Source organism: Onthophagus taurus, chromosome 5 (genome assembly GCF_036711975.1).
Source record: "Onthophagus taurus isolate NC chromosome 5, IU_Otau_3.0, whole genome shotgun sequence".
Lineage (NCBI taxonomy): Eukaryota > Metazoa > Arthropoda > Insecta > Coleoptera > Scarabaeidae > Onthophagus > Onthophagus taurus.
Window position 1 is genome coordinate 10,840,191 of NC_091970.1, and position 261,179 is coordinate 11,101,369.

The following is a 261,179-nucleotide window of genomic DNA, read 5'->3' on the forward strand; positions in this document are numbered from 1 at the left end:
CAATGCTAGAGAGGGCGTGGAGGGGGGAAGGGTGGAGATATGGGGAGAGGAGCGACGACGGCGCTCGAAGGATACTGTGTGGAATGGAGAAGGAACAGAAATGTTGAGATGGGTGGAGGAAAACGGATGGGAGATACTGAATGGGAATAAAGAGGAACATCTGTGATTGATCATGTACTGGTGGATCAGGAAATGTGGGAGAGGGTGGAAAGGTTTAAAGTGGGAAAAGCGGTAGAGTCGGATCACCAACCGTTGGAGGTGGTGGTAAAGGGGGTGGGCGGCAGAAGGCGATCGGAACTGGGGAGCAAGTTCATCACGACAGACTGATCGAAAGAAGGGGTAGCATTCTACAGGGGAAACCTCGACACTTGGCAACAGAGGATACAAGAGATCAACGGTTTGGAAGAGCTTATCCAGGTAGTACGGGAGGCAACACGGAAAAGGCTGGAGACTCGCAATCATCGAAATGAACAAAAAAGGTGATGTATACAAGGTAGGTGACCTTAGATCTACTTTGCTGAGGCATAAAACCTTTTTGACTGTCTGTGAAAATGTTTATGGATACACCTTTCTGTCCCTTTTGTATGTTCAAAGCGGCGCAGAAGTTTATAGCAAGAACTTCTGCTAGGAAAATTGTTATGTCCGAGCTGAGGGGCAATTTGATGTGGTTATTTGGTTCACTGATGCCCATGCCTACTCCGGATGTAACTGTCTTTGAAGCATCGGTGTACCAGATTAGGGCTCCTCTCTTTAGTTGAGGCTCACATAGAGACATAGGCGACCATGGGTCTGATTATTGCTACTTAGGCCCAATGAGCCATTCGTGGTTTGAGACCCCAGTTTCTTCCGAGGAGCCTGCGGCAGATCTGGTTAGCCGTAATGGCCTTTTTCTTGTCTATGTGATGTGACATAAGTAAAGAATAATTAGTTGGACAACAGTTTTAATGGAAATTATTAACTGAGCAATCTCCTTTTCTGATGGCAAGGCAAAATTAAGAGGTGTAGTGACAAATAACATTTGATGATTGTTATAGAAATCTTGCAAATCACGATTACCCGAGGAATTAACCTGTCTCGATTAAAAATAACAATTCATTTGATACATCTGATAGGAGTAACACCCAAATTCAATAGAACTCATAATTTACGAGAATCATTTCCAGCAAATAGGTGTGTATTGGTAAAATGTCTCAGAGATTTATAATAATCGAAATTATGTGTATTTTTAATTTTTTTTAAATTTTAAGTAGGATTTATCTCGACGTCTCATTAACATTCTGACATTATCAGTAATGTTTACAGATAGTAACAGTACGAAAGGGGACATATTCAATTCAACATTCGCATTGATATTTTCAAGGTAAACAAGTTCCAACCATGGTATTGCATTCAAATCAGCAGTGAATTTGTTCAGATCAAAGTTCTTGTGATCCCAATATGTAATCACTCTAGATGGTGTAGTTTGAACAGTAAAATCAAGAATAAGGTAATTTTAGACAGTGATCAGAAATATCATGTATGGTAACCAAAGTTGTTATAACTTGTTGCAAGTCAAACTGCTCTAAAATACGATCCCGTTTAATGACAATTGGACGTCCTTTATTTAAGAGGGCGACTATTCATGTGTTTGAAATCGCTTTAAAATTTCCAACCCCAGTGTTCGCTCTTTCAGTTCTTTCAGTTCACTGTAAAAAGTCTCAGATTGATATAATGTTAATCACTGAGATCAAAATATCAACAACCTCAGTTAATAAAGCCAAAGTCGCTTGTGGTAAAATATGATGACTACTCTTCAGTTATATTATTTCACATTCTGAAATTGATCTGTGTGATCAAAATCGCATTGCAAGTGTTTTTGATGTGCTCACCTTAAGTCTTACACTTTCTAAAGTACTGATCCATCCGCAGAGTGTGTTCTAGAACTCTTTTCAGATCTCAATTCTTGTCTTCCCAGTCTCATGTCAGTCTTTTTCTTAGTCTTTCCATTCCTCTTTTTGTATGACCATCTTTTTCTTGCCTTTATAGTCTTTTTGTAATCTTCCACCTTGCTGCCCAGTTACTTTTTCCTCTTTTCAGGTTTTGTTTAATGTTTTTCTTCTATTACCTTTTCGTTTTTACACCTTTATGCCCAACGTCTTTTTTCCTTTTCCAGACTCTTTTCACTATTATTTTAGCATTAGCGTTACATCTTTCTGCCCATTCTCCATCCAACGTTTGGAATCTCTGAAATCGTGATGTTCGGAAATGTTTGATTTGGACTCTGGAATCACCGAATGTGTTTTTAGTGGATTTCCTATCCACATCTATCTCATACTGCAGTTGACCCTCTCCATTTTCTAGTGCCTCTTCTTCTTTACCTCGTATCCAAGTTCCTCCACTAGAAATGTGGCCTTAAAGTTCAAATCCTTAGCTTTACATTCTTTTGCAGTGTACTTTTGTTTTCCACACCTAGAGTACTTCTAGATATGAGTGTAGATGTCTAGAACATTTGAGTGTGTCGTTTGCTCACGTCATTCTTATTGCAAGAGTTGCCTACACAAATGATGTATGGCGCAATTTGGTTTAGCCCTGTTGTGTATAGAAAATATTGAAAACAACTCGAAACACTTGCTTTGATGTCATTTTAAAAGCTTATATGTATTCTTGATTTGAAAATAAATTTCATGTATATTTAGGAAACTAAAAAACCTTTGCTACAATTGTTTTTACCAAATAATGGAATAAATCTCTCTTTATGCGTATAGGTTGAGAATCACCCTGTATAATTCACTTTCACAGCAGGATTTTGAATTTCTTTACTATCCTGTTTTGCCGTACTTTGCTAAAATAGCCCGTACAAATGACGAATGTAAATGTGAGTTAACCCAAGGATGTTTGCATTTTTCGCAGATGAAATTGCAGTTTGTGTCAGTTTTTTTTTTAATTTAGCATGGTAAATATGTGTTGTGTTCAGCTATTTCTATGAGACTTATTCTAAATTAAAGCTCAAAGCTTTCTCTTTAAAATGACGTATAATAATTCTTGGGTTGGATTGGAAAAATATTGAGAAAAAAAATGTTGAAACAAAACTTACATTTTTGTATAACCTAAAAGTGTCAAAAAAAAAGCTAATTTAAAAATTCCTGGAAGCCGTATTTATTGAAATTAAGGAATAAGACTTGTTCTAAATTAAAGCTCAAAGCTTTCTCTTTAAAATAGTGTATAATAATTGTTGGGTTGGATTGGAAAAATATTGAGAAAAAAAATGTTGAAACAAAACTTACATTTTCGTATATCCTAAAAGTGTCAAAAAAGATGCTAATTTAAAAATTCCTGGAAGCTGTATTTATTGAAATTAAAGAATAAGACTTATTCTAAATTAAAGCTCAAAGCTTTGTCTTTAAAATGATGTATAAAAATTGTTGGGTTAAATTGGAAAAATATTGAGAAAAAAAATGTTGAAATAAACTTACATTTTCGTATAACCTAAAAGTGTTAAAAAAGAAGATAAATTAAAAATTCCTGGAAGCCGTGTTTATTAAAATTAAGGAATAAGACTTATTCTAAATTAAAGCTCAAAGTTTTCTCTTTAAAATGATGTATAAAAATTGTTGGGTTGGATTGGAAAAATATTGAGAAAAAAAACGTTGAAATAAAACTTACATTTTCGTATAACCTAAAAGTGTTAAAAAAGATACTAATTTAAAAATTCCTGGAAGCCGTATTTATTGAAATTAAAGAATGAGACTTGTTCTAAATTAAAGCTCAAAGCTTTCTCTTTAAAATGATTTATAATAAATGTTGGGTTGGATTGGAAAAATATTGGAAAAAAAAATGTTGAAATAAAACTTACATTTTCGTATAACCTAAAAGTGTCAAAAAAGTTGCTAATTTAAAAATTCCTGGAAGCCGTATTTATTGAAATTAAAGAATGAGACTTGTTCTAAATTAAAGCTCAAAGCTTTCTCTTTAAAATGATGTATAATAATTGTTGGGTTGATTTGGAAAAATATTGAGAAAAAAATGTTGAAATAAAACTTACATTCTCGTATAACCTAAAAGTGTTAAAAAAGATGCTAATTTAAAAATTCCTGGAAGCCGTATTTATTGAAATTAAAGAATAAGACTTATTCTAAATTAAAGCTCAAAGCTTTCTCTTTAAAATGATGTATAAAAATTGTTGGGTTGGATTGGAAAAATATTGAGAAAAAAAATGTTGAAATAAAACTTACATTTTCGTATAACCTAAAAGTGTTAAAAAAGATGCTAATTTAAAAATTCGTGAAAGCCGTGTTTATTGAAATTGAGGAATGAGACTTGTTCTAAATTAAAGCTCAAAGCTTTCTCTTTAAAATGGTGTATAATAATTGTTTGGTTGAATTGGAAAAATATTGAAAAAAAAAATGTTGAAATAAAACTTACATTTTCGTATAACCTAAAAGTGTTAAAAAAGATGCTAATTTAAAAATTCCTGGAAGCTGTGTTTATTGAAATTAAGGAATGAGACTTGTTCTAAATTAAAGCTCAAAGCTTTCTCTTTAAAATGATGTATAATAATTGTTGGGTTGGATTGGAAAAATATTGAGAAAAAAAATGTTGAAACAAAACTTACATTTTCGTATAACCAAAAAGTGTTAAAAAAGATGCTAATTTAAAAATTCCTGGAAGCCGTATTTATTGAAATTAAAGAATGAGACTTATTCTAAATTAAAGCTCAAAGCTTTCTCTTTAAAATGATGTATAATAATTGTTGGGTTGGATTGGAAAAATATTGAAAAAAGAAATGTTGAAATAAAACTTACATTTTCGTATAACCTAAAAGTGTTAAAAAAGATGCTAATTTAAAAATTCCTGGAAGCCGTGTTTATTGAAATTAGGGAATAAGACTTGTTCTAAATTAAAGCTCAAAGCTTTCTCTTTAAAATGATGTATAAAAATTGTTGGGTTGGATTGGAAAAATATTGAGAAAAAAAATGTTGAAACAAAACTTACATTTTCGTATAACCTAAAAGTGTTAAAAAAGATGCTAATTTAAAAATTCCTGAAAGCCGTGTTTATTGAAATTGAGGAATGAGACTTGTTCTAAATTAAAGCTCAAAGCTTTCTCTTTAAAATGGTATATAATAATTGTTGGGTTGGATTGGAAAAATATTGAGAAAAAAAATTTTGAAATAAAACTTACATTTTCTTATAACCTAAAAGTGTTAAAAAAGATGCTAATTTAAAAATTCCTGGAAGCCGTATTTATTGAAATTAAGGAATGAGACTTATTCTAAGTTAAAGCTCAAAGCTTTCTCTTTAAAATGATGTATAATAATTGTTGGGTTGAATTGGAAAAATATTGAGAAAAAAAATGTTGAAACAAAACTTACATTTTCGCACAACCTAAAAGTGTCAAAAAAGATGCTAATTTAAAAATTCCTGGAAGCCGTATTTATTGAAATTAAGGAATGAGACTTATTTTAAATTAAAGCTCAAAGCTTTCTCTTTAAAATGATGTATAATAATTGTTGGGTTGGATTGGAAAAATATTGAGAAAAAAAATGTTGAAATAAAGTTTACATTCTTGTATAACCTAAAAGTGTCAAAAAAGATGCTAATTTAAAAATCTCTGGAAACCGTATTTATTGAAATTAAGGAATAGGACTTGTTCCAAATTAAAGCTCAAAGCTTTCTCTTTAAAATGATTTATAATAATTGTTGGGTTGGATTGGAAAAATATTGAGAAAAAAAATGTTGAAATAAAATTTACATTCTTGTATAACCTAAAAGTGTCAAAAAAGATGCTAATTTAAAAATTCCTGGAAGCCGTATTTATTGAAATTAAGGAATGAGACTTGTTCTAAATTAAAGCTCAAAGCTTTCTCTTTAAAATGATTTATAATAATTGTTGGGTTGGATTGGAAAAATATTGAAAAAAAAAATGTTGAAATAAAACTTACATTTTCGTATAACCTAAAAGTGTTAAAAAAGAAGATAAATTAAAAATTCCTGGAAGCCGTATTTATTGAAATTAAGGAATGAGACTTATTCTAAGTTAAAGCTCAAAGCTTTCTCTTTAAAATGATGTATATAAATTTTTGGGTTGGATTGGAAAAATATTGAGAAAAAAAATGTTGAAACAAAACTTACATATTCGCACAACCTAAAAGTGTCAAAAAAGATGCTAATTTAAAAATTCCTGGAAGCCGTATTTATTGAAATTAAGGAATAAGACTTGTTCTAAATTAAAGCTTTCTCTTTAAAATGATGTATAATAATTGTTGGTTTGGATTAGAAAAATATTGAGAAAAAAATTTTTAAAATAAAACTTACCCTGTATAATTTACTTTCACAGCAGGATTTTGAATTTCTTTTCTATCCTGTTTTGCCGTACTTTGCTAAAATAGCCCGTGTAAATTACGAATGTAAATGTGAGTTAACCCAAGGATGTTTGCATTTTTCGCAAATGAAATTGCAGTTTGTGTCAGTTTTTTTTTTAATTTAGCATGGTAATGAGTAATTGACTCACCTTCATGTTGAACGCACATTGTAAATATGTGTTGTGCTGGATTTTAGTGAAAACTGATCTTCTAAAAGTTTGATGAGCTCTTTGTACTATTTTGATTTAGGTAAGTCGGGTGTTGTAAGATTGGTTAAAGTTTGAAAATGTTTTGGACCCAAACAGCTGATTAATATTTGAACACATTTCTTATTTGATCACATTTTCTAACCTTTGTAAGTAAGTTGCACCTATTCTTATCTTTCCAGTCTCTTCCAGTTCTCAATCTTTGCAATCTTGTTTTTGTATGGCCATCCTATTCTTGCATTTATGTAGTCTCCCACCTTTCTGTCCAGTTTCTTTCATCTTTTCAGGTTTTGTTCAATGTCTTTCTTCTATTACCAATCTCTTTTCGTTATTACACCTTTATGCCCAACGTCTTTTTTCCTTTTCCAGTCTCTTTTCATTATTATTTTTTGCATTAGTGTTACATCTTTCTGCCCATTCTCATTTTTATCTCTCCAACCTCAATTCTGTCTTTTTCTCAACCTCTCCACTCTCCCTTTTGTACAGCCATCTATTTTAATTGATTAAAAATAAAAAAACGGCTGTTATATTTTCAAATTATATTTATTATTTACATAAAAATCAATAATTTTATTAGTAAATTTAAAATTTTTAAACAACATTAGTAATCTACTCAACAATTACATAAAAGTCTTTATATTTTTATTATTTATTTTTTTTTTTAATTAAACAAGAGATATAAATCACTCTAAAATGTCTTTCATTTTTATTTAAATACCATTTTATTTGTAAGAAAAAAAAACACGAGCCTTCAATATCTAAAAAAAATCCTTCCACAAAAAAATAAATCTTACAAATTTACACTAACAACTATTAGATTATCCCACTTCTTTCTTCGATCCTTCAATTATTAAAATACTCTTTAGATTTTTTCTTAAACCAATTCGGAACGTATTTCTCGGTATCTCGACTTCTTGGACTCCTCGCCGTCACTCTACCCTCGTTGAAAAAATAACACTTGCAAATACAACACGATGGGAATTTAAACCAATCGGCGAAAACCCCGCGACATTCATTATTGGGGTCATAGGCTAATAATCGGTGGATCCTATATTGTTGTTCGCACCGACAGCCTTCCCGACAATACATTTGTTTATGTTGAAATGTACACATCTCGCAATGAATGTATTGTTCAAACGGATAAATATTGATTAACGCCAAAACTTCACCCCGAGTGTTATTCGCCCAATACGGAGCCACAACTTCTTGTTTAACCGGACAAGCATTTCTAAAAAAAACAAAATTAATAATTAGTTATTAATCGTTTTTGTCACTAGTAGTATAGAATTGCCGATTCTAGACAGGAAGTTGCAAATCCGCACCTCCATGACGTCATTCGCTCAATGTAAAAGTATAGGGAGGGGTGCCAACTAAAGGCTTAGGGGAAAAAAATAGGTTGGTGTTGGAAAAGTAACTAGATCTGGTGACGTTTTATCCCTTTGTGTCCCAAGAAGTCAAAAATTTTGAAACTTTGTAACGCCTTTGGAATCAATTTTAGCAAAATATGCAATATAAGAGTACCGTCAAGCATTAAAATATATTTTAGTGATATTGCAATATACAAGAACTTTTATTGCTAATATAAAAATAATACATTTTTTATTAGGTTAGAAAATAAGTAACACAAGTGTCAAAAAAGATGTTAATTTAAAAATTCCTGGAAGCCGTGTTTATTGAAATTAAGGAATGAGACTTATTCTAAATTAAAGCTCAAAGCTTTCTCTTTAAAATGATGTATCATAATTGTTGGGTTGGATTGGAAAAATATTGAGAAAAAAAATGTTGAAACAAAACTTACATTTTCGTATAACCTAAAAGTGTTAAAAAAGATGCTAATTTAAAAATTCCTGAAAGCCGTATTTATTGAAATTAAGGAATGAGACTTATTTTAAATTAAAGCTTTCTCTTTAAAATGATGTATAATAATTGTTGGGTTGGATTGGAAAAATATTGAGAAAAAAAAATATTGAAATAAAACTTGCATTCTCGTATAACCTAAAAGTGTTAAAAAAGATGCTAATTTAAAAATTCCTGGAAGCCGTATTTATTGAAATTAAGGAATGAGACTTATTCTAAATTAAAGCTCAAAGCTTTCTCTTTAAAATGATGTATAATAATTATTGGGTTGGATTGGAAAAATATTGAGAAAAAAAATGTTGAAATAAAACTTACATTTTCGTATAACCTAAAAGTGTCAAAAAAGATGTTAATTAAAAAATTCCTGGATGCCGTATTTATTGAAATTAAGGAATGAGACTTATTCTAAATTAAAGCTCAAAGCTTTCTCTTTAAAACGATGTATAATAATTGTTGGGTTGGATTGGAAAAATATTGAGAAAAAAAATGTTGAAATAAAACTTACATTTGCGTATAACCTAAAAGTGTCAAAAAAGATGCTAATTTAAAAATTCCTGGAAGCCGCATTTATTGAAATTAAGGAATGAGACTTATTCTAAATTAAAGCTCAAAACTTTCTCTTTAAAATGATGTATAATAATTGTTGGGTTGGATTGGAAAAATATTGAGAAAAAAAATGTTGAAACAAAACTTACATTTTCATATAACCTAAAAGTGTTAAAAATGATGCTAATTTAAAAATTCCTGGAAGCCGTATTTATTGAAATTAAGGAATGAGACTTATTCTAAATTAAAGCTCAAAGCTTTCTCTTTAAGATGATGTATAATAATTGTTGGGTTGGATTGGAAAAATATTAAGAAAAAAAATGTTGAAATAAAACTTACATTTTCGTATAAACTAAAAGTGTCAAAAAAGATGCTAATTTAAAAATTCCTGGAAGCCGTATTTATTGAAATTAAAGAATGAGACTTATTCTAAATTAAAGCTCAAAGCTTTCTCTTTAAAATGATATATAATAATTGTTGCGTTGGACTGGAAAAATATTGAAAAAAAAAATGTTGAAACAAAACTTACATTTTCATATAACCTAAAAGTGTTAAAAATGATGCTAATTTAAAAATCCCTGGAAGCCGTATCTATTGAAATTAAGGAATGAGACTTATTCTAAATTAAAGCTCAAAGCTTTCTCTTTAAAATGATGTATAATAATTATTGGGTTGGATTGGAAAAATATTGAGAAAAGAAATGTTGAAATAAAACTTACATTCTCGTATAACCTAAAAGTGTCAAAAAAGATGCTAATTTAAAAATTCCTGGAGGCCGTGTTTATTGAAATTAAGGAATGAGACTTATTCTAAATTAAAGCTCAAAGCTTTCTCTTTAAAATGGTGTATAATAATTGTTGGGTTAGATTGGAAAAATATTGAGAAAAAAAATGTTGAAATAAAACTTACATTTTCGTATAACCTAAAACTGTCAAAAAAGATGCTAATTTAAAAATTCCTGGAAGCCGTATTTATTGAAATTAAGGAAAGAGACTTATAAATTAAAGCTCAAAGCTTTCTTTTCAAAATGATGTATAATAATTGTTGGGTTGGATTGGAAAAATATTGAGAAAAAAAATGTTGAAATAAAACTTATATTTTCGTATAACCTAAAAGTGTCAAAAAAGATGCTAATTTAAAAATTCCTAGAAGCCGTATTTACTGAAACTAAGGAATGAGACTTATTCTAAATTAAAGCTCAAAGCTTTCTCTTTAAAATGGTGTATAATAATTGTTGGGTTAGATTGGAAAAATATTGAGAAAAAAAATGTTGAAACAACACTTACATTTTCGTATAACATAAAAGTGTCAAAAAAGATGCTAATTTAAAAATTCCTGGAAGCCGTATTTATTGAAATTAAGGAATGAGACTTATTTTAAATTAAAGCTCAGAGCTCTCTCTTCAAAATGATGTATAATAATTGTTGGGTTGGATTGGAAAAATATTGAGAAAAAAAATGTTGAAACAAAACTTACATTTTCGTATAACCTAAAGTGTCAAAAAAGATGCTAATTTAAAAATTCCTGGAAGCTGTGTTTATTGAAATTAAGGAATGAGACTTATTCTAAATTAAAGCTCAAAGCTTTCTCTTTAAAATGATGTATAATAACTGTTGGATTGGATTGGAAAAATATTGAGAAAAAAAATATTGAAATAAAACTTACATTTTCGTATAACCTAAAAGTGTCAAACAAAATGCTAATTTAAAAATTCCTGGAAGCCGTATTTATTGAAATTAAGGAATGAGACTTATTCTAAATTAAAGCTCAAAGCTTTCTTTTCAAGATGATGTATAATAATTGTTGGGTTGGATTGGAAAAATATTGAGAAAAAAAATGTTGAAATAAAACTTACATTTTCGTATATCCTAAAAGTGTCAAAAGAGATGCTAATTTAAAAATTCCTGGAGGCCGTATTTATTGCAATTAAGAAATAAGACTTATTTTAAATTAAAGCTCAAAGCTTTCTCTTTAAAATGATGTATAATAATTGTTGGGTTGGATTGGAAAAATATTGAGAAAAAAAATGTTGAAATAAAACTTACATTTTCGTATAACCTAAAAGTGTCAAAAGAAATGATAATTTAAAAATTCCTGGAGGCCGTGTTTATTGAAACTAAGGAATGAGACTTATTCTAAATTAAAGCTCAAAGCTTTCTCTTTAAGATAATGTATAATAATTGTTGGGTTGGATTGGAAAAATATTAAGAAAAAAAATGTTGAAACAAAACTTACATTCTCGTATAAACTAAAAGTGTCAAAAAAGATGCTAATTTAAAAATTCCTGGAAGCCGTATTTATTGAAATTAAGAAATGAGACTTATTCTAAATTAAAGCTCAAAGCTTTCTCTTTAAAATGATGTATAATAATTGTTGGGTTGTATTGGAAAAATATTGAGAAAAAAAATGTTGAAATAAAACTTACATTTTCGTATAACCTAAAAGTGTCAAAAAAGATGTTAATTAAAAAATTCCTGGATGCCGTATTTATTGAAATTAAGGAATGAGACTTATTCTAAATTAAAGCTCAAAGCTTTCTCTTTGAAATGGTGTATAATAATTGTTGGGTTGGATTGGAAAAATGTTGAAAAAAAAAATGTTGAAATAAAACTTACATTTTCGTATAACCTAAAAGTGTCAAAAATGATGCTAATTTAAAAATTCCTGGAAGACGTGTTTATTGAAATTAAGGAATGAGACTTATTCTAAATTAAAGCTCAAAGCTTTCTCTTTAAAATGGTGTATAATAATTGTTGGGTTAGATTGGAAAAATATTGAGAAAAAAAATGTTGAAATAAAACTTACATTTTCGTATAACCTAAAAGTGTCAAAAAAGATGCTAATTTAAAAATTCCTGGAAGCTGTATTTATTGAAATTAAGGAATAAGACTTATTCTAAATTAAAGCTCAAAGCTTTCTCTTTAAAATGATGTGTAATAATTGTTGGGTTGGATTGGAAAAATATTGAGAAAAAAAATGTTGAAATAAAACTTACATTTTCGTATAACCTAAAAGTGTCAAAAAAGATACTAATTTAAAAATTCCTGGAGGCCGTGTTTATTGAAATTAAGGAATGAGATTTATTCTAAATTAAAGCTCAAAGCTTTCTCTTTAAAATGATGTATAATAATTGTTGGGTTGGATTGGAAAAATATTGAGAAAAAAAATGTTGAAATAAAACTTACATTCTCGTATAACGTAAAAGTGTTAAAAAAGATGCTAATTCAAAAATTCCTGGAAGCCGTGTTTATTGAAATTAAGGAATGAGACTTATTCTAAATTAAAGCTCAAAGCTTTCTCTTTAAAATGATGTATAATAATTGTTGGGTTAGATTGGAAAAATATTGAGAAAAAAAATGTTGAAACAAAACTTACATTTTCGTATAACCTAAAAGTGTTAAAAAAGATGCTAATTTAAAAATTCCTGGAAGCCGTATTTATTGAAATTAAGGAATGAGACTTGTTCGAAATTAAAGCTCAAAGCTTTCTCTTTAAAATGATGTATAATAATTGTTGGGATCGATTGGAAAAATATTAAGAAAAAAAATGTTGAAACAATACTTACATTTTCGTATTAATTAAAAGTGTCAAAAAAGATGCTAATTTAAAAATTCCTGGAAGCTGTATTTATTGAAATTAAGGAATGAGACTTATTCTAAATTAAAGCTCAAAGCTTTCTCTTTAAAATGATGTATAATAATTGTTGGGTTGGATTGGAAAAATATTGAGAAAAAAAATGTTGAAATAAAACTTACATTTTCGAATAACCTAAAAGTGTTAAAAAAGATGCTAATTTAAAAATTCCTGGAAGCCGTATTTATTGAAATTAAGGAATGAGACTTATTCTAAATTAAAGCTCAAAGCTTTCTCTTTAAAATGATGTGTAATAATTGTTGGGTTGGATTGGAAAGATATTGAGAAAAAAAAATGTTGAAATAAAACTTACATTTTCGTATAACCTAAAAGTGTCAAAAAAGATGCTAATTTAAAAATTTCTGGAAACTGTGTTTATTGAAATTAAGGAATAAGACTTATTCTAAATTAAAGCTCAAAGCTTTCTCTTTAAAATGATGTATAATAATTGTTGGGTTGGATTGGAAAAATGTTGAGAAAAAAAATGTTGAAATAAAACTTACATTTTCGTATAACCTAAAAGTGTCAAACAAAATGCTAATTTAAAAATTCGTGGAAGCCGTATTTATTGAAATTAAGGAATGAGACTTATTCTAAATTAAAGCTCAAAGCATTCTCTTTAAAATGATGTATAATAATTGTTGGGTTGGATTGGAAAAATGTTGAGAAAAAAAATGTTGAAACAACACTTACATTTTCGTATAACCTAAAAGTGTCAAAAAAGATGCTAATTTAAAAATTCTTGGAAGCCGGATTTATTGAAATTAAGGAATGAGACTTATTTTAAATTAAAGCTCAAAGCTTTCTCTTTAAAATGATATATAATAATTGTTGGGATGGATTGGAAAAATATTGAGAAAAAAAATGTTGAAATAAAACTTACATTTTCGTATATCCTAAAAGTGTCAAAAAAGATGCTAATTTAAAAATTCCTGGAAGCCGTATTTATTGAAATTAAGAAATTAGACTTATTTTAAATTAAAGCTCAAAGCTTTCTCTTTAAAATGATGTATAATAATTGTTGGGTTGGATTGGAAAAAAATTGAGAAAAAAAATGTTGAAATAAAACTTACATTTTCGTACAACCTAAAAGAATCAAAAAAGATGCTAATTTAAAAATTCCTGGAAGACGTATTTATTGAAATTAAGGAATGAGACTTATTCTAAATTAAAGCTCAAAGCTTTCTCTTTAAAATGATATATAATAATTGTTGGGTTGGATTGGAAAAATATTGAGAAAAAAAATGTTGAAATAAAACTTACATTCTCGTATAACCTAAAAGTGTCAAAAAAGATGCTAATTTAAAAATTCCTGGAAGCTGTATTTATTGAAATTAAGGAATAAGACTTATTCTAAATTAAAGCTCAAAGCTTTCTCTTTAAAATGATGTATAATAATTGTTGGGTTGGATTGGAAAAATATTGAGAAAAAAAATGTTGAAACAAAACTTACTTAACTAGATTAAACGAATTTTTCTAAAAAGTCGCCAGATCTAGTTACTTTTCCAATACCAACCTATTTTTTCCCCCCAAGCCTTTAGTTGGCACCCTCTTGAGGTGCAACTTCCTGTCTAGAATCGACGTTTCTATACTACTGTCACTTACATTCCTTGTCCTTTAAACGAGTTAATTTTCTTTTGATTTGTGTCTTGAAACAACATGGTACTAGTGCTGGCTTTTCGCTTTTCGGGTTGTTCCGTTGTTGTTTCTTCAAACGTTATCGTGCTTTCAGTTTCGGTCGTTATGGTACTCGTGGTTCTTTCCGTACTGTTTTCGGTGTTATTTTGAACATCTTCGACTTCATAAAAATAATAAGTGGCGTTGTAGCTATCGGTTATTGAAATTTTTGTGGTTTCTTCATCGGTCGTTCGTTTTAAATTAAGATTTTCCGTTGTTGACATGGTTGTAGTCGCCGTTTTGTTATTATTATTATTATTAGTTTTATTCATTAAATCGCCATATTTAACACTCATCTCGGGAAAAACAAATTTAGTATTCATAACATCATCGTTCTTCTTTGCCTCTTCACCATGCATCATCGATTTTAACGAATCTTGAAGTAACTCATTATCTAAATCTAAGCTTTTTGAGTATCGGCTTTTAAAATCTCTGTTGAAATATAAATCTTCGTTGTTGTTGTTGTTGTCATCTTGATAACTTTCTAGGATATCATTCGAAAGTAATTCAGCCTCAATTACTGATCTTTGCAATTGATCGCCGTACATTCGTTTCATTAAACCTTGATTTTCACGCACGAAATGTCTAACGGCGTTCCAAGGATATGTTGTGCCTGCTTTCGTGCAAAATGATTCTACCGATAAATCACAAGGGGGTTTTAACATTCTTGATGATTTATATCTTCTCCCACATGCTTCTTGTGACGAGGGAATCGATGAATCATAACCACCATAACATAACACGTTCGTTGTTGAGATCTAAAAAGTAAAAAATAATTAAAATAACAAATTAATTTCGAGAAATTCTTTTTTGAAGTTATAAAGGAATGTTTGAGGTTGTATTATACCAAATTTTAAAGTTCCAAAATCAATAATTCGCTTAACATTCACTTTTGAAAATCGCAAATTTAAATTGACATTTATTAAAAGTGAGGGTAAAAAAAAATTCGTCTCTTCAAAACGACTGAGAATTAAGAAACGAAACTTTTTGAGGTTATAAATTAACGTTTGAAGTTATGTTATACCAAATTTGAACTTTCCAGGATGAACCATTCATTTGATATACACGTTTAAAAATCGCTTATAAATTTGACATTTGTTAGAAGTGAGGTTAAAAAAATTTTTTTCTCTCCAAATCGGTTAGGATTTACGAAATGACACTTTTTGAACTTATAAAGGGATGTTTGAGGTTGTATTATACCAAATTTTAAAGTTCCAAAATCAATAATTCGCTTCAAATTCATTTTTGAAAATCGCAAATTTAAATTGACGTTTATTAAAAGTGAGGTTAAACAAAAAATTGGTTCTCTCCAAAACCACCAGGAATTAAGAAACGAAACTTTTTGAGGTTATAAATTAACGTTTGAAGTTATGTTATACCAAATTTGAACTTTCCAGGATGAACCATTCATTTGATATACACGTTTAAAAATCGCTGATAAATTTGACATTTGTTAGAAGTGAGGTTAAAAAAATTTTTTTCTCTCCAAAACGGTTAGGATTTAAGAAATGAAACTTTTTGAACTTATAAAGGGATGTTTGAGGTTGTATTATACCAAATTTTAAAGTTCCAAAATCAATAATTCACTTTAAATTCATTTTTGAAAATCGCAAATTTAAATTGACGTTTATTAAAAGTGAGGTTAAAGAAAAAATTGTTCTCTCAAAACGACTAGGAATTAAGAAACGAAACTTTTTGAGGTTATAAATTAACGTTTGAAGTTATGTTACACCAAATTTGAACTTTCCAGAATGAACCATTCATTTGATATACACGTTTAAAAATCGCTGATAAATTTGACATTTGTTAGAAGTGAGGTTAAAAAAATTTTTTTCTCCCCAAAACGGTTAGGATTTAAGAAATGAAACTTTTTGAACTTATAACGGGATGTTTGAGGTTGTATTATACCAAATTTTAAAGTTCCAAAATCAATAATTCGCTTCAAATTCATTTTTGAAAATCGCAAATTTAAATTGACGTTTATTAAAAGTGAGGTTAAAGAAAAAATTGTTCTCTCAAAACGACTAGGAATTAAGAAACGAAACTTTTTGAGGTTATAAATTAACGTTTGAAGTTATGTTATACCAAATTTGAACTTTTCAGAATGAACCATTCATTTGATATACACGTTTAAAAATCGCTGATAAATTTGACATTTGTTAGAAGTGAGGTTAAAAAAATTTTTTTCTCCCCAAAACGGTTAGGATTTAAGAAATGAAACTTTTTGAACTTATAAAGGGATGTTTGAGGTTGTATTATACCAAATTTTAAAGTTCCAAAATCAATAATTCGCTTCAAATTCATTTTTGAAAATCGCAAATTTAAATTGACGTTTATTAAAAGTGAGGGTAAAAAAAAATTCGTCTCTCCAAAACGACTAGGAATTAAGGAACGAAACTTTTTGAGGTTATAAATTAACGTTTGAAGTTATGTTATACCAAATTTGAACTTTCCAGAATGAACCATTCATTTGATATACACGTTTAAAAATCGCTGATAAATTTGACATTTGTTAGAAGTGAGGTTAAAAAAAATTTTTTCTCTCCAAATCGGTTAGGATTTGAGAAATAAAACTTTTTGAAGTTATAAAGGGATGTTTGAGGTTGTAATATACCAAATTTTAAAGTTCCAAAATCAATAATTCACTTTAAATTCATTTTTGAAAATCGCAAATTTAAATTGACGTTTATTTAAAGGGAGGTTAATGAAAAAATTGTTCTCTCAAAACGACTAGGAATTAAGAAACGAAACTTTTTGAGGTTATAAATTAACGTTTGAAGTTATGTTATACCAAATTTGAACTTTCCAGAATGAACCATTCATTTGATATACACGTTTAAAAATCGCTGATAAATTTGACATTTGTTAGAAGTGAGGTTAAAAAAATTTTTTTCTCTCCAAAACGGTTAGGATTTAAGAAATGAAACTTTTAGAACTTATAAAGGGATGTTTGAGGTTGTATTATACCAAATTTTAAAGTTCCAAAATCAATAATTCACTTTACATTCATTTTTGAAAATCGCAAATTTAAATTGACGTTTATTAAAAGTGAGGTTAAAGAAAAAATTTGTTCTCTCCAAAACGACTAGGAATTAAGAAACGAAACTTTTTGAGGTTATAAATTGACGTTTGAAGTTATGTTATACCAAATTTGAACTTTCCAGAATGAACCATTCATTTGATATACACGTTTAAAAATCGCTGATAAATTTGACATTTGTTAGAAGTGAGGTTAAAAGAATTTTTTTCTCTCCAAAACGGTTAGGATTTAAGAAATGAAACTTTTTGAACTTATAAAGGGATGTTTGAGGTTGTATTATACCAAATTTTAAAGTTCCAAAATCAATAATTCGCTTTAAATTCATTTTTCAAAATCGCAAATTTAAATTGACATTTATTAAAAGTGAGGTTAAAGAAAAAATTTTTCTCTCCAAAACGACTAGGAATTAAGAAACGAAACTTTTTGAGGTTATAAATTAACGTTTGAAGTTATTTTATACCAAATTTGAACTTTCCAGAATGAACCATTCATTTGATATACACGTTTAAAAATCGCTGATAAATTTGACATTTGTTAGAAGTGAGGTTAAAAAAATTTTTTTCTCTCCAAATCGGTTAGGATTTAAGAAATGACACTTTTTGAACTTATAAAGGGATGTTTGAGGTTGTATTATACCAAATTTTAAAGTTCCAAAATCAATAATTCGCTTTAAATTCATTTTTCAAAATCGCAAATTTAAATTGACATTTATTAAAAGTGAGGTTAAAGAAAAAATTTTTCTCTCCAAAACGACTAGGAATTAAGAAACGAAACTTTTTGAGGTTATAAATTAACGTTTGAAGTTATGTTATACCAAATTTGATCTTTCCAGAATGAACCATTCATTTGATATACACGTTTAAAAATCGCTGATAAATTTGACATTTGTTAGAGGTGAGGTTAAAAAAATTTTTTTCTCTCCAAAACGGTTAGGATTTAAGAAATGAAACTTTTTGAACTTATAAAGGGATGTTTGAGGTTGTATTATACCAAATTTTAAAGTTCCAAAATCAATAATTCACTTTACATTCATTTTTGAAAATCGCACATTTAAATTGACGTTTATTAAAAGTGAGGTTAAAGAAAAAATTTGTTCTCTCCAAAACCACCAGGAATTAAGAAACGAAACTTTTTGAGGTTATAAATTAACGTTTGAAGTTGTGTTACACCAAATTTGAACTTTCCAGAATGAACCATTCGTTTGATATACACGTTTAAAAATCGCTGATAAATTTGACATTTGTTAGAAGTGAGGTTAAAAAAATTTTTTTTTTTCCAAATCGGTTAGGATTTAAGAAATGAAACTTTTTGAACTTATAAAGGGATATTTGAGGTTGTATTATACCAAATTTTAAAGTTCCAAAATCAATAATTCACTTTATATCCATTTTTGAAAATCGCAAATTTAAATTGACGTTTATTAAAAGTGAGGTTAAAGAAAAAATTTGTTCTCTCCAAAACGACTAGGAATTAAGAAACGAAACTTTTTGAGGTTATAAATTAACGTTTGAAGTTATGTTATACCAAATTTGAACTTTCCAGAATGAACCATTCATTTGATATACACGTTTAAAAATCGCTGATAAATTTGACATTTGTTAGAAGTGAGGTTAAAAAAATTTTATTTTCTCCAAATCGGTTAGGATTTAAGAAATGAAACTTTTTGAACTTATAAAGGGATGTTTGGGGTTGTATTATACCAAATTTTAAAGTTCCAAAATCAATAATTCACTTTACATTCATTTTTGAAAATCGCAAATTTAAATTGACGTTTATTAAAAGTGAGGTTAAAGAAAAAATTTGTTCTCTCCAAAACGACTAGGAATTAAGAAACGAAACTTTTTGAGGTTATAAATTAACGTTTGAAGTTATTTTATACCAAATTTGAACTTTCCAGAATGAACCATTCATTTGATATACACGTTTAAAAATCGCTGATAAATTTGACATTTGTTAGAAGTGAGGTTAAAAAAATTTTTTTCTCTCCAAAACGGTTAGGATTTAAGAAATGAAACTTTTTGAACTTATAAAGGGATGTTTGAGGTTGTATTATACCAAATTTTAAAGTTCCAAAATCAATAATTCGCTTCAAATTCATTTTTGAAAATCGCAAATTTAAATTGACGTTTATTAAAAGTGAGGTTAAAGAAAAAATTTGTTCTCTCCAAAACCACCAGGAATTAAGAAACGAAACTTTTTGAGGTTATAAATTAACGTTTGAAGTTATGTTACACCAAATTTGAACTTTCCAGAATGAACCATTCATTTGATATACACGTTTAAAAATCGCTGATAAATTTGACATTTGTTAGAAGTGAGGTTAAAAAAATTTTTTTCCCTCCAAAACGGTTAGGACTTAAGAAATGAAACTTTTTGAGGTTATAAAGGAATGTTTGAGGTTCTATTATACCAAATTTTAAAGTTCCAAAATCAATAATTCACTTTAAATTCATTTTTGAAAATAGCAAATTTAAATTGAAGGTTATTAAAAGTGAGGTTAATGAAAAAATTTGTTCTCTCCACAACCACCAGGAATTAAGAAACAAAACTTTTTGAGGTTATAAATTAACGTTTGAAGTTATGTTATACCAAATTTGAACTTTCCAGAATGAACCATTCATTTGATATACACGTTTAAAAATCGCTGATAAATTTGACATTTGTTAGAAGTGAGGTTAAAAAAATTTTTTTCCCTCCAAAACGGTTAGGACTTAAGAAATGAAACTTTTTGAGGTTATAAAGGAATGTTTGAGGTTGTATTATATCAAATTTTAAAGTTCCAAAATCAATAATTCGCTTTATATACATTTTTGAAAATCGCAAATTTAAATTGACGTTTATTAAAAGTGAGGTTAAAGAAAAAATTTGTTCTCTCCAAAACCACCAGGAATTAAGAAACGAAACTTTTTGAGGTTATAAATTAACGTTTGAAGTTGTGTTACACCAAATTTGAACTTTCCAGAATGAACCATTCGTTTGATATACACGTTTAAAAGTCGCTGATAAATTTGACATTTGTTAGAAGTGAGGTTAAAAAAAATTTTTTCTCCCCAAAACGGTTAGGATTTAAGAAATGAAACTTTTTAAACTTATAAAGGGATGTTTGAGGTTGTATTATACCAAATTTTAAAGTTCCAAAATCTATAAATCACTTTAAATTCATTTTTGAAAATCGCACATTTGAACTTTCCAGAATGAACCATTCATTTGATATACACGTTTAAAAATCGCTGATAAATTTGACATTTGTTAGAAGTGAGGTTAAAAAAATTTTATTTTCTCCAAATCGGTTAGGATTTAAGAAATCAAACTTTTTGAACTTATAAAGGGATGTTTGAGGTTGTATTATACCAAATTTTAAAGTTCCAAAATCAATAATTCACTTTACATTCATTTTTGAAAATCGCAAATTTAAATTGACGTTTATTAAAAGTGAGGTTAAAGAAAAAATTTGTTCTCTCCAAAACGACTAGGAATTAAGAAACGAAACTTTTTGAGGTTATAAATTAACGTTTGAAGTTATGTTATACCAAATTTGAACTTTGCAGAATGAACCATTCATTTGATATACACGTTTAAAAATCGCTGATAAATTTGACATTTGTTAGAAGTGAGGTTAAAAAAATTTTTTTCTCCCTAAAACGGTTAGGATTTAAGAAATGAAACTTTTTGAACTTATAAAGGGATGTTTGAGGTTGTATTATACCAAATTTTAAAGTTCCAAAATCAATAATTCGCTTCAAATTCATTTTTGAAAATCGCAAATTTAAATTGACGTTTATTAAAAGTGAGGTTAAAGAAAGAATTTGTTCTTTCCAAAACGACCAGGAATTAAGAAACGAAACTTTTTGAGGTTATAAATTAACGTTTGAAGTTATGTTATACCAAATTTGAACTTTACAGAATGAAGCATTCATTTGATATACACGTTTAAAAATCGCTGATAAATTTGACATTTGTTAGAAGTGAGGTTAAAAAAATGTTGTTCTCTCCAAAACGGTTAGGATTTAAGAAATGAAACTTTTTGAACTTATAAAGGGATGTTTGAGGTTGTATTATACCAAATTTTAAAGTTCCAAAATCAATAATTCACTTTAAATTCATTTTTGAATATCGCAAATTTAAATTGACGTTTATTAAAAGTGAGGTTAAAGAAAAAATTTGTTCTCTCCAAAACGACTAGGAATTAAGAAACGAAACTTTTTGAGGTTATAAATTAACGTTTGAAGTTATTTTATACCAAATTTGAACTTTCCAGAATGAACCATTCATTTGATATACACGTTTAAAAATCGCTGATAAATTTGACATTTGTTAGAAGTGAGGTTAAAAAAATTTTTTTCTCTCCAAAACGGTTAGGATTTAAGAAATGAAACTTTTTGAACTTATAAAGGGATGTTTGAGGTTGTATTATACCAAATTTTAAAGTTCCAAAATCAATAATTCGCTTCAAATTCATTTTTGAAAATCGCAAATTTAAATTGACGTTTATTAAAAGTGAGGTTAAAGAAAAAATTTGTTCTCTCCAAAACCACCAGGAATTAAGAAACGAAACTTTTTGAGGTTATAAATTAACGTTTGAAGTTATGTTACACCAAATTTGAACTTTCCAGAATGAACCATTCATTTGATATACACGTTTAAAAATCGCTGATAAATTTGACATTTGTTAGAAGTGAGGTTAAAAAAATTTTTTTCCCTCCAAAACGGTTAGGACTTAAGAAATGAAACTTTTTGAGGTTATAAAGGAATGTTTGAGGTTGTATTATATCAAATTTTAAAGTTCCAAAATCAATAATTCGCTTTATATACATTTTTGCAAATCGCAAATTTAAATTGACGTTTATTAAAAGTGAGGTTAAAGAAAAAATTTGTTCTCTCCAAAACCACCAGGAATTAAGAAACGAAACTTTTTGAGGTTATAAATTAACGTTTGAAGTTGTGTTACACCAAATTTGAACTTTCCAGAATGAACCATTCGTTTGATATACACGTTTAAAAGTCGCTGATAAATTTGACATTTGTTAGAAGTGAGGTTAAAAAAAATTTTTTCTCCCCAAAACGGTTAGGATTTAAGAAATGAAACTTTTTAAACTTATAAAGGGATGTTTGAGGTTGTATTATACCAAATTTTAAAGTTCCAAAATCTATAAATCACTTTAAATTCATTTTTGAAAATCGCACATTTAAATTGACGTTTATTAAAAGTGAGGTTAAAGAAAAAATTTGTTCTCTCCAAAACGACTAGGAATTAAGAAACGAAACTTTTTGAGGTTATAAATTAACGTTTGAAGTTATGTTATACCAAATTTGAACTTTCCAGAATGAACCATTCATTTGATATACACGTTTAAAAATCGCTGATAAATTTGACATTTGTTAGAAGTGAGGTTAAAAAAATTTTATTTTCTCCAAATCGGTTAGGATTTAAGAAATGAAACTTTTTGAACTTATAAAGGGATGTTTGAGGTTGTATTATACCAAATTTTAAAGTTCCAAAATCAATAATTCACTTTACATTCATTTTTGAAAATCGCAAATTTAAATTGACGTTTATTAAAAGTGAGGTTAAAGAAAAAATTTGTTCTCTCCAAAACGACTAGGAATTAAGAAACGAAACTTTTTGAGGTTATAAATTAACGTTTGAAGTTATGTTATACCAAATTTAAACTTTCCAGAATGAACCATTCATTTGATATACACGTTTAAAAATCGCTGATAAATTTGACATTTGTTAGAAGTGAGGTTAAAAAAATTTTTTTCTCTCCAAAACGGTTAGGATTTAAGAAATGAAACTTTTTGAACTTATAAAGGGATGTTTGAGGTTGTATTATACCAAATTTTAAAGTTCCAAAATCAATAATTCACTTTAAATTCATTTTTGAAAATCGCAAATTTAAATTGACGTTTATTAAAAGTGAGGTTAAAGAAAAAATTTGTTCTCTCCAAAACGACTAGGAATTAAGAAACGAAACTTTTTGAGGTTATAAATTAACGTTTGAAGTTATGTTATACCAAATTTGAACTTTCCAGAATGAACCATTCATTTGATATACACGTTTAAAAATCGCTGATAAATTTGACATTTGTTAGAAGTGAGGTTAAAAAAATTTTATTTTCTCCAAATCGGTTAGGATTTAAGAAATGAAACTTTTTGAACTTATAAAGGGATGTTTGAGGTTGTATTATACCAAATTTTAAAGTTCCAAAATCAATAATTCACTTTACATTCATTTTTGAAAATCGCAAATTTAAATTGACGTTTATTAAAAGTGAGGTTAAAGAAAAAATTTGTTCTCTCCAAAACGACTAGGAATTAAGAAACGAAACTTTTTGAGGTTATAAATTAACATTTGAAGTTATTTTATACCAAATTTGAACTTTCCAGAATGAACCATTCATTTGATATACACGTTTAAAAATCGCTGATAAATTTGACATTTGTTAGAAGTGAGGTTAAAAAAATTTTTTTCCCTCCAAAACGGTTAGGACTTAAGAAATGAAACTTTTTGAGGTTATAAAGGAATGTTTGAGGTTCTATTATACCAAATTTTAAAGTTCCAAAATCAATAATTCACTTTAAATTCATTTTTGAAAATAGCAAATTTAAATTGAAGGTTATTAAAAGTGAGGTTAATGAAAAAATTTGTTCTCTCCACAACCACCAGGAATTAAGAAACAAAACTTTTTGAGGTTATAAATTAACGTTTGAAGTTATGTTATACCAAATTTGAACTTTCCAGAATGAACCATTCATTTGATATACACGTTTAAAAATCGCTGATAAATTTGACATTTGTTAGAAGTGAGGTTAAAAAAATTTTTTTCCCTCCAAAACGGTTAGGACTTAAGAAATGAAACTTTTTGAGGTTATAAAGGAATGTTTGAGGTTGTATTATATCAAATTTTAAAGTTCCAAAATCAATAATTCGCTTTATATACATTTTTGAAAATCGCAAATTTAAATTGACGTTTATTAAAAGTGAGGTTAAAGAAAAAATTTGTTCTCTCCAAAACCACCAGGAATTAAGAAACGAAACTTTTTGAGGTTATAAATTAACGTTTGAAGTTGTGTTACACCAAATTTGAACTTTCCAGAATGAACCATTCGTTTGATATACACGTTTAAAAGTCGCTGATAAATTTGACATTTGTTAGAAGTGAGGTTAAAAAAAATTTTTTCTCCCCAAAACGGTTAGGATTTAAGAAATGAAACTTTTTAAACTTATAAAGGGATGTTTGAGGTTGTATTATACCAAATTTTAAAGTTCCAAAATCAATAATTCACTTTATATCCATTTTTGAAAATCGCAATTTAAATTGACGTTTATTAAAAGTGAGGTTAAAGAAAAAATTTGTTCTCTCCAAAACGACTAGGAATTAAGAAACGAAACTTTTTGAGGTTATAAATTAACGTTTGAAGTTATGTTATACCAAATTTGAACTTTGCAGAATGAACCATTCATTTGATATACACGTTTAAAAATCGCTGATAAATTTGACATTTGTTAGAAGTGAGGTTAAAAAAATTTTTTTTTTTCCAAATCGGTTAGGATTTAAGAAATGAAACTTTTTGAACTTATAAAGAGATATTTGAGGTTGTATTATACCAAATTTTAAAGTTCCAAAATCAATAATTCACTTTATATCCATTTTTGAAAATCGCAAATTTAAATTGACGTTTATTAAAAGTGAGGTTAAAGAAAAAATTTGTTCTCTCCAAAACGACTAGGAATTAAGAAACGAAACTTTTTGAGGTTATAAATTAACGTTTGAAGTTATGTTATACCAAATTTGAACTTTCCAGAATGAACCATTCATTTGATATACACGTTTAAAAATCGCTGATAAATTTGACATTTTTTAGAAGTGAGGTTAAAAAATTTTTTTCTCCCCAAAACGGTTAGGATTTAAGAAATGAAACTTTTTGAGGTTATGAAGGAATGTTTGAGGTTATATTGTACCAAATTTGAAAGTTCCAAGGTTAATAATTCATTTTATTAACATATTTGAAAATCGCACATTTAAATTGACGTTTATTAAAAGTGAGATTAAAAAAAAAATGTTTTTCTCCAAAACGGTTAGGACTTAAGAAATGAAACTTTTTGAGGTTATAAAGAAATGTTTGAGGTTGTATTATACCAAATTTAAAGTTTTCAGGATGAGCCATTAATTTTATATAACATTTTTAAAAATCGCAGATTTAAATTGACATTTGTGGAAAGTGAGGTTAAAAAAAAGTATTTTTCTCCAAAACGGTTAGGACTTAAGAAATGAAACTTTTTGAGGTTATAAAGAAATGTTTGAGGTTATATTACACCAAATTTAAAGTTTCCAGGATGAGTCATTCATTTTATATAACATTTTTGAAAATCGCAGATTTAAATTGACATTTGTGGAAAGTGAGGTTAAAAAAAAGTGGTTTTCTCCAAAACGGTTAGGACTTAAGAAATGAAACTTTTTGAGGTTATAAAGGAATATTTAAGGTTGTATCATACCAAATTTAAAGTTTCCAGGATGAGCCATTCATTTTATATAACATTTTTGAAAATCGCAGATTTAAATTGACGTTTATTGAAAGTGGGGTTAAAAAGAAGTGTTTTTCTCCAAAACGGTTAGAACTTAAGAAGTGAAACTTTTTTAGGTTATAAAGGAATGTTTGAGGTTGTATTATACCAAATTTAAAGTTTCCAGGATAAGTCATTAATTTTATATAACATTTTTGAAAATCGTTGATTCAAATTGACTGAACAGAAAGACAATTAGAACATAATGGGAAGCACATTAGGGCAGATTGATCGAGAGAGGGGATAGAACATTATAGGGGAATGTTGACAAGCTGGGGCCATGGTGCAGGGTTGAATGAATTGATTAAGGTGGTTAGGAAGGTGCAAGAAAGAGAGTGGGCGACGGGGGGTTAGACTGAGAAGGAACGAATGGTGGGATAGGGAATGCAGAGAGGTGAAGAGAGAAGCTAGAAGCAGATTGAAACAGTGGCAGAAAAGGGAAGTAGGGATAGATAGATATATAGAGGCCAGGAGAAAATACAAAGAAGAATGCAAGAAAAAGAAGAAGGAGGCTGAGAACATTAGGGAGTTGAAAGAGGAAAATGAGGTATGGAGATACTTAGGAGGATTAGGAAGGGAAGAGAGGAAGTCGGCAGAGATGTACTTAGTACTTCATTTAATTGTTGGGAGGGGTGGATGAGAGAAGAATGGGAGAGTGTGAGCGAGGGGTGCAAGGGGGAGTGGAGATAACACGGGAAGAAATGAAAGCAGTGTTGAGGGGACACAATGATATACGGCGTAGAACTATGGGGATGGAGAGAACAAGGATTGCTGGAGAGTGTACAAACAAGGTATTATATAGGATCATTTCGACAGAAGTGCTACAGATTCTGGGCGACTCCATACCCATGGACCTCATAATCCGTAACAGAGCGATAACTGACGCGAAACATGCCATCTTCCAATGCCAGAGATGGGAAAGGGAGAGACAGAAACCAACACCCAAATGGGACTAAACATAACACCAACAAATTGCATGAGGGTCATGCTCGAAAGCGAAGAGAAGTGGAAAATAATGGAGAGTTTCTTTAGAGATGTAATAGGGAGTAAAGAGTGGGAGCAGAGAGAAGGAATTCCATAGGCGAAGATAGGGAGATGAAAAAGCGTAGGGGGGGCTTTTCCAATAAAGATGGGGAATCCGAAGCTACGTCTACAAAGCGGATTCCGGAGAAGATGAGCAAAAAAGTTTTTAGTACATCCATACTATCTGACCGCCTAGCAGCCCAGATCAGATGTCTGCTAGCAGATTTTCCCCGACCTCGTAAAAAAAGGGTATGTAGTGAGAGAGGAGGTTAAGGTGGAAGTAGGAAATGATAGAAGAAAGACCGCATTGCAGGATCCTGAGAGAGTGCTAGAAGGAAATTAAGGAGAGAAGGCTAATATATGGGTAGGGAGATAAGGAAGGATATTATAGGAGAAGAGTGGGGAAAGGTGAATTATAGAGAGAACTAAGGGTTAGGCACAGGGTCATACAGAGGCAGGAAAGAAGGTCACAGATACGGGAAGGAGATACACTCAGCAGCAGAAGTCTGCGTACAACGAACTTAGAACACTTTAATCGGGAAAAAATAACCCTTGACTTCCCTTAAATGTTTCGGCATGAATTGTACTAATTTCTTTGTGTCCTCCGTAGTGATTTTAACCAATTCATCAATCATAACATTTCTAGCACTTCCTTTGATGTTATGTTATATTGACGAATCCTACGCTCCAATAAATCCTACAAGTATTAAATGAGATTTAAGTCAGATGATTGTGATCCTTTAAAATGTCTATAGTCTATGTGTTCTGGCTACAGTTGCTCCTATTTTTCAAAGAGTTTTTCCCTCTTTCCATAGCTTTACAATAACCTTTCTTTCTCCTACTTCAATTTCTTTTCCTTTCGTCCCCATTCTAACTTTTAGCTTCCAATTCTGTACTAATGCAATTAAAATCAACCTATAAACTATGTCTTGTTTACACTTTGCTCTGTACGCAGAGTTTTGCTGCTGAATGTATTTAACTGCTTTTTAATACATTTTTTCCTTACTTAAAGAGCCACACAGAGAACCCAACCCAATCTAATCAAACGCATCCCAACCCAACTTAATCTAAAGCAACGTAACCTAACCCAACGCTTAGAAAAGATCATTTAGACTCCCTCATAGACTACCACATATATCATAACAGTAGTCACTTTGCTCTATACGCAAACTTCTGCTGCTGAGTTTATTATTAACTTCATAAAGAACAATTTGGTAATTTTTAGTGGTGAAACCTGCCGGCTTTGTACTCCACCATTCACAGGCATTAGTATCTCTTTTAGAACACTGCAGATAATAACCAAGTTAATAACCCCAATAGGACTTTTTTCATTAAATACAACTTTATCATTAGCAACCTCATTGTAACAAGCCCAATACGATATATAAAATCTCTTGTTGCAGTTACATCATTCATTACTAACAAAACTGTCGCTGTTATCACTTTCGATTATACATTAAAGTATCCGCTTTTTAATGCAAAAAGCCGTTTTGAAAAATCACTTTTAGTTCTTGAGAAATAAATTTTTGATTTTCGAATTTTGCAATTTTCGCCAATTAAGTTTAAAAAATTCGTATAAAATCGATTTCTTGGAATATGAGTATGAAAATTTCCGAAAGTGTTAATAAAAGTGTCCTCTTTCCAATGGACTAACCCGTTTTGAAAAATAACTTTTAGTTTTTGAGAAAACAATATTTGAAGTTTTGATAAAATTTTTGATGTTGCAATTTTCATCGATAACTTGCAAAATTCGCTATAAAATTAATTTCTTGAAGGATCCTTGTGGAAATATCACCAATTATTAATTAACGTATCCTCATTTTAATGCAAAAAGCCGTTTTGAAAAATCACTTTTAGTTCTGGAGAAATAAATTTTTGAAATAATCGAAAATTTTTTCGAATTTTCCAGTTTTCGCCGATTAAGTTTTAAAAAGTCGTATAAAATCGATTGCTTGGAATATGAGTATGAAAATTTTCCAAAATATTAATAAAGATGTGCTCTTTCCAATGAAGCAACCTATTTTGCAAAATAACTTTTAGTTTTTGAGAAAACGATATTTGAAGGTTTGATAAAATTTTCGATGTTGCAATTTTCATCGATAATTTTCAAAATTCGCTATAAAATTAATTTCTTGAAGGATCTTTGTGGAAATATCGCCAATTATTAATTAAAGTATCCTTTTTTTAATGCAAAAAGCCGTTTTGAAAAATCACTTTTAGTTCTTGAGAAATAAATTTTTGATTTTCGAATTTTGCAATTTTCGCCAATTAAGTTTAAAAAATTCGTATAAAATCGATTTCTTGGAATATGAGTATGAAAATTTCCGAAAGTGTTAATAAAAGTGTCCTCTTTCCAATGGACTAACCCGTTTTGAAAAATAACTTTTAGTTTTTGAGAAAACAATATTTGAAGTTTTGATAAAATTTTTGATGTTGCAATTTTCATCGATAACTTGCAAAATTCGCTATAAAATTAATTTGAAGGATCCTTGTGGAAATATCACCAATTATTAATTAAAGTATCCTCATTTTAATGCAAAAAGCCGTTTTGAAAAATCACTTTTAGTTCTGGAGAAATAAATTTTTGAAATAATCGAAAATTTGTTCGAATTTTCCAGTTTTCGCCGATTAAGTTTTAAAAAGTCGTATAAAATCGATTGCTTGGAATATGAGTATGAAAATTTTCCAAAATATTAATAAAGATGTGCTCTTTCCAATGAAGCAACCCATTTTGCAAAATAACTTTTAGTTTTTGAGAAAACGATATTTGAAGTTTTGATAAAATTTTCGATGTTGCAATTTTCATCGATAATTTTCAAAATTCGCTATAAAATTAATTTCTTGAAGGATCCTTGTGGAAATATTACCAATTATTAATTAAAGTATCCTCTTTTTAATGCAAAAAGCCGTTTTGAAAAATCACTTTTAGTTCTTGAGAAATAAATTTTTGATTTTCGAATTTTGCAATTTTCGCCAATTAAGTTTTAAAAGTTCGTATAAAATCGATTTCTTGGAATATGAGTATGAAAATTTCCGAAAGTGTTAATAAAAGTGTCCTCTTTCCAATGAACCAACCCGTTTTGCAATATAACTTTTAGTTTTTGAGAAAGCAATGTTTAAAATTTTCGATGTTGCAATTTTTATCGATAATTTTCAAAATTCGCTATAAAATTAATTTTTTGAAGGTTCCTTGTGGAAATATCACCAATTATTAATTAAAGTATTCTCTTTTTAATGCAAAAAGCCATTTTGAAATATCACTTTTAGTTCTTGAGAAATAAATTTTTGAAATGACCGACAATTTTTTTGAATTTTGCAATTTTCGCCGATTAACTTTAAAAAATTCGTATAAAATCGATTTCTTGGAATGTGAGTTTGAAAATTTTCCAAAGTGTAAATAAAAGTGTCCTCTTTCCAATGAACCAATCCATTTTGGAAAATAACTTTTAGTTTTTGAGAAAACGATATTTGAAGTTTTGATAAAATTTTTGATGTTGCAACTTTCTTCGATAATTTTCAAAATTCGCTATAAAATTAATTTCTTGAAGGATCCTTGTGGAAATATCATCAATTATTAATTAAAGTATCCTCTTTTTAATGCAACAAGCCGTTTTGAAAAATCGCTTTTAGTTTTTTAGAAAAAAATTTTTGAAATTATTAACAAGAAAAAGAAGAAAACAAATTTTATTCAGTACCCACTACATAAAAAAAAAAATAAGAATAACAATATAAATATCTATATGTGTATATAACAAAAATAAAAAAGTGAAGGGGTAAGAATAGGGCTACCGACCAGGGTCTTTCTGCCCGTGATTTTTGTAGTCGGCGGCTTGTTTCAGTCTTCTCTGACGGCCAGGAGTTTTTGGAAGAGAAGAGGTGGATTGTTGCGAGGGTGGACTAATCGAGGCGATATAAGCGTGTGTTGCAAGGCGTTGGTAGGAAAATTTAGGATGGATTTATCGGACAAAGATTGAAGGCGGGTATGGATAGGGGGGATATCGGTAAGTTGGTATAGCAGATCATTGCTAGGGTTAAAGAGGGGATTACGGGGGTTCCTAATTCGGGTGATGGATCTCAGTGCAGATCTTTCCGCTACTTCCAGGTGGTACTTCGTTTTTCTTGGTGCGTCGCTTAACAGTATTGATCCATATTCTATGATGGGCCTGCATATGGTCTTGTAGATGTGCGAGGCACATGAGGTAGAGATTCCACGACCTCTAAACGAGAGCGATTTAAAGTGTTTGGCGCGTGTCTTTACTTTCATCTTCACCTTGGTTGCATGAGTGGAAAACTTAAGCGTTCTGTCAAGTGTTATGCCAAGATACTTGCAGGTTGGTGAGACAGAGATTGCCGTTGATTGTATTGTAATTGTGGGGGAGGGAGCGCGGGGTGAAAGGAATGGGACAAAAAATTGTGTTTTTGTGGGATTGAGTAGGATGCGCCATTTCCGGTACCAATTTTCCGTTTCGTTTATGAGCGTCTGCAGCTTACGGACGGAGGAAGTGATATCCTTACTGTGCGAGACCAATGCTGTGTCATCGGCATAAAGTAGTGCGTATGCAGTGAGGTTAAAGGCGTCTGGGTTGTCGTTGTAAAGATCGTGGCAGAATAGATTGTATAGAGAGGGAGAGATAGGCGAACCCTGAGGAAGGCCTTGCTGAGCGGAGAAGCTGTGGGAGGAGTGATTTTTCAACTTCACGATGGAGGAGCGATTCGACAGGAATTGGTTTATCAGGGTTAGAAGGTAGTATGGCGTTTTTAGCTTATCCAGTTTAAATAGCAATCCTTTGTGCCACACGGAGTCAAAGGCCTTTCGGACGTCCAGAAACACTGCTGCAGATTTCAGTTTTACAAAACGTGCCGCCTGGAAGTTGGAAACCAGAATAGTTAGTGGCTGGGACGTTGATTTGCCGGATTGGAAGCCAAATTGGTAAGGCGGAATTTTCTTTGATACCGCAACCAGGAGCTTGTTCTTCAAGTGCGTCTCGAAGAGTTTTCCAATTACGGGGAGCAGTGAGATGGGGCGATAGTTGGCTGGATCAGATAGAGAAGAATCCTTCTTGGGAATACACGTAATAATCGACGTCTTCCAGTCGCGCGGGAAATGCTGAGTCGTAAGGCAAAAGTTAATTATTTTTCTGATAAAGCCATGGATGTTAAGATCTAGACTTCTAAGCAGTTTCCTTGTGATGTTATCATAGCCGGGAGCGGTATCTTTTCCCTGTCCAAGAAGAGTAAAATATTCGTCTTCCAACATGAGAGCATCTTCGGGTGTCTCGAACGGTGTCAAAAATGCGGATTCGTACCAATTATCTATAATGCTTTTGTTGTGGGAACAAAACGAAACATCCTCGGTAAAGGTGAATACACCTTCTAGGTAGTCAGCGTGTATGTTGACAATCTCTTCAGGGTTGGAGTGCACACCGCCATCGGTAGGATCAATGAGCTCCTCCGTTCCAGGTGTCTTTTGGTATCTTGATAGTTTTCGAATTTCGTGCCAATAGTTTCTTCCTTTACACATTTTTATTTTGTCACAGGCTTCCATGTACTTTTCCGTTCTGTATTGTTGAATTAGTTTCTGTATCTTTTTGTTGAACTCATTAAACTTCTTTTTCAACTCAGGCACTTCATATACCCTGAAGTCTCGATATAGGCGTCTTTTCTCTTTGATGAGTCTGATAATAAATGGAGGTACCGGAAAACTATAGTGTTTGGTGGTTCTGGATGGGCTCGCTTTGTCTATCGACTCCTTAAGACATTTGTTAAACCTTGAAATCGTGTCAACTGTGATTGTCTGATGTGCTTCTATGAAGTCTTTCATTATTGAGTTAACTGTCTCCATGTCGCAAAGCTTGTAGTTTTTAATTAAAGTCGGAACAGGTTTAGGTACGTTGGTTGTGACGTTGACATAAACTAAAATGCCCAAGTGATCGGAGCATAAATCCGGAACAACTTCTACCTGTGTAATTAGACCGCGGATGTTTCTTGTACAGAACAGTAGATCAGGAGTAGAGTTCGGATTGTTTTCCATAACGTACGTGGGAGGAGTCGTGATTTGTACGAAATTGGACATATTCAGGAAATGTCTTATGTGTTTCCTTTTGGTTGGATTCGGATTGAAGTCACCAATTATGAGACATTTGTCGTGCAGTGAGGCCATGTTAAATATGGATTCTTCAATTTTACTAAACGGGTGGATATAAATTAAGAAAACATGTATTAAGTCTGTCCCGATAGTGATACAAAAATGAAGTGTATTATTTAATGGAGAGTTGATTGCGGGGGGGTTGGATTTTCTCAATTGTATCGTGGGGTGGCCCATAGCCACCGCTCCTCCTCTGACTCCTCTATTTATAATATTGCCGTGGTTTTGGATTGACGTCCAGTTTCTAAATGTGATGGAAGACTTCGATTTTGTTTCCACAAACATTGCGCAACGGATGTGATTCTCAATGATGTAGTTTCCGATCAGGTGTGATTTCGGGTGGTAGCTGTTGATGTTTGCGTACAATAATTTTATGCTGGTCATTGTTGATCTTGCGGAATCGAGGATTGGTAGCCGTGGATAGGTTCTGTAGGAGATGGCTTAGAGGTGTCCTGGAGATCAATCATGATAACGTACATGTAACTTCCAGAGAATGCGACAATCGTATCGATTTGGTAGTTTTCTACAAATTTCCGTTTGAGGGAATTGATAAGCTCTTGACGATCGCGTGGTCAATTAAACATCAATTTTTTCGAATTTTGCAATTTTTGCCGATTAAGTTTTAAAAATTCGTATAAAATCGATTGCTTAGAATATGAGTATGAAAATTTCTCAAAATGTTAATAAAAGTGTGCTCTTTCCAATGAACCAACCCGTTTTGAAAAATAACTTTTAGTTTTTGAGAAAACAATATTTGAAGTTTTGATAAAATTTTCGATGTTGCAATTTTCATCGATAATGTTCAAAATTCGCTATAAAATTAATTTCTTGAAGGATCCTTGTGGAAATATCGCCAATTATTAATTAAAGTATCCTCATTTTAATGCAAAAAGCCGTTTTGGAAAATCACTTTTAGTTTTGGAGAAATAAATTTTTGAAATAATCGACAATTTTTTCGAATTTTCCAGTTTTCGCCGATTAAGTTTTAAAAAGTCGTATAAAATCGATTGCTTGGAATATTAGTATGAAAATTTCCTAAAATGTTAATAAAAGTCCTCTTTCCAATGAACCAATCCGTTTTGAAAAATAACTTTTAGTTTTCAAGAAAACAATATTTAAAATTTTCGATGTTGCAATTTTCATCGATAATTTTCAAAATTCGCTATAAAATTAATTTCTTGAAGGATCCTTGTGGAAATATCACCAGTTATTAATTAAAGTATCCTTTTTTTAATGCAACAAGCTGTTTTGAAAAATCACTTTTAGTTCTTGAGAAATAAATTTTTGATTTTCGAATTTTGCAATTTTCGCCAATTAAGTTTTAAAAATTCGTATAAAATCGATTTCTTGGAATATGAATATGAAAATTTCCCAAAATGTTAATAAAGATGTGCTCTTTCCAATAAACCAACCTGTTTTCAAAAATCACTTTCAGTTCTTGAGAAAAAAAATTTTGAAATGATCGACAATTTTTTCGAATTTTGCAATTATCGCCAATTAAGTTTTAAAAATTCGTATAAAATCGATTACTTGGAATATGAGTATGAAAATTTCACAAAATGTTAATAGAAGTGTCCTCTTTCCAATGAACCAACCCGTTTTGAAAAATAACTTTTAGTTTTTGAGAAAACAATGTTTAAAATTTTCGATGTTGCAATTCTTATCGATAATTTTCAAAATTCGCTATAAAATTAATTTCTTGAAGGGTCCTTGTGGAAATATCACCAATTATTAATTAAAGTATCCTCTTTGTAATGCAAACAGCCATTTTGAAATATCACTTTTAGTTCTTGAGAAATACATTTTTGAAATGACCGACAATCTTTTCGAATTTTACAATTTTCGGCGATTAAGTTTTTAAAATTCGTATAAAATCGATTACTTGAAATATTAGTATGAAAATTTCCTAAAATGTTAATAAAAGTGTCCTCTTTCCAATGAACCAATCCGTTTTGAAAAATAACTTTTAGTTTTTAAGAAAACAATATTTAAAATTTTCGATGTTGCAATTTTCATCGATAATTTTCAAAATTCGCTATAAAATTAATTTCTTGAAGGATCCTTGTAGAAATATCACCAGTTATTAATTAAACTATCCTTTTTTTAATGCAACAAGCTGTTTTGAAAAATCACTTTTAGTTCTTGAGAAATAAATTTTTGATTTTCGAATTTTGCAATTTTCGCCAATTAAGTTTTAAAAATTCGTATAAAATCGATTTCTTGGAATATGAATATGAAAATTTCCCAAAATGTTAATAAAATTGTCCTCTTTCCAATGAACCAACCCGTTTTGAAAAATAACTTTTTGTTTTTGAGAAAACAATGTTTAAAATTTTCGATGTTGCAATTCTTATCGATAATTTTCAAAATTCGCTATAAAATTAATTTCTTGAACGTTCCTTGTGGAAATATCACCAATTATTAATTAAAGTATTCACTTTTTAATGCAAAAAGCCATTTTGAAATATCACTTTTAGTTCTTGAGAAATAAATTTTTGAAATGACCGACAATTTTTTTGAATTTTGCAATTTTCGCCGATTAACTTTAAAAAATTCGTATAAAATCGATTTCTTGGAGTATGAGTATGAAAATTTCCCAAAGTGTTAATAAAAGTGTCCTCTTTCCAATGAACCAACACGTTTTGAAAAATAGCTTTTAGTTTTTGAGAAAACAATATTTAAAGTTTTGATAAAATTTTCGCTATAAAATTAATTTCTTGAAGGATCCTTCTGGAAATATCGCCAATTATTAATTAAGGTATCCTCTTTTTAGAGTAGCTTCGTTAGTTAAATCAGCATCAAAAAAGTTCATTTTGTATCTTGGATCCAAATAAGTCGACATATCTTCTCAGCTTTCTTATTAATTTCATTTTTATTCAAATATCGCAATAATGTAACAATTTTTTAACCATAATGGCCGGATAGATACAGTAACTCACATAAATGATCGGACACTAAGCTAATTGTAAGATGTTTATTATAGAGAATATGTAAAAAATACTCTTATTAATTAGAAAACAGCGAATTTTAATATTTTGTGGGATTTCCCTTGGCCGATAAAACAGCTGTCAACCTTTTTGGAATCGAGTTGACCAAATTTTGGGTAATTGTAGAGGATACATTCTGGTTTGAAGGATATGGTTCGACGATTTAATTCTTCCCAAAGATGTTCGATTGGGTTTCAAGAAGATCAGGTCATTGTGGAGGTGTTTTAATAGACTTCTCAATCACGTTTTTTGCAAACTTCAAGTGAAGTTTACGATTTCTGTCGTAAATTTCTCGAAATTTCTTGAAATCAATCAAAATCTTCAAGCGCTTTATAATGTCATGTACTTTTGATCGACTAATCTTCACAAATTTAGAAACTTCCCGAACCGATTAATAAATCAATCAAGTTCTTTTCGGTGCCATTGTTCCAAAGATACAAATAATATTGTTGTCTTCACACAAACTTTGTATTTGACATGTATTGTAACTTTACAAAAAATTTTACTAAATTATTCAAGGAAATGTCTCTAACAATAAGAATATACTAAATACACTAGTAATTTTAAACTTCTTTTTATATCTTGTATTCAATTAAAACCGTACAATCTTATTAATCATTCCAAATTAATACGTCAAAAAATTTTAGGTTAAGTTTTGACAGATAAACGTCAAAACATTTATGTTAGGTTATGAATTATTTAATTTCTTAATAACAATCGTAGGGATTAATGAGTGTTGTTTAAACATTAACGAAAAAAAGAATAAAACGAGGAAGAAAAAAATTATTCCGTAGACGGTTTCTTTTTAACTGTCTGCTGTCGTCTGTGTGTTAAAGTTGTTCTTGTGTGCGTGCGGCTGGTTCTAATGTGGGTCAGTGGAGTAACGTCGTTCTGTTATAACTATTGCTTTCACGATCGCGCCTCAGCTGCCCGTCTTTCCGTTCTTTCTTCGTTCCGTTCATTCGCGTGTCTTCTACATTAACAACTTTACTATTTAGGTATTTTATCCTCCTTTTATTTCTTAATTCCTTCCAATTATTCCTATTTAATTATTTATCCATCAATTTCTTAATTATTTATTCCATTTCTCATTAAAAATCGTTTTAAAACACGTTATTATTATTAATAATTACGAAACGTCAAAAGTGACATTTTTTTAGGTTAAGTTGACATAACCTAAAATTACAAATTTGACGTTTAAATCTGTCAATCTTTTTATTCGATTTTAAGTAACGATTTTTTTGTTAAAGAAAGTTGTTAGAGACGACAGGTGGTGTTAAATTTCTCTTTTGAACATTAAAACGTTTTAAATCGACCGCATTACGTTGGGCGAGGACGTTATGATTATCTTGTTGAAGAAGAAGTAACCTTCACCACTTTCCTTTCACTTCTTATCGACTTTCTAGAAAGAAGATTTTCCAAGACTTTCACGAGAAATTTCTTAAAATTAACGATTCTCACGCATTTATCGAATATCTTCTTTTATAATTTTAATAAATTTCATTTTAAGGAGGAACGAGAATTATCATCCGACGCATCTTCTTTTTCACGGACAAAGAGGACGAAGAGAGGAGTGAGAAATAACGAAGAAGAAGGAGATTAACACAGTCTCGCATAACGGACCACCCTTTATATAGTAAATACTCTGTTAAATGCGGCGAAATTGCGATGAGACCGTGTGAAATCCTCATCCTCAACCTCTGGGGGCCACTGGGACGCTAAACTTCACCTTACAGCCTCTTCACAATGAACACGATGAGAACCGAATCGTTCAAAAAGATTCAAATCACGAATTTTAAATGTCAAATTTATAAATGACGTTTTAAACGTCAAATTTTTTTTTGATGAAGAGATTTAATAAGGAATGCATAGAAAGTATCTTAAGAATATAAATAAGCTCATTTGCATGTGGATAATCTCTCTAATAATTTAAGGTGAGTAACCAAAAAGAAAAATTAATTTTTGGATTAGAAAGTTTTATCATCACGATTTCACTTTTTTTATTACCAATATAAAAGAATAAAATAAAACTAAATAATTACTTACAACGATTAGAAATAAAATAACCATCCCCATGGTTTTTCTTTTCACTTTACAACAACCGTTCATTATAAATTAATTAATTAATTAAGTTTATTTAAATTAAATTCGCACACCGACACGAAACGATTTTACATCGCGATTTATTCTTAGGATCGTTCGAACGTCGTCTAGCCTCGATGGTAAAGAGGTTTCTACTGTCAAGTTCTTCCTCAACATTGGCCGCGGCAGCGTCGATTTGGCTCGTTGGCTAAGGAAAAAGTTCGAACCAATGTAGGCTACTCGCAAAGATGGGTTGGTGTTGGTAACCCAAAGACTTAAAAAGCCGTTTCAAACTCATTCGACGAGGCTCTCAACAACTAATTAACTATTTTTTATTTTTAATTTATCTCGAAATATCGTCTCTTAAAATTAGAATTAATTGGTAAAATCAAATTTGATCATATCAATCCTTAAATACTAAAAAAAATGATAATTTTTTAGATTTAACCTAAAAAATTTGACGTTTTAAAATAATTTGTCAATTTTTAATTTTATTGGGTAGGCAACCAAATTAACTTCAATCATTTAAAATAAATTAATAACATTATCCAGAAGATAACCAAGCTATTGGAGTTCCGATATGTCAAAAGTACCTGGTCTGATTGATTTCTGTCTGAAATTACTTGAAAATATACTACTTAGATAGAGATACCATCACACTAATGGATAGATATCTTTTCTTAGTAGCCAGGTTCGTCTAGATATTTATCCATTTCTTTTTTAACACTGTCGCTTGTGTCCTTGTTTCATCGTTGTATTTCAGAACATATTTTTAAAATTTCCTGAAAAAAGGTATTAAAGAAAACACTGTCAAATTTGCAAAATAAAATGACGTCATATTTTCAAAAAATCATATCATCTTTATTTTTAATGGTAATGGTATGATGTATATGATAAATTGAAGCTTGGAGATCCTAGTTTATGATATAATATAAAAACTATATGATAATATTAATAAAATTTCCTAAAAAAAGGTATTAAAGAAAACACTGTCAAATTTGCAAAACAAAATGACATCATATTTTCAAAAAATCGTATTATCTCTATTTTTTATGGTAATGATATGATGTATATGTTAAATTAATGCTTGGAGATTCTAGTTTATGATATGATATAAAAACTATATGATAATGTTAATAAAATTTCTTGAAAAAAGGTATTAAAGAAAACACTGTCAAATTTGCAAAGTAAAATGACGTCATATTTTCAAAAAATCATATCATCTCTATTTTTAATGGTAATGATATGATGTATATGTTAAATTAATGCTTGGAAATTCTAGTTTATGATATGATATAAAAACTATATGATAATGTTAATAAAATTTCCTGAAAAAAGGTATTAAAGAAAACACTGTTAAATTTGCAAAATAAAATGACGTCATATTTTCAAAAAATCATATCATCTTTATTTTTAATGGTAATGGTATGATGTATATGATAAATTGAAGCTTGGAGATCCTAGTTTATGATATGATATAAAAACTATATGATAATATTAATAAAATTTCCTAAAAAAAGGTATTAAAGAAAACACTGTCAAATTTGCAAAGTAAAATGACGTCATATTTTCAAAAAATCATATCATCTCTATTTTTAATGGTAATGATATGATGTATATGTTAAATTAATGCTTGGAAATTCTAGTTTATGATATGATATAAAAACTATATGATAATGTTAATAAAATTTCCTGAAAAAAGGTATTAAAGAAAACACTGTCAAATTTGAAAAATAAAATGACGTCATATTTTCAAAAAATCATATCATCTCTATTTTTAATAGTAATGATATGATGTGTATGTTAAATTAATGCTTGGAGATTCTAGTTTATGATATGATATAAAAACTATATGATAATATTAATAAAATTTCCTGAAAAAAGGTATTAAAGAAAACACTGTCAAATTTGCAAATATAAAATGACATCATATTTTCAAAAAATCATATCATCTCTATTTTTAATGGTAATGATATGATGTATATGTTAAATTGAAGCTTGGAGATCCTAGTTTATGATATGATATAAAATTATATGATAATATTAATAATATTTCCTGAAAAAACGTATTAAAGAGAACACTGTCAAATTTGCAAATATAAAATGACGTCATATTTTAAAAAAATCATATCATCTCTATTTTTAATGCTAATGATATGATGTATATGTTAAATTAATGCTTGGAGATTCTAGTTTATGATATGATATAAAAGCTGTATGATAATATTAATAAAATTTCCTGAAAAAAGATATTAAAGAAAACACTGTCAAACTTGCAAATATAAAATGACATATTTTCAAAAAACCGTATCATCTCTATTTTTAATGGTAATGATATGATGTATATGTTAAATTAATGATTGGAGATTTTAGTTTATGATATGATACAAGAACTATATGATAATATTAATAAAATTTTCTGAAAAAAGGTATTAAAGAAAACACTGTCAAATTTGCAAAGTAAAATGACGTCATATTTTCAAAAAATCATATCATCTCTATTTTTAATGGTAATGATATGATGTATATGTTAAATTAATGCTTGGAAATTCTAGTTTATGATATGATATAAAAACTATATGATAATGTTAATAAAATTTCCTGAAAAAAGGTATTAAAGAAAACACTGTTAAATTTGCAAAATAAAATGACGTCATATTTTCAAAAAATCATATCATCTCTATTTTTAATGGTAATGATATGATGTATATGTTAAATTGAAGCTTGGAGATCCTAATTTATGATATGATATAAAAACTATGTGATAATATTATTAAAATTTCTTGAAAAAAGGTATTAAAGAAAACATTGTCAAATTTGCAAATATAAAATGACATCATATTTTCAAAAAATCGTATCATCTCTATTTTGAATGGTAATGATATGATGTATATGTTAAATTGAAGCTTGGAGATCCTAGTTTATGATATGATATAAAAACTATATGATAATATTAATAAAATTTCCTGAAAAAACGTATTAAAGAGAACACTGTCAAATTTGCAAATATAAAATGACGTCATATTTTAAAAAAATCATATCATCTCTATTTTTAATGCTAATGATATGATGTATATGTTAAATTAATGCTTGGAGATTTTAGTTTATGATATGATACAAAAACTATATGATAATATTAATAACATTTCCTGAAAAAAGGAATTAGAGAAAACACTGTCAAATTTGCAAAATAAAATGACGTCATATTTTCAAAAAATCATATCATCTCTATTTTTAATGGTAATGATATGATGTATATGTTAATTTAATGCTTGGAGATTCTAGTTTATGATGTGATACAAAAACTATATGATAATATTAATAACATTTCCTGAAAAAAGGAATTAGAGAAAACACTGTCAAATTTGCAAAATAAAATGACGTCATATTTTCAAAAAATCATATCATCTCTATTTTTAATGGTAATGATATGATGTATATGTTAAATTAATGCTTGGAGATTTTAGTTTATGATATGATATAAAAACTATATGATAATATTAAGAAAATTTCCTGGAAAAAGGTGTTGAAGAAAACACTGTCAAATTTTCAAAATAAAAGACGTCATATTTTCAAAAAATCATATCAACTCTATTTTTAATAGTAATGATATGATGTATATGTTAAAGTAATGCTTGGAGATTCTAGTTTATGATATGATATAAAAACTATATGATAATATTAATAAAATTTCCTGAAAAAAGGTATTAAAGAAAACACTGTCAAATTTACAAATATAAAATGACATCATATTTTCAAAAAATCGTATCATCTCTATTTTTAATGGTAATGATATGATGTGTATGTTAAATTGAAGCTTGGAGATCCTAGTTTATGACATGATATAAGAACTATATGATAATATTAACAAAATTTCCTGAAAAAAGGTATTAAAGAAAACACTGTCAAATTTGCAAATATAAAATGACATCATATTTTCAAAAAATCATATCATCTCTATTTTTAATGGTAATTATATGATGTATATGTTAAATTGAAGCTTGGAGATTCTAGTTTATGATATGATATAAAAACTATATGATAATATTAATAAAATTTCCTGAAAGAAGGTATTAAAGAAAACACTGTCAAATTTGCAAAATAAAATGACATATTTTCAAAAAACTGTATCATCTCTATTTTTAATGGGAATGATATGATGTATATGTTAAATTAATGCTTGAAGATTCTAGTTTATGATATAATATAAAAACTATATGATAATATTAATAAAATTTCCTGAAAAACGGTATTAAAGAAAACACTGTCAAACTTGCAAATATAAAATGACATCATATTTTCAAAAAAATGTATCGTCTATATTTTTAATGATAATGATATGATGTATATGTTAAATTGAAGCTTGGAGATTCTAGTTTATGATATGATATAAAAACTATATGATAATATTAATAAAATTTCCTGAAAAAAGGTATAAAAGAAAACACATATTTTCAAATAATCATATCATCTCTATTCTTTCAAAATGGAGGTTGACATTTTAAACCTGAAGTTAGTTATCATATAATAGAAGTTTTATAACTGAAGTTAATCTAGTGTTAGTCACTTTTCCGCACTTTCTTTTTATTTTTAACGTGTTTTTTGGGTCATCAAAAGAGCGTTCTTAAATTTTAACCTGTAAACTTGTAACACTTCGTCCTTAATTTCATTGTACTACTTTTTAAACTTTAATTTTGTAAATTAGTACAATCGCTTGAGAGTGACGCAACAGGGAGTATATTATCGCTCTATAATAAGTTGCCTTCGAATGTCAGAACTTTAAATCCTATTAAATTTAATAAAACAGTTAAAGAAGCTAAAAGAAATGCTTCTATACGACTGATGAAAAAAATGTTATCAAATAAGAATACTTCGTTAGCCGCGGAATTATATTGCACAAGGAACTCGGAAAGAAGCCAGCAGAAAATTTAATGGATGAAAAAAAAATGACCTTCAGAAGGATGATGTCAACAAGACGTCTGATCCAAAAGCTGCTATAACATTTAACTAAAATAACAATAAAACTTATCACTATTATTTAATTTATTATTATTAATCCAAAAAATAAACATCAAATTAACAGTTCGTCTTTTTGATATTTTAAGAACTACACGTGGTGTACAAACTGACCAAGGATCGATTCAAAAACGGCTGTTTTTCGGGATTCGACGTCGATATCTTCTTGTATTCGTCCTCCAAAAGATCGAGCCGTTGCTTCCCGCGTCTCACCATCCTCTTCATTCGATGCAAAATCGATCTCATCCGACGAATACCCTTCACCCGTTTCTGATGTCTCTTCTCCCTGAACATTTGTAGTTGCCACGTTGCTTCGTACATTTTCTTTTTTTGCTTAAAGTGTTTTGAATTCATGTTCGCTTGTTGTTTCATGTGGAAATGGTTATTTTAATACTTTAAATTTTGAATTTGACGTTAATGTATTTTCTAACTTGATTTGATTAAAATTATTTTTTTTAATACGTAGGCAACTTATTTAACCTTTCATGTTCGAAAACGTCAAGATTAAAAAAATCGTCTTCGCTTTATTTTTGGGAGTTAAGAAACGATTTATATCATAAATTGAAGATAAAAGATGATATTTTATGATTTGATAAAAAAATTGCAGTGTTAATAATAAAAATTTGTGGATAAAAGCTGCTTAAAAGGAATTAAGTTAAATTGGGTTGTGTTCGAAAACGTCAAAATTAAAAAAAATCGTCTTCGCTTTATTTTTGGGAGTTAAGAAACGATTTATATCACAAATTGAAGATAAAAGATGATATTTTATGATTTGATAACAAAATTGCAGTGTTGATAATAAAAATTTGTGGAGAAAAGCTCTTTAAAAGGAATTAAGTTGAATTAGGTTATGTTCGAAAACGTCAAAATTAAAAAAAATCGTCTTCGCTTTATTTTTGGGAGTTAAGAAACGATTTATATCATAAATTGAAGATAAAAGATGATATTTTATGATTTGATAAAAAAATTGCAGTGTTAATAATAAAAATTTGTAGAGAAAAGCTGCTTAAAAGGAATTAAGTTAAATTAGGTTGTTCGAAAACGTCAAAATTAAAAAAAATCGTCTTCGCTTTATTTTTGGGAGTTAAGAAACGATTTATATCACAAATTGAAGATGAAAGATGATATTTTATGATTTGATGAAAAAATTACAGTGTTAATAATAAAAATTTGTGGAGAAAAGCTCTTTAAAAGGAATTAAGTTGAATTAGGTTATGTTCGAAAACGTCAAAATTAAAAATAATCGTCTTCGCTTTATTTTTGGGAGTTAAGAAACGATTTATATCACAAATTGAAGGTAAAAGATGTTATTTTATGATTTGATAAAAAAATTGCAGTGTTAATAATAAAAATTTGTGGAGAAAAGCTCTTTAAAAGGAATTAAGTTGAATTAGGTTATGTTCGAAAACGTCAAAATTAAAAAAAATCGTCTTTGCTTTATTTTTGGGAGTTAAGAAACGATTTATATCACAAATTGAAGATAAGAGATGTTATTTTATGATTTGATAAAAAAATTGCAGTGTTAATAATAAAAATTTGTGGAGAAAAGCTCTTTAAAAGGAATTAAGTTGAATTAGGTTATGTTCGAAAACGTCAAAATTAAAAAAAATCGTCTTCGCTTTATTTTTGGGAGTTAAGAAACGATTTATATCACAAATTGAAGATAAGAGATGATATTTTATGATTTGATAAACAAATTGCTGTGTTAATAATAAAAATTTATGAAGAAAAGCTGTCTAAAAGGAATGAAGTTGAATTAGGTTATTTTCAAAAATAAAAGTAAATTTAATGTTAGTTATTCCACAAATATCTGAGCTTATAATCCAAATGGGTTAGTTATATGGATTTAACACAAAGAATTAAATAATAAATTTAATAACTTTAAACTAGCGCCATCTCTTGCCTGACGATCATGTCTAATTGACAATTTCTGATTATTTGAGACTGTGTTGATTGGGTTGCCTATATTAAAAAATATTATTTATAATTTTTTATCGGGTTTTATTGCTATTTTAGACGTTGAGTTATGATTGATTTCTTGTTTAATTTTTTCCGATAAATTTATTTTTCTTTTTTGGTTCAAAGTAATATATTTTTGTTATGATCACGCGGTAGTTCCACTTGTTCGCTTTTAAAACCATAAAAATTTCTTTTGTATTGTGCCGCAACCTAACATCTTTTCCTACTACCTCCTCCTCCTTCTCCTTTACCTCCTCTTTTCTTCGTCGGCGGTGTTGTTCGGTGCTGAGTCAGTTTTAAACGAACCGGCGTAGCTTTGAGAAGACGTCCTGATAAAGAAAAATAAATAAATAAAGACACAATTTTTAAGTTAATTTGTGAGTTAATCTATTTTGAAATGTTTGGTTTTTTGGAACGAAAATGTGCGGGAAAACTTTGATGTTATTTACGTTTCTAATGGTTGTTTTTGATTGGTGCTTTTGTAAAAGCTTAGGGAGAAATGATCCAGGTAATAAAAATTTAAAAGAATTTTTCGAAAATTGTTTCCAACAATTTTTTTACGGTTATTTAAATATTAAACTTAACATCGTTTGACTAACCCAGATTTCTTGAAGAAGCTGACCCATTAAACGCCACTTTAACATCTATTATAATAACCACAAACTTTTTATATTCAAATTCTTCTATTTCATCAAACAACAACAAAAAAGTTTAGTTATTTTCTCACGGTTGATTTGAAATTTATTCTTGGAACGCAAAATATGGATCATTTTTGCTCGGTGAGGCGATTCTTTGAGATCTCACGTTAGAACCCATTCTCTAAAGTTAAGAATGAGTCATTTTCTAACTTGGTTCTTTCTTCTTTCTTGTGCGGTCGGGTTTAAACCTTTTTTTAAGTAGAGGAAGGTACCTAAGCACGGTGTGGCAGGTTCGTGCACCTGTAAAGATCGTTTTATTCCTCTCCCAAGAAAAGACCGTTTTGTTTCATGCCGGTTACTACCGCTGTGTTTGCCCGGGTCATCAACGGTGTCAACTAGCGCGCGTTTTATTACGTAATTCTTCTTTATAACCCAGCAAAAACGTTTCACAAACAATTATAACCTAAAAATAAAAAAAAATTAATCTGAAATAAAAAACCGGTTAAAAACGATAATTATATTAAAAATTTGTTTAAAATTTACCTGTTAATTGATGCAGACAAAGATTTTTAATTAAAAATTAGTTATAAATAAAAAATATAACCACAATCTAAAAAACTTGACATTTAAATGTCAAATTGACGTGTTTGAAATGATTTTATTTTTAGGTTATGAAATTTAATAAAATTAAATAATTTTATCTATTTTTAATCGTATTCATTGTTAAATAATCATTTTTACATTTATAATGTTTATAAAAGAATAAACATTTAAATTTAAAAATGAAATTATAAATATTTAAAAAAATAACTACCTAAATTTAAGTTGGCAATAAAATTTAATTTTGACAACTCTTAAACGTCAATTTTATAAATTACAAGAAATAATTCATAAATTGAGATTAATTTAATGTAAAGATACGCAAAAACCTAAATTTGCTGTAAATATCAGCCCGAAACGTGAAATTATATTCGGTAATAGTGAGGAGATGCCCAATATGGGTAATATAAATAAGATATATCTCAGGAACAAAGAAGATAAGCAAGATGTTGATAACAAGGAATAGAAAACAAGTATGATATGCCCAATACACAAAAAAGTAGATAAATTACTATGTGACAAATATAGAGAGACACCACTACTTAGCACGACCAACAAAGCATTCATAAACATCGTTAAAGACAAATTGGAATCTTTGGCAATGAGAATATTAGGCCAGGTTCAAGGCTGGACGATCAACAACTCACTAAATATTCAGAAAAACTTTGGGAAAACAATATAGACATATTCCAATTATCAATACTGATAGACTTCGAGATTGCACCAAAGCTGTTTAGTTAGAATGGTAAGTATAGTAATCAAGTAATTCAGAAGACATTTTACTTTTGGGAAACACTGTACATATAAATTAGTTTGTAAACTAATACCTTGGAGAATTTATGACGATGAATCTGATTTATAGATTGATACTTGGATACTTGAATTTCTGTAGTTTTCATCTTGCCTGTCATTCTCTTTATATGCTGGTAGAACGATTATGTCTAATATGGGCCACTTTATCATTTCGTTTGATGCAAATGGGTTAATTAGTTAAAGCATCTACAATTTCACCTATGTATATCTTAGAAGCTGTAATATTGTGATGTATGTGATGATCCTCTATCGCACTCCTTCTTCTGTGCAAGTCACTAGCCAAGATAGATTTGCTAATTTATACTTGTTTACAATGATTGTGTCGCTGACAGGATACAAGCAGCTCAACACAAGGCAGGAGTCATGAGATGTGTTTAGTTTTTGAAAAGCCCAGGAAGCATAGCTTGTGAGCTTTTTTGTCACATTTTTTGTGCCGAGGCAGATCTTCCTGCTCAAGTTCCTTCTTGCTTTTGTGACGTTATTCAAGGAAGCCTCCCCCAAAGATGGATTGAGGGGTTTTCCGTGTTCTTCCTGCAAGGGAAATAAGAGGGATTTTTGTGCTTTTGTTATTTGTATTCGAATTCCAATTTAATTTATATTACTTTACAATATCTTCATTTCCAACATAAGCCGAGGCCGAGGCAGTCTTTGTATGTTTACTAATTTTGGCTTAATCAGGCCATGTCATAAATTTTCATTTCCAACTTAAGCCGAGGTCGCTTGCGGCCGAGGCAGTTAGTATATGTTCACCTATATTAGTTTAATAGGTGATATCATACAGTTTCCTTTTTAAGTTGAGTCGGATCGCTTGCGGCCGAGGCAGTCTTTGTATGTTTGCTAGTTTTGCCTTAATCAGGCAATGTCACACACTTTCATTTCCAACTTAAGCCGAGGTCGCTTGCGGCCGAGGCAGTCAGTATGTCATACAATTTTCTTTTTAAGTTGAGCCGAGGTCGCTTGCGGCCGAGGCAGTTCTTGCATACATATTTACTAATTTTGGCTTAATCAGGCAATGTGATACATTCTCATTTTCAACCTAAGCCGAGGTCGCTTGCGGCCGGGGCAGTCTCTATATGTTCAATAATATTGGTTTAACAGGCGATATCATACAATTTTCTTTTTATTAAGTTGAACCGAGGTCGCTTGCGGCCGAGACAGTCTTTATATGTTTGCTAATTTTGGCTTAATCAGGCGATGTTACACATTTTCATTTCCAACTTAAGCCGAGGTCGCTTGCGGCCGAGGCAGTCAGTATATGTTCAACAATATTAGTTTAACAGGCGATGTCATACAATTTCCTTTTTACGTTGAGCCGAGGTGGCTTGCGGCCGAGGCAGCTCTTGCATACATATTTACTAATTTTGGTTTAATCAGGTAATGTTGTATATTTTTATTTCCAACTTAAGCCGAGGTCGCTTGCGGCCGAGGCAGTCTCTATATGTTCAATAATATTGGTTTAACAGGCGATGTCATACAATTTCCCTTTTACGTTGAGCCGAGGTCGCTTGCGGCCGAGGCAGTTCTTGCATACATATTTACTAATTTTGGCTTAATCAGGCAATGTCGTACATTTTCATTTCAAACATAAGCCGAGGTCGCGTGCGGCCGAGGCAATCACTATATGTTCAACAATATTAGTTTAACAGGCGATATGATACAATTTCCTTTTTAAGTTGAGCCGAGGTCACTTGCGGCCGAGGCAGTCTTTGTATGTTTACTAATTTTAGCTTAATCAGGCAATGTTATACATTTTTATTTCCAACTTAAGCCGAGATCGCTTGCAGCCGAGGCAGTCAGTACATGTTCAACAATATTAATTTAACAGGCGATATCATACAATTTCCTTTTTAAGTTAGCCGAGGTCGCTTCCGGCCGAGGCAGTCGTTGTATGGTTGGTAATTTTGGCTTAACCCATTGACGCCCAACTATTTTTTTTTGTTTTAACTTGTCTTTTTTTCGGAATATTACTTAATTAGAGTCAAAATAAAGGATTATTACAAAAAGGATCGGTTATTTTATTTCAAAGTATGTTTTTTTTAGTTAAGAACAACTTTAGAAGATTTAGGCTTCGGACCAGCTACATGATGTGGAACTGTTGGAGTTGCTAGTACTATTGGTCTTATAAAGTCGAGTAGCTTTGTTCTAGGATTTGCGAATCAGTATAGTAACCACATATTTACTATAGAGCCATTTAGACAAAGTCGTATGTATGGCCAATACCATTTTATAGATCTTACTCTGATTCTGTAGACCTCGTTCCTTGGTTCTACAGACTTATCAGTAGGGCACGGAACTTTTGTAACACAACTATACGATTTCCCCCCTTCCACTCGTTCTGTGTGGCTACTTTTCTGCGCTTGTTTCCTCGTTTTGTTGCAAAAGTTCTGTATCTTTTTTCGACCATCGGCATCGCTTATAACGTCCCCTTTGAAAAACATAAATCAAAATCCAAAATATTTGTTACCAAGGTCACTACATTATTATCATTCCAACGTATTAGTGATATTTCATTGGCTATATTCGTTAACTATGTGTTGATCCTCTAGTCTCTTTCTTCAAATCCTTCAGTGAACCTTTTTTTTCTGTTTCTATTCTATCTGACTTTATTGTGCAAATTCAATTTATGTTGTATGATTAAAATGTATGCTGCAATATCAGCCAGTTGAAGAAATTGTCCAAATATACAGTGCTTTGTTAAGCAGAGCTTTTGGTATAGAGCCCAAAGTCTTTCCTTTTAAGTAATTTTATCACTAGCTCCACAATCCGGATTAAATTTTAGTAGATAATCTTCAGAAGTGGTTAGACACCAAAATTTAAAACCATATCTTACAGGTTTTCCTTTTATAAATTGCTCCATGCTATGATGCCCATAGTAGGTTCCATTCCTTCATCTACAGAAAATGAATTACCTAGGGGTTGAAACATTTTCTGTGATTAATTGTTTAAGTGATCCTGTAGTGGCTGAATTTTGTAAAGTTTGTTGCCAGGATTAAATATATAATAATAATCTAAAAGTATCGATAGCCTCTAGATTTTCACCCTTTATTTTCTGTACAAAATTAGGTGCTAGTGTTGCAGAAATTTTAACTTTATCTAATTTCCTGACGAAGTTTTTTGTTTCCCATTTTCTCGTTTTTATATTATTCCTAATTTCTTGATCATATCGTCATCACCATCAAATGTCATTTCTTGTGCAGTGGCACTTCTTCCTTCTCATTGTCATGATTTGTACTAAAAATTTCCATGGGGCATCTTAGAACACCTTTACCAATTGTTCTAACGGAATCTTCATTTTCTTCATCACTTGATACATTATCTATATCTGTATCTGCTCCGTCTTTAGGTGGAAACAGAACTAGTTCTAAATTTGTACAACCATTTATGTTCACCAATATTGATTTAATAGGCAATATCATACAATTTTCTTTTTAAGTTGAGCTGAGGTCGTTTGCGACCGAGGCAGTCCTTGTATGTTCGCTAATTTTGGCTTAATCAGGTAATGTTATACCTTTCATTTTCAACTTAAGCCGAGGTCGCCTGCGGTCTTCAGAGATCATCTTCAGAGATTTTTGTATTGTATTTGCTCCCTCTGGACCAACTTTTCTTACCTTAAATCTTATCTTCGTAATAATTCAATTCTTATCCTTTATACATCATGTTCTTTTGCCATATTTTCCTCTTAAATGTTTAACTGTCGTCCTAATCTTTTTCTTATGTTTGTGTTGCCTTTAAGCTTTGCCGAAATCTTCTTATACTCCATTCTTTGCGTCTCTGACTACTTTTTAGCTCCGTTAATCCTGTTTATGTAGCTTTTATATGTATACTTTTATATATATCTTCTTCTTTTTTCATTTGTAGATTTCTCTTCTTTTCTTTGACTTTCTGTATTACGTCAATTAAAATTACAAAAAAATTATCGATAAATTCAGATTAATTCTTGTAGAAATATCACCAATTATTAATTAAAGTATCCTCTTTTTAATGCAAAAAGCCGTTTTGAAAAATCACTTTTAGTTCTTGAGAAATAAATTTTTGATTTTCGAATTTTGCAATTTTCGCCGATTAAGTTTTAAAAATTCGTATAAAATCGATTTCTTGGAATGTGAGTATGAAAATTTTCCAAAGTGTTAATAAAAGTGTCCTCTTTCCAATGAACCAACCCGTTTTGAAAAATAACATTTAGTTTTTGAGAAAAATTTTGAAAAAACTTTCGATGTTGCAATTTTCATCGATAATTTTCAAAATTCGCTATAAAATTAATTCCTTGAAGGATCTTTATGGAAATATCACCAATTATTAATTAAAGTATCCCATTTTTAATGCAAAAAGCCATTTTGAAAAATAACTTTTAGTTCTTGAGAAATAAATTTTTGATTTTCGAATTTTGTAATTTTCACCGATTAAGTTTTAAAAATTCGTATAAAATCGATTTCTTGGAATGTGAGTATGAAAATTTCCCAAAGTGTTAATAAAAGTGTCCTCTTTCCAATGAACCAACGCGTTTTGAAAAAAAACTTTCAGTTTTTGAGAAAAATTTTGGTAAAATTTTCGATGTTGCAATTTTCATCGATAATTTTCAAAATTCGCTATAAAATTCATTTCTTGAAGGATCCTTTTGGAAATATCACCAATTATTAATTAAAGTATCCTCTTTTTAATGCAAAAAGCCGTTTTGAAAAATCACTTTTAGTTCTTGAGAAATAAATTTTTGATTTTCGAATTTTGCACTTTTCGCCGATTAAGTTTTAAAAATTCGTATAAAATCGATTTCTTGGAATGCGAGTATGAAAATTTCCCAAAGTGTTAATAAAAGTGTCCTCTTTCCAATGAACCAACCCGTTTTGAAAAATAACTTTTAGTTTTCGAGAAAAATTTTCATAAAATTTTCGATGTTGCAATTTTCATCGATAATTTGAAAATTCGCTATAACATTAATTCCTTGAAGGATCTTTATGGAAATATCACCAATTATTAATTAAAGTATCCTCTTTTTAATGCAAAATGCCGTTTTGAAAAATCACTTTTAGTTCTTGAGAAATAAATTTTTGATTTTCGAATTTTACAATTTTCGCCGATTAAGTTTTAAAAATTCGTATAAAATCGATTTCTTGGAATGTGAGTATGAAAATTTCCCAAAGTGTTAATAAAAGAGTCCTCTTTCCAATGAACCAACCCGTTTTGAAAAATAACTTTTAGTTTTTGAGAAAAATTTTGATAAAATTTTCGATGTTGCAATTTTTGTAGATAATTTTCAAAATTCGCTATAAATTTAATTTCTTGAAGGATCTTTATGGAAATATCACCAATTATTAATTAAAGTATCCCCTTTTTAATGCAAAAAGCCATTTTGAAAAATAACTTTTAGTTCTTGAGAAATAAATTTTTGATTTTCGAATTTTGTAATTTTCACCGATTAAGTTTTAAAAATTCGTATAAAATCGATTTCTTGGAATGTGAGTATGAAAATTTCCCAAAGTGTTAATAAAAGTGGCCTCTTTCTAGTGAACCAACCCGTTTTGAAAAATAACTTTTAGTTTTTGAGAAAAATTTTGATAAAATCTTCGATGTTGCAATTTTCTTCGATAATTTTCAAAATTCGCTATAAAATTAATTTCTTGAAGGATCTTTATGGAAATATCACCAATTATTAATTAAAGTATCCCCTTTTTAATGCAAAAAGCCATTTTGAAAAATAACTTTTAGTTCTTGAGAAATAAATTTTTGATTTTCGAATTTTGCAATTTTCACCGATTAAGTTTTAAAAATTCGTATAAAATCGATTTCTTGGAATGCGAGTATGAAAATTTCCCAAAGTGTTAATAAAAGTGTCCTCTTTCCAATGAACCAACCCGTTTTGAAAAATAACATTTAGTTTTTGAGAAAAATTTTGAACAATCTTTCGATGTTGCAATTTTCATCGATAATTTTCAAAATTCGCTATAAAATTAATTTCTTGAAGGATCTTTATGGAAATATCGCCAATTATTAATTAAAGTGTCTTCTTTTTAATGCAAAAAGCCGTTTTGAAAAATCACTTTTAGTTCTTGAGAAATAAATTTTTGATTTTCGAATTTTGCAATTTTCACCGATTAAGTTTTAAAAATTCGTATAAAATCGATTTTTTGGAATGTGAGTTTGAAAACTTCCCAAAGTGTTAATAAAACTGTCCTCTTTCCAATGAACCAACCCGTTTTGAAAAATAACTTTTAGTTTTCGAGAAAAATTTTCATAAAATTTTCGATGTTGCAATTTTCATCGATAATTTTCAAAATTCGCTATAAAATTAATTCCTTGAAGGATCTCTATGGAAATATCACCAATTATTAATTAAAGTATCTTCTTTTTAATGCAGCAAGCCGTTTTGAAAAATCACTTTTAGTTCTTGAGAAATAAATTTTTGATTTTCGAATTTTGCAATTTTCACCGATTAAGTTTTAAAAATTCGTATAAAATCGATTTTTTGGAATGTGAGTTTGAAAACTTCCCAAAGTGTTAATAAAAGTGTCCTCTTTCCAATGAACCAATACGTTTTGAAAAATAACTTTTAGTTTTTGAGAAAAATTTTGAAAAAATCTTCGATGTTGCAATTTTCATGGATAATTTTCAAAATTCGCTATAAAATTAATTCCTTGAAGGATCTTTATGGAAATATCACCAATTATTAATTAAAGTATCCTCTTTTTAATGCAAAAAGCCGTTTTGAAAAATCACTTTTAGTTCTTGAGAAATAAATTTTTGATTTTCGAATTTTGCAATTTTCGCCGATTAAGTTTTAAAAATTCGTATAAAATCGATTTCTTGGAATATGAGAATGAAAATTTCCCAAAGTGTTAATAAAAGTGTCCTCTTTTCAATGAACCAACCCGTTTTGAAAAATAACTTTTAGTTTTTGAGAAAAATTTTGATAAAATCTTCGATGTTGCAATTTTCTTCGATAATTTTCAAAATTCGCTATAAAATTAATTCCTTGAAGGATCTTTATGGAAATATCACCAATTATTAATTAAAACATCCTCTTTTTAGAGTTGCTACGTTTCATATTTGAAACAACAAAAAATGACGCCCACGTCGTTTTAAAACGTCTTGCTTAGAAAGTGTTTCGCGCAATACGGTTCGTTGAGCAACAGATATTCATTCATTCCGTTTTAAAATCCGGAACGAAGTCCTTTTTGCTTTCCCCAATTCTTAAAGCGTGTTGTTTCTAAATCAATTTTAAACCTTCCGTTCGGTCCCTGTTTATTTCCTTTACAACTTTGTTTCTTCCTCAACATATGGCGCGCATATTTCCCAACCCAACAACTTTATTTTCTATTTACTCGAAACGTTTGTGAATACGAATACGGTGAATCGAATACAGTTTTATTTATTAATTGTTTTAACTGGAAATTTATCGCTCAATAATAAAAATAACAATAAGAATTCTTGGAATTATTCTTTTTATTTTAATTTCGATAAGATATCGTTTTAAATTGGAAACAGAAAGAAAGTTGAATCATTTCATTTCATCCAATTTACCGAGTTGTTGTAGAAATCGTCGATTAATTTATTAAAAGCGTTGCAATTTCCATCAATTTCTTCGCCTACTTTTATTACTATGTATTTGTATATTCTCTACTAACCTAGACTAACTAAACAATTAATCTCGTTTCCTGTTCTAAGAATAACGAGATCATTTCGGTTACTTCCGGCCTTTATAATCACCCTTATGCTTGCTTTATCGCATTTCACCCGCATCCCACCACTTAATCCCGGCTTTTTGTTACTTAAGGTCTAAAAATAAAAACAAAAATTATCTTTGTTTCTATTTTAGAGTTTTAACTCATCTCAAAACTTTTCTGTGACTTAATTAGTCGGGTAATTGAATAAAATTGAATAAATTTCAAGGCCGAAAATGACTCAGCCAAATAATTAAAACATCTCGGTTCGAATCTTTATTTACGTTTTGTTTTATTTATTTATTTTTTATTACAGGATGTTGTTCTAGTTCTGATCCGTCCTGCTTAAAATGCTATTTAAATGGTTGCATGAAATGTCCGGATCTGATATTGTACCCGAGTAGGAAATCCGTTTTAACCCTTTCGCGACGATTTCTTTTTTGGGAGATATAGGAATTACATAAAACTTAGTGGTACATAATATATGTGTACCAGGAGTCGAGAAAGGGTTAACCTGCCCGTTCGGCAGTCGGTAATAGATGGTAATACTCGGGAAACGGAGCATGTTACAAAAAATTTTTTGGAACGAAAGTTGTAGCAAATTTTATTGCTACTAATATTGCTCTCTTGCTCTTTTGTTCCCAGATGCATAGATATCGAGAAAAATATGAAAATTGGAAAATTTGATGATTTTCGTTGTATTACTAGTTGTTAATGGTAATATTCGGGAAACGGAGCATATTACAAAAAAATGTTTGGAACGAAAGTTGTAACAAATGTTATTGCTACCAATATTGCTCTCTTGCTCTTTTGTTCCCAGATGCATAGATATCGAGAAAAATATGAAAATTTGATGATTTTCGTTGTTTTATTAGTTAATGGTAATTTTTGGGAAACGGAGCATGTTACAAAAAAATTTTTGAAGCGAAAGTTATAGCAAATTTTATTGCTAGCAATATTGCTCTCTTGCTCTTTTGCTCTCAGATGCATAGATATCGAGAAAAATATAAAAATTGGAAAATATGATTTTCGTTGTTTTATTAGTTAATGGCAATTTTTGGGAAACGGAGCATGTTACAAAAAAATGTTTGGAACGAAAGTTGTAGCAAATTTTATTGCTAGCAATATTGCTCTCTTGCTCTTTTGCTCCCAGATGCATAGATATCGAGAAAAAGATGAAAATTGGAAAATTTGATGATTTTCGTTGTATTACTAGTTGTCAATAGTAATATTCGGGAAATGAAGTATATTACAAAAAAATGTTTGAAACGAAAGTTGTAGCAAATTTTATTGCTAACAATATTGCTCTCTTGCTCTTTTGCTCCCAGATGCATGGATATCGAGAAAAATATGAAAATTGGAAAATATTATGATTTTCGTTGTTTTATTAGTTAATGGTAATTTTAGGGAAACGGAACATGTTACAAAAAAATGTTTGGAACGAAAGTTGTAGCAAATTTTATTGCTAGCAATATTGCTCTCCTGCTCTTTTGTTCCCAGATGCATAGATATCGAGAAAAATATGAAAATTGGAAAATATTATGATTTTCGTTGTTTTATTAGTTAATGGTAATTTTTGGGAAACGGAGCATGTTACAAAAAAATGTTTGGAACGAAAGTTGTAGCAAATTTTATTGCTAGCAATATTGCTCTCTTGCTCTTTTGCTCCCAGATGCATAGATATCGAGAAAAATATGAAAATTGGAAAATATTATGATTTTCGTTGTTTTATTAGTTAATGGTAATTTCTGGGAAACGGAGCATGTTACAAAAAAATTTTTGGAACGAAAGTTGTAGCAAATTTTATTGCTAGCAATATTGCTCTCTTGCTCTTTTGCTCCCAGATGCATGGATATCGAGAAAAATATGAAAATTGGAAAATATTATGATTTTCGTTGTTTTATTAGTTAATGGTAATATTCGGGAAACGGAGCATATTACAAAAAAATGTTTGGAACGAAAGTTGTAGCAAATTTTATTGCTAGCAATATTGCTCTCTTGCTCTTTTGCTCCCAGATGCATAGATATCGAGAAAAATATGAAAATTGGAAAATATTATGATTTTCGTTGTTTTATTAGTTAATGGTAATATTCGGGAAACGGAGCATATTACAAAAAAATGTTTGGAACGAAAGTTGTAGCAAATTTTATTGCTAGCAATATTGCTCTCTTGCTCTTTTGCTCCCAGATGCATAGATATCGAGAAAAATATGAAAATTGGAAAATATTATGATTTTCGTTGTTTTATTAGTTAATGGTAATATTCGGGAAACGGAGCATATTACAAAAAAATGTTTGGAACGAAAGTTGTAGCAAGTTTTATTGCTAGCAATATTGCTCTCTTGCTCTTTTGCTCCCAGATGCATGGATATCGAGAAAAATATGAAAATTGGAAAATATTATGATTTTCGTTGTTTTATTAGTTAATGGTAATATTCGGGAAACGGAGCATATTACAAAAAAATGTTTGGAACGAAAGTTGTAGCAAATTTTATTGCTAGCAATATTGCTCTCTTACTCTTTTGCTCCCAGATGCATGGATATCGAGAAAAATATGAAAATTGGAAAATATTATGATTTTCGTTGTTTTATTAGTTAATGGTAATATTCGGGAAACGGAGCATATTACAAAAAAATGTTTGGAACGAAAGTTGTAGCAAATTTTATTGCTAGCAATATTGCTCTCTTGCTCTTTTGCTCCCAGATGCATAGATATCGAGAAAAATATGAAAATTGGAAAATATTATGATTTTCGTTGTTTTATTAGTTAATGGTAATATTCGGGAAACGGAGCATATTACAAAAAAATGTTTGGAACGAAAGTTGTAGCAAATTTTATTGCTAGCAATATTGCTCTCTTGCTCTTTTGCTCCCAGATGCATAGATATTGAGAAAAAGATGAAAATTGGAAAATTTGATGATTTTCGTTGTATTACTAGTTGTCAATAGTAATATTCGGGAAATGAAGTATATTACAAAAAAATGTTTGAAACGAAAGTTGTAGCAAATTTTATTGCTAACAATATTGCTCTCTTGCTCTTTTGCTCCCAGATGCATGGATATCGAGAAAAATATGAAAATTGGAAAATATTATGATTTTCGTTGTTTTATTAGTTAATGGTAATTTTAGGGAAACGGAACATGTTACAAAAAAATGTTTGGAACGAAAGTTGTAGCAAATTTTATTGCTAGCAATATTGCTCTCCTGCTCTTTTGTTCCCAGATGCATAGATATCGAGAAAAATATGAAAATTGGAAAATATTATGATTTTCGTTGTTTTATTAGTTAATGGTAATTTTTGGGAAACGGAGCATGTTACAAAAAAATGTTTGGAACGAAAGTTGTAGCAAATTTTATTGCTAGCAATATTGCTCTCTTGCTCTTTTGCTCCCAGATGCATAGATATCGAGAAAAATATGAAAATTGGAAAATATTATGATTTTCGTTGTTTTATTAGTTAATGGTAATTTTTGGGAAACGGAGCATGTTACAAAAAAATGTTTGGAACGAAAGTTGTAGCAAATTTTATTGCTAGCAATATTGCTCTCTTGCTCTTTTGCTCCCAGATGCATAGATATCGAGAAAAATATGAAAATTGGAAAATATTATGATTTTCGTTGTTTTATTAGTTAATGGTAATTTCTGGGAAACGGAGCATGTTACAAAAAAATTTTTGGAACGAAAGTTGTAGCAAATTTTATTGCTAGCAATATTGCTCTCTTGCTCTTTTGCTCCCAGATGCATAGATATCGAGAAAAATATGAAAATTGGAAAATTTGATAATTTTCGTTGTATTACTAGTTAATGGTAATATTCGGGAAACGGAGCATATTACAAAAAAATGTTTGGAACGAAAGTTGTAGCAAATTTTATTGCTACCAATATTGCTCTCTTGCTCTGTTGTTCCCAGATGCATAGATATCGAGAAAAATATGAAAATTGGAAAATATTATAATTTCCATTGTCTTACTAGTTGATAATGGTAACAATCGGGAAATGGAACATATTACAAAAAAACTTTTGGAACGAAAGGTGTAGCAAATTTTATTGCTAGCAATATTGCTCTCTTGCTCTTTTGCTCCCAGATGCATAGATATCGAGAAAAATATGAAAATTGGAAAATATTATGATTTTCGTTGTTTTATTAGTTAATGGTAATTTTTGGGAAACGGAGCATGTTACAAAAAAATGTTTGGAACGAAAGTTGTAGCAAATTTTATTGCTAGCAATATTGCTCTCTTGCTCTTTTGCTCCCAGATGCATAGATATCGAGAAAAATATGAAAATTGGAAAATATGATTTTCGTTGTTTTATTAGTTAATGGTAATTTTTGGGAAACGGAGCATGTTACAAAAAAATGTTTGGAACGAAAGTTGTAGCAAATTTTATTGCTAGCAATATTGCTCTCTTGCTCTTTTGCTCCCAGATGCATAGATATCGAGAAAAATATGAAAATTGGAAAATATTATGATTTTCGTTGTTTTATTAGTTAATGGTAATTTTTGGGAAACGGAGCATGTTACAAAAGATTTTTTGGAACGAAAGTTGTAGCAAATTTTATTGCTAGCAATATTGCTCTCTTGCTCTTTTGCTCCCAGATGCATAGATATCGAGAAAAATATGAAAATTGGAAAATATTATGATTTTCGTTGTTTTATTAGTTAATGGTAATTTCTGGGAAACGGAGCATGTTACAAAAAAATTTTTGGAACGAAAGTTGTAGCAAATTTTATTGCTAGCAATATTGCTCTCTTGCTCTTTTGCTCCCAGATGCATAGATATCGAGAAAAATATGAAAATTGGAAAATTTGATAATTTTCGTTGTATTACTAGTTAATGGTAATATTCGGGAAACGGAGCATATTACAAAAAAATGTTTGGAACGAAAGTTGTAGCAAATTTTATTGCTACCAATATTGCTCTCTTGCTCTGTTGTTCCCAGATGCATAGATATCGAGAAAAATATGAAAATTGGAAAATATTATAATTTCCATTGTCTTACTAGTTGATAATGGTAACAATCGGGAAATGGAACATATTACAAAAAAACTTTTGGAACGAAAGGTGTAGCAAATTTTATTGCTAGCAATATTGCTCTCTTGCTCTTTTGCTCCCAGATGCATAGATATCGAGAAAAATATAAAAATTGGAAAATTTGATAATTTTCGTTGTATTACTAGTTAATGGTAATATTCGGGAAACGGAGCATATTACAAAAAAATGTTTGGAACGAAAGTTGTAGCAAATTTTATTGCTACCAATATTGCTCTCTTGCTCTTTTGTTACCAGATGCATAGATATCGAGAAAAATATGAAAATTGGAATATTTGATGATTTTCGTTGTTTTATTAGTTAATGGTAATTTTTGGGAAACGGAGCATGTTACAAAAAATTTTTTGGAACGAAAGTTGTTGCAAATTTGAATGCTAGCAATATTGCTCTCTTGCTCTTTTGCTCCCAGATGCATAGATATCGAGAAAAATATGAAAATTGGAAAATTTGATGATTTTCGTTGTTTTATTAGTTAATGGTAATTTTTGGGAAACGGAGCATGTTACAAAAAAATTTTTGGAATGAAAGTTGTAGCAAATTTTATTGCTAGGATTATTGCTCTCTTGCTCTTTTACTCCCAGATGCATAAATATCGAGAAAAATATAATAATTAGAAAGTTTGTGACTTTCGTCTAAAAATAAAAACAAAAATTATCTTTGTTTCTACTTTAAAGTTTTAACTCATCTCAAAACATTTCTGTGACTTAATTAGTTGTTTAATTGAATAAATTTCAAGGCCAAAACTGACTCAATCATAATTAAAACATCTCGATTCGAATTTTTATTTATGTTATGTTTTATTTATTTATTTTTTTGTTACAGGATGCTCTAGTTCTGATCCGTCCTGCTTAAAATGCAATTTAAATGGTTGCATGAAATGTCCGGATCTAATACTGTACCCGAGTAGGAAATGCGTATCAACCTGCCCGTTCGGATACAAAGAAGAATGGAGTACAAAATTGGATTTAATGGGAAGAATATGCGTGCCTGTCGAGAATTTAATATCGAATTACGCTTTAACGATTTTAGCAGGGATATTCTGCGGATCTTTTATATGTTTTTTTATAATCGGTTCGGGAATTCTTTATTTACAATACCAAAGAAAAAAAATCATGAAAGAACAACAAAGTGAAACAAACTCCGACGTTGATGACTCAACATCAACCCCGGAGCGGAAAGATTTTTTAAAACAACTCGAATTATTAAGACCTTACACCAAAACTTACTTACAAATGCTAAATGACACTCGAAAACAATTAAGAGAGACGATTAAACAAGATTCGATTAATTCAATGGGCGATTTATCGGCAACCGCGGTTTATCGCCCCGTTTTAAGAGATTTAGCCAAAATTTTGTTGCTTCTAAATCGGCCAATACAAAAAATCGCGATCCCTGATGATTGGGAACATTTATTAACTTGGGCTGAACAAGCTTTAAAACGTTATAAAAGAATGAGTGATATTTCAAATCAACCCCAAGTTGCGCAATTAATTAATTTTTTGCAAGAAGCGCCATCTGTTTTAACAAGTAGTAATGAAAATAACGATTACGTTGCGAGGGGAAGTACCAATATGTCTACTTTTAAACCGGAGAGGGCGCCAGGTTCGAATTTGAGTTTAAATAATTTAAGTTTAAATAATTTAACTTCGAATAATGGTAAAAAAAGTTTTGATGGGACGAATTTTTTGAATCCGCAATGGAAATTCGAGTACAATATTATACAAAATTCGCAGTTTAACCCGGCTCAATGGAAAAATAGTAAAGAATATTTAAATAATCCGTATTATTTCGACGACGATTTTTGCCAGCTAGGGTTTCGGCCCCAAGATGAAATCACAACCGAATTGTGACAATAAATTAATTAATGTACCCGTTTTTAAGAAAAAACTAGTCATTAGATTTATTAGTTAATATTACAAGATTTTTTTGTACCTTTTTGTAAATATATTATTTATATCTAAAAATGTGTTTTCTTTTTTTCTACAAATCTATTTTTTAACGCAAATATTGTGTTTTCTCTAAACATCATTAAATAAACAATTTTTTAGGTTAAAATAACCTACATTTTCGTAAAGATCGGAAAATTTTAACCCAATTTGATGTATCACACAGTATCTTTATCACAAAATTCACTTTTAAAGTCATATTTGTCATTACTTATTAGTGTTTTGTTTTCGGCCATCTTGAATTTATAAAAATAAAGATATCTCGGGTGTTCTACCACCTAGATATGTCAAGTTTGGGCTCATTTCACACGTTTTTTAATTACCCAACAAAATATTTACGAATCATTTGTTTTCGGCCATCTTGAATTTTATAAAAAGTGTTAAAATCGGAATAACTCGGAAAGTTAATAAGCAAAATAAGTCGATTTTTCGTGTAAATGAAGAATATTTAAAAATTAAAGTAGATATTTAAACCTTAAGATGTGATCATTCCTTTTATTTTATAAGAAACGTCAAAAATAATAAGATTTTCGTAAAGATCAGAAAATTTTAACCCAATTTGATGTATCACACCCTATATTTATCACAAAATTCACTTTTAAAGTAATATTTGTCATTATTTATTAGTGTTTTGTTTTCGGCCATCTTGAATTTATAAAAATAAAGATATCTCGGGTGTTCTACCACCTAGATATGTCAAATTTGGGCTCATTTAACACGTTTTTTGATTATCTAACGTAATATTTACGAATCATTTGTTTTCGGCCATCTTGAATTTTATAAAAAGAGTTAAAATCGGAATAACTCGGAAAGTTAATAAGCAAAATAAGTCGATTTTTCGTGTAGATGAAGAATATTTAAAAATTAAAGTAGATATTTAAACCTGAAGATGTGATTATTCCTTTATTTTTTAAGAAACGTCAAAAATAATACGATTTTCGTAAAGATCAGAAAATTTTAACCCAATTTGATGTATCACACCCTATATTTATCACAAAATTTACTTTTAAAGTCATATTTGTCATTATTTATTAGTGTTTTGTTTTCGGCCATCTTGAATTTATAAAAATAAAGATATCTCGGGTGTTCTTCCACTTAGATATGTCAAGTTTGGGCTCATTTCACACGTTTTTTTAATTATCTAACGAAATATTTACGAATCATTTGTTTTCGGCCATCTTGAATTTTATAAAAAGTGTTAAAATCGGAATAATTCGGAAAGTTAATAAGCAAAATAAGTCGATTTTTCGTGTAGATGAAGAATATTTAAAAATTAAAGTTGATATTTAAACCTGAAGATGTGATTATTCCATTATTTTTTAAGAAACGTCAAAAATAATAAGATTTTTGTAAAGATCAGAAAATTTTAACCCAATTTGATGTATCACACCCTATATTTATCACAAAATTCACTTTTAAAGTCATATTTGTCATTATTTATTAGTGTTTTGTTTTCGGCCATCTTGATTTTATAAAAATAAAGATATCTCGGGTGTTCTACCACGTAGATATGTCAAGTTTGGGCTCATTTAATACGTTTTTTAATTATCTAACGAAATATTTACGAATCATTTGTTTTCGGCCATCTTGAATTTTATAAAAAGAGTTAAAATCGAAATAACTCGGAAAGTTAATAAGCAAAATAAGTAGATTTTTCGTGTAGATGAAGAATATTTAAAAATTAAAGTAGATATTTAAACCTGAAGATGTGATTATTCCTTTATTTTTTAAGAAACATCAAAAATAATAAGATTTTCGTAAAGATCAGAAAATTTTAACCCAATTTGATGTATCACACCCTATATTTATCACAAAATTCACTTTTAAAGTCATATTTGTCATTATTTATTAGTGTTTTGTTTTCGGCCATCTTGAATTTATAAAAATAACGATATCTCGGGTGTTCTACCACATAGATATGTCAAGTTTGGGCTCATTTCACACGTTTTTTAATTATCTAACGAAATATTTACGAATCATTTGTTTTCGGCCATCTTGGATTTTATAAAAAGTGTTAAAATCGAAATAACTCGGAAAGTTAATAAGCAAAATAAGTCGATTTTTCGTGTAGATGAAGAATATTTAAAAATTAAAGTTGATATTTAAACCTGGAGATGTGATTATTCCTTCATTTTTTAAGAAACGTCAAAAATAATACGATTTTCGTAAAGATCAGAAAATTTTAACCCAATTTGATGTATCACACCCTATATTTATCACAAAATTCACTTTTAAAGTCATATTTGTCATTATTTATTAGTGTTTTGTTTTCGGCCATCTTGAATTTATAAAAATAACGATATCTCGGGTGTTCTACCACCTAGATATGTCAAGTTTGGGCTCATTTTACACGTTTTTTAATTATCTAACGAAATATTTACGAATCATTTGTTTTCGGCCATCTTGGATTTTATAAAAAGTGTTAAAATCGAAATAACTCGGAAAGTTAATAAGCAAAATAAGTCGATTTTTCGTGTAGATGAAGAATATTTAAAAATTAAAGTAGATATTTAAACCTTAAGATGTGTTTATTCCTTTATTTTTTAAGAAACATCAAAAATAATGAAATTTTCGTAAAGATCAGAAAATTTTAACCCAATTTGATGTATCACACCCTATATTTATCACAAAATTCACTTTTAAAGTCATATTTGTCATTATTTATTAGTGTTTTGTTCTCGGCCATCTTAAATTTATAAAAATAAAGATATCTCGGGTGTTCTATCACCTAGATATGTCAAGTTTGGGCTCATTTAACACGTTTTTTAATTATCTAACGAAATATTTACGAATCCATTGTTTTCGGCCATCTTGGATTTTATAAAAAGTGTTAAAATTGAAATAACTTGGAAAGTTAATAAGCAAAATAAGTCGATTTTTCGTGTAGATGAAGAATATTTAAAAATTAAAGTTGATATTTAAACTTGAAGATGTGATCATTCCTTTTATGTTTTAAGAAACGGCAAAAATAATAAGATTTTCGTAAATTTCAGAAAATTTTAACCCAATTTGATGTATCACACCGTATATTTATCACAAAATTCACTTTTAAAGTCATATTTGTCATTATTTATTAGTGTTTTGTTTTCGGCCATCTTGAATTTATAAAAATAATGATATCTCGGGTGTTATAACACCTAGATATGCCGAGTTTGGGCTCATTTTACACGTTTTTTAATTATCTAATAAACTATTTATGAATCATTTGTTTTCGGCCATTTTGGATTTTATAAAAAGTGTTAAAATCCAAATAACTTGGAAAGTTAATAAGAAAAATAAGTCGTGTTTGGATTTATTTTAAAGGATTTTTCATGTAGATCAAAAATATTTAAAAATTAAAGTTGACATTTAAACCGGAAGTCCTCATCATTCCTTTATTTTTTAGATTTTGTGTTTGTATTCTTTTAAAATGAAATGTTAAATCAAATTTATTGCAAAATTGCGATTTAGTAATGTTTTATAAAAAGACACACATGATAGCAAAATTAATTTCTTGGAAAATTTGATATTGAGTAAAAGTATGATAAAAGTTGACATTTTGATTGACACTTTTTATATTTATTTGACAGATAAACAAATCTGTTAGCCAATGAGAGCACTTAATGATATGTTGTGATATTAAACACTTTAATTTAATGTAATAACTAAAAAAATTTAATCCATGTGCTCTTTATTTATTTAAAATAAGTTTAATAATTAATAATAGGCAACCCAATTAACACTCAAATTAAATGAGTTGCATACATCAACCGAATTTGATTAAAAAAATTTTTTTTTTAATAATTTTAATTAATTAAGGTTGTTAATTTATTTTTATTACATAATATAATAAAATAAACAATTTTTTTCTACTCAAATCAAAATAATTCAACTAAAACTTACCAAAGAAAAAAATTAATTATTTTTTAATTAAAATGTGACGATTTGTCACTTAAAAAAATTAATTAAAAACAAAAAACTCTCCCTTAATAGGTGATGATGAAAAAAAAAAATCGTTAATTTTCAGGTTATGTACAAATATCTTCAAGTTTTTCCTCTCTTCTTGTCATTTCACCTCATTTTTTGCTTTCTTACTTAAAAATAGGACTGTTTAATTCTCTTTTTATTTTATTTTTTTATTATTACTAAATTAATCCAAATCTGTTGATTCGATTATCTGTCTACTAGACGATGGCAGGGTGACTTCATCTTCACTATCATCCTCAGCGTTTAAAAATGACTGAATGAAATTGTCAAAGAATGCTTTTCCCGTTTGTGGAGGTGGTTTTAATCCGAAAAAAATCTGTCCGATTTTATCTAAATATTGAACGTAACACGGATCCCGTTTTATCGACGGTTCGTATTGTTGACACAAAACAGTAAATGACGTCATTTTTCGGCTAAAAACAAAATTAGTTGTTTAAAAAAAACTAATTGGGTTGTTTAAATAAGTACCTTTCTATCGCTTGTAGTAAAAACCACAAAAAATTTAATAAAGGTAATAAATAGGGCGGACCGTTTTTCTTGATACTTGGATGTTGTTGAGTGTAGCTTGCAAACGTTTGATTCGCAGTCGATTTATTGCTTAAACAAAGGTATTGTAACACGACTTGAGCTATAAACAAATCTGCTTCGCAACGGAATCCTTGCGTTCTTTGGAATTCGATTAAAAGGCGAGCGCATCCTTGGCCATCCTTTGAATGTAAATAATGATGTCTTGCTTGTATATAATTTTTTTCGTTCCAATATACTTGAGCTATACTCTAAAAATTAAATTTAATGTAACAAATCATCAATTTTACTAAATACAATAGAAATATAAAATAAAAAATAAGATACTATGCAACCAATATCACAGTATTAGTATTGCAATTCGCGATTTGCGTATTTGGTTGCATACTTGCAGTGATGACGTCGGGTACGATAATTAATTAACACACTGTATGTATATTTGTGTATCATCTGCATAAAAATGTACTTTGCTGTGCTTAAATATGTTATTTAATGGCGCTATGTAGATTGAAAACAAAGTTAAACTTATTGAGCCTCATATTGTTTTAAAATAAAGCTAAAAATAAACTTTTTTTAGAGTCGTCAAAGAAATTAAATTTACAGTTTCCTGTAAATTACGGTAAAAATTGTTAAACTGTTAAACTTTTCGTAATCAATCTTAAAAAACAGGATTTTTAATTTGACACTTCACGAAATTTTTGAATACAAAGAAATGTTGCTGTTCATTAGAATTTAAAAAAAATTATATGAGCGCCATCTATCAATAATTTATTAAGTCATTTAATAATAATATTAAATATTAATAAAAAAATGTGAAATAATGCAATCTATCCCAAGTTTTGTGTAAAACAAATATAAATTAAATAGTTCAACAAATGTATTTGTTTCAAATATCAGAAATATGTTTTTTTTTAATTTTTAGTTGTAATTTACAGGAAACTGTAAAAAAAAAAGTTTATTTTTAGCTTTATTCTAAAACAATAAGAAATAGACCTATCAAACCCTATATTTTTGTAATCACAAAAAAAACGAATTTAATAAGCGAATAATCAGTGGTTGTTTCCATTTAAAAAAACGAAAATTGTCATGATATCTCAAAATCTAAAACCGAAAAAATTTTTTGACTACGTCATCGAATTCTCTGTAAAAAAGTGTCCCTATAATGTCTTACTTATAATACTCCACCTATAATAATAACCAAGATAATTGCACTTGTTGGTTTTACGATATTTTCAATTTTGGCCTCTAGGGGAAAAACAAAAAACGATAGCGCTTTGAGGTTTTCGGCAGTAACAGTTTCTCGAAAAACGAGATCATGACATGTAAGCTACTTTTTTTCTAACTCTTATAGTTTCCGAGTTAGCCTATTCGGACATCGAATTTGAACCACCCTGTACAGGAAATAAAATCTGGACAGGGGTTTTACAGAAAAGTTTCTCAGAAATATGGCATACCTAGGACTGCTATTGAATTCAAATCAACCCTTTTGTGTCCCGACGTTACTTTAAAGTACCGGTAGTTTCAAACACTCATTTTAAACTGTAGTCATCTATTCGGCGCATTTAGAGGTGTCGGTACTTTCTACTATACAAGAAAGAAGCTGTATAAAAAATGACACAATCCACACTGTAGGGTTGTTAGGTTTTTAGGTATACCTAAACTTATTCGTTCAGATGTGAGATTAAAAGTTTAGTGAAAAGTGGTGTTGTTATATTTTGTTGTTCAAAAAGGTATCTCTTTGATAAATGGTTATTAGGTGTGATTATTACAGATCATTTTAAAAAGAAAGTATTGAGCTTTAATTCAAAATAAGTCTTATTACTTAATTTCAATAAATACAGCTTCCAGGAATTTTTAAATTAGCATCTTTTTTGACACTTTTAGGTTATACGAAAATATAAGTTTTGTTTCAACATTTTTTTCCCAATATTTTTCCAGTCCAACCCGACGATTATTATATATCATTTTAAAGAGAAAGCTTTGAGCTTTAATTTAGAATAAGTCTCATTTCTTAATTTCAATAAATACGGCTTCCAGGAATTTTTAAATTAGCATCTTTTTTGACACTTTCAAGTTGTACGAAAATGTTAGTTTTGTTACAACACTTTTTTTCTTAATATTTTTCCAATCCAACCCAACAATTATTATACATCATTTTAAAGAGAAAGCTTTGAGCTTTAATTTAGAATAAGTCTCATTCCTTAATTTCAATAAATAAGGCTTCCAGGAATTTTTAAATTATCATCTTTTTTGACACTTTTAGGTTATACGAAAATGTAAGTTTTGTTTCAACATTTTTTTTCTTAATATTTTTCCAATCCAACCCAACAATTATTATACATCATTTTAAAGAGAAAGCTTTGAGCTTTAATTTAGAATAAGTCTTATTACTTAATTTCAATAAATACGGCTTCCAGGAATTTTTAAATTAGCATCTTTTTTGACACTTTTAGGTTATACGAAAAAGTAAGTTTTGTTTCAACATTTTTTTTCTCAATATTTTTCCAATCCAACCCAACAATTATTACACATCATTTTAAAGAGAAAGCTTTGAGCTTTAATTTAGAATAAGTCTAATTCCTTAATTTCAATAAATACGGCTTCCAAGAATTTTTAAATTAGCATCTTTTTTGACACTTTTAGGTTATACGAAAATGTAAGGTTTGTTTCAACATTTTTTTTCTCAATATTTTTCCAATCGAACCCAACAAGTATTATACATCATTTTAAAGAGAAAGCTTTGAGCTTTAATTTAGAATAAGTCTCATTCCTTAATTTCAATAAACACAGCTTCCAGGAATTTTTAAATTAGCATCTTTTTTAACACTTTTAGGTTATACGAAAATGTAAGTTTTGTTTCAACATTTTTTTTCTCAATATTTTTCCAATCCGACCCAACAATTATTATACATTATTTTAAAGAGAAAGCTTTCAGCTTTAATTTAAAATAAGTCTCATTCCTTAATTTCAATAAATACAGCTTCCAGGAATTTTTAAATTTGCACCGTTTTTGACACTTTTAGTTTATACGAAAATGTAAGTTTTATTTCAACATTTCCTTTCTTAATACTTTTCCAATACAACCCAACAATTATTACACATCATTTTAAAGAGAAAGCTTTGAGCTTTAATTTAGAATAAGTCTCATTCCTTAATTTCAATAAATAAGGCTTCCAGGAATTTTTAAATTAGCATCTTTTTTGACACTTTTAGGTTATACGAAAATATAAGGTTTGTTTCAACATTTTTTTTCTCAATATTTTTCCAAACCAACCCTACAACTATTATACATTATTTTAAAGAGAAAGCTTTGAGCTTTAATTTAAAATAAGTCTCATTCCTTAATTTCAATAAATACGGCTTCCAGGAATTTTTAAATTAGCATCTTTTTTTGACACTTTTAGGTTATACGAAAATGTAAGGTTTGTTTCAACATTTTTTTTCTGAATATTTTTCCAATCGAACCCAACAATTATTATACATAATTTTAAAGAGAAAGCTTTGAGCTTTAATTCAAAATAAGTCTCATTCCTTAATTTCAATAAATAAGGCTTTCAGGAATTTTTAAATTAGCATCTTTTTTGACATTTTAGGTCATACGAAAATGTAAGTTTTGTTTCAAAATTTTTTTTCTCAATATTTTTCCAATCCAACCCAACAATTATTATACATTATTTTAAAGAGAAAGCTTTGAGCTTTAATTTAGAATAAGTCCCATTCCTTAATTTCAATAAATACGGCTTCCAGGAATTTTTAAATTAGCTTTTTTTTTGACACTTTTAGGTTATACGAAAAATGTAAGTTTTGTTTCAACATTTTTTTTCTCAATATTTTTCCAATCCAACCCAACAATTATTATACATTATTTTAAAGAGAAAGCTTTGAGCTTTAATTTAAAATAAGTCTCATTCCTTAATTTCAATAAATACGGCTTCCAGAAATTTTTAATTTAGCATCTTTTTTTGACACTTTTAGGTTATACGAAAATGTAAGTTTTGTTTAAAAATTTTTTTTCTCAATATTTTTCCAATCCAACCCAACAATTATTATACATTATTTTAAAGAGAAAGCTTTGAGCTTTAATTTAGAATAAGTATCATTCCTTAATTTCTACAAATACGGCTGCCAGGAATTTTTAAATTAGCATCTTTTTTGACACTTTTAGGTTATACGAAAATGTAAGGTTTGTTTTAACATTTTTTGTTTTCTCAAAAACTATAAATTATTTTTCAAAACGGGTTGGTTCATTAGAAAGTGGCCACTTTTATTAATACTTTGGGAAATTTTCATACTCATATTCCAAGAACTGGATTTTACACGAATTTTTAAAACTTAATCGGCGAAAATTGTAAAATTCAATCATTTCAAAAATTTTTTCTCAAGAACTAAAAGTGATTTTTCAAAACGGCTTTTTGCATTAAAAAAGTATTCAATAAAAAACTCGTATGAGTTTCCTCCTGTTCCAGATATTTCATATTTTTGCTATAATCAAGTTGTAGGAAAAATGATGAGATTTTTAGCTATGTTTGCAATATTTTAACTAAATACTTGTTTCTTTCTCTTTTTGCAAATACACCATTCTTTAGTACAACCATAAATCAGATTTTTCCAATAATTGTTAAAGTGAAATTGATTTTGTTGTTAATTTTAAGAGCCTTTGAATGTTCAAAAGTGTTGCTTTAACCCCATTTTATGGTATTTTAGTTTGTTACTTTTAAAACATGTGATTTTAACTTAACAACCTAATCCTACATCACTCTATACATGTGAAACAATTTATTCCAAATATCATTTAAATAAAAAATTATTGTGATTCATGACCCCCTCCACTCGTTCTCAGAAAATCTTGATTAAAAGAACACCATACTGTTCAGTGGGAAATTAAAATTTCAAGTTAGAAAAAAATTGTGTTAACCAAAATTGTTCCTGAAACAATTCTAAACAAACTTTGTCAACATCTTTTTTGATTTAATCAATAATTAAGGAGATAACCTCAAAATAATAATTTTTCCGTTTTTATACATAATTATACTTAGATGGTTAATTAATAAAGATATAAAAAAATTTTATTAAGATAATTGATTCAAAATCGAAATTGAAACAAATTTTATTTAAAACATTTTTTAATAAAAACAATAATTATTGAGATAATTAATTTTGATAGCATACTATTCAGAGGGAAATTAAAATTTCAAGTTAGCCAAAAATTGTATTAACAAACACTGTTCTTGAAGTAATTCTAAACAAATTTTGTTAACAACATTTTTTGATTAAATCAACAATAAGGATATAACCTCAAAAATATTAATTTTTGTACCATACTGTTCAGTGGGAAATTAAAATTTCAAGTTAGAAAAAAATTGGGTTAACAAAAATTGTTCCTGAAACAATTCTAAACAAACTTTGTCAACATTTTTTTTTGATTTAATCAATGATTAAGGAGATAACCTCAAAATAATAATTTTTCCGTTTTTATACGTAATTGTTCTTAGATGGTTAATTAATAGAGATATAAAAATTTTGTATTAAGATAATTGATTCAAAATAGAAATTGAAACAAATTTTATTTAAAACATTTTTTAATAAAAACAATAATTGTTGAGATAATTAATTTTGATAGCATACTATTCAGAGGGAAATTAAAATTTCAAGTTAGAAAAAAATTGGATTAACAAAAATTGTTCCTTAAACAATTCTAAACAAACTTTGTCAACAATTTTTTTTTGATTTAATCAATAATTAAGGAGATAACCTCAAAATAATAATTTTTCCGTTTTTATACATAATTGTACTTAGATGCTTAATTAATAGAGATGTAACATTTTTTTATTAAGATAATTGATTCAAAATCGAAATTGAAACAAATTTTATTTAAAACATTTTTTAATAAAAACAATAATTGTTGAGATAATTAATTTTGATAGCATACTATTCAGAGGGAAATTAAAATTTCAAGTTAGCAAAAAATTGTATTAACAAACACTGTTCCTGAAGTAATTCTAAACAAATTTTGTTAACAACATTTTTTGATTAAATCAACAATAACCTCAAAAATATTAATTTTTTAGCATACTATTCAGAAGGAAATTAAAATTTCAAGTTAGCAAAAAATTTTATTAACAAACACTGTTCCTGAAGTAATTCTAAACAAATTTTGTTAACAACATTTTTTGATTAAATCAACAATAAGGATATAACCTCAAAAATATTAATTTTTGTAGCATACTGTTCAGTGGGAAATTAAAATTTCAAGTTAGAAAAAAATTGGATTAACAAAAATTGTTCCTTAAACAATTCTAAACAAACTTTGTCAACAATTTTTTTTTGATTTAATCAATAATTAAGGAGATAACCTCAAAATAATAATTTTTCCGTTTTTATACATAATTGTACTTAGATGCTTAATTAATAGAGATGTAACATTTTTTTATTAAGATAATTGATTCAAAATCGAAATTGAAACAAATTTTATTTAAAACATTTTTTAATAAAAACAATAATTGTTGAGATAATTAATTTTGATAGCATACTATTCAGAGGGAAATTAAAATTTCAAGTTAGCAAAAAATTCTATTAACAAACACTATTCCTGAAGTAATTCTAAACAAATTTTGTTAACAACATTTTTTGATTAAATCAACAATAAGAATATAACATCAAAAATATTAATGTTTGTAGCATACTATTCAGTGGGAAATTAAAATTTTAAGTTAGAAAAAAATTGGGTTAACAAAAATTGTTCCTGAAACAATTCTAAACAAACTTTGTCAACATTTTTTTTTGATTTAATCAATAATTAAGGAGATAACCTCAAAATAATAATTTTTCCGTTTTTATACATAATTATACTTAGATGGTTAATTAATAGAGATGTAAAATTTTTTTATTAAGATAATTGATTCAAAATCGAAATTGAAACAAATTTTATTTAAAACATTTTTTGATAAAAACAATAATTGTTGAGATAATTAATTTTGATAGCATACTATTCAGAGGGAAATTAAAATTTCAAGTTAGCAAAAAATTGTATTAACAAACACTGTTCCTGAAGTAATTCTAAACAAATTTTGTTAATAACATTTTTTGATTAAATCAACAATAAGGATATAACCTCAAAAATATTAATTTTTGTACTATACTGTTCAGTGGGAAATTAAAATTTCAAGTTAGAAAAAAAATGTATTAACAAAAATTGTTCCTTAAACAATTCTAAACAAACTTTGTCAACACTTTTTTTGATTTAATCAATAATTAAGGAGACAACCTCAAAATAATAATTTTTACGTTTTTATACATAATTATACTTAGATGGTTAATTAATAGAGATATAAAAATTTTGCATTAAGATAATTGATTCAAAATCGAAATTGAAACAAATTTTATTTAAAACATATTTTGATAAAAACAATAATTATCGAGATAATTAATTTTGATAGCATACTATTCAGAGGGAAATTAAAATTTCAAGTTAGAAAAAAATTGTATTAACAAACACTGTTCCTGAAGTAATTCTAAACAAATTTTGTTAACAACATTTTTTGATTAAATCAACAATAAGGATATAACCTCAAAAATATTAATTTTTGTACCATACTGTTCAGTGGGAAATTAAAATTTCAAGTTAGAAAAAAATTGTGTTAACAAAAATTGTTCCTTAAACAGTTCTAAACAAACTTTGTCAACAATTTTTTTTTGATTTAATCAATAATTAAGGAGATAACCCCAAAATAATAATTTTTCCGTTTTTATACATAATTACACTTAGATGCTTAATTAATAGAGATGTAAAAATTTTTTATTAAGATAATTGATTCAAAATCGAAATTGAAACAAATTTTATTTAAAACATTTTTTAATAAAAACAATAATTGTTGAGATAATTAATTTTGATAGCATACTATTCAGAGGGAAATTAAAATTTCAAGTTGGCAAAAAATTCTATTAACAAACACTGTTCCTGAAGTAATTCTAAACAAATTTTGTTAACAACATTTTTTGATTAAATCAACAATAAGGATATACCATCAAAAATATTAATGTTTGTAGCATACTATTCAGTGGGAAATTAAAATTTTAAGTTAGAAAAAAATTGGGTTAACAAAAATTGTTCCTGAAACAATTCTAAACAAACTTTGTCAACATTTTTTTTTGATTTAATCAATAATTAAGGAGATAACCTCAAAATAATAATTTTTCCGTTTTTATACATAATTATACTTAGATGGTTAATTAATAGAGATGTAAAATTTTTTTATTAAGATAATTGATTCAAAATCGAAATTGAAACAAATTTTATTTAAAACATTTTTTGATAAAAACAATAATTGTTGAGATAATTAATTTTGATAGCATACTATTCAGAGGGAAATTAAAATTTCAAGTTAGCAAAAAATTGTATTAACAAACACTGTTCCTGAAGTAATTCTAAACAAATTTTGTTAACAACATTTTTTGATTAAATCAACAATAAGGATATAACCTCAAAAATATTAATTTTTGTAGCATACTATTCAGTGGGAAATTAAAATTTCAAGTTAGAAAAAAATTGTGTTAACAAAAATTGTTCCTGAAACAATTCTAAACAAACTTTGTCAACAATTTTTTTTGATTTAATCAATAATTAAGGAGACAACCCCAAAATAATAATTTTTCCGTTTTTATACATAATTAAACTTAGATGGTTAATTATAGAGATGTAAAAAATTTTTATTAAGATAATTGATTCAAAATCGAAATTGAAACAAATTTTATTTAAAACATTTTTTGATAAAAACAATAATTATCGAGATAATTAATTTTGATAGCATACTATTCACAGGGAAATTAAAATTTCAAGTTAGCAAAAAATTGTATTAACAAACACTGTTCCTGAAATAATTCTAAACAAATTTTGTTAACAACATTTTTTGATTAAATCAACAATAAGGATATAACCTCAAAAATATTAATTTTTGTAGCATACTGTTCAGTGGGAAATTAAAATTTCAAGTTAGAAAAAAATTGTGTTAACAAAAATTGTTCCTTAAACAATTCTAAACAAACTTTGTCAACAATTTTTTTTGATTAAATCAACAATAAGGATATAACCTCAAACATATTTTTATATATATATCTTTATATATTTTTTTTATTGAGAAAATCGTTTTAGAATTTAATTTAGAACAACTTTTGTATGAAATTTTCTGCTGAGAACAAGTGGATGAGGGAAATCGTATCATTTTGTTACAAAAATCACTGTTTTGCCCCTCCAAGTAGACTTTTTAGTCCACCTCATTGGCTTTTCTCATAATTTTTATAAATTATTTATCTTTTACAACATCCACTATTCATATTCTCACATCTATCTTCTTCTTATACATCTAATTAATTTAATTTTGCAACATAACCCAACTTTAAAAAAAAAATTTAACATAACCTCACTTTACAAAAAAAGACATTTATTATTAATTTTTCTTACTTGATGAAGAAATGGGTGTCCAAATTTACCATCTAAGGAAGACCATCTTATGGTTTTAATAATAAAAGTGTCTCTTTCGGGCGTTATTGGATTAATTTTCGCGAAAATTTTACATAGTTTCGGTGTCCACGATGTGTAATCTTTATTCCCGGATTGAACCAAAACGTCCACTAGTAAAGTACCTAAATCAGCTCCACTAATATCCTTAAAAAACATATTTTTTAATTGAATTACGCTTATTTATTAACTTATTTATATTTTTCTAACCTGGTTGTGATCTAAAAACGACATAGCTCCATTATACAACATATCCAATAATTCTAAATACTTCTCTTGGCCCAAGTATCTGCAATAAAGGAAAGAAAATGTGCGTGGAATGTTCTCGAAATTAATTTTTCGTTGTGATTTTAGTTACCTAAAGTATAACATTCGGTACATTTGGTGAGCCTCGTAGAATTCCCCGTTTTTAATCGAATTGTCTATCTTTTGCAAAACTCGCGAAACGCCACGAGCATTGACCGAAGCCATTTCGCAGTCGTGTTTTTACAAGTTTCGCGAAATACTCTTTACTATTTTTCTACAGTTTTATGTGTCAAAATCGGACCATCTCGGAAACGTCAAATTTAGTAAGTTTATTTGTCAATTATTAAAGTTGGTATTAACCATTAACAAAAAGAATTAATTTATATAAATCATCATATTATAATTATTTTATTAATTAATTTTGCTACATCAATCTAGTTTTAATTAAAATTAAATAAATATAATTTAATTGTATTATTATACTTTGAGATTCAAGACGGTTGGTATCACTTCTTTTTGGTTCACTCAAAGCGGGAAATTTTAATTGTTACAAATTTAAGCTAATTACTAAAAAATCTGATATTATTGATTATAATCGAATTAAATTAATTCGCATAAAAAATTAACTCTAAAAATTCGATAATTGAAGTTTAATTTTAATAATTTGGCAAATAAAAAAGAAGAAACCTTTGTCTTTGTGATTACCTCGAAATAGGAATGTAATTAACTTCTCACTAATTAAAAAAAAATAATCAAAAAGGTCATAAATAATAAAATTTTCGTAAAAATCAGAAAATTTTAACCCAATTTGATGTATCGCACCTCATTTTTATCACAAAATTAGCTTTTAAAACCATATTTGTCATTATTAATTGGTGTTTTGTTTTCGGCCATCTTGGATTTAATAAAACATGTTAAAATTTAAATAAGTCGCAAAATTATTACGCAAAATAAGTCGCCTTTAGAATCATTTTGAAGAATTTTTTGTGTAGATTAAGAATATTTAAAAATTAAGGTTACATTTAAACCGGAAGCCTCCATCATTCCTTTATTTTTTAAGAAACATCAAAAATAATAAGATTTTCGTAAAGATCAGAAAATTTTAACCCAATTTGATGTATCACACCTTATCTTTATCATGAAATTCACTTTTTAAAACACAATTGTCATTATTTATTAGTGTTTTGTTTTCGGCCATCTTGAATTTATTAAAATAAAGATATTTCGGGTGTTATAACACCTAGATATGCCGAGTTTGGGCTCATTTCACAAGTTTTTTAATTATCTAACGAAATATTTACAAATCATTTGTTTTCGGCCATCTTGGATTTAATAAATAATGTTAAAATCGAAATAACTCGAAAAGTTAATAAGTAAAATAAGTCGTGTTTGGATTTATTTTAAAGGATTTTTCGTGTAGATTAAGAATATTCAAAAATTAAAGTTGAGAAATAAACCGGAAGTCTGCATCATTCCTTTATTTTTTACATTTTTTGTTTGTATTCTTTTAAAATGAAAAATTAAATCAAATTTATTGCAAATTGAGATTTAGTAATATTTTATAATTAAAAAACAACAATATTCATTTCAATTTTTTAAGAAACATCAAAAATAATAAGATTATCGTAAAGATCAGAAAATTTTAACTCAATTTGATGTATCACACCTTATCTTTATCACAAAATTCACTTTTAAAATCACAGTTATCATTATTTATTAGTGTTTTGTTTTCGGCCATCTTGATTTTATAAAAATATAGATATCTCGGGTGTTCTACCACCTAGATATGTCGAGTTTGGGCTCATTTTACACGTTTTTTAATTATCTAACGAAATATTTACAATTCATTTGTTTTCGACCATCTTGGATTTAATAAATAATGTTAAAATCGAAATAACTCGAAAAGTTAATAAGTAAAATAAGTCGTGTTTCGATTTATTTTAAAGCATTTTTCGTGTAAATTAAGAATATTTAAAAATTAAAGTTGACAAATAAACCGAAAGTCTCCATCATTCCTTTATTTTTTACATTTTGTGTTTGTATTCTTTTAAAATGAAATGTTAAACCAAATTTATTGGAAATTAAGATTTAGTAATATTTTATAATTGAAAAACAATAATATTCTTTTCTTTTAAGAAACATCAAAAATATTAAGATTTTCGTAAAGATCAGAAAATTTTAACCCAAATTGATGTATCATACCTTATCTTTATCATAAAATTCACTTTTAAAATGAAAATTGTCATTATTTATTAGTGTTTTGTTTCCCGCCATCTTGAATATATAATAACATATATATCTCGGGTGTTCTACCACCTAGATATGTCAAGTTTGGGTTCATTTTACACGTTTTTTAATTATCTAACGAAATATTTACGAATCATTTGATTTCGGCCATCTTGGATTTTATAAAAAGTGTTAAAATCGAAATAACTCGGAAAGTTAATAAGCAAAATAAGTCGATTTTTCGTGTAGATGAAGAATATTTAAAAATTAAAGTTGATATTTAAACCTGAAGATATCATCATTCCTTTTATTTTTTAAGAAACATCAAAAATAATAAGAGTTTCGTAAAGATTAGAAAATTTTAACCCAATTTAATGTATCACACTTTATCTTTATCATAAAATTCACTTTTAAAATCAAAATTGTCATTATTTATTGGTGTTTTGTTTTCGGCCATCTTGAATTTATAAAAATAAAGATATCTCGGGTGTTATAACACCTAGATATGTCAAGTTTGGGCTCATTTAACACGTTTTTTAATTATCTAACGAAATATTTACGAATCATTAATTTTCGGCCATCTTGATTTTACAAAAAATATTAAAATCGAAATAATTCGGAAAGTTATTAAGCAAAATACGTCGTGTTTGGATTCATTTTAAAGGATTTTTCGTATAGATGAAGAATATTTAAAAATTAAAGTTGATGTTTAAATCTGAAGATATCATCATTCCTTTTATTCTTTAAGAAACATCAAAAATAATAAGATTTTCGTAAAGATCGGAAAATTTTAACTCAATTTGATGTATCACACCTCATCTTTATCATAAAATTCACTTTTAAAATCAAAATTGTCATTATTTATTAGTTAGTGTTTTGTTTTCGGCCATCTTGATTTTATAAAAATATAGATATCTCAGGTGTTCTACCACCTAGATATATCAAGTTTGGGCTCATTTCACACGTTTTTTAATTATCTAACGAAATATTTACGAATCATTAATTTTCGGCCATCTTGATTTTACAAAAAATGTTAAAATCGGAACAAATCGGAAAGTTATTAAGCAAAATACGTCGTGTTTGGATTCATTTTAAAGGATTTTTCGTGTAGATGAAGAATATTTAAAAATTAAAGTTGATATTTAAACCTGAAGATGTGATCATTCCTTTTATTTTTTAAGAAACAACAAAACTAATAAGAGTTTCGTAAAGATCAGAAAGTTTTAACCCAATTTGATGTATCACACCTCATCTTTATCATAAAATTCACTTTTAAAATCAAAATTGTCATTATTTATTGGTGTTTTGTTTTCGGCCATCTTGAATTTATAAAAGTAGAGATATCTCGGGTGTTATAACACCTAGATATGCCGAGTTTGGGCTCATTTCACACGCTTTTTAATTATCTAATGAAATATTTACGAATTATTAATTTTCGGCCATCTTGATTTTACAAAAAAATTTAAAATCGAAATAACTCGAAAAGTTAATAAGTAAAATAAGTCGTGTTTGGACTTATTTTAAAGGATTTTTCGTGTAAATTAAGAATATTTAACAATTAAAGTTGACAAATAAACCGGAAGTCTCCATCATTCCTTTATTTTTTACATTTTGTGTTTGTATTCTTTTAAAATGAAAAATTAAACCAAATTTATTGCAAATTGAGATTTAGTAATATTTTATAATTGAAAAGCAATAATATTCATTCCAATTTTTTAAGAAACATCAAAAATAATAAGATTATCGTAAAGATCAGAAAATTTTAACTCAATTTGATGTATCACATCTTATCTTTATCACAAAATTCACTTTTAAAATCACAGTTGTCATTATTTATTAGTGTTTTGTTTTCGGCCATCTTGATTTTATAAAAATATAGATATCTCGGGTGTTCTACCACCTAGATATGTCGAGTTTGGGCTCATTTTACACGTTTTTTAATTATCTAACGAAATATTTACAATTCATTTGTTTTCGGACATCTTGGATTTAATAAATAATGTTAAAATCGAAATAACTCGAAAAGTTAATAAGTAAAATAAGTCGTGTTTCGATTTATTTTAAAGCATTTTTCGTGTAAATTAAGAATATTTAAAAATTAAAGTTGACAAATAAACCGAAAGTCTCCATCATTCCTTTATTTTTTACATTTTGTGTTTGTATTCTTTTAAAATCAAATGTTAAACAAAATTTATTGCAAATTAAGATTTAGTAATATTTTATAATTGAAAAACAATAATATTCTTTTCAATTTTTTAAGAAACATCAAAAATATTAAGATTTTCGTAAAGATCAGAAAATTTTAACCCAAATTGATGTATCACACCTTATCTTTATCATAAAATTCACTTTTAAAATGAAAATTGTCATTATTTATTAGTGTTTTGTTTCTCGCCATCTTGAATATATAATAACATATATATCTCGGGTGTTCTACCACCTAGATATGTCAAGTTTGGGTTCATTTTACACGTTTTTTAATTATCTAACGAAATATTTACGAATCATTTGATTTCGGCCATCTTGGATTTTATAAAAAGTGTTAAAATCGAAATAACTCGGAAAGTTAATAAGCAAAATAAGTCAATTTTTCGTGTAAATGAAGAATATTTAAAAATTAAAGTTGATATTTAAACCTGAAGATATCATCATTCCTTTTATTTTTTAAGAAACATCAAAAATAATAAGATTTTCGTAAAGATCAGAAAATTTTAACCCAAATTGATGTATCACACCTTATTTTTATGATAAAATTCACTTTTAAAGTCATAATTGTCATTATTTATTAGTGTTTTGTTTTCGGCCATCTTGAATTTATAAAAATAAAGATATCTCGGGTGTTATAACACCTAGATATGTCAAGTTTGGACTCATTTCACACGTTTTTTAATTATCTAACGAAATATTTACGAATCATTAATTTTCGGCCATCTTGATTTTACAAAAAATGTTAAAATCGGAATAATTCGCAAAGTTATTAAGCAAAATACGTCGTGTTTGGATTTATTTTAAAGGATTTTTCGTGTAGATGAAGAATATTTAAAAATTAAAGTTGATATTTAAACCTGAAGATATCATCATTTCTTTTATTTTTTAAGAAACATCAAAAATAATAAGATTTTCGTAAAGATCAGAAAATTTTAACCCAAATTGATGTATCACACCTTATTTTTATGATAAAATTCACTTTTAAAGTCATAATTGTCATTATTTATTAGTGTTTTGTTTTCAGCCATCTTGAATTTATAAAAATAAAGATATCTCGGGTGTTATAACACCTATATATGCCGAGTTTGGGCTCATTACACACGTTTTTTAATTATCTAACGAAATATTTACGAATCATTAATTTTCGGCCATCTTGATTTTATAAAAAATGTTAAAATCGGAATAACTCGGAAAGTTATTAAGCAAAATACGTCGTGTTTGGATTTATTTTAAACATAATTGATTATAAAATTTTAATTAAAAAAAAATTATTTATTTTTACCGTTTCATTGAACCGCTTTTATTTGTAAATTACGTTCAATGTAGTTTAGAAACTTTTATAAGTTTTCACTTTACGTTTATTTTGACGCGGGCAACGTTTATTGATTCATTCATTCTTACTTACGTGGAGTTTACACTCCGTGTAATTAAAATTCACCCAAAACATTCAACGATTTCAAAAAATAAACCTATAATTACACTTTTTATTGTTTAAAAATGTTTTTGTATCGTAATAAAACCTAATTTTGTCGATTTAAATGTTGTATTTATTCAAAATTCGTCGAATTTCAACGAATTCGAGTATAATCAAAACAATGTTACATCTACCGTTTGATAGATGGCGTAGTTTCGCACAAATTATACAAAACCGGGTCCGCCATTGTTACCATCGGTTGTGTGGCCCTTAGAATCAGAAGAGAATACGTTAAATCGCCGTTTTAAAAATTAGATTTGTGTTTAAAGGTGGTTTTTTAAACGCGACGCGTTCGCACCGGTCGTTATTCTTACCGATTTGGAAAAACGGTTTTTCTTCGTGGAACTGGTTCGATCCGACTCCCCAACGAGTGTGAGTGTGCAAAGTAGGTAAATCGTCAACGATTCTCTTTTCAAACATCGATTCTCCCCGGATACAAAACTGTTTTTGTGGCGTCAAATCGTTTTTTGCGCGTTTAAACTTCATCGTTTGATGCAAAAAAGTTTTTGCGATCGTCTTTTTTTTAAGTAATCGTTCTTTTTTTTTATTGGAATGTTTACGCCTACTAGATTTGAGTAATTAAGTTTGTTTAAAAAAATTGGTTTTCTTTTTTAGGTTTATCTGGCGAATTTAGAAGATTTAATTAATTAATTACACTTTGATTTGGTTATTAATGAAAGTTGGTGGTGTTTTTAAAAAAATTAGTGCTGGATGTTTGAAAGTGAGGTAATTGTTAAGCGAATTGTGTGGATAAACGCTTCTTTTTCGACATGTCACCTGGTTAAAACGAGATTTAAGGGGATTTAATTCAGGAAAATCGCTTTTTTTGTTGATAACTTACGTTTTTGTGAACTTTTACCATGTCCGGGCCACCTCATCATTCCCATAATAGGCAACCTCCCCCTGGAAATCCAGCTTGGAATCACTTGCAGGTTTGTTTTAATTAATTAAAACGATTTTTTTGATTATTTTGGTTCATAACTATGTAATTAGAACTGTCAGTGTCAATTTGAATGTCAAATTGACAGTTGTAATGACGTTTATTATTTTGAGGTTAAGTTGAGGTTAATTTTAATTTTTGATTATTTTAGACTACATTCCAGGTGCCAAATTTTTTTCCGCGTCAACCCCAACATGCCCACATGTCCAATGAGCACCATTTAACTTTGCACCAACCCACTTGGCATACTCCAACCACTGAGCCAGCAATGAAAACCATTGCAGCTTTACCCCATGTTTTTAACCTGGATCAGATGCTTACGGAGCGTTCGTATCGCGCAGGGGTTGATTTGACTTTGACAAGAAATGGGAACCAAAACGGCGATGTTCCATCAGGCCCCATTAGCTTAAGTGTTCGTGACACCAACAAGATTAATAGTTTACCTCCTGGGGCTTTGGGTATCCAAGGGGTTGAATTAACAAAGAGTTTGAGCCCTGGGTTGAAGTCTTTGAGTCCTGGGTTAAAAAGTAGTAGCCCTGGTTTGAAGAGTAATAGCCCAGGAGTTATAAAACCAATGAGCCCTGCTTTATCAACAAGCCCTGGGTTACAAGATAGCCCAAAAACGAATAAAAAGAAGAGGATGGATAGTGTGCTTGAAAAATTAAACACAACAGTTGAAAAAAATGAGGTTGAGAAGACCCTCTTTGAAATAGAGAAAGAAAAAATTAATTTGGAAAAGCAACCTATAGAAAAATCAATAGAAAAATCACTAGAAAAACCTTTGAGTGTGTTAGTTCAAGGACCTAATGATGAAAATAGTAATTCAAGTAGTACAATAAACGCGCCAACCCCCACAAATGATGACCTATTAGTGTCTCCATACAGTAATGAAGATAGTTTGGATAGCAATAAATCAAGGAGGAAAAGAAAACCAAGTAAAACAGTTCGTGTAGCCAAAGAACCATCAGAAAAACCAGAAGAAAAAGAGGAACCAGTAATCCCCCCCACAGAAGATGTAATCGACGGCAAAATCAACGAAAAAGTCGTCGAAAATGAACCGGAAGAAGTCCCACCGGCCAAAAAACCACGAAGAAAAACCAGCTCAGAATCGGAAACGATCGAAAAAATCGCCTCCATGGTCCAAGAAGTCGTTCAAGATCACCAAAAAGACGAAGAGAATCAAGAATCCAATAAAAACGAAACTAAAATTGACGAAAAAATCGATGATAACCAAATTGAGGAAAAAAACGTTGAAAATAACCAAGATGATTCAAATAAAGAAATTGAGCAATCGAAAGTTGATGTTCCGGTTATGGGGGGAGTTGTTACGGCGGCTCAACGAAAAGCTACGAATTTTGTTGAGGTAAATTTAAATTATTATTAATTTAATTATTATTTATTTAAAAAAAAATTAACCTAAAAAATTAATTTTTTTGACGTTGTCATAGCAACTAAAAGATGGCTGCTCAAAAAACTTTTTGACAGGTAATATAACCTCAAATTAGAATTTTTATTAATTTTTTCTATAAATACTTAAATAATTTGCTCTGAATTGTAGTTGTTAATAAGAAACAAATTTGTATAAGTGTTGGAAATGATTTGTAATTAAAACCAATCATTATAATTTCCTTTTGGTGTTCTATTTTTGCTGAGATTTTTGAGAAGTAACCAATTAACTTTTATACTGGAAGATTTATTGCTGATCTCACATTGAATTGAAGAGATTAAATTACATCAAAATTGTGTCATCAATAACTCGTTTTTGTTGTAGTGTACTAGAAAATGTTTTGATCATATAAAGGTATCAAATATCACTGATTCTTATTCTAATCACAGTGGTTATGGACACCACACTTGAGAGTGGTTAATTTTGGACACCTTGCACTCCCAAATCACCTGCAAGCCTGGTAATGTCTTCAATTAGATTCTCTTAAGACTCTAGAGTCTAATGTACTGTTTTATATCTGAAGTATCCAAAACTCTCACCATTTCCAAGAATATATTGCGAGATAGAATGCCTTAAAGGTTGCAATAACCCCCTGATCTATTGGTTGTTGTATTTGGATGTAAATAACTTTGACAGCCAATGGAGTTTTGATTTTGTTCAGGTTTTGAAGATGTCCTGGAGCATTGTCCAAGAGAAAAAGTGCTTTGGGTTCAACCCTAATAGGAGTTTTTCATTGAATACAACTTTATTTATTATTAACAACCTAATTGTAACAATCCCAATACGATATATAAAATCTCTTGTTGCAGTTTCGTTTAGTTTTCTTCTCTTTGCTTGTAATTCATCATCACATTCATTATTAACAGAACTGTCGCTGTATCACTTTCCATTATTAATTGAAGTATCCTCTTTTTAATGCAAAAGGCCGTTTTGAAAAATCACTTTTAGTTCTTGCGAAATAAATTTTTGAAATAATCGAATTTTGCAATTTTCGCCGATTAAGTTTTAAAAATTCGTATAAAATCCAGTTCTTGGAATATGAGTATGCAAATTTCCCAAAGTGTTAACAAAAGTGTCCTCTTTCCAATGAATTAACCCGTTTTGAAAAATAACTTTTAGTTTTTGAGAAAATAACATTTGAAGTTTTGATAAAATTTTCGACATTGCAATTTTCATCGATAATTTTTAAAATTCGCTATAAAATTCATTTCTTGAAGGATCCTTGTGGAAATATCACCAACTATTAATTATAGTATCCTCTTTTTAATGCAAAAAGCCGTTTTGAAAAATCACTTTTAGTTCTTGAGAAATAAATTTTTGAAATAATCGAATTTTGCAATTTTCGCCGATTAAGTTTTAATAATTCGTATAAAATCGATTTTTTGGAATATGAGTATGAAAATATCTCAAAGTGTTAATAAGAGTATCTTCTTTCCAATGAACCAACACGTTTTGAAAAATAGCTTTTAGTTTTTGAGAAAACAATATTTGAAGTTTTGATAAAATTTTCGATGTTGCAATTTTCATCGATAACTTTCAAAATTCGCTATAAAATTAATTTCTTGAAGGATCCTTGTGGAAATATCACCAAGTATTAATTAAAGTATCCTCTTTTCAATGCAAAAAGCCGTTTTGAAAAATCTCTTTTAGTTCTTGAGAAATAAATTTTTGAAATGATCGACAATTTTTTAGAATATTCCAATTTTCGCCGATTAAGTTTTAAAAATTCGTATAAAATCCAGTTCTTGGAATATGAGTATGAAAATATCTCAAAGTGTTAATAAGAGTATCTTCTTTCCAATGGACCAACCCGTTTTGAAAAATAGCTTTCAGTTTTTGAGAAAATAACATTTGAAGTTTTGATAAAATTATCGATGTTGCAATTTTCATGGATAATTTTCAAAATTCGCTATAAAATTCATTTCTTGAAGAATCCTTGTGGATATATCACCAATTATTAATTATAGTGTCCTCTTTATAATGCAAAAAGCCGTTTTGAAAAATCTCTTTTAGTTCTTGAGAAATAAATTTTTGAAATAATCGACATTTTTTTCGAATTTTGCAATTTTCGCCGATTAAGTTTTAAAAATTCGTATAAAATCGATTTCTTGGAATATGAGTATGAAAATATCCCAAAGTGTTAATAAGAGTGTTTTCTTTCCAATGAACCAACCCGTTTTGAAAAATATCTTTTAGTTTTTGAGAAAACAATATTTGAAGTTTTGATAAAATTTTCGACGTTGCAATTTACATCGATAACTTTCAAAATTCGCTATAAAATTAATTTCTTGAAGAATCCTTGTGGAAATATCACCAATTATTAAGTATAGTGTCCTCTTCTTAATGCAAAAAGCCGTTTTGAAAAATCACTTTTAGTTCTTGAGAAATAAATGTTTGAAATGATCGACAATTTTTTCGAATTTTGCAATTTTCGGCGATTAAGTTCTAAAAATTCGTATAAAATCGATTTCTTGGAATATGAGTATGAAAATATCCCAAAGTGTTAATAAGAGTGTCTTCTTTCCAATGAACTAACCCGTTTTGAGAAATAACTTTTAGTTTTTGAGAAAACAATATTTGAAGTTTTGATAAAATTTTGGATGTTGCAATTTTCGTCGATCACTTTCAAAATTCGCTATAAAATTAATTTCTTGAAGGATCCTTGTGGAAATATCACCAATTATTAATTAAAGTATCCTCTTCTTAATGCAAAAAGCCGTTTTAAAAAATCACTTTAAGTTCTTGAGAAATAAATTTTTGAAATAATCTAATTTTACAATTTTCGCCGATTAAGTTTTAATAATTCGTATAAAATCGATTTTTTGGAATATAAGTATGAAAATTTCCCAAATTGTTAATAAAAGTCTCCTCTTTCCAATGAACCGACAGATTTTGAAAAATAGCTTTTAGTTTTTGAGAAAACAATATTTGAAGTTTTGATAAAATTTTCGATGTTACAATTTTCGGCGATAACTTTCAAAATTCGCTATAAAATTCCCTCTTTTTAGAGATGCTTCGTTAGTTCATTTTGAAAAAAGTTCATTTTGTATCTTGGATCCAAATAAGTTGATCTATCTTATCAGCTTTCTTATTAATTTCTTAATTTCATTTTTATTCAAATATCGCAATAATGTGGCAATATATAGATATAAAGCCTGGTATTCGGCTTTGACACACTAACAGCGGTTTAAGTTTCAAAGTTCCTGAAACATTCGCTGCCAGCAAAAGAGTTATTCTATCTTTCGCAACTTGGAGTAACTAAAACCTGGAGCAGATCGCTCTTCACCAGAAATAAAAGTTCGTGCTGGTAACTCCTTCCAATAAAGACTTGTCTCATCAACGTTGAAGATTAACTCAGGAGAATAGTTGTTTTGTTCTCTGAACATCACCCTGAAATTCCTTCACTACATAATTTCACACTACGACGGTTACTTTGGGATTTAAATCTCATAAAACAACCCTTGCGTCCCAAAAATGTTTCTTCACCTCCATCTGTTTCCTTAAGATTATTAAAAATTAATTTTGCTTTTTCCGTTATAACAGTTTGAGTCAATGGAATATTTTTTTGATGTACATGATCCATCCATGTTAATTAAAGATTATTTTAAAAACATAACTCATGCCCAACAATTAGTAAATACGTTTAATAAATAAATTACTAAATAACTACATTGAACAACGAAAATCGGTCTAGTATAAGGGGAAAACCCGATCGAAACATCGGGGATTCACACAGCGTAATACACGTCTTCGTATTTCATTTTGTGACCCTCTTTGTGTATTGGGCATATGATACTTCTTTTTGAGTCGTTAGGTATTGTTTCTTCTGCCCATACATAGCTTATTAAGTTGTATAGGGGCTTCTGCAAAATATCTCCTTTTTTATACAATTCGGCGGAATTTCATCCCATCCTGGCGCCTTATTGTTTTTCATCCATCTAATCACTTCTTCTTTCGTTGGTGCGGGTACCATTATGTCGTGAGTTCCGATTCCAGTTGGTTTTTGGTAGTCCCCTTCTTTTATGTTGAATTGTTGATAATTATTTTGGTATCATTCCTTGGTGTTGTATTATAGGCATAAGGCAGTCTATAGTTTCTGCTGCCTCTGCTTTCCCACTGTGTAATATTATGTGGATCTTAATGCCACTAATTTCTTCGCATGTCCACTTAGTTTGTTGTATAGGTATTATCTTCGTTTTGTACCTTTTAAATCCCATTAGAAGCTTCTTTGAAGGTTTCGTAACTTGTACCCGTCCTCCATATGCATTGGTTACCGTATTTTAGCTAAAGTTGCTCAGGTTTCTAGAGTTCCTTACTTTTTCAGGAGGTCTTGTGGAGGAGAGGGTGATTTTTTTCAAATAATTTTTCTTAAATATTTGTGATAAAGTTTAACCACGGTTTTCTTTTAAAATAGCTGAAATTGGATTAAAGTTTTGTTCATCAAATCATCACATCTCAACCTCTAAAGTCCACTGCAAGACATAGGTCTCCCTTGGTTGCTTCCATAACTCTCTACCCTGAGCAATTTGCAACCAGTTGTTGATACTCCTTAAATTATCATACCTTCTGGTTGAGTTTCATTTCAAAATAATCATTCTTTCATAGGTACAGAGATAGCCTCAACATTGATCTTTCCATTGCTCTTTGTGCAATTCTAACTTTGTTTGCTCCTTTCTTCGTCAATCTTAGGGTCTCTGTACCATACGTTAAAGCATGATGTAGAATACACATTGATTGAAGACCTTTATTTCAAAAACACATTTAAGATTCGTTCATAGGCGATCCATGCCAGCCCAATTTGTACTAGTAAATCCATTGGTTTTAAGTATTTATTAACCCTTATTACTTGTTAGTTACTTGTTTCTACCAATTAAGAGCTTTGTCACGTCTTATGTTTTTGAGATGTTGATTTTGTTCAGTCTTTGTAACATTGCTTGGGCTATATTTATACTGTCGGATATGAGGAGAATATCGTCTGCACTTTGCAGGTATTTTGCGGCATTTTTCTTTATGCCTAAGTTGTCCCATTCTATCTATTTGGACACATACTGGAGCAAATTGTTGAATAATTTTGGAGAAATGGTGTTGCATTGATGAACACTTCTTTTTATGCTGTTGCTATGAAGTTATTAGTATCTTCATGAAGCTTAGTACAAGTTGTAACGTTCACTATGAGAGTCAACTAGGGATTTCAACATTTCCTGCTGCTTGATTTCTCGATTACACTTTTTAGAATTTGGAGGTGATCGTTTGAGTCGTACCCTGATCGGAACTCGACGATCAATCATCGTCTTTTTTCATTACCAAGCTTACAATTTTCTGCCCAGCTTTTATTCTCATATATCAGTCTGAGTTTACTGTATTTTCCAATAATCCTATATTCTGCCCAACTTTTTTTTTCTTTTATCAGTCTCTGTTCATAATAATTTTTTCATTACTAGATACTTCTTAGCTTTCCTCCATTCTGCACAATAATTTTTTCTATCCCTTTATCCGCTCTATTGAGTGTTAACAGCGTATTTATCTATTATTACGAGCTTTTCACTCTTCTTTCATTCAGCACAATCTCTTTTCTCTACTTAGTCTCTATTCAGTGTCTTTCTTCTATTTCCTGTCTCCTTCTTTTTTATCCAAACTTTTTTCTCTTATACCAGTCCGTGTTCAGTGTCTTTTTTCTATTATCATGCACTTTGCAACTTTCTGTCCAAGTTATTTTTCTGATATATCTATTGCCACGATCTTTCCAGTCTTCCTTCATTCTACCCAACGTTGTTTTTTAATTACTAGAGTCTTCCTGGGTTTTCTCCTGTCTATACAACTTTTTTTCCTCTCGTCTTAGTCTCGATTTAGTGTCTTCCTTCTATTTATAGTCTCCCTACTTTTTGCAGAAACTTTTTCTCTTAAACCAGGATGTCCAGGCAAGTGGTCCGACTCGTCGTGGTCTCGTCAAATGCAATCGTACATGTCAAATGATTTCGTCATTACTTAACATGTAAGAGTACACGACGAGTCCAACCGCTTGTTGGAACAAAGCTATTATAAATTCCTAATTTGCTGTCCAACATTTTTCTCGTATGTTAGTTTCTGTTCACTGTATTTTTCTATTATCACGCTCTTTTCATTTACCAGTCTCAGTTCGGCGTATTTTTTGTATTACCAGATTCTTTTAAGTTTAGCCATTTTGTTAACATTTTTAATCTCTTCCTGGTCTTCATTTTATCCAAACTTTTTTCTCTTATACCAGTTTGTGTCCAGTGTCTTTTTTCTATTACCATGCACTTTGCAACTTTCTTCCCGGTCTCTATTCACTGTATTTTTGTATTGCCACGATCTTTCCAGTCTCCCTTCATTCTACCCGACGTTGTTGCTCTTTTAGCAGTCTCAGTTCACCATATTTTTTTAATTACTAGAGTCTTCCTAGTTTACCTCCTTTCTGTACAACCTTTTTCTTCTCTTTCTAGTCTCCATTTAGCGTCTTTCTACTATTTCTAGTCTTCCTCTTTTTTATCCAAACTTTTTTCTCTTATACCAGTTTATGTCCAGTGTCTTTTTTCTATTACCATGCACTTTGCAACTTTCTTCCCGGTCTCTATTCACTGTATTTTTGTATTGCCACGATCTTTCCAGTCTCCCTTCATTCTACCCGACGTTGTTGCTCTTTTAGCAGTCTCAGTTCACCATATTTTTTTAATTACTACAGTTTTTTTAGTTTATCTCCTTTCTGTACAACTTTTTTCTTCTCTTTCTAGTCTCCATTTAGCGTCTTTCTACTACTTCTAGTCTTCCTCTTTTTTATCCAAACTTTTTTCTCTTATACCAGTTTGTGTCCAGTGTCTTTTTTCTATTACCATGTACTTTGCAACTTTCTCCCCGGTCTGTATTCACTGTATTTTTGTATTGCCATGATCTTTCCAGTCTCCCTTCATTCTACCTGACATTGTTGCTCTTTTAGCAGTCTCAGTTCACCATATTTTTTTAATTACTAGAGTTTTTTTAGTTTATCTCCTTTCTGTACAACCTTTTTCTTCTCTTTCTAGTCTCCATTTAGCGTCTTTCTACTATTTCTAGTCTTCCTCTTTTTTATCCAAACTTTTTTCTCTTATACCAGTTTATGTCCAGTGTCTTTTTTCTGTTACCATGCACTTTGCAACTTTCTCCCCGGTCTCTATTCACTGTATTTTTGTATTGCCACGATCTTTCCAGTCTCCCTTCATTCTACCCGACGTTGTTGCTCTTTTAGCAGTTTCAGTTCACCATATTTTTTTAATTACTAGAGTCTTCCTAGTTTACTTCCTTTCTGTACAACCTTTTTCTTCTCTTTCTAGTCTCCATTTAGCGTCTTTCTACTATTTCTAGTCTTCCTCTTTTTTATCCAAACTTTTTTCTCTTATACCAGTTTGTGTCCAGTGTCTTTTTTCTATTACCATGCACTTTGCAATTTTTTCCCCGGTCTGTATTCACTGTATTTTTGTATTAGCACGATCTTTCCAGTATCCGATGTTGTTGCTCTTTTAGCAGTCTCAGTTCACCATATTTTTTTCCTCCTTTCTGTACAACATTTTTCTTCTCTTTCTAGTCTCGATTTTGTGTCTTTCTTCTATTTCCAGTCTCCCTACTTTTTGCAGAAACCTTTTTCTCTCAAACTGGGTTGCTTTTATTAGCTTTCGACGAATCGGACCGCTTGTTGGAACAAAGCTATTATAAGTTCCCAAATTTCTGCCTAACTTTTTTTCTCATATATCAGCTTCTGTTCACTGTATTTTTCTATTATAACGTTCATTCCAGATTTCCTTCGTTCTGCCCAACGTTCTTTCCACTTACCTCTGTTCACCGTATTTTTTCTATTACCAGATTCTTTTTAGTTTAAAAATCTAATTATTAACTTGCAATAATTTATTGAAATTGGAAAAATAAAACTAGTACCGATTAAATTAAAATATAAAAAGCAAGTAAGAAGTTTCATTTTTCAAATTTCATTAGATTCTTTTTAGTTCAGCCATTTTGTCAACCGTTTGTGTCCAAACCTTTTTCTCGTATACCAGTCTGTATTCAGTGTTTTTTCTTATTGCTAAGCTTCTAATTTTCTTTCTAGTCTCCTTTCGTTCTGCCCAACGTTCTTTCTCTTTTGCCAATTTCTGTTCACCGTATTTTTTCGATTACTAGACCCTTCCTAGTTTTCTTACATTCTGTACAACCGTTTTCCTCTATTACTGGACTCTATTCAGTGTCTTTCTTTTATTGCCAGTCTTCTTCCTTTCTGCGCAACCTTTTATCTCTTTATCTAATCTCCGTTTAGTGTCTTTTTGCTATTACTAAGCTTCCAACTTTCTAGACAGCTTTTTTTTACAGATCAGAATCTGTTCAGTATATTTCTCTATTGCCAGACTCTTTCCAATACTCTCTATTCAGCGTTTTTATTCTATTTCTAGCCTATCTCCATTCTACCTCCATTCTTTCTTCTTTTCTAGACCTCTGTTCTATATTTTTTTGATGTTACCAGTCTCTATTTAGTATATTTCTGCTATTACCAATTTTTTTTTCGCCCAATCTTAATAATAGCTAGAAGACACCTTGTTGGGTAAACTATTAAAGTTCCAGAAACCACAATCTCGAGAATGTAGACATTTACACTCTTATTGGTCACTGGTGGTATTGCCAACATAAAAGTACCAAAACTCACATCGTTGTCATAAAAAAAAATGTAGACAAATGATTAATATAACCTAAAAATGAATTATTTTTGCGATCATTACCAACTTGAATTTCTTTTTATTTATCCAGGTTGAGAATAAGTTAGAAGAAATGTTTGCTGGTATCGTTGAAGATCCACCAAAACCAGAAGAAATTCCAAAATCAACATCGCCCGAATCGCCGCAAAACGAAAATTTAGCAACATCAACAACGTCAAAAATTGAAACTACATCAGAAGAGATTACGTCGACGAATAACGATGAAAACGCTTTGTTATTAATCGAGGAAAGTGATGATTTGTGTAAAACTCCGGTTAAAAAGGGAAAATTATCGACGAAGCGACGAACCAACACGACGCCCAAGAAGAAAAAGGGGAGCAAAGCGGCGAAAGTTTCGTCAAAAACGAGCGGTGGACCCAGTGGGAGTAGCAAGAAAGATAAGAAATCGATTAATGGGAAAATTGAGGTTATTAAGGATGTTTACGCGTATGATTCTGGGAGTAATACGAGTTCGGTGAAATCCAGGGGACCTTTTGTTCATATTGAAGGTAATTTTAATTATTAAATAAATGTTTAGGTTCAAGGACGGTAGAATCTAAGAGGACCATCTACATACAGTGCCGCTTTAACAATGACTAGGGCAATTAAAAATTGAGCTTTTTGACGTTTTCGAACGTAACCTAATTTAACTTAATTCCTTTTAAAGCATTTTTATTTCCTCATTTGTAGTCAGTTCTATTAGTTCTTCTTCCAGCTGCATGGGTGGGCTGTGTTAACATTTGCAAAAGGATCCAACACCCAGTATTTCCAATATTTCCAATGTTAAAATGTTCTGGAATCATTCTTGGAAATCACTGTGAAGGTTCTCCAAATATTGGCAGGAAATTAAGGAAATTGTGAAATTCACGTCTGCCAATATTTTTCTTATGTAAAAGCAGCAACGACATTTTTTGTTTCAATCAAGTTTAAGTCATCACCTTGTCTGCCAAATACGCAATGTCATTCTTTGATGTGATGAGGTTGTTGTACAATTCTTTGTCTTCGTTTTTCAAAAACACTATAACAGTTTTAAACAGATTGTAAAAACGAGCCTCTTGATCTGTGTGAAACAACAATCGGTTGAAAACTTCGTCATAATAACATAAAGGATTTTATTGACTGCTTTGATGACATGTTGCAGTGATTGAAACAGCCCACTGTGGCCTAGAGCGAAATCATTGCAATAATATGTGGTTTTTCATCCTGAAATATTTAATAATTGGATCAAATACACATTTTCCGCAAAAAAATATACAGGGTGATCAAATAAAAATTAAAAAAATATAAAAACTTGATCAAAAAACAAACACAATTTTAAACAAAATAATTACTAATACGAATTAAACACAAATATATTACTAAACATAATCGGATTTGTCCTCACCATCGTCGTCACTTTGCGGTCCACCAGGTTCTTCATTTTCCAAATTTTTGTTTACGTTTATACAGGTGTCTCACCTAACTGGTTCGTTAAAACTTACAATTAGTTAAAACTAGACCATAACTTCGTTTTTTTTTAATGAAATGCTATAGTTTTTTCTACACCTTTAATTGTACTTAAAAAAATAGGTTGACTTTGATACAAGTTATTTTTACGTAGCGCTTTTCGTTTTTGAGTTATTTTGGTTTTAAGCTTTTTTTTGGTAAATTTCAAGAAATTTCAGCCAACGTTCATTCAAAAAAGATCTAGATTGGCACGATTATTCTTCAGCTGCTGTCAAATAGATTGTCATTTGTTGTATCGGAGTATCTTATACAGGCTGGTCAAAAATTGAATTACTGTTTTTCCATATTCAATGGCGTGAAAGTCGAAAATTATAAATGGAACGCTCCATATTTTTTTAGCCTATCAGAAAGAGAATTTAATTCTGTACAAATTTATATATCGGTCTCTATTCATTGTATTTTTGTATTGCCACGATCTTTCTAGTTTCCCTTCATTTTGCCCAACCGTTTTTCTTTTTTATCAGTTTCTGTTCAGTGTATTTTTTCTATTGTCAGATTCTTCCTAGTTTTCCTCCATTCTGCACAATATTTTTCTTCCCTTCCTGGTCTCCATCCAGTGTCTTTCTTCTATTACCAGGCTTTTTTCATTCTGACCAACCTTTTATCTCTTTATTTAGCCTCTGTTCTCAGTGTATTTCTTTATTATTACGATTTTTTCCATTCTGCACAATCTCTTTTCTCTCCTCATAGTCTCTAATCAGTGGTTTTTTCTATTTCCTGTTTTCTGTCCAAACTTTTTTCTCTTATACCAGTCTGTGTCCAGTGTCTTTTTTCTATTACCATGCACTTTGCAACTTTCAGCCCAACTTTTTTTCTCATATATCGGTCTCTATTCACTGTATTTTTGTATTGCCACGATCTTTCTAGTTTCCCTTCATTTTGCCCAACGCTTTTTCTCTTTTATCAGTCTCGGTTCAGTGTATTTTTTCTATTGTCAGATTCTTCCTAGTTTTCTTCCATTCTGTACAATCTTTTTCCTCTCTTCCTGCTATCTATTTGTTGTCTTTTTTTGTATTTCTAGTCTCCCTCTGTAGTATCTTCAGTAAATAATCACTCAATTTCTATTTGCCTTTTATTTCCGAAAAACACTCTACATTCTCTATACCTAACTTAACCTAACTTTCAATATGTCATGCCACCTTTTTTGTTTCTTCCATATACTACACCCTCTTTTCTGCCAAAGCTTTTTTTTCTTATACCGGCTTATACGTTTTTCTATTGCCAATTTTCTAATCTTTTGTCCAACCTTTTTCCTCATATGTTGACTGTATTTTTCTATTTCCATGTTATTTCCAATCTTTTTCCTTTCTGCCCAACCTTTTATCTCTTTATCTAGTCTATGTTTAGTGTCTTTTTGCTATTACTAAGCTTCCAACGTTCTGCCCAGCTTTTTTTTCATAATGTTAGTGCCTATTCAGTACATTTTTCTATTGCCAGACTCTTTCCAATGTTCATCCTTTCTGCCCAACTACCAACAGTCCCTATTCAGCGTTTTTCTTCTATTCCTAGCCTCTCTTCATTCTACCCAGTTTACTTTCTCTCTTTTTAGTCCCAATTTAACCTCTTACTTCATTTCCAATCTCTCTCTCCTTGCTACCCAACCTTCTTTTTCTTAATTTGGTCTCTATTCAATGTTTTTTTTATGTTACCAGTCTTTAAATTTAGTGACTCTAAACATATTCTAATAATCTAATTTATAAATGGAACGCTCCATATTTTTTTAGCCTATCAGGAAGAGAATTTAATTCTGTACAAATTTACTATAAACATTCACACCTTTCTTTTTATGCACTCCAGCGAAATGCTTGTGTAATCCTTTTATTGAGCCGCCTTTACATACTAACGCCAATTCTACAAATATTGCAAGTGAATGTGTTTCTAGCAAACAATAGTTCTTGACAGGTTTTCTCGTCTAAACCTCAGATATAACATCAACGATGTTTCATAGGTTGGTAAAGTGGACTCATCCAATGGAATTGAAAATTGACTAGTGTTCAGATGGTTTTGTACGAAACTCTAAATCAGTCATCGTCTTGTTTAACCCTAGAGAGTGTTTCAATTTTCTTGCCAGGGAGGGGCAATTTTTTATCCTTTCTTGTTGCCATGGTCTGGTGAGTTGTTCTTGAAGTCTAACAACAAATTCTTATCTTGATAATGGTTTCTGTCCTCTTTTTATTGCATTATGCAATAATGCTGCTGCAAGGCCATCTCCTGGTCTTTCTATTGACGTACATACTCTCCAGCTCCAACTCCATCGGTATTTCTGACTTATTTTTGCAAAGATTGCCAACTATTGTTAGATCGTATGGTTTATTTCATAGTTTCGTGGCCAAAGGAATACTGGTAAACCAGCTATCCATCGAGATGTTGCGGGTTACTCGCATCACTAAAATGACCATGAGATAAATATCATGTCTTATTTTCTGTTTGTTTTGATAAAATTATCAAAATTCGCTATAAATTTAATTTCTTGAAGGATCCTTGTGGAAATATCACCAATTATTAATTAAAGTATCCTCTTATTAATGCAAAAAGCCGTTTTGAAAAATCACTTTTAGTTCTTGAGACATAAATTTTTGAAATGATCGAATTTTGCAATTTTCGCCGATTAAGTTTTAAAAATTCGTATAAAATCCAGTTCTTCGAATATGAGTATGAAAATTTCCCAAAGAGTTAATAAAAGTATTCTCTTTCCAATGAACCAACCCGTTTTGAAAAATATCTTTTAGTTTTTGAGAAAACAATATTTGAAGTTTTGATCAAATTTTCGATGTTGCAATTTTCATCGATAATTTTCAAAATTCGCTATAAAATTAATTTCTTGAAGGATCCTTGTGGAAATATCACCAATTATTAATTAAAGTATCCTCTTTTTAATGCAACAAACCGTTTTGTAAAATCGCTTTTAGTTTTTGAGAAATAAATTTTCGAAATGATCGAAATTTTTTTCGAATTTTGCAATTTTCACCGATTAAGTTTTAAAAATTCGTATAAAATCCACTTCCTGGAATATGAGTATGAAAATTTCCCAAAGTGTTAATAAAAGTATCCTCTTTCTAACGAACCAACCCGTTTTGAGAAATAACTTTTAGTTTTTGAGAAAACAATATTTGAAGTTTTGATAAAATTTTCGATGTTGCAATTTCCATCGATAATTTTCAAAATTCGTTATAAAATTAATTTCTTGAAGGATCCTTGTGGAAATATCAGCAATTATTAATTAAAGTATCGTCTTTTTAATCCAAAAAGCCGTTTTGAAAAATTATTTTTAGTTCTTGAGAAATAAATTTTTGAAATGATCGAATTTTGCAATTTTCGCCGATTAAGTTTTAAAAATTCGTATAAAACCGATTTCTTGCAATATGAGTATGAAAATTTCCCAAAATGTTAATAAAAGTGTCCTCTTTCCAATGAACCAACCCGTTTTGTAAAATATCTTTTAGTTTTTGAGAAAACAATATTTGAAGTTTTGATCAAATTTTCGATGTTGCAATTTTCATCGATAATTTTCAAAATTCGCTATAAAATTAATTTCTTCAAGAATCCTTATGGAAATGTCACCAATTATTAATTAAAGTATCCTCTTTTTAATGCAAAAAGCCGTTTTGAAAAATCACTTTTAGTTTTTGAGAAATAAATTTTTGAAATGATCGAATTTTGCAATTTTCGCCGATTAAGTTTTAAAAATTCGTATAAAATCCAGTTCTTGGAATGTGAGTATGAAAATTTCCCAAAGTGTTAATAAAAGTGTCCTCTTTCCAATAAATCAACCCGTTTTGAAAAATAACTTTTAGTTTTTGAGAAAATAATATTTGAAGTTTTGATAAAATTTTCGATGTTGCAATTTTCATCGATAATTTTCAAAATTCGCTATAAAATTAATTTCTTGAAGGATCCTTGTGGAAATATCACCAATTATTAATTAAAGTATCGTCTTTTTAATCCAAAAAGCCGTTTTGAAAAATTACTTTTAGTTCTTGAGAAATAAATTTTTGAAATGATCGAATTTTACAATTTTCGCCGATTACGTTTTAAAAATTCGTATAAAATCTAGTTCTTGGAATATGAGTATGAAAATTTCCCAAAGTGTTAATAAAAGTGTTCTCTTTCCAATGAACCAACCCGTTTTGAAAAATATCTTTTAGTTTTTGAGAAAACAATATTTGAAGTTTTGATAAAATTTTCAATGTTGCAATTTTCATCGATAATTTTCAAAATTCGTTATAAAATTAATTTCTTGAAGGATTCTTGTGGAAATATCACCAATTATTAATTAAAGTATCCTCTTTTCAATGCAAAAAGCCGTTTTGAAAAATCGCGTTTAGTTTTTAAGAAATAAATTTTTGAAATGATCGACAATTTTTTGGAATTTTGCAATTTTCGCCGATTAAGTTTTAAAAATTCGTATAAAATTCACTTCTTGGAATATGAGTATGAAAATTTCCCAAAGTGTTAATAAAAGTGTCCTCTTTCCAATGAACCAACCCGTTTTGAAAAATAACTTTTAGTTTTTGAGAAAACAATATTTGAAATTGTGATAAAATTTTCGATCTTGCAATTTTGATCGATAATTTTCAAAATTCGCTATAAAATTAATTTCTTGAAGAATCCTTGTGGAAATATCACCAATTATTAATTAAAGTATCCTCTTTTTAATACAAAAAGCCGTTTTGAAACATCGCTTTTAGTTCTTGAGAAATAAATTTTTGAAATGATCGAATTTTGCAATTTTCGCCGATTAAGTTTTAAAAATTCGTATAAAATCCAGTTTTTGGAATATGAGTATGAAAATTTTCCAAAGTGTTAATAAAAGTGTTCTCTTTCCAATGAACCAACCCGTTTTGAAAAATAACTTTTAGTTTTTGAGAAAACAATATTTGAAGTTTTGATAAAATTTTCGATGTTGCAATTTTCATCGATAATTTTCAAAATTCGCTATAAAATTAATTTCTTGAAGGATCCTTGTGGAAATATCGCCAATTATTAATTGAAGTATCCTCTTTTTAATGCAACAAGCCGTTTTGAAAAATCACTTTTAGTTCTTGAGAAATAAATTTTTGAAATGATTTACAATTTTCGCCGATTAAGTTTTAAAAATTCGTATAAAATCCACTTCTTGGAATATGAGTATGAAAATTTTTCAAAGTGTTAATAAGAGTGTTCTCTTTCCAATGAACCAATACGTTTTGAAAATAACTTTTTGAAAAGACTTTGTATTTTTTATTTTATCTCGGTTATTTTTTACTTACTCATTTATATTTAATAATATTTGGCAATAACATGCAATAACTGTTTTTCAACTAAGTTTTTGGATATAACTTTTTGGATTTTTTGCCTATAACTTCTTTATTTTTCGTTTTTTCGTGAATTCAAAAAAAAACATTCTTAAGGCAACGTTTTCGTGAAACTATCATCAGGTTTATTTTTTCTTATAAATGCCATATTTGATTTTCACACAAAAATATAGGATAATTTTATTTTTTTCATTTAAAAACCATTCAATTATTCAAAAAAAAAGAATAGATCCAAAAACTTTGCCCTCATTTAACCATTTCTGTATCTCTTATGGTTTTTGAGATCCCATTGTTGGGTTCAAATTTGAATTACCCCTGTATAGTTTAGGTTATACCACCAGTTTCGCGATCTATTGCTACAATTTCTTTATGAAATCATAAAATATCATCTTTTATCTTCAATTTGTGATATAAATCGTTTCTTAACTCAAACATTTTCTGTATTACTCGAGTCTTTTTAGATTCCACCGTCTTTGGTTTAAGTTAATTTTGATTGAAATGTCAATTTATGACATTTCGAGGTTATTTTATTTCGATTAATCAAATAAAATTGACGTTTAACTTAACCTAAAAAAAAAAAATCTAATTAATTAAACTTTTTTATGTAAAATGTTAGGTACACGAGATTCCCCAGTTTCAGTCAGTATTATAAACACCGCAACGGAAGAAGATAACGAAAAGAAAAACAATAAGTTAAAAAAATTCCACGACGACAGCGAATATCGTCATAAAGTGCGTTCGAAAGGATTACATTGCAGCACTTTGAGTAATAAGTACGATGCTCAAACGAAGGATGTAAGTTGGATTTGCGTATTTTGTAAACGAGGACCACACTCAACGGACGTTTCTTTGTTACCGAATTCGAATCAATTTTATCCACCGGGTGATTTATTCGGGCCATACGTTATAACGAATAATTGTCCCGAGTTTGAAAGGAAATTAAACGATCCTTACGATAAACAATTTAAAAGTAAAAAAATCGCGCGCGTTTTGGACGCTCAAAATACAGCGATCGCACCGACGTCAAATGTGGCGCCAAAAATATCAAAAAAATCCAAACGAAAACATCACCAACAACAGCAACAATTAGCGGTTGTGGAAAGTAGTGAAAATAGGGATTTTCACGACGATTTTTTATTGGGGATTACGGCCACTTCGGAAAAGACATTTGAAATTTGGACCCACGAGGATTGCGTGGTGTGGTCGCCAGGGGTTTATTTGGTGGGGCCGAAAATTGTTGGACTTGAAGAGGCGGTTTGGACGTCTTGTAACGTGATTTGTGTTAAGTGCGGTTATAAAGGGGCGAATTTGTGTTGTTTGAGGCGCGGTTGTACCAACGTTGTACATTTTGGTTGTGGTGTTGTTGCGGATTGGGCGTTGGATTACGATAGTTTTAGGGCGTATTGTGTTGAACACAAATCGATGATGTGTTAAGAAGTTTAAAAAAATAAGTATTGATGAAATTAATTAAAAGGGGAGGAATAAAAGAAATTGAGAGGAAAGGTGTGATCTTAAAATTAATTTGATTTGAAACATTTTCGAGGTTTGTATCTTTTTAAGATTATAAATTATTTTTTTTGCTTTATTTAGGGAAAATCGAACGATTTTTTTACCAAGAAATACGCTTAATACTTAAAAATTAAATTGAACGAAAAATACTCTTTATTTAAGATTAAATCGTTAAAAAAGTACATTTAATGTACACACACACCAAAAAAGAACTACATAACAATGTACATAAAAAGTTTAGTTTAAATTTAAAATCACAAATTTCAAAAAAGTCTCTTTTTTTATTATTAAGGTGTTTTCATATTTCTTTTTGTACATAAAGATTAAATAAATAATGTGTATAGCTTTATTATTAATTAATTAATTAATCAATAAAAAAAGGAAACAAAACAAAAAAAAGGTAACAAAACTCTAAAATAGACTGTATTTTCCTTGATTTTGTTGTTTTTTTTTTAAATTTTCTTTTGATACAGAGAGAAGAAAAAATCTTAAATGTAAGTGTGTACTTGTAAATAATTCTATGTTATTTTTTGTAATAAATAAACTTAAAACCGAAAAAAAAATAATGAAACGACAGAAAAATCCTTAGCACCTCAGTAAGGCAAGATTTAATCGTATTTATTAGAAACTTTTTTTTGTCAGAATTCGTTAAAAACTTGTAAATAAAACGAATATTTACTAAAAAAAAAATTAAGCAAAATTAATTCGTAGCGTTTATTTATTACAAATACATTTTCCATTAAAAAATTTGAAATTTTGGCGAGATTAATTGAATTAGTGTGTACAAGCGCCATCATTTAATCAATGTCGAAACTAGAATTGTAGATTACATTTTGAACGAATTATCTTTTCATTGTTAGAGGGCATCTAAAACAAATATTAATACAAAAGGTAACAAATTGGTATTTCCACATCCCAATCCAATCAATGAAATAACCATGATCTTGACATGGTTTCTCATCAAGGTTCTAATAGCAGTAATCACCCAAGGACGATAGAATGTAATCTACTACATCCCAGGAATGACGTTTAGGGAACATTTACATTAGATAATGCTTACTTTGCTTATACAAAGTACAGCTCTGTTCAGATTTAATGCGAATCGTCCGCTGTTAGCTCCGACATGACGCTGGCACTGGAAGAAGACGGAGACATCTTTTGTTTCTATTCTATTCGATTTCTGAGACTAAAGGAAGTTACTCTCTTTCTTAACCCAAAAACGGGAAAGTTGGCCTTACAACATCTAGATCAGGCTGAAGACTTATTCTTAATAATGCTCAACGAAGGGGAATTGCTGAATACGTCACCGCCAATCCATTTACAACGTCCACAATTATCAAGGAATTAATTCGATTGAATACATTCGAGTGCTGGAGGATATTTTGATACCATCAGTGGATCATCACGATTGTCCAAGACAATTCACCCGTGCATTCTTCAAGAATTGTTCATGATTGGTTTGACGATCATAATGAGGTTAGGCGAATATCCTGGCCAGCGCGGTCACCTGATCTTAACCCAATCGAAAATCTATGGGCGTTGGTTGAGAAACAGTTCAATAAAAATGCCAACTTTCCGATTCGCAACGTGGATAATCTGCGCTGGAGCGTTCAACAACGCAATACCACAATCTCTGGAAAGAGCTGCTCTTGACAGGGAGTGGAAGCAACTATAGCGGGTTGGATCCGCAATATGCTTGATAGTAGAACAGTTTTTACTTCACTCCACGGTGATACGATACGCTTTAGGCCGGGTGGTGGCTGCCCGCAGGGAAGGATGTTATCTCCTCTGCTTTGGTCCCTCCTAGTTGACGATCTGATTGCGATAGTCGAAGCCGTTGGTGTAGAAATACAAGCTTATGCTGATGACATTGTCGTTATGGTCAAAGGAACCTGTTTGCCGAGGATATCTAAAGTCCTCCAGGCGACCCTAGATACCATTTGCGCTTGGTGTAAGAGAGAGAACCTCTCAATAAACCCGCAAAGGACAATTCTTGTGCCCTTCACTAGGAAACGAAAGATGGATGGACTAATCTGCCCAACTATCCAAGGTGAAGAAATTCCTTTCTCAAAGGAAGTCAAATATCTAGGAGTAATCCTAGACAAAACCCTGTCATGGAATGGACATTTGCAGGGAGTTTTGCACAATGCTAAACTATCCTTGTGGACTTGTCGCAGTTTTTATGTAAGAAATTGGGGTCTTACCCCTGAAAGATTGTACTGGCTCTATGTGACTGTGGTTAGACCTATGATCACATACGGAGTAGCAGCCTGGTATAGGAAAGTTAGACAGATTTCAGTTATCAGTAAACTTTCACGAATTCAGCGAGTAGCTGGATTGGCAATCTCTGGTGCGATAAGCACAACACCAACTCTAGCAATGGAGGTTCTGCTTGGCCTATCTCCTCTGCATTTGCATATAGAGAAAGTGGCTAGAACAACCATTTACAGATTTAAGCAATATGCTCAAAACTGTTCCGACATGTACTTCCGACATACTGTGCTATCAATGCCGTCAGATTTGGCGGTATCACTATCAGTGATTAATGCTCGATACCAGATTGTACTGCCTGAGCGGCAGTCCTGGATCGAAAACGAAAATTCTCTGGTTCAGGCAGATATTTGCGTGTTCACAGATGGATCTAAAACGCCGGAAGGGGTCGGAGCAGGAGTATAGTGCCAGACACCTCGAATTAAGCAAGCCTACAGCCTGGGTACGTGCTGTACTGTACTCCAGGCGGAAGTATTTGCTATAGACATGGGTGCTAAAATCCTTCTTGAGAAAGGGGTGAAGAACATGACAGTACGAATTTTCTCAGACAGTCAAGCCGCTCTCCAGGCGCTGCAAGCCGTGAAAACGGTGTCGGCTCTGGTTAATGATTGTAAGGGAACATTAAACACACTGAGTTGTGATAACAGACTTTCTCTGATCTGGGTTCCGGGTCATTCTGGGGTTGCTGGCAATGAAGCGGCAGATGAGCTAGCACGAGAGGGCAGCGCTAAAGCGTTTGTGGAATCGAAACCAGCAGTTGGTGTATCATTTGCGATGGCCAAATATAGGATTGGACTGTGGGCTGAAGAGAGACTTCGCCTACTGTGGACCAGTTCTCCTGAAATGAAACATGCTCAGGTGTTTATTAACATCGCCACTGTCAAACCCGGGAATATTTTAGGACTTGCCCGTAGTAGCATAAAAGTTCTAATGGGTGTTTTTAGTGGGCACTGCCGATTAAAAGCACACCTCAACTTGTTGGGTTTAGCCGACGATATGCGGAGGAAGTAGAGACGGTTGAGCATGTTTTATGCAACTGCCCAAATTCACGTTTTTGGGTCGCAGTTTATCTCCTCGAGGGATCTGAATGACCTTTCGCCGAGCAAGGTATTAATGTTCGTTAAGAGCATTGGAGTGCACTGTGAAATTTGATAACGATATCTATCGCGGTACAATAGATCCTTAGGGTCGCGGTGCAAGGTTGGTTGGTCTGCCTACCCGATATAATAATAATAATATAATAATAATGTTTATTAACCCATAGCACCATTATAAACCCCAATAACAAAATACTTAAAAACTAAAATAAAACCAAAATGAAATGCCATGAGTTAAAAAGGACCACGTCAGCATTCCCAGTGGGTCAGCTGTTTTTCATTGGTCCTTTTTCTACATTTTGTATAAATAAACTTAAACTTCATGACGGCAAACGGAAATAGAAAGACTAGTTGTTACCAAAAACTTAAAATTAATACCAATTATACATAATAGTAAGACTAGCTTTCTAGTAAATAAGAAGAGCTAAGACAAGGAAAGGAGAAGAAACACGAAAAAACAATAAAAGAAAGAAAAAAGAGAAAAAACAACAAAAAAAAAAAAAATTGATTCATATGTCATCACAATTCTGCTCATTCAATAACTCAGACGTATATATCACCCTGAAAACCCGCTCAGATTCCTGCAAGACCGAAAGTGGACAGTTATTCAACAAATCAGGCACACAATACGTGAAAGATCTTTTAAAAATTTCCAGTCGATGCTGGGGTATTGTTAACGTATGTCTGTGCCTAATATTAATATTATGAACGTCTGTTCGAAATTGAATTTTGTTGTATAAATATGGTGGACATTTGGTAGTCAGAACCTTATGGTAGAGGCAAGCAGAGTGAAGGGCCCTACGACGTGACATATTCAACCAGCCCACCCATTTTAAGGTGTATGAGATACTCGCATATTTCCTAATGCCATAAATAAAACGTAAGCACGCATTCTGAACTCTTTGAATTCTTACCTTGTGAATATTATCAATACAAGGGCCATATAATACATCACCGTAATTAAAGATCGAGAGAACCAGGGCGTCACACAAGCGTATCCGCAGTTGCTGTTCCAATAAATGCCTACTATTATAGAGCAATTTTAACGCTGCATATGCACGACGCAGTAGACTACCAATGTACGAGTCAAATCTAAGTTTACTGTCAATAATGATACCCAAATTCCTTGCACTTTCAGCAACCTGCAAAACATCAGAGTCAATCTTCAAGCTCAACCCATCCCTGACTTCGTCCAAAACACCCCGGCTCCCAAAGACCATCACCGATGACTTAGATGGATTTATCCTTAAGCTGTGCTCATTAGCAGTATTGACCAAGGCCTTCAAGTCAGCATTAATATTACTTTCAGCCACAGCTAGATTTGATGTTGGAAAAGTGTAGTATAATTGAATATCATCAGCATACATGTGCGCGGTACAGTGCTTTACAGCCAAACACAGTTGGGAAGTATAAATTGAAAACAGAATTGGGCCAAGAATAGAACCCTGCGGCATACCCGACACGACCTCAACTTGTGCAGATAACTCACCATTACAAGCTACTCGCTGTGAACGGTAACAAAGATAATTCTGAATAAGATTGAGAGCAGACCCCGACAGTCCAATATACCCAAGCACTCCAACCAGCAGCGAATAGTCAATGCAATGTAATGTAATGTAATCTGCGCCGCAACATTACAGTTGTGTGGGAATTGTTTCACGGCAAGTATACATGCGAAAGATTAGTAACTTCGATGTCCACCAGATTGCAATGTTGCATAGAGAATAATGAGTATTATACAAAATACTGATAATATTTGATGGCAAAATTATAAAATTCTCCCCAATTAGATTATTATAATATTTATTATACAGGGTGCCCATTATGTATGGAATATAGTATATATCTTGGTAAGTATCAACTTTACAAAAAAACATTTTATACAAAAGTTGTTTAATATTTGATTTGCCATAATAAGACACCATTCAATTGTTTTTATTTCAGAAAACAAATGAGCAACGATTAACATTTAATTTTTTTTAAATGGCAATGTACCCTTTCGTTAGACTCATTTGATAGAGATTTTTTTTCTCTTTACGATGACGTAAAATTTTAGTACCCTTATACTAGATAATTTTTGAAAAAAATGTAAAAACAGTTTATTAAGTTAATTTTGCCAATAACATGAATCTAGATAGCCGAAATCTTATTTGTCCTAACAATTGAATGTAAGCTATTGAATGTGACAGAATCTTGTTTATTTAAATAAGTTGGTAGATCAAAAAAGAAAAATGGTTCATTTAACAGAAACTGAACGCATAGAAATTTTAATTATGGTCGGTTATGGGGATCGCAAACGAACACAATTAGAAGTATGTGAAATTTTCAATGAGCGTTATCCACATCGAGAACCAATCACTCAATCAGTAGTTAGCAAAACTTCGAAACGTTTTAGGGAAACTGGTAACGTTAAAGATCTGCCAAAGACTGGTCCGCAGAGATCTGCAACAGATGAAGATAAAAAGATCGATATTCTCATAGAAATCGAAGAAAATCCAAACATTTCAACTCGTCAGTTATGTTTAAACCATGCTCTAAGTAAAGGTTCAATACACAAAATATTACATGCAGAAAATTTACATCCGTACAAACCGACTTTATTGCAAGAATTATCCGAAGATGACTACGGTCGACGTGTTGAATTTTGTGAATTTATGATGGAGCGAATCAACAGCAATCCAAATTTTCTCAATAATATGGTTTTCTCTGACGAGGCTACGTTTTGTTTATATGGTAATGTAAATAAGCAAAATTCTCGATATTAGGCCGCTAAAAATCCCCATTGGATGATTCAAAATCATACTCAAACACCACAGAAATTAAACGTATGGGTGGGAATTTGTGCAGATCACATAATTGGACCTTTCTTTATTCGAGGTGCTCTAACTGGTCACCGTTATTTACAATTATTGCAACAGCAAATTATCCCAGCTTGCCAAGAAAATCTTGATGATCTTTGGTATCAACAAGATGGGGCACCGCCCCACTATCATTTAGATGTACGCCGATATTTAGATACGGTATTTCCGGCCCGTTGGATAGGCAGAAGAGGGTCTGTAGAGTGGCCACCCCGATCTCCGGATCTTACACCTTGCGATTTCTTCTTCTGCGGATATTTAAAATCTAAAGTTTATGTAAACCGACCTCAAAATCTGACAGAATTAGAGCAACGAATAAGAGATGAAGCTGCAGCTATTTCTCCCAGATCGCTAAGAAATTTTTTTCAAGCCTTTTATGATAGATTGGGCCACTGCCTTGCAGTTAATGGTGAACATTTTGAACATTTATTGTCGTGAAAACCATTTTAGTGCTAATTTCGTTTTGTCTTCAAAGTTTAATAATTTTCATTTACACTAATTTTTAGTTTATTTGTTTTATTTTGTATGTAGATTTAATTTACGGTAATAATTCGAGGTAGTTGACGATCTCGGATATCTAGATTAATGTTATTGGTTAAATTTTCTTAATAAACAATTTTTACATTTTATGCAAAAATTTTCTGATGTAAGGGTACAAACATTTTACGTCATCATAAAGAGAAAAGAAATCTCTATCAAATAAGCCTAATAAAAGGGTACATTGCCATTTAAAAAAAATTAAATGATATTCGTTGCTCATTTGTTTTCTGAAATAAAAACAATTGAATGGTGTCTTATTATGGCAAATAAAATACTAACCAACTTTTGTATAAAATGTTTTTTTATAAAGTTGATACTTGCCAAGATATATACAATATTCCATACATAATGGGCACCCTGTATTTTATATGTATAATAATATATTATATTTTTTGTTATATAGGAGTATTATAAACTGACCGGCAAAAAAAACCGGCCACTATAAATTTGCCACAACTTCAAAGCTAGCTTTCTCGCGAGCCGCGCATTCGATTTTGATGATTCTTTTTTTGATAGAAAGGTTGATTCTTCTGTAATAATCCTGCGATAGAAATTTTCGTTCAGATTTTAATTTGAGCATATACGGGGTGAGAAAAATGAGAAAAACTTTTATTCTCGAAATTTGTAACGACAGCTGCATAAGCTAAGCATCGTCTTCAAATGGTGCGTGTTGTTGATGTCAGTGAGAGAACCATTCGCTGAAAACTTGCTAGAACTGGTCTGGCTGCAAGAAGGCTGCCAAAGGGCCGAAGCTGCTTCTTAGATATCGACGTGCGCGTCTTCAATCTGCGCGCTTACATATGAATTGGGAGATCGAGCAATAGAGGAATGAGTAGTGCAATGGAGGTCCTTTTTACGGATGAGTAATTGTTTTTGTCTACTATCACCCGATAGTTAGGAGCGAATATGAAGACGTTGAAATGAAAGATTTGTGGACTATACAATTATGAAACTCGAAAGTTTCGATGATGGTTCTGTGATGGTGTGGCCGGGAATTTCCAAAGAAGCCTATACAGAATTTTAGTCATTGTGGCCAAAAGTGGCGCCTTAAATCACTGACCTTGAAAACTAAAACTGGGCACCCGAAACAGTTTTTCAGAAGCACTTACATTTTCTTAGAATTACAGAATTGCGTACGTCCTTCATTATTGTAAACATCTGTTCTCAGTTCTAATATGCAGTAAAAACAAGGACACATAAACAAGAAAAAAAATTTAATTTAATGTAATAATTAATAATAACACGAAAATTAATAACGTGTGTGCCCCCCACGAGCCAAAATAACGTCATGTAGTCGACGCGGCATCGAACTGATTAGGTTTGTAATTGATTCCTGAGGAATTGCGGTAAACTCTTCTTCAAGAGCAATTCGTAACTCCTGAAGGTTGTCCGGTAGGACAGGACGACGACGAATGCGTCTCTGAAGTTGATCCCAAAGATGTTCGATAGGGTTAAGGTCCGGGCTGCACGCTGACCACTCCATCCGTTCAATACCCACCTCATCAAGATATTCGCTAACCACACGTGCTACGTGCGGTCGAGCATTGTCATGCATTAGCATGAATCCGTCACCAATAAAATGGGAATAGGGCACGACAGCTTCTTGCAGAATATCTTGGATATAACGGTGGGCATTTAGCGTGCCATTTTCAACAAAGATGAGCGCTGTATGCGCTTCCATCGAAATACCCGCCCATACCATGACCGAACCTCTATGGAAACGTACTCTTTCCGAAATTGTGCAAGTCGCAAACCTTTCATTACGATGCAAAGTGGTCCGAGCGGTGAGAAAACCCGATCGAAAATATTATTTTGGTGTTAGCAATTAGCTAGCTTTATGAAACTTGGCATATGATTATAAGACCAAAAGGGTAATGTTGTGCCAAAATTTGAATTAAATTCGTCAACCGGAAGTAGTACTACGCAAGCAGTACTTTATTTAAATTCATACTCATTTTCTTTTCATATAAATTAGGACTTTAAAGAAGAATATTACTATAAAATTTTGTGCAAAACATTAGACGTATATTACTTCACATTTTTTTGTGTAATTACGTGATCGCAAATTCCTATCTAAATTGTTTTATAGAGGACCTATACCGGATGTCTCACGCAACTGGTTCGTTAGAACTTTTTTAGGTACCACTATTCGTAGCGGTTTGAAATTTTGACAACATGGATTGTTCATTCGAAGCTTTCGATCTAAAATACTTTCAAGATGGCCGCCACTTCCGGTCTACCGGATGTAGACCACAACTTCGTTATTTTAAATGGAATGCTATAGTTTTTAATGCACCTTTTAATTATATTCGACAAAATAAGTTGACTTTGATAAAAGTTATTGGTACCTACCATTTTCCGTTTTCGAGTTATTTTGTTTTTAAGTTTTTCTTTGGCAAATTACTTTATGCTCTTTAAAACCTTATATCTCAGCCAACGTTCATTCAAAAAAGCTCTAAATTGGCACGATTACTCTTGAGATGTTGTCAAACAGATTGTCATTTGTTGTATTAAAGTATCTTATACAGGGTGGTCAAAAATTGAATTATCGTTTCTCCATATTCAATGGTAAGAAAGTCGAAAATTTTAAATGGAACGCCCCATCTTTTTTTACTTTTTTTACATCTTTTTTTAACTTTGAAAGGAATGTTAACTGTGTATGTTAACTTTTTAGTTATAAAAATAATATGTTATTACCGCCATCTATTACACAATTGTAACACTAGATATATTAAATTGGAAATTTGAGCGGTAGATGTCGCATAAAACGATTTATTATTGCAAGAATTTAAATTAAGCGATTAAGTTTTATAAAAAATCATAAATAAAAAGAAATTAATCTTATTTAAAATCAAACGATCACTTTCTCTATAAAATAAACGCGTAGAAATTGTTTTAAATCAAAGAGAAAGTCATCAAAACGTATTTTATTATTTCCAATTTCCTTTAATGAACCGTGATGCTTAAAAAATGTTCAAAAATGTGAAAAAACCTCAAGGTTTCTACGGTTGGTAGCTTTCCCAACATCTTAATGCATGACCGGAATTGTTTATAAATAGGAGTCACTTTCTGCAAAACGGAAAGTGTCTTGATAACTAACGATGGATTTGAGTGTATTTGTGAAGGTTCTTTTAATTCTGAGTGTATTAATCGGCGCTTTTGCAACTAAAAATGATAAGGATTATGATTATCATCGGAAAAGTCCCCAAAGAAAACGAAAAAATCATCGGGATCAAGATAATAATAAAGATTTAGACGAAAAAAAGGATGTTAAGAAATATTTCCAGTGAGTTTTTTATTAAAATAAATAATTTTTGATTAAAACGTTTTTTTTAGGGATATTTATTCAGCTCAATTAATCCCGGACGAAAAAGAATTCGGTCATGTTTTTGAAGATCCATTAAGATGGGAGCAAAGATTTGAAAAAATTCATTTAGACAATAATAGGCATCAAGGAAAAGTGAAATGGGGCGATGATAAAGGGGGTTATGGCGAATATTATTTCGATTTTAATCACGGTGGTGGCGAAGATGATGATGGAGATAAAGAAAATGAGAAAAATGATGAAAAAAATAATAAAAAAGGTGATGATATCGATTTGTATCATCATGATGACGTCGAAATTTTACCCGGTTATGATTTTAAAGATAAAGCCCCTTATCACGGGGGAAATTATAAAAAATTAGATTAAATTTGTTATTTATAAAATAATTTAAGTTAATAAATAAAACCGTTATTTTGTGTGATTCAAAGTTCTTGTGAAACGATCTTGAAACGTATTTTAAAGAAATATTTACAACATCGATTCGAAAATAGATCCGCTACTCAATAATTCAATATAAATCGTTCCTCTTGACTCAAGATCCATTTAATTTAAAATAATTTCGAAAATCATTTCGTAAATTAAAACGAAGAAAAACAAAAAAGATTTCTTTTGAATTTTTTCGCTGTGGGGAATGACTCGAAAATGAAACTTTATTATTTTACATCCCTCAGGGTTTTAGGTCTCTGGTTGCTGTAAATTTCAGCAGGCATCGCGCAAGTTCCTGCTGGATGCAGCAGCATCCCGCCTGAAAATGAGACGGTTTTCAGTTCACCTACAACGTTCAAACGAGATATACGCTAATAAAGTGTTTAATTTTTACGTTGAAAAAAGTTTCAATCTCTACAACAAAAAAGAATAAAATAAAATAAAATAAAATAAACTAGTTTTGTGATTATTATTATTATTATTAAATTATTAATTAAAATTAAAAGTGAATTTGTTTTAAATAAAAGTTAATGGGTTCGGTTATGAAGTGAATTAAAAAAGAAAAATTAATAATAATTAAAAAGGTAAGTGTAAAAATAGAATAAGAATTTATTTGAAATTAGTTTTGTATTCGAAAGGTTCTTTCGAACGAGTTTTGAAGCAACAGGTCGAAAAGTTATTCGTAAGGGTGGAAATATATTTAGAACTTTTAAAAATTAAAAAAAAATCCTTTTATAAAGACGTTTTAAGAATGTGTTTTCAATCATTTTTAAAAAATCATAGTAAATCGGGATTTTACTAAATAATTGTGAAATTATCAACATTGGTTACACAAATTGTTAGCTTTCCAATGAAAGAAACCGATTTTCAAAATATCTTTTGGTTCTTGAGATATTAACTTTTAAACACAACTCCCTATTTTCTCATTTTTTAAAAAGAACATTTACCACCATTAAATTTTCAAAAAATCGCAATAAATCGGGATTTTAATAAATCATTATGAAATTACTAGCACATCTAACTCAAATTATAACCTTTCAAACAAAAGAAACGGATTTTCAAAATATCTTTTAGTTCTTGAGATATTAACTTTTGAACAACATAAGGCAATATCTCATTTTTCGGGATACACAATTATTTTCAATCATTTTCAAAAAATCATAACAAATCACAATTTCAATATATCATTATGAAATTATCAGCATATGTACCCCAAATTATAAGCTTTCCAACGAAAGAAATGGATTCTCAAAATATCTTTTAGTTCTTGAGATATTAACTTTTGAACAACATAAGGTAATTTTTCATTTTTCTGGATACACAATTATTTTCAATCATTTTCAAAAAATCATAACAAATCACAATTTCAATAAATCATTATGAAATTATCAGCATATGTACCTTAAATTATAAGCTTTCCAACGAAAGAAACGGATTTTTAAAATATCTGTTTTTGAGATATTCATTTCTAAACACAACTTCATTTTTTTCTTATTTTCGAAGGAACAATTTTCACAACTAATTTTTCAAAAAATCGCAATAAATCGAGGTTTCAATAAATCATTATGAAATTATCAGCATATGTAAATCAAATTATAAGCTTTCAAACAAAAGAAACGGATTTTTAAAATATCTTTTAGTTTTTGAGATATTCATTTCTAAACACAACTTCATTTTTTTCTTATTTTCTAAGGAAAAATTTTCACAACTAATTTTTCAAAAAATCGCAATAAATCGAAGTCTTAATAAATCATTATGAAATTATCAGCATATATAAGACAAATTATAAGCTTTCAAATAAAAAAAACGAATTTTCAAAATATCTTTTGGTTCTTGAGATATTAACTTTTAAACACAACTCCCTATTTTCTCATTTTCTAAAAAGAACATGCATCACTATTAAATTTTCAAAAAATCGCAATAAATCGGGATTTTAATAAATCATTATGAAATTACCAGCACATCTAACTCAAATTATAACCTTTCAAACAAAAGAAACGGATTTTCAAAATATCTTTTAGTTCTTGAGATATTAACTTTTATACCTAAGGTATTTTCTCATTTTCCAGATATAAAACAATTATATTCAATCATTTTTAAAAAATCATAACAAATCTGGATTTTACTAAATCATTGTGAAATTATCAGCATTTGTTACACAAATTGTTAGCTTTCCAATAAAAGAAACGGATTTTCAAAGTATTTGTTAGTTTTTGAGATATTAGTTTTAAAGATATCTCGTGTTTTTTTCATGTCCTAGAGATAACAATTATCACAACTTAATTTTTAAAAAATCGTAATAAATCGGGGTTTTAAAAAATCATTATGAAATTATCAGCATATGTAACTAAAATTATAAGCTTTCAAACAAAAGAAACGGATTTTCAAAGTATTTGTTAGTTTTTGAGATATTAGTTTTAAAGATATTTCATGTCCTAGAGATAACAATTATCACAACTTAATTTTTAAAAAATCGTAATAACTCGGGGTTTTAAAAAATCATTATGAAATTATCAGCATATGTAACTCAAATTATAAGCTTTCAAATAAAAGAAACGGATTTTGAAAATATCTTTTGGTTCTTGAGATATTAACTTTTAAACACAACTCCCTATTTTCTCATTTTCTAAAAAGAACATTCATCACCATTAAATTTTCAAAAAATCGCAATAAATCGGGATTTTAATAAATCATTATGAAATTACCAGCACATCTAACACAAATTATAACCTTTCAAACAAGAGAAACGGATTTTCAAAATATCTTTTAGTTCTTGAGATATTAACTTTTATACGTAAGGTATTTTCTCATTTTCCAGATATAAAACAATTATATTCAATCATTTTTAAAAAATCATAACACATCGGGATTTTACTAAATAATTGTGAAATTATCAGCATTTGTTACACAAATTGTTAGCTTTCCAATAAAAGAAACGGATTTTCAAAGTATTTGTTAGTTTTTGAGATATTAGTTTTAAAGATATCTCGTGTTTTTTTCATGTCCTAGAGATAACAATTATCACAACTTAATTTTTAAAAAATCGTAATAAATCGGGGTTTTAAAAAATCATTATGAAATTATCAGCATATGTAACTAAAATTATAAGCTTTCAAACAAAAGAAACGGATTTTCAAAGTATTTGTTAGTTTTTGAGATATTAGTTTTAAAGATATTTCATGTCCTAGGGATAACAATTATCACAACTTAATTTTTAAAAAATCGTAATAAATCGGGATTTTAAAAAATCATTATGAAATTATCAGCATATATAAGTCAAATTATAAGCTTTCAAATAAAAGAAACGGATTTTGAAAATATCTTTTGGTTCTTGAGATATTAACTTTTAAACACAACTCCCTATTTTCTCATTTTCTAAAAAGAACATTCATCACCATTAAATTTTCAAAAAATCGCAATAAATCGGGATTTTAATAAATCATTATGAAATTACTAGCACATCTAACTCAAACTATAACCTTTCAAACAAAAGAAACGGATTTTCAAAATATCTTTTAGTTCTTGAGATATTAACTTTTATACCTAAGGCATTTTCTCATTTTCCAGATATAAAACAATTATATTCAATCATTTTTAAAAAATCATAACAAATCGGGATTTTATTAAATCATTGTGAAATTATCAGCATTTGTTACACAAATTGTTAGCTTTCCAATAAAAGAAACGGATTTTCAAAGTATTTGTTAGTTTTTAAGATATTAGTTTTAAAGATAACACGTGTTTTTTTCATGTCCTAGAGATAGCAATTATCACAACTTAATTTTTAAAAAATCGTAATAAATCGGGGTTTTAAAAAATCATTATGAAATTATCAGCATATGTAACTCAAATTATAAGCTTTCAAATAAAAGAAACGGATTTTCAAAATATCTTTTGATTCTTGAGATATTAACTTTTAAACACAACTCCCTATTTTCTCATTTTCTAAAAAGAACATTTACCACCATTAAATTTTCAAAAAATCGCAATAAATCGGGATTTTAATAAATCATTATGAAATTACTAGCACATCTAACTCAAACTATAACCTTTCAAACAAAAGGAACGGATTTTCAAAATATCTTTTAGTTCTTGAGATATTAACTTTTATACCTAAGGCATTTTCTCATTTTCCAGATATAAAACAATTATATTCAATCATTTTAAAAAAATCATAACAAATCGGGATTTTACTAAATCATTGTGAAATTATCAGCATTTGTTACACAAATTGTTAGCTTTCCAATAAAAGAAACGGATTTTCAAGGTATTTGTTAGTTTTTGAGATATTAGTTTTAAAGATATCTCGTGTTTTTTTCATGTCCTAGAGATAACAATTATCACAACTTAATTTTGAAAAAATCGTAATAAATCGGGGTTTTAAAAAATCATTATGAAATTATCAGCATATGTAACTAAAATTATAAGCTTTCAAACAAAAGAAACGGATTTTCAAAGTATTTGTTAGTTTTTGAGATATTAGTTTTAAAGATATTTCATGTCCTAGGGATAACAATTATCACAACTTAATTTTTAAAAAATCGTAATAAATCGGGATTTTAAAAAATCATTATGAAATTATCAGCATATATAAGTCAAATTATAAGCTTTCAAATAAAAGAAACGGATTTTGAAAATATCTTTTGGTTCTTGAGATATTAACTTTTAAACACAACTCCCTATTTTCTCATTTTCTAAAAAGAACATTCATCACCATTAAATTTTCAAAAAATCGCAATAAATCGGGATTTTAATAAATCATTATGAAATTACTAGCACATCTAACTCAAACTATAACCTTTCAAACAAAAGAAACGGATTTTCAAAATATCTTTTAGTTCTTGAGATATTAACTTTTATACCTAAGGCATTTTCTCATTTTCCAGATATAAAACAATTATATTCAATCATTTTTAAAAAATCATAACAAATCGGGATTTTATTAAATCATTGTGAAATTATCAGCATTTGTTACACAAATTGTTAGCTTTCCAATAAAAGAAATGGATTTTCAAAGTATTTGTTAGTTTTTGAGATATTAGTTTTAAAGATATTTCATGTCCTAGGGATAACAATTATCACAACTTAATTTTTAAAAAATCGTAATAAATCGGGGTTTTAAAAAATCATTATGAAATTATCAGCATATATAAGTCAAATTATAAGCTTTCAAATAAAAAAAACGGATTTTGAAAATATCTTTTGGTTCTTGAGATATTAACTTTTAAACACAACTCCCTATTTTCTCATTTTCTAAAAAGAACATTTATCACCATTAAATTTTCAAAAAATCGCAATAAATCGGGATTTTAATAAATCATTATGAAATTACTAGCACATCTAACTCAAACTATAACCTTTCAAACAAAAGGAACGGATTTTCAAAATATCTTTTAGTTCTTGAGATATTAACTTTTATACCTAAGGCATTTTCTCATTTTCCAGATATAAAACAATTATATTCAATCATTTTAAAAAAATCATAACAAATCGGGATTTTACTAAATCATTGTGAAATTATCAGCATTTGTTACACAAATTGTTAGCTTTTCAATAAAAGAAACGGATTTTCAAAGTATTTGTTAGTTTTTGAGATATCAGTTTTAAAGATATCACGTGTTTTTTTCATGTCCTAGGGATAACAATTATAACAAGTTAATTTTTAAAAAATCGTAATAAATCGGGATTTTAAAAAATCATTATGAAATTATCAGCATATATAAGTCAAATTATAAGCTTTCAAATAAAAGAAACGGATTTTCAAAATATCTTTTGGTTCTTGAGATATTAACTTTTAAACACAACTCCCTATTTTCTCATTTTCTAAAAAGAACATTTATCACCATTAAATTTTCAAAAAATTGCAATAAATCGGGATTTTAATAAATCATTATGAAATTACCAGCACATCTAACTCAAATTATAACCTTTCAAACAAAAGAAACGGATTTTCAAAATATCTTTTAGTTCTTGAGATATTAACTTTTATACCTAAGGCATTTTCTCATTTTGCAGATATAAAACAATTATATTCAATCATTTTTAAAAAATCATAACAAATCGGGATTTTACTAAATCATTGTGAAATTATCAGCATTTGTTACACAAATTGTTAGCTTTCCAATAAAAGAAACGGATTTTCAAAGTATTTGTTAGTTTTTGAGATATTAGTTTTAAAGATATCTCGTGTTTTTTTCATGTCCTAGAGATAACAATTATCACAACTTAATTTTTAAAAAATCGTAATAAATCGGGGTTTTAAAAAATCATTATGAAATTATCAGCATATGTAACTAAAATTATAAGCTTTCAAACAAAAGAAACGGATTTTCAAAGTATTTGTTAGTTTTTGAGATATTAGTTTTAAATATATTTCATGTCCTAGGGATAACAATTATCACAACTTAATTTTTAAAAAATCGTAATAAATCGGGGTTTTAAAGAATCATTATGAAATTATCAGCATATCTAATCCAAATTATAAACTTTCAAACAAAAGAAACGGATTTTCAAAATATCTTTTGGTTCTTGAGATATTAACTTTTAAACACAACTCCCTATTTTCTCATTTTCTAAAAAGAACATTCATCACCATTAAATTTTCAAAAAATCGCAATAAATCGGGATTTTAATAAATCATTATGAAATTACCAGCACATCTAACTCAAATTATAACCTTTCAAACAAAAGAAACGGATTTTCAAAATATCTTTTAGTTCTTGAGATATTAACTTTTATACCTAAGGTATTTTCTCATTTTGCAGATATAAAACAATTATATTCAATCATTTTAAAAAAATCATAACAAATCGGGATTTTACTAAATCATTGTGAAATTATCAGCATTTGTTACACAAATTGTTAGCTTTTCAATAAAAGAAACGGATTTTCAAAGTATTTGTTAGTTTTTGAGATATCAGTTTTAAAGATATCACGTGTTTTTTTCATGTCCTAGGGATAACAATTATAACAAGTTAATTTTTAAAAAATCGTAATAAATCGGGATTTTAAAAAATCATTATGAAATTATCAGCATATATAAGTCAAATTATAAGCTTTCAAATAAAAGAAACGGATTTTCAAAATATCTTTTGGTTCTTGAGATATTAACTTTTAAACACAACTCCCTATTTTCTCATTTTCTAAAAAGAACATTTATCACCATTAAATTTTCAAAAAATTGCAATAAATCGGGATTTTAATAAATCATTATGAAATTACCAGCACATCTAACTCAAATTATAACCTTTCAAACAAAAGAAACGGATTTTCAAAATATCTTTTAGTTCTTGAGATATTAACTTTTATACCTAAGGCATTTTCTCATTTTGCAGATATAAAACAATTATATTCAATCATTTTTAAAAAATCATAACAAATCGGGATTTTACTAAATCATTGTGAAATTATCAGCATTTGTTACACAAATTGTTAGCTTTCCAATAAAAGAAACGGATTTTCAAAGTATTTGTTAGTTTTTGAGATATTAGTTTTAAAGATATCTCGTGTTTTTTTCATGTCCTAGAGATAACAATTATCACAACTTAATTTTTAAAAAATCGTAATAAATCGGGGTTTTAAAAAATCATTATGAAATTATCAGCATATGTAACTAAAATTATAAGCTTTCAAACAAAAGAAACGGATTTTCAAAGTATTTGTTAGTTTTTGAGATATTAGTTTTAAATATATTTCATGTCCTAGGGATAACAATTATCACAACTTAATTTTTAAAAAATCGTAATAAATCGGGGTTTTAAAGAATCATTATGAAATTATCAGCATATCTAATCCAAATTATAAACTTTCAAACAAAAGAAACGGATTTTCAAAATATCTTTTGGTTCTTGAGATATTAACTTTTAAACACAACTCCCTATTTTCTCATTTTCTAAAAAGAACATTCATCACCATTAAATTTTCAAAAAATCGCAATAAATCGGGATTTTAATAAATCATTATGAAATTACCAGCACATCTAACTCAAATTATAACCTTTCAAACAAAAGAAACGGATTTTCAAAATATCTTTTAGTTCTTGAGATATTAACTTTTATACCTAAGGTATTTTCTCATTTTCCAGATATAAAATAATTATATTCAAACATTTTTAAAAAATCATAACAAATCGGGATTTTATTAAATCATTGTGAAATTATCAGCATTTATTACACAAATTGTTAGCTTTCCAATAAAAGAAACGGATTTTCAAAGTATTTGTTAGTTTTTGAGATATTAGTTTTAAAGATATTTCATGTCCTAGGGATAACAATTATCACAAGTTAATTTTAAGAAAAATCGTAATAAATCGGGATTTTAAAAAATCATTATGAAATTATCAGCATATGTAACTCAAATTATAATCTTTTCAACGAAAGAAACGGATTTTCACAAAATCTTCTAGTTCTTGAGATATTAACTTTTAAACACAAATTGTTTCTTTTTCGTTTTCTAGGAAAAGCAACTATCTCAACTGAATATTCAAAAAATTGCAATAAATCGGAATTTGAAAATATCACCATATCTAGTTCAAATTATAGGCTTTCCAACGAAGAAAACTGATCTTCAAAATATCTTTTAATTCTTGAGATATTAAGTTTTAAATCTAAGGCATTTTCTCATTTTTCGGATAAAAAATAATTATAATCAAGTATTTTCAAAAAATCATAACAAATTGAGATTTCAATAAATTGTTATGAAATTATCAGCATTTGTCGTATAAGTTATAAACTTTCCAAGGAAAGAAACGGAATTTTAAAATATCTTTTAGTTTTTGAGATATTATTTCTAACACAACTCAATTTTTTCTCATTTTCCAAGGAACAATTCTCACCACAAATTTTTCAAAAAATCGTAATAAATCGGGATTTCAATAGATCATTATGAAATTATCAGCATATGTAACTCAAATTATAACCTTTCAAACAAAAGAAACGGATTTTCAAAATATCTTTTAGTTCTTGAGATATTAACTTTTAAACATAAGGCACTTTCTCATTTTTGACATAAACAATTATTTTCCATCATTTTCAAAAAATCATAACAAATCGGGATTTTAATAAATCATTATGAAATTATCAGCACATTTAGTTCCAATTATAAGCTTTCCAATGAAAGAAACGGATTTTCAAAATATCTTCTAGTTCTTGAGATGTAAAACTTTTAAACACAACGCTTTTTCTTTCGTTTTCTACTGAGCACAACTATCTCAACAAAGTTTTCAAAAAATTGCATTTCAATAAATCCCACTTCTTAGTTCGAACCTTGCTATTTTATTAAGCCGAGGTCGCTTGCGGCCGAAGCGCTACAATTTATATTATGTTGAATAACACATACTGTAATGCCTCGACTGCAAGCTACCTTAGCTTTGTTAAGACGAAAAGTACGCTATTGTTGCATTTAGCCAAGGTCGCTTGCAACCGAGGCGCTACATTTGATATAATTGTAGATAGTACCACAGAATAACCAGAAGTTACTCGAATTTGGGTATCTCGCCAAATCTGACGAGTTCCAAGGTATGCTGTTATTAGTGGAAAAAATTTTGGGAGATAGCGTATCTCCTTGTCTGACACTGTTTTGATAAATCATCGCATACAGATTGGAGTTTTTCATAAAGTTCTTCTCCACGTCCCCCTCCGCATCTTCCATTAGGGCATACACATTTACGAAAGTATTGTTGTAGAGTTTTGCTTTTATCCTCAGGGTGTATATTCTATTAGAGTTTATTTAGAGGTTATTTATTGATATAGCGTCAAGATTTTTATACCTTATCTTTCGATGTATTCAGCAACAGTGTCCATGCCTCCAACTTGCAGCAAAATATGCTCTAATTCGTATCTATGTTGACAGTCCGAGTATATTTCCCAAGTTCTTCGCAACTGGTTTTTTTTTCGTTGTAGGGTTGCCAAAAATATCTTTCAAAAATTAGATGACAACAACTTTTGCAGGAATTTTGCTGTTTATGGATCGTCAGAAACATCATCTCGTTTTTTTAACATTGACTTTTAGTTCTGCTTCATCTTGCAGTCTTCTCGGCTTTACATCCATGTCACAACATCTCTGTGAGAGTAAGCAAATTTCGGATGCAAAAGTTTTTCAAATATATCTTGCACATCCCACTGAATAGCATTTACTTTTCCTTCTGCAACCTATCTCCGCACTCTATCAAATACCAGGAGGAACAGTATGGGTGACAGAATACTCTCATGTCTCATCACTTGGCATTTTACTTGACACTGACAAAAGAGTGATACCTCGTCAGTTAGTTGTAATTAGTGGTGTCTCCTTAGTGCTTCAGCTGCAACGTTGTCTACACCTGGTGCCTTTTCATTACTGATCTGCCTGAGTGCTGTTTTAATTTCATTGCGAGTTAGTACCTTTATGCTAATGCCATCAGCGACTGCTTCATTTCCTCGTTTTTTCTTTGTTTTCTATTTAGAACCTCACAGAAATGTTTTTTTTTACCTCTTAACTTGGTCTTCTTTGGTTCATTGTAATGCTACATAGTGCCTAGGCATCAGCTCTTGCAGCTATCATGGTATAGAAAGAAAAAGCTGCTATAAGCTTCTCGAAAGACGTATCCTAAACAGAATTAGTCCCAAAGTCTCGGAAGTTACACCTATCGAACATAAGAAAGGGTCAAGAATATAAAGAAACTGAACACAACATAAAAACGTGCTTGCCAGACGCATAGAACTGTTTTTGGACGCCCTGCGAGATTATCAGTGTGGATTCCGTGGAGGAAGGTCAATATTCGACCACATATTTATAATTAGAATCCTACTTGAGAAATATTACGAACACGATGTATCTTTGGTTATTTGGTTAATCTGCTTGTTCTCATCTCTATGAAGCAACGTATGATGTGGTTTTTGGCAGATGTGACATCTTAACGTTGCTGCTTTTGACGTGATATAAGAAATTCTTGCACAGTTTTTGAGCTTTGATGTACTCTGTCCTTTCTGGAACTGTAAATTTTTTGAATTTCTTTCTTTTTGAAGTCTTGTATTTTATCTGGCAGATTCCAAATCTTGTCCAGTAGTTTCTCTTTTCAGGTACGTCTTCAAATATTGCATTTTTTCGGAAAAGGTCATAGGGTCTATCAAATACGGGAAGTTTTATTTTTGGAAGAGGGATAGCAGTGTTATTTTGAGGAATATGTTGTGTTTCAGAGGAAGGTCGGTTAGAAATGATGTCTTCTAGTTTTTCCATTACGGCAAAAAAATCCGCCTGAAGGTTAGAATATACATCTTCTTCGAAGTATCGGGCTTGAAATCTACCTGGATATCTTCTTCCAATCTTGAGATGACGATTTATGGCTTCCACTTTGTCATCATCTTCTTCGATCTTCTTCCAAAGTGATTCGAGAGTGTGTAAACGCATATTGAATAAAAATATTGTTTAATCGAGATTTAAGGTATAGCAAAAATCACGTGGCAGTTAGTTGTAATAGCAATAACAACGGAGGAGGCGTGATGAGATTGCTAACGTCAAATTATTTATTGTTCTAATTGGAAAAGAAGGGACAAGACGGTTTTTGCTACTGCTATACATAATAACTATTGTTCCACAAGTTTTTTTGTAATATGCTCCGTTTCAAAAGTGTTACCATTAACTATTTGAAAAAGCAACAAATTCCTCCAATTTTCATACTTTCGTATTTTTCTTGATATTGACGCATCTAAAAGCAAAAGTGCAAGAGAGCAATATTGTTAAGAATAAAATTGGCAATAACAACTGTTCCAAAAGTGTTTTTGTAATATGCTCCGTTTTCTGAATGTTATCTATTAGCCACTTGAAAAAAGCAACAAATTCACTCAATTCTCATATTTTCGTATTTTTCTTGATGTTGACGCATCTGAGAGCAAAAGCGCAAGAGAGCAATAGTGTTAATAATAAAATTTGCAATAACTATTATTTCAAAAGTTTTTTGTAATATGCCCCATTTCCAGAGTGTTACCCATCAACAGCTTGAAAAAGCAACAAATTCATCTAATTTTCATATGTTCGAATTTTTCTTGATATTGACGCATCTAAAAGCAAAAGTGCAAGAGAGCAATATTATTAAGAATGAGATTTTCTACAACTATTGTTCTAAAAGTTTTTTTATAGCATGCTCTGATTCCCGGGTGTTACCATTAACTTGATAAAGCAACAAATTCATTCAATTTTCATATTTTCGTATTTTTCTTGATATTGACGCATCTAAAAGCAAAAGTGCGAGAGAGCAATATTATTAAGAATGAGATTTTCTACAACTATTGTTCTAAAAGTTTTTTTATAGCATGCTCTGATTCCCGGGTGTTACCATTAACTTGAAAAAGCAACAAATTCATTCAATTTTCATATTTTCGTATTTTTCTTGATATTGACGCATCTAAAAGCAAAAGTGCGAGAGAGCAATATTATTAAGAATGAGATTTTCTACAACTATTGTTCTAAAAGTTTTTTTATAGCATGCTCTGATTCCCGGGTGTTACCATTAACTTGAAAAAGCAACAAATTCATTCAATTTTCATATTTTCGTATTTTTCTTGATATTGATGCATCTAAGAGCAAAAGTGCAAGAGAGCAATATTGTTAAGAATTTAATTTGCAATAATTATTGTTCCAAAAGTTTTTTTTAGTATGCTCCGTTTCCCGATTGTTACTATTAACAACTTGAAAAAGCAACAAATTCATTCAATTTTCCTATCTTAGTATTTTTCTTGTTACTGACGTATCTCACAGTAAAAGTGCAAGAGAGCAATATTGTTAAGAATAAAATTTGCAATATCTATTGTTCCAAAAGTGTTTTTGTAATATGCTTCGTTTCCAGAGGGTTACCCATCAACAGCTTGAAGAAGCAACAAATTCATCCAATTTTCATATGTTCGAATTTTTCTTGATATTGACGCACCTAAAAGCAAAAGTGCAAGAGAGCAATATTATTAAGAATGAAATTTTCTACAACTATTGTTCTAAAAGTTTTTTTATAGCATGCTCTGATTCCCGGGTGTTACCATTAACTTGAAAAAGCAACAAATTCATTCAATTTTCATATTTTCGTATTTTTCTTGATATTGATGCATCTAAGAGCAAAAGTGCAAGAGAGCAATATTGTTAAGAATTTAATTTGCAATAATTATTGTTCCAAAAGTTTTTTTTTAGTATGCTCCGTTTCCCGATTGTTACTATTAACAACTTGAAAAAGCAACAAATTCATTCAATTTTCCTATCTTAGTATTTTTCTTGTTACTGACGTATCTGACAGTAAAAGTGCAAAAGAGCAATATTGTTAAGAATAAAATTTGCAATATCTATTGTTCCAAAAGTGTTTTTGTAATATGCTTCGTTTCCAGAGGGTTACCCATCAACAGCTTGAAGAAGCAACAAATTCATCCAATTTTCATATGTTCGAATTTTTCTTGATATTGACGCACCTAAAAGCAAAAGTGCAAGAGAGCAATATTATTAAGAATGAGATTTTCTACAACTATTGTTCTAAAAGTTTTTTTATAGCATGCTCTGATTCCCGGGTGTTACCATTAACTTGAAAAAGCAACAAATTCATTCAATTTTCATATTATCGTATTTTTCTTGGTATTGACGCATCTAAAAGCAAAAGTGCAAGAGAGCAATATTATTAAGAATGAGATTTTCTACAACTATTGTTCTAAAAGTTTTTTTATAGCATGCTCTGATTCCCGGGTGTTACCATTAACTTGAAAAAGCAACAAATTCATTCAATTTTCATATTTTCGTATTTTTCTTGGTATTGACGCATCTAAAAGCAAAAGTGCAAGAGAGCAATATTATTAAGAATGAGATTTTCTACAACTATTGTTCTAAAAGTTTTTTTATAGCATGCTCTGATTCCCGGGTGTTACCATTAACTTGAAAAAGCAACAAATTCATTCAATTTTCATATTTTCGTATTTTTTTTGATATTGACGTATCTAAAAGCAAAAGTGCAAGAGGGCAATATTATTAAGAATGAGATTTTCTACAACTATTGTTCTAAAAGTTTTTTTATAGCATGCTCTGATTCCCGGGTGTTACTATTAACTTGAAAAAGCAACAAATTCATTCAATTTTCGTATTTTTCTTGATATTGACGCATCTAAAAGCAAAAGTGCAAGAGAGCAATATTTTTAAGAATGAGATTTTCTACAACTATTGTTCTAAAAGTTTTCTTATAGCATGTTCTGATTCCCGGGTGTTACCATTAACTTGAAAAAGCAACAAATTCATTCAATTTTCATATTTTCGTATTTTTTTTGATATTGACGTATCTAAAAGCAAAAGTGCAAGAGGGCAATATTATTAAGAATGAGATTTTCTACAACTATTGTTCTAAAAGTTTTTTTATAGCATGCTCAGATTCCCGGGTGTTACTATTAACTTGAAAAAGCAACAAATTCATTCAATTTTCGTATTTTTCTTGATATTGACGCATCTAAAAGCAAAAGTGCAAGAGAGCAATATTATTAAGAATGAGATTTTCTACAACTATTGTTCTAAAAGTTTTTTTATAGCATGCTCTGATTCCCGGGTGTTACCATTAACTTGAAAAAGCAACAAATTCATTCAATTTTCATATTTTCGTATTTTTCTTGATATTGACGCATCTAAAAGCAAAAGTGCAAGAGAGCAATATTATTAAGAATGAGATTTTCTACAACTATTGTTCTAAAAGTTTTTTTATAGCATGCTCTGATTCCCGGGTGTTACCATTAACTTGAAAAAGCAACAAATTCATTCAATTTTCATATTTTCGTATTTTTCTTGATATTGACGCATCTAAAAGCAAAAGTGCAAGAGAGCAATATTATTAAGAATGAGATTTTCTACAACTATTGTTCTAAAAGTTTTTTTATAGCATGCTCTGATTCCCGGGTGTTACCATTAACTTGAAAAAGCAACAAATTCATTCAATTTTCGTATTTTCGTATTTTTCTTGATATTGACGCATCTAAAAGCAAAAGTGCAAGAGAGCAATATTATTAAGAATGAGATTTTCTACAACTATTGTTCTAAAAGTTTTTTTATAGCATGCTCTGATTCCCGGGTGTTACCATTAACTTGAAAAAGCAACAAATTCATTCAATTTTCATATTTTCGTATTTTTCTTGATATTGACGCATCTAAAAGCAAAAGTGCAAGAGAGCAATATTATTAAGAATGAGATTTTCTACAACTATTGTTCTAAAAGTTTTTTTATAGCATGCTCTGATTCCCGGGTGTTACCATTAACTTGAAAAAGCAACAAATTCATTCAATTTTCGTATTTTCGTATTTTTCTTGATATTGACGCATCTAAAAGCAAAAGTGCAAGAGAGCAATATTATTAAGAATGAGATTTTCTACAACTATTGTTCTAAAAGTTTTTTTATAGCATGCTCTGATTCCCGGGTGTTACCATTAACTTGAAAAAGCAACAAATTCATTCAATTTTCATATTTTCGTATTTTTCTTGATATTGACGCATCTAAAAGCAAAAGTGCAAGAGAGCAATATTATTAAGAATGAGATTTTCTACAACTATTGTTCTAAAAGTTTTTTTATAGCATGCTCTGATTCCCGGGTGTTACCATTAACTTGAAAAAGCAACAAATTCATTCAATTTTCGTATTTTCGTATTTTTCTTGATATTGACGCATCTAAAAGCAAAAGTGCAAGAGAGCAATATTATTAAGAATGAGATTTTCTACAACTATTGTTCTAAAAGTTTTTTTATAGCATGCTCTGATTCCCGGGTGTTACCATTAACTTGAAAAAGCAACAAATTCATTCAATTTTCATATTTTCTCGTGGCAGTCAGTTGCAATAGCAATAACAACGGAGGAGGCGTGATGAGACTGCTACTGTCAAATTATTTATTGTTCTAATCAGAGTTCTAATTGGAAATGAAGGGATAAGACGGTTTTTGCTACTGCTATACCAAAACAAGAAATTTTTGTATCAATAACAGTAACTTTTATAACAGTCTTCGTAGTTACTGTCATGGCAGTCGGCTGCTACGTGTTTCTTTTGACTAATTACGCCGAAGTCCTTATAGCCGAGGCTCAGTAAGTAATATCACATAGGCTTACTTGAATACGAAGATTGTACGATTTTAAATAATTAAGTCAAGGTCATCTGTGACCGAGACGCTACTATTTAACATGATAGGTGGTCGAACGGTAAAAAATCGTTAAAGATGTAGCAAAAACGTTGTTTCTAAGGAGACTAATCAAGTCAATGTATCAAATTTGAAGTTAGAATTAATTAATGACAAGTTTATAACGAAAATCTTTTTTTTTTATGGATTTTTGTATTGGGATAATGATATAAAAGAATGTCTATAGTTTTTATTAAGGAACATAACGAAAATATTTATGGTATACAAGATGTGGTCAACGAATCATCATCGAAACATCACATAAAACCCATTGACGAAACAAAACTAGCAAAATGCTCGCAATCTATTACCCCAATTCCAAAGGTTCAACCAAAACTAACATTTAAATCATCAAAACCGGATCCGAAAAATTTTTTAAGAAAACGAATCCCACCAAAACCGTGCTTAAAATTAACGAGAAAAAGGTTTTTAACAAAACCCGCAGTCCCCGAAACAATTAAAACCGTCCAAGAACAAGATGAAAAATTAAAATTTATCCCACCAAATGTGATTCGAAGAAATATTCAAAATGCTGTTAATTCGAAACCGAAATCACCTGAACGTGCCGTGGTTATCGACGAACATGGGACGAGAAAGAAATTGAGCGAAGCCCTCGAAGTCACCTACATAAATAAGAAAGCGTTTGCTAAATTACCCGAGTTCGTTACTTTGGAAAAAATTATGAAGGAAAAGAAGAAATTGAAAGAGAAATGGAAAAGTGCCACGGCGCAAAAACCGAAATGTAGGTACATTGTAAGAGATAGTCGAAAAAAATTGTTGAATGGATTAAAAAATAATTGGGAAGAATTACAACGGCAATATCAAAAGTTACCGATTTTAATGGATACGCTTCCGAAGAAAAATCGAAAAAGTCAACTTGAAAGTGAGTTGAAACAAATTGAAAAGGATATCGTGTTTTTAGAGAGACATCCTTATATTTATGTGTATGATAACGACGAATTTTTGGGCTAAACAGTTTTTTCTAATAAAATTAAAGTGATAAAAAATGCCAAAATACTGATAATTTCATAATGAGAGATTATTCATGCTGATACTCGGTCGCAAGCAACCTCGGCTTGGTTAAAATGAAAAGTACACTATTGCTGCATTAAGCCAAGGTCGCTTGCAACCGAGGTGCTACATTTGATACCATTGTACTATAGTACATACTGCAATTCCTCGGTCACAAGCGACCTTGTCGAGGCGCTAAAGTTGATGTGGTATTCAACAACACATACTGTGCAATGCCATCTTTATTTTTGTACAATGAATAATAATATTTAAGAACTGAAGTCATTTATGAGCTCTAACAACAACATTTTACAAAACTAAAATATCTCAACCCATTCCAGATATACTTCGTCTGGGAGTCTTAGGTGGAACATCCTTTATATTGGTTCCCTCGGCTGCAAGCTGCATCTACTGATTTTCAAAACTTCGGTTATTATTTATATATCTGAGAGCAAAAGTGAAACAAACAATATTACGAATAAAATTTGCTATAATGTTTGGTCTAAAAGTTTTTTTCCGGCTACATCAACCAGCCTAAGGAATTTCCGAAGGCTAGGATACAGCTCAGAGGTGTGTTTCTTATGCCATCTGTGCATCCTCTCCGAAGTCTCTCATTCTGAGGTCTTGCAGAGTGGGGCATTCACACAAGATGTGTCGAACCGTCTCTTCGCTCTCTTCACAGAGGACTAACAGCAAGCTTAAGGTTATAAAGATGCTTATTTCTGGCAAGCCTTAGACAAATAATAATACATCACCAGTTCATAAACTTTTTGTGAGTAAAATCTTTAATTATCTCAATCTGAGTTGAATTCTCGGTTCAGACGAACATGGCGCTCGCTTGGCAGCCCTTTTGGCAAGCCTATCAGCGTGCTAGTTACTTGAATAAATCATCCATTGAAGTATAACACAGTTATGCACTGCGACCTTCTCCAATCTCACAATCAGATGAGAACCCATAACAAGTTCTGAGGTAATTGTTATTCTATTCAGGGCTAAAATAGCTTGTCTACTGTCACTGTAAATTGTAATACGTGGAGTCGGAGATTGTACGAGAAGACTCCGGCACCAGCTCCTTCGCGTCTCCTTGAACCATCAGTGTAGATTTTAAGGCTGTTGTTTTTTATCTCTACTTCTGTGGAACTTGGGTGGGTGAGATATTTTTTCGTAAAAATGTCTTGTAGGGGGGTAAAGTCCGTTATACATTCCAGAATTGGTGAGTGGTCCACCATTTCATTTCAGAGAATGGCGATTTTACTATATCTCGCACCCATTAAAATTCCTGCTGCTCGCAGTCAAATCATGATTCAACATGTTTTCCATGAGTGTTACCCATTAACAACTTGAAAAATTCATATTTAAAAGCAAAAGTGCAAGAAAGCAATATTATTAAGAATGAGATTTGCTGCAACTATTGTTCTAAAAGTTTTTTTATAGCATGCTCTGTTTCCCGAGTGTTACCATTAACTTGAAACAGCAACAAATTCATTCAACTTGCATATTTTCGTATTTTTCTTGACATTGACGCATCTAAAAGCAAAAGTGGAAGAGAGCAATATTATTAAAAATGAGATTTGCTACAACTATTGTTCTAAAAGTTTTTTTATAGCATGCTTTGTTTCCCGAGTGTTACCATTAACTTGAAAAAGCAACAAATTCATTCAATTTACATATTTTCGTATTTTTCTTGACATTGACGCATCTAAAAGCAAAAGTGCAAGAGAGCAATAGTATTAAGAATGAGATTTTCTACAACTATTGTTCTAAAAGTTTTTTTATAGCATGCTCTGATTTCCGGGTGTTACCATTAACTTGAAAAAGCAACAAATTCATTCAATTTTTATATTTTTGTATTTTTCTTGATATTGACGCATCTAAAAGCAAAAGTGCAAGAGAGCAATATTATTAAAAATGGGATTTTCTACAACTATTGTTCTAAAAGTTTTTTTATAGCATGCTCTGATTCCCGGGTGTTACCATTAACTTGAAAAAGCAACAAATTCATTCAATTTTCATATTTTCGTATTTTTCTTGACATTGACGCATCTAAAAGCAAAAGTGCAAGAGAGCAATATTATTAAGAATGAGATTTTCTACAACTATTGTTCTAAAAGTTTTTTTATAGCATGATCTGCTTCCCGAGTGTTACCATTAACTTGAAAAAGCAACAAATTCATTCAATTTGCATATTTTCGTATTTTTCTTGACATTGACGCATCTAAAAGCAAAAGTGGAAGAGAGCAATATTATTAAGAATGAGATTTGCTACAACTATTGTTCTAAAAGTTTTTTTATAGCATGCTTTGTTTCCCGAGTGTTACCATTAACTTGAAAAAGCAACAAATTCATTCAATTTTCATATTTTCGTATTTTTCTTGACATTGACGCATCTAAAAGCAAAAGTGCAAGAGAGCAATATTATTAAGAATGAGATTTTCTACAACTATTGTTCTAAAAGTTTTTTTATAGCATGATCTGCTTCCCGAGTGTTACCATTAACTTGAAAAAGCAACAAATTCATTCAATTTTCATATTTTGGTATTTTTCTTGACATTGACGCATCTAAAAGCAAAAGTGCAAGAGAGCAATATTATTAAGAATGAGATTTGCTACAACTATTGTTCTAAAAGTTTTTTCATAGCATGCTCTGTTTCCCGAGTGTTACCAATAACTTGAAAAAGCAAGAAATTCATTCAATTTTCATATTTTCGTATTTTTCTTGATATTGACGCATCTAAGAGCAAAAGTGCAAGAGAGCAATATTGTTAAGAATGAAATTTGCTACAACTATTGTTCTAAAAGTTTTTTATATCATGCTCTGTTTCCCGAGTGTTACCATTAACTTGAAAAGGCAACAAATTCATCCTATTTTCATATTTTCCTATTTTTCTGGATATTGACGCATCTAAAAGCAAAAGTGCAAGAGAGCAATATTATTAAGAATGAGATTTGCTACAACTATTGTTCTAAAAGTTTTTTTATAGCATGATCTGCTTCCCGAGTGTTACCATTAACTTGAAAAAGCACCAAATTCATTCAATTTTCATATTTTCGTATTTTTCTTGACATTGACGCATCTAAAAGCAAAAGTGCAAGAGAGCAATATTATTAAGAATGAGATTTTCTACAACTATTGTTCTAAAAGTTTTTTTATAGCATGCTCTGATTCCCGGGTGTTACCATTAACTTGAAAAAGCAACAAATTCATTCAATTTTCATATTTTCGTATTTTTCTTGATACTGACGCATCTAAAAGCAAAAGTGCAAGAGAGCAATATCATTAAGAATAAGATTTGCTACAACATTTGTGCTAAAACATTTTTTATAGCATGCTCTGATTCGCGAGTGTTACTATTAACTTGAAAAAGCAACAAATTCATTCAATTTTCATATTTTCGTATTTTTCATGATATTGACGCATCGGAGAGCAAAAGTGCAAGAGAGCAATATTGTTAGGAATAAAATTTGCAATAACTATTGTTTCAAAAGTTTTTTTGTAATATACTGCATTTCCAAAGTGTTATCATTAACAACTTGTAAAATAATCTATTTCATCAAATTTCATATTTTCGTATTTTTCTCGATATCTATGCATTTGAGAGGAAGAGTGCAAGAGAGCAATATTATTAAGAATAAGATTTGCTACAACTATTGTTCTAAAAGTTTTTTTATAGCATGCTCTGCTTCCCGAGTGTTACCATTATCTTGAAAAGGCAACAAATTCATCCTATTTTAATATTTTCGTATTTTTCTTGATATTGACGCATCTAAGAGGAAAAGTGCAAGAGAGCAATATTGTTAAGAATGAAATTTGCTACAACTATTGTTCTAAAAGTTTTTTTATATCATGCTCTGATTCCCGAGTGTTACCATTAACTTGAAAAGGCAACAAATTCATCCTATTTTCATATTTTCGTATTTTTCTTGACATTGACGCATCTAAAAGCAAAAGTGCAAGAGAGCAATATTATTAAGAATGAGATTTGCTACAACTATTGTTCTAAAAGTTTTTTTATAGCATGATCTGCTTCCCGAGTGTTACCATTAACTTGAAAAAGCAACAAATTCATTCAATTTTCATATTTTCGTATTTTTCTTGACATTGACGCATCTAAAAGCAAAAGTGCAAGAGAGCAATATTATTAAGAATGAGATTTGCTACAACTATTGTTCTAAAAGTTTTTTTATAGCATGATCAGCTTCCCGAGTGTTACCATTAACTTGAAAAAGCACCAAATTCATTCAATTTTCATATTTTCGTATTTTTCTTGACATTGACGCATCTAAAAGCAAAAGTGCAAGAGAGCAATATTATTAAGAATGAGATTTTCTACAACTATTGTTCTAAAAGTTTTTTTATAGCATGCTCTGATTCCCGGGTGTTACCATTAACTTGAAAAAGCAACAAATTCATTCAATTTTCATATTTTCGTATTTTTCTTGATACTGACGCATCTAAAAGCAAAAGTGCAAGAGAGCAATATCATTAAGAATAAGATTTGCTACAACATTTGTGCTAAAACATTTTTTATAGCATGCTCTGATTCGCGAGTGTTACTATTAACTTGAAAAAGCAACAAATTCATTCAATTTTCATATTTTCGTATTTTTCTTGACATTGACGCATCTAAAAGCAAAAGTGCAAGAGAGCAATATTATTAAGAATGAGATTTGCTACAACTATTGTTCTAAAAGTTTTTTTATAGCATGATCTGCTTCCCGAGTGTTACCATTAACTTGAAAAAGCACCAAATTCATTCAATTTTCATATTTTCGTATTTTTCTTGACATTGACGCATCTAAAAGCAAAAGTGCAAGAGAGCAATATTATTAAGAATGAGATTTTCTACAACTATTGTTCTAAAAGTTTTTTTATAGCATGCTCTGATTCCCGGGTGTTACCATTAACTTGAAAAAGCAACAAATTCATTCAATTTTCATATTTTCGTATTTTTCTTGATACTGACGCATCTAAAAGCAAAAGTGCAAGAGAGCAATATCATTAAGAATAAGATTTGCTACAACATTTGTGCTAAAACTTTTTTTATAGCATGCTCTGATTCGCGAGTGTTACTATTAACTTGAAAAAGCAACAAATTCATTCAATTTTCATATTTTCGTATTTTTCATGATATTGACGCATCGGAGAGCAAAAGTGCAAGAGAGCAATATTGTTAGGAATAAAATTTGCAATAACTATTGTTTCAAAAGTTTTTTTGTAATATACTGCATTTCCAAAGTGTTATCATTAACAACTTGTAAAATAATCTATTTCATCAAATTTCATATTTTCGTATTTTTCTCGATATCTATGCATTTGAGAGGAAGAGTGCAAGAGAGCAATATTATTAAGAATAAGATTTGCTACAACTATTGTTCTAAAAGTTTTTTATAGCATGCTCTGCTTCCCGAGTGTTACCATTTACTTGAAAAGGCAACAAATTCATCCAATTTTCATATGTTCATTTTTTTTTGATATTGACGCATCTAAAAGCAAAAGTGCAAGAGAGCAATATTATTAAGAATGAGATTTGCTACAACTATTGTTCTAAAAGTTTTTTCATAGCATGCTCTGTTTCCCGAGTGTTACCAATAACTTGAAAAAGCAAGAAATTCATTCAATTTTCATATTTTCGTATTTTTCTTGATATTGACGCATCTAAGAGCAAAAGTGCAAGAGAGCAATATTGTTAAGAATGAAATTTGCTACAACTATTGTTCTAAAAGTTTTTTATATCATGCTCTGTTTCCCGAGTGTTACCATTAACTTGAAAAGGCAACAAATTCATCCTATTTTCATATTTTCCTATTTTTCTGGATATTGACGCATCTAAAAGCAAAAGTGCAAGAGAGCAATATTATTAAGAATGAGATTTGCTACAACTATTGTTCTAAAAATTTTTTCATAGCATGCTCTGTTTCCCGAGTGTTACCAATAACTTGAAAAAGCAAGAAATTCATTCGATTTTCATATTTTCGTATTTTTCTTGATATTGACGCATCTAAGAGAAAAAGTGCAAGAGAGCAATATTGTTAACAATAAAATTTGTAACAATTCTTGTTATAAAAGTTTTCTTGTAGCGAGCTTCGATTCCCAAATGTCTCCTTTAATAACTTGAAAGAGCAATAAATTCACAAAATTTTCATATTTTCGTGTTTTTCTCGATATCTATACATCTGAGAGAAAAAGTGCAAGGCGGCTATATTGTTAGAAATAAAATTTGTTATAACTTTTATTCTAAAAGTTTTTTTGTAATATGCTCTGAATCCCAGGTGCTACCATTAACAACTACTAAAACAATGAAATTCATCAAATTTTCGTATTTTTTTCGATATCTATGCATCTGACATTGCGAGAGTAAGGGTGCAAGTGTAAATTTGAACAACACAAAGATGGTCAACGAAGTGTTTTATTGGAACATCATTTTGCATCATTAAGAGCAATATTTTTGGGACAAAAAAAGACTGTTTGAAAGACTTGTTTCGTTTAAATAAATTATGGAAGTGTTTTTACTTTGAATGTCTCGCAAATTCTTAAGTAGGGACATATTCTTGTTTTCACATTAACTGTGTTAGCTTATTCTGGTTCAAAGCGTGTTTGTTTTAAGGTAAACACGTCATCAAAGTGTTGTTGAATACCTTCTTTGCTTACATTACATTGAAAGTCATGGTGCAATCATGTTTTTTTTAAACACCGAGATGTGCTTTGTTACCCAGTTGACAATTTATTTGACATTAATTGACAATTTTCTTTTTTAATCAAACGCAAGTACAGGAAAATTAAAAAAACCCTTAAATATGTCTCTCGTTTTAATAAAAGATCACAATGAGAATATTTTCAATGTTATCGCAACTCCAACGGATCATGTTGTTGTGAAAGAAGAAGTGTACGAGAGCCACGCTTATAAAAAGCTGTTAAGCGAACGAAAAGATCCGAGAAAAAATCAAAAACGTGGCACTTTTGGTTTACCACATTTACCACGTCCCGATCCACATAATTTTTTAAAAAAACGCACCTTCAAACCACCAATGTTTCCTTTGGATGTAATTGATCCGGATCATGGAAAGCATCGTCGTGTAAAAGTTGCAAGGCTGATTCCAACACCCATGAGAGATGATGTGTTAAAAGAGCAAGATGAGAAATTATCGCGTTGGAGACCTAAAAATATGATTAAAAAAAACATTGAGTATGCCATTAAAATGATTCCGAAAGTTCCAGAACGAGTTACAATGATTGATAATAAAGGTACAAGAATTCCATTAAAACCAGGTTTGGAACCAACGTTTGTTCCAACCCCTGCTTACGGAAATTTGCCCCCTTATTTGGAACATTTGGCTAAACAGAGAGAAAAGAATCGGTTAAAACAGGAACAAATAGCGGATAGTTTTCAACCGATTTGTCGCTATTTGATAAGGGATAAAAGGAGATCTTTATTGGAGGGTTTGAAACAAAATTGGGCCGAGTTGCAAAGATTATATTCCGTATTACCAACTGTAACTGACACCATACCGAAAATAACACGAAAATCGAAATTAGAAGCGGATTTAAAACAACTTGAGGCTGATATTGTTTTGCTCGAAAGACATCCTTATATTTATATTTACCCTGATGATGATTTGGATAAAAAAGCTTAATTTTATTTAATATTTTTTTTATATATTTTATGTTATAATTTTTCATTAAAGATTTTTTTTAAGAAAGAATGTGATTTCTCAAATTATAAGCTTTCCAATGAAAGAAACGGAGTTTCAAAATATCTCTTAGTTTTTGAGATATTAATTTCTAAACAGAACTCCCTTTTCTCTCATTTTGTAAGGAATAATTTTCACAACTAATTTTTCAAAAAATCGCAAAAATCGAGGTTTCAATAAATCATTATGAAATTATCAGCATATGTAAATCAAATTGTAAGCTTTCAAACAAAGGAAACGGATTTTTAAAATATCTGTTAGTTTTTGAGATATTCATTTCTAAACACAACTTCATTTTTTCTTATTTTCTAAGGAACAATTTTCACAACAAATTTTTCAAAAAATCGCAATAAATCGAGGTTTCAATAAATCATTATGAAATTATCAGCATATGTAAATCAAATTATAAGCTTTTAAACAAAAGAAACGGATTTTTAAAATATCTTTTAGTTTTTGAGATATTCATTTCTAAACACAACTTCATTTTTTCTTATTTTCTAAGGAACAATTTTCACAACAAATTTTTCAAAAAATCGCAATAAATCGAGGTTTCAATAAATCATTATGAAATTATCAGCATATGTAAATCAAATTATAAGCTTTTAAACAAAAGAAACGGATTTTTAAAATATCTTTTAGTTTTTGAGATATTCATTTCTAAACACAACTTCATTTTTTCTTATTTTCTAAGGAACAATTTTCACAACTAATTTTTCAAAAAATCGCAATAAATCGAGGTTTCAATAAATCATTATGAAATTATCAGCATATGTAAATCAAATTATAAGCTTTCAAACAAAAGAAACGGATTTTCAAAATATCTTTTAGTTTTTGAGATATTCATTTCTAAAAACAACTTCATTTTTTCTTATTTTCTAAGAAATAATTTTCACAACTAATTTTTTAAAAAATCGCAGTAAATCGAGGTTTCAATAAATCATTATGAAATTATCAGCATAAGTAAATCAAATTATAAGCTTTCAAACAAAAGCAACGGATTTTGAAAATATCTTTTAGTTTTTGAGATATTAATTTCTAAACAACTTCATTTTTTTCTTATTGTCTAAGGAACAATTTTCACCACTAATTTTTCAAAAAATCGCAATAAATCGAGGTTTCAATAAATCATTATGAAATTATCAGCATATGTAAATCAAATTATAAGCTTTCAAACAAAAGAAACGAATTTTTAAAATATCTTTTAGTTTTTGAGATATTAATTTCTAACCACAACTTCATTTTTTTCTGATTTTCTAAGGAACAATTTTCACCACTAATTTTTCAAAAAATCGCAATAAATCGAGGTTTCAATAAATCATTATGAAATTATCAGCATATGTAAATCAAATTATAAGCTTTCAAACAAAAGAAACGGATTTTCAAAATATCTTTTAGTTTTTGAGATATTCATTTCTAAAGACAACTTCATTTTTTCTTATTTTCTAAGAAACAATTTTCACAACTAATTTTTCAAAAAATCGCAATAAATCGAGGTTTCAATAAATCATTATGAAATTATCAGCATATGTAAATCAAATTATAAGCTTTCAAACAAAGAAAACGGATTTTTGAAATATCTTTTAGTTTTTGACATATTCATTTCTAAATACAACTTCATTTTTTTCTTATTTTCTAAAGAACAATTTTCACAACTAATTTTTCAAAAAATCGCAATAAATCGAGGTTTCAATTCATTGTCAATACATCATTATGAAATTATCAGCATATGTAAATCAAATTATAAGCTTTTAAACAAAAGAAACGGATTTTTAAAATATCTTTTAGTTTTTGAGATATTCATTTCTAAACACAACTTCATTTTTTCTTATTTTCTAAGGAACAATTTTCACAACTAATTTTTCAAAAAATCGCAATAAATCGAGGTTTCAATAAATCATTATGAAATTATCAGCATATATAATCTAAATTATAACCATTCCAACGAAAGAAACGGATTTTCAAAATATCTTTTAGTTTTTGAAATATTAATTTCTAAACACAACTTCATTTTTTCTTATTTTCTAAAATATAATTTTCACAACTAATTTTTCAAAAAATCGCAATAAATCGAGGTTTCAATAAATCATTATGAAATTATCAGCATATATAATCTAAATTATAACCTTTCAAACAAAAGAAACGGATTTTTAAAATATCTTTTAGTTTTTGAGATATTCATTTCTAAACACAACTTCATTTTTTCTTATTTTCTAAGAAATAATTTTCACAACTAATTTTTCAAAAAATCGCAGTAATTCTAGGTTTCAATAAATCATTATGAAATTATCGGCATATGTAAATCAAATTATAAGCTTTCAAACAAAAGAAACGGATTTTTAAAATATCTGTTAGTTTTTGAGATATTCATTTCTAAACACAACTTCATTTCTCTCTTATTTTCTAAGGAACAATTTTCACAACTAATTTTTCAAAAAATCGTAATAAATCGAGGTTTCAATAAATCATTATGAAATTATCAGCAGATGTAAATCAAATTATAAGCTCTCAAACAAAAGAAATGGGTTTTTAAAATATCTGTTGGTTTTTGAGATATTCATTTCTAAACACAACTTCATTTTTTCTTATTTTCTAAGAAACAATTTTCATAACTAATTTTTCAAAAAATCGCAATAAATCGAGGTTTCAATAAATCATTATGAAATTATCAGCATATGTAAATCAAATTATAACCTTTCAAACAAAAGAAACGGATTTTTAAAATATCTGTTAGTATTTGAGATATTCATTTCTAAACACAACTTCATTTTTTCTTATTTTCTAAGAAATAATTTTCACAACTAATTTTTTAAAAAATCGCAGTAAATCGAGGTTTCAATAAATCATTATGAAATTATCAGCATATGTAAATCAAATTATAAGCTTTCTAACAAAGGAAACGGATTTTTGAAATATCTTTTAGTTTTTGAGATATTCATTTCTAAACACAACTTAATTTTTTTCTTATTTTCTAAGGAACAATTTTCACAACTAATTTTTCAAAAAATCGCAATAAATCGAGGTTTCAATAAATCATTATGAAATTATCAGCATAAGTAAATCAAATTATAAGCTTTCAAACAAAAGCAACGGATTTTGAAAATATCTTTTAGTTTTTGAGATATTAAATTCTAAACAACTTCATTTTTTTCTTATTGTCTAAGGAACAATTTTCACCACTAATTTTTCAAAAAATCGCAATAAATCGAGGTTTCAATAAATCATTATGAAATTATCAGCATATGTAAATCAAATTATAAGCTTTCAAACAAAAGAAACGAATTTTTAAAATATCTTTTAGTTTTTGAGATATTAATTTCTAAACACAACTTCATTTTTTTCTTATTGTCTAAGGAACAATTTTCACAACTAATTTTTCAAAAAATCGCAATAATTCGAGGTTTTAATAAATCATTATGAAATTATCAGCATATGTAAATCAAATTATTAGCTTTCAAACAAAAGAAACTGATTTTTAAAATATCTTTTAGTTTTTGAGATATTAATTTCTAAACACAACTTCATTTTTTTCTGATTTTCTAAGGAACAATTTTCACAACTAATTTTTCAAAAAATCGCAATAAATCGAGGTTTCAATAAATCATTATGAAATTATCAGCATATGTAAATCAAATTATAAGCTTTCAAACAAAGGAAACGGATTTTTGAAATATCTTTTAGTTTTTGAGATATTCATTTCTAAACACAACTTAATTTTTTTCTTATTTTCTAAGGAACAATTTTCACAACTAATTTTTCAAAAAATCGCCATAAATCGAGGTTTCAATAAATCATTATGAAATTATCAGCATATGTAAATCAAATTATAAGCTTTCAAACAAAAGAAACGGATTTTCAAAATATCTTTTAGTTTTTGAGATATTCATTTCTAAAAACAACTTCATTTTTTCTTATTTTCTAAGAAATAATTTTCACAACTAATTTTTCAAAAAATCGCAATAAATCGAGGTTTCAATAAATCATTATGAAAGTATCAGCATATGTAAATCAAATTATAAGCTTTCAAACAAAAGAAACGGATTTTTAAAATATCTGTTAGTTTTTGAGATATTAATTTCTAACCACAACTTCATTTTTTTCTGATTTTCTAAGGAACAATTTTCACCACTAATTTTTCAAAAAATCGCAATAAATCGAGGTTTCAATAAATCATTATGAAATTATCAGCATATGTAAATCAAATTATAAGCTTTCAAACAAAAGAAACGGATTTTTAAAATATCTGTTAGTTTTTGAGATATTCATTTCTAAACACAACTTCATTTTTTCTTATTGTCTAAGGAACAATTTTCACCACTAATTTTTCAAAAAATCGCAATAAATCGAGGTTTCAATAAATCATTATGAAATTATCAGCATATGTAAATCAAATTATAAGCTTTCAAACAAAAGAAACGAATTTTTAAAATATCTTTTAGTTTTTGAGATATTAATTTCTAAACACAACTTCATTTTTTTCCTATTTTCTAAGGAACAATTTTCACAACTAATTTTTCAAAAAATCGCAATAATTCGAGGTTTTAATAAATCATTATGAAATTATCAGCATATGTAAATCAAATTATTAGCTTTCAAACAAAAGAAACTGATTTTTAAAATATCTTTTAGTTTTTGAGATATTAATTTCTAAACACAACATTATTTTTTTCTTATTTTCTAAGGAACAATTTTCACAACTAATTTTTCAAAAAATCGCAATAAATCGAGGTTTCAATAAATCATTATGAAAGTATCAGCATATGTAAATCAAATTATAAGCTTTCAAACAAAAGGAACGGATTTTTAAAATATCTGTTAGTTTTTGAGATATTCATTTCTAAACACAACTTAAGTTTTTTCTTATTTTCTAAGGAACAATTTTCACAACTAATTTTTCAAAAAATCGCAATAAATCGAGGTTTCAATAAATCATTATGAAATTATCAGCATATATACCTTAAATTATAAGCTTTCCAACGAAAGAAACGGATTTTTAAAATATCTGTTAGTTTTTGAGATATTCATTTCTAAACACAACTTAATTTTTTTCTTATTTTCTAAGGAACAATTTTCACAACTAATTTTTCAAAAAATCGCAATAAATCGAGGTTTCAATAAATCATTATGAAAGTATCAGCATATGTAAATCAAATTATAAGCTTTCAAACAAAAGAAACGGATTTTTAAAATATCTGTTAGTTTTTGAGATATTAATTTCTAACCACAACTTCATTTTTTTCTGATTTTCTAAGGAACAATTTTCACAACTAATTTTTCAAAAAATCGCAATAAATCGAAGTTTCAATAAATCATTATGAAATTATCAGCATATGTAAATCAAATTATAAGCTTTCAAACAAAAGAAACGGATTTTTAAAATATCTGTTAGTTTTTGAGATATTCATTTCTAAACACAACTTAATTTTTTTCTTATTTTCTAAGGAACAATTTTCACAACTAATTTTTCAAAAAATCGCAATAAATCGAGGTTTCAATAAATCATTATGAAATTATCAGCATATGTAAATGAAATTATAAGCTTTCAAACAAAAGAAACGGATTTTTAAAATATCTTTTAGTTTTTGAGATATTAATTTCTAAACACAACTTCATTTTTTTCTTATTTTCGAACAATTTTCACAACTAATTCTTCAAAAAATCGCAATAAATCGAGGTTTCAATAAATCATTATGAAATTATCAGCATATGTAAATCAAATTATAAGCTTTCAAACAAAAGAAACGGATTTTTAAAATATCTGTTAGTTTTTGAGATATTAATTTCTAACCACAACTTCATTTTTTTCTGATTTTCTAAGGAACAATTTTCACAACTAATTTTTCAAAAAATCGCAATAAATCGAGGTTTCAATAAATCATTATGAAATTATCAGCATATGTAAATCAAATTATAAGCTTTCAAACAAAGAAAACGGATTTTTGAAATATCTTTTAGTTTTTGACATATTCATTTCTAAACACAACTTCATTTTTTTCTTATTTTCTAAAGAACAATTTTCACAACTAATTTTTCAAAAAATCGCAATAAATCGAGGTTTCAATACATCATTATGAAATTATCAGCATATGAAAATCAAATTATAAGCTTTCAAACAAAAGGAACGGATTTTTAAAATACCTTTTAGTTTTTGAGATATTAATTTTTAAACACAACTCCTCTTTTTCTCATTTTTTAAGGAACAATAGTCAACTCATTCTTTAAAAAATCGCAATAAATCGGGATTTCAATAAATCATTATGAAATTATCAGCATATGTAAATCAAATTATAAGCTTTCAAACAAAAGAAACGGATTTTTAAAATATCTGTTAGTTTTTGAGATATTCATTTCTAAACACAACTTAATTTTTTTCTTAGTTTCTAACGAACAATTTTCACAACTAATTTTTCAAAAAATCGCAATAAATCGAGGTTTCAATAAATCATTATGAAAGTATCAGCATATGTAAATCAAATTATAAGCTTTCAAACAAAAGAAACGGATTTTTAAAATATCTGTTAGTTTTTGAGATATTAATTTCTAACCACAACTTCATTTTTTTCTGATTTTCTAAGGAACAATTTTCACCACTAATTTTTCAAAAAATCGCAATAAATCGAGGTTTCAATAAATCATTATGAAATTATCAGCATATGTAAATCAAATTATAAGCTTTCAAACAAAAGAAACGGATTTTTAAAATATCTGTTAGTTTTTGAGATATTCATTTCTAAACACAACTTCATTTTTTCTTATTTTCTAAGGAACAATTTTCACAACTAATTTTTCAAAAAATCGCAATAAATCGAGGTTTCAATAAATCATTATGAAATTATCAGCATATGTAAATCAAATTATAAGCTTTCAAACAAAAGAAACGGATTTTCAAAATATCTTTTAGTTTTTGAGATATTCATTTCTAAAAACAACTTCATTTTTTCTTATTTTCTAAGAAATAATTTTCACAACTAATTTTTCAAAAAATCGCAATAAATTGAGGTTTCAATAAATCATTATGAAATTATCAGCATATGTAAATCAAATTATAAGCTTTCAAACAAAAGAAACGGATTTTGAAAATATCTTTTAGTTTTTGAGATATTCATTTCTAAACACAACTTCATTTTTTTCTTATTTTCTAAGGAACAATTTTCACAATTAATTTTTCAAAAAATCGCTATAAATCGAGGTTTCAATAAATCATTATAAAATTATCAGCATATGTAAATGAAATTATAAGCTTTCAAACAAAAGAAACGGATTTTTAAAATATCTTTTAGTTTTTGAGATATTAATTTCTAAACACAACTTCATTTTTTTCTTATTTTCGAACAATTTTCACAACTAATTTTTCAAAAAATCGCAGTAAATCGAGGTTTCAATAAATCATTATGAAATTATGAGCATATGTAAATCAAATTATAAGCTTTCAAACAAAAGAAACGGATTTTTAAAATATCTTTTAGTTTTTGAGATATTAATTTCTAAACACAACTTCATTTTTTTCTTATTTTCGAACAATTTTCACAACTAATTTTTCAAAAAATCGCAGTAAATCGAGGTTTCAATAAATCATTATGAAATTATGAGCATATGTAAATCAAATTATAAGCTTTCAAACAAAAGAAATGGATTTTGAAAATATCTTTTAGTTTTTGAGATATTCATTTCTAAACACAACTTCATTTTTTTCTTATTTTCGAACAATTTTCACAACTAATTCTTCAAAAAATCGCAATAAATCGAGGTTTCAATAAATCATTATGAAATTATCAGCATATGTAAATCAAATTATAAGCTTTCAAACAAAAGAAACGGATTTTTAAAATATCTGTTAGTTTTTGAGATATTCATTTCTAAAGACAACTTCATTTTTTCTTATTTTCTAAGGAACAATTTTCACAACTAATTTTTCAAAAAATCGCAATAAATCGAGGTTTCAATAAATCATTATGAAGTTATCAGCATATGTAAATCAAATCATAAGCTTTCAAACAAAAGGAACGGATTTTTAAAATACCTTTTAGTTTTTGAGATATTAATTTTTAAACACAACTCCTCTTTTTCTCATTTTTTAAGGAACAATAGTCAACTCATTCTTTAAAAAATCGCAATAAATCGAGGTTTCAATAAATCATTATGAAATTATCAGCATATGTAAATCAAATTATAAGCTTTCAAACAAAAGAAACGGATTTTTAAAATATCTGTTAGTTTTTGAGATATTAATTTCTAACCACAACTTCATTTTTTTCTGATTTTCTAAGGAACAATTTTCACAACTAATTTTTCAAAAAATCGCAATAAATCGAGGTTTCAATAAATCATTATGAAGTTATCAGCATATGTAAATCAAATCATAAGCTTTCAAACAAAAGGAACGGATTTTTAAAATACCTTTTAGTTTTTGAGATATTAATTTTTAAACACAACTCCTCTTTTTCTCATTTTTTAAGGAACAATAGTCAACTCATTCTTTAAAAAATCGCAATAAATCGAGGTTTCAATAAATCATTATGAAATTATCAGCATAAGTAAATCAAATTATAAGCTTTCAAACAAAAGCAACGGATTTTGAAAATATCTTTTAGTTTTTGAGATATTAATTTCTAAACAACTTAATTTTTTTCTTATTGTCTAAGGAACAATTTTCACAACTAATTTTTCAAAAAATCGCAATAAATCGAGGTTTCAATAAATCATTATGAAATTATCAGCATATGTAAATCAAATTATAAGCTTTCAAACAAAAGAAACGGATTTTTAAAATATCTGTTAGTTTTTGAGATATTAATTTCTAACCACAACTTCATTTTTTTCTGATTTTCTAAGGAACAATTTTCACAACTAATTTTTCAAAAAATCGCAATAAATCGAGGTTTCAATAAATCATTATGAAGTTATCAGCATATGTAAATCAAATCATAAGCTTTCAAACAAAAGGAACGGATTTTTAAAATACCTTTTAGTTTTTGAGATATTAATTTTTAAACACAACTCCTCTTTTTCTCATTTTTTAAGGAACAATAGTCAACTCATTCTTTAAAAAATCGCAATAAATCGAGGTTTCAATAAATCATTATGAAATTATCAGCATAAGTAAATCAAATTATAAGCTTTCAAACAAAAGCAACGGATTTTGAAAATATCTTTTAGTTTTTGAGATATTAATTTCTAAACAACTTAATTTTTTTCTTATTGTCTAAGGAACAATTTTCACCACTAATTTTTCAAAAAATCGCAATAAATCGAGGTTTCAATAAATCATTATGAAAGTATCAGCATATGTAAATCAAATTATAAGCTTTCAAACAAAAGAAACGGATTTTTGAAATATCTTTTAGTTTTTGAGGTATTCATTTCTAAACACAACTTCATTTTTTTCTGATTTTCTAAGGAACAATTTTCACCACTAATTTTTCAAAAAATCGCAATAAATCGAGGTTTCAATAAATCATTATGAAATTATCAGCATATGTAAATCAAATTATAAGCTTTCAAACAAAAGAAACGGATTTTTAAAATATCTGTTAGTTTTTGAGATATTCATTTCTAAACACAACTTCATTTTTTCTTATTTTCTAAGAAATCATTTTCACAACTAATTTTTCAAAAAATCGCAATAAATCGAGGTTTCAATAAATCATTATGAAATTATCAGCATATGTAAATCAAATTATAAGCTTTCAAACAAAAGAAACGAATTTTTAAAATATCTTTTAGTTTTTGAGATATCAATTTCTAAACACAACTTCATTTTTTTCTGATTTTCTAAGGAACAATTTTCACAACTAATTTTTCAAAAAATCGCAATAAATCGAGGTTTCAATAAATCATTATGAAATTATCAGCATATGTAAATCAAATTATAAGCTTTCAAACAAAGGAAACGGATTTTTGAAATATCTTTTAGTTTTTGAGATATTCATTTCTAAACACAACTTAATTTTTTTCTTATTTTCTAAGGAACAATTTTCACAACTAATTTTTCAAAAAATCGCAATAAATCGAGGTTTCAATACATCATTATGAAATTATCAGCATATGTAAATCAAATTATAAGCTTTCAAACAAAAGGAACGGATTTTTAAAATACCTTTTAGTTTTTGAGATATTAATTTCTAAACACAACTCCTCTTTTTCTCATTTTTTAAGGAACAATAGTCAACTCATTCTTTAAAAAATCGCAATAAATCGAGGTTTCAATAAATCATTATGAAATTATCAGCATAAGTAAATCAAATTATAAGCTTTCAAACAAAAGCAACGGATTTTGAAAATATCTTTTAGTTTTTGAGATATTAATTTCTAAACAACTTAATTTTTTTCTTATTGTCTAAGGAACAATTTTCACCACTAATTTTTCAAAAAATCGCAATAAATCGAGGTTTCAATAAATCATTATGAAAGTATCAGCATATGTAAATCAAATTATAAGCTTTCAAACAAAAGAAACGGATTTTTGAAATATCTTTTAGTTTTTGAGGTATTCATTTCTAAACACAACTTCATTTTTTTCTGATTTTCTAAGGAACAATTTTCACCACTAATTTTTCAAAAAATCGCAATAAATCGAGGTTTCAATAAATCATTATGAAATTATCAGCATATGTAAATCAAATTATAAGCTTTCAAACAAAAGAAACGGATTTTTAAAATATCTGTTAGTTTTTGAGATATTCATTTCTAAACACAACTTCATTTTTTCTTATTTTCTAAGAAATCATTTTCACAACTAATTTTTCAAAAAATCGCAATAAATCGAGGTTTCAATAAATCATTATGAAATTATCAGCATATGTAAATCAAATTATAAGCTTTCAAACAAAAGAAACGAATTTTTAAAATATCTTTTAGTTTTTGAGATATCAATTTCTAAACACAACTTCATTTTTTTCTGATTTTCTAAGGAACAATTTTCACAACTAATTTTTCAAAAAATCGCAATAAATCGAGGTTTCAATAAATCATTATGAAATTATCAGCATATGTAAATCAAATTATAAGCTTTCAAACAAAGGAAACGGATTTTTGAAATATCTTTTAGTTTTTGAGATATTCATTTCTAAACACAACTTAATTTTTTTCTTATTTTCTAAGGAACAATTTTCACAACTAATTTTTCAAAAAATCGCAATAAATCGAGGTTTCAATACATCATTATGAAATTATCAGCATATGTAAATCAAATTATAAGCTTTCAAACAAAAGGAACGGATTTTTAAAATACCTTTTAGTTTTTGAGATATTAATTTCTAAACACAACTCCTCTTTTTCTCATTTTTTAAGGAACAATAGTCAACTCATTCTTTAAAAAATCGCAATAAATCGAGGTTTCAATAAATCATTATGAAATTATCAGCATAAGTAAATCAAATTATAAGCTTTCAAACAAAAGCAACGGATTTTGAAAATATCTTTTAGTTTTTGAGATATTAATTTCTAAACAACTTAATTTTTTTCTTATTGTCTAAGGAACAATTTTCACCACTAATTTTTCAAAAAATCGCAATAAATCGAGGTTTCAATAAATCATTATGAAAGTATCAGCATATGTAAATCAAATTATAAGCTTTCAAACAAAAGAAACGGATTTTTGAAATATCTTTTAGTTTTTGAGGTATTCATTTCTAAACACAACTTCATTTTTTTCTGATTTTCTAAGGAACAATTTTCACCACTAATTTTTCAAAAAATCGCAATAAATCGAGGTTTCAATAAATCATTATGAAATTATCAGCATATGTAAATCAAATTATAAGCTTTCAAACAAAAGAAACGGATTTTTAAAATATCTGTTAGTTTTTGAGATATTCATTTCTAAACACAACTTCATTTTTTCTTATTTTCTAAGAAATCATTTTCACAACTAATTTTTCAAAAAATCGCAATAAATCGAGGTTTCAATAAATCATTATGAAATTATCAGCATATGTAAATCAAATTATAAGCTTTCAAACAAAAGAAACGAATTTTTAAAATATCTTTTAGTTTTTGAGATATCAATTTCTAAACACAACTTCATTTTTTTCTGATTTTCTAAGGAACAATTTTCACAACTAATTTTTCAAAAAATCGCAATAAATCGAGGTTTCAATAAATCATTATGAAATTATCAGCATATGTAAATCAAATTATAAGCTTTCAAACAAAGGAAACGGATTTTTGAAATATCTTTTAGTTTTTGAGATATTCATTTCTAAAGACAACTTCATTTTTTCTTATTTTCTAAGGAACAATTTTCACAACTAATTTTTCAAAAAATCGCAATAAATCGAGGTTTCAATAAATCATTATGAAGTTATCAGCATATGTAAATCAAATCATAAGCTTTCAAACAAAAGGAACGGATTTTTAAAATACCTTTTAGTTTTTGAGATATTAATTTTTAAACACAACTCCTCTTTTTCTCATTTTTTAAGGAACAATAGTCAACTCATTCTTTAAAAAATCGCAATAAATCGAGGTTTCAATAAATCATTATGAAATTATCAGCATATGTAAATCAAATTATAAGCTTTCAAACAAAAGAAACGGATTTTTAAAATATCTGTTAGTTTTTGAGATATTAATTTCTAACCACAACTTCATTTTTTTCTGATTTTCTAAGGAACAATTTTCACAACTAATTTTTCAAAAAATCGCAATAAATCGAGGTTTCAATAAATCATTATGAAGTTATCAGCATATGTAAATCAAATCATAAGCTTTTAAAGAAAAGTAACGGATTTTTAAAATACCTTTTAGTTTTTGAGATATTAATTTTTAAACACAACTCCTCTTTTTCTCATTTTTTAAGGAACAATAGTCAACTCATTCTTTAAAAAATCGCAATAAATCGAGGTTTCAATAAATCATTATGAAATTATCAGCATAAGTAAATCAAATTATAAGCTTTCAAACAAAAGCAACGGATTTTGAAAATATCTTTTAGTTTTTGAGATATTAATTTCTAAACAACTTAATTTTTTTCTTATTGTCTAAGGAACAATTTTCACAACTAATTTTTCAAAAAATCGCAATAAATCGAGGTTTCAATAAATCATTATGAAATTATCAGCATATGTAAATCAAATTATAAGCTTTCAAACAAAAGAAACGGATTTTTAAAATATCTGTTAGTTTTTGAGATATTAATTTCTAACCACAACTTCATTTTTTTCTGATTTTCTAAGGAACAATTTTCACAACTAATTTTTCAAAAAATCGCAATAAATCGAGGTTTCAATAAATCATTATGAAGTTATCAGCATATGTAAATCAAATCATAAGCTTTCAAACAAAAGGAACGGATTTTTAAAATACCTTTTAGTTTTTGAGATATTAATTTTTAAACACAACTCCTCTTTTTCTCATTTTTTAAGGAACAATAGTCAACTCATTCTTTAAAAAATCGCAATAAATCGAGGTTTCAATAAATCATTATGAAATTATCAGCATAAGTAAATCAAATTATAAGCTTTCAAACAAAAGCAACGGATTTTGAAAATATCTTTTAGTTTTTGAGATATTAATTTCTAAACAACTTAATTTTTTTCTTATTGTCTAAGGAACAATTTTCACCACTAATTTTTCAAAAAATCGCAATAAATCGAGGTTTCAATAAATCATTATGAAAGTATCAGCATATGTAAATCAAATTATAAGCTTTCAAACAAAAGAAACGGATTTTTGAAATATCTTTTAGTTTTTGAGGTATTCATTTCTAAACACAACTTCATTTTTTTCTGATTTTCTAAGGAACAATTTTCACAACTAATTTTTCAAAAAATCGCAATAAATCGAGGTTTCAATAAATCATTATGAAATTATCAGCATATGTAAATCAAATTATAAGCTTTCAAACAAAGGAAACGGATTTTTGAAATATCTTTTAGTTTTTGAGATATTCATTTCTAAACACAACTTAATTTTTTTCTTATTTTCTAAGGAACAATTTTCACAACTAATTTTTCAAAAAATCGCAATAAATCGAGGTTTCAATAAATCATTATGAAATTATCAGCATATGTAAATCAAATTATAAGCTTTCAAACAAAAGAAACGGATTTTTAAAATATCTGTTAGTTTTTGAGATATTCATTTCTAAACACAACTTCATTTTTTCTTATTTTCTAAGAAATCATTTTCACAACTAATTTTTCAAAAAATCGCAATAAATCGAGGTTTCAATAAATCATTATGAAATTATCAGCATATGTAAATCAAATTATAAGCTTTCAAACAAAAGAAACGAATTTTTAAAATATCTTTTAGTTTTTGAGATATCAATTTCTAAACACAACTTCATTTTTTTCTGATTTTCTAAGGAACAATTTTCACAACTAATTTTTCAAAAAATCGCAATAAATCGAGGTTTCAATAAATCATTATGAAATTATCAGCATATGTAAATCAAATTATAAGCTTTCAAACAAAGGAAACGGATTTTTGAAATATCTTTTAGTTTTTGAGATATTCATTTCTAAACACAACTTAATTTTTTTCTTATTTTCTAAGGAACAATTTTCACAACTAATTTTTCAAAAAATCGCAATAAATCGAGGTTTCAATACATCATTATGAAATTATCAGCATATGTAAATCAAATTATAAGCTTTCAAACAAAAGGAACGGATTTTTAAAATACCTTTTAGTTTTTGAGATATTAATTTCTAAACACAACTCCTCTTTTTCTCATTTTTTAAGGAACAATAGTCAACTCATTCTTTAAAAAATCGCAATAAATCGAGGTTTCAATAAATCATTATGAAATTATCAGCATAAGTAAATCAAATTATAAGCTTTCAAACAAAAGCAACGGATTTTGAAAATATCTTTTAGTTTTTGAGATATTAATTTCTAAACAACTTAATTTTTTTCTTATTGTCTAAGGAACAATTTTCACCACTAATTTTTCAAAAAATCGCAATAAATCGAGGTTTCAATAAATCATTATGAAATTATCAGCATATGTAAATCAAATTATAAGCTTTCAAACAAAAGAAACGAATTTTTAAAATATCTGTTACTTTTTGAGATATTAATTTCTAAACACAACTTCATTTTTTTCCTATTTTCTAAGGAACAATTTTCACAACTAATTTTTCAAAAAATCGCAATAATTCGAGGTTTTAATAAATCATTATGAAATTATCAGCATATGTAAATCAAATTATTAGCTTTCAAACAAAAGAAACTGATTTTTAAAATATCTTTTAGTTTTTGAGATATTAATTTCTAAACACAACTTTATTTTTTTCTTATTTTCTAAGGAACAATTTTCACAACTAATTTTTCAAAAAATCGCAATAAATCGAGGTTTCAATAAATCATTATGAAAGTATCAGCATATGTAAATCAAATTATAAGCTTTCAAACAAAAGAAACGGATTTTTGAAATATCTTTTAGTTTTTGAGGTATTCATTTCTAAACACAACTTCATTTTTTTCTTATTTTCTAAGGAACAATTTTCACAACTAATTTTTCAAAAAATCGCAATAAATCGAGGTTTCAATAAATCATTATGAAATTATCAGCATATGTAAATCAAATTATAAGCTTTCAAACAAAAGAAACGGATTTTCAAAGTATCTTTTAGTTTTTGAGATATTAAATAAAGATACATAGATACATAGTATGATACATAGAGCATACAATTCAAAAATGAACACAGAAAACCTTACCACCGAAATGAATACAATCTACCAAGTTGCGAAAAATAGTAACTTCCCAACTCACATAATAAATAATATTATAAACAAACAACAGAAAAAACAAAAAATGATTAATTGTACCACTCTAAAGAATCAACACAATGAAGATCAAAGTATTTATTATAGAGCTATAACATTCCAAGGCAACATATCCAATAAAATAAAACAGAGTTTAAAACAATATAATATAAATCTTAATTTCAAACCAAATAAAACATTAGAAAGAATGCTTATAAACAATAAGGACAAAATAAATAAACTGGACGACAATGGTGTGTACATACTAGAGTGCGGCACTTGTAAAGCAGCGTACATTGGAGAAACAGGCAGAAGCCTTAGAAAAAGAATAAGAGAACATAAACACAAAAATAACTCCAACTTCGGAAATCACTTAACATTTAACTCAAAACATGAATTTAACGAAGATAAAAATTCCAGAATCCTTCCTGATGTAACATGCCTAAACGAACAAATCATACCTACAAGAAGACCACTATATACCTATCTCAAACAACCATACACACCTCCACGAAAACCTCCCGAACTCTAAAAATAGCTGCTCTCTCTGTACCATTATATTTTTCAGTGTGTTTGATGTAGGGAGTTAATATGTTTATGTTGTAATACCTCATTTTAACCTGTTAAAAATCAACCTATTCAAAACAAGAAAGTTTAAATTCAATACACGACAATCACATTTGACAGATTACCAACATTAAAATAGAAAATATACCATTGACAGTTTCAACATAACCTAAAATATAATAAAAAGTGATGTATGATAGCACATGTTTAGAGATTAACATTTTAATAGTGAATTAATTCAATAAAGTATCACATACATGTTTAGTTGTTCAAAAAATTGACGCAAGTTAAAATGTAAAATTATATAATAATAGAAAGTATTGTAAAATTAATAACTTTAGGAACTTCTGAAGATGCTCCGAAAGGAGCGAAACCGGTAGAGTGATAATAAACACATTTCACCTTTAAGTGCAAAATTTGTTTAATTGAATTACCCAGGTGAAAAGAAAACAAAAATGAATATTAAAGATAAAAAAGCTAATTTCATTTAATTTTTTTTTCATATATTTTATGTTATAATTTTTCATTAAAGATTTTTTTTATGAAAGAATGTGATTTCTTGATTTCGATTTAATTTTGTTGTAAAGCGAAATGTTTTTCTGTTCTCAATCCGTGAGGAACTTAAACTACGCCCATCTGTTTTGCGTGCAACTAAAAATAATATTTTGTATATAGAAAATTTAAGGTAAACCTATAAATACGTCTTTGGATTCGATTCGATCGGAAACGGTTAAATTCTTTGTTTTTCGTTGAATTAATTTTAATTGTATTTATTTTAGTCGAGATACTTTCTGTAATAATTTATCATAGTCGGAGAACAAACCAAAAACGGGACATAAACCGTTGGGAAATAGCCTTTATAAATATTCTAGGACAAACTGCAAGCCTCCAACGTATAAACATAAAACCGGGGAGATGCCGTAAGACTGAGAGCAATATATCATTTTCCCAAAGTACCAAAACGATCGTAACTCTTCATTTTCAAATATTTAAACCGATCCGATTTTAGCAACTTCATTGTTTGAAAATACTCCTTTTAAAAGTTACTTTTTTTTCATTTTAAGCGGAGAAATATACAAAACAAAATCAAAAAAAATTATATATTAACTAAATTTTATGTTTAATTCAAATTATAAGCTTTCAAATGATATAACCGGATTTTTAAAATATCTTTTAGCTCTTGAGATATTAACCCGTGCGACTGTAGCAACAAGCCTCCCAGAAACAAACTTTTACCCGTAATTTCCTATCTACTTTCTTATCTGATATCTTCCTTATGATTAGGGATAGCGAAAAACTAAATGGAAAAAGAAAATTTTCCATAAGATAGATATGGTTGTAGTCTCCTGCTCATATAAGAAAGTTATCGACCCGAACAGGGTTGAAGAATGGTTAAAACGCATAAATTTAGCAGTTTTCGGCAAAAAATATACTTGTGCAAACGTGTGATCGCCGCGTGTTATACTTCACTAGAAAGAGCAGAAAATTTTCGATAAGATAGACATGTTTCTATAGTTTTCTCCCTATCAAATAAGAAAGTTGTTTAGAGGAAGAGTATTTAAGCGTTTCTGCGTGTAGGGATGGACATTAAAGGTGATTTAAGCATGACGCCGATAGATATTGACCGACGAAAACCCGGTTAAAATAGCTGAAGGAGCGCCCTTTCTGACTATGATAACAGTTTTTTAAAATTCGGTTTCATAACAATTGCACAAGGCCTTGAAGTTTGGTAATTTTCAGCTATTTTAAGTACAGCGTGTTCTTCATTTTTTATTGATCTTAATTTTAGATAGACAAAGATTCAAGCTTTCAAATGGTACATTTAGTTTTTCGCTATCGCTAATTATAAGGAAGATATCAGCTAAGAAAGTAGATAGGAAATTATGGCATTTTCTCATTTTCGGGATAAACAATTATTTTCAATCATCTTCAAGAAATCATAACAAATCGGGATTTCAATAAATTATTATGAAATGACCAGCATTTGTTGTATAAATTATAAGCTTTCCAATGAAATAAACGGATTTTGAAAATATCTTTTAGTTTTTGAGATATTAATTTCTAAACATAACTCTCTTTTTTCTCATTTTCTAAGAAGAACATTTATCACCACAAAATTTTCAAAAAATCACAATAAATTGGAATTTTAATAATGCATTATGAAATTATTAGCATAACTAATTCAAATTATAAGCTTTCCAACGAAAGAAACGGATTTTGAAAATATCTTTTAGTTTTTGAGATATTAATTTCGAAACATAACTCTTTTTTTATTATTTTCTAAGAAGAACATTTATCACCACAACATTTTTTAAAAAATCGTAATAAATCGGGATTTTAATAAATCATTATGAAATTATCAGTATATATAGCTTAAATTATAAGCTTTCCAACCAAAGAAACGGATTTTCAAAATATCTTTTAGTTTTTGAGATATTAATTTTTAAACACAACTTCATTTTTTTCTTATTTTCTAAGGAACAATTTTCACAACTAATTTTTCAAAAAATCGCAGTAAATCGAGGTTTCAATAAATCATTATGAAATTATCAGCATATGTAAATCAAATTATAAGCTTTCAAAGAAAAGAAACGGATTTTTAAAATATCTTTTAGTTTTTGAGATATTAATTTCTAAACACAACTTCATTTTTTTCTTATTTTATAAGGAACAATTTTCACAAGTAATTTTTCAAAAAATTGCAATAAATCGAGGTTTCAATAAATCATTATGAAATTATCAGCATATGTAAATCAAATTATAAGCTTTCAAACAAAAGAAACGGATTTTTAAAATATCTGTTAGTTTTTGAGATATTAATTTCGAAACATAACTCTTTTTTTATTATTTTCTAAGAAGAACATTTATCACCACAACATTTTTTAAAAAATCGTAATAAATCGGGATTTTAATAAATCATTATGAAATTATCAGTATATATAGCTTAAATTATAAGCTTTCCAACCAAAGAAACGGATTTTCAAAATATCTTTTAGTTTTTGAGATATTAATTTCTAAACACAACTTCATTTTTTTCTTATTTTCTAAGGAACAATTTTCACAACTAATTTTTCAAAAAATCGCAGTAATTCTAGGTTTCAATAAATCATTATGAAATTATCGGCATATGTAAATCAAATTATAAGCTTTCAAACAAAAGAAACGGATTTTTAAAATATCTGTTAGTTTTTGAGATATTCATTTCTAAACACAACTTCATTTTTTTCTTATTTTATAAGGAACAATTTTCACAAGTAATTTTTCAAAAAATTGCAATAAATCGAGGTTTCAATAAATCATTATGAAATTATCAGCATATGTAAATCAAATTATAAGCTTTCAAACAAAAGAAACGGATTTTTAAAATATCTGTTAGTTTATGAGATATTAATTTCGAAACATAACTCTTTTTTTATTATTTTCTAAGAAGAACATTTATCACCACAACATTTTTTAAAAAATCGTAATAAATCGGGATTTTAATAAATCATTATGAAATTATCAGTATATATAGCTTAAATTATAAGCTTTCCAACCAAAGAAACGGATTTTCAAAATATCTTTTAGTTTTTGAGATATTAATTTTTAAACACAACTTCATTTTTTTCTTATTTTCTAAGGAACAATTTTCACAACTAATTTTTCAAAAAATCGCAGTAAATCGAGGTTTCAATAAATCATTATGAAATTATCAGCATATGTAAATCAAAATATAAGCTTTCAAAAAAAAGAAACGGATTTTTAAAATATCTTTTAGTTTTTGAGATATTAATTTCTAAACACAACTTCATTTTTTTCTTATTTTATAAGGAACAATTTTCACAACTAATTTTTCAAAAAATTGCAATAAATCGAGGTTTCAATAAATCATTATGAAATTATCAGCATATGTAAATCAAATTATAAGCTTTCAAACAAAAGAAACGGATTTTTAAAATATCTGTTAGTTTTTGAGATATTAATTTCGAAACATAACTCTTTTTTTATTATTTTCTAAGAAGAACATTTATCACCACAACATTTTTTAAAAAATCGTAATAAATCGGGATTTTAATAAATCATTATGAAATTATCAGTATATATAGCTTAAATTATAAGCTTTCCAACCAAAGAAACGGATTTTCAAAATATCTTTTAGTTTTTGAGATATTAATTTCTAAACACAACTTCATTTTTTTCTTATTTTCTAAGGAACAATTTTCACAACTAATTTTTCAAAAAATCGCAGTAATTCTAGGTTTCAATAAATCATTATGAAATTATCGGCATATGTAAATCAAATTATAAGCTTTCAAACAAAAGAAACGGATTTTTAAAATATCTGTTAGTTTTTGAGATATTCATTTCTAAACACAACTTCATTTTTTTCTTATTTTATAAGGAACAATTTTCACAAGTAATTTTTCAAAAAATTGCAATAAATCGAGGTTTCAATAAATCATTATGAAATTATCAGCATATGTAAATCAAATTATAAGCTTTCAAACAAAAGAAACGGATTTTTAAAATATCTGTTAGTTTTTGAGATATTAATTTCGAAACATAACTCTCTTTTTATTATTTTCTAAGAAGAACATTTATCACCACAAAATTTTTTAAAAAATCGTAATAAATCGGGATTTTAATAAATCATTATGAAATTATCAGTATATATAGCTTAAATTATAAGCTTTCCAACCAAAGAAACGGATTTTCAAAATATCTTTTAGTTTTTGAGATATTAATTTCGAAACATAACTCTCTTTTTATTATTTTCTAAGAAGAACATTTATCACCACAAAATTTTTTAAAAAATCGTAATAATTCGGGATTTTAATAAATCATTATGAAATTATCAGTATATATAGCTTAAATTATAAGCTTTCCAACCAAAGAAACGGATTTTCAAAATATCTTTTAGTTTTTGAGATATTAATTTCTAAACACAACTTCATTTTTTTCTTATTTTCTAAGGAACAATTTTCACAACTAATTTTTCAAAAAATCGCAGTAAATCGAGGTTTCAATAAATCATTATGAAATTATCAGCATATGTAAATCAAATTATAAGCTTTCAAAGAAAAGAAACGGATTTTTAAAATATCTTTTAGTTTTTGAGATATTAATTTCTAAACACAACTTCATTTTTTTCTTATTTTATAAGGAACAATTTTCACAAGTAATTTTTCAAAAAATTGCAATAAATCGAGGTTTCAATAAATCATTATGAAATTATCAGCATATGTAAATCAAATTATAAGCTTTCAAACAAAAGAAACGGATTTTTAAAATATCTGTTAGTTTTTGAGATATTAATTTCGAAACATAACTCTCTTTTTATTATTTTCTAAGAAGAACATTTATCACCACAACATTTTTTAAAAAATCGTAATAAATCGGCATTTTAATAAATCATTATGAAATTATCAGTATATGTAGTTTAAATTATAAGCTTTCCAACGAAAGAAACTGATTTTTAAAATATTTTTTAGTTTTTGAGATATTATTTCTAAACACAACTCCCTTTTTTCTTATTTTTTAGGGAGCAATTCTCACAACAAGAAATCGCTACGGTCGTGACGTAAACTTAACCTTCGTGAATAATAGCCCTCATTATATGCTCATATAAGAATATACTATTATTCAATTAGCCATATTTTAATTTGATTTGTCCGTATATTTTTCACAAACATAGAAAAACAGTCCCGAGGCAAATATGAAATATTTCAAATATGACCAGAAAGAGGTATAATGTCAATTGTTTGTTATCAAATATAAAATAAATTAACATGTCTTAGAATATGTCTTATATATTTTTTTATTTATATATCTATACATATTAGTTAAACAAAAACTTTACTTCTGATATGTGCATACTCTGGTTATAAAATGATATTATGTACTGGATGTCGAAACGCTTGTGGTTGGCAATGTTTTTCTAAAAAAACCAATCAAGTTTGGTTTGCACTTTTGAAGTTTGTTGTTCTTTTATGATTAACTCCCTAAAATTACGGAAACGTGCTTAATACAATTACATTTTTTTATTTGATGAATCATCTATAAATGTTATTAAATCGTCGAGACGCGATCTGATCGTTGACAATTTTATCTTTGGGAATCTTTCATTTTTCTGGCTTTCAAGCTCGTTATCAACCATCATCATTTCATCAGCTATTTCATGTTCCGTATAATATGATAACCAGGATCATCTTCATCCATTTCTAGCCATTGTATATATCTTCTTCGGCTACTTCTCTTCCAACGGTATTTTGTATGGCAGTACAAAAATCCTTTAATCCTTCCAAATCAATATCTTCATGTTGGTCGTCAAATAGATTCGTCCACCCATTTTCTAATGTTTGAGCTTTTACTTCCTTCCATGCAGTCGAGAAATTAAAAATTGTGGATTATAAATTATACTTTTTTAAATTCTCCAACGTGGGTTGTGTTCTCTTGTGTCTTTTTCGCTTTCTTCGTAAAAATTTTCGTCTATATACTCGTTTGGTCGCTAAAATTATTTCCTGGTCCATGGGCTGAATTATCGATGTTGTATTTTTGGGCAAAAACACACAATTAACTTTACCATCGTCGGATCGTAAAACATTTTCAGATGGATGAGAAGGTGCGTTGTCTAAAAGCAATAAACATTTTACATCATCTGGTGGTATTTGCTGTGAACCACACCTTTTGTAAATTATAATACGAAACGGGAAGAGTATTCATTATGTCTTTTAAAACTTTGGGTTTACGAGATTTTCCAACTATGACAGGTATCAGTCTATGCGATCCATCAGCGTCAGCACAAAGTAGTGCTGATATTCTTTATCTAAAAGCTTGGGTATTTTCAGGCAAAGCACGCCATAACAGACCAGTTTCATCAGCATTATAAATCTGGGATTGCAATAACATTTCGAGATTTATCCGTTCTATTAATTTTTCCATCCATCACTTGCTTTGAATAAAATTATGTTCATATGATTAGCTAATTTAATTGCAGCAGTAATTAATAATAATATAAGTTCAACTGCTCACACTGGAAGTATATTTTGGAAAATATTTTGCCCGTTATATCCGAAGTCCATTATAACGAGGTCCGTTATATCGAGCTTTTACATTCATTATGAAATTATCAGCATAATTAATTCAAATTATAAGCTTTCCAACGAAATATACGGATTTTCAAAATATCTTTCAGTTTTTGAGATATTAATTTCTAAACAGAACTCCCTTTTTTGTCATTTCTTATGAAACAATACTCACAACTAATATTTCAAAAAATCGCAATAAATCGGGATTTTAATAAATCATTATAAAATTATCAGCATAACTAATTCAAATTATAAGCTTTCCAACGAAAGAAACGGATTTTCAAAATATCTTTTAGTTCTTGAGATATTAACCTTTGAACAACATAAGGCATTTTCTCATTTTTCGGGATAGACAATTATTTTCAATAAATCATAACAAATCACAATTTCAATGTATCATTATAAAATTAGCAGCATGTATAGTTTAAATTATAAGCTTTCCAACGAAAGAAACGGATTTTCAAAACATCTTTTAGTTCTTGAGATATTAAATTTTGAACAACGTAAGGTATTTTCTCAATTTTCGGGATAAGCAATTATTTTCAATCATTTTCAAAAAATCATATCAAATCACAATTTCAATATATTATTATGAAATTATCAGCATATATACCTTAAATTATAAGCTTTCCAACGAAAAGAACGGATTTTGAACATATCTTTTATTTTTTGAGATATTAACTTTTGAACAACATGAGGCAATTTTTCATTTTTCGGGATACACAGTTATTTTCAATCATTTTCAAAAAATCATAACAAATCACAATTTCAATATATCATTATGAAATTATCAGGATATGTACCTTAAATTATAAGCATTCCAACGAGCGATACGGATTTTCAAAATATCTTTTAGTTCTTGAGATATTAACTGTTGAACAACATAAGGCAATTTCTCAATTATATTCAATCATTTTCAAAAAATCATAACAAATCACAATTTCAATATATTATTATGAAATTATCAGCATATGTACCCCAAATTATAAGGTTTCGAACGAAAGAAACGGATTTTCAAAATATCTTTTAGTTCTTGAGATATTAACTTTTGAACAATATAAGGCAATTTCTCATTTTTCGGTATACATAATTATTTTCAATCATTTTCAAAAAATCATAACAAATCACAATTTCAACATATCATTATGAAATTATCAGCATATGTAACTCAAATTATAAGCTTTCCAACGAAAGAAACGGATTTTCAAAATATCTTTTAATTCTTGAGATATTAACTGTTGAACAACATAAGACAATTTCTCAATTATATTTAATTATATTCAATCATTTTCAAAAAATCATAACAAATCACAATTTCAATATATCATTATGAAATTATCAGCATATGTACCTCAAATTATAAGCTTTCCAACGAAAGAAACGGATTTTCAAAATATCTTTTAATTCTTGAGATATTAACTGTTGAACAACATAAGGCAATTTCTCAATTATATTCAATCATTTTCAAAAAATCATAACAAATCACAATTTCAATATATTATTATGAAATTATCAGGATGTGTACCCCAAATTATAAGCTTTCCAACGAAAGAAACGGATTTTCAAAATATTTTTTAGTTCTTGAGATATTAACTTTTGAACAACTTAAGGCAATTTCTCATTTTTCAGGATGCACAATTATTTTCAATCATTTTCAAAAAATCATATCAAATCACAATTTCAATATATCATTATAAAATTACCAGCATATATAGTTTAAATTATAAGCTTTCCAACGAAAGAAACGGATTTTCAAAATATCTTTTAGTTCTTGAGATATTAACCTTTGAACAACATAAGGCATTTTCTCATTTTTCGGGATACACAATTATTTTTAATCATTTTCAAAAAATCATAATAAATCACAATTTCACTATATCATTATAAAATTACCAACATATATAGTTTAAATTATAAGCTTTCCAACGAAATATACGGATTTTCAAAATATTTTTCAGTTTTTGAGATATTAATTTCTAAACAGAACTCCCTTTTTTGTCATTTTTTAAGAAACAATACTCACAACTAATATTTCAAAAAATCGCAATAAATCGGGATTTTAATAAATCATTATAAAATTATCAGCATAACTAATTCAAATTATAAGCTTTAGAACGAAAGAAACGGATTTTCAAAATATCTTTTAGTTCTTTAGATATTAACCTTTGAACAACATAAGGCAATTTCTCATTTTTCGGGATACACAATTATTTTTAATCATTTTCAAAAAATCATAACAAATCACAATTTCAATATACCATTATGAAATTACCAGCATATATAGTTTAAATTATAAGTTTTCCAACGAAATATGCGGATTTTCAAAATATCTTAGTTTTTGAGATATTAATTTCTAAACGGAACTCCCTTTTCTCTCATTTTCTAAGAAACAAATGTCACAACTAATTTTTCAAAAAATCGCAATAAATCGGGATTTTAATAAATCATTATAAAATTATCAGCATAACTAATTCAAATTATAAGCTTTCCAACGAAAGAAACGGATTTTCAAAATATCTTTTATTTCTTGAGATATTAACCTTTGAACAACATAAGGCAATTTCTCCTTTTTCGGGATACACAGTTATTTTCAATCATTTTTAAAAAATCATAACAAATCACAATTTCAATACATCATTATGAAATTACCAGCATATATAGTTTAAATTATAAGTTTTCCAACGAATGAAACGGATTTTCAAAATATCTTTTAGTTCTTGAGATATTAACCTTTGAACAACATAAGGCAATTTCTCTTTTTTCGGGATACACAGTTATTTTCAATCATTTTTAAAAAATCATAACAAATCACAATTTCAATACATCATTATGAAATTACCAGCATATATAGTTTAAATTATAAGCTTTCCAACGAAAGAAACGGATTTTCAAAATATCTTTTAGTTCTTTAGATATTAACCTTTGAACAACATAAGGCATTTTCTCATTTTTCTGGATACACAATTATTTTTAATCATTTTCAAAAAATCATAATAAATCACAATTTCACTATATCATTATAAAATTACCAACATATATAGTTTAAATTATAAGCTTTCCAACGAAATATACGGATTTTCAAAATATTTTTCAGTTTTTGAGATATTAATTTCTAAACAGAACTCCCTTTTTTTGTCATTTTTTAAGAAACAATACTCACAACTAATATTTTAAAAAATCGCAATAAATCGGGATTTTAATAAATCATTATAAAATTATCAGCATAACTAATTCAAATTATAAGCTTTCCAACGAAAGAAACGGATTTTCAAAATATCTTTTAGTTCTTGAGATATTAACCTTTGAACAACATAAGGCAATTTCTCCTTTTTCGGGATACACAGTTATTTTCAATCATTTTTAAAAAATCATAACAAATCACAATTTCAATACATCATTATGAAATTACCAGCATATATAGTTTAAATTATAAGTTTTCCAACGAATGAAACGGATTTTCAAAATATCTTTTAGTTCTTGAGATATTAACCTTTGAACAACATAAGGCAATTTCTCTTTTTTCGGGATACACAGTTATTTTCAATCATTTTTAAAAAATCATAACAAATCACAATTTCAATACATCATTATGAAATTACCAGCATATATAGTTTAAATTATAAGCTTTCCAACGAAAGAAACGGATTTTCAAAATATCTTTTAGTTCTTGAGATATTAACCTTTGAACAACATAAGGCATTTTCTCATTTTTCGGGATAAACGATTATTTTCAATCATTTTCAAAAAATCATAACAAATCACAATTTCAATATATCATTATAAAATTACCAGCGTATATAGTTTAAATTATAAGCTTTCCAACGAAAGAAACGGATTTTCAAAATATCTTTTAGTTCTTGAGATATTAATTTCTAAACGGAACTCCCTTTTCTGTCATTTTTTAAGAAACAATTCTCACAACTAATTTTTCAAAAAATCGCAATAAATCGAGGTTTCAATAAATCGTTATGAAATTATCAGCATATGTAAATCAAATTATAAGCTTTCAAACAAAAGAAACGGATTTTTAAAATATCTTTTAGTTTTTGAGATATTCATTTCTAAACACAACTTCATTTTTTTCTTATTTTCTAAGGAACAATTTTCACAACTAATTTTTCAAAAAATCGAATTAAATCGAGGTTTCAATAAATCATTATGAAATTATCAGCATATGTAAATCAAATTATAAGCTTTCAAACAAAAGAAACGGATTTTTAAAATATCTGTTAGTTTTTGAGATATTCATTTCTAAACACAACTTAGTTTTTTTCTTATTTTCTAAGAAATAATTTTCACAACTAATTTTTCAAAAAATCGCAAAAAATCGAGGTTTCAATAAATCATTATGAAATTATCAGCATATATAAATCAAATTACAAGCTTTCAAACAAAAGAAACAGATTTTCAAAATATCTTTTAGTTCTTGAGATATTAACTTTTGAACAACATAAGGCAATATCTCATTTTTCGGGATACACAATTATTTTCGATCATTTTCAAAAAATCATAACAAACCACAATTTCAATATATCATTATGAAATTATCAGCATATGTACCCCAAATTATAAGTTTTCCAACGAAAGAAATGGATTCTCAAAATATCTTTTAGTTCTTGAGATATTAACTTTTGAACAACATAAGGTAATTTTTCATTTTTCTGGATACACAATTATTTTCAATCATTTTCAAAAAATCATAACAAATCACAATTTCAATAAATCATTATGAAATTATCAGCATATGTACCTTAAATTATAAGCTTTCCAACGAAAGAAACGGATTTTTAAAATATCTGTTAGTTTTTGAGATATTGATTTCTAAACACAACTTCATTTTTTTCTTATTTTCTAAGGAACAATTTTCTGTTTAATGGCGAAGCTGCAGAAGAAGAGGTTTTTCAATTTTAGGAGATAGTATGGAATTTTTTTGTCATTCAGCATATTGCAAGATCAAAATTATTAGGTTATTAACAATAAAAAACTTCTTTCTTGCATTATTTTATAAATTTCCTCGGTACCAGTTTTGACTTTTACAATTAGGTCATCATCAGCCGAATGGTCAAAACTGATATTTTAGCAGATTAGTTGATGAGTTATACGATATTAGAAGAATCTGTTTTTTTTTTTGGAAGTTTAAGGTTCAATTTTAAAAATGTTTGTAGATAATATATTTTTATAATGTAAGGTATCAGCACACAGTGGGGAATTAAAACAAGAACTTGAAAATACACTTATTTTTACTAATCTATGTATCCCCCCCCGTTACAGTATTTATTAATAAAACCTTTTTATTTATAATCTTTTGGGATTTAAATAAAAACACAACACGGATTACCATTTTCAAATTGAACATTTTCATATTCGCTCTCATAGCAGGTAAAAAAGTATTTTTAGAAAATTCTATAATTAATTTCAAATCCTTTCAGATCAAAGATTTGATAATTTATAGTTTCCCGATTAATCTGGACATCACTTTTTCATTCAAAAACCGGCGAAAAACAAATAAATCATTTTTTCCGTGTCACCGCGACATTTATTTTTTGATATTTCCGTTTATTTTTTTAAAACTTCGAGGTATTATGAAATTATGAAATCATCGTGTGGCGATAAAATAAACTCGGAGCAAAATCAACAGCAACAAAATCAAATAAAAAAGTGGAAACGAAAACTTAAACGGCAAAAACACAAATTGAAATGTTCGTGGTGTGGAAGAACCGTGATGAAATACTATTGGTATAATAATTCAAATTTGAAAATGAATCAAAATAAAGATAGAGAATAAATTTTTGGTGAAATAACTTTGTGGTAATATAAATAAATTTTCGTTGAAAATCTTAAACTTTATTTTTATTTATTATTTTAAGTCTATTTAAAATTTAATTTCCTCCTAACATAAACGTACAAAACACAAATAATCCGGTCATAATTAAAAACTTTTCAACGCCTCCGATAAAACGAAGGAACTAATTTTCGAAATTAATTTTAATTTGCCCCGGGATTGTCTTCAATTCGTTCCTTTGTGATAGTCCAGTTTCAATTATTCAACCCGTAATTACTACCCGAGTTCATCTATCTCGACCAGAATTCTACGAGATTGATGAATGTGAATCAAATTTCGATTAATCTCAGATCGTTATAATTGGGAGTTATCGATAAGGAAATTGAGTTGGTTAAAAACCAATTATTTTTAATTTTGTATACAGTGTCTATCAAAAAGTCAACAACACTTTATTTTTATGGTTTCATTGCAGCTTCGTTAAATACTACTTTAAAAGTTAAAAAATAATAAGTCACTGTTGAATATTTGTTAAGTATTATTAAAACAATGCGTTGCCACATAGATATCACTACTTGTTCGTCTGCTACAGCTACAGATCAGCGTTATCTATCGACTTTCATAATTTTAACAAAGTATTAAAAAACACGTCGTACTTAAAATCAATACAATTGCGACAAAAATTGTACCTTACGGGAATACCCTGCTTATATTGCATAAACGTATATGCAATGTTAACAATAAAATTTGCTACAACTTTTGTTCTAAAAGTTTTTTTATAACATGTTCCGATTCCTAAGGATTACCTTTAAGCACTTGAAAGAGCAACAAATTCATAAAATTTTCATATTTTCGTATCTATCTCGATATTGACGTATCTAAGAGTAAAAGTGCAAGAGAGCAATATTGTTAACAATAAAATTTGCAACAATTTTTGTTATAAAAGTTCTCCTATAGCATGCTCCGATTCCCAAGTGTTACCTTTAATAACTTGAAAAAGCAAGAATTTCATCAAATTTTCATATTTTTGTATCTATCTCGATATTGGCGTATCTAAGAGCAAAAGTGCAAGAGAGCAATAGTGTTAATAATAAAATTTGCAATAATTTTTGTTATAAAAGATTTCTTATAGCATGCTCCGATTCCCGATTTCCTTTAATAACTTGAAAAAGAAACAAATTCATCATATTTTCATGTTTTCGTATCTACCTCCATATTGACGTATCTACGAGCAATAGTGCAAGAGAGCAATATTATTAACAATAAAATTTGCAACAGTTTTTGTTATAAAAGTTTTCTTATAGCATGCTCCGATTCCCAAGTGTTACCTTTAATAACTTGAAAGAGCAACAAATTCATAAAATTTTCATATTTTCGTATTTATCTCCATATTGACGTATCTAAGAGCAAAAGTACAAGAGAGCAATATTGTTAACAATAAAATTTGCAACAATTTTTGTTACACAAGATTTCCTATAGCATGCTCCGATTCCCAAGTGTTACCTTTAATAACTTGAAAGAGCAACAAATTTATAAAATTTTCATATTTTCGTATCTATCTCCATATTGACGTATCTAAGAGCAAAAGTGCAAGAGAGCAATAGTGTTAACAATAAAATTTGTAATAATTTTTGTTATACAAGGTTTCCTATAGCATGCTCCGATTACCAAGTGTTACCTGTAATAACTTGAAAGAGCAACAAATTCATACAATTTTCATATTTATCTCGATATTGACGTATCTAAGAGCAAAAGTGCAAGAGAGCAATAGTGTTAACAATAAAATTTGTAATAATTTTTGTTATACAAGATTTCCTATAGCATGCTCCAATTCCCAAGTGTTACCTTTAATAGCTTGAAAGAGCAACAAATTCATACAATTTTCATATTTTCGTATCTATCTCGATATTGACGTATCTAAGAGCAAAAGTGCAAGAGAGCAATAGTGCTAACAATAAAATTTGTAATAATTTTTGTTATACAAGATTTCCTATAGCATGCTCCAATTCCCAAGTGTTACCTTTAATAGCTTGAAAGCGTAACAAATTCATACAATTTTCATATTTTCATATCTATCTCGATATTGACGTATCTAAGAGCAAAAGTGCAAGAGAACAATATTATTAACAATAAAATTTGCAACAATTTTTATTATAAAAGTTTTCTTATAGCAAGCTCTGATTCTCAAGTGTTACCTTTAATAACATGAAAGAGCAACAAATTTTCATATTTTTGTATCTATCACGATATTGTCGCATCTAATAGCAAAAGTGCAAGAGAGCAATAATGTTAACAATAAAATTTGCTACAATTTTTGTTATAAAAGTTTTCTTATAGCAAGCTTCGATTCCCAAATGTCTCCTTTAATAACTTGAAAGAGCAACAAATTTATAAAATTTTCATATTTTCGTATCTATCTCGATATTGACGTATCTAAGAGCAAAAGTGCAAGAGAGCAATATTATTAACAATAAAATTTGCAATAATTTTTGTTATAAAAGATTTCTTATAGCATGCTCCGATTACCAAGTGTTACCTGTAATAACTTGAAAGAGCAACAAATTCATACAATTTTCATATTTTCATATTTATCTCGATATTGACGTATCTAAGAGCAAAAGTTCAAGAGAGCAATACTGTTAACAATAAAATTTGCAACAATTTGTGTTATAAAAGATTTCTTATAGCATTCTCTTATTTCCAAGTGTTACCTTTAATAACTTGAAAGAGCAACAAATTCATAAAATTCTCATATTTTCGTACTTTTCTCGATATTGACGCATTTAAGAGCTAAAATGCAAGACAGCAATAAAATGCAAGCAGTTAATAATGAAATGTGCAACAATTTTTGTCATAAAAGTTTTCTTATAGCAAGCTTCGATTCTCAAGTGTTACCTTTAATAACTTGAAAGAGCAACAAATTCATCAAATTTTCATATTTTCGTATCTACCTCGATATTGACGTATCTAAGAGCAAAAGTGCAAGAGAGCAATACTGTTAATAATAAAATTTGCAACAATTTTTGTTATAAAAGTTTTCCTATAGCATGCTCCGATTCCCAAGTGTTACCTTTAATGACTTGAAAGAGCAACAAATTCATAAAATTTTCATATTTTTGTGTCTATCTCGATATTATATGGATAACGGCTAGATAGTGCAGGCTGGACTCCTTTGTCTCTAAGGGCTTTATTAATGGTATGAAAATCTGTCCTGTCAAATGCTCCTTCGATATCTATAAACACTCCTAGAGTGAACTCTTTATAGTCTAAAGATCTATTGATTTTTTGTAGGGTCGTTTTTGTTGATCTTTCCAGAGTGTATGCATGCTAGTTTGGGTGCAGGGGAAACTTTTCCAGTGTCGTTTCTCTTATTATTATTATTTCACATAGCCTTTTAAGTGCCTTCCCGACGAATGAGGAAAGACTGATTGGTTTATATGATTTTGGATCAGTGTAATCTCGCCTCCCAGGTTTGGGGATGAAGACTACCTTTACTTCTCTCCAGGATAAGGGAACATAGCAGAATGCTAAGCAACCTTTGTATATTTTTAGTAGGTGCGGTAGTAATTCCGCCATACACCACTGTAGTAGCGCAGGTAGAATATCATCAGGACCGGCAGATTTAAATTGTGAGAAGGACTGTATGGCTCAACCAACTCTGGTTTCAGTCACCACAAGATTATCTAGCCTCCAGTACCTCTACGTTTGGATTCTACCTGGACAGCCAAGTAAACCAACGAAGCTGTGTTATTTAAAACTATTAAGTAAGAAAAATATCATACCTGGGGCATATTGTTAAAAGAGACAGATACAAAATCCTTCAGTTTATAATGAAAAGTAAGATCGAGAGTCACAGAGGAATTGGAAGGAAGCAAAAAAAACTACTAAATCGCTAAATATTGTTGGAAATCCCAGAACATCATCGAGAATGATTATAAATCCAATTATTTGACAGATACAACGCAAGGAGTTTGAAGATGATAATTAAGATATTTAATGTTTAAGATATAAAAATAAAAATTATATAAATCTTTATATGTATGAAAGAATTTACATTTGATGAACTGATTGACGCAACTTAACAAATATTTTCGTAGTAGCAAAAACAGCGGATAAATGGGTAACAAAGCACGTTCCAGTACTTGAAAGAAACATTATTACAACATGACTTTCAGCTTAATGTAAGCAGAGAAGGTAATCGACAACTCTTTGACGACCTGTTTACGTTAAAATAAATACGCTTTGAACCAGAATACACTAACACTTTTGAAACTATCGTCATAATTTATTTAAAGTATTGCTATTACGATTACTATTCTCTTTTCGTTTCGTAAAACAAGGCTTCGTGTTCGAGATAACTTTTGTTGCATATGCGGCGAGTATAATGTTATTAAAAATCACATAGAGGAGCTATGTAAGACAACTTTCTCTTGCGAATTTTGGCATGAAACTTGAAGACCACCGCTAATCGTGCCTTTCTCATAAGTCAGCTGAATAGTTGGAATAGTTGGGCTTCAGATTGAAAGAACAAAACTTATTGGCCAAATAAAACTCTTTTTATTGGTAGAGAAATCGAGAAAAGAAATTTGTTAAGTAGTTTGAGAAAGAGGAGAACCTTATCTATTGTTCTGACGTTTCTGGATTGAATAGTTAATTTAGCATCACCTACAATAAAGATGAATGAACGCTGCTTGTAGATTTATTCTGCATCTGAACCAGTTAGACACTCAATGCATTTAATTTTGCATTTTCTCCATACTTTTTAGTCAACAAGGTGGATATGCAAAGTTTTATTTCCAAAAGATGGCGAAAGTTTTTGCTTTTGCTTTTCCATCTTGCTTTGTTGCTTTCCTGTGACCGGTCAAAACTGCACTATGACTTTACGGACATACTGTGTATTTGCTCCATCATAATTTTTTCTTCATAACTCTCTCTCGGTTTTGGCCTCTTCCATATCATACAACTGAACTATCCTCAAGTCAATCTATCAATGTTTAAGCCGTATTATTTTCAAAAGTTTCCAATTCTTTTGATACTTGCTGCTTTTCTCTATAGATCAGTGTCAGGCATGTTTTTAAGGCATCTTTGTTGCTGTTGGGATACTAAGACTTAAAATTCTTTACACTTCAATTCTTCAAATTTTGAAGTCTTCTCTGACGCCATTGATGCACAAATAACCATTAAAGCAAAAGTGCACCATGATTTTATGGACACTGTATTTTCCAATCTCCATTGATCTCACCAATTCTATATTCAACCTGTATATCTGCAGCTCAGCTTGCGTTATTATAGCTGAGCCACTATTTGCATCTTACACTCCCGCCGGATATAGACACCATAGCAGAGATAGTAGATGGATTAGTGGGATAACGAGGGAAAGTAAGAGGAATGGAAGATGATGTATTCAATTCAACGCGTTGTGGATTTACATCTCTTACCTATTCTGGTTATCTTAGATGTGCGATAGATAGTTTTTGAGGGGTAGGTATATGATATGTGCGGGTGTGGAATATAAAGTAAATAAGACTTTCCAGTTGTGAATTTCATGAGAAATACCCATCGAGGCCAAAATAATATCAATAACTGATTGACTTCTGGTAGTAACAAATGTTGGTTCGGGGCCCCGATTAAGTAAATCAAGATTGCTATTGAAAATAAACTCTAAAAGTGATTTGATCTGGGTACAGCCCCAGAACACGGCCTATGACGAGATTCTTTACGATCAAAAATCAATCTCTACAAAACAGATGCAGAAAAAAAGTTTAAATTTAGATACGGCAACTACGAAAATATGAAAATTTGAGAAATTTCGTTGTTTTACAAGTTGTTAATGTAATACTCTGGAAATAGAAATGGATTTCAAGCTATGGTAAGTAACCAAATCATAAAAATTCTAGATACTGAAACGGGATTTTCTGTATGATTCTGATATCTTGATTAATTTGGCTTTCTTTTGAGATATCATTCATCAAGATATCTCAATTAACACAGAAGTTATCCAAAAAATGATTTAATATTTTGTCGATTTCAAGCTATGCTAAGTAACCAAATCCTAAAAATTCTAGATACTGAAACGGGATTTTCTGTATGATTCTGATATTTTGATTAATTGTGCTTTCTTTTGACATATCATTCATCAAAATATTTCAATTAACACGGAAATTACCTAAAAAATGATTTAAATGTCTATTTTGTCGATTTCAAGCTATGCTAAGTAACCAAATGCTAAAAATTCTAGATACTGAAACGGTATTTTCTGTATGATTGTGATATTTTGATTAATTTGGCTTTTTTTTGAGACATCATTCATCAAAATATTTCAATTATCACAGAAGTTATCCAAAAAATGATTTAAATCTCTATTTTGTAGATTTTAAGCTATGCTAAGTAAGCAAATCCTAAAAATTCTACATGCTGAAACGGGATTTTCAGTATGATTCTGATATTTTGATTAATTGGGCTTTCTTTTAAGATATCATTCATCAAATTATTTCAATTAACATAGAAGTTATCCAAAAAATGATTTAAATCCCTATTTTGTCGATTTCAAGCTATGCTAAGTAACCAAATCCTAAAAATTCTAGATACTGAAACGGGATTTTCTGTATGATTCGGATATTTTGAATAATTGGGCTTTCTTTTGAGATATCATTCATCAAAATATTTCAATTATCACAGAAGTTATCCAAAAAATGATTTAAATCGCTATTTTGTCGATTTCAAGCTATGCTAAGTAACCAAATCCTAAAAATTCTAGATGCTGAAACGGGATTTTCTGTATCATTCTGATATATTGATTAATTGGGCTTACTTTTGAGATATCATTCATCAAAATATTTCAATTATCACAGAAGTTATCCAAAAAATGATTTAATATTTTGTCGATTTCAGGCTATGCTAAGTAACCAAATCCTAAAAATTCTAGATGCTGAAACGGGATTTTCTGTATGATTCTGACATTTTGATTAATTGTGCTTTCTTTTGAGATATCATTCATCAAAGTAACTCAATTAACATAGAAGTTATCCAAAAAATGATTTAAATCCCTATTTTGTCGATTTCAAGCAATGCTAAGTAACCAAATCCTAAAAATTCTAGATACTGAAACGGGATTTTCTGTATGATTCTCATAGTTTGATTAATTGGGCTTTCCCTTGAGATATCATTCATCAAAATATCTCAATTAGCACAGAAGTTATCGAAAAAATGATTCAAATCTCTATTTTGTAGATTTTATGCTATGATAAGTAACCAAATCCTAAAAATTCTAGATACTGAAACGGGATTTTCTGTGTGATTCTGATATTTTATTTAATTGGGCTTTCTTTTGAGATATCATTCATCGAAATATTTCAATTAACACAGAAGTTATCCAAAAAATGATTTAAATCTCTATTCTGTAGATTTCAAGCAATGCTAAGTAACCAAATCTTAATAATTCTACATACTGAAACGGGATTTTCTGTATGATTCTGATATTTTGATTAATTGGGCTTTCTTTTGAGATATCATTCATCAAAATATTTCAATTAACACAGAAGTTATCCAAAAAATGATTTAATGTCTATTTTGTCGATTTCAAGCTATGTTAAGTAATTAAATCCTAAAAATTCTATGTACTGAAACGGGATTTTCTGTATGATTTTGATATTTTGATTAATTGCGCTTTCTTTTGAGATATCATTTGTCAAAATATTTCAATTAACACAGAAGTTATCCAAAAAATGGTTTAAATCGCTATTTTGTCGATTTCAAGCAATGCTAAGTAACCAAATCCTAAAAATTCTAGATACTGAAACGGGATTTTCTGTATGATTCTGATATTTTGATTAATTGGGCTTTCTTTTGAGATATAAGTCATCACAATATCTCAATTAACACAGAAGTTATCCAAAAAATGATTTAAATCTCTATTTTGTCGATTTCAAGCTATGCTAAGTAACAAAATCCTAAAAATTCTAGATACTGAAACGGGATTTTCTGTATGATTCTGATATTTTAATTAATTGGGCTTTCTTTTGAGATATCATTCATGAAAATATCTCAATTAACACAGAAGTTATCCAAAAAATGATTTAAATCTCTATTTTGTCGATTTCAAGCTATGCTAAGTAACAAAATCCTAAAAATTCTAGATACTGAAACGGGATTTTCTGTATGATTCTGACATTTTGATTAATTGTGCTTTCTTTTGAGATATCATTCATCAAAGTAACTCAATTAACATAGAAGTTATCCAAAAAATGATTTAAATCCCTATTTTGTCGATTTCAAGCTATGCTAAGTAACCAAATCCTAAAAATTCTAGATACTGAAACGGGATTTTCTGTATGATTCTGATATCTTGATTAATTTGGCTTTCTTTTGAGATATCATTCATCAAGATATCTCAATTAACACAGAAGTTATCCAAAAAATGATTTAATATTTTGTCGATTTCAAGCTATGCTAAGTAACCAAATCCTAAAAATTCTAGATACTGAAACGGGATTTTCTGTATGACTTTGATATTTCAATTAATTGGGCTTTCTTTTGACATATCATTCATCAAAATATTTCAATTAACACGGAAATTACCTAAAAAATGATTTAAATGTCTATTTTGTCGATTTCAAGCTATGCTAAGTAACCAAATGCTAAAAATTCTAGATACTGAAACGGTATTTTCTGTATGATTCTGATATTTTAATTAATTGGGCTTTCTTTTGAGATATCATTCATCAAAATATCTCAATTAACACAGAAGTTATTCAAAAAATGATTTAAATCTCTATTTTGTAGATTTTAAGCTATGCTAAGTAAGCAAATCCTAAAAATTCTACATGCTGAAACGGGATTTTCAGTATGATTCTGATATTTTGATTAATTGGGCTTTCTTTTGAGATATAAGTCATCACAATATCTCAATTAACACAGAAGTTATCCAAAAAATGATTTAAATCTCTATTTTGTCGATTTCAAGCTATGCTAAGTAACAAAATCCTAAAAATTCTAGATACTGAAACGGGATTTTCTGTATGATTCTGATATTTTAATTAATTGGGCTTTCTTTTGAGATATCATTCATGAAAATATCTCAATTAACACAGAAGTTATCCAAAAAATGATTTAAATCTCTATTTTGTCGATTTCAAGCTATGCTAAGTAACAAAATCCTAAAAATTCTAGATACTGAAACGGGATTTTCTGTATGATTCTGACATTTTGATTAATTGTGCTTTCTTTTGAGATATCATTCATCAAAGTAACTCAATTAACATAGAAGTTATCCAAAAAATGATTTAAATCCCTATTTTGTCGATTTCAAGCTATGCTAAGTAACCAAATCCTAAAAATTCTAGATACTGAAACGGGATTTTCTGTATGATTCTGATATCTTGATTAATTTGGCTTTCTTTTGAGATATCATTCATCAAGATATCTCAATTAACACAGAAGTTATCCAAAAAATGATTTAATATTTTGTCGATTTCAAGCTATGCTAAGTAACCAAATCCTAAAAATTCTAGATACTGAAACGGGATTTTCTGTATGACTTTGATATTTCAATTAATTGGGCTTTCTTTTGACATATCATTCATCAAAATATTTCAATTAACACGGAAATTACCTAAAAAATGATTTAAATGTCTATTTTGTCGATTTCAAGCTATGCTAAGTAACCAAATGCTAAAAATTCTAGATACTGAAACGGTATTTTCTGTATGATTCTGATATTTTAATTAATTGGGCTTTCTTTTGAGATATCATTCATCAAAATATCTCAATTAACACAGAAGTTATTCAAAAAATGATTTAAATCTCTATTTTGTAGATTTTAAGCTATGCTAAGTAAGCAAATCCTAAAAATTCTACATGCTGAAACGGGATTTTCAGTATGATTCTGATATTTTGATTAATTGGGCTTTCTTTTAAGATATCATTCATCAAATTATTTCAATTAACAGGGAAGTTATCCAAAAATGATTTAAATCGCTATTTTGTCGATTTCAAGCAATGCTAAGTAACCAAATCCTAAAAATTCTAGATACTGAAACGGGATTTTCTGTATGATTCTGATATTTTGATTAATTGGGCTTTCTTTTGAGATATCATTCATCAAAATATTTCAATTATCACAGAAGTTGTCCATAAAATGATTTAATCTCTATTTTGTCGATTTCAAACTATGCTAAGTAACCAAATTCTAAAAATTCTAGATACTGAAACGGGATTTTCTGTATGATTCTGATATCTTGATTGATTGGGCTTTCTTTTGAGATATTAGTCATCAAAATATTTCAATTAACAGAGAAGTTGTCCAAAAAATGATTTAATATTTTGTCGATTTCAAGCTATGCTAAGTAACCAAATCATAAAAATTCTAGATACTGAAACAGGATTTTCTGTATGATTCTGATATTTTGATTAATTAGGCTTTCTTTTGAGATATCATTCATCAACATATTTCAATTAACACAGAAGTTATCCAAAAAATGATTTAAATCGCTATTTTGTCGATTTCAAGCAATGCTAAGTAACCAAATCCTAAAAATTCTAGATACTGAAACGGGATTTTCTGTATGATTCTGAAATATTGATTAATTGGGCTTTCTTTTGAGATATCATTCATCCAAATATTTCAATTAACAGAGAAGTTATCCAAAAAATGATTTAATATTTTGTCGATTTCAGGCTATGCTAAGTAACCAAATCCTAAACATTCTAGATGCTGAAACGGGATTTTCTGTATGATTCTGATATTTTCATTAATTGTGCTTTCTTTTGAGATATCATTCATCAAAGTAACTCAATTAACATAGAAGTTATCCAAAAAATGATTTAAATCCCTATTTTGTCGATTTCAAGCTATGCTAAGTAACCAAATCCTAAAAATTCTAGATACTGAAACGGGATTTTCTGTATGATTCGGATATTTTGAATAATTGGGCTTTCTTTTGAGATATCATTCATCCAAATATTTCAATTAACAGAGAAGTTATCCAAAAAATGATTTAATATTTTGTCGATTTCAGGCTATGTTAAGTAACCAAATCCTAAAAATTCTAGATGCTGAAACGGGATTTTCTGTATGATTCTGACATTTTGATTAATTGTGCATTCTTTTGAGATATCATTCGTCAAAGTAACTCAATTAACATAGAAGTTATCCAAAAAATGATTTAAATCCCTATTTTGTCGATTTCAAGCTATGCTAAGTAACCAAATCCTAAAAATTCTAGATACTGAAACGGGATTTTCTGTATGATTCGGATATTTTGAATAATTGGGCTTTCTTTTGAGATATCATTCGTCCAAATATTTCAATTAACAGAGAAGTTATCCAAAAAATGATTTAATATTTTGTCGATTTCAGGCTATGTTAAGTAACCAAATCCTAAAAATTCTAGATGCTGAAACGGGATTTTCTGTATGATTCTGACATTTTGATTAATTGTGCTTTCTTTTGAGATATCATTCATCAAAGTAACTCAATTAACATAGAAGTTATCCAAAAAATTATTTAAATCCCTATTTTGTCGATTTCAAGCTATGCTAAGTAACCAAATCCTAAAAATTCTAGATACTGAAACGGGATTTTCTGTATGATTCGGATATTTTGAATAATTGGGCTTTCTTTTGAGATATCATTCATCAAAATATTTCAATTATCACAGAAGTTATCCAAAAAATGATTTAAATCGCTATTTTGTCGATTTCAAGCTATGCTAAGTAACCAAATCCTAAAAATTCTAGATGCTGAAACGGGAATTTCTGTATCATTCTGATATATTGATTAATTGGGCTTACTTTTGAGATATCATTCATCAAAATATTTCAATTATCACAGAAGTTATCCAAAAAATGATTTAATATTTTGTCGATTTCAGGCTATGCTAAGTAACCAAATCCTAAACATTCTAGATACTGAAACGGGATTTTCTGTATGATTCGGATATTTTGAATAATTGGGCTTTCTTTTGAGATATCATTCATCAAAATATTTCAATTATCACAGAAGTTATCCAAAAAATGATTTAAATCGCTATTTTGTCGATTTCAAGCAATGCTAAGTAACCAAATCCTAAAAATTCTAGATACTGAAACGGGATTTTCTGTATGATTCTGATATTTTGATTAATTGGGCTTTCTTTTGAGATATAAGTCATCACAATATCTCAATTAACACAGAAGTTATCCAAAAAATGATTTAATATTTTGTCGATTTCAAGCTATGCTAAGTAACCACATCCTAAAAATTCTAGATACTGAAACGGAATTTTCTGTATGATTCTGATATTTTGATTAATTGGGCTTTCTTTTGAGATATCATTCGTCAAAATATTTCAATTAACATAGAAGTTATCCAAAGAATGATTTAAATTCCTATTTTGTCGATTTCAAGCTATGCTAAGTAAGCAAATCCAAAAAATGTTATATATTGAAACGAGATTTTCTGTATGATTGTGATATTTTGATTAATTGGGCTTTCTTTTGAGATATAAGTGATCACAATATCTCAATTAACTCAGAAGTTATCCAAAAAATGATTTAGAAATCTATTTTGTCGATTTCAAGCTATGCTAAGTAACCAAATCCTAAAAATTCTAGATACTGAAATGAGATTTTCTGTATGATTTTGATATTTTGATTAATTGGTCTTTCTTTTGAGATATCAATCATGAAGATGTTTCAGTTAACAAAGAAGTTATCCAAAAAATGATTTAATCACTATTTTGTCGATTTCAAGCTATGCTAAGTAACCAAATCCTAAAAATTCTAGATATTGAAACGGGATTTTCTGTATGATTCTGATATTTTGATTAATTGGGCTTTCTTGTGAGATATCATTCATCAAAATATTTCAATTAACACAGAAGTTATCCAAAAAATGATTTAATCTCTATTTTGTCAATTTCAAGCTATGCTAAGTAACCAAATCCTAAAAATTCTAGATACTGAAACGGGATTTTCTGTATGATTCTGATATTTTGATTGATTCGGCTTTCTTTTGAGATATTAATCATCAAAATATTTCAATTAACACAGAAGTTATCCAAAAAATGATTTAGAAATCTATTTTGTCGATTTCAAGCAATGCTAGGTAACCATATCTAAAAAATTCTAGATACTGAAACGGGATTTTCTGTATGATTCTGATATTTTGATTAATTGGGCTTTCTTTTGAGATATAAGTCATCACAATATCTCAATTAACACAGAAGTTATCCAAAAAATGATTTAATATTTTGTCGATTTCAAGCTATGCTAAGTAACCAAATCCTTAAAATTCTGGATACTAAAACGGGATTTTCAGTATGATTCTGATATTTTGATTGATTGGGCTTTCTCTTAAGATCAAAGCTGATCCAGCTGTGGTCTGACCTTGAGACCAAGTCAAAGACTTTCCAGTTGTGGATTTTATGAGAAATACTCATCGAGGCCTAAATAATGTCAATAACTAATGGACTTCTGGCAGTAACAAAAGTTGGATCTGAGCTCCGATTAAGTAAATTAAGATTGCTATTGAAAATAAAGTCTAAAAGTGATTTGATCTGTTGTGCACGAAATTCCAGTTCTTTCAAACTAAAGTTGAAAATATTTTGCGATCTAATTTAGACATTCTATTGGCATCATGCTGTTTATGATTCTTTACGATCAAAAATCAATCTTTACAAAACAGATGCAGAAAAAAGTTGATATTTGTTGACTAACTTTAAAAAGATGTCTAGTAATCAAGATATTTATTAAGAAAATTTTCGGAAAAGTGAAGAAAAACGTAAAGGAATGTTGTTGTAATTTTAAATCACGTTTTAAGTTCGAGTCGATATAAATTTCGTAGAATTTCTAAAACGTCGATTGAAAATAAACTATATTTAAATAAGCTAACGAGAGACGTTCAAAAAATAACATCAAAAAGGTTATTTTGGAACCTTTTAACTTGTGTGTTTCATATTTTTAATGTGAAAAAATAAAAATTAAAGATTCATAAATTAAAGATAATAAATAAAATTCGAATAATCCGCATAATAAAATTGTTTTTAAACATTTCCGTGGCACAAACAAGCGAATAAATCAAGACAAAATTTCAGATTATCACAATTTCCCCCCGTTTCGAGAAACTCACTCTCTTTTGCGTTACTTTTAATTCCTTTTGTTATCCCAGTAGAGGATTTATCTCCGCGAATTTAAGCATCCGGGTTTTGCTCTAATTGAACCTGGGATTTATAAGTGGAAACCAAAACCGGAACTTCACTCCCATTTATTCAAACTTTAAATTCAAAGCAATTTCAGACTGTTCAAATTTTACTCTAAGCGTTTGTGTCGTTTAATTATGCCATTTTTAATTCGTTCTTTTTTGATTTCTCTTTTTTTTTGTTGTAGATGATTGAAAAATTGGTGGAGCGATGAAATCTCTTCGCGAAGGAAAATGGATGGCGAAAACCGAATCATTTTAAACGTCGGCGGAATTCGCTACGAAACGTACAAAGCGACGTTAAAAAAAATTCCTGCTACACGATTATCGCGATTAACAGAGGCTTTAGCTAATTATGATCCTGTTTTAAATGAGTATTTTTTTGATAGACATCCTGGAGTATTCGCACAAATTTTAAATTATTATAGGCAAGTACAATTTTACTTTTACAGTGTTTTCAAAAAATCATCATAAATAGAGGTATTAATGAATCGATATGAAATTATCATCGTTTATAAAAGAAATTATAAACTTTCAAATGAAACAAACCGCTTTTCAAAATACCTTTTAGTTATTTAGATATTAATTTTTAAACTCAATGACATTTCTCCACATTTTAGGTTAAGCTTAATTCTCAATCGTTTCTTAAAAAAATCGTAATAAAGCGATTTACTTAGACATGTTTCTTCAACATCCAGGATTTATATAAAAAAGTATCAGCTTTTTAATGAAACCAACCGTTTTTGAAAATAACATTTAGTTATTGAGATAAAAATGTTTAAACACAACACTATTTATTCTCGTTTTTAAGGTAAACAATTTTCTTGAGTTGTTTTCAAAAAATCATCATAAATAGAGGTTTTAATGAATCGATATGAAATTATCATCCTTTATAAAGAAAATTATAAGCTTTCAAATGAAACAAACCGCTTTTCAAAATACCTTTTAGTTATTTAGATATTAATTTTTAAACTGAAAGATATTTCTCCACATTTTAGGTTAATCTTAATTATCAACCGTTTTTTTAAAAAATCGTAATAAAGCGATTTATTTAAACATGATTCTCCAACATTCAGGATTTATATAAAAAAGTATCAGCTTTTTAATGAAACCAACCGTTTTTGAAAATAGCATTTAGTTATTGAGATAAAAATGTTTAAACATAACACTATTTATTCTCGTTTTTAAGGTAAACAATTTTCTTGTGTTGTTTTCAAAAAATCATCATAAATAGAGGTTTTAATGAATCGATATGAAATTATCAGCATTTATAAAAGAAATTATAAACTTTCAAATGAAATAAACCGCTTTTCAAAACACCTTTTAGTTATTTAGATATTAATTCTTAAACTCAATGATATTTCTCCACATTTTAGGTTAAGCTTAATTATAAATCGTTTTTTAAAAAAATCGTAATAAAGCGATTTACTTAGACATGATTCTCCAACATTCAGGATTTATATAAAAAAGTATCAGCTTTTTAATGAAACCAACCGTTTTTGAAAATAACATTTAGTTATTGAGATAAAAATGTTTAAACATAACACTATTTATTGTCGTTTTAAAGGTAAACAATTTTCTTGAGTTGTTTTCAAAAAATCATCATAAATACAGGTTTTAATGAATCGATATGAAATTATCAGCGTTTATAAAGGAAATTATAAACTTTCAAATGAAACAAACCGCTTTTCAAAATACCTTTTAGTTATTAAGATATTAATTCTTAATCTCAATAATATTTCTCCACATTTTAGGTTAAGCTTAATTATCAATCGTTTTTTAAAAAAATCGTAATAAAGCGATTTACTTAGACATGATTCTCCAACATTCAGGATTTGTATAAAAAAGTATCAGCTTTTTAATGAAACCAACCGTTTTTGAAAATAACATTTAGTTATTGAGATAAAAATGTTTAAACACAACACTATTTATTCTCGTTTTTAAGGTAAACAATTTTCTTGTCTTGTTTTCAAAAAATCATCATAAATAGAGGTTTTAATCAATCGATATGAAATTATCAGCGTTTATAAAAGAAATTATAAACTTTCAAATGAAACAAACCGCTTTTCAAAATACCTTTTAGTTATTTAGATATTAATTTTTAAACTCAATGACACTTCTCCACATATTAGGTTAAGTTTAGTAATCTATCGTTTTTTAAAAAAATCGTAATAAAGCGATTTACTTAGACATGATTCTCCAACATTCAGGATTTATATAAAAAAGTATCAGCTTTTTAATGAAACCAACCGTTTTTGAAAATAACATTTAGTTATTGAGATAAAAATGTTTAAACACAACACTATTTATTCTCGTTTTTAAGGTAAACAATTTTCTTGTGTTGTTTTCAAAAAATCATCATAAATAGAGGTTTTAATCAATCGATATGAAATTATCAGCGTTTATAAAAGAAATTATAAATTTTCAAATGAAACAAACCGCTTTTCAAAATACTTTTTAGTTATTTAGATATTAATTCTTAAACTCAATGATATTTCTCCACATTTTAGGTTAAGCTTAATTATAAATCATTTTTTAAAAAAATCGTAATAAAGCGATTTACTTAGACATGATTCTCCAACATTCAGGATTTACATAAAAAAGTATCAGCTTTTTAATGAAAACAGCCGTTTTTGAAAATAACATTTAGTTATTGAGATAAAAATGTTTAAACATAACACTATTTATTCTCGTTTTTAAGGTAAACAATTTTCTTGTGTTGTTTTCAAAAAATCATCATAAATAGAGGTTTTAATGAATCGTAATGAAATTATCAGCGTTTATAAAAGAAATTATAAACTTTCGAATGAAAAATAACAATTTTCAAAACACCTTTTAGTTATTTAGATATTAATTTTTGAACTCAATGACACTTCTCCACATTTTAGGTTAATCTTAATTATCAATCGTTTTTTAAAAAAATCGTAATAAAGCGATTTACTTAGACATGATTCTCCAACATTCAGGATTTATATAAAAAAGTATCAGCTTTTTAATGAAACCAACCGTTTTTGAAAATAACATTTACTTATTGAGATAAAAATGTTTAAACACAACACTATTTATTCTCGTTTTTAAGGTAAACAATTTTCTTGTGTTGTTTTCAAAAAATCATCATAAATAGAGGTTTTAATGAATCGTAATGAAATTATCAGCGTTTATAAAAGAAATTATAAACTTTCGAATGAAAAATAACAATTTTCAAAACACCTTTTAGTTATTTAGATATTAATTTTTGAACTCAATGACACTTCTCCACATTTTAGGTTAAACTTAATTATCAATCGTCTTTTAAAAAAATCATAATAAAGCGATTTACTTAGACATGATTCTCCAACATTCAGGATTTACATAAAAAAGTATCAGCTTTTTAATGAAAACAGCCGTTTTTGAAAATAACATTTAGTTATTGAGATAAAAATGTTTAAACATAACACTATTTATTCTCGTTTTTAAGGTAAACAATTTTCTTGTGTTGTTTTCAAAAAATCATCATAAATAGAGGTTTTAATGAATCGTAATGAAATTATCAGCGTTTATAAAAGAAATTATAAACTTTCGAATGAAAAATAACAATTTTCAAAACACCTTTTAGTTATTTAGATATTAATTTTTGAACTCAATGACACTTCTCCACATTTTAGGTTAATCTTAATTATCAATCGTTTTTTAAAAAAATCGTAATAAAGCGATTTACTTAGACATGATTCTCCAACATTCAGGATTTATATAAAAAAGTATCAGCTTTTTAATGAAACCAACCGTTTTTGAAAATAACATTTACTTATTGAGATAAAAATGTTTAAACACAACACTATTTATTCTCGTTTTTAAGGTAAACAATTTTCTTGTGTTGTTTTCAAAAAATCATCATAAATAGAGGTTTTAATGAATCGTAATGAAATTATCAGCGTTTATAAAAGAAATTATAAACTTTCGAATGAAAAATAACAATTTTCAAAACACCTTTTAGTTATTTAGATATTAATTTTTGAACTCAATGACACTTCTCCACATTTTAGGTTAATCTTAATTATCAATCGTTTTTTAAAAAAATCGTAATAAAGCGATTTACTTAGACATGATTCTCCAACATTCAGGATTTATATAAAAAAGTATCAGCTTTTTAATGAAACCAACCGTTTTTGAAAATAACATTTACTTATTGAGATAAAAATGTTTAAACACAACACTATTTATTCTCGTTTTTAAGGTAAACAATTTTCTTGTGTTGTTTTCAAAAAATCATCATAAATAGAGGTTTTAATGAATCGTAATGAAATTATCAGCGTTTATAAAAGAAATTATAAACTTTCGAATGAAAAATAACAATTTTCAAAACACCTTTTAGTTATTTAGATATTAATTTTTGAACTCAATGACACTTCTCCACATTTTAGGTTAATCTTAATTATCAATCGTTTTTTAAAAAAATCGTAATAAAGCGATTTACTTAGACATGATTCTCCAACATTCAGGATTTATATAAAAAAGTATCAGCTTTTTAATGAAACCAACCGTTTTTGAAAATAACATTTACTTATTGAGATAAAAATGTTTAAACACAACACTATTTATTCTCGTTTTAAAGGTAAACAATTTTCTTGTGTTGTCTTCAAAAAATCATCATAAATAGAGGTTTTAATGAATCGATATGAAATTATCAGCGTTTATAAAGGAAATTATAAACTTTCAAATGAAACAAACCGCTTTTCAAAATACCTTTTAGTTATTTAGATATTAATTCTTAAACTCAATGATATTTCTCCACATTTTAGGTTAAGCTTAATTATAAATCATTTTTTAAAAAAATCGTAATAAAGCGATTTACTTAGACATGATTTTCCAACATTCAGGATTTACATAAAAAAGTATCAGCTTTTTAATGAAAACAGCCGTTTTTGAAAATAACATTTAGTTATTGAGATAAAAATGTTTAAACATAACACTATTTATTCTCGTTTTTAAGGTAAACAATTTTCTTGTGTTGTTTTCAAAAAATCATCATAAATAGAGGTTTTAATGAATCGTAATGAAATTATCAGCGTTTATAAAAGAAATTATAAACTTTCGAATGAAAAATAACAATTTTCAAAACACCTTTTAGTTATTTAGATATTAATTTTTGAACTCAATGACACTTCTCCACATTTTAGGTTAATCTTAATTATCAATCGTTTTTTAAAAAAATCGTAATAAAGCGATTTACTTAGACATGATTCTCCAACATTCAGGATTTATATAAAAAAGTATCAGCTTTTTAATGAAACCAACCGTTTTTGAAAATAACATTTAGTTATTGAGATAAAAATGTTTAAACACAACACTATTTATTCTCGTTTTTAAGGTAAACAATTTTCTTGAGTTGTTTTCAAAAAATCATCATAAATAGAGGTTCTAATCAATCGATATGAAATTATCAGCGTTTAAAAAGGAAATTATAAACTTTCAAATAAAACAAACCGCTTTTCAAAATACCTTTTAGTTATTTAGATATTAATTTTTAAACTCAATGACATTTCTCCACATTTTAGGTTAATCTTAATTATCAATCGTTTTTTAAAAAAATCGTAATAAAGCGATTTACTTAGACATGATTCTCCAACATTCAGGATTTATATAAAAAAGTATCAGCTTTTTAATGAAACCAACCGTTTTTGAAAATAACATTTAGTTATTGAGATAAAAATGTTTAAACACAACACTATTTATTCTCGTTTTAAAGGTAAACAATTTTCTTGTGTTATCTTCAAAAGATCATCATAAATAAAGGTTTTAATCAATCGATATGAAATTATCAGCGTTTATAAAAGAAATTATAAACTTTCAAATGAAATAAACCGCTTTTCAAAACACCTTTTAGTTATTTAGATATTAATTTTTAAACTCAATGATACTTCTCCACATTTTAGGTTAAGCTTAATTATCAATCGTTTTTTAAAAGAATCATAATAAAGCGATTTACTTAGACATGATTCTCCAACATTCAGGATTTGTATAAAAATGTATCAGCTTTTTAATGAAACCAACCGTTTTTGAAAACAACATTTAGTTATTGAGATAAAAATGTTTAAACATAACACTACTTATTCTCGTTTTAAAGGTAAACAATTTTCTTGCGTTGTTTTCAAAAAATCATCATAAATAGAGGTTTTAATGAATCGTAAAGAAATTATCAGCGTTTATAAAAGAAATTATAAGCTTTCGAATGAAACAAACCGCTTTTCAAAATACCTTTTAGTTATTTAGATATTAATTTTTAAACTCAATGACACTTCTCCACATTTTAGGTTAATCTTAATTCTCAATCGTTCTTAAAAAAAATCGTAATAAAGCGATTTACTTAGACATGATTCTCCAACATTCAGGATTTATATAAAAAAGTATCAGCTTTTTAATGAAACCAACCGTTTTTGAAAATAACATTTAGTTATTGAGATAGAAATGTTTAAACACAACACTATTTATTCTCGTTTTTAAGGTAAACAATTTTCTTGTGTTATTTTCAAAAAATCATCATAAATAGAGGTTTTAATCAATCGATATGAAATTATCAGCGTTTATAAAAGAAATTATAAACTTTCCAATGAAAAATACCAATTTTCAAAATACCTTTTAGTTATTTAGATATTAATTTTTAAAATCAATGATATTTCTCCACATTTTAGGTTAAGCTTAATTATTTATCAATCGTTTTTTAAAAAAATCGTAATAAAGCGATTTACTTAGACATGATGCTCCAACATTCAGGATTTATTTAAAAAAGTATCACCTTTTTAATGAAACCAATCGTTTTTGAAAATAACATTTAGTTATTGAGATATAAATGTTTAAACATAACACTATTTATTCTCGTTTTTATGGTAAACAATTACTTTGTGTTGTTTTCAAAAAATCATCATAAATAGAGGTTTTAATCAATCGTTATGAAATTATCAGCATTTATAAAGGAAATTATAAACTTTCAAATGAAACAAACCGCTTTTCAAAATACCTTTTAGTTATTTAGATATTAATTTTTAAACTCAATGACACTTCTCCACATTTTAGGTTAATCTTAATTCTCAATCGTTCTTAAAAAAAATCGTAATAAAGCGATTTACTTAGACATGATTCTCCAACATTCAGGATTTATATAAAAAAGTATCAGCTTTTTAATGAAACCAACCGTTTTTGAAAATAACATTTAGTTATTGAGATAAAAATGTTTAAACACAACACTATTTATTCTCGTTTTTAAGGTAAACAATTTTCTTGTGTTGTTTTCAAAAAATCATCATAAATAGAGGTTTTAATCAATCGATATGAAATTATCAGCGTTTATAAAAGAAATTATAAACTTTCCAATGAAAAATACCAATTTTCAAAATACCTTTTAGTTATTTAGATATTAATTTTTAAAATCAATGATATTTCTCCACATTTTAGGTTAAGCTTAATTATTTATCAATCGTTTTTTAAAAAAATCGTAATAAAGCGATTTACTTAGACATGATGCTCCAACATTCAGGATTTATATAAAAAAGTATCACCTTTTTAATGAAACCAATCGTTTTTGAAAATAACATTTAGTTATTGAGATATAAATGTTTAAACATAACACTATTTATTCTCGTTTTTATGGTAAACAATTACTTTGTGTTGTTTTCAAAAAATCATCATAAATAGAGGTTTTAATCAATCGTTATGAAATTATCAGCATTTATAAAGGAAATTATAAACTTTCAAATGAAACAAACCGCTTTTCAAAATACCTTTTAGTTATTTAGATATTAATTTTTAAACTCAATGACATTTCTCCACATTTTAGGTTAAGCTTAATTATCGATCGTTTTTTAAAAAAATCGTAATAAAGCGATTTACTTAGACATGATTCTCCAACATTCAGGATTTGTATAAAAAAGTATCAGCTTTTTAATGAAACCAACCGTTTTTGAAAATAACATTTAGTTATTGAGATAAAAATGTTTAAACACAACACTATTTATTCTCGTTTTTAAGGTAAACAATTTTCTTGTGTTGTTTTCAAAAAATCATCATAAATACAGGTTCTAATCAATCGATATGAAATTATCAGCGTTTATAAAGGAAATTATAAACTTTCAAATGAAACCAACCGCTTTTCAAAATACCTTTTAGTTATTTAGATATTAATTCTTAAACTCAATGATATTTCTCCACATTTTAAGTTAAGCTTAATTATCAACCGTTTTTTAAAAAAATCGTAATAAAGCGATTTACTTAGATATGATTCTCCAACATTCAGGATTTATATAAAAAAGTATCAGCTTTTTAATAAAACCAACTGTTTTTGAAAATAACATTTAGTTATTGAGATAAAAATGTTTAAACACAACACTATTTATTCTCGTTTTTAAGGTAAACAATTTTCTTGTGTTGTTTTCAAAAAATCATCATAAATAGAGGTTTTAATGAATCGATATGGAATTATCAGCGTTTATAAAAGAAATTATAAACTTTCAAATAAAAAATACCAATTTTCAAAACACCTTTTAGTTACTTAGATATTAATTTTTAAACTCAATGACATTTCTCCACATTTTAGGTTAAACTTAATTATCAATCGTCTTTTAAAAAAATCATAATAAAGCGATTTACTTAGACATGATTCTCCAACATTCAGGATTTACATAAAAAAGTATCAGCTTTTTAATAAAACCAACTGTTTTTGAAAATAACATTTAGTTATTGAGATAAAAATGTTTAAACACAACACTATTTATTCTCGTTTTTAAGGTAAACAATTTTCTTGTATTGTTTTCAAAAAATCATCATAAATAGAGGTTTTAATGAAATTATCAGCATTTATAAAGGAAATTATAAACTTTCAAATGAAACAAACCGCTTTTCAAAATACCTTTTAGTTATTAAGATATTAATTCTTAAACTCAATAATATTTCTCCACATTTTAGGTTAAGCTTAATTATCAATCGTTTTTTAAAAAAATCGTAATAAAGCGATTTACTTAGACATGATTCTCCAACATTCAGGATTTATATAAAAAAGTATCAGCTTTTTAATGAAACCAACCGTTTTTGAAAATATCATTTAGTTATTGAGATAAAAATGTTTAAACACAACACTATTTATTCTCGTTTTTAAGGTAAACAATTGTCTTGTGTTCCATACAAAAAATCATCATAAATAGAGGTTTTAATGAATTTTTATGAAATTGTCAATATTTATAAAGGAAATTATAAACTTTCGAATGAAAAAGACCGCTTTTCAGCCAAATATTCCGTTTTATTTTGAATTAATGAAAGCTCCCACACTATTATGCTCCTCATGCAATTTTCAAAGCATATATTCTACATCTATTTGGTCTTCTGCCTACATAATTTGGTCGTTCGTCAAATGCAGGGTAAACAAAATGTAGTTTGTCGTCATCTATTTGGATCCACCATTTTGTTAGGGCTCTTTTTATATATGTATTTATAACCCTACGTTATACATTATAACGTAATATATATATCTTCAGATATTTCGTTGCCGTTTTTTATATCAGCTATCATATTTTGATACAAGCTTTTAGTTGCATCTATGTAGATATTACCTATACCCCGATTCCTTATAGCACTCGATAGAATTCTGAGGGGCACATTGTCATGTTTTGTTAAATCGATGACTACAACACGTGTATCCATGTTTTATGCTAACTTCTTCTCGACAGCTTGTTTAATGGTAAAGACAGTCTGTACATGAACTGTATCCTCTGAATCTGCTTTACTCTTCTATGTTTTCAAATTCTTTTTCAATTCTTTGCTAAATAATCTTTTCATATATTATAGATTAAATTTGTTACGTTGATTCTGCGTCAATTAGAGCAGTTCCCCTTGTCACTTTTCTTATGAATGTTGTTAATGTCTATGTCTGTTGGTATGTCGTCTTCCTTGAGAAAGGTATTAAATATTCGTGCCAATATTTCCAACAGTAGTGGTATGCCTCCTGAGCCAGATGTTTTTCTATTGTTCATTCCTTTCGTACTCTTCTTTACTTCTTCTGGAATAATCTCATCTTCTTCGTCGAGTATATAGTATTATCTCTTTGTAATGTTTGATCATTGTTTTCATTTTAATTACTTCCACTATTCCCCTATTCATTGTGTTTCCTCGGATTCCTATGATTACCTTCCATGCTTCCGAACATCTGAATATCCACTATTGGTATACTAGTTACAGGTTGTTTATGGTAATACTATGGAAATGGAACATGTTGTAAAAAATTCTTTAGATCAGAAGTCGTAGCAAATTTTATTTTTCACAACGTACAGTTAACACAGAAGTTATCCAAAAAATGATTTAAAATCTATTTAGTCGATTTCAAGCTATGCTAAGTACCCGAATCCTAAAAATTCTAGATACTAAAACGGGATTTTCTGTATGATTCTGATATTTTGATTGATTGGGCTTTCTTTTGAGATATCATTCATCAAAATATTTCAATTATCACAGAAGTTATCCATAAAAAGATTTAATCTCTATTTTGTCGATTTCAAGCTATGCTAAGTAACCAAATCCTAAAAATTCTAGATATTGAAACGGGTTTTTCTGTATGATTTTCATATTTTGATTAATTGGGCTTTCTCTTGAGATATCATTCATCAAAATATTTCAATTAACACAGAAGTTATCCAAAAAATGATTTAAATCGCTATTTTGTCGATTTCAAGCAATGCTAAGTAACCAAATCTTAAAAATTCTAAATACTGAAACGGGATTTTCTATATGATTCTGATATTTTGATTAATTGGGCTTTCTTTTGAGATATCAGCCATCACAATATCACAATTAACACAGAAGTTGTCTAAAAAATGATTTAAATCTGTATTTTGTAAATTTCAAGCTATGCTAAGTAACCAAATCTAAAAAATTCTAGATACTGAAACGGGATTTTCTGTATGATTCTCATATTTTGATTAATTGGACTTTCTCTTGAGATATCATTCATCAAAATATCTCAATTAACACAGAAGTTATCGAAAAAATGATTCAAATCTCTATTTTGTAGATTTTATGCTATGCTAAGTAACCAAATCCTAAAAATTCTCGATACTAAAATGAAATTTTCAGTATGATTGTGATATTTTGATTAATTTGGCTTCCTTTTGAAATATCAGTCATCAAAATATCTCGATTAATACAGAAATTATCCAAAAAATGATTTAAATTTCTATTTTGTAGATTTCAAGCTATGCTAAGTAATCAAATCCCAAAAATAGTAGATACTGAAACGGGATTTTCTGTATGATTTTGAAATTTTGATTAATTGGGCTTTCTTTTGAAATATCATTCATCAAAATATCTCAATTAACATAAGAGTTATCTAAAATATAATATAAATTTCCATTTTGTCGATTTCAAGCTATGCTAAGTAACCAAATCCTAAATAATCTAGATACTGAAACGGAATTTTCTGTATGATTCTGATATTTTGATTAATTGGGCTTTCTTCTGAGATATAAGTCATCACAATATCTCAATTAACACAGAAGTTACCCAAAAAATGATTTAAATTCCTATTTTGTCGGTTTCAATCTATGCTAAGTAATAATAATAATAAACTTTATTTCCATTTCGAAAACAAGTATATATATATATACAAACAAACAGTAAAAAACCAAAACGATATACATAGAAATGAAAATTGGCGATGTTTCGTCTGACGCAAAATTGCGACAAGACGCTTTTCAAACATAACCTTTACATTACTTTTGATCAAGCACAATTGATCAAATGAACTCAAAAAATAAACTACAAACAACAAAAGAACAACGATAAATTAAATTTTCTCTAACCTTAAAAAAGAGAAAAAAAAAGATAAAACAAAAACTTAATATTATATGAAATGCAGACCCATCATCGAACGAAGCAGAAAAAACAGAGAAACAACAGTTCACTGTTACATTGAATAATTCACTGAAACAGCCACAGAGCTTGAAACTGCGACAGGCGTCAGACACGAAAGCCAGAGAGAGCACAGAGGTATCGTGTGTACTTGATTTTAAATTGTTTCGACGCGCATTTTTTAAACTCATTTAGTAGCGAATTGTATTTCAAGGCTATCTTATATGAGAAGCATCGTTTAAAAAACTCTATCCGGTGTGCAGGTATTTCAAGCAAGCCTCTATGTCTGAGATTGAGATTATGCACATTTGTACGATAAGTTAATTTTTCGTACAGATATGGTGGTGATTTATTGGTGATAATTTTGTGATACATACATAAGCAATGCAATAAACGTCGATTCTCCATGTTTAACCACTTCACTTCTTTTAATTTGTACGATATAGGTTGACGGCTACGAATACCATATATCAATCTCAGACACGATTTTTGCATTTTCTGTATTCTACCCACATCCACCGCTGACAAAAAAGCGCCATAAACAGTGTCGCAATAGTTAAATCTAGACAGCACTAGTAGGTCGCATAGTAGTTTTTTTGTATTTTGATTTAGTGAAAATCTGTTATTAAAAATCACCTTTAGTGCCGCGAAGGCCCTCTGTATGGTGAGATTGATATGCTTTGTAAACGACAGCTGACCGTCCATTATTACACCCAGACTTTTCACCGTATTTTGTACTTCAATATGTTGTCCATCTATAACTAAGGTTATTGGGCCTAAAAGTGAGCGCGCATGATCCGTGCCAAAGACAGTAGCTGTAGTTTTAGCGCTATTGATGTGTAGGGAGTGATCTCTCGAGAATTGTAAAATATTTGATATATCGTTGTTAATAATACCCATGGCGCGTTGAAGATCTGAAGGTAGAAACGAGTAATAAATCTGGGTGTCATCAGCGTACGAGTGAAAATTACAATGTTTTAAGCGTTCTGACATTGTAGATGTATATGTATTGTATAGAATAGGACTCAGAATACCACCCTGCGGTACACCAGAGACCAGGGGCTGTGGACGGGACAGTTGACCATTCAGAATCACTCTCTGTGACCTACCCTTTAAATACTGGGAAAGCAGTGAGATTGAGTTCTCACCGAGACCGCTGTAATGCAAAATTAAGATAAGGGTATCAATGTCGATTGAATCAAAAGCTTTGGAATAATCGATGAGGACCAAGACTGTAACCAGGCCCCTGTCAGAGGCGCGGACGATGTCATCACAAACATGCAGTAAAGCTGATTCGCAGCTATGCAAAGGTTTAAATCCAGATTGTAGATCCGGTATAATATTATTTTCGGATAAAAACAAACGTAATTGTGTTTCCAGAATCCTTTCAAAAATTTTGGAAATAGTTGGCAACAAACTGATAGGCCGCATATCTGAGTAGGAGATTGGAGATTTTATTTTTGGAATAGGGACGATGTTAGCCACCTTCCACAAAGAGGGAAAGGTATTAGTTTCAATACAAGTATTTATTATATGGGTCAGGAACGGAATAATGTGAGGAAAACATAGTGTTAACATGAACTGTGACACAATGTCCGCGCCAGCAGAAGTGTTTTTCATTGTAAGAAAAACCCTCTCGACCTCCGCCTGAGAGACCAAGTTACCAAGTAACCAAATCCTAAAAATTCTAGATACTAAAACGGGATTTTCTATATGATTCTGATATTTTGATTAATTTGGCTTCCTTTTAAGATATCAGTCATCAAAATATTTCGATTAACACAGAAGTTATCCAAAAAATGATTTAAATCTCTATTTTGCAGATTTTAAGCTATACTAAGTAACCAAATCCTAAAAATTGTAGATACTGAAACGAGACTTTCTGTATGATTCTGATATTTTGATTAATTGGGCTTTCCTCGATTAACACAGAAATTATCCAAAAAATGATTTAAATCTCTATTTTGTCGATTTCAAGCTATGCTAAGTAAGTAAATCTTAAAAATACTAAATACTAAAATGGAATTTTCTGTATGATTGTGATATTTTGATTAATTAGGCTTTCTTTTGAGATATCAGTCATCAAAATATCTCGATTAACACAGAAATTATCCGAAAAATGATTTAAATCTCTATTTTGTCGACTTCAAGCAATGCTAAGCAACCAAATCCTAAAAATTCTAGATATTGAAACGGGATTTTCTGCATGATCCTGATATTTTGATTAATTGGGCTTTCTTTTGAGATATAAATCATCAAAATATTTCAATTAACACAGAAGTTATCCAAAAAATGATTTAGAAATCTATTTTGTGGATTTCAAGCGATGCTAAGTAACCAAATCCTAAAAATTCTAGATACTGAAACGGGATTTTCTGTATGATTCTGATATTTTGATTAATTGGGTTTTCTGTTGAGATATCAGCCATCAAAATATGTCAATTAGCACAGAAATTATCCAAAAAATGATTTACTTATCTATTTTGTAGATTTCGAGCTATGATAAGTAACCAAATCCTAAAAATTCTAGATACTGAAACGGGATTTTCTGTATGATTCTGATATGTTGATTAATTGGGCTTTCTTTTGAAATATCAGTCATCAAAATATCTCAATTTATACTGAAATTATCCAAAAAATGATTTAAATCTGTTTTGTAGATTTTAAGCAATGCTTAGTAACCAAATCCTAAAAATTCTGGATACTAAAATGGAATTTTCTGTATGATTGTGATATTTTGATTAAATTAGCTTGCTTTTGAGATATCAGTCATCAAAGTATCTCGATTAACACAGAAATTATCCAAAAAATGATTTAAATCTCTATTTTGTCGATTTCAAGCTATGCTTAGTAAACAAATCCTAAAATATCTAGACACTGAAACGGGATTTTCTGTATGATTCTGATATTTTGATTAATTATGCTTTCTTTTGAGATATCAGTCATCCAAATATCTCAATTAACACAGAAGTTATCCAAAAAATAATTAAATCTCTATTTTGTCGATTTCAAGCTATGCTAAGTAACCAAATCCTAAAAATTCTAGATACTGAAACGGAATTTTCTGTATGATTCTAATATTTCGATTAATTGGGCTTTCTTTTCAGATATCAGTCATCAAAATATCTCAATTAACACACCAGTTATCCAAAAAATGATTTAAATCTCTATTTTGTCGATTTCAAGCTATGCTTAGTAAACAAATCCTAAAATATCTAGATACTGAAACGGGATTTTCTGTATGATTCTGATATTTTGATTAATTAGGCTTTCTTTTGAAATATCAGTCATACAAATATCTCAATTAACACAGAAGTTATCCAAAAAATAATTAAATCTCTATTTTGTCGATTTCAAGCTATGCTAAGTAACCAAATTCTAAAAATTCTAGATACTGAAACGGGATTTTCTGTATGATTCTAATATTTCGATTAATTTGGCTTTCTTTTCAGATATCAGTCATCAAAATATCTCAATTAACACACCAGTTATCCAAAAAATGATTTAAATCTCTATTTTGTAGATTTTAACCTATGCTAATTAACCAAATCCTAAAAATTCTAGAAACTGAAACGGGATTTTCTGTATGATTCTGATATTTTGATTAATTGTGCTTTCTTTTGAGATATCATTCGTCAAAATATTTCAATTAACACAGAAGTTATCCAAAAAATGATTTAAATCTCTATTTTATCGATTTCAAGCTATGCTAAGTAACGAAATCCTAAAAATTCTAGATACTGAAACTGGATTTTCTGTATGATTCTGAAATTTTGATTAATTGGGCTTTCTTCTGAGATATCAGTCATCACAATATCTCAATTAACACAGCAGTTATCCAAGAAATGATTTACATCTCTGTTTTATAGATTTTAAGCTATGCTAAGTAACCAAATCCTAAAAATTCTAGGTACTGAAACGGTATTTTCTGTACGATTTTGAAATTTTGATTAATTGGGTTTTCTTTTGAGATATCAGTCATCACAATATTTCAATTAACACAGAAGTTATCCAAAAAATGATTTAAATCTCTATTTTGTCGATTTCAAGCTATGCTAAGTAACCAAATCGTAAAAATTCTAGATACTAAAATGAAATTTTTAATATGATTGTGATATTTTGATTAATTTGGCTTCCTCTTGAGATATCAGTCATCAAAATATCTTAATTAACACAGAAGTAATACAAAAAATGATTTAAATCTCTATTTTGTACACTATGTTCAGTAATCAAATCCTAAAAATTCTAGATACTGAAACGGGATTTTCTGTCTGATTCTGAAATTTTGATTAATTGAGTTTTCTTTTGAGATATCAGTCATCAAAATATGTCAATTAACACAGAAATTATCCAAAAAATAATTTACATATCTGTTTTGTAGATTTCGAGCTGTGATAAGTAACCAAATCCTAAAAATTCCAGATACTGAAACGGGATTTTCTGTATGATTCTGATATTTTGATTAATTGGGCTTTCTTTTGAGATATGAGTCATCACAATATCTCAATTAACACAGAAATTATCCAAAAAATGATTTAAATCTCTATTTTGTCGATTTGAAGCTATGCTAAGTAACCAAATCCTAAAAATTGTAGATACAGAAACGGGATTTTCTGTATGATTCTGATATTTTGATTAATTGTGCTTTCTTTTGAGATATCAGTCATTGCAATATCTCAATTAACACAGAAGTTATCCAAAGAATGATTTAGAAATGTATTTTGTGGATTTCAAGCTATGCTAAGTAACCAAGTCTTAAAAATTCTAGATACTGAAACGGGATTTTCTGTATGATTCTGATATTTTGATTAATTAGACTTTCTTTTGAGATATCAGACATGAAAATATCTCAATTAACACAGAAGTTATCCAAAAAATGATTTAAATTGCTATTTTGTCGATTTTAATCCATGCTAAGTAACCAAATCCTAAACATTCTAGATACTGAAACGTGATTTTCTGTATGATTCTGATATTTCGATTAATTTTGCTTTCTTTTGAGATATCAGTCATCAAAATATCTCGATTAACACAGAAGTTATCCAAAAAATGATTTAAATCTCTATTTTGTCGATTTCAAGCTGTGCTAAGTAATCATATCCCCAAAATAGTAGATACTGAAACGGGATTTTCTGCATGATTCTGATATTTCGATTAATTTGGCTTTCTTTTGAGATATCAGTCATCAAAATATGTCGATTAACACAGAAGTTATCTAAAAAATGATTTAAATCTCTATTTTGTCGATTTCAAGCTATGCTAAGTAATCATATCCCAAAAATAGTAGATACTGAAACGGGATTTTCTGTATGATTTTGAAATTTTGATAAATTGGGCTTTCTTTTGAAATATCATTCATCAAAATATCTCAATTAACATAAGAGTTATCCAAAATATAATATAAATTTCCATTTTGTCGATTTCAAGCTATGCTAAGTAACCAAATCCTAAAAAATCTAGATACTGAAACGGAATTTTCTGTGTGATTCTGATATTTTGATTAATTGGGCTTTCTTTTGAGATATAAGTCATCACAATATCTCAATTAACACAGAAGTTATCCAAAAAATATTTAAATCTCTATTTTGTCGATTTCAAGCTATGCTAAGTAACCAAATACTAAAAATTCTAGATACTAAAGTGAAATTTTCAGTATGATTGTAATATTTTGATTAATTTGGCTTCCTTTTGAGATATCAGTCATCAACATATTTCAATTAACACAGAAGTTATCAAAAAAATGATTTAGAAATGTATTTTGTGGATTTCAAGCTATGCTAAGTAACCAAGTCTTAACAATTCTAGATACTGAAACGGGATTTTCTGTACGATTCTGATATTTTGATTAATTGGGCTTTCTTTTGAGATATCAGACATCAATTAACACAGAAATTATCCAAAAAATAATTTACATATCTATTTTGTAGATTTCGAGCTGTGATAAGTAACCAAATCCTAAAAATTCTAGATACTGAAACAGAATTTTCTGTATGATTCTGATATTTTGATTAATTTAGCTTTTTTTGAGATATCAATGATCAAAATATCTCAATTAACGCAAATGTTATCCAAAAAATGATTTAAATCTCTATTTTGTAGATTTCAAGCTATACTTAGTAACCAAATCCTAAAAATTTTAGATACTGAAACGGGATTTTCTCTATGATTCTGATATTTTGATTAATTTAGCTTTCTTTCGAGATGTCAGTCATCAAAATATCTCAATTAACACAGAAGTTATCCAAAAAATGATTTAAATGGCTATTTTGTCGATTTTAATCCATGCTAAGTAACCAAATCCTAAACATTCTAGATACTGAAACGGGGTTTTCTGTATGATTCTGATATTTCGATTAATTTGGCTTTCTTTTGAGATATCAGTCATCAAAATATCTCGATTAACACAGAAGTTATCCAAAAAATGATTTAAATCTTCGTTTTGTCGATTTGAAGCTATGCTATGTAACCAAATCCTAAAAATTCTAAATACTGAAACGGGATTTTCTGTATGATGACGAATTTCTAATTAATTGGGCTTTCTTTTGAGATATCAGTCATCAAGATATCTCAATTCATTTAGAAGATATCCAAAAGATGATTCAAAAAAATTCGCAAATTTGAAAATATGATGAATATATACAAAAGCATATTACAAAAAAAACTTTTGCACAATAGTTGTAGCAAATTTTATTCTTAACAGTATTGCTCTCCTTCACTTTTGTTGTCATATGCGTCAATATCGAGAAAAATGCGAAAATATGAAAAATTGATGAATTTCGTTGCTTTTTCAAGTTATTAATGGTGAGTCGGAAATCGGAGCACTTTCGAATCAAATTGAAGTTTTGAAAATCGGCAGATTAAGTCGTATATCGGTAAATCCACCGTTAATCACGGTTAGAAAACGACTCTTCATCTTTGCATCTAGATGAAGCAAATTCCATTTTTGTAATCGAGATTTTAATAGGTCAGACTGCTTTTTTCATCATTTTAAGTCGCGAACCAGATCGTTAAAATCAGCTTGAATTAGTAAATGAGGTTTAACTATGAAATTATATTTATCTGATGAAACTTAAAACTTTTTCTGTGTAGCATTAAAAAAAATCGTTATAAATAGTCGTTTTAATTAAATCATCATCAATTATAAAGGAAATTATAAGTTAATTTCAATTGTATTAAGGTGTAACTCTAAATTGTGATAATTCCAGCTTTGATATAAAAAAAAAAATTAATTTAATTTTGATTTATTTCTGCAAAAAGACAGTCTCACCGACGATGTTATCTCGTTAGCGTAGGGGGAAAATTTTAACAACCACCCTCCAATTATAAGCGAAGAAAATATCTTTTTTTTAAAAAAAAAATTTAACACACGATATTAAAGAGTGCAATTTTTGCATCTTTTGCAACTTTGTAAAAGAAATGTCTTTGGCAAGTTCTAATTTAAATCGGTACAAAAAAAGATTTGATTAAATTCCATTTAACGATTGCCAATAAACTCAAAAAGCTCAAATACGAGTACATTTCCCGACAATTTTTATTCAATTTCTTTATTTTTGCTTCGAAAGCGGAAGACGTGAAGATTCCACCTTTCATTTCGTTATTTTAAAACCTCGTTACGTTCCAATTTCCGATACGATAAGAATCCATTATTTCTATTCCATTGAAAAGAAAAAACGAGCTAATCTAATTTAATTTTTAGGACGGGAAAATTGCATTATCCCACGAACGTTTGTGGTCCCCTTTTTGAGGAAGAATTGGAGTTTTGGGGCCTTGACTCCAATCAAGTGGAACCTTGTTGCTGGAGCACATACAGCATACATCGCGATACACAGGTAGGGAGTGAATATTTAAAATTTAAAAGCTCCCAAAAGGAGCTTTGCATGTTTACTTACTCGGAGATTTATTACACTTCCGGATTGAATTTAAATTTAGATGTTACTCTATTTTTAGGATTATTTTATTACCCTTTATTGAAATCACGCTGAGTTTGATGCATTATCGCCGCAGTTGGTGAGTGATGAAAGAGGAAAATAAACAGAAAAAAAAGGGTGCCAATCGAACTAAAACCCAACAAAACCCCCACAACTGGTTGTTATTTAGTTATCCCGTTTAGTTTAATCGAATAAAACCCGGATTTGCAATTCTCCCGTTCATCCGGCGCTTTAATTTCCCAACTCGTCGATTTTAGCCCTAAATTGGTATCTCGAGTTGTCGATGTGTGTCGAAAAAGAGCTGGTAATCAATCAAAAAGCGAGAGTAAATCATTTTTCGAATTAATCAATTTGTCAGAATATAAAAATAGAATTAAAATTTAAATAGAATCGAGATTATATTGTTTTAAAAAGAAATCAATCTCGAATCTCTTAAAGTGCTATCTTAAAGTATATTAGTAGTATTAGTATTATTCCTTTGATTTATCAAACTCAGTCCGGTTTATATCTCAAAGTACTTTTATGACATTTAAAATTACAAAGTTTGCCAAATTTTTTACATTTGCACTTATCAGACTCGCATTATCCCTTACAAACACCTCGCTGATATCCTTGAACTCCAGAAATGACTTTCTAACGCATTCTCGAAGTGATATTGCTAGATCTGGAACATCGTCAAAAAAGTCTTTCTTGTTTCGTTCCTAACTGACAAAACTCTTGCTCTGTCAACGTGTCGTAGTTTCATTGTGTCACCAACTTTACCAGCAGGAAATTTAAGATTTGAATCCATCAACATTTCCTTTGCCTGTAATTCTAAACCTTTTCTAGCACTCATTCTATGTTTCCTTACTTGCTCTCAGCGTTGCCAATCAATAGTAAAAAATCGGTAGGTTTAAATACAAAGTCAGAAAATGTTGTTTGATAAAAGTTGTTAAGTGCTACTTAACAATATTGCTCTTAGATGGGTCAATATCAAGCAAAATACAAAAATATGAAAATTTGTTTCTTTTTCCAGTTATTATAGATAACGATTAGGAATCGAAGCGTGTTACAAAAAAACTTTTATAACAAAAATTGTTGCAAATTTTATTGTTCACAATATTGATCTCTTGCACTTTTGCTCTTAGATACGTCAATATCGAGATAAATACGAAAATATGAAAATTTTATAAATTTGTTGCTCTTTCAAGTTATGAAAAGTAACACTTGGGAATCGAAGCTTGCTATAAGAAAACTTTTATAACAAAAATTGTTGCAAATTTTATTGTTAACAATATTGCTTTCTTGCACTTTTGCTCTTGGATACGGCAATATCGAGATAGATACAATAATATGAAAATTTGATGAATTTGTTGCTCTTTCAAGATATTAAAGGTAACACTTGGGAATCGGAGCATGCTATAAGAAATCTTTTTAACAAAGATTATTGCAAATTTTATTATCAACAATATTGCTCTCTTGCACTTTTGTTCTTAGATATGTCAACATCGAGATACATACGAAAATATGAAAATTTTATGAATTTGTTGCTCCCTCAAGCTATTAAAGGTAATACTTGGAAATCGAAGCATGCTATAAGAAATCCTTTATAACAAAAATTATTGCAAATTTTATTGTTAACAATATTGCTCCCTTGCACTTTTGCTCTTAGATACGTCAATATGGAGATAGATACGAAAACATGAAAATTTTATAAATTTATTGCTCTTTCAAGTTATTAAAGATAAAATTTGGGAATTGAAGCTTGCTTTAAGAAAACTTTTATAACAAAAATTGTTGCAAATTTTATTGTTAACAATATTGCTTCCTTGCACTTTTGCTCTTAGATACGTCAATATGGAGAAAGAAACGAAAATATTAAAATTTTATAAATTTGTTGCTCTTTCAAGTTATGAAAAGTAACACTTGGGAATCGAAGCTTGCTATAAGAAAACTTTTATAACAAAAATTGTTGCAAATTTTATTGTTAACAATATTGCTCTCTTGCACTTTTGCTCTTGGATACGTCAATATCGAGATAGGTACAAAAATATGAAAATTTGATGAATTTGTTGCTCTTTCAAGATATTAAAGGTAACACTTGGGAATCGGAGCATGCTATAAGAAATCTTTTTAACAAAGATTATTGCAAATTTTATTGTCAACAATATTGCTCTCTTGCACTTTTGCTCTTAGATACATCAATATCGAGATAAATACAAGAATATGAAAATTTGATGAATTTGTTGCTCTTTCAAGATATTAAAGGTAACACTTGGGAATTGGAGCATGCTATAAGAAATCTTTTATAACAAAGATTACTGCAAATTTTATTGTCAACAATATTGCTCTCTTGCACTTTTGCTCTTAGATACGTCAATATCGAGATAAATACAAGAATATGAAAATTTGATGAATTTGTTGCTCTTTCAAGATATTAAAGGTAACACTTGGGAATTGGAGCATGCTATAAGAAATCTTTTATAACAAAAATTATTGCAAATTTTATTGTTAACAATATTGCTCCCTTGCACTTTTGCTCTTAGGTACGTCAATACGGAGATGGATACCAAAATATGAAAATTTTATAAATTTATTGCTCTTTCAAGTTATTAAAGGTAACATTTGGGAATCGATGCTTGCTATAAGAAAACTTTTATAACAAAAATTGTTGCAAATTTTATTATTAACAGTATTGCTCTCTTGCACTTTAGCTTTTAAAGGCGTCAATATCGAGAAAAGGACGAAAATATGAAAATTTGATGAATTTGTTGCTCTTTCAAGTTATTAAAGGGAATAGGAGCATGTTATAAAAAAACTTTTAGAACAAAAGTTGTAACAAATTTTATTGTTAACATTATTGCTCTCTTACACTTTTGCTATTAGATGCGTCAATATTAAGAAAAATACAAAAATATGAAAATTTGTTTATACAGGCTGTTTCGGGGAACAAATTTAACCACATATACTAGAGTAAAAATGATGACGATTGATGTAAAAAAAAAATAAATAAAATTCGAAATAAATGTATTACAACTGGTTTATTTTAAGTTTAAGTTCAACCTGACATGTTTCGGTCTTTTAAATGACCATCATCGGAGGTCTACAAGTAATAACATATATTAGAGATGTACACAGATAACAAACTATATTATTTGAGGCTATGTTGTCAAGAACTTTGAAATAATTGCAATAAATAATTAAAAATATACTCCCATCATGCCAGCAGATATGTATGGAAGATGTCTTTGTAGAAAATACCAGGAAATGCGAGAACCACGCTATAGTTGAAGGTTACATGACATCCTAACCGTCAACTATAGCGACTTTTATTTTATTATATGTTACTCCTCGTGTGTTATGATAGAATAAAAAAGTTCTGAACAACCAAACTTTAGGAACAGTCTGTATAACATTGTTCCCGCGTACCGATCCAACTCAAAAATTGTCTAATGATTTTACGTGATATTAGTTTACACCGACAATACACTGTACCAAGTTTCAACGCTTTACCATTAATAGTGTTTAAGGTGTTTAAAAAAATGTGTTAAAATTTCCTAACTTTGATGACCTGTATCTTTGCAATTTGAGGACTTTTACTAATTTTTTTTTACATGAATCGTCATCATTTTCACTGCAGTACATGTGGTTACGTTTGTTCCCCGAGTCACCGAAACGCCCTGTAGATACATAATAACGAAAATATGAAAATTTGATGAATATGTTGCTTTTTCAAGTTATTAAAAGTAACACTTGGGAATCGGAGCATGTTATAAGAAAACTTTTATAATAAAAATTGTTGCAAATTTTATTGTTAACAATATTGCTCTCTTGCACTTTTGCTCTTAGATACGTCAATATTGAGATAGATACAAAAATACGAAAATTTTATGAATTTTTTGCTCTTTCAAGTTATTAAAGGTACCACTTAGGAATCGGAGCTTGCTATAAGAAAACTTTTATAACAAAAATTGTTGCAAATTTTATTGTTAACAATACTGCTCCCTTGCACTTTTGCTCTTAGATGCGTCAATATCGAGATAGATACGAAAATATAAAAATTGTATGAATTTGTTGCTCTTTCAAGTTATTAAAGGTAACACTTGGGAATCGGAGCATGTTATAAAAAAACTTTTATAACAAAAATTGTTGCAAATTTTATTGTTAACAATATTGCACTCTTACACTTTTGCTCTTAGATACGTCAATATGGAAATAGATACGAAAATATTAAAATTTTATAAATTTGTTGCTCTTTCAAGTTATTAAAGGTAACACTTGGGAATCGAAGTTTGCTATAAGAAAACTTTTATAACAAAAAATATTGCAAATTTTATTGTTAACAGTATTGCTCTCTTGCACTTTTGCTCTTAGTGACGTCAATATCCAGGTAGATACGAAAATATGAAAATTTTATGAATTTGTTGCTCTTTCAAGTTATTAAAGGTAACACTTGGGAATCGGAGCTTGCTATAAGAAAACTTTTATAACAAAAATTGTTGCAAGTTTTATTGTTAACAATACTGCTCCCCTTCACTTTTGCTCTTAGATACGTCAATATGGAGATAGGTACGAAAATATTAAAATTTTATGAATTTGTTGCTCTTTCAAGTTATTAAAGGTAACACTTGGGAATCGGAGCTTGCTATAAGAAAACTTTTATAACAAAAATTGTTGCAAATTTTATTGTTAACAATATTGCTCTTTTGCATTTTAGCTCTTAAATACATCAATATCGCGAAAACTACGAAAATATAAAAATTTTATGAATTTGTTGCTCTTTCAAGTTATTAAAGGTAACACTTTGGAATCGAAGTTTGCTATAAGAAAACTTTTATAACAAAAAATGTTGCAAATTTTATTGTTAACAGTATTGCTCTCTTGCACTTTTGCTCTTAGTGACGTCAATATCCAGGTAGATACGAAAATATGAAAATTTTATGAATTTGTTGCTCTTTCAAGTTATTAAAGATAACACTTAGGAATCGGAGCTTGCTATAAGAAAACTTTTATAACAAAATTTGTTGCACATTTTATTGTTAACAATATTGCTCCCTTGCATGTTTGCTCTTAGATACATCAATATGGAGATAGATACGAAAATATAAAAATTGTATGAATTTGTTGCTCTTTCAAGTTATTAAAGATAACGCTTGGGAATCGGAGCATGTTATAAAAAAACTTTTATAACAAAAATTGTTGCAAATTTTATTGTTAACAATATTGCTCCCTTGCACTTTTGCTCTTAGATACGTCAATATGGAGATAGATACGAAAATATTAAAATTTTATAAATTTGTTGCTCTTTCAAGTTATTAAAGGTAACACTTGGGAATCGAAGCTTGCTATAAGAAAACTTTTATAACAAAAATTGTTGCAAATTTTATTGTTAACAATATTACTCTCTTACACTTTAGCTCTTAAATGCGTCAATATCGAGAAAAGTACGAAAATATGAAAATTTTATGAAGTCGTTGCTCTTTCAAGTTATTAAAGGTAACACTCGGGAATCGGAGCATGTTATAAAAAAACTTTTAGAACAAAAGTTGTAGCAAATTGTATTGTTAACAATATTGCCCTCTTGCATTTTTGCTCATAGATGCGTCAATATCTATTTTGAACCGTTTTCAAGTTAGGCAGGGGGTTTACTTATGACGCGTACTGTATATACCAACGATCTGGCAACGTCGCCATATCGTTGGTATATACTTTTATGCAATATAAGTGGGGTATTCGCATTAGGTACAATTTTTATCGCAATTGTATTGATTTTAAGTACGATGTGTTTAATTATTAACTCGTATATCGGTAGATCTACCGATAAATCGGTAGGGTTGGCAACGCTGTGAGTTGGCGTGGCATTTTTCTCTATTTGTTTATGCACAAACATTATAAATTAAGGTGAAGATCCGAAAAATCCTTTATAGTTTAACGACAGTTTATTTAATAAAATATCGAATGCCGCGAATTCTTTACCGGGTTAAGGAACGCTTTATTTTTTGCGCTGAATCCCTAAATGCTCCTCTACGTATTTTTTTCTTTTATTAGAAAATGCCATGAATCTTATTGTTAGTAGGAAAGTTCTTTGAACGTTTTAGCTTAATTCCTACAGCGTTTATAAACAGGATGGAGCAAAATTAGGTTAAATCGTTTTTCTTTTTCGTTCTAAATTCCCGGAAAATAAAACAATTTAACCCCTGGATAGAACTCCTCCTTGTTTACTTCCCATTACTCCATTCCTTTGTGAGTGTGATGAGTATTATTGTCCCCTTTGTTTAAAACACAACAAAAATAAAAAAAATCGTTTAATTTATTTTTCTTTTTTTTTTTAGGCAACATTAGCAATTTTAGACAAATTAGATTTAGACTCAGAAAAACCAACGGACGAAGAAGTCGCGAGAATGTTCGGATACGAAGAAGCTTACCACGCCGGGACTTTAACCAGGTGGCAAAAATTAAAACCGAAAATTTGGGCGATTTTCGATGAGCCCTATTCATCGTCCTTCGCAAAGGTACCACCGCACGACGTCAAGCTGAGAAATGTGATTTGCTTTTTTTTACTAACTCTTAATAATACTTAATGAATAAATTAAAATGCATGCTGTTGCGGTTAATAAGGGTGTGATGGTAATAATTAAATTAGCCACGTTCCCAAGCATCCTCAGCACAAGTGAAACTAATTTGTAACTTTGTTATCGAGTAACACCTTAATGAGTTAATTCACTGGAAAATTTTAAGATGTAAAGTGACACTTTATTAAAGTTATTTGATTATATAATGCACTTCCGTTCGTTATGAGCACTTAGATGTTATTAAACACGGATTGAATACAACATGGTAGTTATTAAAATGTTAATTAAAGTTTACTCCATTAATTTGAAATTGATTTTGGAAACTGTTTTATCCTAATTAAATTATTGTTCAAAATTAATTTCCTTAAAAGGAAGAGTTTTCCTTTTATTTGGTGAAAATTTCACATTTCTATCTTGCTTTGTTGCTCTTCTGTAATAAAATAGAATGGGTGAAACTGAATGTTAGGAGCATCAGATGTTAGGCAAGATTAAGGATAGAATGAAATAATGTTGGAGTTGGAGGAGATGAAATCTGCCGGGTTAGGCTGATTCATTATGGCTAGATATTTATGGAGGAAGTGTTGAAGAGTAGATATAGCTGACAAAAGACTAGATACTGCTTACAAACAACTGGGTTCTGCAGATAGAAGACTATATAGTGGCTGTGGAAGAATGAAAACTGTTTCCAGAAAACTTGACGATGTTAGCAGAAGAGCAGACAATGTTGGCAGAAAATTATATGCTGTTTGCAGAAGATTATATACTACTGGCAAAAGACTTCTTCTTCTCCAAAGATGTCATCTGTTATATATATAATCTCATCCATCAGAAGGTTGAAGAGAAAGTTACAACTATGGATTAATTTTATGATTTAAGATGGTATTTGTTTCTTTTTCAAGTTATTAAAGGTAACATTTGGAAATCGGAGCATGCTATAAGAAAACTTTTATAACAAAAATTGTTGCAAATTTTATTGTTAACAATATTGCTCCCTGGCACTTTTGCTCCTAGATACGTCAATATCGAGATAGATACAAAAATATGAAAATTTTATGAATTTGTTGCTCTTTCATGTTATCAAAGGTAACACTTAGGAATCGGAGCTTGCTATAAGAAAAATTTTATAACAAAAATTGTTGCAAATTTTATTGTTAACAATATTGCTCTCTTGCACTTTTACTCTTAGATGCGTCAATATCGAGATAGATACGAAAATATTAAAATTTGATGAATATGTTGCTCTTTCAAGTTATTAAAGGTAACACTTAGGAATCGGAGCTTGCTATAAGAAAACTTTTATAACAAAAATTGTTGCAAATTTTATTGTTAACAATATTGCTCCCTTGCACTTTTACTCTTAGATACGTCAATATTGAGATAGATACAAAAATATGAAAATTTGATGAATTTATTGCTCTTTCAAGTTATTAAAGGTAACACTTAGGAATCGAAGCTTGCTATAAGAAAACTTTTATAACAAAAATTGTTGCAAATTTTATTGTTAACAATATTGCTCCCTTGCACTTTTGCTCCTAGATACGTCAATATGGAGATAGATACAAAAATATGAAAATTTTATGGATTTGTTCCTCTTTCAAGTTATTAGGTAACACTTAGGAATCGGAGCTTGCTATAAGAAAACTTTTATAACAAAAATTGTTGCAAATTTTATTGTTAACAATATTGCTCCCTTGCACCTTTGCTCTTAAATACGTCAATATTGAGATAGATACGAAAATATGAAAATTTTATGAATTTGTTGCTCTTTCATGTTATTAAAGGTAACACTTAGGAATCGGAGCTTGCTATAAGAAAAATTTTATAACAAAAATTGTTGCAAATTTTATTGTTAACAATATTGCTCTCTTGCACTTTTACTCTTAGATGCGTCAATATCGAGATAGATACGAAAATATGAAAATTTTATAAATTTGTTGCTCTTTCATGTTATTAAAGATAACACTTAGGAATCGGAGCTTGCTATAAGAAAACTTTTATAACAAAAAATGTTGCAAATTTTATTGTTAACAATATTGCTCCCTTGCACTTTTGCTCTTAGATACGTCAATATTGAGATAGATAGGAAAATATAAAAATTTTATGAATTTGTTGCTCTTTCAAGTTATTAAAGGTAACAGTTGAGAATCGAAGCTTGCTATAAAAAAACTTTTATAACAAAAATTGTTGCAAATTTTATTGTTAACAATATTGCTCCCTTGCACTTTTGCTCTTAGATACGTCAATATTGAGATTGATACAAAAATATGAAAATTTTATGAATTTGTTGTTCTTTCAAGTTATTAAAGGTAACACTTAGGAATCGGAGCTTGCTATAAGAAAACTTTTATAACAAAAATTGTTGCAAATTTTATTGTTAACAATATTGCTCCCTTGCACCTTTGCTCTTAAATACGTCAATATTGAGATAGATACGAAAATATGAAAATTTTATGAATTTGTTGCTCTTTCATGTTATTAAAGGTAACACTTAGGAATCGGAGCTTGCTATAAGAAAAATTTTATAACAAAAATTGTTGCAAATTTTATTGTTAACAATATTGCTCTCTTGCACTTTTACTCTTAGATGCGTCAATATCGAGATAGATACGAAAATATGAAAATTTTATAAATTTGTTGCTCTTTCATGTTATTAAAGATAACACTTAGGAATCGGAGCTTGCTATAAGAAAACTTTTATAACAAAAAATGTTGCAAATTTTATTGTTAACAATATTGCTCCCTTGCACTTTTGCTCTTAGATACGTCAATATTGAGATAGATAGGAAAATATAAAAATTTTATGAATTTGTTGCTCTTTCAAGTTATTAAAGGTAACAGTTGAGAATCGAAGCTTGCTATAAAAAAACTTTTATAACAAAAATTGTTGCAAATTTTATTGTTAACAATATTGCTCCCTTGCACTTTTGCTCTTAGATACGTCAATATTGAGATTGATACAAAAATATGAAAATTTTATGAATTTGTTGTTCTTTCAAGTTATTAAAGGTAACACTTAGGAATCGGAGCTTGCTATAAGAAAACTTTTATAACAAAAATTGTTGTAAATTTTATTGTTAACAATATTGCTCCCTTGCACTTTTGCTCTTAGATACGTCAATATTGAGATAGATAGAAAAATATGAAAATTTTATGAATTTGTTGCTCTTTCATGTTATTAAAGGTAACACTTAAGAATCGGAGCTTGCTATAAGAAAACTTTTATAACAAAAAATGTTGCAAATTTTATTGTTAACAATATTGCTCCCTTGCACTTTTGCTCCTAGATACGTCAATATCGAGATAGATACAAAAATATGAAAATTTTATGAATTTGTTGCTCTTTCATGTTATCAAAGGTAACACTTAGGAATCGGAGCTTGCTATAAGAAAAATTTTATAACAAAAATTGTTGCAAATTTTATTGTTAACAATATTGCTCTCTTGCACTTTTACTCTTAGATGCGTCAATATCGAGATAGATACGAAAATATTAAAATTTGATGAATATGTTGCTCTTTCAAGTTATTAAAGGTAACACTTAGGAATCGGAGCTTGCTATAAGAAAACTTTTATAACAAAAATTGTTGCAAATTTTATTGTTAACAATATTGCTCCCTTGCACTTTTGCTCCTAGATACGTCAATATGGAGATAGATACAAAAATATGAAAATTTTATGGATTTGTTCCTCTTTCAAGTTATTAGGTAACACTTAGGAATCGGAGCTTGCTATAAGAAAACTTTTATAACAAAAATTGTTGCAAATTTTATTGTTAACAATATTGCTCCCTTGCACCTTTGCTCTTAAATACGTCAATATTGAGATAGATACGAAAATATGAAAATTTTATGAATTTGTTGCTCTTTCATGATATTAAAGGTAACACTTAGGAATCGGAGCTTGCTATAAGAAAAATTTTATAACAAAAATTGTTGCAAATTTTATTGTTAACAATATTGCTCTCTTGCACTTTTACTCTTAGATGCGTCAATATCGAGATAGATACGAAAATATTAAAATTTTATAAATTTGTTGCTCTTTCATGTTATTAAAGATAACACTTAGGAATCGGAGCTTGCTATAAGAAAACTTTTATAACAAAAAATGTTGCAAATTTTATTGTTAACAATATTGCTCCCTTGCACTTTTGCTCTTAGATACGTCAATATTGAGATAGATAGGAAAATATAAAAATTTTATGAATTTGTTGCTCTTTCAAGTTATTAAAGCTAACAGTTGAGAATCGAAGCTTGCTATAAAAAAACTTTTATAACAAAAATTGTTGCAAATTTTATTGTTAACAATATTGCTCCCTTGCACTTTTGCTCTTAGATACGTCAATATTGAGATTGATACAAAAATATGAAAATTTTATGAATTTGTTGTTCTTTCAAGTTATTAAAGGTAACACTTAGGAATCGGAGCTTGCTATAAGAAAACTTTTATAACAAAAATTGTTGTAAATTTTATTGTTAACAATATTGCTCCCTTGCACTTTTGCTCTTAGATACGTCAATATTGAGATAGATAGAAAAATATGAAAATTTTATGAATTTGTTGCTCTTTCATGTTATTAAAGGTAACACTTAAGAATCGGAGCTTGCTATAAGAAAACTTTTATAACAAAAAATGTTGCAAATTTTATTGTTAACAATATTGCTCCCTTGCACTTTTGCTCTTAGATACGTCAATATCGAGATAAGTACGAAAATATTAAAATTTGATGAATTTGTTGCTCTTTCAAGTTATTAAAGGTAACACTTGGAAATCGGAGCTTGCTATAAGAAAACTTTTATAACAAAAATTGTTGCAAATTTTATTGTTAACAATATTGCTCCCTTGCACTTTTGCTCCTAGATACGTCAATATGGAGATAAATACAAAAATATGAAAATTTTATGAATTTGTTGCTCTTTCAAGTTATTAGGTAACACTTAGGAATCGGAGCTTGCTATAAGAAAACTTTTATAACAAAAATTGTTGCAAATTTTGTTGTTAACAATATTGCTCTCTTGCACTTTTACTCTTAGATGCGTCAATATCGAGATAGATACGAAAATATTAAAATTTTATAAATTTGTTGCTCTTTCATGTTATTAAAGATAACACTTAGGAATCGGAGCTTGCTATAAGAAAACTTTTATAACAAAAAATGTTGCAAATTTTATTGTTAACAATATTGCTCCCTTGCACTTTTGCTCTTAGATACGTCAATATTGAGATAGATAGGAAAATATAAAAATTTTATGAATTTGTTGCTCTTTCAAGTTATTAAAGCTAACAGTTGAGAATCAAAGCTTGCTATAAAAAAACTTTTATAACAAAAATTGTTGCAAATTTTATTGTTAACAATATTGCTCCCTTGCACTTTTGCTCTTAGATACGTCAATATTGAGATTGATACAAAAATATGAAAATTTTATGAATTTGTTGTTCTTTCAAGTTATTAAAGGTAACACTTAGGAATCGGAGCTTGCTATAAGAAAACTTTTATAACAAAAATTGTTGTAAATTTTATTGTTAACAATATTGCTCCCTTGCACTTTTGCTCTTAGATACGTCAATATTGAGATAGATAGAAAAATATGAAAATTTTATGAATTTGTTGCTCTTTCATGTTATTAAAGGTAACACTTAAGAATCGGAGCTTGCTATAAGAAAACTTTTATAACAAAAAATGTTGCAAATTTTATTGTTAACAATATTGCTCCCTTGCACTTTTGCTCTTAGATACGTCAATATCGAGATAAGTACGAAAATATTAAAATTTGATGAATTTGTTGCTCTTTCAAGTTATTAAAGGTAACACTTGGAAATCGGAGCTTGCTATAAGAAAACTTTTATAACAAAAATTGTTGCAAATTTTATTGTTAACAATATTGCTCCCTTGCACTTTTGCTCCTAGATACGTCAATATGGAGATAAATACAAAAATATGAAAATTTTATGAATTTGTTGCTCTTTCAAGTTATTAGGTAACACTTAGGAATCGGAGCTTGCTATAAGAAAACTTTTATAACAAAAATTGTTGCAAATTTTGTTGTTAACAATATTGCTCCCTTGCACTTTTGCTCTTAGATACGTCAATATTGAGATAGATAGAAAAATATGAAAATTTTATGAATTTGTTGCTCTTTCATGTTATTAAAGGTAACACTTAAGAATCGGAGCTTGCTATAAGAAAACTTTTATAACAAAAAATGTTGCAAATTTTATTGTTAACAATATTGCTCCCTTGCACTTTTGCTCTTAGATACGTCAATATTGAGATAGATACAAAAATATGAAAATTTTATGAATTTGTTGCTCTTTCAAGTTATTAAAGGTAACACTTTGGAATCGAAGTTTGCTATAAGAAAACTTTTATAACCAAAATTGTTGCAAATTTTATTGTTAACAATATTGCCCCCTTGCACTTTTGCTCTTAGATACGTCAATATTGAGATAGATACAAAAATATGAAAATTTTATAAATTTGTTGCTCTTTCATGTTATTAAAGGTAACACTTAGGAATCGGAGCTTGCTATAAGAAAACCTTTTTAACAAAAAATGTTGCAAATTTTATTGTTAACAATATTGCCCTGTTGCACTTTTACTCTTAGATGCGTCAATATCGAGATAGATACGAAAATATGAAAATTTTATGAATTTGTTGCCCTTTCAAGTTATTAAAGGTAACACTTAGGAATCGGAGCTTGCTATAAAAAACTTTTATAACAGAAAATGTTGCAAATTTTATTGTTAATTATATTGCTCCCTTGCACTTTTGCTCTTAGATACGTCAATATGGAGATAGATACGAAAATATTAAAATTTTATAAATTTGTTGCTCTTTCAAGTTATTAAAGGTAACACTTGGGAATCGAAGCTTGCTATAAAAAAACTTTTATAGAAGATTAAATACAACTGTCAGAAAACTGGATTTTACTGATAGGAGATAAACTAGATACTGCCGACAAAAGACCACATGAAACTGACAGAAGACTTTATACTCTCAATGATGGAATACATACTGCGAACATCAGATTAAGACAGTACTTGCAGATGACTGATGATAGGAGACTATCTAGTGGATGTGGAAGAAGGAATATTGCTTGTAAAAACTTGATGCTGCTGGCAAAAGACCACATGCAGCTAATAAAAGACCAAATACAGATGGCAGGAAGCTATATACTGCTAATGAAGCACTAATACCGTCAATAGCAGGTAAGACGGTGTTTGTAGATGACTAGATACTACTGGTAGAAGACTACATACATCTGGCAGAAGACTATATGCCAATAACCTTTGTGAACATTCTGTATAGCATTGATCCCGTTGCATATTTTCAAAAGTGACCTTAAACGATTTCTTATGATAACATTGCACTGTTTGCCAAATTTAAACTTTCTAAGACAGTATTTGCAGATGACTAGATACTGCTGATAGAGGACTAAATACTACTAATAGAAAACTAGCTTTTAATGATAGGAGACTATCTAGTGGATGCGGAAGCATCCACTAGGTAGTAACGTATGCATATAACGTTGGAATACATTGACATTTTTTTTCAATACAGAAAAGTCGTCGAAACTAGTCGATAATGTTATAGCTGGCAGAAACTAGAGTTATTGCTGGAAAAATTTAAATTCTGCTGTTAAAAACCTGTCTAGTGCTTGTATAAGAACGTATATTAGTAGCAGAAATCTATACGCAACTGGCAGAAGACCAGATACGGTTGTCAAGAGACTAGATATTGCAAATAAAAGACTACATTGCTTACAGGTACCTAGATACTACCGTCAAAAGACAAGAAGATAGTGCTGACAAAACTAGATATTACTTTTTGAAGATTAGATATTAATAGCAAAGGTTATATCTTTCTTGTAGAAGATTACATATTGATGACAGACGTCTAGATACTGTATTTTATGTGCAAAATCTAGATTTGGGACATAAGTCTAAGTTTTGCAGGATCACTAAATGCTTTTTTTTTACTTCTGCACATTGAATATATTCCAAAAATGATGTCAATTTTTCTAGTGAGCGTGTCATTAGCCAAAACGAGCCTGCAAATCTTATTTTCATGCAAACTTTGCGTCGTCTACCTTTACAATCGTAAATACTACTTTACAAATGTAATATACTATTCTTTATTCTGTACAATTACATCTACCTCTTCGTTATAATGAAAAGACTCTGGGCACACTAACACGAATGTTTTCATGTGGTATAAACGTGGAATTTGTGTCTAATAGACATACTTCTCTCACCTCAAAATGAGGGATATCGTATCCTTGCAAGTAACTACAGCTTGTTTAGTCATGTTTGTAATCCCACAAAAATTAACAATGACACAAGTTACTTAAAACACTCAAACTGGTGAAATGATCAACTCAAAATAAAAACTGACAAACCGAACTGAACCTTAATGTTATATAGAGGAGGAGTGAAGGTTGAAATGATGGTTGGGTTGGTTTGCGAACTTCCTCTTGGAAACAGAAAGTCCATTTCAAGGTCAAGGTCACCTCCTTGACGACCTCCTCCTGGAGCTCAAGGTCACCCGGTGTGTCCATGACCTTGGGTTCCAGGAGGAGATTCGTTAATCGACAAATACCTACTACTGGGACTTATATTGGATTCTTATTTGGGAATTGAGCAATATGTAGGAAGAAATCATAGCTCATAGCTTTACTATTATTTGCCAATTGATAAAAAATTAGTATTATATTTCCGATAAACAAAATGTGAGGATGAACATTGAGAAATGTTGAAAACTTATTTTCATAGTCAGTCAGTTGCCAAAACATCTCGAAAATATAGATATACTTGACAAAAACTAAAATAATTGCGGGCAAAAAGTTGGATTCTGCCTGTAGAAGACCACTTGCAAATGGTAGGAGACTAGGTACTGTAATTGAAGGACTAGATACTGCCAATAGCAACTTATACCTTGCTTGGAGATGATTACTTACTGCTACCAGAAGACTACAGACTGCTAGTAGAAGACTAAATACTTCGGCCTCAACTACTCCAAAAGTCATCATACTATCTCTATCTTAGTTTAGCTAAGAACTTGATATTGCTGGAAAAAATCCACATGCAGCTGACAGAAGATTAGATACAGCTCGTAGGAGACCACACTCCTGGCAGATCACTAGATAGTGACGGCAGAACATAAGATATTGCTGACAGAACCCTAGATATTGTTGGCAGAATACTAGAATACTAGATACTGTCCATAAAGGCTAGATACTACTTGTTGAATCATTTGCAGACGATTATATACTGCAGGTAAATGTTTAAATGGTGATAACAGAGTTTAGATACTGTATTAATCTAGAAAATGTATTAAATAATACTTCGGCCTCAACTACTCCAAAAGTCATCATACTATCACTATCTTAGTTTAGCTAAGAACTTGATATTGCTAGAAAAAATCCACATGCAGCTGACAGAAGATTAGACACAGCTCACAAGAGACTACACTCCTGGCAGATCACTAGATAGTGACGGCAGAACATAAGATATTGCTGACAGAACCCTAGATATTGTTGGCAGAACAGTAGATACTACATGTAGAATACCAGATACTGCCCATAAAGGCTAGATACTACTTGTTGAATCATTTGCAGACGATTATATACTGCAGGTAAATGTTTAAATGCTGATAACAGAGTTTAGATACTGTATTAATCTAGAAAATGTATTAAATAATACTTCGGCCTCAACTACTTCAAAAGTCATCATACTATCTCTATCTTAGTTTAGCTAAGAACTTGATATTGCTGGAAAAAATCCACATGCGGCTGACAGAAGATTAGACACAGCTCACAAGAGACTACACTCCTGGCAGATCACTAGATAGTGACGGCAGAACACAAGATATTGCTGACAGAACCCTAGATATTGTTGGCAGAACAGTAGATACTACATGTAGAATACCAGATACTGCTCATAAAGACTAGATACCACGTGTTGAATCACTTGCAGACGATTATATACTGCAGGTAAATGTTTAAATGCTGATAACAGAGTTTAGATACTGCATTAATCTAGAAAATATTTTAAATAATACTTCGGCCTCAACTACTTCAAAAGTCATCATACTATCTCTATCTTAGTTTAGCTAAGAACTTGATATTGCTGGAAAAAATTCACATGCAGCTGACAGAAGATTAGACACAGCTCGCAGGAGACTATACTCCTGGCAGATCACTTGATAGTGACGGCAGAACATAAGATATTGCTGACAGAACCCTAGATATTGTTGGCAGAATAGTAGATACTACATGTAGAATACCAGATACTGCCCATAAAGGCTAGATACTACTTGTTGAATCATTTGCAGACGATTATATATTGCAGGTAAATGTTTAAATGCTGATAACAGAGTTTAGATACTGTATTAATCTAGAAAATGTATTAAATAATACTTCGGCCTCAACTACTTCAAAAGTCATCATACTATCTCTATCTTAGTTTAGCTAAGAACTTGATATTGCTGGAAAAAATCCACATGCAGCTGACAGAAGATTAGACACAGCTCAAAAGAGACTACACTCCTGGCAGATCACTAGATAGTGACGGCAGAACATAAGATATTGGTGACAGAACCCTAGATATTGTTGGCAGAACAGTAGATACTACATGCAGAATACCAGATACTGCCCATAAAGGCTAGATACTACTTTTTGAATCATTTGCAGACGATTATATACTGCAGGTAAATGTTTAAATGGTGATAACAGAGTTTAGATACTGTATTAATCTAGAAAATGTATTAAATAATACTTCGGCCTCAACTACTTCAAAAGTCATCATACTATCTCTATCTTAGTTTAGCTAAGAACTTGATATTGCTGGAAAAAATCCACATGCAGCTGACAGATGATTAGACACAGCTCGCAGGAGACTACACTCCTGGCAGATCACTAGATGGTGACGGCAAAACATAAGATATTGCTGACAGAACCCTAGATATTGTTGGCAGAACAGTAGATACTACATGTAGAATACCAGATACTGTCCATAAAGGCTAGATACTACTTGTTGTATCATTTGCAGACGATTATATACTGCAGGTAAATGTTTAAATGGTGATAACAGAGTTTAGATACTGTATTAATCTAGAAAATATATTAAATAATACTTCGGCCTCAACTACTTCAAAAGTCATCATACGATCTCTATCTTAGTTTAGCTAAGAACTTGATATTGCTGGAAAAATCCACATGCAGCTGACAGAAGATTAGACACAGCTCGCAGGAGACTACAGTCCTGGCAGATCACTAGATAATGACGGCAGAACATAAGATATTGCTGACAGAACCCTAGATATTGTTGGCAGAACAGTAGATACTTCATGCAGAATACCAGATACTGCCCATAAAGGCTAGATACTACTTGTTGAATCATTTGCAAACGATTATATACTGCAGATAAATGTTTAAATGCTGATAATAGAGTTTAATCTAGAAAATGTATTAAATGATACTGCATTTTGAGGTTCGTTTTCACTCTGTATGACAATCCCGGTGAGTGATGTCAGTATACATACTGTACGATATTGGGGAAATATACAAATTTTTAGTCAAACCAGTTACTGTCAATGAGGGACTAGATAAGACGAATAATAGGCTAGACAATAGATAGAAAATTGTATATTGCTGGCAGAAGATTATCAATCATTATGTTTAATGACATTCAAGTATGAATTTTTATTAAATGGCAATGAGCAGTGATGTGGTCTACTATGAAAGATATTAGGGTTGTTGGCAAAAAAATACATCTAATTTCCGGTTAATACAACTTAATGTTTAATGCCTGTCTCATGTAACTTCATGTTTCGCCTTTGAATGCAGATCTTGGAATTTTCTTTTAGAATTTAGTAAGGTCGTTGAGTAATTTATTAATTGCAACTGTGATTTGGAATTTGTCAGACGATGAAACGACTAAGGTATTATGATTGTCTTAGTTTTCATGACAGAGATTGAAAATGAATTTATCTTTGTCAAGTCGAGCTTGGAGTCAAAGATATCTTGGAAAATTAAAGAAGCCTTAAGTACTAAAATCGGAGAGACGGAGATATCATCTGGTTTAAGTACCAGGCGAGCAATTTGCAACTGAGTATACAAAAATGATCTGGTTGCACACAAGATGACTTTGAAGGTGGGTATGCAAAGATAGTCTTACTGGAGGAGGTTGAAGGCTAGGCTTAGGTACTCTGCTGATGGTAACTCAAAATTTTGCGTATCACAAAATGAAAGGTTGATGATAAACTTTTCTGTAAGACTTTTTTAATGTACAGTGTGTCATCATACTGTGATATTGGTTGCATACTTGCAAAGATGAACCAATACTGTGATATTGGTTGCATACTTGCAATGATGACGTCATCGGATACGATAATTAATAAACACACTGTATGTTGGCAAATTCCGTCTTTGTTAGGAGCGCGATGGAAGGATGATTTTTTTTTTAAATAGATTTTTTATTAAAACTTTTATAAGATTAAATCTCAGGAAAAACTATGGACGTATTCTTTTTATGTTGAACAGCTTGCTGTAGCAATGAAATTAAATTGAAATCTTTTCGTTTTACGACCAATAACAACAATATAATACCGATCCTCCCGATATACAATTTAATATCGTTCAAAAAGTTTAATATCCCCAGATCGCCAGCTTGTTTTTATTAAAATCATACATCAAACCATGTGTTCCATCCAAAAATAATCTCAAATAAAATATAATAAAACCATGTAAAATTAATGAGATAGTTATAGAGTAATTGGATTGAAACGAGAAAGATGGAATTAACCCCAGGGTTATTTTCCATTTTAAAGGGAAACGCAAATTAGCATTACACCCGAGTAGAAATTGGTTATTATTCCACCGTTGGTTGAATGATAATTATTTATGCTCCCTATTCACTCATCCAACAATATGTATTCATGTCGCGTACCTACTTCATTAATTGAAATTTTCCCAATATTATCCATTAATAAATAAAAATAATTTTGTGTGTTTTAGATTGTCGCTGGAATCTCAGTTTTCTTCATTTGCGCCTCAGTGTTATCGTTTTGCTTGAAAACCCATCCAGGGATGAGACGAAACGCAACCGATTGCAACACTACTTCAATTAACGATGAAGATTACGAATACGATTGTTCGACGGCTTTACCAATATTTTATTACGTCGAACATATTTGTAACGCTTGGTTTATATTCGAACTACTCATAAGATTCGTGGTAATAATTAATACTCCTTCTGTCCCAAATTATGGTGTACATTTCTCTAAAATTTATGCATTAAGGAAAGATTGGAGAATTAACGAGTTTCTATCTGTTTAATATAATGTAATGTAATTTTAATTTAATTAATGAAAGAAACTAGAGTTGTATTTGTCGGAGGTTAAATCAAATCGATATTTTGAGGATATGTACGGCTCAACACAAGGTGATAAGTAGAAAATTAAAGGTGATAGAGAAAAACGTTTCCCATAAAAATTAATGATAATGAATCAAGATAAGATAATCCATAGTCAATACCACCATAAATATCACCATTTCTTAGGTTCAAGCCAGGAATTCTCAAAATATCAAAATTGACAATCATCTGCGTCAAATTCTGTTATAAGTAGAAAATTAAAGGTGATGGAGAAAAACGTTTCCCATAAAAATTAATGATAATGAATCAAGATAACATAATCCATAATCAATACCACCATAGATATCACCATTTCTTAGATTCAAGCCAGGAATTCTTAAAATATCAAAATTGACAATCATCTGCGTCAAATTCTGTTATAAGTAGAAAATTAAAGGTGATGGAGAAAAACGTTTCCCATAAAAATTAATGATAATGAATCAAGATAACATAATCCATAGTCAATGTCACCATAGATATCACCATTTCTTAGATTCAAGCCAGGAATTCTCAAAATATCAAAATTGACAATCATCTGCGATAAATTCTATTATAAGTAGAAAATTAAAGCTGATGGAGAAAAACGTTTCCCATAAAAATTAAAGATAATGAATCAAAATAACATAATCCATAGTCAATGTCACCATAGATATCACCATTTCTTAGATTCAAGCCAGGAATCCTCAAAATATCAAAATTGACAATCATTGCGTTAATTCTGTTATAAGAAGAAAAGTAAAGGTGATGGAGAAAAACGTTTCCCATAAAAATTAAAGATAATGAATCAAAATAACATAATCCATAGTCAATGTCACCATAGATATCACCATTTCTTAGATTCAAGCCAGGAATCCTCAAAATATCAAAATTGACAATCATTGCGTTAATTCTGTTATAAGTAGAAAAGTAAACGTGATGGAGAAAAACGTTTCCCATAAAAATTAATGATAATGAATCAAAATAACATAATCCATAGTCAATGTCACCATAGATATCACCATTTCTTAGATTCAAGCCAGGAATCCTCAAAATATCAAAATTGACAATCATTGCGTTAATTCTGTTATAAGTAGAAAAGTAAACGTGATGGAGAAAAACGTTTCCCATAAAAATTAATGATAATAAATCAAGATAACATAATCCATAGCCAATAACTCCATAGATATCACCATTTTTTAGATTCAAGCCAGGAATTCTCAAAATATCAAAATTGACAATCATCTGCGATAAATTCTATTATAAGTAGAAAATTAAAGGTGATGGAGAAAAACGTTTCCCATAAAAATTAATGATAATAAATCAAGATAACATAATCCATAGTCAATGCCACCATAGATATCACCATTTCTTAGGTTCAAGCCAAGAATTCTCAAAATATCAAAATTGACAATCATCTGCGTTAAATTCAGTTATAAATAGAAAATTAAAAGTGATAGAGAAAAACGTTTCCCATAAAAATTAATGATAATGAATCAAGATAACATAATCCATAGTTAATTCCACCATAGATATCACCATTTCTTAGGTTCAAGCCAAGAATCCTCAAAATATCAAAATTGACAATCATTGCGTTAAATTCTGTTATAAGTAGAAAATTAAAGGTGATAGAGAAAAACGTTTCCCATAAAAATTAATGATATTGAATCAAGATAACATAATCCATAATCAATACCACCATAGATATCACCATTTCTTAGGTTCAAGCCAAGAATTCTCAAAATATCAAAATTGACAATCATTGCGTTAAATTCTGTTATAAGTAGAAAATTAAAGGTGATAGAGAAAAACGTTTCCCATAAAAATTAATGATATTGAATCAAGATAACATAATCCATAATCAATACCACCATAGATATCACCATTTCTTTAGCTCAAGCCAGGAAATCTCAAAATATTAAAATTGACAATCATTGCGTTAAATTCTGTTATAAGTAGAAAATTAAAGGTGATGGAGAAAAACGTTTCCCATAAAAATTAGTGATAATGAATCAAGATAACATAATCCATAGTCAATGCCACCATAGATATCACCGTTTCTTAGATTCAAGCCAAGAATTTTCAAAATATCAAAATTGACAATCATTGCGTTAAATTCTGTTATAAGTAGAAAATTAAAGGTGATAGAGAAAAACGTTTCCCATAAAAATTAATGATATTGAATCAAGATAACATAATCCATAATCAATACCACCATAGATATCACCATTTCTTAGGTTCAAGCCAAGAATTCTCAAAATATCAAAATTGACAATCATTGCGTTAAATTCTGTTATAAGTAGAAAATTAAAGGTGATAGAGAAAAACGTTTCCCATAAAAATTAATGATATTGAATCAAGATAACATAATCCATAATCAATACCACCATAGATATCACCATTTCTTAGGTTCAAGCCAAGAATTCTCAAAATATCAAAATTGACAATCATTGCGTTAAATTCTGTTATAAGTAGAAAATTAAAGGTGATAGAGAAAAACGTTTCCCATAAAAATTAATGATATTGAATCAAGATAACATAATCCATAATCAATACCACCATAGATATCACCATTTCTTAGGTTCAAGCCAGGAATTCTCAAAATATCAAAATTGACAATCATCTGCGATAAATTCTGTTATAAGTAGAAAATTAAAGGTGATAGAGAAAAACGTTTCCCATAAAAATTAATGATAATGAATCAAGATAACATAATTCATAACCGATGCTATCATAGATATCACCATTTCTTAGGTTCAAGCCAGGAATTTTAAAAATATCAAAATTGACAATCATTGCGTTAAATTCTGTTATATATAAGTAGAAAATTAAAGGTGATGGAGAAAAACGTTTCCCATAAAAATTAATGATAATGAATCAAAATAACATAATCTATAGACAATGCCACCATAGATATCACCATTTCTTAGATTCAAGCCAAGAATTCTTAAAATATCAAAATTGACAATCATCTGCGTTAAACTCTGTTATAAGTAGAAAATTAAAGGTGATGGAGAAAAACATTTCCCATAAAAATTAATGATAATGAATCAAAATAACATAATCTATAGACAATGCCACCATAGATATCACCATTTCTTAGATTCAAGCTAGGAATTCTCAAAATATCAAAATTGACAATCATCTGCGTTAAATTCTGTTATAAGTAGAAAATTAAACGTAATAGAGAAAAACGTTTCCCATAAAAATTAATGATAATGAATCAAGATAACATAATCTATAATCAGTACCACCATAGATATCACCATTTCTTAGATTTAAGCTAGGAATTCTCAAAATATCAAAATTGACAATCATCTGCGATAAACTCTGTTATAAGTAGAAAATTAAAGGTGATAGAGAAAAACGTTTCCCATGAAAATTAATGATAATGAATCAAGATAACATAATCCGTAGTCAATGCCACCATAGATATCACCATATCTTAGGTTCAAGCCAGGAATTCTCAAAATATCAAAATTGACAATCATCTGCTTTAAATTCTGTTATAATTAGAAAATTAAAGGTGATAGAGAAAAACGTTTCCCATAAAAATTAATGATAATGAATCAAGATAACATAATCCATAATCCATACCACCATAGATATCATCATTTCTTAGATTCAAGCCAAGAATTCTCAAAATATCAAAATTGACAATCATCTGCGTTAAATTCTGTTATAAGTAGAAAATTAAAGGTGATAGAGAAAAACGTTTCCCATAAAAATTAATGATAATGAATCAAGATAACATAATCCATAGTTAATTCCACCATAGATATCACCATTTTTTAGGTTCAAGCCAAGAATTCTCAAAATATCAAAATTGACAATCATCTGCGTTAAATTCTGTTATAAGTAGAAAATTAAAGGTGATAGAGAAAAACGTTTCCCATAAAAATTAATGATAATGAATCAAGATAACATAATCCATAATCAATACCACCATAGATATCACCATTTCTTAGATTCAAGCCAGGAATTCTCAAAATATCAAAATTGACAATCATCTGCGATAAACTCTGTTATAAGTAGAAAATTAAAGGTGATAGAGAAAAACGTTTCCCATAAAAATTAATGATAATGAATCAAGATAACATAATCCATAATCAATACCACCATAGATATCACCATTTCTTAGATTCAAGCCAGGAATTCTCAAAATATCAAAATTGACAATCATCTGCGTCAAATTCTGTTATAAGTAGAAAATTAAAGGTGATGGAGAAACACGTTTCCCATAAAAATTAATGATAATGAATCAAGATAACATAATTCATAATCAATACCACCATAGATATCACCATTTCTTAAATTCAAGCCAGGAATTCCCAAAATATCAAAATTGGCAATCATTGCGTTAAATTCTGTTATAAGTAGAAAATTAAAGGTGATAGAGAAAAACGTTTCCCATAAAAATTAATGATAATGAATCAAGATAACATAATCCATAATCAATACCACCATAGATATCACCATTTCTTAGATTCAAACCAGGAATTCTCAAAATATCAAAATTGACAATCATCTGCGTTAAATTCTGTTATTAGTAGAAAATTAAAGGTGATAGAGAAAAACGTTTCCCATAAAAATTAATGATAATGAATCAAGATAACATAATCCATAGTCAATGCCACCATAGATATCACCATTTCTTAGATTCAAGCCAGGAATTCTCAAAATATCAAAATTGACAATCATCTGTGTTAAACTTTGTTATAAGTAGAAAATTAAAGGTGATAGAAAAAAAAAACGTTTCCCATAAAAATTAATGATAATGAATCAAGATAACATAATCCATAGTCAATGCCACCATAGATATCACCATTTCTTAGATTCAAGCCAGGAATACTCAAAATATCAAAATTGACAATCATTGCGTTAAATTCTGTTATAAGTAGAAAATTAAAGGTGATAGAGAAAAACGTTTCCCATAAAAATTAATGATAATGAATCAAGATAACATAATCCATAGCCAATACCACCATAGATATCACCATTTCTTAGATTCAAGCCAGGAATTCTCAAAATATCAAAATTGACAATCATTGCGTTAAATTCTGTTATAAGTAGAAAATTAAAAGTGATAGAGAAAAACGTTTCCCATAAAAATTAATGATAATGAATCAAGATAACATAATCCATTGTCAATGCCACCATAGATATCACCATTTCTTAGGTTCAAGCCAGGAATTCTCAAAATATCAAAATTGACAATCATTGCGTTAAATTCTGTTATAAGTAAAAAATTAAAGGTGATAGAGAAAAACGTTTCGAACGAAAGTTGTAGCAAATTGTATTCTTAGCAAAATTGCTATCTTGCACTTTTACTCTCAGACGCATAGATATCGAGCAAGATATGAAAATTCATAAATAAAGAAAAGCTTCGCCATGAAGGGCGTTTACATTGAACCAGCTGAATTGTGTTTAAATGCGTAAAATTTTCATTAATGTGTGTTTAAATTAAGTTACAAATTGAATTACTAATTTTAGAAATACAATAAAGCAGTTTCCAAAGTTTTGTATACCATAATTTGGAACAGAGGGAGTAATTAAAGGTTAAAAAAACAGGAATTTTTAATTGTTTTAAATCAATTTTAGATTTCACCGCAATTAATGCTCTTTTTAAAATCGCCCGTTAATATAATCGATATTGTAGCAACTTTAAGTTTTTACATCGATATCACGTTAATCAAAGATCGCAAATCGAACGTTTTGGAGTTTTTTAGTATCATTAGAATTTTGAGATTGTTTAAATTAACGAGGCATTCGCCGGGATTAAAAATTTTGGTTCACACTTTTAAAGCGTCGGCGAAAGAGTTGGGCCTTTTGGTGTTTTTTCTCGTTTTGGGGATTGTTATTTTCGCAAGTTTGGTTTATTACGCTGAGAAATTACAGGTTAATATCTAATTAATTGATTTAATCTTTAAAAATAATAATTTTTTTTGTAGTATAACCCAAATAATAGCTTTAAAAGTATTCCGGAAGGTTTATGGTGGGCTATCGTTACAATGACGACTGTTGGATATGGCGATATGGCCCCAAAAACTTATATAGGAATGTTGGTGGGCGCTTTATGCGCAATTGCTGGTGTTTTAACAATCGCTTTGCCAGTTCCGGTTATTGTATCAAATTTTTCAATGTTTTATTCCCATACTCAGGTAAAAAATTGATTCAAACCAAACCTTATACAGTGTGTATGCAACCAATACCACAGTATAATGTAATATTATATTATACTGTGATATTGGTTGCATACTTGCAATGATGACGTCGGGTACGATAATTAATTGGACCGCGTTATACATCACTTGACTAATTGTAAGCGACATTTTATCATTTTTAGAGATTTTTATGCCGTCTGGTAGGTAAAGGTGTAACTTATCTTAGAAAAAATGCAGAAATCTAAAATATTATTTGTTTTAAAGGATAAAAATAAGCGCCAATCAATTTCAAGTCCGATTTGCATCATACGTCTAAGAACCGACATAGATACGACACTTAGATACACCAAGAAATTCTAAGTTTTCTAAATGTTGGTATAAAATTAAAAGTTTATATGTTTTATTTTATATAAAATTTAAGTCTAACTAGTTTCGGCCATTGGCCATCTTTAGAGACTTTACAAATAGATTAACATCTCTCATCTTATCCATTTTACAAACGACAGCGGTAGGTAGCGGTTGACAGCGAAAACACTGTCAAATTTGCAAATATAAAATGACATATTTTCAAAAAATAGTATCATCTCTATTTTTAATGGTAATGATATGATGTATATGTTAAATTGAAGCTTGATGATCCTAGTTTATGATATGATATAAAAATTGTATGATAATATTAATAAAATTTCTTGAAAAAAGGTATTAAAGAAAACACTGTCAAATTTGCAAAATAAAATAACATCATATTTAAAAAAAATCATATCATCCCTATTTTTGGTGGTAATGATATGATGTATATGTTAAATTGATGCTTGGAGATTCTAGTTTACGATATGATATAAAAACTGTATGATAATATTAATAAAATTTCCTGAAAAAAGGTATTAAAGAAAACACTGGCATTTTTGTAAAATAAAATGACGTCATATTTTCAAAAAATCATATCATCTCTATTTTTAATGGTAATGATATGATGTATATGTTAAATTAATGCTTGGAGATCCTAGTTTATGATATGATATAAAAACTATATGATAATATTAATAAAATTTCCTGAAAGAAGGTATTAAAGAAAACATTGTCAAATTTGCAAATATAAAATGAGATCATATTTTCAAAAAATCGTATCATCTCTATGTTTAATGGTAATGATATGATGTATATGTTAAATTAATGCTTGGAGATTCTAGTTCATGATATGATATAAAAAACTGTATGATAATATAGTCCGTCCGTCGAAAGAAGTCCACTGCGTCATTAATTTATGGGGTTATAATAGACTTGTATAATATATTGTTTTCTTTGTTTAATACACGTAAAAAAAAGAGACGCAAAAAGTTAATACAAGTCTATTATAACCCCATAAATTAATGACGCAGTGGACTTCTTTCGACGGACGGACTACATTAATAAAATTTCCTGAAAAAATGAATTAAAGAAAACGCTGTCAAATTTGTAAAATAAAACGATGTTCCATTTTCAAAAAATCATATCATCTCTATTTTTAATGGTAGTGATATGATGTATATGTTAAATTAATGCTAGGAGATTCTAGTTTATGATATCATATAAAAACTATATGATAATATTAATAAAATTTCCTGAAAAAAGGTATTAAAGAAAACACTGTCACATTTACAATATAAAATGACGTGATACTTTCAAAAAATCATATCATCTCTATTTTTGGTGGTAATGATATGATGTATATGTTAAATTGAAGCTTGGAGATTCTAGTTTATGAAATGATATAAGAACTGTACGATAATATTAATAAAATTTCCTGAAGAAAGGTATTGAAGAAAACACTGTCTAATTTGCAAATATAAAATGACATAATATTTTCAAAAAATCATATCTCTATTTTTCGTGGTAAAGCTGTGATGTATATGTTAAATTAATGCTTGGAGATTTTAGTTTATGACATGATATAAAAACTATATCATAATATTAATAAAATTTCCTGAAAATAGTTATTAAAGAAAACACTGCCAAATTTGCAAAATAAAATGACGTCACATTTTCAAAAAATCATATCATCTCTATTTTTAATTGTAATGATATGATGTATATGCTAAATTGAAGTTTGGAGATCCTAGTTTATGATATGATATAAAAACTGTATGATAATATTACTAAAATTTCCCGAAAAAAGATATTAAAGAAAACACTGTCTAATTTGCAAATATAAAATGACGTCATATTTTCAAAAAATCGTATCATCTCTATTTTTCGTGGTAAAGCTGTAATGTATATGTTAAATTAATGCTTGGAGATTTTAGTTTATGACATGATATAAAAACTATATCATAATATTAATAAAATTTCCTGAAAATAGTTATTAAAGAAAACACTGTCAAATTTGCAAAATAAAATGACATCATATTTTCAAAAAATCGTATCATCTCTATTTTTAATGGTAACGATATGATGTATATGTTAAATTGAAGCTTGGAGATCCTAGTTTATGATATGATATAAAAACTGTATGATAATATTAATAAAATTTCCTGAAAAAAGGTATTAAAGAAAACACTGTCAAATTTGCAAATATAAAATGACATAATATTTTCAAAATATCATATCATCTCTATTTTTGGTGGTAATGATATGATGTATGTGATAAATTAATGCTTGGAGATTCTAGTTTATGATATGATATAAAAACTATATGATAATATTAATAAAATTTCCTGAAAAAGGGTATTAAGAAAACACTGTCAAATTTGCAAAATAAAATGACGTCATATTTTCAAAAAATCACATCATCCCTATCTTTAATGGTAATGATATGATGTATATGTTAAATTAATGCTTGGAGATTTTAGTTTATGATATGATATAAAAACTATATGATAATATTAATAAAATTTCCTGAAAAAAGGTATTAAAGAAAACACTGTCAAATTTGCAAATTAAATAAGACATTATAGCTTCAAAAAATCGTATCATCTCTATTTTTAATGATAATTATATAATGTATATGTTAAATTAAAGCTTGGAGATCCTAGTTTATGATATGATATAAAAACCATATGATAATATTAATAATATTTCCTAAAAAACGGTATTAAAGAAAACGCTGTCAAATTTGTAAATATAAAATGATGTCATATTTTCAAAAAATCGTATTATCTCTATTTTTGGTGGTAATGATATGATGTATACGTTAAACTAATGCTTGAAGATCCTAGTTTATGATATCATATAAAAACTGTATGATAATATTAATAAAATTTCCTGAAAAAAGGTATTAAAGAAAACATTGTCAAATTTGCAAATATAAAATGACATCTTATTTTCAAAAAATCGTATCATCTCTATTTTTAATGGTAATGATATGATGTATATGTTAAATTGAAGCTTGAAGATCCTAGTTTATGATATGATATAAAAACTATATGATAATATTAATAAAATTTCCTGAAAAAAGGAATTAAAGAAAACACTGCCAAATTTGCAAATATAAAATGACGTCATATTTTCAAAAAATCATATCATCTCTATTTTTAATGGTAATGCTATGATGTATATGTTAAATTGAAGCTTGAAGATCCTAGTTTATGATATGATATAAAAACTGTATTATAATATTAATAATATTTCCTAAAAAAAGGTATTAAAGAAAACACTGTCAAATTTGTAAATATAAAATGATGTCATATTTTCAAAAAATCGTATTATCTCTATTTTTGGTGGTAATGATATGATGTATACGTTAAACTAATGGTTGAAGATCCTAGTTTATGATATCATTTAAAAACTGTATGATAATATTAATAAAATTTCCTGAAAAAAGGTATTAAAGAAAACATTGTCAAATTTGCAAATATAAAATGACATCTTATTTTCAAAAAATCGTATCATCTCTATTTTTAATGGTAATGATATGATGTATATGTTAAATTGAAGCTTGAAGATCCTAGTTTATGATATGATATAAAAGCTATATGATAATATTAATAAAATTTCCTGAAAAAAGGAATTAAAGAAAACACTGCCAAATTTGCAAATATAAAATGACGTCATATTTTCAAAAAATCGTATCATCTCTATTTTTAATGGTAATGATATGATGTATATGTTAAATTGATGCTTGGAGATTCTAGTTTATGATATGATATAAAAAGCTGTATGATATTATTAATAAAATTTCTTAAAAAAAGGTATTAAAGAAAACACTGTCAAATTTGCAAAATAAAACGACATCATATCTTCAAAAAATCGTATGATCTCTATTTTTAATGGTAATGATATGATGTATATGATAAATTAATGCTTGGTGATTTTAGTTTAAGATATGATATAAAAACTATATGATAATATTAATAAAATTTCCTAAAAAAAGGTATTAAAGAAAACACTGTCAAATTTGCAAATATAAAATGACGTCATATTTTCAAAAAAATCATATCTCTATTTTTGGTTGTAATGATATGATGCATATGTTAAATTGATGCTTGGAGATTCTAGTTCATGGTATGATATAAAAAACTATATGATAATGTTAATAAAATTTCCTGAAAAAAGGTATTAAAGAAAACACTGTCACATTTGCTAGATAAAATGACGACACATTTTAAAAAAATCATATCATATCTATTTTTAATGGTAATGATATGATATATACGTTAAATTAATGCTTGGATATTTTAGTTTATGATATGATATAAAAACTATATGATAATATTAATAAAATTTCCTGAAAAAAGGTATTGAAGAAAACACTGTCACATTTGCGAAATAAAATGACGTCATATTTTCAAAAAATCATATTATCTCTATATTGAATGGTAATGATATGATGTATATGTTAAACTAATGCTTGGAGATTCTAGTTTATGATATGATATAAGAACTATATGATAATATTATTAAAATTTCTTAAAAAAGGTATTAATGGAAACAGTCAAATTTGCAAATATAAAATGACATAATATTTTCAAAAAATCATATCATCTCTATTTTTGGTGGTACTGATGTGATGTATATGTTAAATTGAAGCTTGGAGATTCTAGTTTATGCTATGATATAAAAAAACTGTATGATAATATTAATAAAATTTTCTGAAAAAAGGTATTAAAGAAAACACTGTCAAATTTGCAAAATAAAATGACGTCATATTTTCAAAAAATCATATCATCTCTATTTTGAATGGTAATGATATGATGTATATGTTAAATTAATACTTGGAGATTTTAGTTTATGATATGATATAAAAACTATATGATAATATTAATAAAATTTCCTGAAAAAAGGTATTAAAGAAAATGTTAAATTTAACATAAGATATCAATATGTTTTATTGAAATGATTAGAAAGTTTCGGGTTTAGCCGTGTGTCTTCTAGATGTCTCTAATTCTAGGTCCAGTGTAAGTTCTAGTTTTACACTAGCACTATCACTAGAACTAACACAAAATCTAGAACTAGAATCATTCGGGTTTAGCTGTCTTGAGAGACGTGGGACTAAATCCGAATATTTCTAGATCTCGGTCTAGTGTTAGTTCTAGTGGCAGTGATAGGTAGGGCTAGTTAGCAAAAGATATTGCTATGTTGTATATTTTTATTGAACTAATCCTAGAACGAGAACTAGCAACATTTGGGTTTAGTCGTGAAAAAAACTTTAAGTTATCAACGTCAACTTTAATTTTATTATTATATTCGTAATCTTCATAAAATAACCTTTAAAGTGAGTCCAAACTTGACGCATTTATCTCAAAAATCCAAAAAGTTCGAACTTTCAACTTTTAATTTTGACATATTTGTCAACTTCATAAAGAATCCTTTAAAATGAGTCCAAACGCGACATATTTAACTTTAATATTAAAGGAAATACAATCACTTCCGGTTTGAAACGTCAACGTCAATTTTGACATATTTGTCATCTTCATCAAAAAACCTTTAAAATGAGTCCAAAGATAATAGTTAGAATAAAAAACATTAAACCCGAAGTTAGTAATAATGAAGATAGCAATACAAACATGTCAAAATTTACGTTGACATTTTTAACCGGAAGTTGACCATAACTTCATTAATATTGAAGATAAATATGTCGTGTTTGTACTCATTTTAAAGGATTTTTAATGAAGATTACAAATATGTCAAAGTTGAAGTTGACATTTTAAACCTGAAGTTAGTTATCATATAATAAAAGTTTACAACTGTATTTGTTTTGTAAATTAGTAACTAATAATCTGATTTCGACTTCGATATGTGAACTTTTTTAACAAAACAAAAGGAAATGTTAAGAAACTTGTTTGTAAAATTGATAAGATGAGAGATGTTAATCTATTTGTGAAGTCTCTGAAGATGGGTCGAAACTGGTTAGACTTAAATTCTATATACTTAAATAAAAACCAGTTAAAAAGTACAAAATCAGTTTTGTCTCTAGTTTTAGTGATTAAATTTATGCCACGACTTACAAAAACACCTGTAAGAGGGCATCTGTGCTTGTGATAGCTGTCATCAGTGTTTTATGATGAAAAACAATTTTCAATAGATTGAGCCTGTCTATTCTGAGCAGTCTTAGTCAAGTGATGCATAACGCGGTCCAATTAACACTGTATTTGTTTAGGCTGGATCAAAATTATACAAAAAGCGACTGGGTATGCAACCAATATCACAGTATACGCGATTTCCGTATTACACTGTGATATTGGTTGCATACTTGCAATGATAACGTCGGGTACGATAATCGATAATTAATTAACACAGTGTATTTGTTTAGGCTAGATCAAAATTACCCAAAAAGCGACGAAGAGTACTCCCAGTTGAGCAACCACGAAGGAAAAAAGTCGATACAGTCGCCCATCGAAGAGTTAACGCCATCAAACATCCATCAACGCTTTACAAAGACCCATTTGGAAATGCAAAACTAGGTTTTAATTAAAAAAATTTCGAAAATTAATTTGTTATAAAAAAAAAATTTTTTTTAGGAAACATAAACGGAGTTAACATGATTGGTTTGGCTTTACAAGGTCCTTCAGTACCAAGCATCGCAGTTATCCACCATAACGGACCTTACTCAATCCAACCTCACCAACAACAAGAAATTTCATCAGAACCCAACAAAATAGAAATAACCAACAATGATAGAGAATCAAAATCAGAACCAAGAGAAATCTTATCGGCACGAACTCTCCTCCAAGATTTTCTCCCAACGAAACTTGACCCAGAATTGGGGAGAACGAGTGTCCCTGCTATGGCTATTGGGAGTTCGACGGAGGTTTTAGTTAGTATCATTGAAAATTCGGCGGGGTTTCGGAGAAATTCAATTTTAACAGCCGCGGTGTCAATTAATGAAGATGAAAAAAGACAGGATAAAGATGTCAAAAAAGAAGATGAGGATTTTTTGAGTCCTGTTACGGAGACGACCGAAGCTGCGTCTGAAATTGGGAAGGAAGATAGCTCGGGGACTTTGAATCGTTTTAATTATGCAGAGGGGATTGATAATTGTGATAAGGATTGAATTTGACCAAAAGAATCTTAGGATATTTTTGTAAATTGGTGAAATAAATAAATTAATTAAACAAAACTTAGAGTAGTGTTTGATAAAAGTTAAATCTCCAACGGAATAAGTCTGAAAAATGTCCCCAATTGCTTTTAAGTATGTCTAAATTGATTGCAAGTGTGTCTAAATGTACCCAATTGATTCCAAAATTTGTCTAAATGTGGCCAACTGATTTTAAGTGTGTCTAAATGTCACCAACTGCTTCCAAGTGTGTCCTAATGTATCCAACTGATTCCAAGAGTGTCTAAATGTCACATATCCTATTGTACAGTAAGAATTATCAGATAGTTTATTATAGAGAAAATGTATAGGCAAATAAGACGAAAAAATCTAATCCCTAAGGATATAATGGGTATTTAACGTAAGCAAAAATGCGCGTTCAAGAATTAAAGTTCCAAGAATTAAAAGCATTAGAAGAAATCAACGAAGAATCATAAAGCCTGGCCTACATTCTTTGATCTATTTACAACCATGATTCATGAAAACGAGTTTCTATCCAAAGTAGCAAAATATCAATACCTCCTGACTTCGTTGAACTTAATAAAAGACTTGCCAGTGACGGAGGATAAATACTCCATTGCTTATACCAGCTTCCAGAAGTCTTGGCTTCTTTGTGCCAAGCAAAACCAAGCAAAGGTATTGGATGCAGTATAAAGCTTCATTATCCAACAAAATCTTCTGTCAATCTGAAAGTTGAACAATCACCATTAAATACTAAATGTCCATTGTGTTCAGAATAACCTCATTATTCTTTACTGCATCTAAAACCACCACAACGATCTTCGGTTCCTGTTGAAGTTACCAATTGCAATTTGAATGGTGAATCTACATCACTTCAAGTTTCCCATATGATTCTGCCAATTGCGTTGCTAACATTAAAGATCGATTTAGACTATTTCATGTCGAGTCTTGATCGACTCTGGCAACATGTCGAATTTCATCACTCATAAACTATCGAAACGTCTTCAACTCCACCACACCTTTGGAACTTCAATTGAAACCGAACTGTCTTAAACAATTTTGGATCATGGGTTCAAGATTTGTAATCCATCGTGTATTATCAAGATGCATTCGAAACCACGTTCGCACGCACCAGTCATGTCAGATCTCCCTAAGTTCCGAATCGAAGAAATTAAATCATTTTTCAAAGTTGCAGTGGATTTTGCAGGACCTGTTTTTGCCACATTAAATAGAAGTCGAGGTTCTAGATCTGTCAAGTCGTATATATGTGTTTTTGTCTGTACGGCTACCAAGGCCATTCACCTTGAACTTGTTTCAGGTTTATCTCAGACCAAGGGAGCAACTTTATAGGCTGTAATAATCGTTTGAAAGAAATGGCAAAAATCGTAGGTGTCAAACTTGGCTTAGAATGGAAATTCAACCCACCTGGAGTACCTCAAGGCTCTAATTTGAGTGTAACACTATTTCTTATAGCAATAAACTATTTGTACGTAGACGATTTATGTATCTATGCAAGTGGTAATTCGACTGAAGAGATTAATGGGAAACTTCAGGAATCCATCAATATTATATTGGAAAATGCAGTATCGGTGGGGTTTAAAGTTTCTAAACAAAAGGCAGCTTACATAATATTTTCTAGACTGTATAGACACTTAGAAGAACCTTTGCTGCAGTTGCACGATTCGCCTATTAATAGAGTTTCACAAATAAAGTTTCTGGTAGTTATTTTTACAACCATTTACAGATTTAAGCAATATGCTCAAAACTGTTCCGACATGTCCTACCAATGGGCTGCGGAAGACATTATAAGCACTGATATTGTGGTATCAATGCCGTCAGATTTGGCGGTATCACTATCAGTGATTAATGCTCGATACCAGATTGTACTGCCTGAGCGGCAGTCCTGGATCGAAAATGAAAATTCTCTGGTTCGGGCAGACATTTGCTTGTACACAGATGGATCAAAAACGCCTGAAGGGGTAGAAGCAGGAGTATACTGCCAGACACCTCGAATCAAGCAAGCCTACAGCCTGGGTACGTACTGTATTGTATTCCAGGCGGAACTATTTGCTATTGACATGGGTGCTAAAATCCTTCTTGAAAGAGGGGTGAAGAACGTGACAGTACGAATTTTCTCAGACAGTCAAGCCGCTCTCCAGGTGCTGCAAGCCGTGAAAACGGTGTCGGCTCTGGTTAATGATTGTAAGAGAACATTAAACACATTGAGTTGTGATAACAGAGTCTCTCTGATCTGGGTCCCGGGTCACTCTAGGGTTGCTGGCAATGAAGCGGCAGATAAGCTAGCACGAGATGGCAGCGCTGAAGCGTTTGTGGGGCCGGAACCAGCAGTTGGTGTATCATTTGCGATGGCCAAATATAGGATTGGACTGTGGGCTGAAGAGAGACTTCGCCTACTGTGGACCAGTTCTCCTGGAATGAGACCCGGGAATATTTTAGGAGTTGCCCGTAGTAGCATAAAAGTTCTAATGGGTGTTTTTACTGGGCACTGCCGATTAAAAGCACACCTCAACTTGTTGGGTTTAGCCGAGGATGTGCGGAGGAAGCAGAGATGGTTGAGCATGTTGTATGCCACTGCCCTGCCGTTAACCGTATTAGATTCTCGATTTTTGGGTCGCAGTTTATCTCCTCAAAAGATCTGAATGACCTTTCGCCGAGCAAAGTATTAATGTTCGTTAAGAGCATTGGACTGCACGATGAAATTTGATAACGATATCTATCGGGGTACAATAGATCCTTAGGGTAGCGGTGCAAGGTTGGTGGAATGTAATGTAATGTAATGCAAAGCACTTAATCTACTGCGTATGCTGTCAGGTACAAGATGGGGGGCAGATACTAAGATATTAATGCAACTATATACAGCTACAGTACTACCTATCTTGGACCATGGTTCCGAAGCTTATGGTTCAGCGAGAAAAGGTGTACTTAATAAACTTAATACCATACATCATTTGGGTATAAGATATGTATTTGGTGCCTTTCCTAGAAGCCGTATCAATAGTCTATATAATGAAACAGATTTACCTCCCTTGAACTATAGACGAGATATACAATTAGTAAACTACTATCTTAGACTCCTAGCTGAACCAAATAATCCAATTTTCAACAAACACTTGCCTTTAGATTGACAGCTACCAGACCAACTATCGTTCGTGCAGAAGAATTGATACAATCTTTAGATATGGCATTACCTCAGGTACTTATCTACTAATATTCTGAAGTGCCTCCATGGTTGTTGAATCCCATTAAAGCTAGGTTGGACATCACTAAATTTTCAAAATCAAACTCCCCCCATGCAATGTTTCTTGCTGATTTTCACAACATAGTGTATACTTATCCTGATGCCTTTTGTGTTTACACTGATGGATCAAAAAAAGAAAAGGGGGTTGGTAGTGCAATATCAGTCGATAATACAGAACATTCCTGGACGCTTCAACCATGTTCCTCAATATTTCTTCTATACATAAATATGAACCTCAATAACCGCAATTTTCTAATAATAAGTAATTCGCTTAGTAGTATCAAATCCTTACAAAACGTGTACACAAAAGAAGCAATGCTACAACAAATCTTAGGCACACTAGACAGCATCACAAAACAAAATCATAAAGTTATTTTTATATGTGCTGATTGTGCAGCATCCGAGGCTGCAGATAAAGCAACAATGGATGTGAACTTTTGCAGACATAAAGATATTGCAAAACATGTAAGATCCTTGATTTATAACAGCTGGGAAGAACAATGGCAAAATACTCCAAGTTTCTTGAGAAAAATCAAACCTCATGTCTATCGAATAAGTTCCGAAAGGGAATTAAGCAGGTCAGAACAAATAAAACTAAGTAGATTGCGCATTGGCCATACATCGTTGACCTCCAAATATATGTTAAAAGAGGAGCAGAGACCTATGTGTTCAAATTGTAATAGGGAACTCACATCATTGTAGAATGTACATTATATGAACAAGCAAGAAATATTTATAATATAACAAGCATAGAGTCTGCCTATGAAAACTCATTGAATCTGATCAAATTAAAGACATACAACTATTGAATACTCTTAATGTGCTGCTATGTGGTCCTGAGTGAAATTATTGTGAGTGGTAATGGCCTATGACGTCGAAGCTCTTTTTTTTCTTTTTTTCAATAATAATAATAATAAGAATGATTTTGTCACGCGGATTCTGCACAAGGGTGTAGTATTCGCAATTTGCTTGCCGATTTCGAACTGGAACTTTGCGAAGTTTTGCAAACCGATGCCGACCAAAGCATTTCTTAAAATTTCTTAGGACAAACTCAGATCACTCCACAAAACTCAGATCTCTTTTGAGTTTGAACTTTAGTTTTCTGTCTTTCGAGAACATTTTGAGGAATTTTAGTTTTGTTTTTGGGGATTAAATCCACTTTTTAGTTTCTGCTGTATTTTAATATATTCAAGTATAAACGATTAAATCTTTACATGCCATGACCGTTAACTCGCGTCTTCGCCATGACACCCGCTTCGTGTTGTGTGCAATGTGCACCGTTTCAATACTACCAACCCAACAGTACTCAAAACTTAAAAATATTAATGTTACTAACTCAACATACCGCCGCCGTTGAAAGTACTAACTTTCAAGATAAAAGTAGGTAAGTATAACGAAAATCTAAATATTACATGTTATGGTTTTTTAGGTACTTCAACGTCTATAGGAAGAACGCACACCTTTTTAACAGCCCGCTTCACAACACCACTGGTTGTTTTTACACTAATAACTCGCACAATATTATCACTGCCAGGATGAACTTCAAGAATTCTTCCCAGTCGCCATTTCAACGGTGGAGTGTTGTCTTCCTTGAGTAATATTAGCTGTCCAATCTTAACGTTTTCTCCAACAGCTTGAGACCATCTGCCTCTTTGTTGTAGGATGTTGATGTATCCCATAGACCATCTTCGCCAGAAATGTTGATACATTTGTTGAAGTTTGTTGAATTGATTCAGTCTGTTGAAGGGGATATCCATAACGTCTCGCTGAGGAATCGTATTAAGAGGTTCTCCAATGAGAAAATGTCCCGGGGTAAGAGCCAAGAAATCATCAGGATGTGTGGATAAAGGAGTAAGTGGTCTAGAATTTAGTATTGCTTCGATTTGAGTAAAAATTGTTGTTAACTCTTCAAAGGTTAAAACGTTACAGCCAATAATTCGTATAAAATGCGATTTAGCCGATTTGATAGCAGACTCCCATAAACCTCCAAAATGCGGAGAACGTGCCGGAATAAATTGCCAATCTATGTTATTTCTCAAGCAAAATCTTTCAAGTTTATCGTTGTTATAGTCGATTACTTTTTTCAACTCGTTGAGATAATTCTTAGCGCCAACGAAGTTAGTTGCATTATCCGTGTAAACTCGTTTACATAAACCTCGTCGAGATACGAATCTCTTGAATGCGTTTAAAAATGAATCGGTGCTTAGGTCTGATACCACCTCAATATGTACTGCTTTGGTTGCAAAACACACAAATAAACACACATATGATTTAATGATAGTTCTGTTTCTTAATTTCCCATCTTTGCTGTTGAATGGGCCAGCAAAATCTATACCCACTACATAAAATGGTCTTATAGCCGATGTGCGATCTCTAGGTAAATCACCCATCAAATAACTGGGACTTACTGGTTTAGTTCTAAAACATACAATACATCTCCCAATCACCCCCTTCACGACAGTTAAACCGCCAACAGGCCAAAATCTTTGTCTGATGCAAGATAAAAGTCCCTGTGGGCCAAGGTGCAAATTTCTCAAATGTTCCTCACGTATAATTAAATTAGTCAAAGGATGTCCTTTAGCCAATATGATTGGATGTTTGATGTCGTAGTCATATTCTGAGTTACGCAATCTACCACCAACTCTTAACAATCCATCTTCGTACATTGGATTCAAAGACAATAATTTACTACTTTTAGGCAAATTCTTTTTAGCCATCAATAAATCAATCTCAGTTTTGAATTCCTGTCTTTGCATGACTTTCAAAAGTCGCATAAACGCGCTTTCTAACTCTAGTGTAGTTAATTTTGCCTTTATTTTATTTTCATTAGGTTCTCTCAAATTATTGTAGAAGCGCATGCAATACGCAACAACTCTTTTTAATTTATTTAATGATGAATATTTATCAAAAATGTCGCATGTAATTGTACAATGGAAAGTTAGTTTATTTTTTTTCTTTTCTGGTAACTCCTTAGGAAAGTTCATGTCAATATCAGGATAAGTTTTACTCTTTAACCATTTCGGCCCCTCCCACCAAAGGTTAGACTTTATTAATTGAGAAGTCTCGATACCTCTAGAAATCAAATCTGCAGGGTTCTCTGCACTGGTTACGTGCTTCCATTGTGCATGTGCTGTTAGTTCTTGTATTTGCGATACGCGGTTTGCAACAAATGTTTGCCATCTCGAAGGATCCGCATGTATCCAAGCAAGCGCTATGGTGGAATCAGTCCAGAGATAAACCTTAGTAATTTCTGTGTTTAATGAATCAAGTACTTTTTTCACTAGTTCTGCCAACAATAAACAACCATTGAGTTCCAATCTCGGCAATGAAATTTTCCGTAAAGGTGCCACTCTCGATTTGGCGCACAATAAACGAATCTTTGTTTTAGTTTGGTTTATGGTTTTAATGTAAATACATGCTCCGTAAGCCATTTCAGAAGCATCGCTGAAACCATGCATTTCTACCATTGCAAAATCTGTTAGCAAAATGTGTCGATCAATTTGTAGTTTTGCCAAATATTGCAATTCCTCATAAAGCCTCTTGAATGATGTGTAAAGTTCGATAGGTACAGCTTCATCCCACGTGATTCCCAGCTGCCACAAACGCTGTAAAACTACCTTTGCTTTGATTGTAGATGGAGATACAATACCAAGTGGGTCAAATATCTGAGCAATAATTGACAGAATAATACGTTTCGTTAATTTCCCGTATTCAACGATAGGTTTAATTGAATACTTAAGTGTATCGTCTTGTGAGCACCATAAAATTCCCAGCGTTTTTACATCCTTAGAGTCACCTATTAGATAATCCACGCTTGTTTCATCGCTTCCTTGCAGAATTTCTTGTGAATTCGAATTCCATTTCCGCAATTCAAATCCGCAACCATTAAAGATCTCACTTAAGTCATTTTTTAATTTCAATGCTTCTTCCAAAGTCTTTGAACCTGTAACAAGGTCATCAACATAGAAATCGTCGATTATAACTTTAGCTATGTTAGGATGTTTATTTTGAATATTTATGCCAACTTGATGCAGACTGCGAATTGCCAAAAATGATGCTGATGCGGTGCCGTACGTTACCGTGTTTAATTGAAAATGCTCCAAATCATGTTCAGGACTTTGTCGCCATACAATACGTTGTAAATTTCTCTGACTAGGTATGATGTTTACCTGTCTATACATCTTTGCAATGTCACCGGTTAATACGTAATTATGTTCTCTAAACCTACAGAGAATGGAAAATAATTCCTGTTGTATCGTAGGTCCAACCATTAGAGTATCATTCAGTGAAATGCCAGTACTTGTTTTTGTCGAAGCGTCAAATACTACTCTGAGCCTCGTAGTGCTGCTTGTATCTTTAATCACTGCGTGATGAGGTAAATAATACGCATATGTATCGTCGCGATTTACTCTTGTCATGTGTCCTAATTCTTGATATTCACTCATGAATTCGGAGTATTGTTTCCATAATTCTTGATTCTTGAATAACTTTCGTTCCAAATTTAAAAATCTTGCTTCAGCAGTTTCAAACGATGTTCCTAATTCGCTAATATTATCTTTCGTTGGCAGTTGTACCACAAAATGTCCATTGTTGTCCCTTGTGGTCGTCTGTTGATACAGATTCTCACAATATTTTTCCTCCGCAGAAAAAACCATTTGTGCCGTACACTCTTCAACCTTCCAAAATTTTTCCAAGGCCCTTTGAATCTCGCAGTTATTTATACATACGTTGCTGCGCACCTTTTGTCTTAAATTTGTACTCATAGGCCCGGATACGATCCATCCCAGTGTTGATTTCTGTAGAACAGGTAAACCAATTCCGAGTTTAATTTGACCCATAGACAACAATTCAGCGAATAAGCCAGCGCCTATTAAAATATCTATTTCTCCTGGTTGATGGAATTTCGGATCAGCTAACCTAATGTGTCGCGGTATTTCTAATTCTTTGATGTTTATTGGAACATTTGGCAAGTTATCAGTTATATCTCTTATAACCAAAAATGATAAATCAATGGTGTATGAGTTATATATAGACTTAATCTTGGTATTCGTTCCATACTTAACATTAAGGTTGCATTGACTAATACCTGTTACCGGTACGTTTAAATTGTAAGTATGTAATTGCAGTTTTTCTACAAGCTTCATTGTCATAAAATTCGACTGCGAGCCAGAATCTAAAAGTGCCCTAGCCTCACACCATTTTCCAGTCGCATCTTTGATGTGAACCTGCGCGGTTGCTAAAATTATCGAAGTATTCTCCAATGCTTTCATGGTATGTGCGGTTGTAACACGTTTTTCAGTTGTGTGTGTATTTGTTTGTGTATCATAATGCAAAAGCGTGTTATGTTTTTGCTTACAAGCCTTACATGTGGACAAAGATTTGCAATCCATCGAGAAATGTCCCGAACGAAGGCAATTTAAGCAAAGCCTGAGTTTTTTAACTTCCTCAACTCTTTTGCTTGTAGTTAATGCTTTGAATTTATTACAACCGTAAATGAAATGATCGCCCGATTCACAAAAAACGCATGTTTTGTTGTTCGTAGCTAAATTTGTAATAGTACGCTCATTCTTCTTTTGTCCTATATGTTTATTCGTTTTATTATTACCTTCTATGGTTTCCAGAATACTGCATCTATTTGTAAGAAAATCTATCATACTTTTTATGTTTGGTACATCATTATTAAATGTCTGCCCCGCGTGCTCCTCCCATTTCATTTTAGAAGCGTCATCCAATTTCTTAAAAATCAAATGTGTAAGCAACGTGCTCCAGTGCTCTACTGGTTCACCTAAGGCCTTTAAAGAACGAGTGTGCCTGTTATAACTATCAATTAAACGTCTTAAGTTTTGATGAGCTTCTTTTGTAACCATCGGTAATTCAAACAAAGCCTTAACGTGTGTTTTTACTATAACCGCCTTATTTTCGTATCTTTGACGCAACATATCCCAAGCAATTTTGTAATTTTCCTTTGTGATTTCAAGAGATTGAATGATATTCGCTGCTTCACCTTTTAAGCAACTAAATAAATAATGAAATTTATTGATGTCATCTACATAGTTGTCATTGTCAACGAGCGATTTAAAAGTATCGTGAAAATATATCCATTGATCATAATCTCCGTAAAATTTAGGCAAATCCAACGTAGGAAGTTTAACATTTTTATGAAAATAACCGTCGCTCGGTGCATAAGCCGTCGCAGCCCCCGCCGAACCGGTCGTTTCATCGTTTATCGTGCTTTTACATACGGTGTCATTATCTCGCTCTTGAATAAATGTTGTCGCCTCTGCTATTAATTCATAATATTTTGTTTCAAATATTTCATATTCGTCATTATACTCGTCGTCTTTGTTTAGTAAATCGATCGCGTTTTGTTAAACTCATGCAAAATCTCTTTAATGTTTTGTAATCTGATTTTCAATTCGTTTAATTTTTCCGTTGTAATTTTTTCGAGAAACGTCCCGAAACGCGTTAATTGTGCCTTGAGCAGTTTCTTTTTTGCCAACAGAGGTTTGAGTTCCTCCATTTTGTGAAGCAATACTCACGAAAAAGGATAAAAATAAAAAAGGACTTAGTTTACGTTTTGTGTTTTCTTTCAGGAACCCACCAGTGACCGCCGCCGATGAGTTGACCTCGTGTCGTTGTCGAAGAGAAGAACCAAGTTCCGATCGCCGGACCCCAGCCAAGATGATGCAATTCACGAATTTTTTTTTTTATTTTTAATGTCTTCACTGTTACTAATCCATGCTCGAAGGACCAATGTTTTTGGGGATTAAATCCACTTTTTAGTTTCTGCTGTATTTTAATATATTCAAGTATAAACGATTAAATCTTTACATGCCATGACCGTTAACTCGCGTCTTCGCCATGACACCCGCTTCGTGTTGTGTGCAATGTGCACCGTTTCAATACTACCAACCCAACAGTACTCAAAACTTAAAAATATTAATGTTACTAACTCAACAAGTTTTATTGTTTTTGCAGAATAAATTGGGGATTTTTTGTTGTATTTTTTCTCATTAAACTACAATCTAATCCTTTTTTAAATGCATCTCATTCCAATACCATGCTGCCATATTAGAGACTTCCTAGAATTATTCCTCCCAACATTGGATTGAGTTGATAGCATTGATTGTATTTATATAATAGTCTTCATTTTTTCTGCATTCATCTATGCTAGACGAATACTGGCTTTATTGTGAGGTTGTAGAGTATAAAATAAGCAGGGAATGCCTATAGGGATCCAGCTTGGAACCGGTGCTGTGGTTGTATGCAATGAATGAATGGTTTGCGAAAGTGGAAATTGTGGAAGTATACACACAGAAATAAGAGGTATAACGACAATATGACAGCGGTGGTTGTTGATGAGTAAGAGAAGAATTGTCAGAATGAAATCGAATAAGCGTGGAGCAAGGTCTATAGAACATAAGGTTACCCAATACCGATTCTCCTCTTCTGAGAGGCAAGGTGAGTCAGTGACGTAGCTGGTTCTATGAACAACACAACACGATGCGAGGTTTAAATATTTGATATAGACTGTACCTCAGTATAGGCACGTATAGGCTATCTTTTACTCTGACTGTATCGAACCAGTGACGTCAATCTGCGGGGTAATAATCGATACTACAGAGGCATAGGGAATTAGGTAACCTTATGTTCTACAGACCTTGAGCGTGGAGAGGTGTATAGGTACATGTAAGATAATCGGGTGAGGTTGCCATGTCCAGTAAATGCGATAATTGACGATTATGATGTGTGTGATGAGTAAGGCACAGAACTTTGTTGAACTTTTCTTCTCAGTGGCTAGTTTTCTAGGCTTGTTGTGGAGGGGGGAAATCGTATCGTTTTGTTACAAAAGTTTCCTCCCCTAGTGATGAGTGAGGACATCCCGCAGCATATTGTGCAAGAGTGTCTGAATGGGAGGTGGGTGTATGTTGCAGTGCTGCCAATATCTTCACCGCTTTTTTCTGTAGCTTAAAAATGGTTTCCATTTCACTAGAAGTTCCCCATGGTATTATTCCGTACGTTGCCATACTATGAAAATAAGCGAAATAAAAGTTTCTGGCATCAATGTAAGATTTTTTGCTATTTTTAGGCAATATAATGAATTAACAAGTTTTCTTTTTAGATTAGTGATATGACCAAAATATGATCTCTAGAAAATTTATGGTCTGATTGTAAGTATCTTTTTTATCTGGATTTAACTTCAAATTATTTTCCATGAACCAATCTTACGCTTTTTCTAGTACAAAGGCTGTTTTCTGTTTTAGTTTCTATGGATCTCTAGATCTATTTATAAAAGACATCATTAATGTATGTCAAAAACAAAAGTGGCCCAAGCACAAAATCTTGAAGAACACCATAAGCAATTTTCTTCCATGTTGATACTGTTCCTTTCATACATGACTGACAGTATCAAACTTATATCACAGAATGCAATCTGGGTAGATTCGTGCTGATCTAATCCTTTTGTTATTTCCTCTAAAACTTCAAGAATTGCAATTATTGTCGATTAGCAGGAGTTAATTTGGTCACATAGTTCGTTACATCATTATTGACTATTGAATTGCTTATACTGCTGAAGAAAGTATTTAACTCATTTTGCATTCAGCCGTCCTTCAATTTGGTCACATTTCTTTGCCTTGCCTATCTCCTTTTTACTACATTCCAACACTTTTACCACATATTTTTACACAATACATCCATGATCGCATCATTTATTAAGTGATTGAACATTTTGGACCGTGCAAATTTCTGCATCATCAATATTTTGTAATTTTAATTCTAATTGTTTATTTTCTTCTATCAATGTGGTATTAATTGTAGCGCATCGGCCGCAAGCGACCTTGGATTAATTAGGTCTTATCATAAATCTCATTAAAAGTTTGATTAATACACAGCAAAATGATGTCGAATTTTATATCAACAATTTTTATAACATTAAGAATAAATCTGGGTTTAGTACATATAAAAGAGAAAATTTGCCATCTATAAAAAAGTTAAATTAACTAAAAACACTCCCAACTTTACAGTTTTCTATAAAATAACAAAACAGTTCACTACGTTTCAATACCAATAGATGGCGCGCCACCATAAAAAATTTCCGATGACGTCAGAAACTGTGCAGGAAATTATACGATCGAATTAAACTCGAATCGAGATGGTAATTTCGGTCGCCCAACTCCTTCGAGACCTACAACGTTTAAAAGAAAAGGCAGGAACCGAATTGATTTCGTAACGAAGCAAAAAAAGCTGATAAAAAGGAAGCGATTTTTCTTTCCTGCGCCACGATTTTCTTTACTAAGTACTACAAGAAAGAAAAGGAACGACCCGTAACGATTTGCACCACCAACGTCGACCGGTTAAAACTTAGAGGAGAAGGACAAAGGACCTCGTGGTGCCGTCGTTCAAAATCGATACAGAAACCGCACCGCGTACGTAAATGTAAACGCAGTGAGGAAATTTACCAAAAATATATATATATAAATATATAAAATATTTATATTTATATATATATATATACAGGGTGGTTCAATTTTTAATCAGGAAATTTTACTAGGACAAAAAGTCTGATTAATTATTAATTATCTGATTTCGCAATCTTTGCTCAGTATTCACTTCCTGAGCTGCAATGTTAAATGGCTGATACTGCCAGCCTCAGTATCAGCCAAGAGGACGGCATCATCTGCATAGCACTCAATCTTAATTTTGTAATCATTCATAATACATACTTTGTAATATTCGACATGTTTTAATTCTTGTATCCTTACTTTGTCGAACGTTTTAGTTAGATCAAAGAAACAGAGGAAGGCTGCTTGACATTTTTTCGCCGGAATTCTATCTGATTCTTTTTGATGCTCTCAACACTGTGTAGACAACTCTTGCAAGCAAAGGGACGTGAGCAAACGAGACACTCTAATGTATGTAAACATGTTTGTGCAGAAGATGAAATAAGTAAGTATGGTGGTATCAGTTCTAAATAGATGACATAGTTTAGTGTTGCTATGTAACATGATTTCTGGAAGCAAAGACTGTACGCTTGAAAAGCATAGTGTACTTCGGTGACGTACATTGGATTGAGACAAGGCCAATAGACTATCTCGATCTATCCCATCTTTCGGAAAGCACCTATTACCATTTTTTCACCTATTACCCATTATTTGTCTCAAGGAATAAATCTCCAAGTTTATGGGTATAAGTTGAGAATCACCCTGTATATAAAATATATAATATACAGTATGTCCACGAAAATCGGAAAAACGGAAAAACCTTTTTATTTTTAATTTGATCGAAAAAACCTTGATAAAAAATTTGGCTAGTTCTTAGAGTAAGATTGGGATAGAAACATTTAACATATTTTATAAACGGTGTTCAGAAAATTGAAAAAACTTTAAATGGTACAAGAGTAAAGTGCATTTATTTGAGAAAAAAATAAAAAGTAGTCTCTAATACCAATTTTCGAAAAAATCGGTTTACTTTTATTTATTTGTGATCATTACATTTGTTTTAATATCAATTAACTAATTCCAAATTAACAATGCACAAGTTGTAAGTGAACTGAACTGGTCCTTGTCTCCTAATCCAGTGGTCTGGAAATGCGGATTAGAGCCACTTCAATATCGTGCATGTTGCGAAGCCACAATACCATTGGTTGAAAAAGTTGATTCATCAGGAAATATTATCTTCTTATGAAAGATAAACTCACTAACAAGTTGCCATAATTCAAGAAATTGTAAATTTGTGGAAATTTGTGAATTTAATGAAAAATTCCCCAATATGTATGTTTTTGAGACTACTTGTCGTAAAATAATTTTGAAGTTTTTAAGCACTCAGGTCATTATTGCGAATACCTAGAGAAAAGAAGAGATACAATGAAAATAATTATTGCATTCAGTAGAAGCACCCGAAATTATCATTAAGTAGAAAAGCTGAAAATCTTCAATTTGTTAAAAAGTCGCAAATTCAGAAGATATTAAAACACAACAAGATACATCTATACAAGCCAGCTTTTAATCATATTTTGGAAGTCGACGATGAAGCACAACACATATGTGGAAGAATTTTGCACTCTTTAAAAACGTTTTGGAGTCTAACCAGAGCAATTCCAGACTTTTGTTTATAGCATGGTATCATTTCAGTGCGATTTCTGATATTTTCTTGAAAATTTTTTACCAAAATTAACCTTTTTCGATAAAATTAAAAAAAAAAGTTTTTCCTATTTATCACCTTTTCCGTGGATATACTGTATAAAATATATAAAATATATAAAATATATAAAATATATAAAATATATAAAATATATAAAATATATAAAATATATAAAATATATAAAATATATAAAATATATAAAATATATAAAATATATAAAATATATAAAATATATAAAATATATAAAATATATAAAATATATAAAATATATAAAATATATAAAATATATAAAATATATAAAATATATAAAATATATAAAATATATAAAATATATAAAATATATAAAATATATAAAATATATAAAATATATAAAATATATAAAATATATAAAATATATAAAATATACAGTATGTCCCCGGATCGAGTTACCAAGAGGAAACAAATTTTTATTACTGATTTTTCAAACTTATCTCAGCAAAAATAATGCGTCGGATATGTTCAAACTACTAAATCGCACCTAATTTTATACTCTAACTATAGTAGTTAACTAATTATTCCCATTTTTATGTAAAAATTGGACTTTTTTCTAAATTGAAAATTTTTCAAGTTCAATTTATAATATGTAACCATAGAAACCATAAAAGTTACAACTTATGTTAGTGAGATTAAGTCTTTTCATGCTATGTTAACCGTGAAAGAGAGAATTTATTTAGTACAGTGCTTTGGTACTGGTGAATCATGTTTTCGTGTAGTTACACAAAAATTCCAGCAAAAATACCCGGACACAAAAATATTTCATGTTGGGGCTCGCAAACTTATGAAAATATTTTTGGAAACGGGTTCTGCATTATCCATAAAGAAGCAGATAAAGAGACTAAATGAGGAAGACGCTGCTTCTCTAATAGCATTAAATTCCGTTCAAGAAACTCCAAAATTATCACTCCGAAGAAGAGCGTTACAAACTGAAATTAGTAAATCGCACCTCTCCAGAATTTACAAAATTGAACCATTTAGACCACGATTTAGACAGACTTTGGATACCGGCGATGATGCCAAACGTTTGGATTTCTGTCTTGAGATTGGTAATGAAATATTAAATAACCGAAATTTTCATAAATTTATAATATTTTCGGATGAAAGCACCTTTTCAATAAATGACATTGTTTCTTCCCAGCATTGTCGTTATTGGAGTGATGTAAATCCAATTACCCTTACATTTCATACAGTCAATATACTTTCAGCAAGACAGTGCCCAGCTTACCATTCACACATTGTGCCAAATGGTTAAATTTATAATTTCGTCAAAAATGGATTGGAAGAAATGGTCCTATATGATGGCCAGCACGTAGTCCTGATCTTACAATTATGGATTGTTTACAGTGAACCATTACAAGACGATGCAGAACTATTAAAGCTAAGAATAATTAATGCGATAGAATCTCTACCACTGGCGGAAATTCGCAATTCTTATAAAAAATTTAGAACTCGTCTTCAAATGTGTGCCGAATTAGGAGGTGATTTGTTTGAATGAATAGTTGATTTGTTCACTTACGATTAAATAATATTTATTACTTACATAGTGTGTTATTACATAAATTAGCCATATTTTAATTTGATTTGTCTGTTTTTAATAACATAAGTTGTAACTTTTATGGTTTCTATGGTTACATATCGTAAATTGAACTTGAAACATTTTTAATTTAGGAAAATTCTAATTTTTACATAAAAATGGGAATAATTAGTTAACTTCTATAGTTGGAATATAAAGTTCGTGCGAATTAGTGGTTTGAACATATCCGACGCATTATTTATGCTGAGATAAGTTTGAAAAAGCAGTAATAAAATTTCTTTTCCTCTTTGTAACTCGATCCGGGGACATACTGTATAAAATATATAAAGTATATAAAATATATAAAATATATAAAATATATAAAATATATAAAATATATAAAATATATAAAATATATAAAATATATAAAATATATAAAATATATAAAATATATAAAATATATAAAATATATAAAATATATAAAATATATAAAATATATAAAATATATAAAATATATAAAATATATAAAATATATAAAATATATAAAATATATAAAATATATAAAATATATAAAATATATAAAATATATAAAATATATAAAATATATAAAATATATAAAATATATAAAATATATAAAATATATAAAATATATAAAATATATAAAATATATAAAATATATAAAATATATAAAATATATAAAATATATAAAATATATAAAATATATAAAATATATAAAATATATAAAATATATAAAATATATAAAATATATAAAATATATAAAATATATAAAATATATAAAATATATAAAATATATAAAATATATAAAATATATAAAATATATAAAATATATAAAATATATAAAATATATAAAATATATAAAATATATAAAATATATAAAATATATAAAATATATAAAATATATAAAATATATAAAATATATAAAATATATAAAATATATAAAATATATAAAATATATAAAATATATAAAATATATAAAATATATAAAATATATAAAATATATAAAATATATAAAATATATAAAATATATAAAATATATAAAATATATAAAATATATAAAATATATATAAAATATGTAAAATATATATAAAATATGTAAAATATATATAAAATATACAGTGTGTCCCCGGATTGTGTCCCCGGATTGTGTCCCCGTAAGGTATAAGTGACGATAAATTTTTGAATACAAATTCCATCTTTTGCAATTAAAGTCTGGATGTCATAAAACGAAATATAATCAAGTTTTACGTCAAATATCCTCAAAGTACCAAAGTTAACGCAAGAAGTTTGTTAACCGTTGCAGGTAAAGTGGTCTTTCTGAGCAATGTACGACAAAAGTTGATTAAGATAAAATGTTTGTTATGTTAAATTATAGCGATATACCGAATTTTATTAATTTAGCATATAAAAGAAAAATGAGCTTTTTCTTGAAAATTTTTTTCTAATATTCCGTTTTACAATAAAACAAATGATCTGAGTGAACTAACAATTATCATTTGATAGCTTAGCTTTAGCCTATTGTCAAATATTAATTGATCATGTTTACATTACAACATAAAATATTTATAGTGAAGTGCTATGGATTGTGAAACATTTGTTACAATGCAGTTTTATGGCAATTTGAGGAAATATTTGGAATTTTAGTAGATAAAAAAACAATTAAGAGAGTTGTTAAAAAATTTTCGGAAACGGGCAATGTGGAAAATAAAAGGAAGGAAAAAAAGCGTTTAGATGAATATGATGCGGGGTCGATTGTTGCAGTAACGACCTCAATGGATGCAAAGGGTAGTTCAAGTCGATATAAGTAAATCCCATTTACAAAAAATTTAAAATTTAGTTTAAAACAAAAAATTGAAACTGTTATTAGAGAAATTCCGTTGGACCATATTAGAAAAAGTTATAAACAATGTCGAAAAAGGGCTGAATTAAGTGTCAGTGTTGGTGGTGATATCATTGAATAAGCTTTTATGTTAATTTAGTTTAGATCAAAAATGTTTTGTTAATCTTATGATTTAAAAATCTGCACATTTTGCTTTTATATCCTAAATTAATAAAATTCGGCATATCGCTATAATTTAAGATAGCACATTTTATCTTGATCAACTTTTGTTGTACATTGCTCAGAAAGACCACTTTACCTGTAACGGTTAACAAACTTCTTGCGTTAACTTTGGTACTTTGAGGACATTTGACGTAAAACTTGGTTATATTTCGTTTTATGACATCCAAACATTAATTGCAGAAAATGGAATTTGAATTCAAAAATTTATCGTCAATTATACCTTACGGGGACACAATCCGGGGACACACTGTATATAAAATATGTAAAATATATATAAAATATATATAATATATATAAAATATATAAAATATATGTATAAAATATATAAAATATATAAAATATATAAAATATATAAAATATATAAAATATATAAAATATATAAAATATATAAAATATATAAAATATATAAAATATATAAAATATATAAAATATATAAAATATATAAAATATATAAAATATATAAAATATATAAAATATATAAAATATATAAAATATATAAAATATATAAAATATATAAAATTACATAGGATTTTACATGTATAGTATTTTAATTATAACAAGAGAATCAGTCAACCGATTTCGATAAACAATGTCTCATTCGAAAGCTTAATCTTTGACCAATACGAAAGTGGAAATGCCCGATTCGAAATCTCTTTCGATTTCCGCTAAAACGCCAAAATAATGCGAAGGTACACGAAAATAACACAAAAATGACCATTTTTTATGTAGTGATAACTCGTAAACGATGTACCCGGTGATCAAGATCTATACGTCATTCGATTCGTCATAGTTTCTTCTATCGAAATCATAAAATGCCCGATTTCAATTCTCTCCCGTTAACCTTGTACAGCCCTCGGAATGATACCTTGTTCCGTATGGCTCGTTGTTTATGCACGTGTTTATGCCCGAAAGTCTAGCCCCCAATATAAAAAAATTAATTTAAACTAAATCGACTATAATTAGAGAACAGTTTGACGGATTTTAATATTTTATATCTCAATCGAAAGTTTATGCCTGGCTAAATGCCCGATTCGAAATATTTAAGGATTTTGAATAAAACACAAAAAATTAATTAATCAAATAAGTCAATTATCTCCTCTGTTAATTGACCAATTTTAGTCATCAACATCTCGATCGAAAGTATGATCTACAATGAATGCGAAGGTGGAAATGTCCGATTTAAAAATTTACTAATTACCTACGTACTGTTATTTAAATGACTATCCCCCAATGCGAAAAAATTAATTTTGATTAAATTCGCTTTAACTAAAGAATGGTTTGACCGATTTTAATGTTATATATCTCAAATGAAAAGCTTGCGTCTGGCTGAATGTAGAAGATATAAACATTAAATTAACAATGCGTATACACGCATAACATTGTATTACATGAAACTGTAAGTACATTTTTCTCGAAACATCCTTTTTACATTTGGTTAACACGATTCCTAAAAGCTACTCATTCGATTGACTTGAAATTTGAACTGCACTTTCAAATAGCATCTTTCTATCGTATGACCTACAGAGAAACTGATACGATATACACATGATTTTTTTTTTGAGTTAAACTTATCGATTTGAAGAACAAAATCGATTATCTTAATTTGACTAGGCGCCATTTTGCCAATAATATTTTTTTTTTGCTTAGTTCTAGTTCAAACGATAATCATAAGTACATATATAGAAAAGAATATCATATGATTTTTGACTTTCAGATTATTTTAGGGATAGATAAAATTGAAAACGACTCACCGAATAGATGTTGTTTCCCTTGGATTTTACTTCGAAGCTCAGCTGGAAAGTAAAGATAAATTAATTTATTGTGACAAAAAAAAAGAATTAATACGATACCTTCACATCCTTCAACATCCATAAAATAGCAATCCCATGATGTCCTATATCACATCACTAATATCCCCTAACACTTAGCATAAATATAGCACACATTTATCACGTAATTTAAGTAATAAGTTTTATTTTTCTAAACTACTTTATCACCCTTAAATGCCCGCATATCAACTAAAATGCGTTATTAGCGAATCAACTTCCAAACATCCCCTCCTTAATTTATTGTGGGGAGAAGGAATACTGGAGGTGAATAAACAAAAAATGTAAAGACGACCGGCCGAAGCGGTTTTAAATCGTTTTTTGGTTTTAAAACTCAACCTTTCAATAAAAAAATTACTCGTTTTCTCGAAACATTTCAAATAAAACTTACGTCATTTTACTAAAATAAAACGCACTAATAGAATTTCAATGTTTAACACTTTCTGCAAAAGAAAGTCTATCCCCCAATATAAAAAAGATAATTTAAACTAAATCGACTATATCGCATTCATTGTAGATCATACTTTCGATCGAGATGTTGATGACTAAAATTGATCAATTAGTTAAGAAAATAATTGATGTGTTCGATTAATCGTTTTTTGTGTTTTAATCAAAATCCCTAAATATTTAGAATCGGGCATTTCGACAACCGCATTCAGCCAGACACAAACTTTTAATTGAGACATAAAACATTAAAATCCGTCAAACCGTTCTCTAATTATAGTCGATTTAGTTTAAATTAATTTTTTTATATTGGGGGTTAGACTTTCGGGCGTTCACACGTGCATAAACAACGAGCCGAACACGGTGACATTCCGAGGGCTGTACAAGGATAACGGGAGAGAATTGAAATTGGGCATTCTGTGATTTCGATAGAAGACACTATGACGAATCGAATGCCGTAGAGATCTTGATCATCGGGTACATAGTTTACGAGTTATCAGCACATAAAAAAGGTCATTTTTGTGATATTTTCGTCTACCTTCGCATTATGTTGGCGTTTTAGCGAAATTCGAAAGAGATTTCGAATCGGGCATTTCCACTTTCGTATTGGTCAAAGATTACGCTTTCGAATGAGACATTGTTTATCGAAATCGGTTAACTGGTTCTCTTGTTATAATCAAAATACTATACATGTAAAATCTTATCTAATAGGTAAAATATACAGTGTCCGTCAAAAAGTCAGCAACACCCGTTTTATTTCTATTCTATTGCATCAACGTTTCTGACATTTAGTTTATATGGGAGGTTCATACCGATCTTTCGATTTAAATATTTTCAAGATCTTAACTTCGTTATTTTAAATGGAATGTTATAGTTTTTATTGCACCTTTTAATTGTATGCGAAATAGTATATTACAGTATAAGAGAGGAAACTATGATTTTTCATTAACGCGTATGTCGGATTTCAACACGAGCCGAAGGCGAGTTAAAATATGTAAAATATATAAAATATATATAAAATATATATAAAATATATGTAAAATATATAAAATATGTAAAATATATATAAAATATAATATATAAAATATGTAAAATATATAAGATATGTATAAAATATATAAAGAATATATATAAAATATATAAAATGTATTTAAAATATGTAAAATATATATAAAATATATAAAATATGTAAAATATATATAAAATATGTAAGATATGTATAAAATATATAAAGAATATATATAAAATATATAAAATGTATTTAAAATATGTAAAATATATATAAAATATATAAAATATGTAAAATATATATAAAATATATATAAAATATGTAAAATATATATAAAATATATGAAATATGTAAAATATATATAAAATATGTAAAATATAAATAAAATATATATAAAATATATATACAATATATATAAAATATTTAAAATATACAGGGTGAGTCAGAAAGAATGGGAAATCCGAATACCGGAGATTCTAGACACCAAAATATGATGATTTAACCTAACATCTCTTATACAAATGTCAGTGGTTTTCGAGACACAGGGTGTTGAAAGTTAAATTCTTATTTCGAAATTTCTTGATAATTTTGAAGCCTTTTGTACTATTAACATAAAATTTGGTAGTTTTATGTTTTCGAGCATGAGAAATACGAATTTGGAACATGTTTTGTTATTGCTCGTAGAGGGCGCTACATACCCACTGCTCGTTTGATAAATGAAATCATTAGTTTTTTGGCTGTCGAGCTACGACCAATAAGAGTTACAAATCACAAAGAGCATTCAATTTTACATAAAAAAGGTACTCTTATTTATATTGTCTAAGTCAATTAAAGTAAATTGTCAACATTGATCTGATTTCCGTGTGCAATAATCATTTTTACCAACACTAAAGTTATTACCAATTTGAAAATGCTACGACATAATGAGTTTTCTAATAGTGAGAAATCCAGTGGATTTTTGAATATGGTCACAATATTCTATTGTTATTAATTAATTGTTATTGTTATCGATTATTATCGTTACTAATTGCTATAGTGAGTGCTGTATGTTATTGATTTTAAATATTAACCTTCAAATTACTTCGAAACAATTAAAAGCAGATAACTTGGAAATCAGTAGATTTAGGCAATGTAAGCAAGACTACCTTTTTTGTGTAGTATTGAAAGCTCCTTCAGATTTCTGATTCTAATTCAACATACCTCAACTGACAAAATAGTCATAAGTTGATATCTCAAACGTGCAGAAATGCAAGAAATGCTTGGCAATGTACAGGGTGGGCAAATTTGGGTGTTATTATAGGCTATCTCAGAAACTATAAGAGATACGAAAAAAGTAGGTGCCATGTCCCGGTCTCCTTTTTTGAGACTAACCCAATCCTGCAAACACCAAACCTCTATCTTCTTTTGTTTTTAAGTTATAGCCAAAAAGACAAATTTTCTTGATTTCAAAAAATGCTCATATTTCGTTTATTTTTGAAATTAGAGAAATGGGGTTGATACGTTCTTAAGACACTTTTTTAAGTAGAATATATTGCCGTTGATAAATTTTAAAAATATTTGATGATTTTTGAGATACAACACAAAGTTGTATTTTTTTAAATACAAACTATAATAGATTATGGTGTTACTGAAAAGAGCATATTTTTAGCTTTCCAATGATGTATTGCACGTATGGTGTATTTGGGGAAAATAAGCGTTATTTTTAATTCTAAAATATTAAAGAAAAAAATTTTAATTATAGTAGGCGAGGAAAACGTTAAATGACACTTAGTTACTATAGTAACGTGAGTTTACTGATCATTTCATTCATGAATTTTTCGAAACGAGTTTTCCGCTTAAAAATTCCTCATTATCTTTAAATACATAAAGTGATAAAATTAAAATCCCATATAAACATCGTTTCAATGGAAAGTCCGCTGCCCAGTTTATGATCCCTAATCTTCCTCTATCTCACCCAATTTCAAAAGAAAAAGTTGCTAATATGAAAAAACTTTTAAATCTTATGGTTGGGTTAAACTGGGAAGATACTACCGAAGATTTCATTCATTGATACGCAACTGTTCTAACCTTGCAACCAGTAAGTTTAGTAGAAGAAGATGACACAGTCTGTGACTGTTTAGTTCCTGAAGTTGTTGTTCATATTTAATTATTCATTAATTAATACGTTTCTTGTATTTTTAATAAACAAACTTTATCTACAAATCATTTTTTATTGGTGAACAAAGTCAGGGATAAGATACTGAGATATTTAAATCAACTATTCAAAGTTTTTATTCGTTGGTACTAAACCAACTTTATCCTGCATAATGATACAAGATAAAAGGGATGAAATTCTCCATTTCTCAAAAATTAAATAACAAAAATAGGAAAAAGTAAATACTTTTTGTGAGAAATATTAAAAATACTTAATTTATTTCAAAAAGTGAACATGTTTCGAAACAAATTCATCTTCAGTTGTTGTTAAATATTTTCTTTTTCCTAAAACAGGTACTGAAGATGAAACATTTGTTTCGAAACATGTTTACTTTTTGAAATAAATTAAGTATTTTTAATATTTCTCACAAAAAGTATATACTTTTTTCTATTTTTATTATGGTACAAGACAACTTTCTGCCATATTCGTGCAAAAACCATATAGCAATTAGGTAGTAATTATCAAAATTAATCAAAATTTTGAACTTTAGCGCTTACTATTTTGGAATTGAAAATTAACGCTTATTTTCTGTAAATGCACCATACATGCGATACATCATTGGAAAGCTAAAAATATGCTCTTTTCATTAACACCATAATCAAGTATAGTTTGTATTTAAAAAAATACAACTTTGTGTTGTATCTCAAAAATCATCAAATATTTTTAAAATTTTTCAACGGCAGTATATTCTACTTAAAAAAGTGTCTTAAGAACGTATCAACCCCATTTCTCTAATTTCAAAAATAAACGAGCATTTCTTGAAATCACGAAAATTTGACTTTTTGGCTATAACTTAAAAACAAAAGAAGATAGAGGTTTGGTGTTTGCGCGATTGGGTTAGTCTCGAAAAAGGAGACCGGGACATGGCACCTACTTTTTTCGTATCTCTTATAGTTTCTGAGATAGCCTATAATAACACCCAAATTTGCCCACCCTGTACAGAGAACGTTTTCAATGAGAATTCAGAAATGTTTAGAAGTGAAATGTTTAGTGTCAATGTAGAAAGGTAACTTTATAAATTTTAATCAATGTTCTAAGGTGATTTCAAAAATGAAGAAGAATTTTAGTACGATTTTACGATTCATTAAATCGTTTTTTTATTAATTAAATTTTTTTTAAAAATGTGTTATTTTTTTTTTTGTAGATATCTAGCAAAAAATACTTAGTTTGTCAAGTTGTTCAAAACTTTTTTCGATTCGAGTTTTGGTTTTTGAGATATAAGCATATATTATGTCATTTTAAATGAAACATCCTGTATAAGATATGTATAAACTATATAATATATATAAAATATATTTAAAATATATATAATATATATGTAAAATATGTAATATATATATAAAATATATATAATATATATGTAATATACAGGGTGTCCCACGATGAACTGCGTCGATCGATATAGGAGAAACTATGAGTAGTATCTTTCTGAAAATTTGTAGGCGCACTTAAGTCGATATGCCCAACTCACCTAAAATATTTTCAAGACTGTCGCACTTCCGGTTATACCGGAAGTAGACAACAACTTCGTTATTTTAAACGGAACCACCTATATATTATTACATATTTAGATTCTACATCCGATTTTAATTAACTTTTACTTAAACATCTTATATAAAATTCTTACCCGTTTCTGAAATATTTACAAATTTATGTAAAAAAATTACCTATGCAGGCTTGTATGTTATGTGTATTTCTGCTAACACTGTTAAGTATTTGTTATATCTGATGAAAGGAATTTGAAGAAGAGACTATAGCTTAACTTTTGGTAGCTCATATGTTGTCCTACTATATACAGGGTGTTCAAAAAAAGCTGCCAAATATTTATATAAGAAAAAGCGAAAAACTCAAAAAAATTAAATGGAAACCATATATTTTTTTAATTGTATCTGAATCTACATTAAAAATAAAGGTAACTTTATGTAAGGTTCCCTATATCTAACTATCGCCGTTTCTTTGTAATTTTCGTTTTAAATAGTTTAAGATTATACAAAACAATTTTGTGTCAAAGACGGCCATGACTACCGAGAAACAAATGAAGGTAACACAAATGTCATTATATCATTTATAAAATTCACTATGCCCGCACGTTTAAATTATACTAATGAAGATTATCTAAATCTATTTATTATTTATGGAGAATGTAACAAAGTTTTAACAAGAACATGCGATACATTTGCTGCTCGATATCCGCGAAAACGGAAACCATCCCCGAATACCTTAAAACAAATAATTCATAACTTCAACATTTTAAACAATCTCCCGAGAAACAAATGAAAGTATGATAAATTATGTATTAAGTAATTTGTATTTAACGTACTAAGTATGAGAAAACTAACTCTACTTTAATAAATGTTCAAAATTTTTCCCTTGAACTTCTAAACATTTTTCGCATCGCAAGATGACTTGTTGATGGGTAGTCTTTCTCAAAAAATCTGGATTTAAGTTATTGAACGCATTTCGCACTCTTTCCATACAATTTTCCTGAGTGGTCAATGTCGTGCTATAAGCTTGATTTTTGATAGTACCCCATATAAAGTAATCTAAAACCGACAAATCAAGTGATCTAGGTGGCCACAAGAAAGGTCCATTATTAGCAATCCATTGGCCATTAAATATATTTTCGAGGAAATTGCTAACTAAATAGCCGTTGTGCGGAGGCACTCCATCGTGTTGGTAAAAAATTTGTGTTAATTCAACCAGAGGTAAATTTTCTAAATAATTAGTATCAACATTTCGTAAAATGTTTAAATATCTTTCGCCTAGAAAAAAATTAATTGCAGCAATTAAAATTAATTGTAAATTATTCGTTATACCAATTATTTACCATTTAGATTTTCCTCATAAAAATGCAACGCTACTACTCTATCGTTTCTTATAGCGCAGTAGACATTGAATTGCCAGGTTCCTTGAAAATTACTCGTCGTAAATTTGTGAGGATTAGAATCACTCCAATAATGCGAATTATGTCTATTAAACAAACCATTTTTGGTAAATTTTTCCTCGTCAGACCAAATAATATTGTCCAAAAATTGATTATTTCCATAGTGTTCAGTTAAAATAAATTCACTCTTCTTGCGAAGTCAGTATCTCTTAAATGTTGCACTATGGAAATTGAATACGGATGATACTTATGTTTTTTCAAAATTCTGTGGATTGAGCTTTTGGAAAGTCCAGATTCTTTTGAAACTTGTCTGAGAGATATTGTCGGATACGCATTGAAATATCCTAAAACAGCGATTTCCACATTTTCATTATCTACAATAGGCTTCTTTTTGAGAACTTTTCCTTTTACGGAACCATGTGTCTTGAAGTTATAAATTATTTGTTTCAAGGTATTCGGGGATGGTTTCCGTGAATTTTATAAATGATATAATGACATTTGTGTTACCTTCATTTGTTTCTCGGTAGTCATGGCCGTCTTTGACACAAAATTGTTTTGAATAATCTTAAACTATTTAAAACGAAAATTACAAAGAAACGGCGATAGTTAGATATAGGGAACCTTACATAAAGTTACCTTTATTTTTAATGTAGATTCAGATACAATTAAAAAAATATATGGTTTCCATTTAATTTTTTTGAGTTTTTCGCTTTTTCTTATATAAATATTTGGCAACTTTTTTTGAACACCCTGTATGTAGTAGTACAACATATGAGCTACCAAAAGTTAAGCTATAGTCTCTTCTTCAAATTCCTTTCATCAGATATAACAAATACTTAACAGTGTTAGCAGAAATACACATAACATACAAGCCTGCATAGGTAATTTTTTTACATAAATTTGTAAATATTTCAGAAACGGGTAAGAATTTTATATAAGATGTTTAAGTAAAAGTTAATTAAAATCGGACGTAGAATCTAAATATGTAATAATATATAGGTGGTTCCTTTAAAATAACGAAGTTGTTGTCTACTTCCGGTATAACCGGAAGTGCGACAATCTTGAAAATATTTTAGGTGAGTTGGGCATATCGACATAAGTGCACCTACAAATTTTCAGAAAGATACTACTCATAGTTTCTCCTATATCGATCGACGCAGTTCGTCGTGGGACATCCTGTATATATAAAATATATAATATACCGGGTGTCCCTCAGAAGTGGCTCACCCCCATATTTTTTTTATTATTACTGATATAAAAAAATCATTTGGAATGCATAATTAGGCCGTTAAAACGGATTATTACGACATGAAATCATTCTGTTTGTACTTCCGGAGTGTCTCGAAACTCTGTCCCGTCACTTTCAGGACAGCCTGTATATATATAATATATATAATAAT

General features: G+C 29.0%; 9 protein-coding genes and 4 long non-coding RNA genes across 17 annotated transcripts; 8 read left to right on the forward strand and 5 right to left on the reverse strand.

Annotated features, from left to right (window-relative positions):
- The first annotated feature begins 396 nt into the window (after positions 1-396).
- On the forward strand, positions 397-38,274 carry LOC111423188 (uncharacterized). Its single transcript, XR_011640369.1, has 3 exons — positions 397-493; positions 37,533-37,956; positions 38,216-38,274. It is a non-coding gene; the product is annotated as an uncharacterized lncRNA (long non-coding RNA).
- Positions 7,072-38,228, reverse strand: LOC111423070 (Spaetzle domain-containing protein 4). The gene is made up of 3 exons (XM_023056323.2): positions 38,069-38,228; positions 14,189-15,018; positions 7,072-7,775 (listed from the first exon to the last, which is right to left on the reverse strand). Exons 1-3 carry the CDS (start codon positions 38,129-38,131, stop codon positions 7,391-7,393), a joined length of 1,278 nt encoding a protein of 425 aa, XP_022912091.2. The 5' UTR covers positions 38,132-38,228; the 3' UTR covers positions 7,072-7,390.
- A 7,099-nt stretch (positions 38,275-45,373) lies between the features above and the next one.
- LOC111423071 (uncharacterized) lies at positions 45,374-46,366 on the reverse strand. 2 transcript variants are annotated; one of them, XR_002707408.2, is made up of 3 exons: positions 46,261-46,366; positions 45,679-46,180; positions 45,374-45,408 (listed from the first exon to the last, which is right to left on the reverse strand). It is a non-coding gene; the product is annotated as an uncharacterized lncRNA (long non-coding RNA). The 2 variants fall into 2 exon arrangements; XR_011640335.1 differs by having other exon boundaries at positions 45,679-46,202.
- LOC111423068 (FU domain-containing protein T48) lies at positions 45,381-61,796 on the forward strand. 2 transcript variants are annotated; one of them, XM_071195826.1, is made up of 2 exons: positions 45,381-45,587; positions 60,661-61,796. In XM_071195826.1, exons 1-2 carry the CDS (start codon positions 45,500-45,502, stop codon positions 61,686-61,688), a joined length of 1,116 nt encoding a protein of 371 aa, XP_071051927.1. In that variant the 5' UTR covers positions 45,381-45,499; the 3' UTR covers positions 61,689-61,796. The 2 variants fall into 2 exon arrangements, with proteins under 2 accessions (XP_071051927.1, XP_071051928.1); XM_071195827.1 differs by lacking the exon at positions 45,381-45,587 and adding an exon at positions 46,586-47,062.
- A 3,874-nt stretch (positions 61,797-65,670) lies between these two features.
- LOC111423069 (Golgi to ER traffic protein 4 homolog) lies at positions 65,671-76,350 on the reverse strand. The gene is made up of 5 exons (XM_023056322.2): positions 76,148-76,350; positions 76,000-76,078; positions 75,733-75,936; positions 66,219-66,526; positions 65,671-66,163 (listed from the first exon to the last, which is right to left on the reverse strand). The coding sequence occupies exons 1-5, from the start codon at positions 76,258-76,260 to the stop codon at positions 65,914-65,916; spliced, it is 954 nt and encodes a 317-aa protein (XP_022912090.1). The 5' UTR covers positions 76,261-76,350; the 3' UTR covers positions 65,671-65,913.
- Positions 76,351-81,760: 5,410 nt separating this feature from the next.
- On the reverse strand, positions 81,761-82,875 carry LOC139429898 (uncharacterized). Its single transcript, XR_011640490.1, has 3 exons — positions 82,785-82,875; positions 82,258-82,720; positions 81,761-82,152 (listed from the first exon to the last, which is right to left on the reverse strand). It is a non-coding gene; the product is annotated as an uncharacterized lncRNA (long non-coding RNA).
- Positions 82,784-102,072, forward strand: LOC111423074 (uncharacterized protein CG5098-like). Of its 2 annotated transcripts, none has more exons than XM_071196221.1 (4): positions 82,784-82,875; positions 83,035-84,246; positions 93,112-93,568; positions 100,476-102,072. In XM_071196221.1, the coding sequence occupies exons 1-4, from the start codon at positions 82,804-82,806 to the stop codon at positions 101,291-101,293; spliced, it is 2,559 nt and encodes an 852-aa protein (XP_071052322.1). In that variant the 5' UTR covers positions 82,784-82,803; the 3' UTR covers positions 101,294-102,072. The 2 variants fall into 2 exon arrangements, with proteins under 2 accessions (XP_071052322.1, XP_071052323.1); XM_071196222.1 differs by having other exon boundaries at positions 82,786-82,875; positions 83,047-84,246.
- An 8,882-nt stretch (positions 102,073-110,954) lies between these two features.
- Positions 110,955-111,880, forward strand: LOC111421495 (uncharacterized). The gene is made up of 2 exons (XM_023054660.2): positions 110,955-111,420; positions 111,471-111,880. The coding sequence occupies exons 1-2, from the start codon at positions 111,236-111,238 to the stop codon at positions 111,823-111,825; spliced, it is 540 nt and encodes a 179-aa protein (XP_022910428.2). The 5' UTR covers positions 110,955-111,235; the 3' UTR covers positions 111,826-111,880.
- Positions 111,881-112,111: 231 nt separating this feature from the next.
- Positions 112,112-233,449, forward strand: LOC111421017 (potassium voltage-gated channel protein Shaw-like). 2 transcript variants are annotated; one of them, XM_071195957.1, is made up of 9 exons: positions 112,112-112,469; positions 180,215-180,454; positions 199,588-199,720; positions 206,131-206,340; positions 219,385-219,603; positions 225,359-225,655; positions 225,709-225,918; positions 232,649-232,799; positions 232,857-233,449. In XM_071195957.1, exons 2-9 carry the CDS (start codon positions 180,261-180,263, stop codon positions 233,387-233,389), a joined length of 1,947 nt encoding a protein of 648 aa, XP_071052058.1. In that variant the 5' UTR covers positions 112,112-112,469; positions 180,215-180,260; the 3' UTR covers positions 233,390-233,449. The 2 variants fall into 2 exon arrangements, with proteins under 2 accessions (XP_071052058.1, XP_071052059.1); XM_071195958.1 differs by having other exon boundaries at positions 112,114-112,469; positions 206,131-206,310.
- Positions 128,116-129,041, forward strand: LOC111421499 (enkurin-like). Its single transcript, XM_023054663.2, has one exon. The coding sequence runs from the start codon at positions 128,204-128,206 to the stop codon at positions 128,996-128,998; it is 795 nt and encodes a 264-aa protein (XP_022910431.2). The 5' UTR covers positions 128,116-128,203; the 3' UTR covers positions 128,999-129,041.
- LOC111421496 (enkurin-like) lies at positions 135,762-136,731 on the forward strand. The gene has a single exon (XM_023054661.2). It carries the CDS (start codon positions 135,833-135,835, stop codon positions 136,667-136,669), a length of 837 nt encoding a protein of 278 aa, XP_022910429.1. The 5' UTR covers positions 135,762-135,832; the 3' UTR covers positions 136,670-136,731.
- Positions 165,329-165,913, forward strand: LOC139429871 (uncharacterized). The gene is made up of 2 exons (XR_011640455.1): positions 165,329-165,450; positions 165,501-165,913. It is a non-coding gene; the product is annotated as an uncharacterized lncRNA (long non-coding RNA).
- Positions 233,450-238,066: 4,617 nt separating the features above from the next.
- LOC139429799 (uncharacterized) lies at positions 238,067-246,802 on the reverse strand. The gene is made up of 2 exons (XM_071196006.1): positions 246,799-246,802; positions 238,067-242,934 (listed from the first exon to the last, which is right to left on the reverse strand). Exons 1-2 carry the CDS (start codon positions 246,800-246,802, stop codon positions 238,067-238,069), a joined length of 4,872 nt encoding a protein of 1,623 aa, XP_071052107.1.
- Positions 246,803-261,179: the final 14,377 nt, after the last annotated feature.

Bases quoted from the DNA above. Each gene is read 5' to 3' on its own strand.
- LOC111423068 (XM_071195826.1), top strand. From the start codon at position 45,500: ATGTGCGGGAAAACTTTGATGTTATTTACGTTTCTAATGGTTGTTTTT. The intron at 45,588-60,660 runs GTAATAAAAATT...TTTTTGTTACAG, and splicing joins CTTAGGGAGAAATGATCCAG to GATGCTCTAGTTCTGATCCG.
- LOC111423069 (XM_023056322.2), bottom strand. From the start codon at position 76,260: ATGGCTTCGGTCAATGCTCGTGGCGTTTCGCGAGTTTTGCAAAAGATA. The intron at 75,937-75,999 runs GTTAGAAAAATA...ATGTTTTTTAAG, and splicing joins CGTTTTTAGATCACAACCAG to GATATTAGTGGAGCTGATTT. The intron at 66,527-75,732 runs GTAAGAAAAATT...TTTAATTTTTAG, and splicing joins GACACCCATTTCTTCATCAA to AGTATAGCTCAAGTATATTG.
- LOC111421496 (XM_023054661.2), top strand. From the start codon at position 135,833: ATGTCTCTCGTTTTAATAAAAGATCACAATGAGAATATTTTCAATGTT.
- LOC111421017 (XM_071195957.1), top strand. From the start codon at position 180,261: ATGGATGGCGAAAACCGAATCATTTTAAACGTCGGCGGAATTCGCTAC. The intron at 206,341-219,384 runs GTGATTTGCTTT...TGTGTGTTTTAG, and splicing joins ACGACGTCAAGCTGAGAAAT to ATTGTCGCTGGAATCTCAGT. The intron at 232,800-232,856 runs GTTTTAATTAAA...AATTTTTTTTAG, and splicing joins ATTTGGAAATGCAAAACTAG to GAAACATAAACGGAGTTAAC.
- LOC111421495 (XM_023054660.2), top strand. From the start codon at position 111,236: ATGGATTTGAGTGTATTTGTGAAGGTTCTTTTAATTCTGAGTGTATTA. The intron at 111,421-111,470 runs GTGAGTTTTTTA...CGTTTTTTTTAG, and splicing joins GATGTTAAGAAATATTTCCA to GGATATTTATTCAGCTCAAT.
- LOC111421499 (XM_023054663.2), top strand. From the start codon at position 128,204: ATGTCTATAGTTTTTATTAAGGAACATAACGAAAATATTTATGGTATA.
- LOC111423070 (XM_023056323.2), bottom strand. From the start codon at position 38,131: ATGAACGGTTGTTGTAAAGTGAAAAGAAAAACCATGGGGATGGTTATT. The intron at 15,019-38,068 runs GTAAGTAATTAT...TTTACTTTTTAG, and splicing joins TTATTTTATTTCTAATCGTT to ATCTCAACAACGAACGTGTT. The intron at 7,776-14,188 runs GTAAGTGACAGT...TGTTTTTTTTAG, and splicing joins TCGTTTAAAGGACAAGGAAT to AAATGCTTGTCCGGTTAAAC.
- LOC111423074 (XM_071196221.1), top strand. From the start codon at position 82,804: ATGTCCGGGCCACCTCATCATTCCCATAATAGGCAACCTCCCCCTGGA. The intron at 84,247-93,111 runs GTAAATTTAAAT...TTATTTATCCAG, and splicing joins AAGCTACGAATTTTGTTGAG to GTTGAGAATAAGTTAGAAGA. The intron at 93,569-100,475 runs GTAATTTTAATT...GTAAAATGTTAG, and splicing joins ACCTTTTGTTCATATTGAAG to GTACACGAGATTCCCCAGTT.